Source organism: Dermochelys coriacea, chromosome 15 (assembly GCF_009764565.3).
Source record: "Dermochelys coriacea isolate rDerCor1 chromosome 15, rDerCor1.pri.v4, whole genome shotgun sequence".
NCBI lineage: Eukaryota > Metazoa > Chordata > Testudines > Dermochelyidae > Dermochelys > Dermochelys coriacea.
This window is the reverse complement of record NC_050082.1, coordinates 26,538,910-26,751,176: the sequence shown is the minus strand read 5'-3', so window position 1 is coordinate 26,751,176 and position 212,267 is coordinate 26,538,910. Positions and strand designations below refer to the sequence as shown.

The following is a 212,267-nucleotide window of genomic DNA, read 5'->3' as shown; positions in this document are numbered from 1 at the left end:
CGGCCTGGGGGCTGCATCCAGCCCTTCAGATGTTTTAATCTGGCCCTTGAGCTCCTGTCAGGAGTGGGGTCCAGGGCTTGCCCCGCTCCGCGTGTCTCCTGGAAGCAGTGGCATGTCACCCCTATGTGTAGGGGCAGCCAAGGGGCTCTGCATGCTGCCCCTGGCCTAAGCTCCCATTAGTCAGGAACCATGACCAATGGGAGCTGCAGGGGCAGTGCCTGCAGACAAGGGACAGTGCACAGAGCTGCCTGGCCATGCCTCTGCATAGGAGCCAGAGTGGGGACATGCCACTGCTTCCGGAAGCTGCTTGAGGTAAGCGCGGCCCTGACCCCCTCCTGCACCCCAATCCCCTGCCCCGACCCTGATATCCCTCCTGCCCTCTGAACCCAGCCTGGAGCACCCTCCTGCACCCCCAACCCCTCATCCCCAGTTCCACCCTAGAGCCCTCACCCCCAGCCGGAGCCTGCCCCCACACCTCAGCCACACCCCAAAGTCCTCACGCTCCCCAGACCCCAACCCCCAATTTCGTGAGCATTCATGGCGTTCCATACAATTTCCATACCCAGATGTGGCCCTTGGGCCAAAAAGTTTACCCACCTCTGTCATAGATAATCATGTAAACCAGGAGACCTGAGGAAAAAACTCTTTGCTTTATATTTTGTTGAGAAAAGTTTGACAGCCATGGTTAGATCTTCCTGCACTTCTGTTTCTGATCCACCGTTACCGTTCAACAAGCATGTTGTGGTGAGAGGCCTCAACCAGGTGAAGAGTCCATTGTGATAGGCACTGCACAAGCACAATTTTCAATTAAATTCAATGAGACTCTTTGGCATACCCATTACGTAGGCATTGCCAAAGCATGGGGAGATGACAAGACCCACCTCAGCCATCTGTCACAGGTGGGTACAACCCACCCAGGGTAGCGTTACACATTGTGTTGGGGTTTGATCCCTTGTGGCCATTACTCATTGTGGTCTGGCCTGATCAGGTGGCCGATTGCTACATCATATGATAAAAAAGAAAAGGAGTACTTTTGGCACCTTAGAGACTAACAAATTTATTTGAGTTAGTCGCTAAGGTGCCACAAGTACACCTTTTCTTTTTTGCGAATACAGACTAACACGGCTGCTACTCTGAAACCTACATCATATGATGCCATCTCTCCTTTCTGACAGCTCTTTCGAGTCACTTTTTGAAGAGATGTCTCATCGTTCCTGATCATTTGCGGAAATATTTTTCTGGCACTTTCCCATATTTGGGACACTGGAGTAGAAAGTGTTTCTCTGTCTCAGTCTCTCCCTCTGTCACTTTGAGGGCACAGTCACTTCACCCAGGGTCATAGTAAATGATGGTCCCTGCTCCAAAGAGATCTAATTGTTTCTATCCTTATGTGTTCTCTCTGGTTACGTACATTCTAATTTTTACCTTTCCAGTGTTACAATGTAGCCCAGCTTCTTAAAAACAAACGCTCCATATTGCTCAACTCTGAGAATATCGACATTTTTCACAAGTGGAATGATGTCCGTATCCATTCACTGCACGGTAGTATTAGAGAACCCTAATCAAGTTTAACTGCGAAGAGCCAATCTCCTAGTATGCATAAATTAATGATAACGTTTAAGTTGGATTTCCAATAAGTATTGTTTATCTAACTTCCATGTGTTACATTTTTTACTAATCTTCCATTGTTGGTCTTAATAACTTGGTGCTTAATGGAAATGCATCCTTTTGATGGATGAGCAGGTCAATCGGGCCTTTTATTTTTCACCACTAGGTTGTGGGGATAAGTGTTGGTGTTTCACCTCTGTAATTTTATTATTTGTTTTTAGACATTTTGAAGTATCTAGTTAGCCTCCCTGCTGTTTGGCAATGCACAAGGAACAATTCTCAGACAAGTAGTATAAACAGAGATTAGCTGGATCTGTGCTGGGCCAGGTACCTTGCCCTCTTCAGGGGAAAGGACTTCCTGGCTCTAAAAACTTCCCTAAATCCCACATTACCTATGATGTTATATCAAGGGTGATGAAGGGGCAGGGGGTGTATGGAACCCTAGCCGGGGTGGTGGAGGGGCAGGGGGGGTGTATGGAACCCTAGCTGTGGTGGTGGAGGGGCGGGGGGGGTGTATGGAACCCTAGCTGTGGTGGTGGAGGGGCGGGCGGGGGTGTACGGTATCAGTGAGGCATCTGGGTAGCTGCAGAATGTTAATTTAACCCCTTCCTCCCTATGGCCTAGATCCTGCAGTGGGTCTGATAACTCAGGCTCTCTTTCCTACGCAGATTCCTGATCCCCCTCATCCCTTCAAGAGAGCAGAGCACCATAGAGTAGCCCTTGGGCTGCCATGTCCTCTTGTAAGGGATTAGCTCAAGGGCTGACAGGTTACATTCCACTAAGGTGTGCGGTAAAGGTGGGTCACACCCACAACAAACAGACACGCAATAATGATTATTTTAACTGTAATCTCAGTTAAAGTGCTTCTCCATGTTGCCCCAACAGAGCCAGCCCTAGGGCAGTGGGTGCAGAGAAGGAAGGAGTGGATGGATGCCCCCTATTGCAACAGTGACCTTTGAAATAAAACATACTGGGGAAAGGAAAATGCACAAATTGGTCACCAGAACCTTTCTTCCTTGTTCTCCTGAAAAGACCCAGACAAGCAGGTTCCGGGTTAAACCCACCGCCTGGTAAAGCAGCCAGGTCCAGGTTAGTTAACAGAACCCCTAGGAGCTGAAAGAGAATATGTCCTGGGGCACTGTCAGTGCAGTGGGGGGCACCAAAGAACCACCCTTGCCTGTGAAGGGCATGGAGAAAGAAGGCGGCACTTGAAGCAGTAAAGCACAGAGACCCCAGACAGAGCAATCAGGAAAAATGTGCCCCAGAAGTGAGAGGCAGAAACTTAAGCTACTGAAATACACTGAGGCGTGAAGAATACGTCTTTTCCTGAAAACGTGCGTGAAGCCTTGGTTCCATGACATAAGCCTAAATAGGCGTGAGACCTGTCTCCGCGAAAACTTGTGCTGCTTGCAGACAGATGTATATAAAGCATTTAAAGGGACTCATTTTTCTTGCACTATTTGTCCTGCTTATCTGTCTGCGTGTGAAAATATTTGATTTCCCCCAACCCTATGACAACATGCAGGGTATGTTATGCAAAGCAAATGACAAAAAAGAAAAGGAGTACTTGTGGCACCTTAGAGACTAACAAATTTATTTGAGCATAAGCTTTTGTGAGCTACAGCTCACTTCATTGGATGCATTCGGTGGAAAATACAGTGGGGAGATTTATATACACACACAGAGAACATGAAACAATGGGTTTTATCATACACACTGTAAGGAGAGTGATCACTTAAGATGAGCTATTACCAGCAGGAAGGAGGTGGGGAAGGAGGAAAACCTTTTGTGGTGATAATCAAGGTGGGCCATTTCCAGCAGTTAACAAAAACGTCTGAGGAACAGTGGGGGGTGGGGTGGGGGGAGAAATACCATGGGGAAATAGTTTTATTTTATGTAATGACTCATCCACTCCCAGTCTCTATTCAAGCCTAAGTTAATTGTATCAGTTTGCAAATTAATTCCAATTCAGCAGCCTCTCGTTGGAGTCTTTTTTTGAAGCTTTTTTTTGTTGAAGGATAGCTACTCTCAGGTCTGTAATTGTGTGACTGGAGAGATTGAAGTGTTCGCCAACTGGTTTTTGAATGTTATAATTCTTGATGTCTGATTTGTGTCCATTTATTCTTTTACGTAGAGACTGTCCAGTTTGACCAACGTACATGGCAGAGGGGCATTGCTGGCACATGATGGCATATATCACATTGGTAGATTGCAGGTGAACGAGCCTCTGATAGTGTGGCTGATGTGATTAGACCCTATGATGGTGTCCCCTGAATAGATATGTGGACAGAGTTGGCAACAGGCTTTGTTGCAAGGATAGGTTCCTGGGTTAGTGGTTCTGTTGTGTGGTGTGTGGTTGCTGGTGAGTATTTGCTTCAGGTTGGGGGTCTGTCTGTAAGCAAGGACTGGCCTGTCTCCCAAGATCTGTGAGAGTGATGGGTCGTCCTTCAGGATAGGTTGTAGATCCTTGATGATGCGTTGGAGAGATTTTATTTGAGGGCTGAAGGTGATGGCTAGTGGCGTTCTGTTATTTTCTTTGTTAGGCCTGTCCTGTAGTAGGTGACTTCTGGGTACTATTCTGGCTCTGTCAATCTGTTTCTTCACTTCAGCAGGTGGGTATTGTAGTTGTAAGAATGCTTGATAGAGATCTTATAGGTGTTTTATCTCTGTCTGAGGGGTTGGAGCAAATGCGGTTATATCGCAGAGCTTGGCTGTAGACAATGGATCGTGTGGTGTGATCTGGATGAAAGCTAGAGGCATGTAGGTAGGAATAGTGGTCAGTAGGTTTCCGATATAGGGTGGTGTTTATGTGACCATCACTTATTAGCACCGTAGTAGTGCTTATTAGCACCGTAGTCCAGGAAGTGGATCTCTTATGTGGACTGGTCCAGGCTGAGGTTGATGGTGGGATGGAAATTGTTGAAATCCTGGTGGAATTCCTCATTGATGTCATCAATGTAGCGCAAGTAGAGTTGGTGCATTTGGGGACGAGAGCTGAGGAAGCGTTGTTCTAAGTCAGCCATAAAAATGTTGGCATACTGTGGGGCCATGCGGGTACCCATTGCAGGGTCGCTGATGACAGTGTCTCTAAGCAATTTTTGATCAACAAGGTTAATTTCACACCAGCCTACAAACTACCTGCTATCTTCTAAAAATAAGACAAAACTCTTGTGAACTACCCTTGTTGGAGAACTTATTTGGAGAGTATCTCTAATGGCTTGCGGAGCACTATGACAAATTTGGAAACCTACATACAATGTATGTGATACCTGTAGTAAAGCATCTGTTAGATGGCAAGGCAGACCTGGGTGTTAACCAGCTTATCTTCGTGGTGTGGTTAAGAATCTGTCAAGATTTGATATTGGAATAAATCAAGCAGGAAACAGATATAAGTTTCCATTGAGTTGAGTCTCACACCCGGAGATCTGAATTTCACTGTGGTTCTGAAACCTGAGTTGTAAGTAATACAATATGCAAGTGTTCAAAAGGCTTTTGTTGCTTTCCCATTTCAAAGCATTGATGAGCTGTGTTTTGGGAGGAATTCCGATTCCTGGGATGTTTCAGGGCAGTGGTTTACATTGTTTTACCGTTCTGACTGTGTATTCCCATAGTGTGTTTCTACAGAGTAATGGTCGCTTAGCCAAGAGCCATGTCCATGTATCTGAAACACTTCACTGTTGTGGGAGACGACCCCGTGCAGTGGGGCAATGACTACAAGAAATGGGAGGAAGAGCAGGTGGAGGAGGAAGGTGGGCAGAAGCCGGAAGATTCAACGATTAACATGAATTCCTCAGTCAGACCTAGTTCCTTCCAGGATGTGATGAAAAAGGTCTTCAGCTCCCGCAAATTTCAGGTAGGGTTACAAGCAGGCAAGAGAAACCCTGACTCACCCAAGTAAGCCTGTTGAAACAATTGTATTAAAAATTCATGGAATTAGAATAGATGTAAAAAAATAATAAATTCTAACCTTGAAGAGGGAAGATAAAAACTCTTTAAAAAGACCTGTAATCTCCTATGTGAAAATCTACAAATAATCTGCTGAACTATACATTCTTTCTAAAATCCACATGACTCAGTTTGAAGTGAGTCTCAGCATTTCCTGAGATGCTGAGCAATGTAAGGCCTTAATACATACTTTTGTAATGGTGAACTTTCTGTGAGGTGGAGGCTGAGTGGGAATTTACCCTGAGTTCCTATGTGAGCAGGGATTTCCTAATGAACTCCCATGGCTGAGTAAGGAGAAATCTTTAGTTGATCTGGAGGGATTTTGACTTATTTTCAGTAATACATGAGGTCACATGTAAATGAAGCAATTTCATACATTTAAACAAGACTTTGCAAATTTAGTTATAAACTACTTATTGTGGGCAGTCATCTAAACTGGAAAATCAAGGGCGGCCAGATCCTGCAACCCCGCAATTACTTAAGTGAATAATCCCCATGATGTTAATGAGACTGCTTCCATGAGTAAGGAATTACAGCATTGAGACCAGTAAGTGTTCCTTTCTCCGCAGCAACTGTCTGCGTTCGTGATGAGGGCACCTAGGGTCTTAGATAGGCACAAATGAAAACTAATCTAAATACAATAAATCCAATCAACAATCCAGGGCAGCCTTCATAGCTCTGCTAGTTTTCAGGCTGAATGTCCTGGTAAGATTGTACATATACAGGCTGGATAATTTTAGCACAAATTTGTTTGTCAATTGCCCTAAATAGTGCAAATATTAAACAAAAGAGTATTTATTATCCTGCTGCTGTTTTCCTCTCCTCACAGATATTGGTTGTTTGCTTGGTCATTTTGGATGCTTTGTTGGTGCTCACTGAATTGCTTCTGGACTTGAAAATCATCCACCCAGACAAACATGAAATAGCACCAAAGGTAAAATGCAGACATACCTCTGAGTGAACCAGTCTCTCTTCTCCATGGCAATTCAAAGCCAGGTAGCAAGATAGGGAATTCTTCCTTCCGGCAGCCACTGGGATTGGGGGACCTCAGATCCATCAAAGTGGTAGTAATTGGAGGCTACAAAAGATGGAGATCCCGTGCAGGGCCTAAGGATGGCACCTGGCTTCTGCAATTGAGAACTGACTAATCTACCTTTCCCCACTCTCTGGTCTGGGTCCTGCTCCGTAGCATTTGTCTCTACAGGTGCTCGAAGGTTTCCTGACTTGCGGAGTGAAATTAATGTGATCCCTGTCTGTTTTATGACTGCCCATATAGTTCTGAAAGGCAGCAGTAAAAATTGACAAGACTGCTCTTGGGAACGCTCCAAGCAGCACAGGCCTTGTAGCTGTTTGTCTGCAGACTAAGGAATACAACACTTAGGCCTGGTCTATGCTAGAAAATTAGGTTGGTTTAACTATGTTGATCAGGGATGTGAAAAATCCACACTCCAACCTCTGTTGTTAAGCCAATTTAAGTCCCCGTGTAGACATCAATGGAAGAATTCTTCTATTAACCTAGCTACTGCCTCTCAGGGAGATGGATTACCTAAACCAAGAGACGAACCCTTCCTATCTGTATAGATAGTCTCATGGAAGTGCTGCATCAGCACAGTTGCATTTTAATTGTAGACATGCTCTTAGTTATCCACTGTTATTCTCTTAGGACTTGCTTTTTCACTAGGAAAAAAGTGTATTTTTAAGTGGTGTTAAAATAAGCAGTGTTACAATCCTAGTGAAGACAAGGCAGTTGTAGTTTTAACCCATGTTAGCTGGTTGAGGTAAACTCTAGGAGGGACCTCATTTAGCATGTGTTAAAGGCCTTGTCTACACTAGACTTTTAAAACATGTTAGCTAATGTGCTAACATCACACCTTAAATTCTAGTTTAGGTAAGACCTTAGACCATCCAGAGATACTATACGAATGTTTGGTGGCTTCTCTTCTGTTCAGCAAGATCCTTTTGTTACACACATTTAATCACTTTGCCTATTTGCTGTTCAATCAAAGGTGCAGGAGTACTTCTAATATAATGAAGGACATGCATTAGACTAATTTGCTAATGTTAATAGTTATACGGCTTCTACCTACTACCTGGCATTGTCTTTTCCCAGGTATTTCACTACATGAGCCTTTCTATTGTAACCCTCTTTTTGGTGGAAGTTGGGTTTAAAATATTTGTCTATCGTGTGGAATTTTTTCACCACAAGTTTGAAGTCCTGGATGGAATTGTGGTGGTGGTTTCGTTTATCATCGATGTCGTCCTTCTGTTTCGGGAACATGAATTTCAAGCGGCTGGACTATTGATCTTACTCCGACTGTGGCGAGTGGCCAGAATTATAAATGGTAAGTTTGTCAGATAGTTAGTTTCAGGGAATTTGCTGGCTATTTTTACAGTACACTTGCTGAACCAAGTGGGGGGGGGGAGGCGTGGCAGCGAAGGGTTCCAAAGACATATGCAGGAGGCACACTTCCTAACCTGCATCCCGATCGTGCAGCAAGTGCCATGTGGACACAGGTGTTTTTCCCGTGCAGATTTTGTTGCAGGAGTTTAGCCTGAGTTAGTTTGTAAGCTCTTTGGGGCAGGGATCTGTTTGTTGTGGTAGCACAGCTCCTACACTGTGGAGACCTGATTTATGGCAGAACCCAGATGCCCTAACCAAATAATACCCATGTTTTAAGATAGTGTGCTGGAAACATTCTTAGATTACTCACTCTCAAAGAGGGATAACATATGCGTTGTATTATGTGAGTGTCTTAATAACATATCAGGGAGGAATAGTGTAGTCTCTGTCCTTCTGGGATTCCAGTTCACTAGTAAAATATGCATTTTGCCATTTCAGCACTTCCTCTTGTCAATGTGTTTTCCAGACCGTTGCTGGTGGCAATCTGGATAATGGTCGTTGTGCTACTTGAGAATCTTTTTCCAGTTGATTCTGGTTTAATTGTACAGTACTATGAAAATATGTACAAGCCTGCCTGTCCTAAATGTCACTCACAAAAAAGGATTGAGAATTATTTACATTTTTCCTTGAGATCAGCAAAGAAAAAATGAAAGGCTGGCAGTGATATTTCTCCATCCCCCTCCCCTTCCAGACCTTGCTGCTACTGTAACAAAACAGTACATATAAAAAACCACATACCCAGTAGCTCGGAACCATTTCCTTCCTGCATCACAAAGAAGCTATTTTGGCATTAAAATTTTGAAGTCCTGATCTTCTCCCATTCAAGGCTAAAACCTCAGACCTAGAGCTGTACTGAAGCCCCTGTACACAGAGCCTACAAATTCACTGTACACAACTGCCCATTAATTGACACAGTTTTGAATCACCATTTATTTAGGACAAAGCGAAGATATTTGTGTCCATAACATGTGGCTTGCACAGATTTAATGGCCAGCTCAAAGAAAAAGGGAGAATCAATGAATTTTGGGGGTAGAAAGCAGACACTGACCTTAATCTGGAGTGAAGGTTGGAGACTAACAGTGGCCTAAAGTGAGTCTCTAATGATGCATATGCAAGTCACTGCTATCTCAGTCTTAAAATGTAATCTTAGTTGAAGCTAAACATTTTAGTCCTGTCTCAAATATCTCCAAGCAAGGGGAGTTCTTATCTTTGTGGTTTTGCTTTCCCTTCCCTTTGATCCAGATCTCCCTAATGTTCATAACAGGAGTCTGTCATACAAATAAATAAAGGAAGCCAGATAGCTCACATTTCCTGAATTGCTGGAGACTGTGCCTGCAGCAATGCAGTTGCGGGAAGGAACGAGCTTAGACAGGGTGGGGACAGATTCTGGCTTTATCAGGATTCCATAGCTTTCAGGTTGTGTTCAGGCCAGGAGGGTTGCAGTCATCAGGTGCGCACACATGCCCTGGAATCTATGCAAAAAAGCAGTGTGGATGTTTCCATTCTCCTTTAGAGAGGCAAGAACTTGAAAATCAGGGCCGTGAAGTATGTAGAACCAGCTCCAGTAGCACTGCATGTAACAGCAGGTATAAAAAGCATAGGATGCCAGCTTTTCGATTACACTGCACTGTCACCCAACAGGAGGCTCTTGAGGCTAGGAAGAATTTGGTGATGCACTTCTTTGTAAAGAAAAAGGTAGTAGGATAATTCTAGCCTCAGTTATGGGGGAGGAATTATGTGCAATGGCTTTAGTAAAGGAAAGACACTTGTATCATTAAGGGAAATGGAATGTCCTTCTTTCAGAGGCATTTAAAGAGAAGTTAAAAGCTTTAAAGAACAAGTGAAATCCTGATCAAGGCAGCACCCCAGCCTGTGGATCTAGACTGGATGGTCAGTGTTTTTGAACCCACTAAAACAGGAAGATAAGAGTACTTGCTCTCCTCAGTTGTGCTTTATGCTAGGTTAGGTTAAGGCCAAGGCCATAACAATGGAAAACCTGTGTTTAAAATGGAGGTACAAATTGCTACTCTGCCACACATCCCCTTGAGTTCTGCTGAAGGGCTAAATTCAAAGTAGAGATTTGAATGACCAGGACCTGGTCAGTGGTGGCAGAGTGCCACTTCCCAGCAGAATGCTGGCGTTTGAAGCCCCTGTGGGGCTAATCTGGGAACCGTATTACGAAAAGCATGATTTAGGGGCAGAAGCAGAGTTTGAGAGGCTACATGGATATAAAACAAATTACTTGAGCACAAACCACAGATGCTATTAACTTCCTACTGTCTGCTGTTTTACATTATAAAGCTAATCCTCCATGCATTGTTTCCTAGGAATAATTTTATCAGTAAAGACACGCTCTGAACAACGGGTGTCAAAGCTGAAGCAAGCAAATCTGCAACTTGCTACAAAAGTTGAACAACTTGAATACAGCTGCACAGAGAAGGTAAGAAGGCTCATAAAAATGTAAACAACTGCGTGAGCTGGACTACAATCCTTTCCCAGCAACTAGCTATCTAGGAGACCAATGGCCAGGGTCATGCTCTGGGCTCTGTTTTATCCCAGCAGCTTGATTTGGGATGTTGTACCTTGGCCATGAAATCTTCCCAGCTCCTATTCAGTTGGTATGAGAACACCCTGGGGCATCCTATAAACGTAAGGGCCCATTCAAACAGGGGTAATGATGATATTTCCAATTCCCTCTACAACTTCTATTATGTAGGATAAGCACACATTTAATTTAGCAATGCCTTGTTGAAGAGCTGTGTTTTTTCCCTGCAGGGATGGCTACCTTTTCAGCAATGGGAGAAGAGCTCTCTTGTTGTAGCTTGGAAAGTGTTTTAAGATATGAGCTACATTAATAAGATTTTGTTTCCAACAGGAGCAAGAAATCGAAAGGCTCAACAAGCTGTTACAACAGCATGGACTTGTCCATCAGCCACAATAAAAGACTGGCTGTGTAGGGTGAGGGAAATCCTTCCCTGAGGAAGTTCCAGTGCAAAAAATGCTAGTTTGATGATCCCTTGTTGACCTCGAAGATACTTTATATACCTCTGTCCTCTTGTATAGCATTGTCTATATGTAGTTTCTACTTTACTAACACAGAGATTTAATCAAAAAAGTCTGGTAAAAGGTGTTGCAAAGCTCTTGTCGTGTACAGGTAGTCTTACAACAGATATTGAAAATCTCCCTTAAACAATTTTATTGCATAAATCTAACTGTATAGCTGTACAGTCAATGCTGCAATAAACGTAATAAAGTCATATTTACAAAGCTGTGAATATTGGGGGCACAACTTATTTCAAGGAATTGCTGTTTTTTGCTGTGTTCTTAATTTGCAGTATGCAGTAGGCGCTTGCAATGTAAGAAGACAACCACGATAAGAGTGCAGTCTGAGGAACGTCACTTAGTTTACAGCTCAGCATTACTCTGTCTCTAAACCACCTCCTGCTCTATTCCCATTTGTCTTCTGTCAGAGGAGCTTCCTCACTAATCTTTGTTCTGGTTGTATCATCCTGTTGCTGGGTAGCGTTCACTTCCGGAGGTGCTGTTGTACTTAATTGTGCAATTAGTCCCAGCACGTGCAATTTTGAACAAGAGAAGAACCACATCAGCCACATCCAGATAAAGGTGGGGGGAGTCAGCAGCAGGCTTGAATACTCTGCAGTGTATTATTTCTTCAGTTCTTGCTCTTCATTTTCATTTGCATGTGGGCTGCAGAAAAAGGGAACTGCATAATTGAAGCTCTTAAAATAAAACATTAAAGAGGTGGCGTGTGTAAAAGTTAGCGCACTACTGAAGAGGATTATGCTCCAAAATAACCTATCATAACAGATTATTCCAGATAGCAGGATTGTTCTTTAGACTTGGTGCAAACTTGACTAAGGTGCTGGAAAAGGCCCACCCAGTGAGTGTACTCTTACTACATGTGCAAGCACAGTGTTGAAGTGTGAAAACCGAGGGGTGGGATTTCAAGAGCACTTGGTGTTGGCAGAACTGCTCCCATTGATTCCCATACAAGCAGGTCAGCCAATAATGAGGACACTGGAAAATCCCCAGCCTGACTGTTTTTTAAAGAGAGTTACAATAAGCAGCATATTTCCTACTGTCTTTAAAAGCAGATGAAGCTGAGGGCTTTGTTCATCTAATGCATAGTGATTACTTAGTTTAAGAGGTAGAATTTGAATGGGTTTTGGATATATACTTACATTAAACAAATGGAAAGAAAAAATCAAAGGGTAACTTGGCATTAATGGTTGGTGGAGCTTTATAGCCTGGCTCTGCCGGTGTAGAAACATCAACGAAGGTAACAGAACTTGCTATTTGAATAGTTCTTTCACTTCCAAAATGAGTCTGCAATAAAGATACAGATAAGTGTTAGGCTCACTCTGGTTTTATACAGCTGATTTTTCACTAGGGGTTAAATATTTAGCTGTCTCTGGTAACACAGGTACTTTGACATCACTTAATTTCCTTTTTGAGTAGTGGGTACAATTTCACTGGAAACTTGTTTGTAGCAAGGAGTCCACACTTATGTTTGAATTGCAATGAAAACTGATAGATACAATACATTCTAACAAAGTTTTATCTTGATCTCTTTCTAACAGACTAAGGGCTCTCTCCCAGCACTCTGCAGCGACTACACAAGCCACATTAAAGCACTGCTGCAGCAACACTTTAACGTTGCCAGTGAAGACGTGCCCTAAGGAAAACATAAGAGCAACAATGTTTACATAACAAGGCCTCTGTCATGTACAACTTATAGGTAATGTATAATAATCTGCCACCTCTAGTATTCTAAATAAAACATTCTTCCACTCTTAAAGCAAACAAATTAACCACATACCTGGGCCAGTATGGTAGTAATGACCGTTGCTGAGACGTTCACGATTTTAGCTTGTGGGTTCATCAATGATCCATATTTAGTCCACTTCACTTCTATTTCAAATGATACTGGGATTTGGCACAGGCCCTGAAAACATTACAAATTAACTTATATTGATTATTGCTTCATTCATTTTATTAAATGTGTACAATACCCAACAGCTCAAAGTAGGAGTTTTGTAAATTACCAGAGTAACTCCATAGTCCTCCTCAATAGACAATGCTGCTATCCCTGTGCTCTGGTACACTATTCATGCAAGCATAAAAACACTTGATGTAAATCACTGTGGCTTCATTGACTTTACTGTGGATTTCAGTGCCCACTTACAGCAGCTGATGACTCAAGTGTGCGTGTTCTTAAAAGAAAAATTTAGTTATTTTCACCTGTTCAGAAGATTGGATGTGAGTGATTGGCACCCAGTCCAATACATCTTGAGCCTGAGAATTTCCAAATGAAGCTACATATTCTGGAAAATTTTGTCCTTTCAGTACATTCAAGATGATATTGACCAAGAGCTGACATTCTGTTCTTGCAGTGATTCTTTCAGAAAAGAAAAAGATCAATTTAAGTGAAATCTTTGTGGGTTAGCATAGCAATAATTTCCCTTTGCTCTCATACAGTGCTCTAGCTGGTAATACACACACACACACACACACACTCTCTCTCTCTCTCTCTCTCCCTCCCCACTACTGGTACATTGTACAAAAGTTCTAGCACCTGAACAGATTTTCTAATCAGGTAAATGGAACCATTACTAATGGATTATATCTTGAGAATAGACTGATAAATGCTCAATGGAAAGTTACCCTCTTACCTTAGTTTACAACCAGATATCATATTATAACCAAATAATACTGGGGTTCTGACTCCTTCTACAGCAAGACAGTCCTGGTTAGATGAGCTTTGCAAAACAGTAAGTTGACCATGTGTATTAGTGCTCTGAATAATGCCAGATATAATAGCAGAAAGTTAAGGCAAAATATTAAATATTCAGACTTTTATGAAATAGGAATCCTTAGTAAAATCCTCAAAATGCAAGTGAAAATGCTACAATAATACAAGATCCTCTGTAGGTAGTTTAGAAACATTACTAGAGGACATAATTAGAGCCTGATCCTGTTTCCTTGGAAGTCAATGGCAAAGCTCCCACTGATTATAGTGGTACTGGATTGAGCCAGTAGATATTTCTGAAATATGGGCTAGCAGGAAAGCATAACTTTGGGAAAAGATAATGCTATAAACCATCCTTGGCAAATCATCATGAAGATGTATCAACCCAGGCACAAAATCTACTTGCCCACCTTTTACCATGCAGATGGTCTATATGCTTATATTTCATTCATTGATCTAAAGTACTTGCCCTAGGCAAGAAGCTTTTTCAAAGCTGCTATAAGCTACATTTAGATGTGAAAAGGATATCCAGTAGGTCTAAATCCTGCCCTCAGAGGCAATCCAATACCATAACCAGGATTTCCACTAAGAGGGACTGGCTTTGTGTTTAGCTGTAACACAAATTACACAGCATCAGTTCTTATGTTTTACTTAAACATTTAGAAGACAGAGACAGTCAATTCATTTAGGCTAAACTATCTTGAGTAGTTTGAAATATCAGTTCATACAAGACTTCTGCCTAGGACTATAAGAGGGTTTACTGAAATCAGAGCAACACTTTGCCTTAATTACAGACAGGTGTACAGTCACCTGATGAGCCTTCAAAAGAAAAACCACCAAAGCATTTGGAGGATGTGAACACACAGCTCTGAAATTCTCCCTTGCTCATGCATCCAGTGTAAGTTGTGTTCTACTTTACTGGTTATTAGTGGAAGTTAATAAGGTTTGTTGTTAAATTATCTTTCAGTAAGTCATCTATAATATCGTTAGACGTTACCTGAGTAAAAGTGATTTCAAAGTTTTGCTGTATTGGAAGCATTTTAGTGTTAATTGTCCCCAGGACAAAAGAAACAGCTGCATCTGTTATTTCTCCTGCATCCGTGTACGTAATAGAATAACTCACCTGAAAACAGAGTTTTCCATATTAATTAGAACAAGTAAAAAATGAGCTAAAAACCAGACTGACTAGGGAATTTTTCCACACTTCTCCCCTTCTTTAGGGATAAATGTGCTGGAAGATCACCACCACCACCACCATCTAGAAACATGCACCTTCTCAGTTGCAATACCATGTAAAGTCACGTAGCTGTAGAGTGGCAGGATTTGAATCACTAAATCAATACATGTATGATCATTCTATAGTGGCCACATATTAGAAGTCAGACATACCTGCATACGGTTTTATAAAATGTTAATGGGTAAGGACTGATGGAGTCTGGGGAAAAAATAACCTCTATATTCTGGCTTTTCCCCTCATGAGGAAGGAACTTTGGGGAAAAGAAAGAGTGCCTACTTATCTTCCCATTCATCTACTGACTTCAGAAGTGACATTCGAGTAGTTGTGGTCTAGCCTAAGAGAAAAATGTGATACTTGCAAAGAGAGATCAGTATCCCTATCAATAGATGTAGGAGATAAAGGATACAAATGTAACAAAAATCAATACATTAGTTATTAGTGAATAGGAATGATTTAATGCATCCCAGTTTCTTCAAAACTGATTTCCTGACACTCTCTCTCCTATTTGCTGTCCTATACCAACCCTCAAGTTTCGTTATTTTCAAAAAAGGTAAAGAGATGAACTAACATGTTGTACCAACCCAACCAGCAATTTAATCTTATTTTGTGTATTCCTTCTTCCCCCAAGCATCCTGTCTCAGACTCATCTTAGATTCTAAGCTCCTGGAGACTGTATCTTGTGTATGTAAACTGCCACAACAAATAGTAAATATTAAGTAATAAGAGATGGATTTTATCCCACAGCTCCATTTTGCATTAGTGTGCATTTCCAATCCAGTTGCAGGATACCATGCTGTATGTTGTAAGGCTCTGTTGTCCCAAAGATAGTTTCTCTTTGCCACGTTAGCTGGAAAGTGTCATGATTTCCAATAGTTTGAGAAGTAGGAGTGATCTAATACATGCATGCCTTTAATTTAGTACAAAGAGGAAAAACAATTTGTGTACCTACCCCAAGAACTACATTTAGGCACACTTGATTATCCAAATTCTTGGGGAGCAAAAGGACATCACTACTGTTAAGCAGAGTACGTGTTCCACTCAGAGACTGGACAGTTATGGTCTGGACAGTAACATTGACCTGAAACATAAACAAGTGTCATTTCTGAATACTGGGTATAACTGAACTGTAAGGCATATACTATGATCCCGCCTGGATGACTGATACTTTTTCTTGTTTAAAAGAACTCCAACTGTTATCATTCGGAAGTCTTAGAACAGAGGCTTCCTGGAAAGTAGTAGTTTGCTTCCTAGAGACAGGAAGCTACAAGCGTTTGTCTGCACCCTCGAAGGGCATGCTCTAAAATCCTCAAGTGCTAGCCTGAGGTTTCTGTTCCAGAGGGACAGAACAATGGTCTTGTTACATGAATTGCTGAATACAACAGTCAGATGTTCCATGTTTAATAGCAAATATGAGCTAACCTAGAGTCTATAAATTATAGTTGGGTGGGGATTCAATCACCAGACTTAATAAATCATCTCAGAGAGTAGCTCCAAGCTCTTGAGCACCCTTTCACTTGTTAGCCTGTCTTCTGTCAGCAGTGGTACAGTTAACTGGTTTAAACTGCATATGCTGCTTGGATTAAACAGCAAGAGTGAAATCTTGGCCCTGCTGAAGGCAATGATAAAACTCCCATTGACATCAGTGGAGCCAGGATTTCATCCCAAGTGTGTCTCATCTAAGAAATAATGTTACTTACCAGCTGACTTGACTTGGGTACCTAAGGGAGGGAACAAAAACAAGCTATTTCAAACAGCTAAATCATTAGCTAAAAATAGCAAATAAATAAAAAGGTAAGTGGTTAAGACTTAATTGCTTTGTCTATTTCCTTCTCCTCTACCAACAATTATCTAATATGACAATGGCTTTCATATCAGGGAAATAACTAGAAATACCATATATTATCCTCAGTGTCAAAGTGTTAGCTACTCCTCATGATTTAAGAGCAAAATTGTGTAGTCCTTATAGTCTGATCCAATGCCTGTTGAAATCAGTGGAAAACTTCCCAGATTTCAATGGATTTTGCATCAGGCCCTAACTTTGGCTAAACTCCCACAAACAATTAATAATAATAATAATAATAATAATAATAAAATCAGCAAGGAATAGGTGGATCTAAGATTTCCTTAAAAGGTTACCAAAACTTGGTATCTGCTCTTACTATTTCCAGTCTTGCCTGCCTTTTTGCAGCACAGATTCTGAAGATAAAGTGAGCAGGATATACTATGAAAGTTTAGTTGTACCAAAAAAACAGCTTCAGAAATGGCACCTCTATTTTACATAACAGTTGTTTGTATGTCTTACTGCTTAGCTTATTGACAAGGGTTTATGCTGCAATAATTCTGTAGAGCTCCACAAGCTCCAAGATGGATTCTTGCATTCTGCATTAAATCACCAACTGAAACTTGTTTTTTGTTGGCAGAGGCACACAAAGCAGAATCAGGAATATTTAGGTCCTGGGTTCGTTTGCAGTGCTCTCAAGACAATCAAGTTGATGTTAGTAAATTGAGCAAAAACTGATGGAGATTTCACTGGCTGAGAATAATAATGAATGCCCATGTGTCATTTGTACAACCGTGGCTAAGTCCAAGGCCCAATGCTTGACAAAATATCTCCTTTTCCGGAGAATAACTAAGAAGAGAAGAATAGGAAAAAGATTCATTGCTGAAAAAGTAAGTTTTAAACTAGAACAATAGGGGGTTAGACAGCAGCAGGGCTCTGTCTTGCTCCAGTAAAAAGGGGAACTGAGGGATAGTTATGGCCATCCTGCCTTTTATGGGAGCATGAGGAGGCAGAGGGCACAGGTATGGCCCCAGACACTGCTATTCAAAAAACATCCTGTCTGGGCCCTCAAAGTGCATGCGTACCTACAGTGGGATTCACGCACACAAAGAACAACATTCATCTCACTCTACCAAAATCCTGGCCACTGCCAGCTTAGGCACTCTATCCCAGACCCCCAAAAGGTATGTAGGCTCCTAACTTCCAGTGACATCAAATTAGAAGCCTAAATACTTTTGAGGATCTAAACTCCTGGCAATAGGCTCTTTATGAAGGCCTAGGCATGCACATCGAAAGCGGAAACCCATGCCTCTACAATAAGTCCACTAGCTCAGCAACAGCAATCCTACAATCATACACAAACTCACATCTTCCAGGCCATCTTTTGGTTATCTAAGCCCCCAACAAACAAGTGCTTTTCCTTTATGAGCTTGAAAGTGGGGTGGGAGGGAATGGCTATTTCTACAAGTATGATGGTTTGAAGATTTTTTCCAAATCCCATTTAAACTCCTCTATAAAGTAAAGTAAATAGTCATCATCCCACTTCCCTTAGGAAGTGGAAATTACATAATTCTAAAGATGTGAAGAGGAGATAGGAAATAAAAACCAACTGTCAGTCAGCAGCTGTGTTTCAAAATCCTACTTACTGCTAAAATGCTGGAGTTGGTGTAAAACAGCATACTAAGTGCTTGAGTGGTGTTACAATTTCCCACCTTTATCATTCTAAAGCATTTCACAGCCTGGTTTACTAGAAAACCTGTAAAAAAGTACTACTGAGAGAACTAAAGAAAACACAATTATGAAAAGCAAAAGACATACAAATCTCAAGTAAATGCAACACAGAAAGTGAATGGGAAGTAATTCTTAGACAGCTGTCAATTAAAAGATTGTCTATTAACACCTCCACATTGCGTACAAACTTGCCAGTGTAGACAGGGCCTTAAAATCAGTACCTATTATGCAGCCTTTGGTACAACTGTAGCTAAAAAGGTTTATCATTTTTGTAGTGAAAATCCTCATGTTTCAGGTTAAATTCAAAACTAAGAGTTTACCTTTCCATTAAAACTAACTGTCATGGAGGGGAAAAAAAATAGGGAATTTATTTTCCATTTCTTTGGCATTTTTACTTTTGTTTAGAGACAGAAAAGAGAGCCACACTTTTTCACATAGTTTAAAGAGGATTTTCATGATTTTTATCATAGATCATTAGTTATGTGCATGTATGCTCATTTAGCACTTGGTCACATTCTTATTAAACATTATTTCCTAAAAATAGAAATTTACAAAAAAATCTACCATTAGACTTATGTTTGCATTTACAGCTCTCATAAGCTTATTATTCTTCCTTTAACTAGAGATTTCTCAGTTTCTCTTCCCCCATTATGCCAACACTTATTTCCCATCTAGTATCTTCTGTAACATATACCATCTGTATTTATCTCTGAAGCATTTTAGGATATTGTTGGTATGAAAGTTCAGGACCCAATCCTACAACTCTTACTCAGGCAAACAGAGCTTACTCATGTGAGGAAATTCCTTGGCTTCAGTGGGGACTCCTTCCAAGGGTTGCAGGATTGGGCCTTGTTTCATGTAACCCTTGCATTATCATCCTCACACTAATTCTATTGCATCCATAAGGCCAAAGGGGCTCGGTTTCAGAAACAGAAAAGCAACCCACTAATGGGACTCAGTGATTTATATTTGTGACTCTGAATGGCTCAGTCTACATGGAACACAATTTCTTGTTTATGACCAAAAGGAATTAAAATAGCTAAGTACCATTTTTATAAATGAAACTTTACCCAGGGTTGGACAGGTAAGTGTGCTAGTTCATTTGAATCATCTATAAATTGGAGTGGCAGGATAACAAAAGCACACACTAAAGAGAGGATAAATAGGAATTAGAATGCATTTGCCAACCTGCAGGATTAGCATCGGAGCACTGAGAGGAGACAAGGGGAGCAGGCAATCTCAGAAATGCATCAGTCGTCTGTATAGGAACACCATACTGCCAAATAAAGGGGCAAACCCAAGTTTGTAGATTTTCAGTATACAGAAAGATTCATAAAATATACAACAAATTTAACCAGAACTATAAACATTTTGTTTGCTTCTACCTTGCTCCCAATAAACCAAACTTCTCCACCCACCAATATCTCAAGCCAAGATCATGTTACCATTGTAAACTGACTGCTAAATTAAAGATCTGCTACAATCACTGGAAATTCTCCAGCTCATCTGCTGTTATAAATAAATATAAATATAAATATACTGTTATAAATAAAACAAATCTTCTCAAAGACTAGAAAGTCCATATTTTAGAAATTTGCACTGACAACTGACTAGATAAACCCTACTGGCCAGATTTTAATTGCATCTTGCCCTTTTCTTTTTTTCTTGCCAACAATAGCAAAAGTAGCATAAGGAAGCTGCATGTTTCCCAGATGTTAAAAATTCACTTTGATTTTGGAGAAGACTAAAGCCAAATGCTGCACTTCAATCTTTTGCTCTGAAATTTTTATATTTAATGGACTATAATGAAATCATTTTTTTTTTTCAGAAAAGTAACTAAGTTGATGCAAACAATGTTTATTCAATTATATATGGAAAGATTCATTAGCGAGAAAGTGTTTTATGATCAAAGAATTTAAAATACTGCAAATATAAAAAGAATCAGATTATTTTTACCTCATATCTAGCAGTTTCATTTGTATCAGAGGAATTCTGAGCATCTAATTCAGTATTCAAGAGAACATCAGATTCAGCACTGAAGGTAATACCTTCAAACTGTTTAAGCAAACTATCAAAATTTTGTGAAGTAGGCATTTCAGGAGGAATAAAGGACAGTGCTTGTTTATCTGTGAAAAAATATTTTATAAGTGAGAAAGTTTTAAGTTATAAAAATTGTGTTTAATAACAAACATTTCCATTGTGGAGACAGGAACATACCCTTAGAATTTAAAAATGGGAAGGAAAATACCACAATAAGATGAATATTTCTCAAAGTTTTCTAGGAGGTATTAGCTGCTATCCGTAATTTGGCCCGGATTCAAAAAAGCACTTAAGCATGTGCTTAAAATTAAGCATAGGATACAATGCTTTCCTAAATTTGGGACCTTTTAGACCAAAGTCTCTGATTTGATCATACATTCTGATACCAAGACATACCAATTAATGGATGGTGCTTAAATTACTATTTCACAGTCATGATGAGATGAAAAAATTACAGCATGAACTCTATTTCGTTTATGTGAAAATGCTCACAAAACTGACACCAGAAGATTTGGAAAAAAATTCACCAGTTGCAGTCACAACGGGAGCTAGTTAGAATTAGTTCCCTGTGCGGAAAATATTGACTTTTCATCTAAAAATTTAAATATTTTTAGTTTTCTGAAGAAAAATTTAAAAATTTGAGAAAAGCGAACATTTTCTGTAATAATCTTCATTTAGTCAAAAGCCCAATTTCCCACTGAAAAAAGTTTTGATGGAAATCTTCAACCAGCCCTAATTAGATCCCAATCCCATTCTCTCTATAGAGAGGCTCTATATGGGGGCAAAACTCCTTTGATAAAACTGTTAGTGTTTTGTCAGGGCAAGGAGTATGGCACCAGACCATCAGCATACAGGATAACCACTCTTCTTGCAAGTTTGGTTACTTGCAGTTTTAGTCTTTATTTTTGTCATCCAAAAAGTTTTGAAGATGACAACATTGCATTGCTCAGCATGAGTTACAGATCTACTTACAGTTTGTAGCATGAATGCAGAAAATACTTGGATTGTTCTGATCAACTAATTTAAATATCCTTTCAGGTGGATGTGCTGCAACATTGATTGAATATATAGCTGCTTCCTGAGTGCAAAGCTGGCTGTCACCTCTGCAAACAAATATACAGATCCAACAAAGTCAATCTTGACAATGTTATTTTAAAATCTTTATATGCATGTATTGTTGTAACAGAAGGAAGGCAACAGTGGGGATGGATAAGTACAGTAAAGATTTGAAGATCACTTACTTATGCACTCTTACAAGGCTTAACATTTTATATTGTTTATCCCAGGAAAAACCAACAACACTTAGCCATTCTCCAATATCTTTCATTCACAGATTTCAAAATAGAGGGATGTGATAATAGCCACCGTTCAAAGTAGGACAGCATTTGATGACAATGATATAAAAGATGACAACTCAGATGGGATCCAATTGGCTTCAGATATCACAATGGTGCATATGTTAAAGACTGGACATTCAGAAAGTGCTTTTATTCATACCAGAGAGAAGGTAGGGGATGGGTTGGAATGAGGCTGAACATAGAGAAGACTGCAAGAGGATCAGGGGAAAATGAGGTGCACAGACTTGAGATAGCAGCAGAATCATATCACTCATCTTCATAAAAAGAATATAATGAACTGCTCACAACACTTAGGAGACAAAGGATGGAATGAGAAACATCAAGGAGGGGAAATATTGAGTCAGTTTAGGATAGGTACAATGTGTTACAAGCATCCTCAATGAAGATCAACAAGAGAATTTGGTATTGCAGCGGGTATGGTCAATAGTGAGTGGGGTTTTCCAATAAGACCTCCGTGGATGGTAAATGTCACACTCTGAAGAGTACTAATCCCCCCTGCGTTGGCTAGTGGACTTGAATATGAGACGGTGATTCCTCATGTGCTAGAGGGAGTGGATACTGCAGAGCGGTCAAAAGCAGTAAAAGGACATTATCAAAATTAAAAGAAATGGCATGTATGGAATTTATAGAATCCTGAACACTACATTTCTCTTTTATTAAGTTATGCTAGTTAGACATGACCCATTAGGTAGAGTGTTGTAAACTATTTCATAAGGTGAACCACATCTTAACAGGCCCACATCATGGACCATATTCCTGCTCCCTCAGGATTCCACAAACCACCTCCCCTCCCATTCATAATTATAACAGCCCTGTAGCAACTACAGCAGTTGCTTACATGAAAGTTACCATCTTTTTTAAAGTGAGATGTAAAACTTGTGGCCATTGACAATCCCTTGACATGTCACAAAAGATTTGAGAAAAAAGCTTGAGAAAAAGAGTACAGCTTGATTTTATGCATTTCTAGTTGACAAGAATAAAATATTCATAGCGGAGGAGTCAACTGTCATTCAAAAAGGCTTTGATTACACCTTTCCGATATATATATAAAATACCTATAAATGGGTGGCAATATGCATTGTGGCAAGAACAAAGAAATAGCAGTCCCAGGTGGCTGAATGATTCAAAGTTCAAAGCACTGAGAATAAACTCAGTTATTCAGATTGGGCTAATTTATGCAGGAAGTGGTTTGAAGAGCTATGCTTATTGTTCTGAGAAGTCACATTGAGCTATTTTAAATTCAGACTCTATAATGAGCTTTCTTAACTCCTGTTTGAGAGGCTGATACCGGTGCAAAGCTACATACTGAAATAGGTTGTAAACAGCAACAAAAGTCAAACAATAAGCCTGCATTATATTACTATCATGTTATATTTTAATATTTTACTATGCTACTTTAGAAAGGCAAAAATTGCCAATGAGATGAAAAGATTCTATGCTTGCTCCTAAAAGAGAGATCAGAGGAAAGCTCACATTATTTAATGATGGCCATGATGCTATCACGTTCCTAGGGCTAGGACTTCTTACAGCAAAGGATTCCCAAACTAACACTGATGGATTATTGGTGGTCCATGGAGAGAACCACCTGCTCACCTGGTGCTAACACTCCTAATTTCTAGCTTCTAAATTGTATTGATAGGAAGCTGCATATGTTTTACACTTTCTCTTAAAGATGGCACCCACAAAAACAATGCCTTTAATGTCACAATAAGGTATTGAGTCAGTACTGACATCGAGGGAAAGGTGTAACCTACATCACTCCCTGCAAAACCTGCATTTTCCTTCAAGATCTCCTATCCAAGCAACAGACAGACATGACCTTATTTAGTTTGACAGGTCTGATGAGATTACAATCCAAGGCATAGCATAGTGAAATTAATGTAGAAGTTCAAACATCTGTTCCAAATAGCCACCCAGTGCTATAACGGATACTAAATTACCTTTGTATCTCCATGTCAAGATGTAGGCTGAAGTCATTCCTGAAGTAATAATGAGAATAGTGCCAGCACTAAATTCTTGACATCAGAACAATTAGAGGCTCAGCTCCATAGCCTTAAATATTCACATCCCACTCAAAAGTGATCTTTTACAAACCTACAGCTCCCTTTTTTACTTCAGAAACAGTTCAGTGCAAACAGACACATGTCCCAACAAGAGACCATTATCAGCCTCCCTTGGGACTTCTCTTCAGCTGTAAAGAGATATCACTAAAACTAACTCCAGACTGACGGAGGTATACAAACCCCACATTGGACAGGAAGGGGTTAAAAAGCAGGACTAAACTGAAGCCTCCCTGCTCCACCACATCTGTGAGGCATTTCAGGCCTTAAAAAGAGGGAAGCCCAGCCCAGCCCCGTTTGGGGCGAAGTGTAAATGAGGACAAAGACTCCTCCATGACCACAGCCAGTCTAAGCAGAACTGGGCATATCCTGAATGTCTATTTCACAGCTCCTGTCTGTGATTTACCCGAGGGCTTTGAACCCTTATACAGACTGCTGGAGGTCCCTTGTTTGAAGGCAGGCTTGCTGCTGTCTTTCATTAGTTTGTTTATGACAGTCCCAGAAAGGGAAGACTCCCATGAGATTCAGGTGAAGGCCCGAGTCTCCCAGGAACAGGAGACCTGTGCTGATGACTGCCTAGGTGCTGAGGACTGGATGGCGGGTGAATGCAGTGCCCTGTCACACAGCAAGGAGGTTCTGTGGGAAAACAAGTCCACGATGCAGACCCTAGCCTGTATCCATTGAATTCAATGAGAATATGATGGGACCCTGCATCTTTGAGCTGAAAAAAAAAAAAAAGTTATTTATGAACTTACGTGACAATGTGAACTGAACATGTAGTAAAGAGACTGAAATCTGCGGCACTGCAGTCTGGGTCACAGCAGCAATTTATATCACACTGTGCCACCGAGAGGTCACAAACACACAATGTAGCAACTGGAGAGAAGAAGATTTAAAATAAAATTAGGAATGAATTTTAATGCCTAACAAAACGTTCTTTATATTTTTTGTTTTCACAGTGTCCTTCTTTAACTGCAGTTAAATGTTTATATCTAAATCCTAAGGTATAATTTTTAAAACCATGAATTATTATTTAAGATACACATTTTCTCAAGAAGTGACCATATGATGAGTAATTAATTAAATATCAAGGGCATACTAGAGACCTGATTCTGCATTCCTTAGGAATCCAAAACTCGTAGTGAAATAAACAGGAATTTTGAAGATGTCAAAAAATATGATCACTACCCAATATTGATATAGAAAAAGTCATATTAATAAATGTTGATCTATTTGTTTAGATTCTAACAAAAATATAAAACATTTTGTTATAACTCTCACACAATTCCAAGGACAAGACATGCTCCATGTACACTAATATAATATTTTCCTGATGTTTCAATACGAGTTGATTTTTTTTAAAGATGTGCATTTTCTTTCTTTCCTCCTGTTTCCATATAATCTTTGCAGCTTTATCTTAAAAATTCTTCTAGTTTCAATTAACCCCCAATAGACTGCCCCTGGAGGAAAGCCAGGGCACACTAAGGCCTAATTTGCTGATGAAGTCCAGCTTGAAGAGGAACTGGGCTGGGCTTATAAAGCCAAGATGCTGGCAACAGAGAGTCTGGCTGTAGTCACTCCCTGAGAGTAAAGAGGTAAGTTTGAGACTATAGGGTGCTACAATCTGCAGTTACTCCCTGTGAGGGGAGAGTTTGAGCTGGTACACATAGGGGAGGACCAGAGGATGTAGGAAGAACAATAGGGTCTGAGTGAAAGAGGTCTACAGTTTGCAGGTATAGGGTCTCTGGACTGCAACCTGGAGTAGTGGGCAGACCTACGTTCCCCTACTGGCCATTAGGGAAATGGCATAATCAGGGCACTGCTAGATAAGACTGCCTGAGACCAGTCCTGCAGAATGACTTCGGTACCTGGGGGGATACTAGGTCAATAACCTGGCTGGAAGACTGAGTCATGAAGAGGAGGCAACAGCTCCTGAAGTAAAAGAGGAGCTACAGCTGGCAAAAGAGCATGGTGGAGTTCAACCACAGGAAGGGGTGTTAACTGTGCAGAGGCAATCCTCAGAAGGGGGTGCCATCTGTGGTGAGTAGTGTACCCTGTCACCTATCAATAAGATTATTTGCTTTTTTTCTTTGAATTCTCATAATTGTTTCAATTAGGACAAAACCAAAACATTCTTTAGAATATCACTTTTGGAAGTGAGGGAATTTGACTGACAATATGAAATTGTCAAGTTCTGTTAGTAGTAAAATGGTTATTCTTTGCACATCCATAGCAGCTTTAACAGGATTTCAAGGTGTTTAATCATTTAAGCTTTACAGCCTGCTGTGAAGTAAGCAAGCATTACTATTCTAATTGTAAAGGTAGAGAAAGCCAAGGCTTGAACAAGTCTCTAGAGAGTCAGCTGTAAAGCAAGGAATACAGCTCAGCAGGGCTAGCACCCAGGCCACTACTCACCATTATATTTTTATCATTTGCTATTAAGTAAATATAGATCTTGATTCCCAAGCCTCTAGAATTTGGATCAGTGATCCATTTACCCATGGATTGGAAGGGCCAAAGCCTAGAACAGGAGTCTTAAACATGCAGGCCGGTTATTTCCTGCAGCCTGCCACAGGCACCAAATCCACCGTAGCCAAGCTCTCTGTGCCCCCACCCCCCCGCATCCCTTCTCCTCCGCCTACCTTCCGGCCGCCAAACAACTGTTTGGCAGCCCTGATGACTTTCCAGGAGGGAGTGGGGACACCGCATGCTCAGGGGAGGAGGTGGGGTTGGGGTGGGGGCAGAGAAGAGGTAGGGCAGGGGTGGGGCCTCATGGACTAGATGAGCAGTCTGAGGTATGAAGTTCTGCATGTATGATTCTTTGCTGTGAGTAGTTAAAAGTGGCAACGTATTTTGTATGAATAGTTACTTTAAAAAGTTCCTGCCATTACAGCTATGTTGATAGACTGTTATTGTAGTTGTGGTATTGTGTTACTGACCACATAAGGAATAGTTACAAGTGTTTATATTTTATTAAAACCCCTCTTTGCATTAGTTTTAAAAAAGTTAATGCATTTACTTTAATAGCATACGATTATTTAATATTTATAGCGTATGATTTTTTGTTTCGTTTTCTTCATTTTTGACTATACTTTTGCTTCGTTGTATGAAAAGTTTTCAGTGATGTGGCCCTTGGGCCAATGTACTAGTCCTCATGTGGCCCTCGTGGTGACTTGAGTTTGAGATCGCTGGCCTAGAACAACACTAAGTGAGGGACAACAGCTGGCAGTCAGGAGACAGATGACTTTTTTTCATAATTTTTTTTTAAATTTCAATTTGTAACTTTTAAATTTCACTATGGCCCACTGGATGCTATCTGATCACCTAGACAGTGTCCAACATGTTCTCATTAATGCCTGAAGAGCTCTCTGTACACTTGAGTCTGTCTCTCTCACCAACAGAAGTTGTCCAATAAGATATTACCTCACCCACTGTCTCTCTGAAGTTCTATTAGCTGAATTTGGCACCAGAATCCTGAATTGGCTATGTAAAACAGGGATCAATTTTGAGGGATTTTAAGTCCCCTGACATTAGGAAAGGAGTACAAACTTCTTAGTTCCTCAAGTGATGTGGGGTCAGCAGCAGCTTTCAAGAGAGACAAATCACGAATGAAATGCAAAACACAGCTACCAGCTGAAAGACATTGTCAGGAGGAGCCTCTCTCAGCATAAAATTATTTGTATTGTAGTAGTGTCTAGGAGCCCTACTAAGGGCTCTCAATCCCCTCACGCTAAGCACTGTACAAACACAAAACCAAAACACAGCCACTTCTTCAAAGAGCTTTCAGTCTACAGAAATCCTGAACCCCACCAAAACAACCCTTGTGTGTATCGAGGGAAAAGCAAACTCTAAAATGCATGTTTCCAATTTCTTATAGGAAAGTGTTTTTACTCTGTGTGCAGCACCATCATAAATGTACACAGAGCTTTACAGAACACATAAAAATGGCAGGGTCCCTGACCTGGAGAATTTATAAGGTGATTCTGAAAAGGAGGATGGAAGGCACAAAAGCGAAGAGAAAGGTGATGTGGGGCTTTGCTAGCGAGAAGACTTTCAGTGAAGCCTTCCCCACAGAAGTGGAGCTTCACAGGAATGTTTTCCAGGATAAATAAGAGGGCAACTGGCCAGCAAGCGATTGTTCCAAGTCATAGGCAGGCATGGAAGAAGGCATGAAGCCAGAGGGGGAGAAGGAACCAAAGGGAGTAGTTAAGAAGCAAAACCCATTTAAAAATTGGTATTTTAAATACACTGAGCAGGCCAATGCTTTCATCGAGGATTCCTAGGAGTCACCCACAGGCCCTGATGGCCCCCTTGGAAGTGGGACTTTGGAGAATTGTAGCGATAGAAGCTGCAGGTGCTGGGCAGCTAGGGCGGGGAGCCCCCCCAGATCTCTCCCCGCCCCAGCCAGAGCCTCCAGCCCCCACCCCACCTCCCTAGCCAGACCCCCCAGATCCTCCGCCCCAGCCCCCATTGCTCCCCTGGCCCGATCCTCCCCCGTCCATCCCCTCATCAGCCGGATCCCGGCTTCCCCCAGCCGCTCGCCGGGCGGTACCCACCGTCCGTGACGGGGGCAGGTCCGGGCCCAGCCCGAGCCGCTGCAGTGGCCGCTGCCGCCGGGGAGGCGGCGGGCGGAGCGGGGGTCTCCGTCGGCGGCGACTCCGGGGCGGGGGAGGAGCCCTGGCCGGGCCCGGGAGCTGTGGGGCTGGCGGCGGGGCGGCGGGGAGTCTCTCGAACAGAGGGGGCGGTCGGGCCCGAGCCCGCCGAGGGCTGCGGGGTGGCGCTGGCGGAGCGGCTCTGTCCCGAGACCCCCTTAACGGCCGGGGGCGGCGGCGGCGGCAGCAGCAGGAGGATCCCGAGCCTCAGCGCCACGGCCGCCATCCCGAGCCCCGCTCGCTCGCGCCAGCGCCTCGGTAACCAAGGGGACGCCCCGGGGCATCATGGGAGAGGGCAAGCCGCAGCCCCGAGGCATCACGGGAAAAAGGCCAAGCTCCAGCCCCGGGGCATTGTGGGATGGGGTCGGGCTGGCGTGCTCCCTGCCGTGGCGGAGGTCGGGGGGCAGCAGGGCCCCCAGTGTGTGTCTCCGGACTGGAAGAAGGGAGGGTGAGAGGGAGTCGGTCTGTCCATAGCTTGTTGTCATTTTATTATTTGTGTCGCTGTAGGAGCTAGAAGCCCGCGCCCTGGCCCAGGAGCCCATTGTGCTAGGTGCTGTACACCTCAGAACAGCAACATGCTCCGGGCCCCACAGAGGTGCCCAGGCCCAGACATTCTTTAGTCTCTCTAGCATCTCCCTTAGTAGGTGCTGGGGCCGTTGAGTCCTGCAGTTCACGCCCAGGCTAAATCCCCGCTGACTTCAGTAAGGGTGGGTAGATTTGAGCATTATTGTATGCTGAGGTTTTGTCTACCAGGAATATTCGCATTTCCCACCATTGCAGCTCCACCAATGGTAATCGCTGTAATGGGCTCTCCAGCGTAGACTAGCCGTTGGCACTTTAATCACCTTTTCATGGATCCTACTCAGAGCAGGTCTACGGGACACATTAGTTAAAAAGCTGGTGGCCCATTGACACTAGCACTCGCATCATTGCTACCACTAACCGGCCTGTATCAGTGGTAGGGCAACTAGGGAAGGTCTTAGAACATAAGAACGACCATACAGGGTCAGACCAAAGGTCCATCTAGCCCAGTATCCTGTCTTCCCACAGTGCCAATGCCAGGTGCCCTAGAGGGAATGAACAGAACAGTTAATCATCAAGTGATCCATCCCCTGTCGCCTGTTCCCAGCTTCTGGCAAACAGAAGCGAGGGACACCTGCCCATCCTGGCTAACAGCCATTGATGGACCTATCCTCCATTAACTTATCTAGTTTTTTTGAACCCTGTTATTGTCTTGGCCTTCACAACATCCTCTGGCAAAGAATTCTGCAGACTGTGCATTGTGTGAAAAAATACTTCCTTTAGTTTGTTTTAAACCTGCTGCCTATTCATTTCATTTGGTCACCCCTAGTTATTGTGTTATGAGAAAGAGTAAATAACACTTTCTTATTTACTTTCTCCACACCAGTCATGATTTTATAGACCTCAATCGTATCCCCCCTTATTCATCTCTTTTCCACGCTGAAAAGTCCCAGTCTTATTAATCTCTCCTCATACGGAAGCCATTCCATACCCCTAATCATTTTTGTTACCCTTTTCTGAACCTTTTCCAAGTCCAATATATCTTTTTTGAGATGGGGTGATCACATCTGCACACGCAGTATTCAAAATGTGGGCATACCATGAATTTATATAGCGGCAATCTGATATTTTCTGTCTTACTGTCTATCCCTTTCTTAATGATTCCCAATAAGAAAATTGGTAGGGTAAACATAACTGTATGTTGTTCTCCACTGAAGTCACTGAAAAGTGAGGGTAGAATTTGGCCTTTAATTTGATCAAATCTCTTGATTCATAAATTGATGCAACTATTTAATGCTATCTTGAACTAAGTAATACTGAATAACTGCTAAATAAACACTTAATGCATTATTGCAATTGTATTTTTAAAACTATAATTAAATATCCTTTTTTCTTAGGAAGAACTCTATGGCTTTTGGGACACTTTAATTGAATGTTTGTAATTAATTTTAACTTCACCACATCTCTGAGATATACAATCATGCCCATTTTATAGCTGGGGAGACTGAGGCAAATTGTCTCACTCAACTCACAGAGTTAGTTGCATAGTTGTTCTAGACCTATTGTCTGACCAATAGACAATGTTGCTTTCCCAGTTAAAGGGCCATTAATGACTGTAGGCACATCAGCCACTCTCAAGTTTATTGGGGTAGCTATACAACAAAGCTCCTGCAAAAAAATTCTCACTCCTGTGCACGAGTCATTAGTGGCCACATTTCCTAATCCTCTATAATGTTCTGCACAACTGAGGTTAGGCTGCAGGATATTCTGAAAGGTCTGAAGCTTCCTCTTATTCTGTTTTGTCATAATCTGAAGATGAATGTTTTTGCAACAATTATTTTCTGCTTGGGACCTGACCCTGCATCATTATACAGGGCTTTCTTCTTTTTCTGATCAAGTTCATTCCTGTTACAGTAGAACCTCAGAGAAACAAACACCAGAGTTACGAACTGACCAGTCAACCACACACCTCATTTGAATTGGAAGTATGCAATCAGGCAGCAGAGTCAAAAAAAAACAAATACTGTACAGCACAGTACTTTGTTAAATATAAACTAAAAAAAGTTGTTTTTTAAAAAAATGGACAAGGTAAGGAAACTGATTCTGTGCTTGTTTCATTTAAATTAAGATGATTAAAAGCAACATTTTTTTCTGCATAGTAAAATTTTAAAGCCGTATTAAGTCAATGCTCAGTTGTAAACTTTTGAAAGAACAACCATAATGATTTGTTTGGAGTTTTGAACATTTCAGAGTGACAAACACCCGAGGTGTTTTGCAGTGTTTCTTGCATGCAGCCATCAGGGGCTTTTCTTGTGGTCACAGTCTCCTAGGCTGTGATTTGCGGGTGTGGGAGGGAGAGTCATGCCACTCCCTGCCCCCATTTCTCTGGAGGCACTGCCTTGGTATTTGGTTGCTGGGGCCACCAACAGGGGTTGGGCTCTGCCCCCATCTGGAGTCAGCTGGGGCACAACGCTATAGGTGTAGGGAGCTGGTGAGTTCCCTTCCTTCCCAGGGCCGGTAGGGCTCAGGCTTTGGGCTTCAGTGCTGTGGTGGTGGGGCAGCAAACTCTGGTCACAGGGTTTTGGGCTCCAGCTCCGGGCTCTGGCTGCATGACTGCAGACCCCAGGCTCCAGCCACACAGCTTCTGGCTCTGTCCCTAGGCTCTGGCCATGGGGCTTCAGACTCTGGTCACAGGGCTTCAGGCTCCAGCCTCCTACTGCCTCCCTCAGCCAACCACCGCCATCTCCCCTGGTCCCCACTGCCTCCCCTGACCTTCCATCCAGCTTAATTTGTCCCCAGGCTTGCCAGGGCAGAGTAAGTCTGTTGTGAAAAAGTGATACTTATGTTTGTTAACAGGTTTCAGAGTAGCAGCCGTGTTAGTCTGTATTCGCAAAAAAGAAAAGGAGTACTTGTGGCACCTTAGAGACTAACAAATTTATTTATTTATTTATTTATTTTATTTATTTATGTCTGTTAATATCACTTTTTCACAACAGACTTACTAGCTAGTAATAAATATATTGCAATGATTTGGACGTGTTTGTGTGTGTATTTATTTGATTTTCCTAAAGTTAATTAAATATTTTAGGGGAAAGTATGAGAGCAGCCACCAGCAAGAGTTGGTGGCCCCACACTGAGGTCACCAAAAAAATTTGTCCTGAGAACCCCTTGCTATCTTTATGACCACCAGAGGGCGCATTGAATTTTGTAAATAGCACATCAGAATGCTTACCGTGCCATTGTGAGCTGTAGCTCACGAAAGCTTATGCTCAAATAAATTTGTTAGTCTCTAAGGTGCCACAAGTACTCCTTTTCTTTTTGCAAATACAGACTAACACGGCTGCTACTCTGAAAAATGCCATTAACAATATCTGAATAACTTCCAGTTGTAACTTTCATGTGCGAATTCTTAAATTTTGGAGAGGTTTCAGCTATCCTACTGGAGACTGAAATATTTCCATAGACTAGGTTCAGTATGGGCAGCAGCAGTGCCAGCTACTTCACATTGTCCTTTGTCAACATGCTGCACACCTGATTTGGACAGACCACATGTAAAGTCCCTATGGTCTTGTCAGGCTTTGATTTCTCTGCTGAGACTGCCAGCAAGAGGACTAATTAGTGCCAATTGTGTTTGAGTTTTGTTAGGCAAACAACTGTCTGCCTGTAACTGTATCAAGACCACAGAATGGATGGTTCTCCATTTTAAAAATCAGCCCTCCATTGGTAACAACTGTCAGTCACTACTAATTTAGGGTGGATTTGAATTTACTTCTTATCATGTGACAGTTTTCTTGAGTCATCCTGCTCCCTAGAAATTCATTATTCTTTTAAGGACACAGTCTCTTCAATGCACCCCACTCTACCTGAAACCGCAGAGCAGCTTACTTGCTACAACTGTATCACTTGGTTAGCCCTCTAATACAGTGTTCTGTTAAAATGTGTATAATCCTACTTTATTTCCTTCTATAAGCAGAGGGAGGAAAGTTGGTACACATTGACATTTGGGGGGGTTTTGGTACCTTTTATCATTCTGGATTTTTTCCGAGTTTGATGTAATTGGTAATAAGTCTATGCATTTCCTTTAAATTAGGTATAAGGAAAGATCCTGGTTCTTTTTATGCTTAGTCTTCATATTTGGGAAAGAAGATCAACGATGACTTAAGATATGGTTCTACTTTGGAAAGTGACTGTAAAAATGAGATTGGGGGACACCATCCTTTTTACCTCTCAGTGATTCTATATTGCATATGCTTATTTCACAATCACTTTCTAATGGCAGCTTTCTAAGTCAGCTTTGGATCTGAATTAAATCTGTGGTTTTGTCTCCCTCCACCCCTTCTTGTGTGTGTATAATGGTTGTGTAGGCGGAAATCTGCCCTCCTCTCTGAAGACAATGTGGTTGCACAGGTCTGATCTTCACTGACACCAGTGCACTCCCACCAATTGGGTTTACATATGTGTAATGCATTGGCACTTAGTGAACAAATCTGATGATGCACAAGGAGAAATGGAATCCAGCTAACTCTCCCGTAACTGTTTTGACTCTGCAGAGTTAACCTGAGCAAAAAGCAATCACATCTTGGGTGAAATCCTGGCCCCAATGAAGTCAGGGGGAGTTGTGCCATTGAGTTCAATGGAGCAAGGATTTGTCACCTTACTTTTAGTCCCTAAAGCACATGGAACTCTGAAGACGTGCATGGAGCAGGTCTGTTGAGTAAAAAGTGCCATTTTTACATGGTCACCTTTCAGAAGAGAACCACACTTTAAACACCTCATCAGGATGACCCTATTGCTGAAGCAATATCTGCTATCTTTATTTTTTAGTTCAATTCCCTAGATTGATTGTATGGAATTAGCATCTATATCTGCTTCCCCTGTGAAGCACATCTTTATGTCCTATGTATGTGACTTGTTCTGTAGATGTTAATGTTCACATTGGTATTCTATATAATAGTGGATGTTGAGAAATGTGGTTATCTAGCTGAACAACGTAATCTTGGAGGTTTTGAACAGTTCTTCTTTTATACATAACTCTGAAACACTGTTCTGCACCTTTTCTGTTTGAAATACTGAAAACATCTATCATCACGTGCTGTAATGATAAAGACTTACATTTACATAGCACATTTCATCTAGAAGGATCCTAAAGTGCTTTATATTCTTTTTATTCATCTCTATCATTGAAATGCTGCCACTTCTAAAGAGAAACTAGAGAGCTGTCTAACACATCATGTTATACTGTATTATCAGCTCTCTCATGATTAATATTTTCTTAAGTGTTTTACCAGGGTTTCTCTGAACTTACAGGAACTGTGACACTGACAGGCTATCTTTTTTTTTTTTTTTTTTAATCAAGCTGCTTTTTAGACCTCGTTAGGTGTTGGCTAAAGCGAGCAGCACTGTTCTACTAAGTGTGGGACCAGATAATTTAGTAACTAAGATTTTTTCCCCCAAAGATGTACACATACATCCAATCCACAAGTAAATTGTATAGAACAACAGATAAATACAAAGAAAACAGAAAAATAAAACTTCTTCGTACACAAAATAAAAGCAAAGTCTACCCAGACTAAAAGAGGAACAAAAATAAAAAAACCCAGCACACATTTGACTTGAAAAGCAGGTTCCAAACAGCACACTTTGGAGTATATAGCACAGACAAACCAGGCACAATAATAATATTTACCTCCTTCACAGATGTGCTGGTAGATTACGTTATTTAATTATTATGAAGTGATCCTCACACGGAAGGTAAGGTAACATGAAAAATCAGCCAGTTAGGTCACAAAATATTGTAGATTTCAACAAATTTTATGAAACTTGATTTTGAAAATATTCATCAAATTTAAAAATATCATTACCTATGTGACCTTGGGCAAGTCACTTAGCCTGTCTGTGCCACCATTTCCCATCTGTAAAATGGAGGTGATGATAAAGCTTTCCTAGCTCACAGGAGTGTTGAGGATAAATACATTAAAGAATGTAAAGTGTTTTGAGATCTACTGATGAAAAGCTGTATAAGAGCTAAGTGATAGTATTAGTACCTGAAAGAAGTGCAAAAAGAAAGCAGCATTTCTTTTTAAAATAGTTCAGTTCTACCAATCTAATCTCTTATTTAATAGCACAACAAACTGTTTCATTTTCAACAATATGATTTGTAACTTAAGTGTCCTTGTAAACTATATTTCTATGCATCAGAGCAAAAGATACTAAGATTCCATCAAGCCATTTCATCAAGAGCAATTCAGTAGCACTGTTACTTAAGTGCAAATCTTGGCCTGCCTGTGTGTGTGTTTTGGCAAAGTCAATACATTTCTTTATGCTAGGGTGAAATTGAGGAAACTTGTTAGATGAGGTCTGACACTTTCCTGGCTACATCTTTTATTTTTTTTTAAGGTACTTGCACTAATTTAGAACTGGATACGGTTCATACTGATATCCATACTTTTGAGGAAGACAATAATGTGAGATAATCTTCCTATTGAATATGCCACATGAAGGACTCTTAACTAGCCTGCCAAATGTTGCAATGTCTACTATCCTTTTAGTAGGGAAAAACTTCCTGCCAGTAAGATCTATTACCAGGGAATAGCCTCCCAAGAGAAGTGGTGGAAGACCCATTATGGCAGACTTTTAAAATCAGAATGGACAAAATCCTAAACAAAAACAAAAAAGTAGAATTACGCAAATACAGAATTGCATCTCAAACATCTATAATTCTGTTTTCACATGAGTCATGATTTCAAGTGATTCTAATACTGACCAAAACATACTCCAACTGTGTTTAAACCATCAGTTGTTGTCCTCATTTTACAGGCAAGAAAACTGAAAGAGAAATTGTGACAAGTCTATGAAGAAGCTGCAAACTGAACCTAGGTCTCCTGACCACCTTGTCCTGTACCTTTACCAAGGCAGGTAAGTAACATTATCCCATATAACTGATGGAACAACTGACACACACTAAAATTAAGTAACTTTCCCAAGGCTTCACTGAGAGTCGGTAGCTGGGCTGGAATTAGAATTTAGAAGGTCCTGGCTCTCAGTCCAAACCATTAGACTGTGCTGCCTTCCTGAATACTTCTCTGGTAGGGGCCTAATCCTGTTGCCATCACTCACATGAATTTCCTTCCTGATTTAGCTACAGATAAAGATGAGAATATTGTCCTTGACAAACTTATTTTAAAGCAAACATTGTTTCCACTCTGTAATAGAAAAGTTTAACAAGTCAAGTAGACAGATGGTTTTGATGCTAAATAAAAACAAGTCAAATAAGCCTAAAATAAACTTCATTCTGGTCTAGCAGAACATTAGCCTTTAAATAAATATTAAGGAGCCTGGGAATGTCAGTCCCTTTCTCTGTACAGTGGATGGCATTACAGGTTATATTTATCAAACTCAAATCCCTAAAATAGCAGGGGAGCGGGATAGTGATGTCAGCTGTTCTTCAGACACAAATCAGGTTATTTTAAATGTCTTAGTCTGAGCTGAAAAACTGTGCGTGTCTGACAGTTTATTACATTGCATGGTACCTCCGCTCTTAATTCACTGCTCAGTTTATTAATCTGGTTGAGCAAACTTCACAGAAATACTTAATTTTGTTTTGCAGCTTTAAATGAATGGATATGAATGAGTCTTGGACTTTGAGGTGGGAGGATTCAATCCAGCCACAGTAACCGGGGGGGGATACACTTTGCCCCAGTTTTTGTGCATTTTAGAATTGTAAGCAAATGTTATTTAGTAAGGGTCTAACCTTCCCTTGAGAGTAAAATATAGGACAGCAGGGGGCGCATTTGCCAGTACAGTCAGGGGATTTACATGGAGAGCCACCAGCAGGAACACTGATCAGCAGGGATCCTAAGTTTTTTCCATGATTAAAAAAAACCAAAATTCTCTGATTTTAAAAAAACATAACAATTGGCGTAAAATGAAACGCTGAACTTTAGTTTCCTTAGCCACAATATATATAGGTATAAATTGAACACTATTTTATTGATATATTTACAATTTTTAAGCAAGTTCAAAGTCTACCAGTTCCATCAATCATTATATTAAAATTAATAGAATGATCCAGTCACGGTGCATTGTTTTTTTGCTGTTGTCAATGGCCCTGTTGTTTCAGCCTCTTGTTTTAGTTTATTTTCATGTTTTATGTTTAGCATTTTCCATGTATTCTACAATTGTCTGCCTTTGAATGTAATCTAACGCCTTGCTGCCTACAGTAAGAACAGCACATTACCATCAATGTGAAATTTGTTCTTGCCAAACTCAGTGACATGGTATTTAGGCGTGATTTTTAAAGTTTTCAGCATCTTTTCATAACTTTAATTACATCTGGAGGCTGAAGTGAAATTTGAGATGCATTAAAACACAAACCCCTATACGCTGTTGAGGAACCTCTATATGCTGGAAATAGTTTATCAGAATATGTTTAGCTGTGAACATTTAAAGCACATTCAAAAATCAACCACAAGAAGGGGAGGGTGTGCACATTGAATAAGTGACACTGGTACTTTCAGTAAACTTTAGTTAATGTTTTTCATTTTTTTGCAATATGTAAAAACTAAAGATTCTCTGTACAAACGCAGATTCCGCGATTTTCTGTGGCAAATGGATTTCTAGGATCCCTGCTGATCAGTGAAAACAATGAGGAGTCTGGTGGCCCCTTACAGGCTAACAGATTTATTTGGGCATAAGCTTTCGTGGGTAAAAACCCCACTTCTTCAGCTCCATGAAGTGAAAATTACAGATAGTGGCACATGAAGAGAAGGGAGTTACCTTACAAGTGGAGTACCAGTGTTGACAAGGTCAACTGATCAGGGTGCTGATCAGTGAGTGAAACTAGTTGTTTCTTCCATGCCATGAAAACCATCTGGTTCTTTCTTTTGTAGCAGCCCAATAATCCTCCAGAACAGAAAACAACAGTAATATTTTTAAAGGACTAAAGCACCTGTCATCCTGCAGGATTGTATGGATCGAAAGAGATCAGCAACATTTAGTTACTACGTAAGGCTGTGTGTGTTCTCCCCTTGGTCTCTGTGCAAGCCTCAGATCTGATGTGGACCGAGAGGAGTATGAACTGAAAATTTATTCTGGCCCAAGGACCATACTTAAACTTGGAAGTAGGCCCTCTCCTCCAAATGAGTTTGATGCCCCTTCTCTAACATCAAACTAGTAGAACAGCCCATTTTGGAATTAATGCCCTATCATCCAGAAGCTAACCAGAAAATAGCCAAAGTAGTTTTTGAGTAAGTTTTTAAACAAATTTGTTCTTAGATTGAAAATCTGCAAGCATAATTTCATCCTCTAGCAGTTTTAAAGTGAGTTTTAAAACCCACAAGTTTTAAAGTTTTATCAGTGCCTTCTGAAAATCTGGATCTATTAAGGTGTCTCAGGTTGAGTACCCAAAAACAGAAGCAACCAAAATCACAAGTCTTTTAAAAAAAAAAATCTTATCTAGGCCTTTTAATACAGTGATTGCTTTCAGACCTATGTGACTTCTATGATTCTATGATTCTAGGGTGAACCCTGGCAAAAATCTGGGAAGCGAGGGCAAGTGACCTTGGGTCATTCCCCCCCCCCCCCCGTTGTTGTCTTGGGAAGATATGGTGCAAGGTACCAGGAGAGGTGGGTCCAGCCTGGCTGGCATGGAGGGTGGAGAGCGCTGGGCAGGGAGGGTCGGGTAGGTCAGTCACCCCTACTGTGTGAGAGAGGTGAACAGGAGTGTTTGTGTGTCATAGAATCATAGAATCATAGAATATCAGGGTTGGAAGGGACCCCAGAAGGTCATCTAGTCCAACCCCCTGCTCAAAGCAGGACCAAGTCCCAGTTAAATCATCCTAGCCAGGGCTTTGTCAAGCCTGACCTTAAAAACCTCTAAGGAAGGAGAGTCTACCACCTCCCTAGGTAACGCATTCCAGTGTTTCACCACCCTCTTAGTGAAAAAGTTTTTCCTAATATCCAATCTAAACCTCCCCCATTGCAACTTGAGACCATTACTCCTCGTTCTGTCATCTGCTACCATTGAGAACAGTCTAGAGCCATCCTCTTTGAAACCCCCTTTCAGGTAGTTGAAAGCAGCTATCAAATCCCCCCTCATTCTTCTCTTCCGCAGACTAAACAATCCCAGCTCCCTCAGCCTCTCCTCATGAGTCATGTGCTCTAGACCCCTAATCATTTTTGTTGCCCTTCGCTGTACTCTTTCCAATTTATCCACATCCTTCTTGTAGTGTGGGGCCCAAAACTGGACACAGTACTCCAGATGAGGCCTCACCAGTGTCGAATAGAGGGGAACGATCACGTCCCTCGATCTGCTCGCTATGCCCCTACTTATACATCCCAAAATGCCATTGGCCTTCTTGGCAACAAGGGCACACTGCTGACTCATATCCAGCTTCTCGTCCACTGTCACCCCTAGGTCCTTTTCCGCAGAACTGCTGCCGAGCCATTCGGTCCCTAGTCTGTAGCGGTGCATTGGATTCTTCCATCCTAAGTGCAGGACCCTGCACTTATCCTTATTGAACCTCATTAGATTTCTTTTGGCCCAATCTTCCAATTTGTCTAGGTCCTTCTGTATCCTATCCCTCCCCTCCAGCGTATCTACCACTCCTCCCAGTTTAGTATCATCCGCAAATTTGCTGAGAGTGCAATCCACACCATCCTCCAGATCATTTATGAAGATATTGAACAAAACGGGCCCCAGGACCGACCCCTGGGGCACTCCACTTTACACCGGCTGCCAACTAGACATGGAGCCATTGATCACTACCCGTTGAGCCCGACAATCTAGCCAGCTTTCTACCCACCTTATAGTGCATTCATCCAGCCCATACTTCCTTAACTTGCTGACAAGAATGCTGTGGGAGACCGTGTCAAAAGCTTTGCTAAAGTCAAGAAACAATACATCCACTGCTTTCCCTTCATCCACAGAACCAGTAATCTCATCATAAAAGGCGATTAGATTAGTCAGGCATGACCTTCCCTTGGTGAATCCATGCTGACTGTTCCTGATCACTTTCCTCTCCTCTAAGTGCTTCAGGATTGATTCTTTGAGGACCTGCTCCATGATTTTTCCAGGGACTGAGGTGAGGCTGACCGGCCTGTAGTTCCCAGGATCCTCCTTCTTCCCTTTTTTAAAGATGGGCACTACATTAGCCTTTTTCCAGTCATCCGGGACTTCCCCCGTTCGCCACGAGTTTTCAAAGATAATGGCCAAGGGCTCTGCAATCACAGCCGCCAATTCCCTCAGCACTCTCGGATGCAATTCGTCCGGCCCCATGGACTTGTGCACGTCCAGCTTTTCTAAATAGTCCCTAACCACCTCTATCTCTACAGAGGGCTGGCCATCTCTTCCCCATTTTGTGATGCCCAGCACAGCAGTCTGGGAGCTGACCTTGTTAGTGAAAACAGAGGCAAAAAAAGCATTGAGTACATTAGCTTTTTCCACATCCTCTGTCACTAGCTTGCCTCCCTCATTCAGTAAGGGGCCCACACTTTCCTTGGCTTTCTTCTTGTTGCCAACATACCTGAAGAAACCCTTCTTGTTACTCTTGACATCTCTTGCTAGCTGCAGCTCCAGGTGCGATTTGGCCCTCCTGATATCTTTCCTACATGCCCGAGCAATATTTTTATACTCTTCCCTGGTCATATGTCCAACCTTCCACTTCTTGTAAGCTTCTTTTTATGTTTAAGATCCGCTAAGATTTCACCATTAAGCCAAGCTGGTCGCCTGCCATATTTACTATTCTTTCGACTCATCGGGATGGTTTGTCCCTGTAACCTCAACAGGGATTCCTTGAAATACAGCCAGCTCTCCTGGACTCCCTTCCCTTTCATGTTAGTCCCCCAGGGGATCCTGGCCATCTGTTCCCTGAGGGAGTCAAAGTCTGCTTTCCTGAAGTCCAGGGTCCGTATCCTGCTGCTTACCTTTCTTCCCTGCGTCAGGATCCTGAACTCAACCAACTCATGGTCACTGCCTCCCAGATTCCCATCCACTTTTGCTTCCCCCACTAATTCTACCCGGTTTGTGAGCAGCAGGTCAAGAAAAGCGCTCCCCCTAGTTGGCTCCCCTAGCACTTGCACCAGGAAATTGTCCCCTACGCTTTCCAAAAACTTCCTGGATTGTCTATGCACCGCTGTATTGCTCTCCCAGCAGATATCAGGAAAATTAAAGTCACCCATGAGAATCAGGGCATGCGATCTAGTAGCTTCCGTGAGTTGCCGGAAGAAAGCCTCATCCACCTCATCCCCCTGGTCCGGTGGTCTATAGCAGACTCCCACCATGACATCACTCTTGTTGCACACACTTCTAAACTTAATCCAGAGACACTCAGGTTTTTCCACAGTTTCGTACCGGAGCTCTGAGCAGTCATACTGCTCCCTTACATACAGTGCTACTCCCCCACCTTTTCTGCCCTGCCTGTCCTTCCTGAACAGTTTATAACCATCCATGACTGTGTCACCTCTGTGTGTGTATGTGAGGGTGGGAGGGGGCAGGGGGTGTCACCCCTCCCCATGTGAACCTTAAAGCCTTAAAGATAAGCAGGTAAATAAAAAGAATCCAACTATGCAGTGCTTCTTTTTATCAGGGGCTCAGTCAACTTGATGTTAATTTGAATGTTTGTCCTGCATAGTTCTGATTGATTACCGTTGAACTCACTTGAATTTGAGTAATTTTACCAGCTGTCCCATAGTCTGCATAGGGTAGGGTGACCAGATAGTAAGTGTGAAAAATCGGGATGGGATGGGGTGGGGGTGGTAATAGGAGCCCCTATAAAAAAAAGCCCCAACTATCAGGACTATCTCTATAAAATTGGGACATCTGGTCACCCTATTCATGGGCCACATGTAGGGCATTACAACCTGCAGCCGCCTCCAGCGGGCCTGGAGGGGCGATTCCAAGGTCTTGAGCGGGGGGACTACAAGTTCCAGCATGCCATGCTCCAGCCAGGCCAGAACAGCTACTGTTCATTGCCTCAGAGGCGCGCTTTGTTGCCGCATTGCACCCCGGGAATTGTAGTCCTAAGCCTGTTGCATACTGGGAGTAGAACTCTCGCTTAGACACAGAGCTGAGGGGAGCGGCCGACATGGTTTTCCTTTTCATGCAAACGCGTTGAGCTAATGAGGACCCTGCCGGGCGCCCGCCCGTTCCTGGGGGCCGTGGCGAGGTCCCGGATGCTGGGGGCGGGTCCCCAGCCGGCGAGGCGGGGCCTGAGCTGGGGGCGGGGCTGACCTCACTCTCGCCTCATAGTCGCGGTTGCCGGCCGGGCCTGACCCCTGAAGCGCGCGCGCTGAAGATGGCGACGCAGCGCAGCTGGGGGCGGAGGCGGCGCAGCGACCGCTGCCGGCTCTGACCGAGCTGCCGACCCGCGCGCCGGCGGCTAGAGGCCTCTGAGGCGGAGCCGGCTGTGAGGCAGGCGCTGAGGGGATCCCAGGGAAAGCCGGGGCTGAGGCTCCGGGGTGCCCCGCGGGGGGACCCGGCTCCGAGGAGCGCAGAGGGCGGGGGGTCAGGACGCCAGCGCCGAGGGGGAAGCCTGGCTTGGCCGAGGGCAGGGCCCGAGGGGGAGGCCGGGGCGGGCCGCTGCAGCTGAGGTGGCCTCGGCCCGCGGTTCCCCTCGTGCCGGCTGCCGGGCGGCCCGCGCCATGTTCTCGGTGCTGTCCTATGGCAGGCTGGTGGCCCGGGCGGTCCTGGGCGGGCTCTCGCAGACCGACTCCCGCGATTACAGCCTGGTGACCGCCAGCTGCGGCTTCGGCAAGGACTTCCGCAAGGGCATCCTCAAGAAAGGCATGTGCTACGGGGATGACGCCTGCTTCGTGGCCCGCCACCGGTCCGCCGATGTGCTCGGTAAGTGCCCAGGCTGCGCCCGGCCTCCCTCCCCACTGCCCGCAATGGGCCGCCTTTGGCACAGCCCATGTGGGGGCCGCCTGCGCCGTAGGCACCAAAACACGGCCCCCCAGGAGTGTCAAAAGGAAAGGCCTTTGCCAAGCCATGGAGGGGCTGGTAGTCACCGGATTGCCCTTCCTAGCCCAGACAAGGCCTTGGAGAAGTGGTGGGCTGACTGCTGGGTGGTTAGGCCCAGCCTTTGGTATCTTGCCTGTAATTGCAAGGCCTGATGTGTGTGAAAAGCAGAAAGGCAACTGTTCATGCAGCTCTCTTCGCTGAAGTGGTTAAAACCGAACAGGGTTAATAACTTTAACAGAAAAAGTCATTGAAACGGACGCTTCCTATTTTCAATGCACAGGATGCCCTTGTCAGTTGAAAGGCAAAGTGACATTGAGACTGGTTTCAAATGTCAGATTTCACTTTCAGCACCCGGTTTACCTTGGTTACACAGTACAGTTTTGATCTATGCACAGGACTATTCTGCTTCAATTGTCATCACGATCAGTGAATAAGTTTGGATAATTGTGGTCTGTGTAAATAGTAATATCGTGGAGGCGCGTGACCTTTCTCAGACATCGTTGAGGTTGAATTTTATTTAATTTTAATCAAAGTTCAGGGGTTGAGCTTCTCGGAAATTGAACCAGTTTTGCACCATAACTTTATAGTACTAAAAAAATCTCAGTGGAGTTTCAGCCTTTTTTGATTAGGCAATAATAGCGGGCCAGTGTTGGAATATGTCATGACTTTGTGATATTGGTAGTACTTCAGAATGTGGAGCTTCAGTGGTAACTTGATTACTTGAATATGACTGAGACATTATTTCAGAAAAATATACCTTGGTGATAGGAAACAATGTTGCTGTTCACCTTTAAGGGAACTGTGGATGATGCTGTGGCTCTCCGGGAGACGTGGGAACCTGATCCATGTGTTCAGTACTCTGCAACTTTTCCACTGGGTCTGAGTTTTCCCCCTCCCCTCACTAAAAGTAGCTGTTAGACTGCTGTGACTATGACCCATATTGGCTGTTTTTAAAAGTTCAGTACACGTCCAGTGCTGATGGATGACTGACTGAATGTTCAGTGATTAGTCTCCACAGAAATGAAGCACCTGGGGCACTTTTTTCCAGATAGATGGCCTCTGTGCATGGGAGGGAGAGGGAAGGAGGCACTTTCCACTTACAATGGATCTACTGACTCCATTGTTTTGTAGCATATTTGGTAGTCATATCATATTTGTGTGCTGCTCTTTTCCCAGCCCATCTTGCCTTCCTGCTGGACCCAGCAGAGAATTACAGTACTGAGTTTGTCATTGCATTAATTTTCATGGCTACATGATGACAAACACAGGATTGTAACTTTGCTGCGGGTCAGACAGAAGGAGAGTTATTATTCAAATCCAAATATATTAAATAGGAAAGTGAAACAGAAAATTACTGGCAGACTAATAGAATTTATAGAAGAAGCCATCTTGGCTTTTTATTGCTTTTCTAACATTAAAATGTACCAATAACTTCAAAATTACTTTATGCTCTGCGGACATTAGAACCCAATATAATTCTAGATGACATAAAAATTCATCCTTATGTCTCAATCCATATTGCTTAAAATCATGGAAATATAGGACTGGAAGGGACCTTGATAGATCATCTGCACTGAGGCATAACTAAATATTATCTAGACCATTCCTGGCAGGAGTTTGTCTAACCTGTTCTTAAAAAGCTCTAATGGCAGAGATTTCATGACTTCCCTAGACAATTTGTTCCAGAGCTTTACAGTTAAGGAGTTTTATTTTAAGCCCAATACTACTTCTCCTGTCCTCAGTGGTTAAGGAGAACAATTTATCGCCCTTCTTTTTATAACTATTTTATGTGCTTGAAGACCGTTATCATGTCCCCTCTTGATCTTCTCTTCTCCAGACTAAACAAACCCAATTTTTTTCAATCTTTTCTTGTAAGTCATGTTTTCTAGACCATTAATAATTTTTGTTGCTGTCCTCTGGACTTTCTCCAATTTGTCCACATCTTTCCTGAAGTCTAATACCCAGAACTAGACACAATACTCCAGCTGAGGCCTTATCAATGCTGAGTAGAATGGAAGAATTGCTTCTCGGGTCTTGTTTATAACACTCCTGCTAATACATCCCAGAATCTTTTTCACTTTTTTTTTTTTTTTGCAGCAGTATTACATTAACTCATATTTAGTTTGTAATCCACTATAATCTTCAGATCCTTTTCTGTGGTGGTACTTTCTAGGTAGTCATTTCCCATTTTGTATTTGTGTAATTGATTGTACTTTTGTACAAAGTGTAGTACTTTGCATTTGTCTGTATTGAATGCCATCCTATTCAGACCATTTCTGCAGTTTCAGGATCATTGTGAATTCCAATTCTGTCTTTCAAAGCACTTGCAGTCCCTTCCAGTTTGATATCATCTGCAAACTATGCGTGTACTCTCTATGCCAGTATCTAAATCATATATGAAGATATTGAATAGACCAGACCCAGGACAGATCTCTGAAGGACCCCACTTGATATGCCCTTCCAGCTTGACTAAGAACCATTGATAACTCCTCTCCAGCTAGTTGTGCATCACCTTATAGCAGGTTCATCTAAGCTGTATTTTTCTAGTTTATGAGATGGTCATGTGAGACAGTATCAAAAGCTTTAAAATTGAGATACATCACATCTGCTGCTTTGCCCCGATCCACAAGGATTGTTACCCTGTCAAAGAAGAATGGTAGGTTGGTTTGACCTGATTTGTTCTTAACAAATCCACGTTGACTGTCACTTACTACCTAATTTGCTTCAAAGTACTTACAGATTTGATTGTTGTTTGCTTCATTATCTTTCTGGGTACTGAAGTTAAGCTGACTGATATACAATTCGCTGGGTTGTCCTTATTTCCCTTTTTATAGATAGGCACATAGGGCATATTTGCCCTTTTTCAGTCCTCTGGTGTATCTACTGTCTTCAATGAGTTCTCTGAGGTAATTGCTAATGGCTTAGAAATCTCTTCAGCTAGTTCCATAATTATTCTAGGATGTATTATCAGGCCTGCTGACTTGAAGATGTATAACTTGTCCAAGGAATTCTAAACTTATTATTTTCCTATTTTAGCCTCAGATCCAATGCCATTTATGCTGGTGTTCACTATGTCAGTTGTCTGATCCTGTTCACTTTTTTAGTGAAAACTGAAATAAAAAGGGCCTTTACTGCTTCAGCCATTGCTTCATGGATAGATATGGATTTTCTTATTTTAGCTACTGTAATCACCATCTCTGGCCTCCCTTCTTCCCCACCCCTCTATCTGTTCCCAATATTGATGCTGAAATTCCCTTGTTCTTCTGACATCACTCCATTCTCAAATATCCCTTCCCTTTTTTTAGTGTAGTAAACTGAAGCTCTTCACCCCTGCTTTCTGTGCCCTGTGTAGCTTTGTATTGACCTACTCTCTTCCATCTAACAAAAGGAGTACTTGTGGCACCTTAGAGACTAACAAATTTATTTGAGCATAAGCTTTCGTGAGCTACAGCTCAGCTCACGAAAGCTTATGCTCAAATAAATTTGTTAGTCTCTAAGGTGCCACAAGTACTCCTTTTCTTTTTTGCAAATACAGACTAACACGGCTGCTACTCTGAAATCTCTTCCGTCTGTGCTCCTCCCAACCCTATCTCCTTTTTTTGTCTTGGCCTCCCACCTCTTGTCTACTTGGCATCTTTTCTTTACTTAAAATTCTCTTTTGTAAACACTTTGTGTCTCCAAACCCTCTTGCATTTGAAGTGTTGCTTTTTTTTTTATTATTTGGTCTCCTGTTTTGAAACTCTTTAGGGCTAGTTTCTCATTAATTTGTTTTATGAAGAGCCTTGTACATTTAGTATTATAGTAGAGTGGAATACTAGCAATTTTGATGGTAAAACTTTTGTCGGTCAGGGGTTTGGGATAAAAAAACACACCCCTGGTTGACATAAGTTCCACTGACATAAGCACCTGTGCTTGTAGGGGGTGGTTTAATTATGCCAGTGGGAGAGCTCTTGCCTGTTGGCATAGAGTGGCTACACAGGAGACCTTACAGCAGCGCAGCTGTGCAGCTCTAAGGTCTAGTGTAGACATGGCCTATATAAATATATTTGGACTGTTTGTAGTTGAAGGATAAATGTAAAGTCTTTTTTCCATTTAGATTTGATTTTTCTTATTAGTCACTCAGTGACAAAAGACTGCCAGATACTTTGGCAGAGTAGTTTTAAATAAACTTTGAGTTTATGAAGAGCAAGCCTGAGTGGGCTGAATGTGGGTGTGGAACCACTCCAATTCAATGGAAAATGTGCATCGGTACTTGGGATTTATTCTTTCTTGGGTTAAAAAAGAGTTGACTAACATCTAAGAGACTACGCATTTTTTATGTTTTTAATAGCTAAAAGTTCAGACAGTTTTGTGGTTTTTTTTAGCATAGAACTGTTCAAATACAAAAATGCTGGTGACTCTGTTTCATGTGTGCTGTGTAGTTCAAAGCTTAAAAAAATTACTAGTTACCTAGAAATCAGAGACTACTAAGTATATACCAATCTTTCATATCAAGATCCAGGACAAACCCCTGATGAAAAGTCATGTCATACTCATCTTGCAATAGTTGGTAAAGGGTGGGGACTCAGTTTACTCCCACTGTTCTTGAGGCTTTATCTTTCCTGTTAACCAAGAACTGATAAGTATCTGTTAACCTTGCAGCCATACTCCCTGACCCTGACTGGAAGGGAGAACAAACTCACCAATTCAGAGACTCCTCTTCGCTGTTTTCTTCTCTGGGATTTCCTTGAAGAAAAGAAGCCAATTTCTATTACTACCCCGACCTCTGTTTCTGGCACCTTCATGAGTATTTCCATTGCATGCTGCTGCTATCCATAGTTTTAATAAAAAGAAAAGGAGTACTTGTGGCACCTTAGAGACTAACAAATTTATTTGAGTATAAGCTTTTGTGAGCTATAGCTCACTTTATCGGATGTTTTCATGTGATCATTGCCAATTTCATGGCTGCCAATTTCATGCTGGCCCAGAGCAGAGCATTACTGTCCACTGTAAAATTAAAATTTGGCAACTATTCCCTCTGCTTAAAATCTAGGTCTTGGGAGAGTATAGTGTAATTGGTTAGAACTTTAGTGAATAGTACTGTATTTGAAACTGAATGTGGCAGCAGTCTGTCTAGTTACAAGGTAGTCCCCCTCTCCATTTTCTTTTTTACACTGTAACATACGTACTGTAGGTAGGTTTAAAAAAACCTCACTTAGTGTAAGTCACTTTTCTGGGCAGGAAAAAGAAAAAGCAAACTATGGATGATATGCAAAAATGATCAAGATAATGTCAAAGCTGTTTTGGTCCATGAGAACGGGAGTGTGTTCTGTATCTGATGCCTGAAGGGCATAGAAGGCAATGTTAAAAGGATTATTTTGTTTCGGAAGACATTGTTCAGAGAAACTTTTGCTGGATCACATCAATGGCGTGCCTAGTTCTGTACGCTGAGTGTAATTCAGGGAGGTTAGTGGTTGTGTGTTGTTTTTTAATAAATAAAAATTAATCCATGGGTCTACAACTTTTAGGTGCAAGATTTTTACTTAATATATGAATGAGCTAAACAAATATTATCTTGTCAATAAGATAGTTTCTTTGTAGGTATGTCAGGGAATATGGCTTCTAGCAGACATTTTTGTCTGATGCATAATGGATATGTCAGCAGAACTCTTAAATACTGCTTGAATGTAGCCCTTTGGAAACATGATTCATAGCTCTTCAGCAAAAAAAAAAAAGCTTTTATTTGGTCTTTTTCATAACCACAGTTTCTGTAATGGTGTTGAACATGATTTGTTGGCCTGTGCTTACAGTTAGATGCATGTTCAGCCACATCCACTGTTGACGCTTGTGAACAATATGTAACTTTCCTTGCATACCCAAGGCATGAGTGTGACTGCCTGAAGGAAGAATACTGTTCTGTCAATTCTGTGCAAGGAAACAAGAAGCAAAACTGAACACAGTAGCCAAAGATCAAGCCTTGTCTATGCTGGCAAAACTTCGCAAAAATATCCCACTGTTTACACTAGTTCATCTGCACTTGTCAGCAATATTGGGAGCCTTAGTGTAGACAGGTGACAGCATTTTAAATATTGGGTCAATTAGATCTGTTCTGTGCAGGGATAGATGACAATGCTTAAAATGCCAGCAGTAGCTGGCATTCCAGGTACACAAGAACTCCCAATATTGCACAACCACTGTGATGCTGTGTTAGCTATGCTGGGAAACTCTTGAAAAACTTCCCTAGTGTAGACAAGACTTCAGTGTGTTCTTGTAACTCTTAAATCTGTTGATAAGCAGTTCCACAAATGATAAGTTTGTGTTAAGTATTTAGAAAGTCCCACTCTTTCCTGTCCCACCCCCCAAAAATGGCCTCCTACTTGGCTATTACACTGATCCCCTTTCTGCTGTTGAAGTTACTAAAAATGTTGCCACGGAGTTTGAGAACTAGATCTGGCCTTGGGTGGAAAACTGACTTAATTGGGATATAAATTCACCTCAGCTCCCCTGATAGGCTTGTGGCACCTTAGAGACTAACAAATTTATTTGAGCATAAGCTTTCGTGAGCTACAGCTCACTTCATCGGATGCAACCGAAAGCTTATGCTCAAATAAATTTTAGTCTCTAAGGTGCCACAAGTACTCCTTTTTCTTTTTGCGAATACAGACTAACACGGCTGCTACTCTGAAACCTGATAGGCTTGTGACACTCCCCAGGGGTGCTCCAGTTTGTGAGGCACCTTGCCACTGCTTGCCCTTAGCATGAAACAGTGTTGTCTATGCCTGATGTGGTTAAGCTCCCTGAAACCAGTAGCCTTTGGCCCCGCATGCACTGACTTCCAGATCTCTCCACATGTCACCCTCTCTGTACAGTCAAGTGCTAGGTACACATGAACCCTTGAGTCTTGGGAGTGCTCCCTGCAGTATCCAGCTCTTGTCCCTGGACATTCACAATACTTACCAACTAAGCTTCCCCCAAAGAGATAGTGTACCCACAGTTTGACTAATACAGCTGTGGATCAGGTTCTTTACAACATCACAGTACAGAGAGAATGAGTAGAAACAACAATTGGTTACACATATAAAACAAAACATAAAATGCAATTGTAGATTATGCTTATTAATGGTTACATTTCCTATTATATAAAATAGATTTTCTCCCAAGGATTCAGACTTTGACAAAGCTGCTGGTTTTCAGTCAAAACCAGGATTCAAGTTTTCATGAATATCTCTATGCCCTACAAGCAGTTTTCTCAGTAAATGGGTACCTAAATGGTCTTTTTGCTTCTTATTTCCCCAAACTCATTGTTTTGACCTCAGACTCAGGATGACTTCCTGTTGTTTGTTCTCCAGTGTGCTGGCTCTAAGTTGTCTTTGTATCCTTGGGTTGACTTGAAATATAAATGTAGCTGCCATTGTGTTTGACTTACAAAGCTTAATCTCCATAGGAACCTAGGCAAATGTGAATATAGATTCCTTTGTCTGGCAAAACCAGTTCTTCACTTCTAGGGAGTAACACATTGATATAAACTATAAGGACACATTTTCAGTATATAGACATACTTTTTAAAATCTGTACATAGATTTCGTAATATTAATGACCAGCACAATCCTGGTTTTTATTTGAGATCTTACACAAGATACTTTATAGATAAATACTATGACAGCAATATGTTGGGTGTGGTGAGGTGAGTTTGTCGGGCCTGATAGCAGTTGCTGTTGTCATCAAGGGGGAGTTGGGCTCACAATGGTTTTTAAAGTATCTTACATATGTTGGCTGAGTGTGTGCAGGGGAGGAATGTGCACAACTAACTCATCCATTGTTAGCTTTGCATGTTTGTTGTTTTCCCCTCCAGTTCATTTATAACTACTTCCACTGAAGTTCAAGGTATGCAGTATGATGAAAATTTAATAACTTCCGCTGATATTAGCCACACTTTGATTCACTTGAGTGGCACGGTGCCACAAGTACTCCTGTTCGTTTTTGTGTTATATGGGTGTTCAGGGTTTGAGGACATTGCATGTCATGAAATATGATGGAAGTAGTAAGTAAACTGAAAGTTAACAATGCTGTTAACTCAAGACAACTGTTGGTTTAATTATCTTTTTATAATGATGTTCTGTGTCCAAGGTGAAAGGATGGATAGTATAAATCAGTACAGCACATTCTGATTCCTCAGCAGCAACATAACAAGTACCAGTTGTTTAGTTTTTTGAATTTTATTTCAATGAAATCTGAGGTGATGTGCTATTATACAGACAAGGCTTACTTGTAGGAGTATAGTGGTAGCATCTGAAGTTGTCTTAAATTCTCCCTTTTTACTGATCTTGGAGTGTCAATTTTCAGTCTTATTCAACGTATTGAAAAATATTCAAAATTTCATTGCTGAACTTCAGCCTCATTGGCCTTTAAAGAAAAGTGATAAAATAAAGTAACTCTTTAATCTGAAGCTGATATGTCACATTCCTTTTCTGTAAAATAACATACTTTACCCTGACAAGTTGCATGTAACTTTTTTAATTTAAAAAACCAGCTGGTCTGCGGGACTGGATGGTTTTGGACTGGGAATTAAGAACCTTTTAGTGCAGGTCAGAAACAGCTCAGGTTGGTATTGTGCATTGCAAATGTTGGCTCTTTGACTTGCATTACATGAGCAGATGATCTGTCCACTTTCCAGAGAACACAGATGTCCACTACCCAAAAAACCACTGACACATTTGGTCCCCTTGCTAGCTGTTCTAGAAGAGAAGCAAACAACTAAATGAGATTTTGGGGTGGGAGGAGAGTGAGTTATCCTCATTCCTAATAGTCCTTGTAGGGAAAAGTTGAGGCGCACACAGGTGGTCCAGTTTGGGAAGCTTGTATTATCAGGCTCTTGACAAGCACTAAAATTACTGCACTTTAAACAACAGAAAACCTAATCAATAGTCTTTGATTCTGGAATAATAAACTAAATATCTTGATAAATCCGTGGCTGGTCAAAATTTTAAGTTGGATGCCATCACTTTTAAGGAATCTGATCTATTGATATCCTCAACCCTCTCCCCCCCAGGGATATTTTAGAGTATTTCACTGGAGTCTTTAGGGTTGACTTGTTTAACTGGCATCAGAAACAAAAGGATTAATCTACTCTTAACCAGAATTTATGCCTCTTGTGGAGAGGCTTAGTTCTTGAAGGAGGGGTTTCCTGGAATTCTAGGGATTCTTTCTGGTGAGCTCTGCTCCAAGTTCTTAGACAGACAGATGATCTTCTGTGTTTTTTCTGTTCAGAGATTGTAAGAGTGGGGTTTGGCTACTGCATAGTGTACTTTATTTAAAAAAAAAAACACACACAAAACCACACACACAAAGCAGGTGTCAAAAAGGTTGTGCACTATTTTGGGGAGAAATCTGATTAATGTTGATGAACTATACAGACACTGGCTCTAACCTGCTGTTGGATTATGTAGTTCATGTCAAGGTCAACTCTAAATCTTCCACTTTGATTTCAAATGGCATCCTATGTGAAGAGCATTTGTAGATGAACAAATTGCATTTTACTGTTTAAATTTTCACTCAACTAGAGGTTAGTTCTATCCTTTTTCCAAAATAAATCCTTTACTTAAGCATGCTCTGAAAGTGACTCATCATGCTCTATCATGACTAGCTTCATTTTTTTCATAAAGTACCATACAATACAGAATATTCCTTTAAATTATGACTTGTATGTTGAAGATCACAGATCCTTAACCAAATTAAATAATGGAAACATTTTCAAATAGATTGCAGATACCCAATAAGAAAAATAATCCTATTTAATATGTCCTGTTGACAATATTTGAATGCAGTAGTGTTAGCATTAAGAACAGACCGTGAAAGACTGTAAAAATATTTTAGCCAAACACACAGCACTTCACCATTAGCAGTTAACAAACCACCACGCTGCTTTAATTTAAAAGCTTTAAAATTACTATGTGGTCAGGTGAGCCAGTCGTATCTTATATATTATTGCAGCTCAACTTTCTTTTCTAATAGTTATAGAATTTAAACTTCCTTTTTGATTGTAATTTATCTTAAACTTTTACTGCTCTGTCACTAATGAATCACACATTTAAAACAAGTCTTGAAATATTTTTCTCAGTACTTACAGGGTGGCTGGTAGCCTTGGATAGTAACTTGAAGGAGTAAATCAGTTATGTTGTATTGGTTGTAACATTGTCAATCCGCATTTTAGTTATTGCATTTAAAAATCTTCCTTGTTCTACCTGTCCCTTCTGTGCTTCACTTTTTTCCTTCTCTCCCTCACCCCTTATATCCCCTGGTTTCCTTACCATGAATACCTTATCTGCTCCCTTATATTTTTCTCTCTCGCTCCCCTTGCAAAATAAACAAACAACCCTTCCCTACCCTACTTTTGATCAGTATCTCCCCTACTGCCACCATCCATGCACCCCTTATGCTCTAGAAATTGTAAATTTACTGTGCACCTAATGGCCAAAGGACTAAATCTACCAGTCAAAGATGATACAGAAAAGGGAAGAAGTGTGCACTGTCAGGGAATGCACAGCCCTGCAGATTTTGGAAAAAGTTAGGATGGTGGGGTCTTTACTAGAGTAGTCATTGGACCCAGTTCAGAGGTTCATCTCTTGTAGCCTCTGGCTAATAGGTGCCTTGAATTTTCCTCCCCCTACTTCCTATTCCTACTATGAGAGAGAAAAGGAACATTCTCTCTCCTCACCTTCCCATCCCAGAGACTCCAGACTGCTGCTAGTAGTGAGGGACTCTGCTAATTCACCCATCTCCAGCCTCCTGCTCCACTGTGCTTAGCTTTAGCACTTGCCACTGCTGCAGCTCAAAGCTTGGGAAAGCTTTATCGGAGTGAAACTGACTTAATTCACGTTAGATTCAACACTGTTCTGAGTAGCTACAGTGAGCCCTAGTAAGTTTTAACTCTCTTGCTTGGTTGAAGGTGTAAGCAACAACAGAGGCTCTGGAGTCCTCTTTCTGCTGATGTAGAACAAAACATTGTATCGATTTTTAATAGTTCACATTTGGAAGCCTTTCTTCAAACACTTTTTTTTTTAAAAAATGGAAGTTTACTTTCTGCAAAAATTGCCACTCACAAGAAAGGGACCACCACACCGTGAATGAGCAGTAAAAGAACACCTATCTGGAGATGTTGGATGGGGAGGGAGTTTCTCTGCATTATCTTCATTTCTGTTCTATTTAAAATCTTCTTTATACTTTTTCTTCCCCAACACTTCCATCCCTCTCTTTGTGTGGGCTAATGGAAGTGTAATTTGTATCCCTGAAAAGCTACTTAACCAGCCAAGAAATCTATCTTATAGAAAAGTCAGTCTCTTCATAGAGCATCATTCTAAGTAGTTTTTTTTTTAGCTTTAGACTTTTAATCTGTTTTACTAGCTGTCAGATGTGTCTGGACCTTTAACCCACAGCTAACATTGGAATTTCACTTAAATATGTGCACTTTCCATAGTGTATAGTTTCTTTAAAACCAAAAATTCCCTTCCAGGTCTCTAACTATATTCTGTTAGAATATCTCTGTGCTGTTCTCATGGTCATAGTAAAATTGTAAATAACTATTTGGGGAAAAAAATATGTAATACAGAAATAGGATTAGCAAACTGTGGTGTCTGTTTTAGCTATTGGACCCTCTCTTTCTCTCTCTCCATGCTGAAATGAATATCAAACGGTTTGAAACTTTTGTTTTATTAACAGTAAGTTATTTTTTTCCTCTTTTCTTTTTAGGAGTAGCAGATGGTGTAGGTGGCTGGAGAGACTATGGGGTTGACCCTTCTCAGTTCTCAGGGACTCTAATGCGAACATGCGAACGTTTAGTAAAAGAAGGACGGTTTGTACCAAGCAATCCTGTTGGAATTCTTACCACAAGTTATTGTGAGCTGCTGCAGAACAAAGTACCTTTGCTTGGTAAGTGCAGCAAATATTCTACAAATATTGTTCATATGGTGCATGTCCTCTAGAAACAGATTTGTAGATTCAAAATTGTTTTAATGTTTAAACTTCGTACACCAGCACAACAAACCAGGGCCAGCTTTTTAATTTAAAAAGGGAAACCTGAAATGAAATTGCAGGTCTGTAACCCAGTATGTCTTATGAGCATCTTGCAGAGTGGATACAAAATAAGTTCCTACTACAGTCAGCTATTAGCTATATATTCAACAAAATCATTCTTAATTTGAAACCTTTTGGGAGTTTGTAGTTTTGTGACTAATCTCTGCCTGAACCCATATTTTTCTGAAGATAGTAACAGGATGCTCTGGTTACTGGGTCTCCTTGCCTTACTGCTACTTTTAAGCTTTCTGTGCACTGTGGGTTTTAGACTTCACTGAATGTCATTTAAAGGGACTGTACTCTAAATGGCTTGTGCTGCACAGTCACTGGTATTCTACTGTATGTCCTTTTCTTTGTGGGAAGAGATGTGAAGTACAGTTAAAAGAAATATGCTACAAATAATGGTTAAATGTTGTGCACCAAGTATGCCTTTGGATATGTGCATATAACTCCCTTGGAAAGCAGTGGGAATTATGAGTGGACATGAATTCAGAATTTGGCTCTGAATAGGCAACCTTGAAAACTGAACACTAAGGGGACACTTACAAGCTTTCAGACTAAGAGCAAGTTACCCTGCCTGACTCACATGCTTCTCACCTGACCTTAAACTTCTTTGCCAAAAGAGCTCTGTGTAAACTATATTTAGCTAAAGTTTGCTGAGCTCAGGAACAGATGTTCACTTTTTATTATATATGTAAAGAATGGGTACAAGAAATGACCTTGTGTCACTTTACAATAGCACTGTTTAGTAGTTCCTTCAGTGGATTTAAGTGTTTAACTATACTGGTGCTGTTTGTACAAAACAGTCAAAGTAAAGAACAAGGTGGACCCCCTGGTAATGATTTCTAGCAGCCCTTTTATAGAGGGAGGCAGCTTTGTGCTGCTTGACCTTTCAAATTCTCAAGAGCAGCATATGTTGTCACAAGATCTGCGTTCCACACATGGATTTCTAGTTACAGTACCTGTTAAGTTTCAGAGTAGCAGCTGTGTTAGTTAAGTTAGAATATGAAACTAATGAACCTTAGTCTTTTCCTGCTCTTTCTTCCCTTCAAAGCACTGTAAAGATTCACTTGTGGTGGGAGTTATTCTCCATGTTTTTATTCTGTAACTTCCTTCATGCCTCCCCCCCAATCTTTTTATGTCGTATCTTGCAGTAGTTCCTCTGCTTAAGAACACCGAAGTATGAACTATCTTTCCTTGCTTGTGCTTGTGGCCCGATGCTTGTTTCCTCAGTGCAGAGTCCTTCAAATACTTGGACATGAAATAATGAAGGGGAGGGAGGAAAACTGAAGTTACTCCAGGCACAATATTTGTGTTGCAGTGCTATTTTGTCCATTCTATTTTGGACTCCATTAGTTTCTTAATTCTGGAGTCTAACAATTTACTTTTTGTAAGTATAAAGTGACTTTTCGGACTTGAAGGCTGATTTTGTTGTCTTAAGAGTTTTAATACCAATACAAATTAAGACTTCATTGCTCTTCATTTGCAACAAAGACCTCTGTCAAAGGTAGAAGAGTTAATGGTCTATGTGCTAAATAAAAGGTCTGAGTCTAGCTCATTGTAAACACCATGGTCTATCAGAAATGCAGCTGTGCTTTGAAAGGTGTGCTAGTGGAAAATTCAGATTTTTCTCTAATGTATGGTATCAGAACATCTACTGAAGATGGGTTCTAATAGTGTGTGAAAGCTTATGCTCTAATAAATTTGTTAGTCTCTAAGGTGCCACAAGTACTCCTTTTCTTTTTGCGAAGTGTGTGTGAGAACTCTTTAGATTCCATTGTACTTCAATTCACACTCTTTAGGAAAGACTTGATTTTTTTTTTCTAGTTAGAATCGCCACCCTCTCTATGGAAGTCAGTGTATTTCCTTCTCTCTGAAGGACCTGGACAGTGTTGGTCCTTTTCCAATATATTTGCTGTGGTTTATCTACCGTTGCCATCAGCAGCCAGTCCCAGATCCTACATTGGAATGAAGGAAAACTCTACAATGCCCTTGGCATGAGTGCAGTATTTCTGAAATTATCAGGGATGTTTCACTTCCTCCCCTCCTTATTCTACGTTTTAATGCATTTAGAATGGTAATTACAAAAGGAAATTTAGTAGGAAGTTAGTATACCAAAAACAAGATACCTTTCTTTAAGACCCCCCCAGAGATAAATACCCAAGACAATTGCAAAACGATCAGTTATAAAACAAGTGATGATGTTTGAATGAACTTCTGATAGTCCTAGTTTAAAAACTTGGCATGTGCTGTTGTAAATGTTACAGAAACTTTCCCAGTTGTCAGGATGCTGATCAGCCAGCTATAAAGTGTCTAAGCAGCCCACAGGGCCTTCTGGCACTTATTTAAATAATGAAGCTAATTTCTTGAGTTTTAAAGCAATGCACTTATTTCTGAATGAATTATATTAATATACCATACATTCCTCTTAAAATCTAGACCTCCTTTGGAGCCAGTCTTACCAATTTTTTTGTCGTAAAAGAAAAAAGAAGCATGTTCATTGCTCTGCTACCAATAATGGAACAATATCTACTGACCACTTTCATTAACCTATTTACTCTATACACATTGTTTGTAGTTGTGAATGAAAGCATGTGGACAGCACCTAGCATAGTGTAAGTGCTACAGAGTCCTGCTACTAATAGCTTCACACTAATCATAGTTTCATTATTTAGTGTACTTTCTGTAAAACAAGCCTCCTATAGGAGACTGCTGACATAGCAACACCTAAATATTGTGTAATAGGAAATGTATTGGAATGTAGCAGCACAATGTAATGAGACAAATCCAAAGCAAAATTAAGTAAATGTTTTACAAATAAATCTGTAGCTGGGGTTGGAAACCATTGCAGAAATCTCAATGTGGTTTGTTGTTTGTTCCTACTCTTAATACATATTCACTTTGTTTTGTATTAACGGATATTTACTTCTGATTTTTTTTGTCAACAATAAGTATTTGAACAGCTGGCCTAAGAAGAAAATCTGTTGAACAGATAGATCCTATAATGTATATGCTGCTACTTCTAGTTTATCTCCAGTTGATCAAATTTTTTTTTCTAGGAAGCAGTACAGCTTGCATAGTAGTTTTGGACAGAACAAGTCACCGTTTACATACGGCAAATTTAGGAGATTCTGGATTTTTGGTAGTCAGAGGAGGAGAAGTAGTACATCGGTCTGATGAGCAGCAACATTACTTCAACACTCCATTCCAGCTGTCAATAGCTCCACCAGAAGCAGAGGGAGTCGTCTTAAGTGATAGGTGAGATGGGGAATTAATCAGAAACATGGATCAAGAATTTGAGATTTTCTCCCAAGGTTTCATGGTTCTGGTCTTTGTACTGAAACTTTGCACATAGGCCTTTTAATAATACTCCCATTTGAAAGGTGAATCTCCTTCCCCACTTGCTTGTCTTCAAGGTAGTTTAAGCATTTCTCAGGCTTAAATTTATCAAATTTTATAGGTTGTTGCCATGGTCTAATCTCTGCTCAGGGTAGCAATGATCTGCTTACATGCAAGTGATTACTTTCCCTAAAGTTAGGTGAACACTGAATATAAAGCGTTTCTGATATCCTCAAAGGGACTTGTGTATTATGGAACTGTTCTGATGAAGAAAATATAAATATACCTGTTTCTGTACATTGTACACCATAAATGTGTCCACTTTGTCTAGTTCCTAGAAATGACTTCACCTGTCATTTGCTGCAATAGCTGGACACAACAGGCAAATTCAGGTTGTAGTACCTTCATGATAAAAATCCATTGCTTCTGCAATTTAAGTTGAACTCATAACATTATTGCAATAGCAAATAGCTTTTGGCTGCTGCCTCTTTATTTGGCAGTATTTGTAAGAGCCTCAAATGCAAGTTAATAATGGCCTACTATGATTCAATATTTGATGTTTTTCTTTTCTTTTTTTTTCTTTTCTTTTTTAAATATTCTGAACCAAGTGAAACTGATTTTTTTTTTGTAGCTCATCTAAGGTAAGGGAAGATGGCATAAAATATTTTGTGCTATAGTAAGGTTTTTTTAACTAAAATATGAGCATTACATAAGTTTCATAAAGTAAAGTACATATTATGCCATTATCTGGAAGAATATTGAAGCATGGAAAAGTAACTGTCAGGCATATGACTGCGACATATCTGCAGTGCAAATGAAACTTGACATATTTGTAACACACAGTGCACAACTAGCTAGCAAAGCTGGCCTAATGTTTAATACTCCCCTTCCCCCCCCATTTGACTTAAGTCAAATATAGTGTGTTCAGGTTGTTGCAGGTTTTCTGTCCCAACCCCCATGCATCATTTGGGACTGACTGGGAATACGCTAATTTACATAGCCAGGCAGTGAGGTAGTGAATACTTGAGGAACAGAGCAGGGAAGCATGTGACTGCAGCTTGTATTTCAGTAAAGTTGTGTGTCCAGCAGCACACTGTGTTCAATCAAAATGAGCAAAACTCCGTTTTGGCAAATCACCGAGCTCAGAGATGGGAATGTAGAGAAGTGAACCCGGTCCAGCAGAAACTCTTCATTTCAAAGCAGAGGACTAGCAGAGGACATGATTTCAAAGCAATCTGTATTTCAGTGCTGCCTAATCATTTTTCTAAACTAATGAAACTTCACTAGTGAAATCTAAAACACAAAATGCAAGACGTACCTTCTTGTCGAATGTCTCTGTTCTTGGGCTATTTTTATAACAGTAAAGGAAATGCTTTTTCTTGACTGATTTGGAAAATTTTATTTAAACATTGTACAAGTTACATTTCTTAAATCAAAGATTATAGACTCATTAAAGTGCTCTTTTTTTAAAAAAAAAAAAAAAAAAAAAAATAAAAACAAATCCCTGAATATAGAAAGTGATAGAGCTGTGTCCAGGGAATGCAGTATGAGTCTGAAGTTCTTGTTCTGAGGTTGTAGACTCCAAATTGGGCAAGGTTTGGGCTTTATAATGTTTAATACCAAAAAAGTTCTTTTGAGGATGTTTGGAAATAGTTCCAACTAGTGATTGTTCTTTGTGTATGGCTTTAATTATAGGAAAGTATACAAAGAGTGAAGAAGGGAGGAGAGCTGTCATAGGAGTTTGGAATCCATGCACTTTAAAAGTCCTCTTTATTGCACAATAACTGTAAATCATTCTAATAGTTGAGTGAAATCTAGGTATCTTCAAAAGTACAGTCCATTATATGAAAAGACACAAGTAGCACAAAGGTAGTTATCAAGAATAACATTCTTGGAAATTAGAAAAACAAAGACTGAGTCATCATGGAATAAGGAAAGTGTGAGATGAATCAGCTTTTAAGATGACCACACTTCCACTCTGACTCATGGTTATATCGAGTCACCTAGTCTCTTGGACTCTTAATATTAATTGGAAAGGCAATTAAAAGTCAGAGTAAATATCAGTATTTTTCTTCTGTTGACTAAACTTAATGTTAAACTGGTTCTAATCAGGGGAGAGTCAAGTGACCTAAAACTCTCTAGTTTGAAATGCTAACCTTTCTGAAACTACAAGTTCAAATCACAACCCTGCATCCTTCTATGGTGTACTATGCATTTTTTTTTATCCAAAAATCTCCCAGAAAGATCTTGTCTATTACAAAATAAATACTTTCTCCTCCTGTGTTTATGCACCAGTGGACCATCTGGGTACTGCCCACTGTTGGTGGTGGTGTACCTAAATAGTCTGAAATACTTTGGGATCCTTCATGATAAAAGGTGTATCCAGTAAGCAAGCTAGCCATTTCAATCCTAAATTAGGCTTCTGGTTATAGCCTCGTTCCACATATTTAAGTTGGAGTGAGAAGGAAACCTTGAACTATAGTATTGCCAATGGTTACAATGGAGATATACCTGCAAAATATATTAGACTGAAGAATGGTCCCAATCAGGCATTTTAAGTGCAAGTCTCTGGTGTAGTGTTTCAGATGCCATCTATTTGTGATCCTACTACTTTTATACTGGCTTTCATGACAAACTACCCTGCTGTATTTTTCCCAAAAACAGATTTCATAACACCAGTGAATTGCAAAACATATTGATGCTGTAATTGAACAGGATTTGGTACCATTAGCATACGCTAATGTCCATTTCTTTGACATGATATTCTCTTCACAGCCCGGATGCTGCTGACAGTACTACTTTTGATGTTCAGCTAGGAGATATTATTCTGACAGCAACAGATGGACTTTTTGATAACATGCCTGACTATATGATTCTTCAGGAACTAAAGAAGCTGAAGGTAACTGAAAATGAAGTGTGTACAATTGAGTTATAGTATTGAAATTCATCTATAATGTGAATAATGGGCAAAAGTCGATGCTTCCTCTTAAATGTTCCAAGAGCAGCTTTTTTACGTAACTAATGAATCGGAACACCATTGTATTAAACAACTTTATCTGGGGTGACAGGATTGTTGGGCTTGAAAATAAAACACAATTCAGCTGTAAAAGCTGAAAATGAAGTATAAGAACTACTATAAACCTGTGTAACATTTTTGAGGAAACTATTTTGATATTGTAATCCTGCATATTAACTTTTCAGTGGCCTTTCATATTGTGGTTTCAAAAGAGGCTTGTCTGCTGATAGGATCTTATCCCTGACATAAATTACTGAAAGTTGTTGGTAGACAGAAAGTAAGTGACTGCCTTGTAGACAAAGTGAGTTGGAGATGCTCTAGGAATTGTCTAAATGCTTGCTTGAAATTTTGCTCTTTTGTGGGTAATGGGAGAAATTCTCATTGTTTTCCACAAGAAATCTCTCATCTTTCATCCCTCCCCCCCCCCCCCCCCCCAACAGCATTCAAATCTGAAAGGCCACATTTCAGTCTAAAGCTATGGCTAGGTTAGGTATTGCGGTTTTTTTTTTTTTTTTAAAGGTGTAGTAGACAGGGTTCAACACCTTGAAAAATGTGTTGGAGGGGAGCCTAGGGTTGACCATTATCTGCTAACATTTTTAAAACAACATATTCTTACCCCTGGTCTACACTGGGGAGGGGAATCGACCTAAGTTACACAACTTCAGCTACATGAATATCGTAGCTGAAGACGACGTACTTAGATCTGCTTACCGCGGTGTCTTCACTAGGATAAGTCAATGGCTGACGCTCTCTCATTGACTCCACCTGTGCGTCTTGCCCTGATGGAGTACCGGAGTCGATGGGAGAGGGCTTGGTGGTCGATCCAGCGGATAATGTAGACAAGCCCTTAGTCTAGAATGATTACAATGCATATACATGGCTCTAGTTTTGCAGGGGAAACGTGAGCTGCACCTATTGGCACGTTTGGGTAAGACCGCAAATAGAAATCTGGGTTATGATGAAAGTTGAGCCAAGAATTGTCAAAGCCTGTTCACTCGCCAAACTGTTAAGGAAATTCAGATATGCTCGTAAAAGCATATATAAATTACAGAGATGATCAAAATGGTTACATGTGAAAATAGCTGTTTGTCACTTGTCTTGCTCAACATGGAAAGGAGTCCTTTCCTGAGTAAAGCAGCAGGCACTGAAAATGTAAAGATGATTGGAACTCTTGGAGGAAATGCATTACACAGAAAGCTTGTATTCTCATTGGATTTTATCACTGAATTTGAAAAAAAAATAACCTAGCTAGTTATAGGGGAAAGCTTATTGGCTTCCTCCATTAAAAAGTGAAGTTTTTTTTGTGGGGGGTAGACTTGCATTATAAATTTTCATTCTGATTTGATCCATCACCCAGTGTAGGGCATTTAAAGCAGTTGGCAAAATGTATATTTTTAAGCATTTTTATGCTGCATGGTAATATAAAGTCTTTAATATAAACACTTACCCTTGTTACTAAAACTAACTTTATTTTTCCATTCCTTGGTCTAGGAGGGTGCTTTGGTGCTATGACTGAGCACTCTGCATTTTCTGGAGGCAATATTTTTTGAGTGAACACTTCTTTGGTTTAGCATTTCCCTTCACAAAGATTACCTGTCTGCTATATAGCAGAAAGGAGCTGGATGAATGAGGGGATGCTCTGAGTAGTCAGAATAAGCAAAGGAGAAAGCCTAGTTTCTCAGCAAAGATTCCCCTTTGACACTTAAAATACAAGGAAGTGCAGACTGCTACTTTCTCCCTTCCTAATATAAGTGGTTTCATAAAACTTGTGCACAAATTATTATAGTGGCAGATGGAGGCAGAGACTTAATTTCCTACACAAACATTCTTAAAGTACACTGATTTTAATTCAAGATATAATTGAGATTCCCTTGAAATAGGAAAAACCTACTATCTAACTTGTAACAGAAAGGTGTTTATATTCACATCATGTTAATTGAATCAATATTCCAGTAATGTATATGTGCCTGAATAAAATTACCTGTGGTGGGTTGCTTTTATAAGAATAACTTGTTCTTCCATCAATTTAGAATTCTAATTATGAGAGTATACAACAGACAGCAAGAAGCATTGCTGAGCAAGCTCACGAACTGGCATATGACCCCACTTACATGTCACCTTTTGCTCAGTTTGCATGTGACAATGGATTGAATGTGAGAGGTAAGATTTCCTATTATTGGGTAACACAAGTCTAATGGTGTCAGATGAAATTCCTTTGTTGAACGCATGCCAGAGTTCCCGAATAGTAAGTGATCTTAGATATGTTCTGGGAAAGAAGGATGCCCATCATAATTAGGAGGTAGTGTGATCCAGTGCATAGGGCACTGGACTGGAAATGGTCAGACCTGTGTTCTATATTTGGCTGTACCACTGACCTGCTGTGTGGCCTTTGGCATAGCATGTCTCCCGTCCTCTGTCTGGTCTGATTAGATTGTAAACTCTTCTATAGGCATTACCAGAGTACGTATAATAACTCTCTTGTTTTTATTTTAGTAGTTTGTTTGCAGAATGCTCCCCGTTCATCTGCCATTGTTCAGTCCCTTTGCCCTCTGTGATCCTTGTCTCCCATTCTCTGGAGAGGTCTCTAGTACACCTGGCAGAGTCCTGAGGGTTCCATTTAATACTTCACTTTAAAGAAAGGAAAGTCTTCCTAATGTAGAGGGCAAGGCTCCCTTCAAGGCCCACTGAAACCCCCTCCTATTGCTGGTGGGCTGTTAGCCTGTGTGCCTCTCTCATCATTTCCATCTGCCTTGTGAGTGTGAATCGCTAATCTTCTTAACTCCTGCCAGCCAGAGAATCTATTGCTAGCTGTGCAGAGCACACTCGTTAGCTGCTTCCCTTATGACTGACTGCTGGTCTTTTGTATCCACAGGCTTAATGGGAGTTTGTGTAACAAAATGCCACTTCACAGAGTAACTTCACCAGAACCTTACACAGCATTCTTACTGCACCACCACCCTTTTTAATGGGTTTTGCAGTTGAAGAGTTTGGTAGTATCTTGCATTAGCAAAATGGGACAGTAGCCCTCTGAGATCCTTGCAATATATCATGTGGGTGTGTCACTGTTCCCTTTAAGTTGAGTGTGTGCGCGCACACAGATCCTAAACCCCACGCACATGGCAAAACACCATGTGCACAAAAATTTGCACAGAAGCACAACAATTTGTACAGAAGAAATTTTGCGTACACGGCCTGTCAAAAATTAGAGGGAACATTGGGGTGTGTATACATCTGCACTTTGTATAATAAGTCATTGTTACTGCAAATACATGCATTACAAAATAATAAGTTTTTCAAAGGCTATTAAGCCCACTCAGCTGTTTTTCAAATGTGAATAACCATCTTCTTTAAATCAGGGAAGGTATCTAAATATATTCCTTATTTTTGAGTGACTTGCTAGGTCTGAGTTCAGTGATATGTTAAAATCTGATTTCAGTACATGTCCAGACTTGGAGGGGGTAAGAAATCTTTTGAAAGATCATTTGAAAATAGGCTTTCCACTTGCCTGTTAAAAACAATGTTGAAGGTTCTCACTAATGCTAAAATAGTATATAGGAAAGTGCTTTTCTTATAGGTATCTCCGATGCCATCAGTTACTTTGGAAAAGGAAGTAGAGGAATTAGAGGCTTTCAGCTGCATGTGTATAAACATATTACTAATTTTGTAACTAAAGCAGTTTATTTAAAAAAAAAAAAAACCCTCCATGTAGAATTGTTTCATGAAACCATATATGCCTTTTTTCATTATGTAATTTCCTGATCTGCTCTTCAGATTAAAACATCTGATTTTTCTTAAATTACAGGGGGAAAGCCAGATGACATCACTGTCCTTCTTTCTATAGTAGCTGAATATACAGACTGATTTGCCTAAAATGTCAATGTCTGTTTTTCATTATCCTGGAGTTTCTAGCTTCGTGTGTACTGTTTCCTGCTGGCAGGATCGCTTTCTTTCTTTGCAGCTGATCTCAATGGCCAGTTACTCAAGCCTGTTCCCTCTGATGACACAATTGAGATCCTTTAAAAACCACTATTGTAGTACACTGGTCTTCGTCTGCCAGCAAGAAATGAAGAAACTTAAGGCAAGAAGCTTGTCTCTCAAAACTTAGTAATCCTTCACAAGGTGGGGGAACCAGATCCATATGGTTACTACTTCTAAAATGTGACTAGTTCAAATGATTGATATTTATTGGTTACAATTCAAAACTAGATTTAATAAATCAAATTGATAAACCCTCCACAAGAGGGTGTATTACTATTCTGCTAGAATCAGCCATTATCCAACAAAGGAGAGGTTACAAAGCTTACATTCATAAACATAGTCTTGTTACAGTGATAGGTGAGGGTTTGCTTATATATAAACTCCAATTTTTAAGGGGTTTATAGCTGCTGTAAACATTTTGCTCTTGGCATACATGGTGTCAGCCTTAGCCTTTTCCTAGTACAAAATTGGGGGGGGGGGAGTTTGAGCTGTATGGATGCACAAGTGTTTTGTGATTTCAGGTGCTTAATTGTGATCTTATAAATGAAAGTTTTTTGCAAATAATTCGTCCATAATGGAGCCTGGTATCTCTGGATATTTTTTTTTTTTGCAGCGGGGAACTTTTTGTTTAAAAAAGGTTTATTACTATTTTAAGTTGTAACTCAAATTCACCAAAGCCAGAATATTCAAAATTGAGGTTTAGCATAATATCTTTAATCTGTCTGATCAGCATGTGGTGACATGCCATGTATGCTGCAATATCTAAGAATGATGGGTTGCATTAAAAACAGATAATCCTCAGCTCTGAACTTCCTTGCTTTGGTTTGCAGAAAACTTTACTGTTAACTAGGCATAATTTGTGTTAATATCACCATTCTTGCTTTGGTTAAAATAGAATCTGTACCAAATTAATTTGATTGTCATGCTGACTCAAATGTGCACCTCTGCTTATGCTGTACCAGCAGCAGCAGTAGGAAGTATACAAATGGAAAAGTTAACTAATAACTAGCAAAATTTACATTTCAGTAACTGATATTTAGGGTTTTCAGAATGAACCTTCATGATGTTTACAATTATTTAATAGCCACTTTGCAATATAGCATTTCCTTATGAATTTTAGTAGCTCGCAATTGTTTCCCCAATTTCTGCTAGCTCTCTTTCTGAGATGCATAAAAGCTGATAGCTATAAAGATCATATATATTTTTGGTCAGTTTTTCATTAACTTTCTTTGCTGGTAGAAAAGTACTTAGAAATAAATTAAAGCCATTTTTTATATAAAAGTCAGGTAACGATGTTTAGATGAGTGCAGTTAAACTTGGTCAGTAAGGAATCTCTCCTTATCTGAAAGGAGATTTTTACTACCTGGTTCATTGTATTAAAACTGTTAAGTTTGAGGAAATCTCAAATTGTTTAAAGAATTTTTTTTTTGGTGGAGTTGTACTGTATATTTGCATAATTGTATGTCAAGCTTTTTATTTAAAATCACTTGACATGTACCATGTACATGTCATTTTACTATATTTTAATGCATCATGCTTGTAACAGGCATTTCATTTATGAGAATGAGTGATTAATTTCAAAGCTGTTCAGTAATTTATCTGCTATTCATAAACTGGCCTAATGTTAGATATATTTTAAATCACCTTTAACTACTTGTCAAAATGCCTTAACTACCCTAACTTGGCCAAAATAGTAGTAGTTTGGTGGGGGTATGGGAAGGATTATACTAATGAAGAAAATCTTAGTGTTACTTTTTTTTATAATTTATTTATAAAATATAAAAAAAGTGACACTAACAGTGAGTGGCAGACAACTTTGCACAAACTCTTTGCAGTCCCTGCAAGCTGTATCTAGGTACATTTTGATGGAAGGAATGTATTCCTGCTGCAGTATAGGGCTTAATTTCTAGTGTTTGAGGAATGTCTCTCAAATCTGGATGTTCTCTACAATAAATTCTCCAGTATTTACTGTCTCAATTCCTTGTTAGAGCAGACTTGATCAATTACTATCTTTCTCTATTCTTGAACTTACTCTGATATTATGCCCCTGTGGAGCTGGACTGTTTCCTCACTTTATAATCCTGCTCAGCCCTCCCTGTTCGTTATTTTCTATAACTAAAAATTAGGGTATGTATGTGGATCAGATAAGTGAGTGGCAAAGGTGCTTTTTTCCCCCGCCCTGAACTCAGTTGTCACTGTGCTCTGCCTCTACTGATCCAGGGTCTGGAATCCTAGGTCAGAGAAATTCAGCTGTCCTGTTAGTGGCTGAATTGTCTCGCCTAATGGGTCTGATTCTAAATCTTGTTTTTGTGTTAATGCAGTTGTTAGTCAAACAGTATATATAAAGCCATTTGCATCATAGATCATTTTTTTTATAAAGAACAAATTTGGATTTTAATTTACAATTTGTAAATTATCCCTCACTGGACACACCAAAGACCAGCGAAGTTTATAGCTTTTTCCATCTGTTAAAGCAATACTGTATTATAAAGAGTTAATATTTTTATCACATGCTTGAAAATTTTGTGTTTTCTGTTTTTAAGATGTGCATTCTAAACATATCGGAACCTAATTTCTTCCTATGAATTTAAGCTGTCTGCGCACAATAAATATTTACAGAAGAGGAAATGACAGGACCCATGTACTTAAAGCAACCTTAAAATGATGCATGGAGCAGTAATCCTTCCTAGAAATTAGATTATTGTAATTTTATCATGACACACACACAGGAAAGGTGTTTCAGGTGTATTCATTTGAGTTGGAAACATGAAAGATGAACAAACTTTCACCATCTGGAGAGGGTTTGCCCTGTATCAACAGTTGCTTGGTGGGGAACAGTAATCTGAAAAGATGGAACAGTTTTGTATACCAGTAACCTATCACACCAAGTAATGAAACAGCAGTTGCAGGAGCTGGGTGTCTGCCGGTGAGAGAGGCCTAGGATAATACTCTTGGAGGGTTTGAAATGTTCCTGGTTCCTTGTCCCCTTAATAGCTATCTTTGGGAGAGCTGCAGCATCCAGTTTCTCTAAGAGTTGCTATCTTTGCATTTATAAAGAAGGAATGGGAAAACTATCTAGAATTTGGGACCAGACTGGATGATGATAAAACTATATGAAGGGGTATGTGAAGGTGTAGCAAAAATGATACAAGTATTTTGTAATTGGAATTCATATCTCTTGATAATAGGTAACTTCTCAGTGGAAAACCAGACTATGAATGTGTAGAAGTTGACTGTGTAGTACTTTCTGACAAAGATAGCTGAGATGATGAAACAAATCTGAGTTTGTATCTAATGAGGATGCTTTTGTGTTAGACTATCATTTTACCTATACTTACCTAAGAGGCAATTATGTGAATTGGATGTCTGAAGTATGCAGGAATAGTTCTGTAAATACATTTAAATGAACTGTAAAGATATTTAATAAATATAGTATTTATACTAATATGGTTTTAAAGTAACTGACTTCAAGCTTATTTTCCATTTATGCAATACGAGCCCTATTGTGTGTTGCAGAGGAGCCCAGCCACTGAGTCTCAGCTTTGGAGTGTGTCTATAGGATGTTTTAGTTTTCACATGTTCCGTTGTTCTAGACTTTATTTTCCTTTATTAAATCCTCTTCAATAGTGAGTCACCAAGACAAGCAATAGCAATCCTGTAGTCAAGAGAAGTAACAACCTTCTGAAGATATAATGCTGGTTTGTGTTACATACTGATAGGCAAGTTCAAAGAATGCATTTCTTACATTGCTGAGAGCCTAATCTTTGCAATATCTGCACCTTAAAGAACTACCACCTAATCTTTCCAACATAGTTGTGGACTGCCCTCTACCAAGCCATTTGGCTTACCTAAAAGACAACTTTTAAAAACTGTGTTCCATATGTGCTGTTTGTTCCAATGTCTCCTGAGTCCCATATTGCAACATAAACTACAATGCTCTGTTCTTTCACTCAAATGAATGACACCAGCCACTTCTCTTAAAGAGTGACTAAATTAACGAAATTTATGGTAATACACAAGAGGTCCACTCAGCTTTGCCAAACAGTCCCAGAGAACCAGTTTTATTCCAAAATGTGTACATAAGGACTGTGTAATGGCAAACATTCATTACTTTTGGAATTCAGTAAAGATGCATTCTAAGAAACTACACAAACCCCCACCCTCAATCAAAGTACAAGTCAAACTGAGTTCTTCTAATGTATTGAAAAGGCAGTCCTATGCCCATTCTCATTCAGTGAAGCAATCTTGAGCATAGAATGACAATGGTGAAGTCTGACTACTGTTTAGTAGGTTGCTGTGGGTAACAGACTGTTACCAGGATCAAACAACCAAACTCATTCTGATTTCTTTGGTTTTTTAGTGGGTGAAGAATTACTAAGTTCTAAAATGAAACTTTTCTAATTCACTGCATCTTGTTCCGTACTTCACAAAATGTGTCCTACAATATACAAGTCAATTAGATTAAAATACTTCTAATTTTAAAAAGATCTATTGCAAGGTGCTGTGGAAATGCAGATTGCAACTAGTTTTACACCTAAATGCCAGTCTTGCAAAAGTTAGTGGTCATTTATTATAGCAATAAATGTGTCTGGCTGTGCTAGAATTAAGGCTGTCAAGCTATTAAAAAAATAATTGCAATTAATCACAGTGTTAAATGATTTTCTATTGTTTAAATAGTTTTGGATATTTTCTGATTTTCAAATATATTGACTTCAATTATAACACAGAATACAAAGTGTACAGTTCTCACTTTATTTTTGATTCCAAATATTTGCACTGTAAAAAAAAATATTTTTCAATTCACCTAAGCGAGTACTGCAGTGCAATCTCTATCATGAAAGCTGATTTACAAATCAAGAATTATGTACAAAACATGCATTTAAAAATAAAACAATGTAAAACTTTAGAGCCTACAAGTCCACTCAGTCCTACTTCTTGTTCAACCAGTCACTCAGACCAAACAAGTTTATGTTTGCAAGAGAGAATGCTGCCTGCTTTTTGTTTATAATATCACCTAAAAGTGAGAACAGGCATTCACATGGCACTGTTGAAGCTGGCATCGCAAGATATTTAAGTACCAGATGCAGTAGATTCATATGTCCCTTCATGCTTCAACCACTGTTCCAGAGGACATGCATCTATACTGATGATGGGTTCTGCTTGATAACCATTCAAATCAGTGCAGACTGATGCATGTTCATGTTCATCAACAGTCAGATACCACCAGCAGAAGATTGATTTTCTTTTTTGGTGGTTCGTGTTCTGTAATTTCCACATTGGAGTGTTGCGCTTTTAAGATTTCTGAAAGCATGCTCTACACCTCGTCCCCTCAAATTTTGGAAAGCACTTCAGATTCTTAAACCTTGGGTCAAGTGATGAAGCTATCTGTAGAAATCTCACACTGGTATCTGCTTTGTGTTTTGTCAAATCTGCAGTGAATGTGTTCTTAAAATGAACAACATGTGCTGGGTCATCATCCGAGACTGCTATAACATGAAATATATGGCAAAATGTGGGTAAAAGTAGGAGACATACAATTCTCTCCCAAGGAGTTCAGTCACAAATTTAATTAATGCATTATTTTTTTTTAATGGGCATCATCAGCATGGAAGCATGTCCTGTAGAACAGTGGCCAAAGCATGAAGGGGCATATGAATGTTTAGCATAACTGGCACATAGATACCTTGCAATGCCAGCAACAAAAGTGCCATGTGAACACCTGTTCTCACTTTCAGGTGACATTGTAAATAAGAAGCAGGCAGCATTATTTCCTGTAAATTTAAACAAACTTGTTTGTCTTAGCGACTGGCTGAACAAGAAGTAGGACTGAGTGGACTAGTAGGCTCTAAAGTTTTACATAACCGCAGTCAAAAACAACTATGTAACAAATCTATATTTGTGAGTTGCACTTACATGTCAAAGATTGCACTATAGTACTTGTATGAGGTGAACCGAAAAATACTGTTCTTTTGTTTGCCATTTTTACAGTGTAAATATTTGTAATCAAAAATGTGAGTACTATCAACTTTGTATAATGTGTTGTAATTGAAATCAATATGTTTGAAAATGTAGAAAAACATCCAAAAATATTTAAAATTCAATTGGTATTTTACTGTATTTAACTGTAAGATTAAAACTAATTGTTTTGGGTTTTTTTGAGTTAATCGCCCGAGTTAACTGTAATTAATCGAGAGCCCTAGCTAGAATGCATGGATTTGCTACCCCACTACTTTCAATGTCACATGTATAGCCTTAATTCTCCTGAAGCAGTGTACTCCGTGGTTCAGGTGACTAAAACTATGGAGTCGGTAGAACAGTGGTTCTCAAACTGGGTTGAGACCCCAAAGTGGGCCATAACCCTGTTTTAATGGGGTTACCAGGACTGGTTTAGACTTGCTGGGATCTGGGGCCAAAGCCCAAGGGTTTCAGCCCTAGGCAGTGGAGCTCAAGTTACAGGCCCCCTACTGGGGCTGAAGCTCTTGGAGGTTTGGCTTTGCCCCTCCCAGCCCCGGGGTGGTTGGGCTCTGGCTTTGGGCCCCTGCCAATTGGGGCAATGGGGCTCAGGCAGGCTCAGACTTCAGTCCCCCCTTTGGGGGTCATGTAGTAATTTTTGTTGTCAGAAGGGCGTTATGGTGCAATGAAGTTTGAGAACCCCTGCTCTAAAACACCAGCACTAAAATGGGTTGGGGTGATCGTGTGCTTGACAATCTAAGATTCTTACTCAGTACTGGTGTAGTGCTGGATTAATGAAAATTTCAACTATAGTTTCAAGATGATACATCCATACAACTGGCTGACATAGAATGGTATTGACAGAGCATGAAAACACTCATGCTTAAAGCTTTATGGATACATATTACATATTTGCTAAACTTCCACATAACCGTTGGAATAAAAAATATTTACATGTTTTAACCTGTGACTATAACAGGAAATGATAAAACACTGAAAATCATTAAGAGTCTTAACCAGTCCCTTCTATTTATTTTTATTGTAGAAGAGGGAACCTGTACAATCAAATGAGCTCTGATTGTTCACTTGAGAGCTCGAAACTCTAGCCTTCTTAGGTGTTAGTGATTTTTGAGTTTAACACTAGTAACAGGCTAAAATATAAAATACAAATAACAGCAGTTTCTATTTATTACTCTAATTTCTATGTAATCTGAAAATAGTAGAAAACCCTAGGAAATTTTCAGAATGGAAGTGTTGCAACAAGTTTCTCTGTAAAATAGCCTGTAGCTATTCACTAGGTATTGAAGTGTACTTTACATGCATAAAGACAATTTTAAACATCTGTGAAAGGTTGTACAGGCACTACATATCCCTAGACAACTTGGGAGAGCTGCTCATGGTCAAAATCGTCTTCGACATCACTAGCTGTGGCCAAACTATGGAGTGTGTGGCTGATGACATCTTGCTCCTTAAATGAAACTGCTCCAAAGAAAAGTGAATGAAACTGGAAAATGCAATATTTAATAAAGTGAGTTTTTGTACATAAAATATTCCTGGGATTTTTTTTTACTGCCAATTTAAGTCCTTTGGGCAAGCACATTATTTAAAAACAACAACAAAAAACACCTTAGTAACCAGTGTAGATTAACAAACACATTTAGCATCTACAAATATTTCCAGCTGTCATTAGAGGTGTACCAGTGTATAGCAATTTGCCAACTGATTTAAATTGCAACCACTAATTCAGTATTTCAAAGTAAATTTGAAAGTCTAGATATGGGAAAACAGTTAAACTTGTACGTAAAGCTGCCTCAGAGGTTTGAATTTAACAGGGGAAAGATGTGAATATTGAAATCCTAAATATTTAAAATATTACATAAATGTAAAAGCAGAGATTATGCTTGTCTGCAGCTATGGTATGCATAGGGCATAGTTTTTGAATATACAGCGCGCTCGCTCTCTCGAGAGAGACAGATTTACATATAGTAGATGGAAATGAAGAAGCCATTGGCAGACGTGGTCTTCACAACGCTCTGGAAAACAGGTTTAGCTACTGCTAAACCTTTTCAGAAGAGCAGAAAGGAAAGGGTCAGAGGGCAGAAGAAATAATGGACAAGCCACTCCTCCCCAAGAGGAGGAGAGAAGCAGCTGATGCTGTAAGCAAGCACATCTGTCATTTTTGTGAAGACTGCTGCTGCTGTCCTTGATTTTACTGCTGTGTCTTCAGACACTACTTTAACAGGTAGCGATAACTGTAGAGCCTTCCACTGCTTTAAAGTAGACACTGAAAAGGCTCTGTGAGCAGGTGTTTGCTGGCATGTGTGTGTTCCTGTGAAGTCTTTGTGCAAAAAAAAAAAATTAAAACAAAAAAGGGGGGGGAGAACAAGTCAGCGCATGAGGTGGGGGTAATAGGAAGCATATAGGTGTCTTCCTCTAAGGGGTAAAGGAGGAAGAATTGGGTTCAAATCCTGGTCTGAGTAGGAAGGGAGAAAAATAATAAATCCAAGAGAAAACATGGACTTTTAATTTTAAGAAGTTTTCTCATTCATGTCTCAGAATACATACCTATTCAACTTGATTAAATAGTCGCTCAGAAACAACAGTAAGATTGCTCAAAAGCACTGAATTGTGACCATGCTGGTCCATGAAAACCAACAAGCACCCACAAGGGGTAGGAGAAAAGCTAAAGAGGGCAGGATTATGGCTCAGAATCAAGCATAGATCTGGAAATGCTGGTTTCTAGTAGCAACTCAATTATAGAGAGGCTCTGGACAAGTCACCTTCCCTCTGCTTCCTCTAGCTGTAAAATGGGGACAATATCAGGTGTCGGTGGCAGTTCAGCAATAAGTATTACAAGAGAAAAATTTGATTTGAAAAGACACTGATTATATGTTTAAGATAACGGAGATTAACAATTGCATTTTTAAACTAGCTTTATATTCCTTTACAGATCAAGCTCTTTTTAGAAGTTGTTTTGGTATGAAATGATTTTTTTTAGGGGATTTAGGCTCTAGCCAGTCAAATTTTATTTGTGCTAGTTTCCAGTGTAGCTTTCACTTTACTGTCACCTTAACTAAAGCGTATTCTCAAATCCATAAAGCAATAGGCATCGCATAAAGCTCACTATTTCTCAAGAAATCTACAGGTAAAGCCCAGTGGATTACATAGGAATTTACCTGTTACAGGAAGAAAAAATTCTAGTCCTGTATGATGAAAGAACCTCAAAGTGAATCAAGCATAAACTGATGCAGTGATATCAGCTGTACTCTAAGTAAAAGCTGAAATATCCCATTCATTATAAGCAGGGCTCTGTTGAACTCCATAGCTATGAAATCTACAGTTTCCATGATGATAAGGTCAGTGATTTCCTGCAAAATTTGCCATTTTGCTGAAACCTAAAGCCCGTCATTTTGTTCTATCTTCTTGCATTACCAGGACTGCCTTAAGCTGCCTCTTGCTCTCTAGCTTTCCTCATAAGAGGAGTTCATTGGCTTATAGTGCTTGCTGTCTATAGGATTGCATAGGTAATTGGGGGTGGGGTGGTTGTCTAGTAGCCAGAGCTGGAGTTCAGTTTGCAACTAGGGCATAGGGACAGCCAGAGAACTTAAGCAGCTAAGTAGGGCTATCTGGAGAACAGCACAACAGCGAAGGTGTGAGGAATCAGGCAGATATGCCACTGAAGCAGTTACAAGCTGTCCCCGTTTTCCCCCTCCCCACAACTCCCTGACACACAATGGAAAGGAAATAAGATGCTGAAATGGACTCCTAGACCACATAATGGAAACTTGGGAAGTACAGCATAGCAAAAAATCCTCACTCCAAAAAAATCCCTGTAAAAATAATTCTGTGGTGGATGAACTTTTTCCAAATATGAACTACAGGTAGGTGTGAAGGGAAGGAGAATAAAGGACATTGTGGGGCAGTAGACTGAATTAACATTGCCACAGAATTTGGGTCCATTGTACTGCAGAGTATGTGGGGACCTGTCTATAGGGGAACTGTTTAACTGTAGATTCTACAAATATTGAAAATCATACTGTTGCCCTGAACTTGACTGAAACAGCAATTTATATAGAACTGAACACTGTGGTGTGGTAAATGGGGTTGCATGTAGTAACTAAACCAGGGGTGGGCAAACTTTTTGGCCTGAGGGCCACATGGGGGTTCTGAAACTGGATGGAGGGCCGGGTAGGTAAGGCTGTGCCTCCCCAAAAGGCCTGGCTTCTGCCCCCCTCAGAATCCCCAACCTATCCAACCCCACCCCCGCTCCTTGTCCCCTGACCACCCACCCCCCCAGGACCCCACCCCCTATCCACACCCACACCCCGACAGGCCCCCTGGGACTCCCACACCTAGCCAACTGCCTTATACTCCCTGTCCCCTTATCCAACCCCCCAGCTCCCCGCCCCTTTACCATGCCTCTCAGAGCACCAGGACTGGCAGCTGCGCTGCCCCGCCGGAGCCAGCCACATTGCTGCACAGTTTAGAGCCCTGGGGCAGGTTGGTGGCTCTCGCAGCGATGTTGCCCTGCAGGAGCTTGCAGAACCTGCCACCCAGAGTACTGGTGGCATAGCAAGGGGAGGTGAGCCTCCCTGGCTGTGAACTCAAGAACCGGGAAGGACGGTCCCGCGGGCCGTATTTTGCCCACCTCTGATCTAAACAATACTAGTTTAAGTACTAGTTAGAAGTATTATTTTGCTCTCTGGTCAAAACTCATTTTTCTTTAGTTTACAATATAGATTTGATTTGGCATTCTTACCTTGTACTGATTAGAATATGAGGATTCTACTTCTTCCACAATTTTAATGTCACCTGCTGCACTCATGTCCAATACTTCTATGTTCATGTCTTTTTCTGAGATTATGGGAATAATATCTCCTTTTGATAGAGGTTTACTGCACTCTACAGGTGCCTCTGTGTTGCTATGTGCTCTTCCAGTCCAACAAGGCTTTTTTGAAGCTATTGTTTCTGTATTACTATCATTATCTGCAGAATTGTTTGAGACGTTTTCAGCATTATCTGCATGGGCCTTCATCGAGGTAGGCCTGAGGGATTAACAGACACATTTGTAACCTGACTTTGGATGTCTTACTAGATAAATAATAAAACCATATAAATAAATAGATATTACTAATGGCTAATGAAAAGCACAATGACTCTAGAACTAGGCTTTCATCTAGTGTGACCTTCCCCCCCCTCAGCTAAGCTTCATGGATTCCAGGCAAAATTGACAATAGTAAGAATGCTGCTGTTTGTTCTGCTGCAAATCTCTGATGCTGGCTCCTCTTGTACTCCTAAGGAGAGGGTATTGCACCAGTCCACTTCATGAAACTGAAGTGTGGGTTTGAGAAGGTAATATAAATCTACAGAAAGTCATTCCCCACAAACTAGAAATAGGGAGAGATCTGAAAAGGCAATGAGAAAGATGACACAGGCAACTAAAACAGTATTTTAAACACCTATTGGCTGTCACAAATTATGGTGACAAGTGCCACCATAGTATTGGAAAGATAGATATGTACTCTGGATAGGAGAGGCAGCAAGTAGGAAAAAGAGTGCCCTCCCCTCATTATTGGTGCACTGTCTTGGATCTCAAGTAGTCATACCAGCTCTTCATCTTCTGGTCAGGCTCTTTAATCTGAACCTGATCATCCTTTTAATCCAATAAAACATCTCACTTGTATGCAAATGCCCTAATATGAGTTACCATAGCGATGCATGCTGTAGCAGAACCAGTACATCTCTTCCCTCCCACCTCAAATCTAACGTAATTGGAAATTGCAAAAAAGGACAATGGATGTTCAACCTTTAGGAGCAGAATACCAAAACAATCCTAAATACTGCATTACCTTTTCTGTCTTTGTGAAAGGCATAGAGATTGCTGAGAGGATTCTCTATTTTCAATGTCAGCTAAAGTAGCGAAAACAAAGCTGGCTTCTACCATCATGTCCTCAATACTGAAAGCAATTGGTCTAAAAATGTAAAATCAGAGACTGAATTGTATGTGTAAATATATACATGTGGGTTTTTTTCAGTGGGGGGGGAGGAAGGAGGTTAGTTCATATACTTCTACAGATATATACATACAGATAGATATACACACACAAAGATGCTTGGTATAGAGTAGTGGTTCCCAAACTTGTTCCGCTGCTTGTGCAGGGAAAGCCCCTGGCGGGCCAGGCTGGTTTGTTTACCTGCTGCATCTGCAGGTTCGGCCAATCGCGGCTCCCAGTGGCCGTGGTTCGCTGCTCCAGGCCAATGGGAGCTGCTGGAAGTGGCAGCCAATACGTCCCTCGGCCTGCACCGCTTCCAGCAACTCCCATGGGCCTGGAGTAGTGAACAGCAGCCACTGGGAGCTGTGATCGGCCAAACCTGCGGATGCGGTAGGTAAACAAACCGGCCCAGCCCACCAGAGGCTTTCCCTGCACAAGCATTGGAACAAGTTTGGAACCACTGGTAGAAAGAGTATTTCTATTCACTACTCATTTAAGAAACATGAGAAACTTCTTTGTTTCCCATTACAGCTTTATATATTGCAGTGAGTAAGTACTATGGAATTTTGTGCTTAAAATAATTTATTACCAAAGGTGCTTCCACACTTGCGGACAACTTCTCAAAGTTCACATTTAAATAAAAAATTGTTTCCTTAACTGTTCTCAGAAAAGGAAACTGATGATCTGATATTCAGAGGTGTACTGAGCACCTGAAGTTTCCCTTGAATTCAGTGGGATGTGTGGGTGCTCAGCAATCCAGAAAAATCAGAAAAATTATGTTTTGCATAAGGTCTATCATAAAAGTAAGCTCCTTAAATCTGATAAACTATTCAACTTTTGTATTACTGTGGTTAATTACAAATACAGCTCTTAACAATAAGTGAAGGCTATTGGTTATTTTAGGGGGAACCACTTTATTGATATACAGTAGAACCTCAAAGTTATGAGCAGAGTTACGAACTGACCAGTCAACTACACACCTTGTTTGGAACTGGAAGTACGCAAACAGGCAGCAGCAGAGACAAAAAAAAGCAAATACAGTATAGTACTGGGATAAACATAAACTACTAAAAAAATAAAGGGAAAGTTGAAAAAAAGATTTGACAAGGTAAGGAAACTGTTTTAGGTGCTTGTTTCATTTAAATTAAGATGGTTAAAAGGAGCATTTTTCTTCTGCATAGTAAAGTTTCAAAGCTGTATTAAGTCAATGTTTAGTTGTAAACTTTTGAAAGAACAATATTTTGTTTAGAGTTATGAACCTTTCAGAGTTACGAACAACCTCCATTCCCGAGCTGTTCATAAATCTGGCCTGAGGTTCTACTGTAATGGTAAATATTACTCATAATTTAGACTGCAAATGAAAATGGAATGCAGTGCTGTTACTAAAATATTACTATACAGTTAGGTTCCCAAAAATGTACTTTCCAGACACATCAAAATGAATTGAGACAGTAGCGCTAGTAGCCTCTGCAAATGCTAGTAGACCCTACAAATGGAAAAGAAAGGATTATTGAAGTATCTTAAAACACAAATATTAAACACTGCATTTTCCTTTACATTTATCCCATGGATTAATCTTCATGGATTAGGGATACCAATCTACTGTTACATGTATTCATTTTTGCCTTCTATGCCCTGAGATTTTCCCAGAGATAATATTTTCCACATTTAGTATGAGATGCATTATTATAGCTATAGATTATAACATCTTCAATACATGTATGATAAATTAATCTTTACTCAAACCTCAAGCTTTTACAAAAAAAATTATCCTCACTTCCCTGTTCCCCACCATACCCTCTGAAGGTAAACCTCCAGTGCTAAAAGGAAGCCTGCTTTTATGGCTACCTCTCATCCAGGTAGTAAATACCACTGTGCATGTGAGGCACTGTATAACAGCTGCCTCAGTGAGAGTCCTGCAGTGCCATGGTTAAACATTATATATACTACACAAATATCTTACTATCAAGAACATTTATTTGTATCTTTACCCTCAGTTCTTTAAGGCAAAACGTTACTTCTGAGTCTACTCCAATTTGAAAGTAGTCAAATTCATCTGGATTAAGATGTATTTTAGTGTGCATTGTCTTTGAAAAATCTGTTCAAAAATTACAAGAAAGGCAAGGATTAAAAACAGAAGGTGAAATTCTAGCCCCAGTAAGTCAGTGGGGCCATGATTGCATTCACAGGCCCTGAACTAGATGTCTTTTGGACCAGCAATTGTAAAAGTCTAACAATAACTTACAAACATGTATACGAGTATTTAATGCAAATATATACTGACTCTGATATTGATAATTATGAAATATCAGCTGAAATATTTACACCTGTTATCTTCCAAGAGTAACCCCTTCTAGCACAATTACAGTGGAAAACAGTGTATTAGAAAAAAGATTCCAATAATTCCATCTAATCACAAAGAAGAGTAAATCACTTCTTAAAATAATTTTAAGCTTATCAAACAATTAACAAGAATTAACAATCAAACAGGAAGTTACTATCTTGACAATGTCATGAGGAAGACTGGAATTCAGAAAATTAAGTTCCATTTAAGAGAGCTGTAAATCAGACGTCAAAGTTGTTTTAGGTAAAATACTCTTGAAATGCTTTGGTTAATGTAATGGTTTGGTCTAAATTCTAAATTCATTTTTTAAATTTAAATTCTAGAATTTACCCTGTGACCTATAAGTTAAAGGCAAATTTATCTGATTATTTAAGTTAGCTTAAGATGACTATTAAATTAAATAAAGCATTTAAAATATTACTTAGAACAACTTCTAATGTTCATTTCCAATTATTGTTAATGCACCCTACATTTTTTTCATCCTAGGGTTTGACCCTGAAGTCCCTTGTGCAAAGTCCCACTGACTTCAGTGTTGATAAGGTGTTCATTATAAGCCCTGTATTCAGCAGTTTTTTATTTAAGAGTTTATTTTAAAATGTAAACATTCATATGGAGGCAATTGCTGTGCGATTTTTTTAAATAGCTGTCAACTATGATTAAATCTATCTGAAGTATAAAAGAAGGCAAAAAAAATTAATTTTTCTTTAGATTTGGTTTCCTGATTTTTTAACAAAATAGTCTTTCACTGACATTGTACAATTGATATAAACAAGGGAAAATGTTAAGCAGTTCATTTGTAAGTATTAAATTTTTCACTTATAATGAACATTGCAATTCTCTTAGTTACTGTAAGAAGAATGAAAGATGTTCTCCATTCATGGGTGCTCATCTTTGAAGAGGTGCAGAAATAAAATATAAGGACATTTTTATTATGTGTGTGTGAGTCTCAGAGAGGTGCAGTATATATTAAAGCAGTATGAATAGTGAACTCCTGTGGAAACCAGTCTCAAGTCTTTATTCTTCCTGTTGGAATTTTTGTCTCTCAGCCTCCATCCATGCACAGTTGTACATGCAACAATAACCCTGTAGAGTTCTATAAGGTAGAAGAACCACAATTTTGTAATATAATTGCCAACTCACAAAATGTAGGATCTGTAATAAGCAAATGAAGGCAGGTCTAGGGAAGCGGTGTCATCCCTTCCCTCTCCATCTCCAACACCAGGCTGTTTTTCAGGGTTAATATTTTTATAGACATCCAAACCACCACTAAATCATATATTCAAAGGTATAAATATTGCTTTGGTTGCACAAGTTTATATATAGAATGTGGCTTAATATGTTCTGTTAAGCAAATGTTTTATAATACCAAAAAAAAAATTCCTCTGTCTCCTTTGTCCCTCCCTTCTTTCTCTTCTTACTCTCCTCTTTTAGTTCTGTTTCTTAATGAATCTTTATGCAGATTTTTCTCAAATTATTCATCCTCTTTAAATATATACTTGTTTCTAATAATGTCTCCTTCTTGAAGATGTAATCTATTTTCTCTTCTCTCTTTCACAACCTGCTCCATTTCTACTATTTGAGCCTCTCTGCCCTCCCTTTCTATAGCCTTCCCTCACACCAATCCATACACTCCCCACTGCTTGCAAAAGCATCTTTTTCCTTAACTGCACCACCATCAAACTGGACCATTTCAGGAAGGATGCAAAAGTGTGGGGTCTTACTCTCCAAATGCAGTGGCAAATGTTTCACAGGAAGCATGGGTTACAAAGTACATTTATAGGTGTCTCCCTCAAAAAGTGTATGAATTGATTACACTATTGTAAAACTGTATTAGTAGCATTACTTTCTGGTGCCGTGCACGAGAACACTATCCTATAGAAACAAATTTATATTTTCAAAATACTTCCAAATCAGCTGTCAGGAAAACACTCTCTCCATCTTATATTCTCACACATTAGTGCACAACATAACACTACTAGACCAGCTAAAATGTAATATTGCTGTCATACATTAACTTTTAGAAATATGCTCATTGTCAATGATGGCCATTACAATGATATTATTTATGTTTAAATATTTATCTCCTCCTCTTCCAGTTTGTTGCTCTTTCTTTACAGCTGACGTAGAATAATGATCTCCGTTCAAGCCCACAGCAAATTGTGTAATTTATACCTTGATGTACTGCTCTGGGTGGCATCTACTATTGATACCAAAAAAAGTCTAACTGATGCACCAGTACAGGTTTCCTCAAAAACTTTTAAGGGTTACAGTCCTATTTTTAATTTTCTATCCTGGCATCTTCTCTGATCTGAAACCCTCTGCACACATTTAACTTAATTTAAGATATCTAAATTATCAGTTTAACTTCCAGCCATGTGATACCTTTTCCCACCATGCTGCAAAGTTATTTATTTCAATTGTTTTAAAGCACCCTTATCCTTCAAAAATATTGTGAATTAATTCTTACCAATTTCTTCCTCAGTATAACTCTTGAAACAAACTTTCATTGGTGTAACAGCTACAGTTACTTCCTCTTGACAGGTTGGAAAATGAATCATTATATCAGTCAGCAGCCTAAGAAATTTTGTATAGCATGTTAAGATTAGTTTGGACAACAAATTACTATCTATTCACGTTAGTAAGAAAAATTAGTGTCACTTTGCCATAAGAATTGGAAACGTTTCAAGAGAAAATATAGGTTGTTGTGTATTATCCCCCCTTTTAAATGTGATTTAATTGTATTTTCTTTTCTTTTAGTATATGATGATTTTATATATTATGCTTCAATAATGTACAATAATTATATTTTTATCTAACCAGTACTGTTAAACAGTTAATATCTAATTATCATGATAATTATGACAATCTTAATGTGATTTTGTTTTCCTTTTAGTATTAATATATCAAGAGCCAAATAAACATTTTAGATACATTTGCCATCATCATTTACATTTATGCATCACAAATTTCAGTGGAATCCAGCAGCAATATTTTTATTTTTACTTTGTTCATAAATTTGTAGGTGATGGAAAAGCAAAATTCTTGCATTAAATTTTGTTTACTACAGACAAATAGGTTCAATTGATGGCTGTTTCTCCATATACTGATTGAAGAAAGAAATACATTGATCATTCTTTTCCCAAGGAATGCTGACATATCTCCTCCAACCCCCAAAGGCTCTGGGTTGTAGTTGTAGCAACTCTCTCTCCAGAAAAGGAAGGCCAGGACACAGCTCTCTCCAAAACCCCTCAACACTGCTTCCTGAGTTGACGTGGTGGGAATAATCTCATTAAGTAGAACAATAGAATGTAAGTACTTTGGGGTCAGTGACCTTCTTTTTACTGAACATCTGTACAGTCTGTATAACAATGGAGCACAGAGCCTTGACTGGTGTCCCTACGACCTACTGCAATATAAAAACTAAGTGGACAAAAATCCAAGACCACTCCCATTTCCCTTTTTTTTACATTGAGAATGATTCCTCCCAAATCATAAGTAAAAAAAAGACCCATGATAGAAGATATTTTATGCAAGGCACAGAATTATTAAGACCCTTAAAAGTATTCCTTCTTGTGTAGTCTATCATGACAGTATCCACTTCTTGATATTTTAAAAAAAGATGGTCTCGTGCTTTACATCCTTTTTACTGTTCTTTTTTTTTTAAAGTCAAGTGTGACAGTTTTTTCAGCTTGGCAAAAACATCTATTTTACATTATGAACTGCTTCAATTTTTAAAAATAGGTTCATGAAAAATGTCATGGATGTTTACCAATTTGTCAACTCTATTGAATTAATGTTTATTTTTAAAAAAAATCGACTCTGCACATACTGGTATTCAGAGTCATGCTATAGGTAACATTATAAATATTTATAAACATTTGGCCTTCACATGATGTGTACCCAGTCACTTCCTACTGTGAGCTTTGCACCAAGTCTTCAAAAACACATTTCAATTATAAAAACAATATCATGTAAAGTCTGTTTTGTGGCTTTACAGACTTCTATTTCTATAGTATCTGAACAATGAAACTGAGAAAGGGATAATGGAAGATATGGACCTAAATCCCCTACACTGTTTTTGAAATGTTATTAACTTAAATATTTAAAAATATGGGAAGAACTGTAGCTGTTTATGTCAAGCATTCAAAATAGTAGTGATGTGCTTTTATCACAAATGATATTAAGGAGGATCTTCCAGCCGGCCCATGCAACTGTTGTCGTTATTAAATGATGATGATGATATTTTGTTTTCCTACAACATTTTCAAGTTGAAGATCTGAAAACTCTTTACAAATAGTAATTAATTAATACTTTTAAGAATGCTGTGTGTTGGTTACCCCCCATTTTACAGATGAGGAAACTGAGGAACAAAGAGATACAGGATCCTATTCAGTGCACACTGCAGTCAGTGGAAAGACTCTAATTGACTTTGATGGATATTGGATCAAGCCAGAGCTTGTTACAGAACTCAGTTTGTCAATCTTCAAGTCCTGTATTTAAACACAATAAGCAGCAGCTAATGCATTCCAGAATGTCACTGGCATGATCTCTGAAAAACAGCAAATTTGTCAATATAAGACCAACTGAGATATAACTTTGTCAGGCTAATACTCTTTTGTATAGGTAAATACTTTTTAAACCTATATACACTTTTAATGGCTACAGGAACAGATTGCTCTTGTTCACTGTTCTAGAATTTTCTTTTCAGAAGACGAGCTAAAAACTGTCTATATATGTTCAGCTGGCATGGCACATTTAAGAACTGTACTTTTAGTACCCTTACAATATTTGTTCCAAACTTGACTGCCCCATTGGTAAAAAATATTTAGCTTTTTTCTATTTACGTTAATATGATGATTGAATTTTTTTTCTGACTTGTGCTAAAACCAACTATACACAGAAAGCCAATGGAGAATTAAAAACTTTTCTATCTTCATACCACAACAAAGGCTTAATTCAAAGCCCAGTGAAGTCAATGGAAGGACTTCTATTGTCTTCAGTGCACTTTGGATCATGCTCTAAGTCTCTGAGGTATCTTCTCAAGACATATTCTCCCTGACCAAGTTCTGACCAAGCTCTCAGTTCTGACCAAGTCACTGGTATATCTTCCGTGTATCTTAGCTCCCTTTTGTACACTCAAAAATATGCCTGCCTGATGTACAAATTTGCATTTGGACAAAGACTATTAGATATTAAATAATCCTTTAATTATAGCATTAGCACGTGCAGCAACTGACCTGTTGTTGCTAAGCTCAGTTTGAAAACTGTATTTTTTGCGAATTAACAATGAGACTGCTGAAAGCAGGGAGCATGTTTAAAAAAAAAAATCCTAAAAAGAGAGCAATGTTTCAGCGAATAGTGTAGAAAGGTTTGGCGTATATATGACTGTGATACTACTGTTGTTTTTACGGAATGTCCAAACACTTCCTAACTAATGATGATTTCTCCCAAAAGCAGTATTTAATCAAAAGATTTAAAACTTCAAAAGAGTTGCTTTTAAAAAAACATACAGATAAGAACTATTTCTTTACTTCGAAGAATTGACTGAGATGAGTAAGACTGCACATCAAAATCCCTGGTATTTTCAAGTGCATAGTATAATTACTTCTGTGCAGTAACCAATGTACATTATAGTATGCAGTGTTGTTGATATTACCTCACCCACCTCATCTCTCTAATAGGCATTATAGAAAGGTTGATATTTCATTTTGAATTGGTAACCATTATATGAATACATTTTTGCTATAAAATTCCACTGCTTATATTCTTAATAGTAATTTTCAATAATAAGGTCTTTGCAAACAAGGCTTTGTGAGAGAAAATCAGTCTATTCTGCTGTTTTGGTAACTTTTTAGTTATTTTTCCTGTTTCAAAATATGAAATGCAAATGCTTTGCTATCATTTACTGTCACTGTAGCACCATGATTAAATATCTCATTATCTTTTCCTGAACTGGGGGAGTAGTGTAGCTGCCATAATCAGGATTTTAATTGCCAGGAGTAATACTCAGAATATCACAGTCATACTCCTGACATATACCTCAGTCCCCTTCACCAAAAGTATACAACAAAGAATACTACAGTATTTTTCTTTTTTCTAGAGGTAAAAGAACATCTGTTTCACAAAAGTTCCAGTAATCTCTCCCCATGCCAATATTTAATGTATTTATTGTGAATATATAAAATATAATATACAATTATCAATAATGCTAAAGGATGGTTAAGGTGAGAGAATTTGACTATGTAAAAATTAAACCTTCTTACTCAACAGCAATGTTGAATATACACAATCAAAGTGTATTTTTTGTATAAAAATAAATTTTTGCTATCTTTTACCTTTGTTAGTGCTGCCACTAGGGAAGAATAACGTGATTCATATCTAACACATTCATCATCACCAACAAAATTGTTAATTAAGTTCAGTTTTAGAATCTTTATCATAGCAATAATGCAGGAGCCAAAATAACCCAGCTCAATTTCAGACTCCAGGTGAAGTTTGCAGCAATGATAGTCAGACAATCATCATTTTCTTTGTTAAACTGAGCAAATTTAATCTAGAAGTCATGGAGAGACAATAAATGTTGAATCCCATAATGCTTGTTACAGAAAGCCACTTTTCAGAGTAGAACTGCGCTTTAGGTAGCTATTATAAAGTTTGTAATTTTACCTTTAGATTCCTTTGTCTAAACAACTCAAGCACAACTTCAGTATTTATGATATTCTGTAGGAGCTTCTGAAAGCTGCTAGTTATACATTATACACTTTACTCAAAGTTGGATTAATGGCAGGGCTGATGCAGCCATGACCTAAGGTCCCCAAGATGTAGTATTATTTAGTATAGTAGCGTGAAACTAATCAAACATTGGTTATTACTATGTGACATTTAGGTGCCCAAAATATGTTCATCCCTGATTCTCTTAATTGGACTCTGTGTGAACTACTTCCTCCTATATTATTTCTAAAACAAATAATATACTGAATTCATTACCTTGATTGAATCTTCAGTACATTAGGACACATATGCCTGGAAAAAACAGCTTGTAAGGGTTCACTTTCATGAAAAGCCAGGTTATGAGTTTTTACAATACCTAAAGATATAGCATAGGTATAGAAATTAACACGTTTGCATGTTATCTTAAACTTAACAAATGTTAAATTAACACTTTAATTAATCTCAGTAAAAAAAAACCCAACAAAGGTCCCATTCTGCCTTGTGTGGAAATAGCTTGCCTAAGTATAGGAAACTCCATGAATTTTAGCTCAGTTTCCTAGGATTTCTTTCATCATGAAAAAAGATGAAGGTTCCACTTCCAAAACTTGTGGGTCTCAAGAGTTCTCTCTGAATCTCAGGTGATCTACAAGAGCAAAGGGTCAGCCATGTTAGCCCCCAGAAAGTATATTTGATGTTTGGGGTGTAAAAGAAAGGCAGAATGGTTGGCTGGTATAATAATAATGAAAATAATAAACTTCTATAAACATTTACTGAATAGCTATCTTAATTACCATCTACTATTGCATACAAAAAGAAAAGGAGTACTTGTGGCACTTTTTTGCGAATACAGCCTAACACGGCTGCTACTCTGAAACCTATTGCATATAAGTATACAAATACTCTGAGGCTTAGGTTTTATGAAAGATGGTGTTTAGTGAGCTGCAGTGAATATTGAGAGATGTCACAGGCTTGTTTTCACTATCAATGTATGTGTCAGGTTCTCTTTACTCCACTGTTCAAATTAATAATTTTTATTAATAAAAACACAAAAGGTTATCAGATGAATAACCTTTTGCTATCAGGTTCTCTGTACATATATAGCAAGTTTATACAAATACAAATAACATTTAAAACAAATTTTAAAAAAGGAAGATTATATACTGTTACATTTTTCCAAATACACCTCTAAAAGACTAACTTTCAAAATTAAATATAACCCCAACAACAAATGGCAAGAAATCTGTTATTTCAGTGTAGCACATTAAGCTAGCACTAAATCAAACTCATTGCCTTGAGCCGTAATACATTATTTCCTCTTATTAATATGAAATAGTATGTTTCAAATATTAGAAAATGCATTATGTACCATAGTTCTGCTTAGTATACTGGCAGAAATAATTATAATGGTACTTTAAGGGTTCATTTTCCAGCAGAAAGTGATTGTGCATCATTGTCTTCTACTGGACGGAATATGTCAGACCTTTCATAAATTCACAGAACCATATAACTTAGAGATGGAAAAGACTGATTAGATCATCTAGTCCATCTAACTACCAAAACAAGCTTTTTCCCTTATAATGCATTTTCAGTATTTTGTCCCACCTAGTTTTTAAATGTGCACACAGTAGAGCATTCACTACTTCCCTGAGGAAACTTTCCACTATTATACCAGATTTCACTATCCAAGTTTTTCCCTGATATTTTCCCTACATTTTCCCTTTCTTAACTTCATCCAATTACTCCTAGGTACATCTCCTTGTACTATCCCAAGACCTCTTCAAATGTATCAGTTTCTTATTCTGGAAGTTAGTGGAGCAGCTCCTTTGTTTTGGGAATTGAAGTTTGTGAGTTCTGTTCCCCATGCCACATGCATTTATTTGGATGATGAACACAGTATAGCATAAGCCACCATGGATCGTTCAAAGAATTTGAGGCATAAAATAAATCTTGTTATAGTCACCATGTTTACTGTACAGGACCAGGTGCATGAAAACAAACATCATTAATGATTATGATGCGAAACTGCTCTTCCATCTACCAAATGCTTATTTTGTAGAACACAACTGTTATGACAAGTTCCCCTAAATAACTAACAAGCATCAACATTTTATAAAAGTAATAATATTACATTCTGTGAGAAAATTAACAAAAAATAATTATCTATCATATGAGTAATTGCAGCTCAAAAAGAGAAAATCAGTCTGTAACAGCAGATGAGAACTGAATACACTAGTGCCTTATAGGCAAAAAGAACGAAGAGTACCTGTGGCACCTTAGAGACCAACAAATTTATTTGGGCATAAGCTTTCGTGGGCTAAAACCCACTTCATCAGATGCATGCAGTGGAAAATACAGTAGGAAGATATACACACACACACACATACACACACACACAGAGAACATGGAAAAAATGGGTGTTGCCATACCATACTTTACTTTATAAATTAAATTATATTATATTATATTCTACAAAACCACTTTAGATTTTATTAGGTTGCAAAGCTTTTCAGTTTGCAAAGTCAAGCACCCAAAACATAGGAAATGGTTGCAAGAATATTTTATAATGGAAAATGTTAGACACAACATTCTGCCAATGACAGAAAATAAGTTTAATAATCAAAAATACAAAGCTGACAAAATATTTACAAGTTTAAAGTACTTAATGTTTCTATAAAGTCATATTACATTTAACCTACCATGTTTGCAGAAGAGCTTAAATGTTATATGGCAATCATTAACATTTGTATAAATGTTGCACTTCTCTACATTCCTTTCTAGTGTGTTTAGACATCTAAATACGGGGAGGACTGACTGTAAGAAAAAGTGCATTAATAGTGTGCACCTTAAGAGCAACACAAAGTATGCTAAATAGTACGTGAATCACAAATGGAGACAAAAAAAAAGCAATGACAGCAAGAGTCAGGCAAATCAACACAATCACATAATTAAAACAAAGTTAAATTAGCAAAAGCACAGGAGAAAGATGGATCCATGAGTTAATTCTGTACATACAAATATGTTTGTATTTTTATTTCCAAGAACAGAATTTAGTGTACATCAGCATCATCAATTTTTTCTAACCTGAGGGCCAAATATATTATTTCAAAAGGTCAAAACCCCACAATCAATATTTTGTGGCAGATTCTCTGCCCTGTTCTGCTTCCTTTGGAAAGCTCAGGCAGTGTAAAGAGAGAAGAAATACGGTTTCTGGAGGACTCCTCAATAGCTGTAAAGCCAACATAGCCAGCTCTTACCCCTTCCTTCCCACAGCCCATGGTGCAGGGGAGGCATGTCAGGGGAGGACAGGGATAATGGCTGGAGCATGTGTTTCACTCTGGATAACCCCAGCTGGTCCATGACTAAAGACTACTGTAACCTGGGCTGGCGTAGAGAATCAAGGAGTCCTATCTAGTTGTTGGTTTCCAAGCTTTGCTTTTTTCCCCTCTCCTGCGGTGACTGAAGTGGTTGTGTGGTAGAAGTGAGCCACCTTTTACTACCTGCTGCTCTCTTAATCTCCGGCAGACCCTCTGAAGCGCCTATTCTGATATCTTTAGAGCTTCCACAGACAGGCAAGTAAGCAGGGAATGAAGAAACCAGAGTGACCCTCTCCTCCCACCCCTGCAATGCAACAGGTGGCCAACAGGGCAGCTAATGAAAGCTGAAACAAGGATGGGACAGTAACTGCTCAGAGTGTACCTGGCTCTCACCAGACCTGCTCTTGGGACAGCAGGGTAAATGGTCAGAGGCAATTAGAAACATGGTGCCCCCTACTGCCTCTCTGTAGCGATGAAGCTGTTTTAAACACTTCAATTTAGATGAAACTGCAGGGCATAGCTCAGGGAACACATCTAATCATAAATAAATAAAATTTTGTTCCTACCTCAGTTGTCTTGAGGGCTACAAGTTAGAGTTTTAAAGGCCACAAATGGTGAATTCTACTCAAATAGAGTAGTATATCATCCTGTCCCCAACAACACTCACAATTCCATTGGAAAGTTGAATTGCCTTGCTGTTTAAAAAGTCATTTTTACCAGTCCATTAAGATTTACCTTCATTACTAATTTACATGTAAGGGGTAACTGTCTTTTTTTCCGACACAGTTCAGATTCGGCTGTCCAGCAGTAATGTTGAAAAAACATAGATGAAAAGAAGACACATGCACATGCTGATCTTGAAGAGTTCACTGATCTTAGAGCAAGCTAAAAATATAATTAAAAATAATATTTTATTACCTTGAAACAAAAATGGATGAAATGTATATTTTTATTTAATTCTATTCTCCAATATCATATATAAGAACAAAACACATTATATAATGTATGTATAAATCGAATAATAAATATAGCAGATGGTTTGTTGGATGCATATACATAAATCATCATCATGTTTAAACAAATCAGTTTTACTCCTCCTGCTAGTCAGAACTGGTTGATAAAATCTAGGGCCCCAATTCAGCAAAATGAGTGCATGTGAATAGTTCGACTTTATCCCAGTGGGACTATTTATATGCTTAAAATTAAGCTTGTGCTTAAGGGCATTGCTGGATCAGAGCCTCTGGTAGCAAAATCTAATAGTTCCTTTCCCTCATCTAAGTGGGGTATTATTATCAAGGGTCTATTAATGCCTATATGAGAAGGCTGGTTTACTTTACAAATTAAAAATATATCTCCATTTTTTATCTGATGGTCTGCAATCACCCAACTTAAGCTATGATCTTTGCACAAGTTAAGTAGGGTTAGACCTGGTCAGTACGTGTCTGGATGAGACCACCACAGAAATGTCAAATTCTGCAGGAAGTGGTATCAGAGATTCTGCAGGTGGCATTCTTCCCTTTGAGTCAGAAATGAAGAAATGTTGGAATATGGTCTTAAGAGGTAATTTTAAATTAGATGTAAATCTGAGACCCTGACCACTTGTCGTCATTAAAAATCTGTGGCATTAATCCTACTGTCATAGACAAATTCTAGTTTGGCAACTATGAAAAAGCAGGAAAACTATAAAAAGCAGAAACAGAGTTTCCATGGTATCATTCACATAGTTAAGATGATACCCAAAAAATTGAATGTGGCTATGCCAAAAATGTGAGGCGGTAAGAAAGAGAAATTGAATTATGCTGTAAGGCATGTATAGAAAATTTTTCAAAAAGCTATCTAAATTAATGTTGAGACCGTATTTCCCCATAAAAAGCCATTTAAATTATTTTAAAAAATCCAAAATGCACTTACACCTTTTTCATTTGGGTCAAACCAAAACTCATCACTAATTCGTGCTATGGCATGTATTGCTCTTCCAAACACTGTAAGAGAAGACAAAAGAAATGTGCTATTTGCATTCTGTATTTGGTTAAATAAAACAAAAGGTGATATAACATTGTCTCCAGATTAATTAAAGAAGAGAAAAATTCTAACTTTCTTACATATATTTTAAAAGAAAGTTATGATGTAATGAGGAGCATAAAGGCAAAAATTACTTTTTTACAGCAAATCTCTTCTGTATTGCTCACAATGGCAGCAGAAAGCACCATAGGTTGAACTTTTCAAAAGTTGCTACTAGTGCTGGCTACCTCAGTTTCAGGAGCTGAACTTGAGATAACTTGGGTCTGATTTTCAGAAGTGCTAAGCACCCACAAACCCAACTGCTCAGCACTTTTACAAATCAGCCCCAAGGTACATTAGATTGGGCTCTTAAAAACTGATGCACATAAAACCAGTGAAAAGAAAAGGAGTACTTGTGGCACCTTAGAGACTAACAAATTTATTTGAGCATAAGGTTTCGTGAGCTACAGCTCACTTCATCGGATGCATTCAGTGGAAAATACAGTGGGGAGATTTATATACATAGAGAACATGAAACAATGAGTGTTACCATATACACTGTAACCAGAGTGATCAAGAAAAGGAGTACTTGTGGCACCTTAGAGACTAACAAATTTATTTGAGCATAAGCTTTCGTGATTTACAGCTCACTTCATCGGACATTGTTTCATGTTCTCTGTGTATATAAATTTCCCCACTGTATTTTCCACTGAATGCATCCGATGAAGTGAGCTGTAGCTCACAAAACCTTATGCTCAAATAAATTTGTTAGTCTCTAAGGTGCCACAAGTACTCCTTTTCTTTTTGTGAATACAGACTAACATGGCTGCTATTCTGAAAAAAAACCAGTGGTCACAGCTGAAAAATCTGGCCATGGAGCCTTGAAGCCATTAAACAAAAATCAGAAAGCACACCACCAAATAAAGACAGCTATTAAAGGCAACATTTCCACTGAGTGGGACTCCAGTATCTGACCTATTGAGTCCTTACCTCCCATACTTAACAGGAACTTGAAATTACCAAGCTATATTTGTTTTTATTTTGTGCACCGGGTCAGCAGTGACGCATTACTCAATTAACAGAGTTAGTTCTTAAAATACAGTTACAAAGCCATCAGGAAGCACAAGAGCAATGGTTTTGGTCTAGGTCTTATACTGAAATTTGCTATTAGGACTACTAGCTTTTAGGCATTAAAACAGCCAACTTATTTAAAGATTATTGCTGTATATATTGAAAGAAACTTTAAGATTGCATGGCTGAAATAAAATAGTTTTTGAAACAATATAGGAGTACCTTGATAATTTACATTAATGACTGGGAAACCCACCATAATAATCTTAAAATAACATCATGTCAAAGATGATCACCAGAATAATGTTTCCCTAAGACTGGCTTTCTTTAAAATAAAATTTAAATATGTAAGGATAGTCTTGTATCCAAAGAATTACTACTAGTAGTAGTTTGAACTTGTATCACACTTTTCTTTCCATAGACTGATTTTACAAGAGTGTAAAAACCAGTATGCCCATTTTATAAATGGGTAACCGAGGCACAGCAAGTTACATGCCTTGCGCAAGATCACATAGCAAATCAATACCAGTCAAAATTAAAGGCCAGATTTTCTGACTCTCCCTCTCCTTTGATCTACACATCCCAGAATCCTTGGTACTGGCAGCTGCGGCACTGCCTTTGAACCACTGAAATTAATGCAAAGAAAGATTCTGTTGGGGATATGCAGAGCCCTAATTGCTCAAATGACCGACAGACTCCTTATTTAAAAGCAGACATTTTACATACCAAAAAGTCCTCCTCTTTCTAATAACAACATTTTAAGGTCCAGCAAGTCACACTTTGTCTTAAATTACATGGCAACATCTGTTTAAAGTATATTTTGTATGACAGAAATAGACAAGTCTTAAAATCCAAATTCCAGAGGCCTTTGGAAACAACTCAATAAGTAGCTGTACTTTTCATCATGTTGCACAAGGGTCTGCATGTTCTGCATGCACTTGAGGAGCCACTGAGCTCTGCTCACAGGTAGGGACAATAGGGTTTTAACAGAGCTCCCATTACCATTCCCACCAGGTACTCTCTGGGGAAACCTGTCGGGTTGATAAGAGACCTCGTGTCACCGATCTCAAGCAAAACGCACTCAGAAGGCTGTGTGTGTGTGTGGGGGGGGGGAGGCCTTGCAGCAATATGGCGCCATTGGCTTCCACATGCCCTCACATTGTTCCAAGGGATCTATGTAGCCTTGGCTCTCCACCCCTGAACATCCACTCTGGAGGTCCATCACCGTGTCCCCAGCAGCAGGTCTCAGCCTGCTCCCTAGTTCATGGTCCCAATGATGTGCTCCCCTGAGCAGCGCCACACATCTCCCCACCTCTGAGGTGGCTGCCCCCAATCACACACTTCATGGTTCAGGGGTTAGGCGACAGCACCTCACTCAGGCCTTCCCACCCCAACCTCTCCCCTCACACAACACGCCCCAAAAGGGCGGGAAACCAGCCAGTCGCCTGAGGGGCGGGGCCATCTGCTCCTCAGGAACCCGGATGATTCTGATCCTTCGCGGTCTGACAGCGACGGGGGAAGCGCGAGGCCTGACGGCTAAGGAACGCGCCCTCGTGTGTGCCGACTTGGAATGATCCCTTCTAGCTGCCGTAGGCTGTAACCGTCCTTGGCTTCCGGAATCCGCGGCGGCTCGTTGCTCCTTGGCCCGTTGCGGAGCGGAAGGGAAGGAGGTGGCGAGTGGGCCGGAGCAGGATGGTGAGCGCCCCGGGGACTGTGGGCGGCGAGAGGGAGTTCCCGACCCGCACCCTACGCTGGAGAGGGCCCTGCTGCCCTTCCCACCCGCAGCGCGTTGTTGCCCCAGGGCCCCCGCCCCGTCCCGTCCCCCCGATTCCCATCGCGCTCCTGGGCCTGAGGCCTTTCCGCTCCCCTGGGATCGGAGCTACATTAGCCACGGCGATACAACAGAACCGTGTTTCAGAGTCGCAGCCGTGTTAGTCTGCATCCGCAGACTTGAAAAGGAGGACTTGTGGCACCTTAGAGACTAACACATTTATTAGAGCAAAAAGAAAAGGAGGACTTGTGGCACCTGAGAGACTAACAAATTTATTAGAGCATAAGCTTTCGTGAGCTACAGCTCACTTCATCGGATGCATTTGGAGAAAATCTCCCCTCTGTATTTTCCACCAAATGCATCCGATGAAGTGAGCTGTAGCTCACGAAAGCTTATGCTCTAATAAATTTGTTAGTCTCTCAGGTGCCACAAGTCCTCCTTTTCTTTTTGCGAATACAGACTAACACGGCTGCTACTCTGAAACCATTTATTAGAGCATAAGCTTTCGTGAGCTACAGCTCACTTCATCGGAACCGTGCTCATCCTCCCGTCCCGCGGCGCTCACCGCAAACGGACTTCTTGTCCCAAAGCTTTAATTGTAGGGACAGTTCCGTTCTGCGGCCTTGCTGTTCCTGAGGCGTAACCTGACCCAACCTATAGACTAACCCGCTTACTGCAAAGTAACAGCATGACTAAAACTAAGCAACGGTTTATGAAACAATCCTTTGCTTTTTATCTCCTTTTTACGTGCATCTTAATACCAAGTTCAGACATTCATATTGGGTCCCCCAGGCAATTAGGCAAATTAGCAAGGTTCGTCTGTATTTCTTTGGAATGCTGTTTCGTATTAACCATGTAATCTTCAACATTGTTTGCTTTAATAGTATTTATTCACATGAATAACCTTTTTCGGAAGCATATGTGACCACTTCCTTGGAAGAATAGAAATCCATGAAAATTGGCATCAATGGAGATTCTCGTTTTGGGGGGAAAAATTCTGAACCGTCACTGTTTACTAAGTCAGTTTAATGTGAAATTCAAAAAGATGGGGGTAGAAGAAAAATATTCAAAAGAGTAACTGGTTCACTGGAAAGTTACTGCAGATTTGTGAAGTGGTAGCTTGAAAAAGTCTTCCAATATTGTTTCAGATAGTTTCAGTAAAGCTGATTCTTTTAACATTTTCTTTCATAACATTAAAAAAAAATCATTATTTGTCTATTCATATGTCTATTTTTTCCTTTTCTGTTGCTTTCTTTTAACATTGTTCATGTTTCACCCTGTTTTTTCATTCCCCCTGTCTGCAATCAACTTCTTCATTCCAATAAGGCTGGGCACAGAGTAAGTTTACTCCTCTTGGCTCTTGCTAACATGGGTGGTAGGTGATTTGTCAATGTTACTAGATGTTAAAATAAGTATGAATTATGGAATAGCTGCTAGCCAATCCGTAGTCAAGACTGCAACTAAATTTCTGTTGAAAATCAAATTCTTATGTGCTTTTTGTCATGATTTTTGTCTATCAGAGATAAATGTGATACCGTTAGTACAACAGAAAATGCTGCTTGTTGTAGTCTAGCAAGGTATTTTGATAGGTGGAAACTTGAATCTGAATTAGGGGCTAAAATGATATCTCTCAATTCATCAACACATATTGGATTTAGTGAGGTTGAGTGTCTCTCTAACTGAGAGCATAATTTGGGGTGGGCGTTATATATAAATCTTCTAAGACTTGATTAAAGACCCCACATATTGTTTTGTTGCCATCAAAATCAGTTATGCCACAAAATCGGCCATATTAGGAAATTGTTTTAAAACTGTTTCAGGTAACATGGTTATGCTATCAGTATGTACAGGGTATAACATTAAAATGTAACCTTAAAAATTTTCTAATGATCTGGTAGCTCAAGCATGTTAACTCACTTTTTTTAAGTTTATAGCACAGGAAGGCCAAAATTTAAGTTTCTCCCTCTTTGCCCTATCCAAATTTTTAAAATGAACAAAGTGCTGGTGAAAAGCCTAACACCTCTGAGGAATGAAGTTCTATCCACTGAACAGGTACAACACTGGCACTAGCCCAGCAAACTTCACTGTCTTGCCCATGTGCTTCCTTTTTGAGCTGGAGGGATCATCTTTAGGAGTAATAGGACGTCTTTCCACTGGGAACTGGTGGAAGGCCTTTTTATTTCTGAGACTACCAGAAGAAGTAATTGCTTTATATCACTACTGACCTGGACTTGAACTAGTGGCTCACAGGTTAAAGATTCTGTGTCACGTTACCAATTCTTTGAGTTATAATATTCCCCTCGCTTGCATAGTTTGCATACTTACACTGAACAGGCTTTCACAACACTGGTAAAAATGCCTGAGCCCTATCTGCACTTCTGTTTACATTGTTGAGTACTGCTGCATGGTTGCTGAAATAAAATGCAAAGTACACAATTTTATAATGTAGACAAGGTTACAGTTAATTTATAGTGTAGCTAAAAGTAGTGATATCTAACTTTTCTATTTGTCTGGAGAGCAGCTTATATGTTTGTTTACAATGGGCTTGTCTACACTGGCAATTTACAGTGCTGCAACTTTCTCGCTCAGGGGTGTGAAAAAACACCCACTCAGCAAGTTTCAGTACTGTAAAACACCAGTATAGACAGTGCACGAGCACTGGTAGCTAGGCCCCTTGTGGAGGTGGTGTTTTTAGAGCGCTGGGAGAGCTTTCTCCCAGTGTTCTGCCACGACTACGCAAGCCACTTTAAAGCGCTACAATGGCGCAGCGCTTTAGCGTTGCCAGTGTAGACTAGCCCAATGTTATCACATTTTGGGTATTACCATAAATCAACAACACTACACTTGGAAGAAAACAAGTATTATATTGACTTATTTATCAGAATAATAGGAATGCTTGCAATCTTCATGTGGCCAGTAACAATTTTTTCTTTACAACTCTTTTCACACAGTTGTTGGATAATCAAATTAAGCTTGGCTTATTGATGCTTTGTCTGCATTAATTTTGTTTCCTAGATAACAAGTTTAAAAAGTCTGTGACATTACATTGTAGGCACCTTTGTAATCAAAGATTCAGATTAAAGGTGTGATGATGGTACAGGTGATTTACTAAATAATGGTCACATCCTAGATTTGAGATATAGACTAACAGATATTACTTGTTGGTTGATTGCATCACTTGTATTCTGTCAGCACTTACCGTACTTCATAGAGCATTTCCTTTAAGTTTTATGTATTCGTAGTTCTGTTCTGATCTGGTTCATCTTCATCTTGCAATGCTCTATTAAAATCTGCTTTTGGACAAAGCTGTACTTGATACTGTCCAGTGGAAGCTCAGATGTTTTATTATCTTGGCTTTTGACAAACTTTGCATGCAGTTTAACACTGATGCACACTGCAAACTCATTTTAGGAAAACAAAATGAAGATTAAATATTGAAGTAAAGGGAAACTTGAAATAATGAAGGGAAAGTAGCCATAACTTAGGTCTGGTCTAATCTTAAATTTTACCAATAGAGCTATGTCTGACAGGAATGTGTCTTTTTTTTTTTTTTACTAACATAGCCAATATAAGGTGTACTATAGATGCAGTTACACCAGTATAACTGTGCTTGTACTGGTATAGGTTATGCCATTTCCCCAACCCAGCATAAATTATACAAGTACAAGGACTTTTATATTAAGTGCATCTATTGCTAGAGGGTTTTGCTGCCATACCTATATTGGAAAAACCCTTTTAGTGTAGACAAGGCATCAGTCTGTACCACTCTGCCTTAGGGAGACATCACTCACTTTGAGACCCATGTCCCAATCATAAGCTCGGTTTCAGTTCTTTTTTCAATAATTTTACATCAGAAATGCAGAATTGTGAAACTGAATATAACCAACCTTGCAAATTTCTTCTTGATTTTTATTGGCCCCAGTTAGGTTCTGTAATATTTATCTTTTTCCTGTCCTTGACACCTTGTAAGCTGGTGTTAGTATTAGGAGACCTTCACATCCCACATAGATGCAACAACCTCCCAGCTAAATTCAAAAAACTGCTGGTCCCAGGAAAGATCCAGCACATCCTCTGCACCGGAAACCTCTGCACCAAGGAGAGCTATGACTACCTCAAGACTCTTGCTGGGGATGTTCACATTGTAAGAGGAGACTTTGATGAGGTAATGACCTCTCTACAAAGACTTTTAAAAAACAATTTGACACTTGAGTTGTTTATAACTCCCTTTACACCATTTAAGGAAATAGACAAAATTGAGACAGTTACTTAATAAATAACAGGGTAAAAAGCAAATAATTAGTACTGTGTAGTCATAACCAGTGAAATGACTTAAGCCTAGTTCTTACCCTATGCCCAACAAGGACAAAGCTGACTCTTGAATTCATGTACAGATGCCCCATGACTTACGCAATCGCTCCATTCTGTAAAGCGTTAAGTAACTCGAATTTTGCGTAAGTTGGAAATGTATACCCGTATGTTATGCAAAAATTTCTGCAACTCAAAAATCCTATTTCTGGCTTATGGAACTTTTTCCGTAAGTGCGAATTTGCGTAAGTTGGGTCTTGTGTAACCCGGGGAGAGTCTGTAGTTTGGTTTATTTATTTAATAATATATGATTAAGCATTATAATAAAATAGCTGAACCTATTTGCAATCAAATAGCCACTGTTGCCAAAATGTTGAAGTTACTTGGTCAAATGCAGTTTTGTAATTCTAAATTTATTTTGAAACTGTAAATAATAAATTTATTATTTCAATATTTCTGTAAGCTTTTCAGTCTTGGTGCCACTTTTGAGTCAACATATTTGGCCTTGATGCAGTTGATTTCTGGCTGGGTGTGGTATTCCTGCTAGAAGTTTCTGCATTCTTCAGTGAAGAAAAACTTAACTTGAAGAAGGTCTCTAGATCATTCTCAGGAGCAGCAGATTTTTGTGTGATATGAATACATAGCAAATAACTTAATTCCTTTTGAAGATGGAGTCTGTTTCAGTATATGTAATCTGTATGTTGTATATTTTGTTTTTAATTTTTAGAACCTGAATTATCCAGAACAGAAAGTTGTAACCGTTGGGCAATTCAAAATTGGGCTGATCCATGGCCATCAAATTATACCGTGGGGAGATATGGCCAGCCTGGCACTGCTACAAAGGCAGTTTGATGTGGACATTTTAATTTCAGGGCATACACACAAATTTGAGGCATTTGAGCATGAAAACAAGTTCTACATCAACCCCGGGTCAGCCACAGGAGCTTATAATGCCTTGGAGAAGTGAGTTAAAATAAGTTGGACAGTTGTCAATTTATCTAGGTTTTTATATCACACCCATCATTGTTCATCAGCACTAATTTTACAGTAATAACAGTGCTCTAATACACCAGTTACCATGATACATGTTTATCTTCAAGCCTTATACATACTAACATTAATTTATTTTTTTGAAATGTCAATATTTCATTTCTGTATCACTTCTCAAAGGTTTGAGAAAAGAAAAGGCTGAAAACAGCTGCTCAGCATTTGTGTGTATTCATTGTTACTACGTATTTCCTGTGCACACCAACTAGAAAGTAATAACTAAAGCCTTCCTAATCTTTGTCAGGTTGAACAGATAATCCTCAGCAGTGATGTTAACTATCAGAGGAAACAGCTGCTGTGCATGAGTTAATTTTTAGGGTTATTTCGTTATCTAGCAAATACATTGTGCTGTTGGTGTCAAGGATTTTCCTACGATATCTTCTAAAGCCATTTGCTTAAGATGAGTTTGTTGAAATATCTAGTCTTGTTTTCTAACTTGTTAGATCATGCTTATAAAATTCAAATCCAAATTCCTTGGAGCAACTCATATTAAGGAATCTAGCTTTGAGAAATACCTAATGTTGGAGTTTTATAATTACCTGATATTAACAATCAGTTTTTCTTTCCAGCAACATCATTCCTTCATTTGTGCTGATGGATATCCAGGCTTCCACAGTAGTTACCTATGTGTATCAACTAATTGGAGATGATGTGAAAGTAGAAAGAATTGAGTACAAAAAACCCTAAAATGAATCTTCTGGTGCTCTTTACCATCTCATTCCCTCTTGTTCTAGTCAAGTAAATAAGCATCCAAGAATCACAAATTGTCTGCAATATTTGATTGTTTGCAGTATTAAACACTTTCTAACTGCTTGTAGCCTATAGCAGTGTAACTAGTTTATAATACATAGCTTCCAAACAATGGCACACTCTTGCTTGTTTTCTATGTATGGTTCAGCTTGTAAAATATCCTGTTATGGTGCAAAATGGCATAGGTATACAATGAGTCTTGTTAAATAACTACCTTTAATGTTGTAATAAACTTGTTTTTCAATCAGTCAGGTTTTATTTATATAAAACTTAATTTTGAATGATAAACCATTAAGGCGAAGTTATGTGCAACTGTTGAAATTGTTTTAAAATATACTGAATTACTGATACACTTGTGACAGTACTATACTTTTGGTAGTAGCATTTACAGAACCTGCACATTTAATGCAATTTAATAATTTATCCATTTTTGGAAAAAAAAATTAGCTGAAGCCTCTTAACAGCAAAAGACTTGTCTAACCTGTGAAATTTAAATTGGATTAAAGTAGGGTGTGAATTTAGAGTGCAATTGCTATTCTGAAATATGCTCTATGTGGTGGAATAAGAGTTTGTTTGGAATTAGTTTAATCCACTTTGAAACTGGCATTTTTAGTTCAGAATAAGTGGCCGCACAAAATTATTTTGGAATAGTTAAAATGAAGCGTGTGTGGACAAACCTTAGGAAGTGAGCCATAACATGTTTGTTTCAAACCATATTTAATATTTCTCACTCAGATTAGTGTCTAAGCCAAGAGCAAGAGTAAAATGGATTTAATAGTGTTCCTGAAACTATCAGGATAAAACTAAATAATAAGGTTCTGTTACTTAGAGTACAACTTCTCTGTGAAATCATAAACTAGTTCTAAAGCACTGCACAACCTATCTTCAATTACTGGTACCAGTTTAACCAATGACCATCTGATTACCTTTGCCTTTCTTACTCCAGATTTAAAGGAAAAAATAAATCAAGATAAAATGTTAAACTGAAGTTTATATAGAAGTGGTCCCATCTGTGTACAATAATTTAGACAGTTTAGTTTCACTTGACTTACTCATCTTTAGAAAGTTGAAGACCATAGTTCATTTATTTAGACCCCAAACTCTGGTTTTGGAGGACTAGGACTTGTGGATTTCCTATTCTCAGCTGAAAATGCTCAACCCAAGCTCCACATAGTAGGGTAGCTTCTGTTTATGCCTGCCATTTTGTACTAATTATCCCAATAAGAAAGGGAACCACAGCAGCATTTCTTGCAGAGTATTATTGCTGCTTGTTTCATATAGAACAGCAAGCATCTTTTTCTCTCCATTCTGAAAGTGGCTTGCTGCACTGGAATAGCTCACTCTTTTTACAAGAAACTGCTTTTCCACCAAAGAGAGTGATTCTCCTTTCACGTGCTGTGAGTATTTAGTGTAGGATTGGAGGTGTATCTCCTTATAACTCAATTTATTGTTAGACAACTTAGTATGATGCAAGCCCAAAGCTTTTTCTAGTTTCCTTCTCACTCAGCTGAAGTAACACTTATTCAACTTAGTCCCGTATGTGTTTTACTGTGTTGCTCAGTCTGCATTAGCTGACAGCTGAAAAACAGAACTATTGCTAGACTAATTAAATGGCCATCTAGTTATAATTTTTCTTAGTATGATTACTAGAATATATACATGGGTCTTAAAGATACAACCAACCTGGGCCCTTATATCTATTTTGCATCTATTTTAAGCGTACTCAGTTTAGTGGCATGTTTCCACTCAGTTTTAGTAAGGTATTCAGTTTTCTTTGGAGGAATTCATCCATATACTTTGTCTCAAAGAAAGAATAGTGTCACAATAAAACTTAATGGCAGTTAAATTGTTTATTTAAATACACAGTTGGTTTTAGAGAAGTTATCTAAAATATTAATTTCACTGAAATGAGTATCAACTTACTCTATTCAAGTAGCATGTATAGAAAGTCAGGGAAGAATGTCTCAGTTTACATTACAAACATTAGTATTTTGTAAGTTAAGTTCAAAATTTGAGCTTTGTCTATTTTATTTGTGCTCATCCTTGAATGAAAACTAAGTCTACAAAATATTTTACATAAGATACACTAACATTTACAATCTTGTTTAGAAACCCTTATCATATAGCTATACAAAATGAATTTTATTTTAACAGGATTTGGAAATAGGAAAGGTTGTTTAAAAAACAAAGCAAAAAACCCTGACATTGAGGAGAATTAGAAAGCCACAGCAATGACTTCATGTAACTCTTGAAAGCAAGTGAAGTTTAAAATTCCTACTTAATTATTTCCAGTATTGAAGTGCTGAGATTAAACCAAGTTGTATGGGAGGGGGAAGCAGAAGAGGTCATACAAATATAAGTGAAGCCTTTAACTCTTTCACATGGGACAGCACACTTAAACTAATGTGAATGTCTGTTAGCTAGGAGCAATAAAAAAAAAAATCTGAATGGTAACTTTTGTTGAAAGGGTACTTAAGAGGTTTCAGCTTAGTTCCCCTTTAAACACCATGCATGTGACCAATACAGTTTGAAACAATCTTGCCCCTGGAAGAGAAGGGATATAGATCAAGTTACTTGCTCCTCTGGGTAAGCTGTTTCCAGTAAGGGAATACAGAAGTCTACTCTGGTCCACTCAGAAATGTCTGGAGGGGAAGAAAAGAGCAACACACAAGAGTTTAGCAACTTTTTATAGGAATAGAAGTATTACAAAAGGATAAATTTTTATAGGAAAATGGGAAAGGAGCATTGAAATAGGGATAAGATTCACTTTTTATGTAAAAAATGTTGCATAGGATTTAATTTGCATATTTGAAACTTAGAAAAATAACTAATAGTCTTTAACTGATCCAAGAGCATCTTGTTCTTTAGTCTGAATGAATGTCTTGTTTTAAAGAGAAAATACTGAAACCTATAAGTCTGATAACTAGAGCCTTTTACCTTCAAAATATCACAAGATGACCTATCTGCCAGAATGGGATTTCCACATTGTTTTTGATATTCTACAATTAGGGCTGCTGCATCATCCATGCTGTAAAGGACAAAACAAAGTTTCTTTCACAGCTGACAAAACTAATTTCTCTCAACTCGTATAATACTCTACAAAGCAGAGAATTTAGACAATGTGCATTAACTATAAAACAATGCATAAAAATAAAGTTTTGTGATTTCTCTTCTTAGATATGTTTACTTATTTTCCAGTTCCCTAAATGCCTAACAAGAGTTTTGACTATTTCCCTCTACCCCTTTTCAGTAGATAATCCTGGAAGGGAAAAAAGGCTTCCTAAAACCTAGTTATTTACATAAAGCCAAAACCAGCTGTACCCTATGGCAGGAGTTTAGACTTACAGTGGATTTCTAAAAAAGAAAAGGAGTACTTGTGGCACCTTAGAGACTAACAAATTTATTAGAGCATAAGCTTTCGTGAGCTACAGCTCATTTCATCGGATGCATTTGTAAGACTACGTTTTAGTCAGGGGTATTTTTAGTAAAAATCATGGACAGGTCACAGGCAGTAAACAAAAATTCATGGCCTGTGACCAGTCCATGACTTGTACTATATAGCCTTAACTAAAACTTGAGCCCAGGACCCCTGCTGGTGCTGGGAGGGGATGGTTGGTGGGGCTAGCAAGCTCCCTACCTGGTTCTGCGCAGCTCCCTGAGGTAAGTACTGCCCTGCACCACAACCCTCTGTCCCAGCCCTGAGCTCCCTCCCACACCTAAACTGCTGCTGAGGTGGAGGGTCCACGATGGTCTGAGACTGGCCCAGCAGCAGCCAGTGTGGCTGGCCCCGGGGCTGCCTGAGCTGCTCGGGTAGCCCCAGAGCCAGCCGCACTGGCCGCTGCGGAGGTCATGGAAAGTCACGGAATCCATGACACATAGCCTTACCCATTTGTGATCACAAAACGTCACTGTGGCAAGTACAGTTGCTCATATGCAAGAGTAAATATTTGTTTACCGCTGCTAAATTCCATAAAAAACCCCTAGAGAGCCAGTCTCATGTGACCAGCCAGCTCAACAGGCTGTTTCACAGTTCACAGTTTGAAAATTGCTGCTCTATGAACTTTCAGTAAGCTTACTCTTTCCATCCCAATAGAACACATGTCCAAGTCTTATTGAGTCAAGGAACAAAATGCCAACTCCTGAAGTTTGGCACAAATAACTTTACCAAATAAGTGATCCATTACTTTCAGACAATGCTCTCAGCACTGTAAGTAGAGTGCCAGGGAGCATGGAGGATTTCTTAGTCACCTTAAAGAAAAAACATTTAATTGTCAATGCTTGTAAAACTCTTGGATACTGTGTGCTGGTAACTCACTAGAGTCCTAGTAAACAAAAAAGCTACATTAAATACTGTAAGATTCCAACTTCCATAGGAGTTTTTTCTAATTTTTATCTACAGTGCACCACTATACTACACCTTGTTAACCTACCAGCTCTTGGTGGCAAGGTAATCCACTAATTCTTTTACTCTGTGAGTGTTCATCACTTGTAGCTTCAATAATGAGAAGTATTTTGTTTTCAAAAATCTTTCATACTTTTTCTCGTTTATGATGTTGTCCAGAATTAAACATCTAATCTGAAAGTAGCAGAAAAGTTATTTAAATATTTTAAATACAATTAATTAATTTTCCTATACTGAGCTCTTATTTATTTGTCAAGGGTCTATCCTACTAGCTTTTTCCCACTTAAGTTTCACATAAGGTGATGAGGGTTAATGTTTTTACAGCAGTTTGAAAATATAAGCTCTCTCATAAGAAAGGTAGGATGATCTGAGGAGTAAATATTCTTGTCTCTCAGATAGGGAAAAATTAAATTAAACTTACCCACAGTGAATCAAACACAGCCAGAAAAACAGTATTGGGCTGTTCTTTGCTACTAACTAAACACAGCAAAACTGCTTTCTACTGATTTGACAGTTAGCTATTCTTCAAACAGTGCTGCCCTCTGTACGTGGAGTGGGCTACAGAACAGGATTGTGTAACCACAGTCAGCAAGTCAATTACAGAATAATTAACAGACTGCAAAAATTTATTTCCTTACAACTACTACTGACTTATTTTGATAATGGACAAAGTGTACTAACAGTGTCCCTCTGTGCATCAAACTTGTGTTTTTCTTTGTCACCATCTTATTAATCAAGGATAACTTGCTGAATGGTGGCAAAAAGGGCTGGTACAATCCTTGGATGTGTAAATGAGGGAGAAATGAGTAGGGAGGTGATCTTTCTGTATGACATTGGTGTGACCACTTCTGGAATAATGCATAAGGTTCTGGTGTCTACAACTTAAAAACAAAACAATTGGACAGGGTGCAGTAGAACCGCAAAAATGATTCCAGGGCTGGAGAAAATGCCTTACAGTGAGAGTTAAAGAGCTTAGTCTGGGTTAGTTTATCGTAAAGAAAAACTGAGGTGACTTGATTAGTGTATAAATCCCTTCACGAGGTAAGAATACTGGGTACTGAAGGGTTCCTTTAATCTAGCAGAGAAGGCATAACAGAAACCAATGGCTAAAAGCAGAAGCCAGACAAATTCAATCTAGAAATAGGGCACAAGTTTAACAGAGTGACTAACCACTGGAACAAACTCCCAGTGGAAGTGATGGGATTCTCCATCTCTTGCTGTCTTCAGAATCAAGACTGGATACCTTTCTAGAAAATAGGCTTTAGCCAGACACATTATTGGGCTCAACATAGGAATAACTTGGTGAAAGTTAATAGCCTGAGATACACAGGTCAGATTAGAGGGTCTAATGGCCCCTTCTCATCTTAAAGTCTATGAATAGGGAGATTACATTAGTTTATTTACCTGTGATGCAAAGCTTGCTACCTCACCAGTGTTCATGTGTTCATCTACTTGCTGTAGGACAGTCTCTGGGTTACATGAAGATAGGAAACCCTTGGAAAAATTAGTTTGACATTAAAGATATGCAGAATTTTATAGTCTAAAAATTTTCTTTTGATTAACTCCTGCAACATGTTCTACAGTAGAATTTATTATACACTTGCGGTTAACAGTCTGGATTTACTCCATTGTGGAAAACTGAGCCAAGGAATTTCTCTCTCCACAAAAGAAAAAATTTAAAAATATTGCATAAAGAAATACAAATACAATTTAAAAATTTGTGAAACTAAAAATAGACAAACATTTGTAAAATGTAGACAAACTAAGCCTTGGATGGCTTGTAGATGTATTCACAAATAAATATTGTGCCATATGCATAGATAAATTAAAAATGCATCTATTAGTACTGCCAGTGCTATCTTCGTAGTTGTAGGAGCAGCATGCAGGACCCCATGAAGCTTTCGCTCCATCCTCCTCCTTTACTCCGTAGGAGCAAATGCTGAGAGAAGGGAATAGTGAAGATACAAATTGGCAGCTGGGACATAGCTTTAATACAAAGAAAAGGTGCGGGTCACAATATGTGAGATGCTCACATCAAATGTTCATTCTAAAGAGAGGCAAAGATGTCAAGTGTCTCATATTAAGGAAACTAAACTATTAGACAGATTACAAGTTTTAAAAATTAAGGCAAACAAGTTTGCCTGAACTAAGGCTTCACAGCACTATTTTATAGCTTACATGGGACTAGTTCCATGATAATGACACTGAACATTATCACAGTGGCATCAATTTTATTTGCTTCTGCACATAGGTTACTTTTCTTCACATTCTGTTCATCTTAAGCAGGTGTTGAAATCTAACAAATTTAGTTTTGGTTAGTGTCAATTCTCAGTACTGATGGAAGAAACAGATTTATATACATTTCCCATAAGCAACAAGCTCTATGCCTTCCTTTTGAGAGATTTTTTGCCAGCTCAGATGCATAGAAACGTAAACCACCTGCTTACCTGAATCTGTTGCTCTCTCTTCTCAGTCTGGGGAATCAGCAGCAAGCAACCCAGAGCAAAAGCTGCAAGGTCCAACTGTGCATATTGCCTTGCAATTCCAAGTATATCTAGATCAGCTAGAACAGGACACCTTCAGATGGGGAGGTGTCTTAATTAATATACATGTCCTTTTCTTCAGATTTTTGAGAGAAAGCTTTTATTAATTCCAGGGTTGCATGGCTTTGTACCTACACTATTCACTAGTTGCTTAAAAAGGATATTTTTATATTCGCAGTTAACAAATATTAAGTGCAGTTGTTGTCTCACTCAGCTTACAGCCAGAGGAAGGGAGCACACAGTCCATGCTAATGTGCCCTGCTACCCCACATTTCTCCAGTGAATTAACAGAAATAGGTTGTTAAATAGCATTTGCTGCTTCAGTCAGGTATTATTAGATCAATAACATGCTGCAAATTCAGAAATTAATGGGGGCAAATTAGGAGATTACCAAAACTGCATCATGTCTCTGTCAGGTAAGAATGCTTTTTTAACAATGTCTGCAAGGGGGAAAAAGCCAAACACGCATTCCCCTCCCCTTCCTTATGTCACTTTTTGCTTGTATCCCTCATATACTAATCCACATAATTAAATATGTAGTCACATCAATATTTATTGTATATTTTGACCCCTATACGTTATAATATATTGCATTTTAAAAAACTGCAGAACATTGAGGTTGAAAAGTCAAACATTAAAAAGAAAATTAAGGTTGCAAAGTCAAACATAACTTGTGTGTAATGGAGTAACAAATGTCATACATTTGTCCCCCCCCACAAAACCCAAAAACTCTATGCTATCATGTGAAGCTATTCTGACCCCCAACATGGGTCATCAATAGAAGTCAGAACATTAGTTCCATGGCACAGATCAGTACCACAGGAGCTAGTAGGAGTAACTAGTAAAAGCTGATATTCTCTATGTGGACCATTCACTAAGTGGGGATGAAACATTTTGCCAGTGGATTTCACAGCTATTTGCTGACAGCAGGGGAACATGGAGACTGAGGACTTCTGCATTCAATTCCAGATTCTACAGAGCAGTGGATTCTAGTGGTTATAGGCCCTTCCCTGTGCCATTTCTTACCCCTCTGCATTCTTGTGTGGTGGCTTCTTTTTCCTCCTCCTCCACAATGCCTTAGCACTGGAAAAGTGGCAGAGCACAGGAGAGTCTTCCTGCTTTCAGGTCAGGTGCTCAGCAGCTGGGAGGAGTAATTGGGGAAAAAGGTCCTGCTGAGCCCTAGCACCTCTGATCTGAAGCATGCTCAATGCAGATAGAATCTTTAGAGAATTTAACTGCCAAACAAATCTGAGTATGTGCGAACTAGGATTTTTTCCAAGGGATTATAACTTGAGCAAATCTGGACATATGTTCACAGAGAGAGCAAAAGGCACATACCTGATGCTAGGATGACTGCTTTCCTGCTAAATTTGAAAGCCCTTGAAAGCCAAAGCATGGAAGCACTAGAGTGTCTTAAAAATGTTTTGAACATGGGCAAAACAATGCATTTTCCCCTAATCGTACTCTCAGACATAGCTGAACCATTTTGGCTGAGACTTTCAGGCACATACTCAGCATGGGAAATTTCAGCCTGAATGGTTAAAGTTTGGCAGAGTTAAAGCAAATGAAAACAGGATCTGACAATGGGACGTGTCAGGCAACCTTAAGTGTAAATTAAGCAGCAATATCAGCTCTGCCTAGAATATTGTACTAATATATAGTATAACTACATAAACCAGTGCTCTATGTTTAAAACCATGGCTTGAATCTCCTCTCTTTTGTGCTGCCCATGTATTTAGACAAGTACTGCTATTGCAGTGATTCACAGACCCTTTGGGGCCCACCAGTACAATCAAGGAAGTCCGTGAACTGATTGGTCCCTACCCAAGGCAACTGTGTGGGGGTATGTGGGGTCATGCTTCCAGCACCACCCCCAAATACCTCTCTATATTGCCTAGCAATGCTGTAATTTATCATTAGTATCAGGTAAGCGGTCAGTATTTTAATTTGCTGTGTTTTTTTGTTGATCTGTTCAAATAATTTCTCTAAAGTAATATTTGTGATAACTATTAAAGTAATGTGAAAGAAACAAATTAATGAGGGAGGAGTTGGGGGTCTGCGGATTTATCTATTTAAGTTTAGGGGTCCTGGGGTAAAATAAAGTTGAGAACCACTGTGCTATTGTATCTTCTGCCAAGTTAGTAGTTACAAATGCAAGACAGAATTACTACTGAGCATAAGCAAGCACACTTCCATAAGTAAACATACTGTTTTTAAACAGAGCTAGGTACTATTTTGTTGAAGTTGCCACAAGAATTTCTACAATTAGCTGTGGCAAAGTTGTAGGACTTCATTAGAATGTAGACTGATGCAAATGAGGGAGAATGAACCATTTATGCATACACAATTCGATTCTGGATAGATTAACTTTGTGTATATATCTCTGTGTTTGATTTTGAGTGCTAATACTTTAAAATGTCATGTTTATTGTCTATAAGAATATAAATCAACATGATTTTTTTAGTGCTATAAACTAATGGGCTGGGAAGTTTCTCGCGCACTTCATGCTCTGTAAACATTTTTTATGATTAATTGCACTTTTAGAGTGAGATTCTGTGATGTGCCTCTAAAGGCAGCACAGAACTCACAGACCAGTGGAAAGGACAGGGTGGCTAAGTGGCTTTAAGTGACTGTTGGATTGTCCAGATACTGGACTTCTCCAGGGGCTGGAGCAGGCCCTGGTGTAATTTAGATGCCGTGAGTGGCTGTCTAACTTTTAGCACCTGTCCCTGGCTCCCTATGGACAGCAGTGCTGCCAAAAACCTACAGCACTATGTACTGGACCCTGCCCCGCAAAAACCTGCAGAGAAGGGGGCTGTCTGTCTTAGTTCCTGCACCACAGGGGTTTCCCCCAGTCAGATCCAGGGCTTTTAGAGTTCCTTATACTGATTTAGCTTTTTACCAGTGCAAAGGGTTGGAGAAGGGGTAAGAATCTCTCACACAGTATTTCCCACCTCCAATCTTCTAACCAAGGGCAGGATGTAACATTTACTTACTTCAGTAAAACCACAAAACATTCACAGCATGCCTCTAACTGCTTAGGACTTGGTGGACAAGAAGCTGAGGAAAAAAAAGAAAGGAGATATTGACAAACTAAAATACAGTACTGCCAAATTATTACACAAGTATGAAAGAGAGCTAAGGATAAACCTACCTGCAAGAAATGGTGCCAGAATTACACTTCTCCAAGCTCGGCTAAAGTTAGGAATCTATTGAAAGTAAATATATTTTTAAAACAACACCCATAACATTCACAAGCCAGCACAATATGGAATTTTGGAAATTGTCAAATTCATTTTTTTAAACAACTCAACTTTGGACTAAGGTAATATCCAGTACTATATTCTAAATTATAGAATTTAAGGTGTAAGATTTTGAACATTGGGTTCTTGGATGTCTGCCTTCTGAGGCTAGTGTCTAATCCCTATATTTTTCTTTTTAAACTCCCTGGCTCCCAGAGGCAATGGCATCAGACACTTAATCTCTAAGTATCAGACCTCCTAGTTAGTCTTTACCATACTCCTGACTTCGCAGGATTGACCTAGACAAAATAACGTTACCACCAATTTACAAATCCCTCAAAATAAGGGTCTAATAAAGGAAGAAATGACACAACCTTACAGTACAGTAGAAAATAACAATTACATTTAACAGCAATAAAATTTGGTACCATTTATTATGGAGTACTTATGTCTAGCACTTACCATCAACGGATGACAAAACTGTTTGCAAAAAGGAAAGTAAGTATCATTATACTATTTTAGATGAGGAACTGGGCGCAGAGCACATTCATAAGAGATTTACATACCTGCCATAATGAAGGAACCCCAGTAATTGCTATTAAAACTTTCCTGAGATAATGAATCTGAAAAACAATTATTCCAGTACAAAATGTCTTAGTATTTTGTAGATTTACACAACATCCTACAGGATTAAATTATACTTATGCTCTTGTCATTAAATTATGAATTTGCAGTTCCTAAATTGGACAACCCAAGCAAACGTTAATATTTTGTATTACAAAATTAAGAATGTTATCATCAATGTATCCTGCATTTCAGTAAGGTGAATGTAACATTTTATCAATTATATGTCTTTGTCTGGTGGTTTAACAAAATACACTGTATTGAAATTCTTTTCCTCATTATCATCATCATATATGATTTTGACTCCTACAACTAACTTTGAAAGGAGTCATTTTCCAAAATTCATAATGTAGATCTTGAACTGTTCTTCTCAAGTTTTCATACTATAAGTTAAAAAACAAATACTAAAACCCTTGAAGCTTTAAAAATTCTCACTGCCAACAGCACAAAAAAATAATCAGTCACAGATAAGACACCAATAACCCACAATGGGCTTATATCTAGAGCAGTGGTGGGCAACCTTTTGGCCTGAGGGCCACATCTGGGTGGGGAAATTGCTTGCAGGGCCACGAATGTAGGACAGGGGGTTGGGGTGTGGGAGGGAGTGCGGAGAATGGGAGGGGATGCGATGTGCAGGAAGGGCCTCAGGGCAAGGGGTTGGGGCAGAGGAGGGGTGGGAGGGTGTACAAGGGGGCTCAGGGAAGGGAGTTGGGGTACAGGAGGGGTTGCACAGTGTGGGAGGGGGCTCCAGGCAGGGGGTTGGGGTGCAGAGGGCTGGGGTGCAGGCAGGGGGCTCAGGGCAGGGAGTTGGGGTGCGGGAGGGGTTCGGGCTCCGTATCTGGCGGGATTGCCACCCTCGTGGCACTGTGGTTCCCTGTTTCCGGCCAATGGGAGCTTCAGGGGAGGTACCCACAGGCAAGGGCAGCATGCAGAGCTCTCTGTCCCTCCTCCCGCAGGGACGTGGTGCTGGCTGCTTCGTGGAGCGGCGCAAGGCCCGCAGTGCCATGGGGGTAGCCATTGTGCAGGCTGGATCCAAAGCTCTGAGCAGCTGAATCTGGCCCGCAGGCCGTAGTTTGCCCATCTCTGATCTAGACAGACAGTATGGCATGCCGAGATATAAATCTACAGCATGCTACATGCTAGCTAGCTGTGTTGCCCCTGCCTCTGTGCACTAAAAAATTCCTTAGTGCACTTTGATGTATTCCACTTTGAAATAAGCACACATCAAAGAGCACTAGGGAACTGTAAGTGCACAGTAGCAGGGTCCACATGGAAAATTAGTGTGCAGCATATTAGTGTCATGTGAATTTATACCCCAGCTTGCAGCACACCAACTGTTGCCTAAACAAGCCCAGTAAGTTTGTATAACATGCATTTTAATTTCACTGTTTAGCAATCAGAAGCTGATATGTCTAGGGTGTGTTTGTTTTGCATTTGCTTGCATACACAGTTGCCCCAATGTAGCATCTCTTTAATGTCCCTACGGAACAGTATGTTTCAAATATTATCTAAAAGTTCCTTACCATATTGAAACCAAGTAGTTTCTGCAGTAAGCCACTCCAGAGTTGAGGATCATACACTTTATATTCTAAACTAAGTTCAGTCACCAGTCTGGCAGCCTAAAGCAAAACAAGACAAATTGAATTATTTCATTAAACTACATTATCTTACAATCCTCTGTAGTTTTCTAGATAGAGTTATTTTAGAGCAGTGGTTCTCAAACTGGGGTTCGCAGAACATTACAGGGAGTTTGCCAGAAAAATTTCACTAATAGCAGCCAGAGGACCCCCCGGCACTGGAGGCAGCAGGTGGGACCCGGTTGCAGGGCAGACAGCCCAAGCCCCAGGAAGAGCGGGGCCAGGCAGTTGGGTCTGACAGTCTGAGCCCTGCCCCGTCAGCGGGGGGGCTGGCAGCCCGAACCCCAGCGCTCCGCCTGAGGTTGGCAGCCTGAGACCTAGGAAGAGCAGGGCAGGACAGTTGGGGCCGGCAGCCCGAGCTCTGGCAGTCAGCGGAACCTGCAGCCCGAGCTCAGTTGAGCTCAGCTGCCCGGGATGGTCAATGGGGTCCAATAGCAGGAGCACCATGGAGTGCGGAGCTGGCAGCCCAGACGCGGGGCCAGTAGCCTGAGCCCTGTGGTGGGCAGGGCGGCAGCTGAGACCCCAGCTGCACACGTGGCAGCTCGGACCCATCCTTGTCAGACAGGGGAAGTTGGCATCGAGGGCAGAGTGAACAGGGACCACGCTGTACGTGGGGGTGGTCCAAGCTAATTTGTCCCTCGCAGGGCACCCTCGTAGGGACAGATCTCGTGGCGGAAGAAAAGCTGTTTGCGAGCCAAACCAGCTGGAAGAACACTGTAGCCAGTGTAGCAGTGTTAAGGTGCCTCAGTAATTGTCATTGTCTCTGGAGTGCTGTTTTGCTTCAGTGAGACTTGAGTGAATCTTCTCATTTTCTAGTTTGTTGGTTGTTAGCAGTCTCTCTGTGTTATTTTATTAGAACTTTTGTATACAAGTTCAATGGATAAGTGGCTGAAAAAGGAAACTGTAAAGATGCAAGAATCAGCTAGTGTTTCCTCAAGTCCACACTGTGGAAAAATCTAAATCTAATGATCATGATGGTCCTGGAAAGTCACTTACAAAGAAAAGAAAATATGATGATGATTATATAAATATGGCTTTACATGCACTGGTAATCAAGAACATCCAAAACCACTGTGTGTGATTTGTGGTGATGTTCTAGCAACCAGCAGCCTCAAACCTTCTCTACTTCGGCACCATTTAGAAACTAGGCATCCTGCACAACTTGACAAGCCTGTTGATTTTTTCAAGTGAAAATTAGCTGAGAGGAAAAGTGAAATTACCAGTTTTATATCCAAAGAAAGTACTGATAATGAAAATGCACTTGAAGCGTCACACTGTGTGAGCTACCGAATAGCAAAAGCATCAGAAGCCCATACCATAGCAGAGAGCTTGATTGGTCCATGTATAAAAGACGTAGTTCATTGCATGCTCAGAGAAAAGGCTGCAAAAAGGATTGACATGGTACCTTTGTCCAATAATATGTTATCATGAAGAATTAATGATATGTCAAATAATGTAGAGACCACAATAGTACATAGAGTGAAAAATAGTCCATATTATGCTATACAGTTGGGTGAATCAACTGATGTAGATAATCTAGCTATTTTGCTACTATTTGTACATTATGTGAATGATGATATCATTGAAGAAGACTTGTTCTGCCGATCATTGGAAGAACGTACAACTGGAGAAGATATCTTCAATCTCACTAATGCATATTTTCAAGAAAAGGAAATAGATTGGTCTCGTTGCCTAGGCATTTGCACTGATGGGGCCTCATCAATGACGGGGAAGTATACTGGATTTGTAGCTCGAACAAAAAAGGTTGCATCAAAAGTCTCTTGGACTCATTGTAGCATCCATACACAAGCCCTCGCAACAAAACAAATGCCTGAGGGACTGAAGGAAGTGCTGGACAATGCAGTGAAAATGGTGAATTTCATAAAATCGCGGCCAACAAATCCAGAATATTTCACGTACTTTGTTGAGAAATGGGTAGTATACACAATTGTCTGTTGACCTATACTGAAGTTAGATGGCTCTCATGGTGCAAAATCCTTGTGCGCTTGTTTGAGCTTAGAATGGAAATCCTAGTTTTCTTCAACAGCCACCCTTTCCAGCTTGCCAGCTGTATGGAAAATAATGTCTGGCTCCAGAGCTTAGCTTATTTAGCAGATATTTTCTCAAGAATTAATGACCGAATTTGTCTCTTCAAGGCCTCAATATAACTGTTTTCAATGTGCAAGGGGAGTTGAATCCACAATAAAGAAGTTGCAGTTCTGGGAAAGTTGTTTGGAAAACAATCAAACTGAGCGTTTTTAGTAATCTTCATGACTTCCTGGCAGAACATAAACTTCTGTTGGATCAGTGCACTAAAACCAATATAATTGTACACCTAAAAGGACTTTCAGAGAATACTTTCCAGCTATGTCAGGTAATAATGACTGGATTTGCACCCCTTTCGATGATATCACTTTCTCAACACAGATATTGAACACTGAGGAAAAAGAGAAATTGATTGATATCTCCTGTGATTACGAACTAAAAAGGAGTTTCAGAAATCTGTCATTGATCAACTTTTGGCTGAGTTCAAGAAATGAGTACCCCCTTTTGGCAGAAAAAGCTGCTGCAGTTTTGTTACCGTTTTCAACAACATACTTATGCGAGAAAGTGTTTTCCTCGTATGCACATCTAAAAACCAAATACAGAAACAGACTTGATGCTGAACGAGACCTGAGACTTTATCTTTCTCCAGTGGTTCTGGACTTCCTAGAGTTTTGCAAAGCAAAGCAAGCGCATCCAGCTCACTGAGGAAATTTAAACTTAAATCCCTGGAAATATTCATTTTTAGGAGTGGATTCACAAGATTTCACAATTTAGTGAAAGGGGTTTGTGGGCTGTTAAAGTTTGGGAACCACTGTTTTAGAAAGGTTAGTGGTCTTATACAGACTTTTCTCCTGAAAGACCATGATTGAGATATATCCCCAAAGTTGGTTTAGACACACAAGCAGGATGTTAGCATGTTTAAAAATTCCCACATTTTATTTGATGTGTTGGTGTTTCTTCCATTACCCCATTCTTTTATTTCCATATTTTGAACTATGCCCCTCTGCTGAAGATCTGACCATTTCCATTTTATGGGTATAAAAACAGAAGTATTGTCATTGAAACTTTCCTCAGTAGAATAGTGTCCTTTCTGCATAAGTAATAAATTTCTCTATAGAAACTTGCCTCTCTGTTTTGTCTTCAGTTATTCATTAACTCAACTTTTTAAAGTTATAAATGCGGTACTGGATATTTTAATGCAACAAATCACTGGATGTAAAACAAAAAATTCAAAATGAAGTGTGTAAGAAGGTATAGCTATGGCTCCACTGCCAATTTAGCATAGTCAGATAACTAACAGTTGCTCAAAAGGTATGCACCTGTCATCCTTTGATATCTGTACCATTAAAATAGAATAGGTTTTTACACTGTGGAATTATGTACATTTTTCAAGGCCTTTTAAAAAAATATCAACAGGCAACTAAAACCTAAAAATATACAAAAGATACAGCATGTAGGCATGCGCGCACACACACAATGTATAATATAATTATTCACACATATACACCATCAAATTTACTGTCTCTTCTTAATCATACCGTGGGTTCATGGCTATGGTTTTTCCACAGTCCCTTAATCATTCCTTCTTTAGGACTCCTGTGAAAGGATTCATAGGTGTATGGAATGTTCAATGTTTCAAACTCTGCCAGATAAATGAAGCATTGTAGAAAATATCTGCAAAAACAGAAGTTGTGATACTTATAGTGACAGCTGTTTTATAATCCATGTAGTTCTTACCAGTTAGATTCAAGAATAAAACTAATTTAATTCACTATTGGTTAAAAAAGGAAGAGACAGTACCAATATCAACTGTAGTCTTATGAAAGCAAGTTTATTGGACACAACATTTTTCTCGGAATTAACCAAATACTGCACAATGAGAAGGTGTGACGCTCTGTACCTAGGGGGAACACCCTACACCCCCAGGTTCATCTTTATAAAATGATTGTGTGGTATCCAATGCAAAGTTTGTCATGTTAGGTGTCTTCGGAAGCCTCATGATGACATGAGCATGGTTGTTATAGTGATGTTATAGTAATTGTTACAAGTAATGTTATAGGTTATAATTTCATGTATATAGTTATGAGGCTGAAAATGTATCCTCATGGTTTAAATCAAGCCCAGGGAAAAACTCTCCAAGAGCAGAGAGGCAGTTCACACCTTATCAGGGTAGGTATGGGACAAGCCCAGCCCAGCCTCACAGGAACAAAGGACTCTGGCCTAGGCAGCAACAAAGGAATCTGTTAGACTCTCGAGGGAGACCCCCCGCTTCCTTTGGTCAGTTTGGAACTGTGATGAGGTAATGCTCACCTGACTCTGAAGGTGGGGTGGGGGGGGAGGCATGGGGGAAGCCAAGAGGGAAGAAAGGACGTGATAAAAGGGAGAGACTTTGCCATGCTCTCTCTCTCTCTTCCATCTACATCTCCAGACACCATACCAAGCAACTGAAGTACTGATCAAAGGGGAGAGCCTGTCTGAAGAGCAACCAGCCAGCCTGGGGTGAGAAGCATCTAAGTGCGTAAGGACACTGTAAGTGTTAAGATCAGCTTAGAATGTGTTTTGCTTTTATTTCATTTGACCAAATCTGACTTGTTATATTTTGACTTATAATCACTTAAAATCTGTTTTTATAGTGTGATACAGCATGGCCAGAGGGCAGCAGGGTGATAGAAGGGAGACATGTAAGCCCCAGGATGATGAGAACCTTATTCCCTGTAGAGCGAAGAGAGGTTGCTATAGATTAATTAGAGCACCTGAAGCCAATTAGAGCACCTGAAGCCAATCACCTGATAAAACCCCCCTGCTTCAATCAGACAGTTGGGAGGAGTTGAAGCAGAGTGGTTTGGTGTTGGAGCAGAGAGCAGTCTGAAGGAGAGCAGTTTGGAGGGAAACAGAGGAGAGTTTGGAGAAGTGCTGTGGTGGGCCAGAAGACTAAGACCCTAGGTAAAGGGAAACCCGGCTTGTGCAGAAAAGAGGGACTCCTCAGACACAAGGGGTTGGGAGAAACCTGGCCCAAGCAGAGAGAGGGCAGGAAGCCCCATAAGCTGAAGGGCCAGAGAAGGAAAGGGGAAGAAATCGCTAGTTCAAGTGGTTTGCCACTATCCCTAGGGCCCCTGGGCTGGGACCTGGAGTAGAGGGTGGGCCCGGGTCCCTCCCTCTCCACTCCCCTTCTCTGGGATACTAGTGGGACAGTTAATACCCCAGATCAGGAGTGAGAAACGGCGCCCTGAACCTCCCCCACAAAAAGAGAAAGCGCGGGACCCATCATAGTAGTGCCAGCAATTTGCCACAATAGTTAATAAATTTGTTTGTTTCTTCTACCTGAAGCAGTGCGTTTGGTTTGAAGAGTGTCAGAGACTACCTTGGGATAACAAGCCTGGTGCACATCAATTTCTTTGTTAAATTGATGAACTCATATAAGTTTGCAGCGTCCAATGGACATAACTGAGCACTGCAAGATGGAGGTTCCTAGGGTTTTGACAGAGATACTGGCTAGTGTCATTCAGTTGCACAATCGAAGGAGCAGTTTGCATGCCAGAGGCTGTGCATGAACAGCCTAGGAGTGGGGGTTCTCACAGCAGAGCAGGGTATGGCTGGCTCCCAGAGTCAAGAATTGGAGTGACCTAGCAGGTCACCGGTCCAGATAATATCGGAGGAGAATGTCACAGAAGGATGGGTAGTTCAAAATATCACTAGTGACTAAAAACTTACTGTAACTCTTACATTAGAATCTGACTCTCACACAGAGATGAATAGAATTACACAGACACATGTAGTACACAGCATTATGCATTCTAGACATCATTTTCTATCGATAAAATGGGCCCTTGCCCAAAATTAATTATAAAAGAAATCCACAATCCAAATTCTCAAGAGGAGTTGGAGAGCATGGCTCTATAGGAGATAATACATTAAAAGAATTACAATTATTCATAATTTTTCTGCAGAGGCAAATATCCTACCAAGATGCCCAAATGTAGTGTCTATTGACTAAGGAGAAGGTGTGTACCCAAGACAAGACTCCTAAAGGGACTCTGAACATAAGGCCCATAGATGGTGAGAGGAAATGCTTCAAATATTATGGAAATAACCCTAATCTATACAAAGAAAGTAGTTAAAATTGGCTTCATGCCCAAGCATAGACATAGAAATTTCTCAGTCACTTTCAGAGTAAAAAATGGGCACTATTATGCAGTATTGTATGATACATGCAAAAAGACAAAGTGTGTACTTCTGAAATAAGTTAAAAAATGGAGGAGAAAAAGGAAGGCAAATTAATAATAATAATAATTAATAATAATAATAAAAAATCAGCAAAAGTGTTTCCCCTCAAATAAAAAACAAATACACTTCTGTCCTAAGAGATTTATGGAAGCATAGTTGGATTTAATTGGAATATTTTCTAATACAGAAGAAAATTCAGCTTACTTTACTTTCTCAATGGGTTTCTTAAACAGTGATTCAACCGTATCTGCATCTGCTAAGTAGATCAGACACTTAAGAGCTCTGCTTCTCTGGGCAAATGTCAACTGGTTCACACCAATAGGCTGAAAGAGAAAATATGGTTCTTGGTAAAGTACACCTATTTGCTGAATAGTAACAAAACAGGATTTTTTAAATAATTTACATATTCAGTCTAACATTCATGGGCTCTGTTTAGCACAAATGTTGTGCAGATTAACCTGGACAGGTTTCCTTTCAACCTATAAGAATTTGTTGTCCAGTTAAACTATTTGTCGAACTTCAAGGCACACTGCTGGGCCCATCTGATTTTCCAGGCTTTTAGAATGTAACAGTAAAGATGAAATAGTTATGGCCTGTTGTATTCGTTGTTTTTTTTTAAAATTTGCTTGGTTCTTGTAAAGTGGAGAAGGAACCACAGTTGTTTTAACTGTTGGGTTGGAGTTCCCCTCCCCCACTAAGCAAATGTGAGCCAATAGCTTAGTGCACTATAAAGCTACCTATATTAAGTGCTCTTAAAGTTAGTCCTAATACCACCCAAAAGCAAGTTCAATCCGCAATAATTCAAAGTCCTGGAGTTCAAGGGTGAAATCCTGGCCACGAATGAAGTTAGTGGCAAAACTCCCATTGACTTCAATGAAGTCAGGATTTCACACCAAAAGAGAAAAATTATTAAGTATAAAACTGAATAATTTATGTGCATATGCTAAAGCAAGTTACAAAGCCTCATAATTAACACCAATTCCTTTAAACAGATTTATTGAAGTATAATAAAGATGGGAAGTCACTGTTAAGTGTTTTTTTTTTTTTAAAGTTGTCTCAACTTACAGATGTGGCAGATGTTGTAATTGCAAAAAGCATTCTTGAGCTGTAATCCATTGGACGTGGTTGAAGTAGATATATAACTCTGAAAAAATCATTTATTTTTCATAAAAGTACAGCATTGCATAGCCTTTGCATTATAATACAGCATATTCATTTTATTCCAGACATAAATATATTTTACTCCCAATATGAGATATGGATTAACACTGCGCTACAATGTACATGACGACAAAACTGTGGGCCCAGTCATGGAAACCCTTACTTCCATGCATAGTGCTTAATTTCACATGTAGTTTCATTACGAATGGGACTACCTGAGGGAATAAGTATCTGAAGATTCAAGCCTTATGTTCAGAGAAAATACAGATGGGATAATACAAGATGTGCAACATAGTTCTTTTCCCTGGTGTTTAGAGAACAATGACTGCCCACTCTGATTTTGCACTATGTGGTAATCTTTAAAACCTGCTCAAAACTAGTTTGTAAGAGGCAACAATCTAGCTCCTGTAACTTGTAATGAAGTAGCTATATGAAAATGCCATCTGTTCAGCCAAATCTAACATACAGCTCATTTCCGCACATTATCATCAATTAATCTACAGCATCCAACTGGATGTTTAGCAGGGCAGCAGGATCACATTTAAAAACAGAACAGCACTTTGGGCCCAATACTACATTCCTTGTCTATGCCAGTGTCCCATTACAGCCAATGTGAGTTTTGCCTGAGTATTGTGTTTTATCTGCTGGGAAGCCAAAAATCATTAAAACTTAAGTTAACAAAAAATGACTATATATCAGAACACAAACATACCTCCTGAGTTCTTCATCTTCCTGTACATCCCCAAAACTTTGAGTTTTCTATAAAGCAGAAGTGGATAAAAGTAGTTATGGAATTATTTGAACTTGCAGGTTTTGAAGGGGAAAAATCAAGGGCTAGATTGAGCTTTTATTCAAGTCTTGTGTAAGGGACTTAGCTGTGCCACCCCAGAAGGAGCACTGGAAATAAATTTTTGACTTTGTCACAATTCCTCTTCTGCTCTATCCCTTGTTGCTCCATAATATATGCTATTCCTTCATCAAGTGTTAATTACTCCTCACTTTGCTGACTGCTGTTTTGGAGACACGTTGAAGCTAAGGGTCTGTCATTCCTTTTCCCTGTCCATCCATTTGCTTGGGATGGACATGCAGTACAGAGTACTGGACAATGAACCCGAACACTGCTCCAACTGGCACTGGGAGCTGAATTACCCCCAAGCTGGCTCCAGGATCAAGGATGTGTAAAGCCATCTTTACTATTCCCTACGTTTCCTGGGATCTGCACTAAAGACAACTAACCGCCAGACCAGAGAATGATGGTCCTGATCTCTATACAAAGTACAAGGAAAGCTATTTCAAATTGTTCTCATCAGGAAAGACCTAAAAAGACATTGAAATGAAGTCGGTCTGAAGTCTGTTTTAGATACATCTGCACAGCTCTATGTTCTCAATGCTCACAACCCTGGTTTGTGAGGAGCTGAGAATAATAGTTTTCTATGAAATATAAAGCTCATTCCCTCATGAATTCCCTACTTACTTCATCTGTTGGTATATTTGGACATAGCCATTTTTCAAGCAATTTATCCCAGATTTTGTTCATATCCAAGTTGTTAATTTCAGCTATTTCCTTAGCTGCTGCATGAATATCTATATAGATATAGAATATATATAGAAAATGCAAATTTATTTTAAAAATCCTCATCAAGATTCATTTGTAAATTATATCCATATAGCCCCTCAGAAATTTACTAGAGAAAGTTTACTAACCTGGATAATCTCGGCTGGTTGGATTTTGAATCCTTTGGTTTATGCTGCTGTGCTCATAGAGTAAAGCAATAAGATTTGCTGGCTTTCCAGTAAGTTTCAGATGCTCTGCAGTGCTTAATTTGTGGGTTATTAGCACAGTTTCTGTGGCTGATCTCTTGTACTGCATACGTAACTTCTTCAGCAGTACTTCAGCTTTTTCATGCGATTCATCCTTTATCAAAAAATAGTGACATTTTGTAACAATCTAAATAAACTTCCTTCCATTTAGAGGCTTGAAAAAAAAAAAAAGTTGACTATTTACTATAACATTCAGTCTGATGTAACAGTTGAACATTTAACTAGTATATAAAGCCTATTGCTTTTGTAGTATTTCCATCTGAATTTCTAGACCTTTATGTGCCAAGCAGAGAGACAGGTCTCTGGAGCAGCTGCTAGGAATCTAACAGTGACAGTATTTTAATGATTTTAATGATATTATTCATTGCCAATGTCCTTGGACAATAATGAGCACCGTGGAAAAGCCAGCAAAAGTGATATGTCTATATGTAATAGTAGATAAGAAACATTATGGGAAAGAGTTTGGATAAAGCTGAAGAAAACTTGGGTTCAGCTATAAGCCTAACAAGCATAATAAACCTTCAATTTAAGCGTGGTTCTAATCAGAGATGTGAATTTCCAAAAAATGTCATTGTGATGTTTTATGTTCATTGTCTCAGTGACTCCACAGCAAGTTTCCCCCTCCTTCCTCTGTCCCCAACTGCCAGCCCAGAAACTCAGCCTGGAATCCAAGAGTCGAGTTAGGAATGTGCATGCTAGAAAGAATCTATCAGCAGTAAAAGTTCTGTAATTGGAACAAAATTAATCTGTTTATTAATAGAATCCAGCTCATTCTCTTATAGCAAAGGAAGTGCAGCTAAATAGGAAAGTATGAGAATCCCCCCTGGCTTCCCCAAACAGACAAAAAACCAACCCACATTTGTTAGAAAATAACAGATAAATGACAACTGGACAGAGAGATTTCAGAGTAGCAACCGTGTTAGTCTGTATTCGCAAAAAGAAAAGGAGTACTTGTGGCACCTTAGAGACTAACAAATTTATCTGAGCATAAGCTTTCGTGAGCTACAGCTCACTTCATTGGAGAGAGTAATTCTGTTGTAGATGCAATTTTTTTCCAGTCACTTTCCATCGGTGCACTTTATATAGAAAGAGTTTTATTCTTTATACTGTGGGGTTTTTTTTAAATTTGAATGAAAAAAATCTTTGGTGGTTTGATATGATGCACACTTTATAATCCAAATTACAACAAAACAAAAAACATAAAAATTATCATCTCTATATATTCAGATATGTCCTGTGGATCGGTGTCATTACCTGGGTTGTAGTATTCGTTAGCCATTTCTCAGCTAAATAGAGACAGAATTTCAATGCCTGAATCTGGTCAGGCCCTTAAAAAGAAAACAGTAAAGAATGATAAATATGTTTTCATAAATCCCTTCTAAGGTACATAGAGCCACCTGTTTAAAATGTTTTGCTCTCTTCTCTTGGGGTTCAAAAGCATTTAGTTTAGAATATTAAGAAAATGTTTACAAGCTAACTGTTAAGGTTTTCTTGATCGAGTTTTCAATCAATCAGTTTTCCTTAGCAAGAAAAGATGGAAAATTATCTTACATGTATAGCTAAAACATAAATGAGAAGCAAGTTCATTGGTTTAACACTTTAGGGCTGCTGGAATATTTACTTTCAAGACTCTAAAAACTATGACTTGAAATTACTCTGGTAAGTAACCAGTACCAGATTTTAGCTTTTTAGCCTTATACTTGTTTAAATCCTGTGAACAACCGTAACCTGACAGAAATTTAATAGCAAGATAAGTCTCTAACTCTTCCCAAAATGTAACTTTTCACTTTGCTTCCCACCACTGACTTTCACTTCTGCATCTGCCACTCCACCTCAGTCTTGACTTCAAAATATCAGAACACAAAGAAGACTCTCACTGATTTGTGTAACCCTTGTCCCTTTTTTCTCTACCCCTTTACTTTGTCTAGTCTCATTTATGTTGACGACTCTTAGGGTCAGAGGTCATTCTGACATCCTACCTCTATTTCCCTCCTTCAGGGCCCCTTACACAGACTCTATGTTTTCTGTGGTCAAAATACCCCTCTTGGGAGCCTAGGGTTTTTTTACTGAAAACAGCTCCACAAACAAACGTTCCTCTTCCTATCCCTAGAGTTTTCTGCCTGGAGAGCTGTCGTTCCTCTGCTTGTTCAGGGGCTCTCCTCCTTAGCAGACTACTCCCAGTCCTTCCTAGCTGGAGTCTCAGTGCCAGATCCTAGGACTCTGCTCATTTCTAGCAGTCTCTGCTCTCCCTAATCATCCCCCAGCATAGTCTGAACAGTACATGAAACATACAACCCTGGTGTCTCTCACCACACCCTAGCTCTCCACCACAGCCCTGAACTCTAAGTTTTCTCCCGTCCTTATACCAAGACGGGCACCCCAGCCATTCCAGCTGGAATATACTTCCGCTCTTCCCAGTCGGAACTCTCATAACATCCCTTTTGGGAAGCATCTTTGCTGAACCCTGCTGTCTTCTGCCACATCTAGGTGGCTTTGTCATTCACTTCCTTCCCACTTTCAGGACAGCCATCCTAGCCCTTCCAGATGAAGTACAACCCTGCTCCTCCCGGTAGGAACCCCCACAGGCTCTCTGCTGGGAGATCATCTTTACCAGTAGAGCATCCCTCACTCCTTTGGCCCTCTCATGGGTCCTCTGAGTCCAGCTCTCCAGCCCTGGAGAGGTCAGCAGGTAGGCTCCTCCACTGCTCCCCTGGCTCTCCCACAGGGGGATGCCAGCCAACAAATCCCTCTTGCTGCTCTCCTACCTTCAGTCTTTCCCCCAGGAAACACTTTCTACTTCCTTCCATACCTTTCAGTCTCCTGGTAGCAATCATCTGCCCTTTCTGTCTGAACCAGTCAGCACTGACTCACTAGGACTCCCTCTCCTGACTTACTTCAGGGACTTTCCCTCATTGGATCTCTCCCTGATCCTTTACAACCACCAGGTATTGCCTGCCTTCTCAATTGAACAAATAGGGGCACCTGCTCTGGCGGAGGGGAGCTGGACTTACTTCATTCAGTGTGGCCAATCACATTCTGACAGGTTTGAAACATGGTTAAAAAACGAACAAAACAAAAAAACCTTTGAAGTGCTATTCAAAGTTATGGCATGACAACATAAATGTTTATTAACAAATAAATAACATGTAAAACATCACCTCCACCTATATTCAGCAACTGGCATCTTTCCATTTTTCCCAAATTAGGTTTAGGAACAAAAATGGTAAATTATTTGGGGAGGCTAGATGTAGGTTAGTCTCTAAAAATGCTACACAGATGATGTTAGAAACAAAACTAGAAAGTTGCCCATCTCATTCCCACCTAACCTCCCCAAACCAAAAAAAAACCCCCCCCATCAAACCTAAAACAAAAAAAACCCAAACACATGCACACCATACCTGTTGGAAGTTCTTGCGCAATCTTGTGAGCAATAGCTACAGCCCATTCTGGATTAACTATGGATAGCAGGTAGGATTGAATGGTTTGCACTGTTTTAGTAGTTTCCTTGTTAATCACTGATGAACATCCAGCTTTTGTCATTTTAAATACTTTTGGCTTCAATTTTTTTTCAAAGACATGCCTGGCTGCCGACATATATAGAGTATCCAGTGAAACCTAGAAGAGTATCAGGTGCAGGTTAAAAACTGATTAAGTCTGATATGTATACAGTGAGGCCAACAACACTGAAAGAAAAAAAATGCATTTTTCCCTTAGGAAAAGAGTGAATGATTCTGAAATAAAAATTCCCTTAGACAGAGGCACAGACTTACCTTCATTAGTTTGGAAATCAAGAGAAGAGTTGGAAAGGACTCCTCAGTAAGCTCTGCAGCTGTAAGAAAATCAGACAATGATCTAGAAAAAGTCACACTGTCCCAATATAATTTCCCCCTAAGAAATGAAATAATTTTAGTTTTTTGCAAGAAGTAGGAATCTATTGATGAGAGGAAGGATGATTCTTTGATTAGGGTGTAAATTCCCTCCTCCTTTATACACGCCCTGTGTAACCTTGGATAGGTCACTTGTGGGCAGGTCCTTGGTTGGTATAAATTGTCATAGCTCCACTGCAGTCAAATGACCCTTAGTTTCTCTGTGCCACAGCTTTCCACTCTGTAAAAGGGGGGCAACAGTGCTTCCTAGGAGTGTGGGAAGGATAAATACGTTAAAGATTGTACATCTGTGAGGCTTTAAGATAGTACAATGAGGAGGACTGTATATAAACACAGATAACTAGAATACTGATCGTACATATAATACTCCAGAAACACTGCGTGGTTCTAAAGAATATCAAATGAAAAGGAAGCCTGGTTTGAGCAGCTGGAGACAGGGAAATCACATGCTCTAAAATATATTGGTGTTCCAGATCCACAGGAGGGGAAGTTCTTTTATAGGATTCCAGGTGTTTCAATAAGCTCAAAGCCTAGAAGAAAAAAACAGGAAGAAAAGTTACATAACTACTATATTTTTCTGACGTAAAAAAACGGCCTCAGCATCTGCCCACAAGTTTTGGGAATATATTTTGCCAGGATTACTCTATACCTATAAAGAAAAGGAGTACTTGTGGCACCTTAGAGACTAACAAATTTATTAGAGCATAAGCTTTCGTGAGCTACAGCTCACTTCATCGGATGCATTATGCTCTAATAAATTTGTTAGTCTCTAAGGTGCCACAAGTACTCCTTTTCTTTTTGCGAATACAGACTAACACGGCTGCTACTCTGAAATCTATACCTATAGTGTTTTTTCCCCTCTTGTGAGCCTTTGCTGAGAAACAGCTACACTTCACTATTTAGTTGAATCTATTTTGCCCTCTGTACAAACATGCAACTCCAAATGATGCCAGTGGAGTTAGGTAAATGGAGTAATGTAAGAATCTATGTTTGAATTAGTTTAAAACTATACAAATAAACAAAGATTGAGCAAGAAGCTGTAAACAAAGTACCAGTGGCTTATTTTTAATTGTACCTGATTAAGCTGGATATGTGTGTTATTTTCATCAGCTCTTTGTATCACTCTCAGGACATTTTCTATAGTTTCATAATCATATGGATCAAGCTGTTCCAAGAAACAAAACAAGAAAAGAACTGATAAAATTCAGTCTTCATGGTTTTTCAAATTTTATTTTCAGCTAGATAGACATAATGATGAAGAACCTGAGTGCTTCAAAGCACCTTCCTATTTACTTCTGGCATCTATTACTTCCATTCTAGAAAATTGGATCACTACTCATACCATAATCTCAAAACCTTACTAAGTGGTCATGGCATTCCAGAGAGGCCAAATTATGTCAGTAATGAAAAAACAGAAAGAAGAAAAGAGAGTAAGCTCCCAGGACACACTCAAGTAAATATATATTTTTAATTGAAACTTTTGAAGAATTTCTAGTTTTTTTTTGTTTTGTTTTATTTTCAATCAATAAGGAGAAGGGGGGAGAGAGAGAGGAAAAAAAAGAGGAAACTAACACATTGTCTCTTGCAGTATTTTCTTAATTAAACTAACAAAACATTAACAACAGTAACAAAGATCTAAATACAGTTCTTAAGATAGCCACATTCATCAGAGTGAGAAGATAGCTATGAAAGTAGTGTTTGAAGTGACATGCGTGCTTTTAACTATTTTACCTTGTGCAGTATTCCACTGAGGCTAATGACCAGGTCTTTTGTGCTTTTCAGTAAAGGAATTATTTTTACTGATTTGGCCAGTAGTGTGGAATGAGGCTGCTTCACAGTATTCCCTGCAGAGTCTCCTTCAACTTGATTTGCATTAGCACTCTGGAGAAGGAGTGTTTCAATGCAAAGCTGCAGTGCTGCATCACTGTCCAACATGAAAGTTCTGAAAAGGGAGAAAATGTTTTCATTTTAAATCGATATGATTAGGATGTGGATTTCATAATGAATAAATTCACAACAGCCATAATTACTCATACTGCATTTTAAAAAGGTGGACAATTGTTTTTCGAGTTTGTTTATTCATAAACAGCTGATATTTAAATCGAAACAATCATATAAACACATTACTTATTATGGCAAAATAACACAATTTTGACTTGCTTCAGATATTACCTGCAGTATTTCAATATAAGGTCTGTGTTTACATTTGGATTCTGTACCAGGGTTCTTATGAGTTCTTTCTTTCTTATTGATGGCTGCCTAAATACAGTCTGGAAAGAAATCTGCAGATACAAAAAAAGGGGTAGTCTAGTAATGGTGCTTTAAATATTCTTTCACAATCAAGGAATTATTTTCAATATGCTTGTATTACTCATTTGCACTCTTCTATTCCAACCGTTAATTTCTGTTCTCCCTCTATAAAATAGGGATGTTTGAGCTCCAGAAGAAGTGGTGCTAGAACAGAGGTGGGCAAACTATGGCCTGCGGGCCACCTCAGACCTGCGGGACCCTCCTGCTTGGCCCCTGAGCTCCTGGTCCAAGAGGCTAGCCCCCAGCCTCTCCCCTGCTGTTCCCCCTCCTCTGCAGCCTCAGCGTGCCGCGCCGCTGACACAACGCTCTGGGTGGCCTGGCAGCGCAGTTGCAGAGTCATGGCCTGACCCGGTATTCTGGGCGGCGTGGCTGTAGTGCTGCCAGCAACTGGTGCTCCAGGCAGCGCGGTAAGGGGGCAGGGAGCGGGGGGGTTGGATAGAGGGTAGGGCAGTTGGGGTGGTGGTCAGAGATCAGGGGTGTGGATGGGGTCGGGGTGGTCAGAGGGCGGGGAACAGGGAGGTTGGATGGGGCAGGGGTTCCGTGGGGCTGTCTGGAAGGAGAGGGGAGGTTGGATGGGTTGTCGGGGGGCAGTCAGAGGCAGGGGTTCCGGAAGCGGTCAGGGGACAAGGAGAAGGGGTGGTTGGATGGGGCAGGGGTTCCGGGGTGAAAGTCAGGAATGAGAGGGGGGGTTGGATGGGGCAGCAGGGGGCAGTCAGGGGTGGGGGAGTCTGGAGGTGGTCAGGGGACAGGGAGTGATGGATGGGATAGGAGTCCCAGGGGGACTGTCAGGGGATGGGGGGGTTGGATGGGGCTGGAGTCCTGGGGGAGCCGTAAGGGGGAGAGAAGCGGGCGGGGAGGGGGGTCAGATAGGAGGCGGGGGCCGGGCCACGCCTGGCTGTTTGGGGAGACACAGCTTCGCCTAATGGGCCCTCCATACAATTTTGGAAACCCAATGTGGCCCTCAGGCCAAAAAGTTTGCCTGCCCCGGTGCTAGAACCTCATTATCATGGGCCCCATTCAGCAAAATATTTAAGCAAGATTCTTGCATGAGTCCTTCAAAGTGGTAAATTTGCCACAAATTTAAGTTCAGTACACATCCTGATGATATGTGTGTCCATGAAAAGCAGTAAATTGGCATTTTAAATTAAGAATGTAACTGATTAAAACATTTAAAAGTATACTCACACCAAGTTTACTAAACTGGATACCCCACTCTGCATCAGTAATTAATTCCTCAAATTTTTGTCTCTCTCCTGCTTCACCATAGTGACTAGCAAGCTGCGCTCCAACCAGAGCTACTGCCTTAAAAAAAAAAGCGTGAATTAAAAAGCATGATCTAGTGGCTAGAAAACTGGAAATCTAGGTCACTGCACGATCTTGTGCAAGCCATAAATTTTGTGTTTCTATTTCCCAATCTGGAAAATGAGAATAATAATTCCTACTCCTCTTCTTTACATTAAGAACAGAGTTCAGACAGAATGAGATGTCACTAGATGCTCCTAAAACATAACTCTGTTTTTTTTTAAAATACACATATTCTCTGTCACTCTTTCCTTCTCTTTCCCCATTGCCATGTTATCTTTTAATCCTTCCCTTCTTCCTTACCTCAAGGCCCATTCCATTCTTTAAATTACTGCCTGAAAGATTTTTTCCCTTTAAATTATTGCAGGTACAAGATTACTTCAAATTTCTCCAGAACACTTTCAAACCTTAGTGAGGGCAACTCTAATGCACTGCTACACTATGTAGTTAACGTGTCCAAGCAGCACTTTAATAGTATGTATATGCCAAGATAAGTATACCGCCTTTTCAGGCTTACCAGAATTTTGTTGTAATTGTGTCTTGTGTTGTTTATGACATTCCAGAGATTTTCAAACATATCTTCCTTGGGCAAAATTGTGCAGTAACCCAATGCCAGGTTATGATCTATCAAACGACAGTTGAAAACCTATAGACATTAAATCCACAATAAGCATACTTTAGAAGCTGCCAGTTAAATAAATGTCCAGTTGTTATACATATCAAGTGTCCAGTTATACAAAGGTCTATTGGCCTTTTAATTAAGATTTTTATAATTTAGAAGGGAAGATAGTGCTTTTCAAGTTTATTCCTAAAACACAAAAGGATTATTACTGAAGTAAATTTAATAAAATGCTGGTTACTAGTCTTAAAGGCCCAAGAGACCTTTTGTATAACTGGACACTGTTGTATAACTGTACATTACTGGATTCACAGGTAGCCTTTTAAAACCTTGATTAAATTTAAGAAGGTTGTTAGAAATAAGAGAAAAAGATCACTTAAAATGAAAAGTACAGTAAACAGGGACAGAGAATGCATATAGATCATACATGCCATTATTATTTTATTTCAGTAGCATCTGAGGGTTCCAAATGAGATCAGATCCCATTGTACTAATCACTGTACATACAAATAGTAAGAGACAGGCCTCCCTCTTACAATCTAAATAGAAAAGACTGCCAAAGAATGGGAATACTAATTCTCCCTCTTTACAGATGAGGAACTGAGGCGGAAATATTAAGTGACTTGCTCAAGGTAACATTAGATGCCTGTGGCAGAATTGGGAACTGAAATCAAGTCTCCAGGACTCCTGATTCCAAGTGCCTTAACCACAAGACCAACCTTAATATTTAAAGCTGATACTACGCTCAGCTGGGGCCCGTACAGCCTAGATGTGAGATTGGAGAAGTAATAAAAGAATGCAATAATGAGGCTCTGGAGTGAACCCTCTAGTATTCTTCAGAAGAGAGGGACATGGAGTGAGGAAAATGGGCTAGAAGGGGTTTCTCAGAACTCAAATCAGAGACGGGAAGGCCCCATGCAATGGTTCTTTCTGTATACATAAGAATGGCCATACTGTGTCGGACCAAAGATCCATCCAGCCCAGTATCCTGCCTTCTGACGGTGGCCAATGCCAGGTGCCCCAGAGGGAATGAACAGAACAGGTAATCATCAAGTGATCCATCCTCTTTCGCCCATTCCCAGCTTCTGGCAAACAGAGGCTAGGGACACCATCCCTGCCCATCCTGGCTAACAGCCATTGATGGACCTATCCTCCATGAATTTATCTAGTTCTTTTTTTAACCCTGTTATAGTCTTGGCCTCCACAACATCCTCTAGCAAGGAGTTCCACAAGTTGTGCATGGTGTGAAAAAATACTTCCTTTTGTTTGTTTTAAAACTGTTGCCTATTAATTTCATTTGGCGGCCCCTAGTTCCTGTGTTATGAGAAGGAGTAAATAACACTTCCTTATTTACTTTCTCCACACTAGTCATGATTTTATAGACCTCTATCATATCCCCCCTTAGTCGTCTCTTTTCCAAGATGAAAAGTCCCCGTCTTATTAATCTTTCCTTATACGGCAGCCGTTCCATACCCCTAATAATTTTTGTTGCCCTTTTCTGAACCTTTTCCAATGCCAATATATCTTTTTTGAGATGGGGTGACCACATCTGCACACAGTATTCAAGACGTGAGCGTACCATGGATTTATATAGAGGCAATATGATATTTCTGTCTTGTTATCTATTCCTTTCTTAATGATTCCCAACATTCTGTTTGGTTTTTTGACTGCCGCTGCACATTGAGTGAATGTTTTCAGAGAACTATCCACAATGACTCCAAGATCTCTTTCGAGTGGTAACAGCTAATTCAGATCCCATCATTTTATATGTATAGCTGGGATTATATTTTCCAATGTGCATTATTTTGCATTTATCAACATAGAATTTCATCTGCCATTTTGTTGCCCAGTCATGCAGTTTTGAGAGATCCTTTTGTAGCTCTTCGCAATCTGCCTGGGACTTCACTATCTTGAATAGTTTTGTATCATCTGCAAATTTTGCCAGTTCACTGTTTACCCCTTTTTCCAGATCATTTATGAATATGTTAAATAGGACTGGACTCAGTACAGACCTCTGAGGGATACCACTATTTACCTCTCTCCAGTCTGAAAACTGAACATTTATTCCTTCCTTTTGTTTCCTATCTTTTAACCAGTTACCAATCCATGAGAGAACCTTCTCTCTTATCTCATGACTGCTTACTTTGCTTAAGAGCCTTTGGTGAGGGACCCTGTCAAAGGCTTTCTGAAAATATAAGTACACTATATCCACTGGATCCCCCTTGTCCACATCCTTGTCCCCCCAAAGAATTCTAGTAGATTGGTGAAGCATGATTTCCCTTTACAAAGACCATGTTGACTATTCCCTAACAAATTATGTTCATCTATGTGTCTGACAATTTTGTTCTTTACTATAGTTTCAACCAGTTTGCCCGGTATGCTTACCTTAAAGTATGCTTACCTTGTGTAATAAGGCCAGGACAGCAGCGACAATCACTGAAGTGGACTTTTGTTTCATAGCAATAAGAAAGCTTTTGGCATCAGCTAGCATTTTGCCCTCATGTAACTATTGAAAAGAGAAAAGAAAAAAAAAAAAAAAAGACAGAAAGTAATTGTTAAGGGTTAAAAAAAATCACTTTTACAAATTATGACTTTTTTTTTTTGGTCACTTAAGAGACATTTGTAAGTAAGTTGTAAGTTGTTATATTTTCAGAGTGAATTAAATGCTTGAGAAACATTTCAGACTGAGAGCACTGGACACACAAGTCCTCTGTTTACCCAGAAGGAGGATGTAATTTGCATAGTGAAACCTGCAATGTTCCCCTCACCATCCTATGATAATATCCATGGAAAAGAGAAGCCACCTCAGAAGAGGGAAGATAGTGGAAGGCTATGTTTGTTATCAACACCCATACAACCCCTGGTCTCCCTAAAAAGTCTCTCAAGAGTCCCAGTTCGGATAGTGGTTTTGCAATGTGAAACTGTTGTCCACGAGAAGGGGAGACCCTCAGCTTGTTTCATACAGGCAACTAAACAGCTCATCAGATGGTGATGAGATGAACTTCTAGTGAGAGGTTGTGTATCATAATACCTGTTCCTCAGCCATATTTGATAGATTTACTTTCAGTGAAATTCAGCATAGGTTTTGTCCATACCTTCTCACCCAGGCACATATCCATGTTGTTTGATACACAGTGTTGAAGACAGGATCCAAACAGACAGACTATTAGTCGCAAGGCTAACTCACACTGACCGCATTCCATTAGGTTCTGAAGCAGCGCACAGATGGGCGTTTTGACTGGCAACAGGAGGTTCTGTCCTATGGAATGTTTCACAAGAAAAAAAAATGATTAGCTTATATATTAAGGAAGCTTGTATGTCAAGTCTAAGTTTTTGACATTTACATTGAAAGCTGATTTCTCTCTCTCTACATTAAGTATTCTTTGTTAAAAATAATGATAATGGTGCAGATGATATTGATAGGTCAATTTTAGCCTCCTTTACAAACTTCATGTTCAGAAGTTAATGCCTAAATAAAAAAATCCTCTTCAGTTTAATAATCAGATGTTGTTTGTCAGCTGTGGACTCTTGCAGAGACAATCAGTCATTTCTGAGCGGTTCTCTTCTCTTTGCTATGAAAGGACCTACAGAGTATTATTACTACTAATAGCTGGTCATCTGTATCTCAAAGTGCTTTAGAAAGGAAGGTCAGTAACATTTTCTTCATTTTACAGATGAGGAAACTCAGGTGCATAAAAGTAAAAATGATCTGCCCAAGGCATGCAGGAGAGTACCAGTTACAGGTCTCTTGACTCCCAATCAAGTGCCCTATCCACTGGACCATGTTGCCTCCCTAATATAGTATTAGACCAGGGGTCTCAAACATGCAGCCCGCGGGGAGCATGCGGCCTACCTCCTGGCCAGGGGTGGGCAAACTACAGCCCGCGGGCCAGATCCTGCCAGCGGGCTTGCCCCCCGTGGCCCTGTGACATTCCCTGAAGCAGCCAGCACAACGTCCCTGTGGCCTGGGAGGGGGCCCAGAGGGCTCAGTGCGTTGCCATGGCTTCCAGGCACCACCCCCACATTTCCCATTGGCCGGGAATGGGGAATTGCAGCCAATGGGAGCTTCAGAGGAGGTACCTGGAGGAGCAGCAAGGCAGCACACAGAGCCCTGTGCTCTCGCCCCGCTCCCCTGGGCCGCAGGGACATGATTCCGGCTGCTTCCCAGAGCGGAGCAGAGTGGTGCAGGGGCCGAGGCAGGCAGGGAGCCTGCCCTGGCATGTGCCACTGCCACCCCGGAGCCTGCACCCCAAACCCCAATTCCCTGCCCTGAGCCCCCTGCCGCACTGACCCCTTGCTGCACCCCAAACCCTCCTACACCTTGCACCCCAACCCCCTGCCCTGAGCCCATGCTGTACCCCTCCTGCACCCCCTGGGGGCAGGGAGGGGGCGGAGTTGGGGTAGGGACTTTGGGGAAGAGGTTGGAATGGAGGAAGGGAAGAGGCGGGGCAGTGGCGGGCCTCATGGAAGGGGTGGAGTGGGGGCGGGGCCAGGGGGTGTGTCTCAGTGATGCGGCCCTCGGGCCAATGCACTAGTCCTCATGTGGCCCTCGTGGTCATTTGAGTTTGAGACCCCTGTATTAGACAATTGCTTTTCTGTTTCAAGAACACTCTTGTATGGGTTACCATAGAGTTGTATTATGTCAATCTTCTTGTTCAATCTGTATGTGAGGTCCATTTTTGGACAGTTATATTCATTTTAGGTATATACAAATGGGCCTGTCCAAAAGTGCTAGACACATACAGGAGAGCCTCAGAGTATTAGCACCTCGGGAATGGAGGTTCTTCTGAAATGTTCTTAAATTTGAACAAAATGTTATGGTTGTTCTTTCAAAAGTTTACAACTGAACATTGAGTTAATACAGCTTTGAAACTTTACTATGCAGAAGAAAAATGCTGCTTTTCCATTTTTTTTTAGTAGTTTACGTTTAACACAGTACTGTACTGTATTTGCTTTCTTGTGTATGTGTGTCTCTCTGCTGCTGCCTGATTGTGTACTTCTGATTCCAAATGAGGTGTGTGGTTGACTGGTCAGTTGGTAACTTTGGTGTTTGTAACTCTGAGGTTCAACTATAGAAATAAAACCCTTCCATCTTCAACCCACTCATCCATATTCAACCCATCCCTGAGGAAGTGTATAGCTTTGTAACGTGTCCTGTAAGATAACTGACAGAGGCAGGGGTACAATTCATATTCAAGAATGAGAGACGAAGGATCGTCTTGTGGTTAAAGTACTGGATTGGAACTCAGATAGGTTGCGTTCAATTCCCAGTTCTGTTACAAATTTCCTACATGGTAAACAAGTTGCTTAGGCTGTCTGTACTGCAGTTTCCCATCTTCCACTTGTATGTTATACCTCTTTCTCACCTTTTGCCTGTCTTGTCCATTTAGAATGTAAGCTCTTCAGAGCAGGTGGGTGTGTTTGTACAGTGCCTACAAGGCCCTGAGACATTATTGTAATGCATAATAATAATACTAATTAATAATGGACCTTCCACTAAGAGCACCCTGTCCCCAGATAAAAACATATCTAAAGATAGACAGCTCAGGCACCCAAGTTGATCAGCTGCTGGAATAAGACATGAAGACATGGGTTCTCCAAGATGCAGAGGATTGTCTCCTCTGAAGAGCTCTATAGGTCAAAACTAACACCCAGCAATAAAACAGAAAGAAGGGCAATCTCTAGAGCACAGGAACAATATAGTTACAATACAATCAGTACTGGTAACTAAATTAAAAGCTGTGCTGTGCACTGTTTTCAAGTGGCCCTAGCTGTAGTTTATAACAGAGGGTTGTGGCCATGTATGGGTATAAACATTCCATATTAGTGGGAAGTCTTAACCAATTATTTAGCATTAAATAGGTATGTTCTTGCTTTTGTGGGATTAAATTAAACACTAGTAACATTTTAGAGTATTTTACTCTTGTGCTTTTACTATGTCTTAGAATCATAGAATATCAGGGTTGGAAGGGACCCCAGAAGGTCATCTAGTCCAACCCCCTGCTCAAAGCAGGACCAAGTCCCAGTTAAATCATCCCAGCTAGGGCTTTGTCAAGCCTGACCTTAAAAACCTCTAAGGAAGGAGATTCTACCACCTCCCTAGGTAACGCATTCCAGTCTTCATAGTACCTTTAATAAATGGACAGTTTGCCAAGCTTACAGAGTCCAAAGGATACATCTTGTTATCTGTAAATGAAACAAATATTTGTGAGCAGTGCACTAAGATCTTAGCAAAGTTATAAACATTGGAAATTACTATTAAAATATTATACTTTGAAACCAATACAAAAATAAAGCCAGAAAATTAATTAGTGCCCCGTTCCGACTGTAAGAGCTAGGATCTTTTCTGTAATTTTCTTGTGTATAACTGGATGTTACTTCGTAAAAGGGGAACCATTTTCTCATCTATGCCTGAAGAAATATAAACAGATTGTTTCCATTAACCCTGCTAGAGCTATGTGTAAATTCCTTTGCCTGTATGGGACTATAGATCTCAGACATTTTCCCATGTGAGGGAAAAAACAAAAACAAAACCACCACAGCCAAACACAATTTCCTTCATACTCAGAAAGTTTGATTTTAGCTTACTAGTCAATTAGTATATTATTTATAAATAGATCTGACCTTATCCAAGAATGCTTACAGATAAAAAATGAAATATTTAGAATACAATGAAATATTAAGAAAATGAAAGTGTATATTTACTGTTCTACACAAGAAATAAATAGTTTTAGAATATTCAGTGTTTCTGATGCATAACTGAAAATGTAAGTCTCTTGACAACACCTAATACAATGCAAAAGTCTATTCGTAATTGCTGAAATTATCAAAAACCTTTGTGAGGGGGAAGACTGTTTCAATTGATATCTGTTTCAAAAAAGTTGTGTACTGAATTATGTATATATACCTACCTAAAAACAGTTTAATATGAAATGGGATAAAGACTGTACACTAACATAACATTAAGGAATAAAGATTACCAGCAACAGGCACAAGGGAAGAAATAGTTTCATATGCAACTGGGAGCGCCATCTGTGGATCAAGAACTATTCCATCTTCACTAAAGAAATCATCATAAGTCCATTCTTCATAAGGATCTTTATCAGCTCCAAAAGATGCTGCCTAAATTAACACATTGCAAAAAATATGAACAGGTAATAAAATGCTTGTGAAGTTCCATAAAGGTATCAGCTAAAAAGTACGCATGATTATAAAATGAATGAATTGCATGACATTACAGATCAAGTTTCCAAATTTAGGAAGAAAAGATGCTCATGTCTGAAAATATGACCTCAAGATACTTGTTTTTGCTGGGAACTGGGAATGAAAGACAGTCCCTACTTCTTTTGTGGGCATAACGTCCACTAATGTTGAAAGGGAGATGTTTTTTAATTTGGCTTTTAAAAACAAAAAACAAAAATCTTGTGTTTTTGTTTTGAATTTTCAATCCCATATATTTAATCCCAACTAATTTTCCTTTGAATTAATGGAGGTTGGCCAGGTGCCCCTGTATGTGTGTTTCAGGCACAATTTCCATGTGCATTATTTTTTTAAAAATACTAACCAGTGCATTAAAGTATATTCATTTATTGTTAGCATTCCAGAGAACATTTGCATTTTCTAATATTAGTTTTCACAAGAACTAAATGGAACTGAAAATTAACCTTTTAAGATTGGACTCTCGAATCCCAAATCAGGGGCTGATCAAAAGCTCATTAAAGTCAGTAGAAAGATTCCCATTGACTTCAGTGAGTTTTGCACCAGGCCATAAGTGCCTTTATTTGTTCCACCCGTTTGGTCAATGATAGTTAGACTGTAAGATCCTTACATTCTGCACAGCCCAAACTGCTGTTGGCCATCAACAAACAACAAAAACAGTAACGAATGGATAGATCAAACTCTTGAATGGTATCTTAAAAGTTGTTAACATGTTAACTGATGGGAGCATCTCCAAGTTCGACATGTATTTATCAAAAAACCCACCACCCACATACATATCATTGTATAACCTCACCACTTTTTGTAAAAGCTTTTTCAGAATCAGTGTTCTATGATTTCAAGCCGTCTTGGCAACAGAAATTAATAGACATTACATTAAGAGTATTAATAATGGTACACAAACAGATGCTTTGGCAAGACAAGATGCATAAATAAGATACAATAGTTTTTGTTCTGAGATATAGGAGACATGAGGCAGAGGAGTTGATAATATCATTTAGATATGGATGGCAGTAGCTAATTAGCATCTATGATTAGGTATTCCTCGGCAAGTTGACAAAGATGCACAAACAGTGAATATTTCATAAACCATTGTAAAAGAAAAATTTAAGCCTCAAATTGTTTAAATTGAAAGATGTTACCTTTGCTATAAATCCATAGTTTTCTATTTGGCATTGCCCGTAAATTTCCTTAGCAGCCAATGTATATTTACATAGCTCCAGAGAATCTAATAACAGATCTGTGAGAAATTGAAGTTATTGTCATTCTTTTATTTAAGTTATATATACTCTATTATAAAGAAAATCACGATTTGGTCTCACCCATTTTTACGAGGTATGCATGCATAGAAATTCACTTTTTGTTTTCATATTTCATAGAAAAGTGATTTGTCTGAAAATCTACATTTCAACATGAACACAAATAAGAAACTATGATACTGGATTACCTGGACTGCATATTGTAGCTGCTTGGCACGCCATCTCATTTATCATGGCTGGAAAGTTCAGTCCTTTAGGTGTGATCATTGGAACATCAGCTCCCAACATATGACAAAGCTTTTGGCAAGCTAAAAACAGCAACTTCCCTGTTTGTTCATTACAGTGATGTTCATATAAATCTCTTTAATGAAAAAAAGGTAAAATTAATGCTAGATTTTTATTTAAGATCAAACTCATAACTTGTCTTCCTTTTGAGGTATTAATATTAATCCAACAAAATCTTAGAAGTGAATTAGCTCTTCAATAGGTGGTGCTGCTGGGCCTGAAATCTGAATAAACTGATATGCAAGAAAAAGGACAAGTGCTTACCTTGTCTATAACTACGGACTGTTGTGAAATTAGTTATTGGTTATAAATTATTTTAGTTTAACTTCCATTTTGTGCCATTTTCAGGAAGATAATTGAAAAGTAACTGAGGGCCCTAACTAAACAGGTGTGTTGATTAAAGAGTTTCAGCAACCAAAGACAGGATAGCTTAGGGTTTGGATGGTTTCCCTGTATTCATGGGACTCAAGAAGCTCAGCTATATATAGTGGCTGGCTAATATTGTCTACTTGAAGGATTCTTCATCCAATACAACAGTATTAAATTGCTATAATACACACCCTCGCTCAGCTGTGTTACTGAGATCCTTTACTTCGGCTATCTTCACTAGAAAAGCTGCAGCGGCACAGCTGCAGTGCTCCAGCTGCGCTGCTGTAGTGCGTCAGTGTAGATATTCTCTACAGCAAGGAAAGGAGTTCTGCTGTTGCTGTAGTTAATTCACCTCCCCGAGAGGTGGTAGGGAGGTCGACGGAAGAATAATTTTGTTGACCTAGCATTGTCTATGCTGGGGGGTTAGGCCAACTTAACTATGTCATTCATGGGTGTGAATTTTTCACACTCCTAGGTCGACTCACCTACATCGCTTAACTTTTTAGTGTAGACCTAGCCTTAGTAAAGAGGATGGCATTAATAACCATGTCATGGAAAAACACATGGGGAGGCTCCAAACAATCCAAGGTGAACCTACTCTTGCAGTCTTGTACACAACTCAGTATATTGCATAAGTGGATCTGCTGTGTGGCTCCTCTTCCCTCTAGTCAATCTTGCCTTTGCATTACAGCTACCAGCTATTGCAGAGTACCAGAAATAGTTTACTGCATACTTCTTCTTACTTTAATGCTAACCAGTCCTAAACTCTTCTGAAATTTTACCTGCATATCTTTAGTGCCTCTTCAATTTTTCCAGCATCTAATGACCTCAGTGCCAGCTTTGCCCCCAACTCTTGCTCTGTCCTTTGCAGAAGCAAAGCTAATCTGTAAAGTCTCGATTCAGTGGAACGGTTCTTTGTTTTACTATCATCTTTGGAATTTGTTGCTTGCATTTTTTTAGATTTTGCCATGGATTGGATATTTTCATAGGCTTTTATGTGCTCTTCAAGGAGCTGAGACATCAACAAATGATTCCCATAATCCTTGACTGAAATAAAGATATCAAAGTCCTCCTGCAACAAAAAGTAAAATAATAGAACAGAACCTTCTTACTCATGTGACTTACTTTAGAAATTTGTTTTGTTTAAGTTTTTACGAAGTTCCAGCCTTGCCTCAGGTTTCTCACTTTTTGAGTGGGGGATACAGAGCTTAGAAGCTAGAGAGCTAAAAGCTATTGAAGCTAACTTAGAATTTTACATAACTGACTTAAAACTTAAAATTAAAACAAACAGACTAATAAACTAAGAACGAAGAAGCTTGGTGCTTAGAAAACTTAGTAAAAAAGCTCCGAAGCTCAGAAACACAAAACTTAGAAGAAGCAGCTTAGACGCTTAGATGCCTCCTTGGCATAGTGGGTCATCCCTCTTATAGGGCATGGGTGCTTGAGCCCTTCTTCCATGACCAAACTTAGTTTTCTTAGCCATCAAAATGTTGGGGTACACTTTATAGGTGGGTATGTTTGTATGTATTAATAACATATACCTACATATTAATAATATTAAATTATTTTTACATTGGTTATTTTTGTTTTTCCGGTTATTTTGGTTCTTTCCTTGTGGCGTATCTGTTTACCGAGGGCATGAACTTCAGAAAGCTCCCTAAGCCAGCCTACTTTAACACATCCTTTATCTATTTAAGTTAAAGGTTATAGCCATATATGAACCTTATGCTTAACTTACTGCTATTTATCTAGTCCCAAACGTATGTATGCTAACTTTGCCTTAGCTCAACATACAGGATATGGCTTGTCGGTCCCTTGCATTACAGCCAAACTACTTTAATATAAACCTATAAACCTATTATAATAAAATGAACAATTAAAACCACAAAAAATATATATATACGCAAGCAAGCAGGCTAGCCCTATAACCTACACTAGAAGGGGACTGGAACAGAGCACATTAACAGAAAACAGGAAAAGATTTCTGAGTTTTAATCCCAACTCTGCAAATGACTCACAGCATGGCTTTGGGCAAATCACTGCTAACAAGGCAGTGACTAGCTTTGAGCATGCCATAAAAGTAATGATGAACATCAACATCACTAAGGGCATGTCAACACAACAAGGCAATGCACATTATGGAGGTGTGATTTCTAAAGCACATTAAAGTGTTGTGCATTAATTGGTCTGTGTAAACCCTGCGACCCTGAAAGTGCCCAATAAAAGTTCCCTGGTGTTCTTTAATGTAAGACCATTTAAAATTGTACCGTTAAGGTGCTCTGCCCATTGGACCACAGTTCCTGTCTAGTAAGAATCCTAAGAATCATACCCCTAGCATTTCAGAGTAGCAGCCATGTTAGTCTGTATTCGCAAAAAGAAAAGGAGTACTTGTGGCACCTTAGAGACTAACAAATTTATTAGAGCATAAGCTTTCGTGAGCTACAGCTCACTTCATCGGATGCATTTGGTGGAAAAAACAGAGGAGAGATTTATATACACACACACAGAGAACATGAAACAATGGGTTTATCATACACACTGTAAGGAGAGTGATCACTTAAGATAAGCCATCACCAACAGCAGGGGGGGGAAGGAGGAAAACCTTTCATGGTGACAAGCAGGTAGGCTAATTCCAGCAGTTAACAAGAATATCAGAGGAACAGTGGGGGGTGGGGTGGGAGGGAGAAATACCATGGGGAAATAGTTTTACTTTGTGTAATGACTCATCCATTCCCAGTCTCTATTCAAGCCTAAGTTAATTGTATCCAGTTTGCAAATTAATTCCAATTCAGCAGTCTCTTGTTGGAGTCTGTTTTTGAAGCTTTTTTGTTGAAGTATAGCCACTCTTAGGTCTGTGATCGAGTGACCAGAGAGATTGAAGTGTTCTCCAACTGGTTTTTGAATGTTATAATTCTTGACGTCCGGCTGCTACTCTGAAACCTAGTTTAAAGTAGTGTCACTGATACATCTCCGTTTCTGTAGCACTCATAGGATATTTCATTTAATTTAATTTTAATGGAAAAAATCCATTAAAAAATCCATTACAATCTACATACCACACAGACTATGCTGACAGCTTGTGCCACACACTCTCAAGGAAACTGCGGAACCACCTGATCAACATCCTCTACAGCAAACAGGGAAAGATTAAGAATGAGCTCTCAAAACTGGATACTCTCATAAAGAACCAACCTTCCACACAAACTTCCTCGTGGCTGGACTTTACAAAAACTAGACAAGCCATTTACAAAACACACTTTGATTCTCTACAAAAGAAAAAGGACACTAAGCTATCTAAACTACTATATGCCACAAGGGGCCACAACAATGGTTCCCGTAACCCACCCAGCAATATTGTTAATCTATCCAACTATACTCTTAGCCCAGCGGAAGAATCTGTCCTATCTCGGGGCCTCTCCTTTTGCCCCTCCACCCCCACGAACATGATACAGTTCTGTGGTGACCTAGAATCCTATTTTCGACGTCTCAGACTCAAGGAATATTTCCAACACACCTCTGACCAACATATTAACCCACAGAGACCTTCCTGCCAACACTACAAAAAGAAGGATTCTAGGTGGACTCCTCCTGAAGGTCGAAACAGCAGCCTGGATTTCTACATAGACTGCTTCCGCCGACGTGCACGAGCTGAAATTGTGGAAAAGCAGCATCGCTTACCCCATAACCTCAGCCATGCAGAACACAGTGCCATCCACAGCCTCAGAAACAACTCTGACATCATAATCAAAAAGGCTGACAAAGGAGGTGCTGTCATCATCATGAATAGGTCAGAGTATGAACAAGAGGCTACTAGGCAGCTCTCCAACACCACTTTCTACAAGCCATTACCCTCTGATCCCACTGAGAGTTACCAAAAGAAACTACAGCATTTGCTCAAGAAACTCCCTGAAAAAGCACAAGAACAAATCCGCACAGACACACCCCTGGAGCCAGGACCTGGGGTATTCTATCTGCTACCCAAGATCCATAAACCTGGAAATCCTGGACGCCCCATCATCTCAGGCATTGGCACCCTGACAGCAGGATTGTCTGGCTATGTAGACTCCCTCCTCAGGCCCTTCGTTACCAGCACTCCCAGCTATCTTCGAGACACCACCGATTTCCTGAGGAAACTACAGTCCATTGGTGATCTTCCTAAAAACACCATCCTAGCCACTATGGATGTAGAAGCCCTCTACACCAACATTCCACACAAAGATGGACTACAAGCCGTCAGGAACAGTATCCCCGATACTGTCACGGCTAACCTGGTGGCAGAACTTTGTGACTTTGTCCTGACCCATAACTATTTCACATTTGGTGACAATGTATACCTTCAAATCAGCGGCACTGCGATGGGTACCCGCATGGCCCCACAGTATGCCAACATTTTTATGGCTGACTTAGAACAACGCTTCCTCAGCTCTCGTCCCCTAATGCCCCTACTCTACTTGCGCTACATTGATGACATCTTCATCATCTGGACCCATGGAAAAGAAGCTCTTGAGGAATTCCACCATGATTTCAACAATTTCCATCCCACCATCAACCTCAGCCTGGACCAGTCCACACAAGAGATCCACTTCCTGGACACTACGGTGCTAATAAGCGATGGTCACATAAACACCACCCTATATCGGAAACCTACTGACCGCTATTCCTACCTACATGCCTCTAGCTTTCATCCAGATCATACCACTTGATCCATTGTCTACAGCCAAGCGCTACGATATAACCGCATTTGCTCCAACCCCTCAGACAGAGACAAACACCTACAAGATCTCTATCATGCATTCCTACAACTACAGTACCCACCTGCTGAAGTGAAGAAACAGATTGACAGAGCCAGAAGAGTACCCAGAAGTCACCTACTACAGGACAGGCCCAACAAAGAAAACAACAGAACGCCACTAGCCATCACCTTCAGCCCCCAACTAAAACCCCTCCAACGCATCATCAAGGATCTACAACCTATCCCGAAGGACGAGCCATCGCTCTCTCAGATCTTGGGAGACAGACCAGTCCTTGCTTACAGACAGCCCCCCAATCTGAAGCAAATACTCACCAGCAACCACACACCACACAACAGAACCACTAACCCAGGAACCTATCCTTGCAACAAAGCCCGTTGCCAACTCTGTCCACATATCTATTCAGGGGATACCATCATAGGGCCTAATCACATCAGCCACACTATCAGAGGCTCGTTCGCCTGCGCATCTACCAATGTGATATATGCCATCATGTGCCAGCAATGCCCCTCTGCCATGTACATTGGCCAAACTGGACAGTCTCTACGTAAAAGAATGAATGGACACAAATCAGACGTCAAGAATTATAACATTCAAAAACCAGTTGGAGAACACTTCAATCTCTCTGGTCACTCGATCACAGACTTAAGAGTGGCTATACTTCAACAAAAAAGCTTCAAAAACAGACTCCAACGAGAGACTGCTGAATTGGAATTAATTTGCAAACTGGATACAATTAACTTAGGCTTGAATAGAGACTGGGAATGGATGAGTCATTACACAAAGTAAAACTATTTCCCCATGGTATTTCTCCCTCCCACCCCACCCCCCACTGTTCCTCTGATATTCTTGTTAACTGCTGGAATTAGCCTACCTGCTTGTCACCATGAAAGGTTTTCCTCCTTCCCCCCCCTGCTGTTGGTGATGGCTTATCTTAAGTGATCACTCTCCTTACAGTGTGTATGATAAACCCATTGTTTCATGTTCTCTGTCTGTGTGTATATAAATCTCTCCTCTGTTTTTTCCACCAAATGCATCCGATGAAGTGAGCTGTAGCTCACGAAAGCTTATGCTCTAATAAATTTGTTAGTCTCTAAGGTGCCACAAGTACTCCTTTTCTTTTTGCGAATACCCCTAGCATGTGTCTTGCCGCACCGTGTAGATATGCCCTAACTCAAGATTAAGTGGTATGAATGTTTTTCAGCCACCAAAAACATATGCCCAGGGAACTTTAGACCAGGATGGACTGATTTAAATCAGCAAGCAAGAAACCTTGATTTAAATCCATTTTAATTTTGTTTTCTTGGGCTATTTTCCCAAAGAAAGGTTCATTCTCATTGATTTGCAACTAAATATAGTTTTTACACTAAGTTTCACACTTCACTTTTTGGTAACCAGGAGGATATACTATATCTATACATATTTATTTAAGCAGTTATAAAGCTCAAGATACATTTATTCAAAATTCTTAATTTTTAAATTTTTTATTATGTCAGAAATGGGAGTCACATTTCTTATTTACTATATGATTTTTTATTCACAACTTCTGTCAAGCTGCATTTAGATGGAAATTGGAATTGTAAAGACTGAAAATAATATAGATACTGAATATCGTACATGACATTTGAGACATTTAATACAATTTGAGCTGATATTTTCCCTCTGATTCTGTATATAATTAAATAATCAGAACCCTTTAACTCATAAAAATTTGAGGAGGGCTTACTGATGCAGCACATTAGTTTTATTAAATTTAAGATATACTAAGTTTAGGTCTTAACATAGGTTGTCATAATTTCAAATTAAAAATAAACCTGTTTAAAAGTAAAAAAGAGAAACATATTTAATGTAAATAAAATCAGGGTTAATGTGTGTTTTTAAAAAATATATATTTATTTATTTTATCCACTATGCTTTATATTCCCTAAAATACTAGCATGGAAATAATATTTTAAATGACAAAATCTGTTGATCAATCTTCATCATCCATAGCCATTTGAACATTTTAAATTTATTTGTAAGCCACTATTACACACAGAGAACATAGTAAAGTAGTAGCTAAAATTACATTTTAATAGGATGCATTTTAAAAAATGCATCATTTAATAACATTACTCAGGGTAATTTCAAACTTATTTTAATTTTTTGTAACTATAAAATACTTACCTGCAAGCTAGCAAGTGTTTCAAACATTTTTAAGTTTGCTTTACATTCATCTTCCTTCAGAGGATTTTCTGTAAGATAGGAAAAATAGTTACTTATTGAGCTACTTACTGGGATAATACATAAAGGGGTAAGTTACAACTTACCTTTCTGAATGCTAAGCAGGAATTTAAGAACCTCCACAAGTGTCTTTGTTATACACATTTGTGTTTTGCGCTGGAAAAAAAAAGTGATAAGTTAATATTTCATTCAGCCTTTTGTGGGTAAATAGTCTTAGGTACACAGCTCAGATTAACTAATTCTGCTGCCATCACAATTACATCTAATATAGGCAATATTCAGACATTTCTACCAATGTCAGGTAGAGACCTCTCAAGCTTTCATTATCAAGACTACTTATTTTTCTAGGATTTATATTACTGAATCCAAAAGTAAAGGAAACAAAAATTCAATAATGCAAATACGTATACTTTGTACATGTAACATTGTAGTATCAAAATTATTTACCATAGTCACAGCAATTTACTGGATTATAAATGAGATTTGAAAAAACAAAACAAAACGAAAAAAAACACACACCCGGTAATTTAGTTAGACAATAACAAAATCAAGAGCCTAGAATAGCCATTTTTAAAATTACATTTTATTCTTACAAGTGAAAGTGCATATCCATAACTTGCAAGTATTGAAAGAGAAGGTTACTCACTTTGTAACTCCCCTCGGTGGGCAGCGTTCAATCCAGCAGGGGTCGCAATAGTATAGACACGATAAATCGACGGCTGAGTGCTCTACTGTCGACTCCGGTACTCCACCAGAATGAGACGCGCAAGCGGAGTCGACGGGAGAGCATCAGCTGTCAACTTACCGCAGTGAAGACACCGCGGTAAGTAGATCTAAGTACGTAGACTTCAGCTACGGTATTCACGTAGCTGAAGTTGCATATCTTAGATCGACCCCGCACGGTAGCATAGACAAGCTTTGAGGTTCTTTGAGATGGTTGTCCCTGTGGGTGCTCCACTTTAGGTGTCTTGGTGCCCTGTACTTCTAGTCAGAGACTTGTGGTAGCAGTGCTTGGTTGGCCACGCACGCACGGCAGCCATCTTGTGCCACTCTGAGCAGTTACCCTGCACGTGCAACCAACCATTACCCAGTTCCTTCTTCCTACCCCCAGAGGATCAAGCTGAAACTCCAAAGTAGAGCGGAGGAGGGTGGGTAGTGCAGCACCCTCAGGGACAACCATCTCGAACAAGTTCAGTTACTGCACAAGGTGAGTTACCTTCTCTTCTTCTTCTTCTAGGATTGTCCCTGTGGGCACTCCACTTTAGGTGACTGAAGAGCAGTGCCCCTTGGTGGGGAGGAAGGGCTTCGGAGTTGATGTATACATGGTGGAGAGCACCAATAGTCCAAAGTGAGCATCTGCAGCTGACTGCTGTTCCAGGGCATAATGTTTGATGAAAGTATGGGGCGATGCCCAGGTCGCTGCTTTACAAATATCAATGATGGGTACGTCTTTGAGAAAGGCTATCGATGTGGACATAGCTGTAGTGGAGTGTGTGCGAAGTCCAGAAGAACTTGCAGATTGTAATTTTGGTAACATAACTTGATACAATTAGAGATCCATTTAGAAAGTCTCTGTTTGGAAATGGTTTGGCCTCTTGATCGTTCTGTTGTGGATATGAATAGCCCAGACGATTTCCTGAATGTTTTTGTTCTCTCTACATAGAACGCCAGCGCTCTGTGAATGTCTAGTGTGCGGAGGGACGCCTCCCTGTTATCTGCGTGCAGCTTGGGAAAGAATACAGGTAAGTAAATGGGTTTGTTGAGATGGAAGAGGGAGGTGACCTTAGATATGAATTTAGGGTGTGGGCCGTAGCGCTGCTCTGTGCCTGAGGTTTGTTTGGTTCCCTCGGAATTGAGCTAGGAGGCTTAGTTTTGCTCCTATGAGAGCTAGACTTCACCAGGTCTTTTGATCCTTGGGACGTCTCGGTACTGTACGGCCCCGGTGCCTCGCAGTCCAGAGCTCTTGGTACCATCAGTACTGGGGCAGTTTTTGTGGTTGGAGATCACTTTCTAGGAGGGAATCATGGTGTGGTGAAGAGTGAGACCATTTTTTTGTGGCTTTTTTAGGACCAAGGACCTTAGCTGCAGGTGAGGACTGGCGAGGTCCTGGACTTGGGGTCGGAGGCAGGTCAGAGGGATCTCTCCATCATTAATAGCTTTAGTTGAAGGTCCGTAGCCTTCCTTGTCCTCGATGTGAATTTCTTTCTTTTGGGAAAGGTGTGTCTCCCCCAGGCAACAGACACACTGCGCGTGGTTGTCGGCCACTGGTATTGAAAGTCTGCAGGTCAGACAGCGTTTGAAACCTGGAGAGCCAGGCATGTCTGAGAAGCTAAACTGAATAGAGAATGGGAATAATCCCAGTCTAATGCCTCTTGGGCAACTGCCCGCCTGAGGCGGGGAGAAAAAAAGGGAGATTTTTTTTTTTAATTAAAATGGTAAACAGAACAAAAATGAAAGCAGAAATCAATGAGGTAAATAACTAAGAAAGAGGAAGAAATCAGAGGAATATGAGAGATGTTAAGGGCGCTGCTATTGTTCCAACCGAAACCAAAGGCAGTAGAGAAGGAACTGGGTAATAACTGGTCGCGCGCGCAGAGTAACCACACGGAGCAGAGCGAGACAGCTACCGCGCGTGCAAGGCCAACCGTGGCACTGCTATCACAAGTCTCTGACTAGAAGCTTAGGGCACCAAGACACCTAAAGTGGAGCACCCACAGGGACACTCCCCGAAGGAGAATTTTATGTAATTTTGGCACATGTCAATACTATACCATTTACAAACTTTTTTTAGATCTTAGACAAAATTTATTTTAAAATTATTTGAGCCATATTTGTTTGTTGAATCCTGAATTTACAGATGGGTAAAATTAGCTGTAATGCATTAGCATTTACATTTGTAATTTAATTAATACTCATGGGAGGCAACTATGCAAGTCTCTGTATCAAGATGAAATGTGCCTCAAAAATATGGGGAACATTTCTGACAAAGTGGTTTTACCTTACATCATTTGCTTTTTTACAAATGGATGAATGGATACAGAAAACAAAAGATATGCACCTTTATATCTCTGAAAGGTATATTAGCTTTTACCAATTCTCCATTAATCACCCTCTTTTTCTACATGTGTTAAAAGCAGCATTTAGAATGATCAACGTACATGTATTTTGTGAAGTTAAATTAGTTAGTACCTCTTCAGAATTATCTGCTTCTTTCTGTAATACCAGTCGTGCCCATATAGACAATCTCTCTGCAACTTTCTCAGCTTCAGCAAGAGGCAGAGATTTTAATAAGTTTAGAGATTCCTCTTCCTGAAAACAAAAAGTTTTAAGGCATAAGTCAAAAATAGTTTGACAAGACTTAGTATTTGCTGTTGAAAGAACTTGAATTTTCTTGTCAGTTATCTTATGCATATTATCTCATCTCTTTACTGTCTGACATAATAATGGTGCCCCATCAGATGAGAGACTTTTTAAGTTCAATTTACTACTTGGGGAGTCTATTAAATCTCCCCTTTTATAGAACAGACAGTTTGCCATAACATACAAACTCTCTAACATCCCAGAATAGTTTTTACCGGGTGTAGATCCTTTGATTCAGAGATCTGAGGGTAGCTAAACTGCAAGTTTATTTGTTGATAATTACAATAGGTAAAGAAAAAAGCAATTTCTTTTAGAGTTCTTGCAAAACCGTTGATTAGATAGCATTTGTACAATGCTTCTACATTTACAGCACTACACAAGTCTGACTACTTTTATTACCACATGCTGGTAAGAGAGTGGAATAGCAGAAGTTGGTTAGTGTTGAAAAAGTGACTTTCAGATTTTTAAGGTCGGAAACTGTACTTTGGAGGGGCCTGTCTGGTTCCTTTCCTCAGTTAGAGGAGCCTACCACACTGCAGGTCCATTACAGGGACGAATATCCTAGACCCAGATCCTGATATGCAAGAATAATCATAGATAAGGCTACCTTTATGTCACGGAGGTCATGGAAGTCACGGAATCCATGACTTCCAGAGATCTCCCTGACATTCTCCGCATCAGACGCAGGGGCTGTGGGACTCTAGGGCTGGCAGCCAGCAGGGCCCTGGCAGGGTTCCAGTGACAGCAGTAACAGGGGGCCCTCCTCAAGGTTCCAGTGATAGGTGACAGCCTTGTGTGGGGGGAGAGGGGAAACCTCCAGCTAGTGGCTCGGGGCATCCCATTTTCTTTTTGAGAAATATGTTCACCCTGAAGCTTCCAGCTGCCGCAGGCAGAAAGGGAACCTCACAACTCCCGGTCACTATGGTGGTGGGGGAAACCATGGAGCTGCTGCATCAAAAGTCACAGACAGGTCACGGCTTCCATGAATTTTTGTTTATTGCCAGTGACCTGTCCGTGACTTTTACTAAAAATAACCATGACAAAATCTTAGCCTTAAATCATAGATAAAGGTGACCAGCAATTCAATGACTAAACAGTCTCCTATCATAATGCAGCATTACTAAAGCCTTGAATTCCCTACTAATGCATGCTGAAGGTTCAGCACATTCCTGAGTTCCACTGACATCAATAGGACTTAAGGATGTGCTTAAGTGCTTTGGTGAACTGTGACCTAAATTGTCCAGTCAGAAAGCTCTGCAGAAGAGGAAACCACTTGCTAGTCATAGGGATGCAGAAGGAGGATGTTTGTGCTAGTACAGAGTTGCTCAATACCCCTTCCCACAAAAAATGGTTTGTGACATACTCCAACTCTTAGGCCTTCTTTAAAACATGGAAACCGACTGGTTTTGACATCCTGTGTCAAATATGGCAATTCTGCCAAGCCAGAAATTACTTTTTTTTTTTCTTGCTGGCTTGGAGAAAGTCAACCACACTCAACAGCAACTGCAGAAAAGCTTCTTAGAAGATTTCTAGCATACCTTATTTTAGCATACACTGTTTTCATCCTTTCTGGCAGTGAATGAAGGAGGATTTACCATGTTTTACACTTTATATCAAAACATGGTAGTTTCTGTAGTGTACACATGCTTTTAGTGACTATGCATTAGTTCATGGAAAACCATGATAAATTTAACTTACTCATATCTTAGTCTATATATATATAGGCTTGATTTTCAATACTATCATACTGGCTACAACCAGTGTTAGTAGTATGACTGAATGAATTGCATACACAGATGTTTGTCAAACTGCAGTAACTGTGCACAGTTCTGAAAAATAGGCCCCAAGTATTTTTAAATGTAGAGATCAAATGACTACTAAAACTTTCATACCCTATCTCGATCAATCAGGTTCACCATCCTCAAAATATAGACTTCCACACTTGGCAACATGTATGCTGCTACAATGTTCAAAGCATCTTCCAAAGAAGTAGGGGTATCTTGTTTAAGAATGTATTTCACGAGTCTCTGAAACAAGAAAACAGACATGGATACTAAATCTTGCTGGAAATGTTTAGAAGTAGAACTGCCAGGGCCTTGACTCCCTGCCTGAGCTTTTCCCCAGTGCTGGAGCCTTTCATTACAGCAGGGAAAAGCTCTGGCATCAAGGAAGCAGCAGTACACTACGCTACTAAAAATAGCAGTGTAGATGTGGGAGGCAGTCCCTGGGCATGTAGAGAGCCATGCAGGGTACATACCGTAAAGTTCTGGTGCATCTGGATTTTACTTGCCTAAGCAGTGCCTCATCAACTACACTGCTATTTATACCCGTCTTAGCTGGGCTGTGATGCTGAGCCAGCAAGGGTTAAAACAACCAGCAGGCTGCGTGACCCAAACATAACCTTTAAGGACATATTAGAAGAGTACTGAAATGGTAAACGGGGCCATTCTTTCTTCATAGTTAGAAAAGCCATGTTAAATAGACTACAGTCCTTGAAATGTAGGCCTGTATTGTTAGAGAATTAAGAATAGATTCTAATTGTAAAAAGAAAAGGAGTACTTGTGGCACCTTAGAGACTAACACATTTATTTGAGCATGAGCTTTCATGAGCTACAGCTCACTTCATCAGATGCATCCGATGAAGTGAGCTGTAGCTCATGAAAGCTCATGCTCAAATAAATGTGTTAGTCTCTAAGGTGCCACAGGTACTCCTTTTCTTTTTGCGAATACAGACTAACACGGCTGCTACTCTGAAATCTGTCATTCTAATTGTATTTATCTATGTTTACCTATTTCTTCTTAGAAGTTTAACAATGTGATCTAATTTAGCTTGCAGATGCTAAACTTATGTTCCTGTCAATGATGTTTCATGACTATATTCTATTGATTCAGAAATGAAAAGGGGATATTAATATTTAGATGGAACGTGTGGCATAATATAATTGTCTTCATTTGTCTTTGAAATTTGTAGTAGACTACCCGTGAACCTGTCTGATGGTTAATTGCCTTATGCTAATGCAGCATTTCCCAAACTTTTTTGGCCACGGAACACTTTTTAGCCTATTACGGAACACTTATCATATTATTTTGTAGTCGTTTGGTTTTCAAATAAAAAATTGCATTATTTATGCTTAAATATATTTTATTTTATAAAACAAAGCAAAAATACAAATTTAAAATAACTTGAACTAACAATTTCTAACTGGAAAGCACGTATAAAGTAGTACAAAAATCAAGTGCAAGAGTCAAAATTAAATTCTAGATTCTTTCACGGAACACCTATTCACATCATGTGGAACACCAGTGTTCCGTGGAACACAGTTTGGGAAACGCTGTGCTAATGAATGCAACTAGTTTCTGGTGTAAGCCTAGGAAATAGGAATTAGCTTCAAAGCAACAATATACATTACCTATTCTTCAGCCAAGGAAGCCCTGCTGTGACCACAGCTTGCTTCCATTAGAAAGGAAGTCATACCTGATCCAGTTTTATCTCAGATCTGCTTAAATTTTGTCACGGAAAGTCTAAGTCACAAGACTGAGGTCTCCAGGTCTATTCTGAATTATCCCTGCAATTTCTCATGGAAGAATTTGAAAAAACTCTGCACATGGACAGCCTATTGGACTATAACCTTTTAAATTGATTCTAGAAGGATTTTTACAAATCAGCAACCTCAACATCTCTGCTATGAAACTGACCTAAGTACTGTATTCATATCTGTATGTTTAATGATCTTTAACCATCGCAATACTTTTTATTAATAAATCTTAGATTTAGTTAATAAGGATTGGCTGTAAGCATGTACGTGGATAAGATCTGAAATATTCACTGACCTGGTGTGTAATGTATCTGATTTCTTGGGATTGGTAGAACTTCATATATGGCAAATAAGGTTTTCAGTAACCCTCACTATATTAGACTTGACTGTCTGGAGGGGAGCCAAAGGTTGGAATGCTTAAAGGGAACTGTATTTTGGCGTCTTGATAACCAGTAAGGCATTACAGAAGCTATTTAGTTACTGGCTTGGTGAAATCTAATTACAGATAGGACCCTATCAAATTCATGGTCCATTTTGGTCAATTTCATGGTCATATGATTTAAAAAAAAATCATGATTTCAGCTATTTAAATCTGAATTTTCATGGTGTTATAATTGTAGGGGTCCTGACCCAAAAAGGAGATGTGGGGGAGAGGCGGTCGTAAGGTTTTCATGTGGGGGGTGGGTAGCGGTACTGCTACCCTTACTTCTGCACTGCTGCTTGCAGAAGCACTGCCTTCAGAGCTGGGCAGCTGGAGAGCGGTGACTGATGGTGGGGATCCCAGCTCTGAAAGCAGAGCCACAGTCAGCAGCAGCGCAGAAGTAAGAACATAAGAATGGCCATACTGGGTCAGACCAAAGGTCCATCCAGCCCAGTATCCTGTCTGCTGACAGTGGCCAATGCCAGGTACCCCAGAGGGAGTGAACCTAACAGGTAATGAACTAGTGATCTCTCTCCTGCCATCCATCTCCACCCTGACAAACAGAGGCTAGGGACACCATTCCTTACCCATGAATTTATCCAGTTCTCTTTTAAACCCTGTTATAGTCCTAGCCTTCACACCTCCTCAGGCAAGGAATTCCATGGGTTGACTATGCGTTGAGTGAAGAAGAACTTCCTTTTATTTGTTTTAAACTGCTACCCATTAATTTCATTTGGTGGCCCCTAGTTCTTATATTATGGGAACAAGTAAATAACTTTTCCTTATTCACTTTCTCCACACCACTCATGATTTTATATACCTCTATCATATCCCCCTTTAGTCTCCTCTTTTCCAAGCTGAAAAATCCTAGCCTCTAATCTCTCCTCATAGTTGACCGGTTCCAAACCCTTAATTATTTTAGTTGCCCTTTTCTGAACCTTTTCTAATACCAGTATATCTTTTTTGAGATGAGGGGACCACATCTGTATGCAGTATTCAAGATGTGGGCATACCATGGATTTGTATAAGGGCAATAAGATATTCTCCATCTTATTCTCTATCCCTTTTTTAATGATTCCTAACATCCCGTTTGCTTTTTTGACTGCCGCTGCACACTGCGTGGACGTCTTCAGAGAACTATCCACTATGACTCCAAGATCTTTTTCCTCATTAGTTGTAGCTAAATTAGCCCCCATCATATTGCATTTGTAGCTAGGGTTATTTTTTCCAATGTGCATTACTTTACATTTATCCACATTAAAGGATAGCATGGTATGGTATTGCCACCCTTAGTTCTGCGCTGCTGCCTGTAGAACTGGGCCCTCAGTCAGCTGCCACCACTCTCTGGCTGCCCAGCTCTGAAGGCAGCAGCTCGGAAGTAAGGGTGGCATGATACGGTATTTCCACCCTTATTTCTGCACTGCTGCTGATGGGGCACTGCCTTCAGAGCTGGGTGCCTAGCCAACAGCCGCTGCTCTGCAGCTGCCCAGTTCTGAAGGCAGTGCAGAAGTAAGGGTGGCAGTACTGCAACCTCCCTAAGATAACCTTGCAACACCCTGCAACTCCCTTTTGGGTCAGGACTTCCAGTTTGAGAAACACTGGTCTCCCCCATGAAAACTGTAAGTATAGGGGAAAAGTATACAAAAGACCAGATTTCACTGGAATAGGCCAGATTTCATGGTCCGTGACGCATTTTTCATGGCCGTGAATTTGGTGAGGCCCTAATTATAGAATAAACCATCAGTCTTGAGATCGTCTGCCCTATTCTTTGCAATTTGCCTGATTAAGCATTCTCAGTATAGGCCTCCAGTGACCATGGCCACATGGGTGTTCAGTGTCTGTATTCTACACCTAGCCATAAGTATAGACAGAGCCAAAGGGACATGAGAAATGCTAGAGATCTAATCTCTAAAGTTGTCTGAGAATTGCCACTGATGCATTGGGGCGGGTGGGGGTGGGAAGCAGACTAAGACTGCTTTTCAAATACTTTGCAGAGATCTGTATTGAATAGAGTTTTTCTTTACCAAGCATCTCATTAAGAAAAAGGACAGTGCACCAAACCACAGGTAGTTACAAAATCCCATTTGGATTAGAAAATGCAGGACTACATTTTCTTTCTTTTGTAATCATCTCATTCATATTATTTGTGTTTGGTTCCTTTGTACAGGATAATAGCCTGTGGTAGCATTAACAATGGAAAGAACTAATAAGCACCTTTCTGAACATGTCTCAACAGTAGACTACAAACGCTCACTTCTAATCCAGCCAACAAGCCATTTTAGTAGTTCTTAAATTTTCCTGTCTCCCAAAAGCAGGAGAATGAGGACTAAAAGTTACATTTGTTTTGCTGATTTTATTTTTACTTGTTCTGGATTGTCTTTGTGTGGTCTGATTTTTTTCAGTAGAGCTCGGCTCTCATTTAGACTATCTAACGGAAGGGGCCAGACTTTTCAAAAGAAATAACAGAACAATGGGAGCTGCTGGGTGCAAAGTCTGGCCCCTAAAGTCTTGTCAAAATACTCAAAGCCTTGTGTAGTAATCTTTATTTGAATATATATCATAGAAGCAAAGTAAAAATATAAATAAAAATAGTATCTCTCCACTTACCATTATCATCTGTTTGTCCTTTAAAAGATTAGTATCTCTTATTCCATAGCCCCGTAACAGCTTCTTCATCTCCATCAATCTGGAACTTTCCTGCAATAACTTCACTCTACAAATAGATGTGTCACTATTATTAATAGCTTTGCTTCTTCTTACTGCATAATTTTTTAAAAATAAAGGTAAAGAGTTCAATGCTGAATTCTAATTGAAAGAAAAAACAAAACAAAAAAAAAGAGTAAAATATCTTACAAGATTTTGAAGAGATAGGTGTAAGGAGTTAAGTAATGTTCCCTTACTTGACATGTTTCATTTCCAAATGCTGCTTCACCAACTGCTCCACAGCGGCACTCCAAGGCACCACAGCACCATGCATTACCTGCAGTACTGCATCAAATATCAGCTGCAAAGAAACCCAAATTTCTATGAAAACAAAGCTCTATATTAAATAATTCCTTCAAGTACAGTTTACCCATGACTCCCTTCCCAAACTCCATTTATACAAGGAGGTATCCCCAAGTTTTACACAACACAGACACACCCTGAAAGCCTTCAAACTATCAGAATAATTTATAGCCCAATTCTGTTAGAGTTCCAAATGCAGAACTCCCATTGATGTTATTGCTGTGTTTTATGTTTTTAAAGTTCTCTAAGATGCATGCTTTATTTTTTTCTATGTTTCTGTCTTTTGGCAACCTTATTAAAAGGGATTAGAGAGCTTCTTCCAAAAATTTTAAATAAAATATTAAATCATGCAAGGTGTGCTACAAGTTTGTATAAAGTTCTTGAAGGTAGGTCTAATTGTTGTTAAATGACTAAAAGACTCAGGAAGTTGCTCCTGCAATGCTTCCAAAAATGTATATGTAACTTAACATAGTATTATACGAGAAAAAGAATTGCTGATAATGAAACAACTCTTCTAAAAGTTAAACCTAAAACTACAAAGCCATGGTGACTGAGGTAATCCTGGTGGCTCAATGATAATGCAATGCACAACCACACTGGACGCTCTCCAAAATCAGACCACTCTGATCCCCCCCTGAAAACATGAAAATCGAGGAGGCTCTGCACCTTGCAGAAGGCCACTTGCATAACTACCAGGACAGCTGGAAAGCAGAAAAAAACCCAGCCTTAACTAAAGGAAAAGGCACCAGATGAAGCAAAGAATCCTCCTAAGATTGACTGAAATGCAGGACAGTATTTGGCCCATCCCTTACTCCTACCACGCAATGTATTCTATTCTTGAATATAAATATAATTTTTTGATTCATAACACAACAAACAAGCTTAAGATCCATTTGTAAATTTATTTAACGTACTTACATCTGTATCAGATATGCAGCCAATGACAGCTATTGCCTTTGCCTCCCACGCAGTTTCAAACACTGATGTAGATCGTGTACAACAACGTTCTAGCAAGTCCTGAGTATTTTGATAAATAAAGTTTAATATTAAACATTCAGAATTATGGCAGGAGCATTCCATAATTTAAACAACATTAAGGACCAGATTTTTTCATTCATAACAATGGGATTGTACACAGGCGTAAGGATATCAGAAGCTGGCCCTAAATTGTAAGAGTAAATAGCAAACAATCATACTTGATTTCTTGCCTAAAATAACATCCCTTTAAAAAGGGAGGGAAAATGGATACCTTTATATACTGCAAGAGAAGTTCATCCTGTTGTAGATTATGTTCCCGTATGTATGGCTTTATAAATTTCTCCAAAATGGATGGAATGACCTCTGGTGCCAAAACTTTATCAAACATGCGGAATACTATTGTACTTGCATTCTCCTAGGGGGCAGAAAAACAATTACAGAAACAAGAGCTCCACAGCATGTTAGAACAGCACAACAAACAGCATTCTTCCTTCATTTCTCTAAGGGCCTTATCCAATGCCCACTGAAGTCAAAGGAAAAACTTCGGTCCTAACGTTCATTGCCCAGCCCAAAGAAAACCAAACCTCCTACAGACTTCTTCCACAAAGCCTTCTTGTGTTGAGCTAAACTTTTGATTTCTCCTCCACTACAAGCTTGTACTGTCACCCAATAGACACTATCAGAAACTGTAAACGAATAGGGGAAGGGACGATGCTTAATCACACATATATAGCAGTTTATATCTTGAAAGCATTTCCATGCGATAAACATACTTCATGACACCCTTTTGTGGAGGTTTAAAATTTTTATTCCTGTGGAACTTTCTTCCAGAGGATGTTGTGAAGGCCAAGACTATAATAGGGTTCAAAAAAGAATTAGATAAATTCATGGAGGATAGGTCCATCAATGGCTATTCACTGGGATGGGATCCCTAGCCTCTGTTTCCAAGAAGCTGGGAATGGGCGACAGGGAATGGATGACTTGATGATTACCTGTTCTATTAATTCCCTCTGAAGTACCTAGCAGGGGCCATTATCTGAAGACAGGATACTGGGCTAGATGGACCTTTGGTCTGATCCAGTATGGCCATTCTTATGTATAGGGAAAGCAAAGCACAGCAAGATTAAATGATCTACCCAAAGTCAAAGGCCTTGTCTACACTTGCAGCAGCACGTAAGGTACATGTAGCTACTTGATATGGACACAGTGGCAAAATGAGGACAGACACATGCATGGAATTAAGCAGCAGGTCACAACTTTAACACAATGGAGTGGCGCTACCTGCCCATCACCCATGTTCTCTTATACCAGGCTTTTAATTGGTTCCAGTGCAGGGGTTACAGGGCTCCTTACTACATGACCCATAACACAGGGTAGGCTCTACTCAGCCAATCTCTCAGGCCTGAGCTCCAAGTCTCATCACCCTCCCCACCACAAGGGAGACAGAGGGTGTAGTAGGGTGAGGACCTTGGCCCTCAAAGGCCTCTAGGTCTCACCCTATCACTTGAGCCCGAGGCCCAGTACCAAAATCCCAGGTCTTTTACCTCTGAGAACCGTTCACGATATTCTCTTAATTGCACTAGAAACCCAACGCAAGTTGCGATGAATAAACAACTCCACCCCAATACCTGTTAGGTACTGTATGGGGGCGAGCACCCCGCTCTGGGGAGAAAGGGGTTAAAACCAGTTCTGGGAAAGAGCTACCCCAAGGAGCCAATCAGGCGAAGGCAGGTAGCAGCCAATCCAGGCCTGCTAGGGTTGGTATAAAAAGGGCTGTGAGCTAGGTGGCTGGCAGTCTCACTCCAGCCTTAGGAGGGAAAGGACTGGACTGGACTGGACTGGACTGGACTGGACGCAAAGCACAGGGTCCCTTAAACAGAGCAGTGCTGAGGAAGGGGCAAGCTGAGCTGGGGAGCTCAGGCCTGGTGACCTCCCAGGCTGAGGCCTGACAGGAAGGCCTAAGGAGGTACTGGGGCTGCAGGGAAAGGCAGCAGGTCCAACCCCCTAGCCAATGGTGAGTGGCCATTGCAGACTGCAGTTTGCCCCTGAATAAAGGGGCTAGATGAGAACTAGCAGTGAGTCACTGAGGTGAGGTGGTCTCAGGGGAGTGGGGTTCCCTGGGTGAGGGGCAGCACTCCAAGGTAAGGGGCACCATGGTCCAGGAGGGATGTGGGGCCTATATGTGGTGGAGATAAAGGGACTGCAGAGGGGCAGGTAAGGGCAGGGAGAAACTGGCCAGAGGAGGGTGCTCCTGAGCTAGATAAGCTAATTCCTGGACTGACCAGCAGGAGGTGCCATGCCGGTGAGTCAGCAGCGATCAGCTACAGGTACTAAGTGTGTTCCTACTCAACCCCCTGTGGCTTGAAAGTGCTGCAAGGAAAACTTGTTGGTCCTTTGCCAATGGGCATATGGGAAAAACCTCATTCCTGATCCCCCAAACAGCTGACTGGCTAGACCCACAGCATCTGTCAGGCTAGGTTCTTATTCCTAGTTTGAGTGGTAGAGTGGGCTGCTGGCACAGAGCCAAAAAAGGCTCCACATGGCCCGTGAACTGGGCTAAATTCTGGGATCTGGGAAATGCTGGCCAATCAGCACTCCTCTCCCACAGCCAGCCAATGGGTGTCTCAGATTCCCAGGGGGAGGCACTACCTATTGTCGTTTGGGGAGTGTCTCCCTCCCTTCCTACTAGGACTGTCTCCTTTTCACTGCTAGCCCCATCAAGTTCACTCACCTGTTGATGCAGGAGGGTGGCCAATGCTGCAGTTAAAAGTGGGCTGTGTCCACACTGTGGTGCATAGTTACATGCAGCAGTGAAAAGTTCTGAATGGGGGGGAGGCTGCGGGACACTATACTGCTAAAAATAGCACTGTAGACATGGGAAGCAGTGTTTGGGCTCGTAGAAAGGTTTGGCATGTTTGTACTCTACACACCTAAGCAGTGCCTCACCATCTACACTGGTATTTATACCCATGTTAGCTGAGTATACTCTACATGCCATTAAGTGTACACAAACCAAAAAGTCTGTGTCAGAGCAGGGATTATTACCATGTAGTTCTTGGCTTGAAATCCTATGCTCAATAATCTGCAGAACTATTATGGCTCAGTGATTTTTATGACGTGCTAACCATACAGACAGTACTCAGATATTATTTTTAATAAGCCCGCAATGCTACCTTTTCAAAATCACAAAGCGCTAGTTTGCAGCTGTACTTTCTGTAGAGATCTACCAATTCTTGTAAATCATTCACCAGCTTCTTTAACCGATGCACCTCTTCACAATCACCACACTTCTGAAACATCACAGAGAAAAATTTCCTGAGGAACTTATCGATAATTGTCTGAAGGTCTTTGTAGAACTGCTATTTTCAAAAAAAACATACAATTTAAAAAAAGTCAGCCCATAGTCTGAAAATGGGTCATATCAGGAGTGGCAATAGACAATTCATCTGCTTTTCATTGAGCATTTAACACGTAGGGCTCAGAGGGTTTAAAGAGAGCAACTCTGACAATTACTTTGTTCTACTGATAGTTTCCACATTTTCAACTTTTGCAATGAGCAGTTGGTTTGCTTTGCTTTCCGCTTTATTTCTTGTCACCTGTCCCACCATATCTACAGGTGCTACTGTATCTATAGAATACATATTACTATAACCTACATAAATTTACTTTTATTTGCATGGACTAACCCACGATTTGAAAAAGCTACTTGCGCCTACACCCCCACAGCATGGGGGGGAGGGGGAAGTTCTATTTCTGTGGAATTTAAGCTTTCATTAAAACAGACAAAATCTACTAAGTTTCTGCCTTTCCTTTGTCGATATACTCTTTCAAATGTGAACTGAATGTAAGCCAATTCAGTGTCATTTTCCTGTCTCTACAAATAGGCATGTTCATTGCCTTTGCCATGGTCCAGAACTTTGGCAAACAGCAACAAGTTAAACAAGACTAATTAGTTTCACCATTTCTATTCAGTAGTGACTGTTGTCGGTAGCTACCGGTGTGGTGCTCCGCTCTTGTTCGATGATAACAGTTGGCTGCGTGCGTGTTCCGTCTGTGCTGCTCCAGCTCTGGGCAGATAGCTAACATAGCAGACCCTGAGAGAATCCCCAAAGACCACAGACTCTAGTAAGGTACAAAGGAGCCCAAGCCAGCTTTATTGTCAAATGAAGCACAGTAATAGTTTCCTATAGCCTCTACAGGGCATACTACAAATTTGTGCTCCCTGGCAATGGACACAGCTCAGTCAGTGGCAAGACACTCCACTGCCCCCTAGGCTGGCCAAAGATATGTTCTCTGGGACCTACTTTTATACCTTTGCAGGACCGATTACTCATCATAGTTCAAACGAATCCATCATGTTGTCCTTTTGACCCTGTCTTTAAGATATACCTGTCTGTTCCTTGTTATGTTTATGGAATGTCTTGCTGCCGTCTTGGCACAAGTTCCTCTCATTAGCACTTGTGTGAGCACATGCCTCTAACAACCTTTTCTTGCCAACTTCTGTGAGTGGGACCTGCCTCTGGCTCACAGCCCAGCTTTGCTTATCACTGCCTGGAAGTACTTTGGTTCAGGCTTCAGGCCTTAGACTGGGCCTCTGATACAAGAATTTATGTTTCAGGGCCTTCTCTTACTACAGTGACACTGTCGAGAATCATGTCAATTTCATGCTGCTGCTAAGAAAAGCTGACAGACACCAGAATTATTAATGTAGGAGTAGGATTCAAAAAAAAAAAAAAAAAAAAGAAGCTGGTGAGAGAGTAGCAAACACCATTTCATCCCTCTTCACTGAAAACAGAAGGCTCTAGAAGAGGGGAAGAACTCCCTTTTTGTTTCTACCTCACAATTTTGTATTGCTGTCCATTATTAATATCTGTGTGCCTGAGTTGGTCCCTGAACCTGACTGGTGAGCACTCACCACACGGTAGCCTTTCATGTCTTGCTAACAGGTTTATGTCCTCCTGATAATGTATGTGGGTTTTTTTAAGTCATAAATTGTTCTGTAGTAATGTTATATTGCAGGTGCTATACAAAATTGTACTATAGTATATTTACTACCTTCATATATAGGGATTTATGGCAAAAGTGAGATTCTCAACTTTATTGAACACAGGAATTTGCTAAGTGTTATGATTTGTCACAACACAATAAAAAGAAAAGGAGTACTTGTGGCACCTCAGACTAACACAATAAAAGTGACAAACTGCAAAAACATATGTTGTATTGCTGAAGAGACAGCAGCAAACAAACTGTCAAAGCTACCATAATTGATTTTGTTTTGTATAATCACTGAAACAAGTTCAGAATGTGTCAAAAGATTTGTTGTAAACATTGTTGAGAAGATCAGTCAGGAACTTTGACATGCTATAAGTAATTCCCCCCTCCTGCCCCCTTTTGCGCTAGGGAGAGACATGTTACATTCCAATTTCAGAACTGCAAATGTTTTAAGGATAGCAAAAAGGACATTTGTTAACATGGCTAAAAGATAAGACAAAGGAAGATAGGAACTTAATTCCTCATTTCCCTAAAATTAGTCTTCCTTCACCAAAAGAATATGTATTTGATTGCTATTACTGGGTCTTAGCAATCATGTTATAAAAAGACTACATGTTAAGATCTGTCCAAGTAATGTAAATATTTAGCTCAGCAACGTAGTGTTATCAATTAACTATACTCCTTACCAAGGGAATCCAACGCCAGGAAGATGCCAGTCCCAGTTCACCTGGATTTTTACTTGTAAAAAACACCTCTGCCATTTGAAGTCCATTTTCTGGCCAATTTACCTACCCAAAATATTATAAATTAGTGAGACTATCAGTACAAGAGTAGAAATACAAGGTTTTTTTCAGCATAAATATACTTTATCTTATCAGAAACAACAAGGAGTGCAGTGGCATCTTAAAGACTAACAAATGTATTTGGGTATAAGCTTTTGTGGGTAAAAAAAAACCACTTCAGATTCATGGAGTGAAAATTAGTAAAGTTAGAAAAGGTAGTTTTCACTCCATGCATCGGAAGAAGTGGTTTTTTAACCCACCAAAGCTTATGCCCAAATAAATCTGTTAGTCTTTAAGCTGCCACTGCACTCCTTGTTTTTTTGCGGATACGGACTAACATGGCTACCCCCCTGATACTTTACCTTATCAGTTAATTCAAGGTTTCGGGCTCCTTGTTCCAGCCATTTTGCTAATATTTTCTGAAATACATAATGATTAAAATGTTGAGTTTAAAGCAAAACATTTACAATAATAAGTAAAATTATTAATTTTTGAAACAAATTGTAGAAAAAAGTCACAATATTAAAGAAATGGCTTTTGAGTATCAAAAATATCATTTCTGCAAGAGACTTGCGTATAACAGTGTACCTTAATCTGAAAAAAACATTTTATATAAAAGTCATCTGCATGGATGTTTCTTTTAATAGTTTTACCTGTCCTTTCGGCACAACTCTCCTTACAAAAGGAATCACAACATTTTTAAACCACAAACACAGTTCTTTTACAGGAATGGTGGCACAGATTGTGTTAAGCAGGTCCTCCAGCATTTTCACATCAAAGCTACTTTCAAAATCTGCCTAAGATATAAAAGCAAAACAATTATGTTTTTATTATAGCGTAAATGATATTATATAAAATAGATAAAGATACTTCTCTTTTTAACTTGGCTTTTTATATTACTGAAGAGTTTGGCCATTCAGCGATAAGAAAACATGTCATGTTAAAGAGAGTGTAGTCAAGTTAAACAAAACCTAAGTGAAGTGAATTTATCACAACATATAGAACACAATCTTGCTGCCACAAACTTCAGTGGAAGCAGAAATGGGCTTACAATGCTATCGCTTTAGAAAAACAAAAAGTTATGGATCTCTAGCTCTCTCCAGCAAGACAATGGGAAATTCAATAGCTTGTGGCCACCATTTTGGATTTGTTACATCTCAATCCACATAGCTGCTTTCAAAGCATTTCCAAGGCAGCAGTCAAGTCTTAAGCAAGCTTTAAAAATTCTGTTAGTGACCAAGATCCATGGCTCCTGAGAAGGTAAACACAAGACAGCAAGCTTGGCAGAGTCCCAAAAATGTCATTTTACTTTGGCATCCCCCAAAATGGACTTATGTGTAATGTTACAACAGAAATTAATTTGTCTAACCAGTAACAAGTTCAGAACGCAAAGGAAATAGGATAACGCAAGTCAGCCTCATCAAAGATGGGATTCTCTCAGACTTTCTACTCGTCAAGGAGGTGTTTAATACTGGGCTTTCTAGAATGACAGGTTTTAAAAAAAGAAAAGGAGTACTTGTGGCACCTTAGAGACTAACAAATTTATTTGAGCATAAGCTTTTGAGAGCTACAGCTCCGATGAAGTGAGCTGTAGCTCACGAAAGCTTATGCTCAAATAAATTTTTAATCACTAAGGTGCCACAAGTACTCCTTTTCTTTCTGCGAATACAGACTAACACGGCTGCTACTCTGAAACTAAAGATTTTAAAAAATACTTGAGACTTCATACCTGATGCCTTAGCCAGAGGTATTGCGCACAAGGAAGATTGCCTTCTTCTAGCAGAAAAAGGATGTTCTTGAAAATATCTTCATTATTCAAGAATTCAGTCCAAGCAATTCCACTAGGAGTGTGATGAGGAAAAGTGTTTAGGCTTTCACGTAAAGTATTTAAAATACATATTACATACGCACATTCCAACAAGTTTTTATAGAACAGAGAAAGTGGTAAAGTGAATATAGGTTTTTGAAAAATCCTCTCTCTCCTATGACACACATCCACAAATTCCAATTTTCTGCTAACTAATGCTTAAAATACAGCATCTGCAACATAAAAATCTAGGTTACATATTTACACCATGTAGGCTTGACTTAACTTCTCTTCTGGTTCAAATGGCCAGGGTTTACTTTATACGCTCCCTTCTGGCCTCCTCATTTTTTGTTTTCAAGGAGGCACAATGCAGCTACTTGGTGGTATATCATGAGCCCAGTGAAGGAATGAATACTAATGTCCAAAAAAAGGCTGTGGTGTGCATTTCCCCCTTTGTGTGTGGCAGAACTACCACCAACCTAATGGTTGCATACAGGCATAGAGGGAAAATTAGACCCCACATACAAGGAAGATACACATTTCTCTCTGCTTAATTTGCAGGCTGACCTCTTATGCAGATAGGAAATTAAAAAACAAGACCATAGAAGAAAAGGAAAAAGTTTGATGTACTAGATTGAGCCTTTGGCTAACACCATGAGCAGCTCTGTGGAAAAATTGAGATTCAGAGTAAAGAAACTATGACTGATGGTCACAATTCCTTTTTTTTCCTCCCACATGCTCCTGGGGGCAGAAGTAGCTTACTGCAGCCAGGTTACTTCCCTCTCCTTTCTGCTACTTCAGCCGTCATGGTAGGGACAGGAGTGGAGTTCTGCTCCTCTCCCTCTACCTGCTCTGGGGGCGGGGGGAGAGAGTAAAAGTATGAATGAAGGAAGAGACACCAAGGGGAAAGTCTGACATAAAAAGAAAAAAAAAATGTTTTTAATGGAAACCTGAATTTCTCTGGTCCAAAGGCTCCATAGAAAGTAGTTAGCCTTGCTTGAGCTCTCAGTACCTGTACAGAAATAAAGGAGTTATTTTAGTTGAAGGGAAAAATCTAGATATTCAGAGAGTGATGTTAAAATGGTTAAGAAAAACCAATATAAAAATGATAGGTACAGGTGGTTTCCAAAATCTCTAACCAATTAGTCAAGCAGGACAATTTACGTAGTACATATTATTCTAAAAATTCAAGACAATAAATGGCTGACACTCCACCTCCTGTACACTGTCAGAATACCATTTTAGCTACAACAGGGCTGAATAAACACAAACATTTTATAGTTGTTTAAAAGCTCCTTCGGAATTAAAAATTCAAGAGACAAACATCAGATTGATCTTTCTGGCTTCTAGAGTACTCAAGAACCATTCATTTCTATAGGAAGAGGAAGCATTTCATTCTGAAAGCAATATCAGTATCTCATCTCATATTTTAAGAGTGTTTTTAGATTAAATTTTTAAGACATTTAGACGTTAATCCAATTTTAAAAATTGCCTAACTGTTTAAAGGAAGTTAATACATTTTTAAAATCAAGGCAATTTTTATTTGTTCTCTTACTTCTGTTATGGACACTTGAACCCCATCAGATAAGGAAGCAATTGTTTTGTCATCTCTCTTCAAGATCTGAAATGAATGTATTAACACACAATAGTTGACAATACTATTGATGCATAATGTATCAGATATTGCACAGCACTGTAGAATTTTAATGTAAACACTAACAAAATATTAGTATCTTCATAAATCAAGGACTTGATCCTGCAAGTTCTCAATCTTTCCACGGGATCTTTGCATGTATGTAGAGCCTTTGCAAGTGCACAGGTATCCACTTTATATCCATGGACCATTTCTGCGGACAGCAGGATGGATGTGGATACAAATTTGTATCCATGAAGGGAGGGGAGCGGCTCGGAGCCGCAGCCTGACCTGGTCAGAGCCAGGCAGGCAGCTGTGGGGAACCGTGGCGGACCTTCCACCTGCCCTGGGCTGGGGGCCTTAGTAGCCCCCAGGCAGCTCCACAGGTCTCCCTGCTCCCAAGCCAATGATGAGCCCAGGTGGGGAGCCGTGGCGGACCGTCCACCTGCCCATGGAGTGTGTGTGGGTGAATGAGGGAGGGTGCGGGCAGGAGAGCAGTCCCTAGCCATGTCCCCGCCCTCCAGGTTTTCTGCCCAGCCGAGGACAGGTGGAAGGTCAGTGACTCCGCGCAGGCTCCCCACAGCTGCCCATATGGCTCTCCCCAACCAGGCTCCAGAAGGAGGATGCTTGGAGCCTCAGCCTAGCCCCCAGTGTAGAGCCCTGCAAATCCGCAGATATCAGTGGATATCTACAGATACTTTTTGCGGATCAGATACACGTTTGTGTATCTAAACAGGGCTCTACATGTATGCAGTGTTTGCAGGATCAGGGCCATAATACATCTACCTGCTTCTTTTAAATAAGGCAGGAAAGTCTGGAATGTGAAAAGAATGAAAAATTCAAATAAGTGTTTAGTTTTCAGTCCATGCAAAGGGCTTGGTAAACCTGCTGCCCAAGAATAAATCCTGGTTTCCAATGTGCAAATGAAACCCTGTCCTGCTCTTTGCACAGAGGAAGGGGGAAAAGGATCCCTTCACAACACTCAAGAGCACAAGGAAAGTCAGCTAGAAAACTAGCCTGCACACCACATCTACAAGCAGAAATGATTTTCATGTTAGGCAATGTGTCTGGCATGCTTGCTGTTGACAGTTAGCATTAACTAGAAATATGCTTTACCCTAGCATAGAGAAGCAACAACAAAGTGTACTCAACAGCATCTCCCCTTTTGCTTAGCCCTTAGTTTGCATAATTTTTTGGCCAGTCTTCCAAAACAGTATCATTCTTTGTTGAGCTGCAACATCCCTTGTAGAATGACAGTCATTCAAGTCAAGTGGGAAAACGGAGTAGAAATGTACTGGTACGAGCAATTTCATATAAAACTTACTCTGATTTTAGCATAGTTTAACATTTCCTGAGTTGTTTCATACGTCAGCCATGGAGTATTTATGCAGTAATTCACGACAAAATGGTTATCCTGTTTGATTAAAGAAACAGTTTAAAATTCTTAACTCTAGACTCCCTTTCAGCTTGGTTGAATGTGTGCAATAAGAGCCGTGCAACATATTAAATCCTTTACCTGTATTTTATGCAGATTTTCTTTAGCTTCATCCACAAGATCTAACCAAACTGTTTGACCATAACTCCCAATGGAAGATGAAGCCAATTTCTCTAAAATGGCACTTGCTTTTACTTTGTAAACAAGCTGTTTGAAAAACAAAGGCAGACACTTTTAAAACTAGTGTCCTACTGCTTTAAAGAGATAATCTCTCTCTCTCTAGTTGAAAGGTCATCACATGGTCAGATCACAAAATATTATTCTGAAGGAAACTAGGTCCAAATAAGGTGAATGTCCTCATTTAAGAAGTGCCTAACTATCATGGAACTTTTTGGCTTACTAAACTATACATGTTTGCGCAGGAGTGCAGGGTGATAGAGTTCTCTAGGCTTTTTCCATATGATGTTTTATAAAGTTGAGTTAAGTTGTATAAACTCCTATTTATCTTGAGGACCCTGGAAAGATTAATTTTTTTTTTTTTTTTTAAAAAGAGAGGCTATGGCTATTTTAACTCATTATTATTAATACAACTATAAAGTTAACTAATCAAAACATGCTGCTAATCCCATCTATCTTGATCACCCATTAACTCACTCTCTTTCTAAGTAAAAAATTATTTGTTGATAAATTCTAATTTCTTTTGATCAATTTCAGAAAATATGATTAATCAAATTTTCTAGTGGACATAAACAATTAGCATTTCATATCTAAGGCGAGTGCTACAGTCCTGCTTCTGCTACCATTCAAGTCAAATGGCAAACTCCAATGAATTGCCATAGAAAAAGCTAGTGCCACGTTGGCCCTAACGTGATTTGTTGTCAACTAAGAAGGGTCTGTCTATAAAAGAAATAGTTCAAGTTCAGAATAAGGCCAAGAGAGCTTCCCCCGGGAGATGCTGAGGTCTCTAATAGCTAATAGGAATTGAGGGAGCTCAGCACCCTGCAGGATTGGATCCAATATCCCAAGGAAGTTCTAATAATAATGCAATGACTCAAACCAACCAGTCTTATTATTGTTAATCAACATACATTAAGTGGTGCTCTTCAAGCAGTGCTACACCCCTGATGCTTATATGGGTAACCTCCATCAGAAGGTATACTTTATGCAGAATGGTTCAGAGGTATATTAGTTATGTCAGATGAAAATTTACTTCTTTCACACACAACTGCTCATCTTAAATCAGTTTATTTTAAAGATAATTCACAATATGAATGTTTTTTATATCATATTAAGAAATTAACAGAGACAGAAACTCAGTTCATAAATTCAATCTCACAAATTAATCTCTTAATTTATCGCCAAGTATGAGTCATTTACCTCAACATCCAGTCCAAACTGAATAGCAAAATTCTCAGCTTCAGTAAACTTGTGCTTGTGAAGTAAGCGACTTAATCTAGGGAGTGAAATAAATAAAGCACGATAAAGTATCAAAGTTACATAAAAGGGAAAGCAAAATTTCAAAACAGAAAATATACCTGTTTTCTGGCAAGGCTTCTGTTAAACTTCTCAATACTAAAACAGACACCTGGTCTTCAGGGGATCTGAAAGCAATTATGGAATTATGACAGTGTATGAATATAAAATAATTGTACACATGTCCATATAACAGTAATCTAATTAAATGCAAATATATGACTTACTTTTGGTGATTTTCATTAATTCCTTCCAAAAAGTATATTGTATCCTGCAGTAGACAATTATTAGAAAGTAAAGTTACAAAAAAATAAATCTTAAGCAGTATAAAGCAACTAACAATAACGAAGAGGTTATTAATTTGGAATGTAAATATTTCTTTTCTCTTATCCAATATCTCACCTATTGCTGTCTGACTAATATTTTGTCCAGGATGGTTGCCACAATCTAAAACTTAAGATGGCCCAAACTGAACTGTCTTTCTACCCAAAATCCCCCCATTACCTCAGCTCAATTACTGGTGACACTTTCATTCTGACACTCAAGCCCTCAACAGTAGTGTAATTTCTGACCTCTCCTTCACCTTCTTCCCCACTTCCAGGCCATATCACCCTGATAGATATGGCAATTTCCTGCAGAATCCTTGGGAGGCATTATTGAATTAAGTTTAAATATTTTTGAGGTCCAATGTATTGAATTAATGATTTGTGTGTTACTTTAGGCCAGGATTCTATGTAACCTCTTTGAGGGAAATGGAATGCAAGGCCTGGATGATCAAAAGAAATATACTGAACAATATACCCATCAAGAATGGACATTTGGGACAATATGTGTAAAGTGGATTTCCTGGTAAATATCTAGGGGGAAGTGAATGCAAATTGCCCACCAATGGTTATACAAAAACCCAGCTTTTTCAAAATATGCCCCCAGGAGTGGAGCTTTGTCTGTGGTTCACCTGTTACATGAGGCCAAGATCAAAGGCCCAAGCAATATAAAGAAAAGATCAAACTATTCATGGTTGTTCTGGTTCTGAATCTGAGACAGTTATGAACTTACTACAATGGGAAAAAAAAAAACCGTTGTGGGTTTTAAAGGACTAACATCTACCAGAGCCTGAGGTTGGAGTTGGGGATGGGGTGATCTCTGATAAGCTTTTTAGCAAGCGTGTAGTTTCCCTTATTATTTTTTTAATGTTTTTTCTCTAAAGTTTTCACCTTAAAAATAAACGTACTTGCTTACAAAAGAGCCGCGTGGTCACTTGTGACTGCTGATAATTATAGCTGTTCATAGCCTCTGGAAAGAATGTGAAGCACAGATACTGGCCTGTTTAGGCCATCTGGCTCGCTGAGAATATCTCAGTGTAGGCAGGAACTGTGCAGCCTGGAAAAAACCCGTTCAGGAGGCAGGGACGCATGGCTGTCTACCCAAGAGCCAGGAGTCTAAAGAGGAGGCCCTAAGGGACCATGCAGGGGCATACAGGTGGAGTGGCCCTGAACTGTGACAGTCACTTTTTCCTTCACGTCTTTAAAAGTCAACCTTTCCTCTTCATCAAAAAAGCCAAAATTTCTGTCCTGACCTCCTGCCTTGACTGTCATCATCTCCTCTTCTTTGGTTTTTTATATTAGCCTCTATTGTCTCCAAATGCCATTGCCCAAATAATTTTGCTTGCCAAGTGCTTCAAACATATTACACTCCTGAGTCATTTCACCAGCTCCGCACTGTGCTGCACAGGCAATCTAGAACTTATTTAGCACCTTGAAAATGAGAACAGTAATGCACAGCTACCTACACCTCTATCTTGGTATCTATTCACATTTCCCAATACCCACTCCACTCTACCAGTGACACAAACGTTGATAACCCTTTGGCTATCTCTCAGCTCCTTCTTCCAAACTGCCCTTTGTGTTTGAAATGTCCCTCCAAAAATCCATTTGTCAAGCTGTCACCTCATCAATTAAATCTACCATAAAAACCTACCTCAGCAGCGTCACCTAAAAAAAAAAATTGTTTACGCTAAGAAAACAAAACCACACAAAGCATAAATCTAACAGCAAGATTTATTGGCAGCTGCCAATAATATAAAAATATTAAACTAACAAGACATGGGCTCAGCACCACCCTGATCACCGTTTGTATAATTTATCTCTTTCGTCTGTCCTTTGGATTATTTTTTAGGGTATGGGGTTTTTTTTTTGTTTAATTTAGATTGTAAGATCATCAGGGGAAGGAATTGTTCTTATATGAATGTATAGTTTTTACCACTTTTGGGGCTCTAATCTAAAAGAAATAACAAACATAGCAACCGCTTTAGAAGTTATACATATTAAAACACTTAATTAACTTTTTAAAGAAATATAAACATACTGTGCTAATTCCACTTTGAACCAGTGAAGAAACATCAGATACTTCCAAAGAATAGAGCAGGTGCATTGCAGGCAGTGAAAAAACCATGAGGTTTCTCATCTATAAAACAAGGGAAAAAGCAAAAAGGTAAATGTAGAACTCATAAAATTTGGTGCAGCCTGATAAAATAAATTAATCCCCACAGTTATTTGCAAGATTCTTTCTACAGAATGAGGTAAAAAATTTATTGAGCATTTTTTGGAGCCCCCGAGAGGACAAACATCAAAAATTTGAGAAAGTTGAACACTGTTTTAGAAGATGTCATCTATGTTTGTTATATTTTTAAAAACAAGCATATCTACTAATCTCACTCCAGCTTTCTGTTTCAGTTATCTTAACTCCAATGCCTGTTCACATTGGGCAACTAATAGAAAGAAAAATAACGGTTGCTTTTTATACCAGTTTGGGGTTTCTTTAGTGCAAACACTGAGGAAAAAGGCAACTATTGACTACATGCACAATCAGCCATCTTGTATCTTCATGCTTTTCAATTGCTGTGTGACCAAAATAAAACAGAATATAGATGAATAAAGAGATTCGTACCTGTTTGTTAACAGGTACTGTCAAGATTATTAGTTTAAGGCTGGCAATCCCTTGTCTATAAAGAAGAAGAAAAACCTGAATCAATCTTATGTTAAATTATGAAGTTTATAAAAAGATACTGAAACAATTTGTAAAATTTAGGTATTCTATGAAAACTGAGATATTGTAGTACTACAATATATGGCCCTAGAGTAGCACAGTATGTTACCATACATAGGATAGGAGTTCAATTTCCAAGCATGAAACCATGGATGTGGTGGCAAAATTGGAAGAAAAGTATGGTCTAATGGTAAGAGCTAGAATTCTTGAGTTCTAATCTCTGCTTTGTTACCAATTTCTTTTGTAGGTGTAGCCAATTCACCTAAACTCTGTGCCTCAATTTCACAACCTGCAAAATGAGATACAACTTATTTTCCTACTTTGAAGATAACTAGAATTTATATAGCATTTATTATGGATAATGTTATTATCTCATAGTCTTGAGAGCAATACTCCAGTGTTCAATCCAGCAGATGAGAGTGTTGCCAAAATGATGCTTGCAGCTCTAGGGGGAGGGTTCTAAACTGCTTTAATACTAATAAGGAGAGTCACTCTGCAGGAGGCCTCATTTTTACCCTTTCTGGAAGGAAGTCAAGGATACTTGGGTTGCAGATCCAGTATTGTGCTTTACTGAGCTAGAAAAATGTCAGTGGAACACTGTGAGAAGCAAAAATGAGATCTGTCATATGTCACAAACTGGGGATTACCCCAAGACACACAGGAAGTCAAATGAGGGTTGGACAGTTTCTGCAGTAATAGACCCTTCATATTCCAAAGATGGTACTATAATTCTTCATTTACCTTATGACTGAAGAAGAATCTGATTCTGTAGTTAGAAGAAATTCTTCAATATGAACTAAAGGCCAATCCCAAATCAAAGTAAGAGAATAAACATCCCACATGCTCAAAATGTTCTAGAAGAAAACAAAAAGTCAGGTATCCACTTCATACTTTCTTGACATAATCAAGACATGTTTTATTAGGTCGACAGGTCCAAAAAGGAGAACACCAATATATTTACAATATAGTAAATAAGTGTACAAGATCTTGAAGTATTTCTATCAAAAGAATAAAGCACAGTGCAAGATCAAACTCCTCTATAACGAAAGGCATATTACTACCTTATAAAAAAGGTTTTTTAAAATCATTAGTTAAAAAAATCATTGTAAAAGCAATTTCAGACAGATCAGTGAAATTATACTTACTTCCTTATCCAGGACAAATAACAAGTTGTCTATGACCTGAAATTGCACTGCATCTAGGAAAGAAAACAGCAAAATTTATATGAAGTTATATATTTGTCTGGGAATAACGTATTTGAATTGCAAATATTTTGTAGAAATACCCATTTACAAAGCAGTTTCTTTAGAGTTTTTTAAATGGATCTTACAGAGTCAGTCATCCTAGTGGCACACTAGGCCCCAATCCTGAAAATGCTTAAGTTTTTATGTGCTGAACTGCTTTGTTGGATTCAAACCAGAGTGCTAGCACCTTTTAGGAGTAAGCCCAAGAGGAAGAACAATAACATTACTAAACAATGCTCCCATTCACTCCTCAGCTAGAGACAAATATTTGAAAGCAGATAAACAGGAAAAGTTTATTCAACCCTGTAAAAAATGGAAATCCAGTTGTAGGTCATACATCTTGTAATACTTCACTGCAGAAAAATCTGTTTCAAAAAGTTAACAACTTTGAAGTAAAGATTTAGGCTTGCAGTATATACTCAATCAAATAAAGTCTCCTTTTGCAATACTATATGTATTATTAAAACAGTAAACTAACAATTTATTAACAAAAAGTAGCTCAAGATATTTTCAGTTATATTCCTGTCTATTTATATAAATAGACTTCTTATTTTACAGGCCAATTTTTTAAGTTTTACCTTTAATCATACTTGAATCAGCAAAACTTTGAACAGACACCAGGTTTTTACTAGGATCCACCTCCCATTTGGAGAGCACACAGTCACCTTTACCCTGTTTAAAAAAAACAAAACAAAATGTGGTTGTATATTAGAAATTCTGGTAGTTGTCAAGTTTGTCTCATTCATTGAAGTTTAATAGAAAAAGGCTTCTAGGAAGTTGCAAGTCATACTGAGTATCCTACACAGCCTCTTAATAGTTAAGATAAACACATTTCAAAACTGAAAGTAGCTTTTTTCATTTCCTATTTTCAGGAACTGACTATATCACAATATTTAAATCAATCATTCTTACCCACTAAAATAGATTTTTGTGTCTCTTCCAAAAGCACGGAACATTTACAAACAGACAATTTGCATCCAAATAGGACATGGTGCCTGATCCAAAGCCCAACAATGGAAAGTCCTGCAATGAAGTTAATGGGTTTTGGACCAAGTAGTATGTATCTGTCAGACCACATTGAGCCCTAGTCCAGAAAAGTGCTTCAGTATGTCCATAATTTGCATCCCCTTAAAATCAATGGGACTATGTACATGCTTAAGCATTTTGGCAGACTGGGGCTTTATACCGTACTTTGGCAAGTCTCTGTTGAATGTGGGCCTGATAAAAAGACTCTCATTGACTTCAGTTGACATTAGATCATAGAATATCAGAGTTGGAAGGGACCTCAGGAGGTCATCTAGTCCAACCCCCTGCTCAAAGCAGGACCCATCCCCAACTAAATCATCCCAGCCAGGGCTTTGTCAAGCCTGACTGTGAAAACCCCTAAGGAAGGAGATTCCACCACCTCCCTAGGTAACGCATTCCAGTGCTGCACCACCCTCCTAGTGAAAAAGTTTTTCCTAACATCCAACCTAAACCTCCCCCACGGCAACTTGAGACCATTACTCCTTGTTCTGTCATCTGCTACCACTGAGAACAGTCTAGATCCATCCTCTTAGGAACCTCCCTTCAGATAGTTGAAAGCAGCTATCAAATCCCCCCCCCCCTCATTCTTCTCTTCTGCAGACTAAACAATCCCAGTTCCCTCAGCCTCGCCTCATAAATCATGTGCTCCATGATTGGGCCCTTGGAGAACAAGGATTAGATGAGAAATACAAGAGTGCATGCAGATGAACTAAAATCCTGCAATTTAGTATTGTCACTAATAAAGCTCCACACATTTACCATCAATCGTCATAACACTATGCCCAGTTTTGAAATGACAAACTGTCCCTTTAAAACTAAAATCTTGATATTGTCTTTTAATCAATCAAAAGATTACTGATATTGTCTGTTAATGTAATGATAGTCTGCATCTGAATGCATCAGATAATTTTAATCATTTTGTCTCCATAACATTTTTTCAATAAAATATCAGTATGTAAATTTACCCCAATTATCAGCAGGATGTTGTTCATCGAGTAACCAATCACAAAATTCAGACAACCAAGGGTGTGATAATCCTTTGTAGAAATATAAGCAGTCTTGATCATTCCTTGTAACTGGAAAAATGAAAACACAGAGTTATTTATGGAATAATAAATAAAGTTTGTTAAAACTTAAATGCTAACTTTAGGATATAAAGAAAACTTCAGTTTACCCATTTATCAGTTAGCTTTACAGCAATTAAAAAATTTTCAAACAAAGTGTTTGATAAACTTTACAAATCAAAGTTTTGTTAAATTGGAAATTTGTAACAGATACACCAATTGGTACACTAGCAGATACTGCTATTTACCTTCTTTGCTGTAATCATGTCCACCTTGTCAATTGCTACATAAAAATAAAAAAAAAAAAGTAAAAAACAAAAATATGGTTTCATAATTTTATAGTTTCATATTGGATAGCTGTAATGCCAACCTGACAGCTCTGTACAGCACTAACAATGCTATAATCAAAGTTCACGTGCATTTCTATTGGTCATACTATGGCGTTATAGAAAATTAACTTTTTGAAAGCCCAAGGTGGTCCTGTGCTGTTGGTGACCTCATTAAAGTAATTTCTAATATTCTTCAATATAACTAACACAGTAATACTATGACTTGGAATTCTATTCCTGTAACAAGTAATACTCTCAATAAGAAACAGAATTAGTGAAGGGAATGTAAACTATAAGTAATTTGCAGTGGGGGTTGGGTGGAAGAAATAAAAATAGTATACAAAACTAGTGGGGGGAGAGGGGGTTTAAGACTAAACTAAAATCTTGCATCATTCACAATTAGTTCACACTGTCTTAAAAACAAAAGCCCTACAAATGATTAAGACCCTTTCTTGGAAGTTGCTGAACATTCTCAGCTCCCTCTGAAGCCAATGGAGCCAATCAGCACTTCACAGGACTGGACTCTGAGCCACTACAGAAAGCAGCACGCAAAAGTATTTTAGTTGTTATAGGTTAATACACAGTAATCTGGAATTTAATTTTAAACATGAGTTGTATCATCATACCTTCCTGAATTTTTGCAAGTGGGAGGCACATAATGCAAAAGAATCCATTGCTTGTGAGAATGAATATGTGATAGATTCCTATAAAAATAAATACAAATACAACAAAAACTTAAGTTTCTAAAGTGTAAAAATTATTTAGACCAAACTTTTCACCAGATTAGAATAATTTTAAATTAGGTCAAACTAGTTACTTTAACAAATAAAATGTAAGAATATTACCAAGCACAGAATTATATATATATATATATATATATATATATATATATATATATATATATATATATTTTTTAAATCTATGTGGGACCAAAATTAAGAACATACATAACACAGCCTGAGATTATCCCATGCAACTCTAACAGAAGCTGAATGACATAATTCATAGAACTTTGCTGATAATAGTGATGCTGTTAAGTATTATTGTAACTGCACAAAAATCCCCTTCTGACTAATGTCACTAAGTACATATACACCATTAAAGGCCAAATTCTGAGATTCTGAAGTCAATAGGCATTCATATATATAAAAATAAAGTAAAGTTCTCAAAACTGGTTCTAAATCAACCAAAAAGATGCTACCAGCTAAAAATAAACTAACATAAATTTAAAATCTCACACTAGTGTCCTAAGATAATAGATCCTAAATTCATCCCTTAAATTCCCACCAGTCAATGCCGTCAGACCAGCAAAGGAAAGGATATCTGAAGTTACAGGCTCTCCAATGAAAATGTATCACCCCAGACATTCATATCTAAGTACTATTTGAAAACATTCCTCAGTAAAGACAGGTAGTGCATAAAGAAAGAAACAAGAAACAATCAGAACCAGGTTAGTTTCAGAGGGAACATATGCCAAATAGAGAAAAAATAAATATTGATGTCAAACTTCTAAATAACAAAAAAGAACTCCAAGTACTTCACTTAGAAGCCAGTACTTGTAAAAAGGCATGTATCAGAAAAAAATTGTTTAAAGCATCCACCAGCCATTAGAAAATTTCAGTCACTAACTACCTTAAATAGATCTGTCAAAAAACATTTGTTTTTCCAAAAAATCAATAAGCAGTTCAATATATAAATTAGTACCACAAAATGTAGTTACAAACAATGTAATTTGGCTTCTTCAGTTAGATTAACAGAAGTGAAACAAATTACTATTAAAGACTCAATGTACTTACAATGTATAAGGGTGAAATCCTGCACCACTAAAGTTAATGGGAGTTTTGATATTGACTTCGTAGAAGTCAAGATTTCACCACAAGAATAACCAGATGCTCAGGATGTGCCTGATGCAATGTCAATTAAGTCAATAGGAGTCTTTCCACTGATTTCAGTGGGCTTTGGATCAGGTCCTATTGCCTGTGCCACCTGTCAAGTGGGGCATAATAATTAATTAAAACAATATATAGGAAATCTGAGCAGCTTCCCTGGGACAGTAGTGGTAGAAAATGAAAAGTTTTGGAGTACTGTCATCCCAAACAACATGCTTATCTCCCATTATTTTATAAATAAAAAACAAAATGAAAAATCTGAAATTAAATGTAACCAAAACACTTAGTAAGTGATTGTGGTCTGGATTCTGCAAAAACTTATCCATGTACTTAACCGTACACATTCAAGAAGTTCCATTGAAGTGAATGGAAATGCTCACATGTGTACAGTTAAGTACATGTATGTTTACAGGATCTGGGCTTAAAGGAGCAATGAGACAGCCTCTTAAACAATATCCTGAATGCATGTGAATATCCACTTTTAAATATTTACACACACCAAGAAGAGATGTACAGAAAAATATAACATACATAAATGGTTACTGAGGAGCACATTTCTCCTTGTTTTCCTGAAGTTGTCAGTCATGAGCTCAGTCAAGAGTTCAACCCTGGAAGTACAGAGCACTCTGACCCTGATCCACCAAAGTACATAAGCATATGCTTAAATTTAAGAATGCAGTTCAATGGGACTCCTCCTATACTTAAAGTTAGGCGTGTGCTGTTGTGCTCTGTCAGATCAGGGTCAGAGTGCTCCACACTTGCAGGGTTGAGCCCTAAGGGGTCCAGTCCAGCTAACACAACACATACATTTTTATTACAGATAAATTACTCATGGTTAAGATCACATCCAGCTTATTTTTTCTTCTGAGAGTTAAAACCAGGCTATTTTTAGGAAGAATAAGAAAAAACTTACCTCCATCTGCATTATCTTTTTCTATAATAAGGTTTAGATAAGTCTTTTCATTTTCAGATTTCTGAACCAAAACCTAAAATTCAAGTCAACAAAAAGACAAATTTTTATTCCATGTTGGATTAAAATTATGTGCTTATTAGGAAATAATACATATTAATTTAAACCTATACTTTTTTCTCTACAGAAATTCTGCATTAACGTGCAATCTTGAATAGTAAGGAATTCGTAACATAAAAAATTACTTTAGGGATCAATCCTGGAGAAATAGTCCTTATCCTCATACAAAATGGGGCTGTGTTTTGTTTTTTGTATTTAAATAAAGTTCACTAGATCTGTTACTCACAGGACATTTGCAGGGAAGAGGGGGGGCAGTTCCTTATAACCTAACATGCATAGTCAGCCAAAGCAAGAGTCACCTTCAAGATACTCAGTTTATTCATATTTTGATATTTGACACAAATAAAAAAGCATGCAAGCAATAGAGAATGGAGCAAAAAAGTAAGTTCCGTACATTAGTTAGCAAAGTTTGCTTTGATGGTACATGAATAAGATGCAGGTTACCACTTCTCTCACCGACCACAAGAAACTGTCCTTTTTGACACAAACCAACCACATCCACTTCAGTATCTGAAAATTCCAAACCAAAATTTCAAATATTAGGTTGTCATAGACAATGCAGTTCAAGCATGAATAAGTTAGTAGCGCAGCGTCTCAAATTCTTTCAAATATTTACTTTGATATATAGAAGTGCTAAGAAAGGAGCATTCTTCCACATGCTCTAAGCCAGGGGTTCTCACAACAAATTTTTTGGTGGCCTCAGAATATGGCCACCAACTCTTACTTGGTGGCTGCACTGACACTTTTCTACTAAAATACTTAATTAACTTCAGGAAAAACAAATAAATATGCATGTATACACATGCAGATCATTGCAATTTATTTATGTAGGGTTTTTTTTGCAGACTCAATAATAAAAATAATGCTGTGAAGAGTGATATTTGTACGTTTAATATCACTTTTCACAGCAAGTCTTGGCAAGTTAAGACCTGGATGAAGGGGCGAGAGGGAAAGGCAGCAGAGGCCAGGGGTGAAGGCTGGGGGGGGGGGCGCCACCACGTGGTCAGAGGTGTGAGTCAGTGTCTAGGGCTAGAGGTCGGCACCCTGGGCCAGCACCCGCTGGAGCCCAGGATCGGTGCCCGCAGTTGCATGACCAGGGCCGGGGATTGGCACCCACTGCCATGCAACTAGGGGTCGGAACCCAGAGCTGGCACCTGCTGCTGTGCAACTGGGGCTGGGAGTTGGCACCAGGGTCGGTGATTGGGGTCCGTGCCTGCAGCTGCACAGCTGGGGCTAGGAGTCAGTGTCCTGGGCCAGCACCCGCCAGAGCCTACTGCTGGATGACTGGAGGTCGGCGTCCAGGACTAGCACCTGCCAGAGCCTGGGGTTGGTACCTGCTGCCATTTGACCAGGGCTGGGGATCTGCATCCAGGGCTGGCGCCCGGGGATTGGCGCCCATGGCCAGCTCCTGCCAGAACCGAGGGTCGACATCCAGAAGCAGTGCTCGGGGTCAGCAGCCAGGGCTGGGGATTGGCTGCCACCAGGGTTTGGGCCTGCTGCCACACGGCCAGGGCTAGTGGGTGGCATCCAGAGCCAGCACCCACGGGAGCCCAAGGAGAGCACTGGGGATCTGCATCCAGGACCAGCAGCCGCTGGAGCTCAGGGTTGACGCCTGGGGCCAGCACCCGGAGTCAGTGACTAAGGCTGGGGGTCGATGCACATGGACGGGGATCAGCGCCACCCAACCACCCCAGGGCTGAAGTCAGATCCCCACTAAGCCCCTCCACCCCTTGCAGGTAGAGAACTCACCTTGCTCCTTCAGCGTTGTGCCCCACCTGTCTCCGGAGACATGCTTTGCTGCCCCTGCCCCCCATTACCCCTCAGGAAACTGCTGTGGCCGTATTTGAGAAACGGTGCTCTAGGCACCCTTGATACAAGTTAAAAATACAAGTACAGCAATTTATAATAGCTGAGCACAAACCTCCCAAAATCAGGCTTGAGACTAAGATAATGATTCTAAATGTTGTCCATAATTCATTTTGTGTGAAGAGCTGGTAAATCACTGTTCTAATATCAACAGGGTTTTGTATTCTATGATATAAATGGTTTTGTTTAACTTTTGTGGTAATATAAATCTTTTTAATCTAAAAGCAATATTAGTTGGTCATGTTTTTTTTCCTCTCCTATTATATACTTTCAAGGTAATAAAAATAGCAGATATCGTTTGTCTCCACGGTTATATAGATTTGATCTCTCCCAATTCTTACTCAAGATGCAAATTGGGGAGTCTTTGGATCATATCTGTAGTTTCACTTTTTGATCCCAATTCTGCAAATACACACACACACATCTTCACTCATGTGAGTAGTCCCACAGAAGCCATTAGGATTCCCCACATAGTTAATATTAAGCTCACCCATAAATGTTTCCAGAATTGAGACTTCAGACCTCAGTCCTGCAAAGAGCTTCACATAAGTGGACCTCCATACTCAGACAGATCCCCAATAAAGTTAATAGGAGCCTTGTTAATGACCTCTAGGGGCAACAGAGGTGCCATATGTTTATATAAATGATCTATTATAATATATATTTTTTTAAATCTAGGATATATTGGTGATCCTGTATTTTCAGTTAGAAAATAATTAAAATAATAAAGCTGTTTTTAATTAACTGAATCCATTGTTAATTTTCACTTGCAGTTAGTTTAATTCCAAAACAATAAACTCACCAAATTGAATGTGCATCTGAAAAGACTGGCAAATGCTATCAAGAAGTGACACTGATCTGTCAGCCACAATAATACAGCCATCACTTGAGCTGCATGCATATAGTTTTGGATTAAACAAGACCTTAGAAATAAAAAGAAGAGCTATGAAATATAAGCAACTAAAAGTATCTTTAAAAATACAAATAAGAGTAATGCTTTTCAACAATTAAAATAAGACAATATATAATAGTCTACTAGTCTAAAATAATTTTTTTACATAGTTCCAATAAATTCCAGCATAATAAGCTCTGATCCTGATAAATTCTACCTTTTCAGAGGAAGTTATTTTAACTAGCGTATCCTCTTGGTACAAGGCAGTTCCACATTCTTGTCTCGAACCTATGTTCAGTCGTCCACTTCCTGTGTCATCATTTGTCAGAAGTTCAATATCATTCCACATGTTGAAGAAATTCTTTACCCCTGATAAATAGATAGAAATCATAGTAGCAAAAGCTAAATGGCATTAAAGCAAAGTGACATTTAAACAACTGGTATTATCACATAGAACCCACTTTGTCATGATACTATGATTCTATAATTTAAAGAGGATGGTACAATAAGCTGTGTGTATCCAAGGTTAAGGGACACTGTGATGGGGTAATCACACCACACAAGGCCTGAGTAAGAAAAAAAGGGTCAATCAACCATGTGACAGGCTGCACCTGGAGGAGAGTCAGGACTGATAATGTCTAACTGATGATGAAGCCCAGCTGGGCAGGCTGGCCTGGTATATAACCAGGAAATGGCCCCCAAGAAGAGTTTATAGGAAGGGGAGGTGAATTAGCAAGAATCCAGGAAAAGTCTAGGGGGAGAAAGCCCTGGAATCCTGTCATTGACTGTAGATTTTGGCAAGAACAAGAGATGTGGTAAAGTAGTCATAGGGAGCTGAGGAAGCTCTAATGGCAACCCAGGGGTAGGTCAGAAGACAAGGGAAAATGGGAAAGAGCCCAGGGAAACAGAAACATGGTCTGGGTTTGCTTGGACCATAGTTAGTGGACATAGAGTCCCTCAGCTGGAACCTAGAGTAGTAGGTGACTCTAGGTTCCCTTATTAGACACTGGGGAAATAGCATAGCCTGGGCAGAAGAATGGAAGACTGCCTGAGACACATCATCCAGTGGGACTTGACACTCTGAGATGGGGAAAACTACAGTGACCTGGCCAGAGGGTCAAACCACAAAGAGGGAGCCCCCTGAGTTTCAAAGAAGGAGCAATTGAGTCCAGGGTACAGAGATGTCATGAGCAACAAAAGGAAGGGATGTTAGACTGGTTGAGAGCTAATCCCCAGATCTTCCCACAAGGAGGTGCCCCAGTGGTGAGTAGTAAACCCTGTGACAGATACTGTTTTAAATTATTTAAAATTCAGGTTAACAATCTGTTTAGTTCAAAGTATAACACTTTCCCCAAAAATTTTCTCACCAATTTTGCCAAGAGGTTCAATATTTCTAGGTGATCCTAGGAGCCACAGTTACACAGGTCTGCATCAGTTTGTCCTGGGATAGTGGCATGAGATTGCATGAAAATTCCACCATGGCCTGTTACAGCTTGGTCCAGTCCCCCTCTCTAAAAGGATACTTGTCTGCTGTGATGGGATCCAACAGCTGAATCTTGCATGCTCCTAAAGGCCCTGGGTATAGATAGTGATTCCTGCTCCAGATTTTGGGTCACTGAGGTGCACACCCCTCTCCCCCACAGATCCTGTGTTTCATACCCCTTCTGATAATGGGACTCCAGTCTGGCTACCTAGAACCAGTGCTTTGGCCTTCCTGAGCCTCTAGTAGTTTAGTCATTTTCCCTACAGAGTCCTTCTGGTTGCATGAGCTCTGATTTACCTAAGTTGCATTCTTTGGGAGCAACATGGCAGTAATGCAAGAACATGTAGGCTTAGCCAAGGAATTTCTTAAACACACACACTCTACTCTTAAAAAGCTCAAGAGTTACAGATCTATGGAAGATAAACTTCTGAACATAATCCTTTTCAGTCTGATCTTGCCCCTTTTGTGAGTTCCTGGTATTAGCCCAACTCAAAGGAGAAAGTCCCTGCTATCTCTATTTTCTCTTGCTGAGTCTTCTGTTCCTCATGGTGAATGGCTTCCTTTGCTGGAGAAGGACACTTTATAAGACTGCAGTTTTTCCAGGCAGGTGTGTAGCTGAGAGGGAATGCCAGTCCCCCAACCCTACCCTTGCCACCGCGCCGCTCTCTCCCCCCTGGTTTCTGTAAAGGAAGTCCATGTGACAATATCCTAGACAAACCTTATTGACTTAAGTTAACCTTACTGAATTAAGTATTTTAGGAATTTTTTATTAAAAATGCAAGTGTTTATGTACTGTTTAGGTGTTGGAATTATTAATATTTGAAATATGGGAAATTATCAAACACCAATTTAATCAAATTCTTTAAATCAAAAGGCCAAATGCTACATTATACAGTTGCTCTGAACATGCCCCCAAAGCCCAAATTAATTTACTACCTCTGAACACTAACAAAACATAAGTATTTAATCAAGATACTTGCAAACAGGCTAAATCCAGGGGTGCTTAGACCCACCTTGGTTCCAACATAGTCAGATGGGTATTGGCAATGAACCCTTTAAGAGCTGACTTTTTTAAATACCCTTTAACAAACAAGTAATGCCATTACCAATTCACCCTTATTTCCAGTCTTAATTCAGATAAGACATTCTTTCTTCCCAAGGCCTTTCCTCATCTCTTCCCCTCCTTCCTGCTGTCCAACAGCTTTTTTTTTTTGTTCAACCTGTCACATAGGACAACACTGGTATGTGGGGTGGGAAGGTCCATGTTAGCTCATTTTAAGACAGTTTTTTTTTTTTTAATTTAAAACCATCTGCAGTCACCCCGTGGGTCAGAGGCCTTCTTTTTAGAAACTATCCCTTATCTCATTAGTTTAGTCTTTGAACCAGACATCCTCCCTACTTTATTCCTTCTGGCCTTATCACTTATTATTTTCAAGGCCTTCCTTCTGCTTGCTAGTCAGGGCCTTTCCTCAAAACATATTTTCTTAACTAGTCTTAAGCTAACTTTTTAATTCTTTAATTTTACACTTGTATACCATCCCTCATGTAGGATATTTCTATGGGGAAGAGAGACCACAGTTCTCCAGGAACTAAGAGCAATGGATCATGATTAGGCAAACTCATTCAGGTTGTAACACCACCACCACTACATGGAGAGATGCTTGTCAAACTAGATGCTCTAGGGACCAACAGACAAAAAGGATTTTTGGTTATATAGCCTGAATTAAAACTGATTCAGGATCTTTTTGATCCGGCAAACAAACAGGACCTCTGGTCCAAGTGGAGCCCAATCCTTAGGTAAGGTTTGGAAGGTCTTTGCCCCACAGAGGCTCTACTAGACTTGTTCTGAGCTGAAGTTGTGATTAAACTTGTGATCACAAGAAAAAGCCTATATGGGGTTTTAAGGACTAATTACCAACCAGAGCCCCAGTTGGAGTGGGGGATGATCTCTGGTAAACTTGTGGTGTGTCAGTTTGTATTGGCTTTTAATGTTTTCTGTAATCTTATGTTAAGAATAAGAGTGCTTTCTAAGAAAGAACTAAATAGAAAATTATAACTTGACAACTACGTTGTCTGCCGTCTCTGAGGAGAGAAGCAAAGAAGGCCTGCTTAGGTAATCTGTCTTTTGGGGAATAATACAGTGCAGACAGGGAACTGTTTAGCCTGGAAATACCTTGCTCAGAAGGGGGAGAGAGGCAGATATCTACCCAAGACAGATGATGGCTGAGAAGGCTGGAGTGATGAGTAGACTTCTGGACTATAGAAGAGGAATACAGGTGAAGTTGCCCTGAAACCTACTTTGATTGGCTGCTCTTCCTCAGGTGGCAAGGTGGGGGGGGGGGGGGGGAAGCAGCCAAACAACTTCTCCAGGAGGCAGACTTTGTGTTCAGTTTAGCTGCCAAAACCTAAAGAGTACAACCCTGGTGCTTCAGAGCATAAACCCCATCCATAGGCGGTATGCTCAGAGCTTGTGTCAGCATCATAGATCACATTGTCCAACACCTTCAGCACTCTAAGGGTCTCTTCATAGATCAAACCTGAAATACACTTCACCCCCTATGCCCCCATTGAGCCAACTGATCAATAGTTGGCTTGGTAATACCTTGGATTTTAACCTGAAGCACTTTTTGATGGTGCTTAGTGCTATCACCCTTTCTCTAACCCTTTACCATGCCCAGACAGGGTGACTGAAATCACATACAAGCAGCGCTCCAGGAGCCAGGCAGAGCCCTTTCCATACAGGGGGAGCTGAGCCCACGTCATTCTGAGGAAAAGCAAAGAAGAAACAGCCCAGCCCACACTACCCTACATGCAACATCCAGCATTTGAGGGGGGGAGAGGAGCTGAAGAGCCCTGGAGTTGCCCCTTAGTCGTGGAAGAAGACTAGCTACAGCTGCCCTGCCAAGCCTGGGGGAAGCGGATGAAGAGCCCCAGAGGAGGCTTTGTGCAGAACTGATGGGGGGGGGGGGGGGGTTGGTGGAAATAAGCGTTAGGCAGGGGCGGGGCAGATGTGGACGGGAGAGCTCCTGCAACGGGGGCCAGAATAACCTTAATAAGGGAGGAGAGCACTGACAATATGCACGACCATACAAACACGGGAGCGTTGTTAAAAAATTAAGACAAATCAAAACCTCAAGAAATCCTCATGAGGGTGGGACCAATCTCATAATTTCAGGGGGTCTGACTCATGATTCGTGAACCTTGGGGGTTGACAACGCTGCACTTTGCATCATGAGCCTTAGCTCAGCCTAAGGATCTTCCCCCCCCCCTCAGAGTACTTTGTCCGCATGACCCCCCGAGTATCAACCTCCTCCCCCGCTCAGGGGTGCTTTATCAGTACGACACCTCCCCCCAACATTACCTCAGCTTGGCATCCAGTAGCAACGCCTAAGCCCAGAGGCACTGTGTAAAGGTCTCTCTCACCTCAGTCACAGGAGGGAGGTGGCGAGCCGGGCATAGGACGTAACTGCCTCAGAGTCTGAGATTCAAATTGGCGGGAATTTCCCTGTTCCTTCTGGGGCAGCTACAGGCTGCAGTAAGGGTCAAACGCAAAGTCGCGCCCGAGGAACTAACTAGAGTGCCTATCGTTCCTCCCGCCCACTAGTCTTGGCCCTTTACTGCCGTTGCTAAGGTAACAAGTGCCTCCTTCATCCCCAGCATGCACTGCGGTTATCCTCCCTCGGCCATTGTTACATCCGGGTACCCGATAGGAGGCGCTGGAGCGAGCGGGCGGGGTCTGTCTCCTTCAGTCAGTGAGCTCTAGAGCCGCCCGCAGCCGCCGAGGGAGGCTGGGTTCCTCTGAGGAGCCTGTGAGAGGAGCGAAATCCCAAGCGCTCGAGCATGGCGGTAGGTGCTGCTCATCATGGGATGTTTTGAGGAGCGGGGAAGCGAGAGGAACGGGGGCATCTGACTCGGGGGAACTGGGTGCGCGCGTAGACAAAATGGCGCCCGCCTCCTCCCCTTGCCGGCGCCATAATAGGCTTCGGTGTGGGGGAGGGGAGGCCACTTGCCACCTTCGCCTCTTCTTCCAGAAGTTTCTGGCCCCCCCCCCACTCCCACCCCCTCGGTTTTGCGAGAAAAGCAGAGCATCTTGGGGACGTCTCTTTTGGGCTTAGCTACCCGCTGGCCCTCAGGGGCGGGTGCTCCTGCGAAGGGGGAGGGGTGCCTTGAAGTCCACACTCTCCATATCTCGCGTCCCAGCGGATCCCTCTGCTCCTCCCCGCCCCTTTATACCTTTCTCCATGTTTGGGAATAGACCTAATATCTGAAAATATTTTCTAACCCGCGGTATTTAAACGCCCTCAAAACCTGTCCCCATTGGTAGCTTTAGTGAGAGATTCCCTTAGACTTCTTTATCGCCTTTTCTCCTTTATATATGCGGCTCCTGAGAGAGGGGATTTGCTTTTTTGGTTACAGTATTGGTTAAGTCTCAGAGTAGCAGCCGTGTTAGTCTGTATTCGCAAAAAGAAAAGGAGTACTTGTGGCACCTTAGAGACTAACAAATTTATTTGAGCATAAGCTTTCGTGAGCTACAGCTCACTTCATCGGATGCATTTGGACTCCTGTTTTTTCCCCCAAATGCATCCGATGAAGTGAGCTGTAGCTCACGAAAGCTTATGCTCTAATAAATTTGTTAGTCTCTAAAGTGCCACAAGTACTCCTTTTCAGTATTGGTTAAGCTTACGGTTTTAATCTTGTGCTTTATTCCCGATTAAAAATTCGTGTTTGTAACTTTTAAGATGCAAGTCAAACATAACTCTGACAAAGAAGTAGTAGGCAAGTTAACATAGGTAGGATTTTCAAAAATAGGGATTTTTGGTGTGCCAAACAATTGATGCCAAACGTGAGATGCCTTAAAGGGACTTGATTTCTTGAAGGTGGGTGTGCGTCGTACTTTCCGAAAGCCACGTTTCTTCAAGTTTTCTCTAATTGGGTGAAATCACTAATGTCCTGCAAATTTTGTCTGTAATAGTAAAGAAAAACTTACCTTTCTCTATTTTTGATAGAATCATTTTGCTTTTATAAAATTGGTATTTTGTATTTGACACATCATATATGTGAATAATTTAGTCTTATCACATACAGGAAGAAGAAAAGGAGTACTTGTGGCACCTTAGAGACTAACAAATTTATTAGAGCATAAGCTTTCATGAGCTACAGCTCACTAAGCTTATGTTCTAATAAATTTGTTAGTCTCTAAGGTGCCACAAGCACTCCTTTTCTTTTTGCGAATACAGACTAACACGGCTGCTACTCTGAAACCTGACATATAGGAAGGAAATTAATGTCAAATAAGTGAGCTGTAGCTCACAAAAGCTTATGCTCAAATAAATTTAAGGTGCCACAAGTACTCCTTTTATTTTTATGGGAGTAGAGAGAATCTTAGATCTGCTGTGCACCCCAGAGCTGCATTGTGATGGTTCTCAGAGTACCCAGAATTAGGAGTCACCTTGTTACCTGCTTGCTCCAGCGTGAGGAAGTCTTGCTTGTACTTAACTTGGTGTCATCTTTCTAACATGCACCAGCCTGTTAGTCACTTGTCTGGACCATGCTAGCCCTTACTTTGCCTTGCAGTTTAACAATCCCTGTACTCCAGTGCCTTTTGAAGTGTTCCCCTGTGATAGCCAGCCCCTGACATAGGTTACACACAGAATTACCAGATCTGCAATTCCTAAGGGAACAGAATACCCCAGCTTGTAAGATTCAACTCAGGATCATGACTTTGCTTAACATTAAGCCCTTAGATATTTTTACATTGAAAACAAAAATATATTTATCAAAGATTCAAGGTGAGTAAGAATATTGGGAGCAAATACTTTATATATAAAGCAATATAACACACTTTCTAGAGACTAAATTTAACTACCAGGTTAAAGTTCTTTAGATAGGAGATTATCTCATCTAAAGTTCACTGTAGTAAATACACTGTCCATTTTGTTTTCTAGGTGCAGGATGAGGGAATGTCGTCATTGCCTCATTGTCTTTGCTCATAGACAGAAAAACCACCCTTGACTTGTTTTTACTGTGTGCTACTTCCCTGTTGATTTCACATCTCTTCATTAACGTTAACTTTGTATGTAAATGGGTATCTTTGTGTTAGTTTATACTGCTTAATCTACATCCAGAGAGAGAGACACACACACACACACACACTTCTTACCTGTCTGGAAGAAAACCTTTTTTTCACCTTTGCTGGTGATTAATACCTCAATACTGACTTCAAAAACATAGCTCCTTGCATAGTGTCTGTGTATACGTTTCACAGACCGATGTGACAGTAGCTTTCATTTGAGACCTCGCATTATATTCTTTAATGAATGTAATGTACAAACCAGACTCATGACCTTTCTGTAACTCTTTGCCTGTTGGAATTAAGAGGTCCTTGAGTCACATAGGTGAATTAGCTTTATGATGCAGCTCGTTGAGTCTGTTGAGCAATAGTCGGCTTGCTTTCACAGTTAGGCCCTGATCCTTAGACATGTGTCTAAGTTTGCCCATTGTGAATAGTACAACTCAAATCAATAAGACTACTCGCAGTGTGTGAAGTTAAGCCCGTACCTAAGTTTTTGCAGAATTCAGGCCTTTCTGTGTAGTGTAGAGGTGTCCTTACTTTGCTGAGTGGTGGATGAGTAATTTTGGACATGAATAATAAGGCTTTTTTTGGACTGGAGAACAGTGTTGTAATAGGTTTACAGTAGAACCTCAGAGTTAGGAACATCTCTGGAATGGATGTTCTTTATAACTCTGAAATGTTCATAACTCTGAACAAAATGTTATGGTTATTCTTTCAAAAGTTTACAACTGGACATTGATTTAATACAGCTTTGAAACTTTACAAAAAATGCTGCTTTCCCTTTTTTTTAGTAATTTAACACAGTACTATACTGTATTTGCCCCTTTCTTTCCGGGGGGAGAGGAGGGTGTCTGCTCCTGCCTGATTGTGTCCTTCTGGCTCCAAATGAGATATGTGGTTGACGGGTCAGTTCGTAACTCTGGTGTTTGAAACTCTGAGGTTCTACTATATTTTCTGCTGGGCGTGGTATGTGGACAGCAAAAAAGACAGTAAATTAAAAAAAAAAATGGTTTGACTGGTACTTCAGCCTCTCATCTCTCTTTTGCCCAAAGAAAATGGGTTTAAAATTTAATGTCAGCTTTTTAAAATACATCTTAAAAATATACTCCAACTGAAGAAATAACAGACACTGGTTGAGTTGTTGAAAATAAAACGCATCATAAATTTTTTTGACACTGTAATATAAATCATCCTGTGAAACTCATTAGTTGTGGGCATCTGCAAATATCCCACATGATCATTGTACCAACAGTACTCTGAAGCACTCACTCTCTCTAAAAAGTATGAGAAACTAGTTAGAGAGCTTTGGAATGCCAAGGACTGATGGAATGACAAATGTGGGGTTGTTTATGCTCCATTATCTAAAGGTCTGCCATGGTTTCCTGTGGGCTGGGAACTTCAGAGTTAAATATGACCAGACAAGCAAAAGTCAAGATATTCAATCTGGGGACTAATACTTTGTTAATTTAAGTATATTAGCAATCTAAAACCAGAATCTCCAAATATCAAATTTTGAAAAGACTAGTACACAAACAATTGTTTTGGATACATAAGTGGAGGATGCTATATCTTGAAAATCATGTGCATAATTTCTTTTGATTTTTCAAGATATACAAGTAGAGGACACCTTATATCCAAAATACATTTTTGTGTGCTACACGTTTACAATAAATGCTATATATGAGAAGTGTGTTATTATCCTGATAATAGAAAAATAATTGCTTGCTTGCTTTCTCACCCCAGGCGAGTGTTTGAGTAGAATTTTGCAAAGATGCCGGTGTGGAAGGAAGGAAGCAGTGAAAAAAGAGTAGCTGCCTGGACAGCGTGGAGTGGGTGGGCTAAAGCATGTGAATTGTGAATATTGAGGAGATGTGAAAGGACTGTGTAATGTCACAGATGAAAAAAGCTCACCATTAGTACTCTATATACAGTAAAAGCTTTTTTAACCGGCATGCTGAGGGAATGTGGGGTGCCAGTAAATTAAAAATGCTGGTTAACTCAGAGGGAGAGGTTTGGAGTGCTGGGGGAGAGGGGCTGCAGGGCACAGGCTCTGGGAGGAGGTGTGGGGGGGTAAACTTGAGGTGCCGGATGGGGTGGGGCACTCAGCTCCATCGACTCCCCGCCCCCTGCTGCTCCTGGCAGAGGTGTGGCCAGGTGACTCTGCAAGCAGGCACACTGCCTCTGTCTGCAGGCACTGCCCGGCCCAATGGCCTGGGAGCCACGGAGGCAGCAGAGCCATCTGGCCACACCTCTGCCAGCAACGGCAGGGGCGGGAGCTGCTGGAGGTGAGTGCCCCCCAAGCCCCTCCTGCACCCCAACCCCCTGCCCCAAACCCCTTCCTGGACCCAAACTTCCTCCCAGAGCATGCCCTGCAGCCCCTCCCACACCTCTGCCGGCTCTGCACCAACTGGACTTTCAGTGCAGATCAGAAATGCTGGTTTATAGAGCTTGCCAGTTGGTGAACTGCTAGATAAAAGAGCTCTTACTGTAGCATTGTTTTTATGTGAATAATCAGAAGAATAACTAAAGTAGCAGGTTGCATTGATTTAAATTAAGGCAATTTAAATAATGATTTAAATCACCAGGTGGAAAACCTAGATTTTAATAATCTTTTCCATTTGTACTTCCTTTATTTTCTAAAGAAAGGTGCATTCTCATTGGTTGATACAACCATTAAAACATGTTGATTTACAACAAAATAGAGCTTTTATACTAGATTTGGTACATCTTTTTGCAACCTAGGCGGGTACCCTATAACTGTATATTTTCAGATTCTTATTAATTGTACATTTTTAGTGTGTTTAGAAAATGGTGAATGATGCATTGATTATTTACTAAATTAGCTTTTTATGATTTATGTCAAGCTGCAGTAGGATGGTGACTGGAATTTAATTTAATTACCCACAACAGCATATAAAAAGAAATTGTAATCAACAAAACCTTTAAGTTTTGGATACATAAACTTCTATCAGAGCATGTTTCACATTTACAACTACATATTATTAAAACAGAGGGATTAACTAATTAATTAATTAAACAGACGATTCAGGTCCTCCGAGGAAAATTTTCAGATATGGTAGGTGATGGCTTATTTTCCTAGTGTTTGAGTCTTGAAAATGAGACAGTCTCCTAAATTATTTAGGTGACCTATTGTGCCATATTAAAAAGCTTGACTCAAAAGCAAGATTTTTTTTTTCCCTGATCCTTTCTTTATGTAGATATGGAGCCTTTAATTCAAAGTTGTTGATAGTCTCATGTATTCAGCAGATTAACTTTTTTTATTTAAATGTTGTAAGAGAAAATAATGAGTTTAGGCCCTAACATATTTTGTTCTGAATTCAGATTTCATTTCAAATAGGTTTATTTTAAAAAAGAAAATCTTACAATAATTTACAGTGGGGAAAAAAACAGATGTAACCTGCTTTTCTTGATTTCCTCCCTCCCGCTGTTAAATCATTAGGGTTTTAAATCCTCCCTGTTAAAATCTGGTTCTATCCCTGAAATTGATGCTGTTTACCTTGATTTTTTTTTAAATGTACCATATTTGCTGTCTAACTGATTTCTACATCTGTTTTGCTCAGTTTGCCAGTAAAAGCATGGCTTTTCTGTCAGGCATACAAACTCACCCTGGGCTTAGTCAAACTGGATTCTGTCCCTCTTGTCACCAGTAACACATTCTTCAGGCCAATTTATGCCCTCAGTGAAATCTCTGCCACTTAGTTGCCTTCACAGGTTTGATTATGCCTTCATTTCACCTGTCAGAATCACAGAAATCAGTGAGAGTGCATAGGTGCAAATGAAGGCATAATCTGGCTTTTCAAAATGTCTTGCTGGTAATGCATGAAATGGAAAGAATTCATCTTAAAAGTCAGATACCAAGGTGAGTTCGTGGAACTGACAGCAAAACTGGGGAAGAGTGGAAAAAGCATGTTCTTGCAAACTGAGCAGATCTGATACAGAAATCATTGAGACACAATGTGTATGGATCCCTCCTGTTCTTACAAACATTTCACACAGAATGATATTTTAATAGTAGCACTGCTATATGGCTGACCATTGTTTAACACTTAATAGCTTGGAGCTCTATAAAGATACTGTTTTTGGTTTTGTTTTTGGTTTTATTTCATGTCTCTTCAAGGCCAATTCTGCATTGCAGATTTTGGTGCTTAGAGCACCATGTTTTAGCTCTGTTGTGCCCTGATTCATAACATGATTTAATCTGTCCTGGTTCTACAGCATCATACACCAGAAGTAACCGTAATGTTATGAATTTATAAAAGCAGCATTAGGATGCACAGCTAAATAACATAATTTGGAGAAATTCAAAAAAACTTTAAATGGTACACAAATTAAATGTGTACCAAACAATTCAGACGGTGACAATTTTTCACTGAAAGGTTCAAAAGAAAACAAACCCAGCTCATTTATGAAAGTCCAATCTTCTTCTTTAAGAGTGTTGTTCTTTTATGGCTAAGCTGGTTTTGGATGATGTTCTTAGTAATTCTTTTCTCCACACTAGACAGCATGTCTTGATAATGGTGCAGGGATCAACTGTCATTTTAGTACACAAACATTGAGACAAAATGATTATGTATCCATAACATTCACTAGATAGAAAATCAAGTCATCCTGGAATGTTTTAATTTTAAAAGATGTCTGATTTAGTTGAACACTTTAAGATCCAAGGTGAAAAGAGCAGCTAGTGTATCTCATTATCTTCTCTTTGAATTTAAAAAGAAAAAATCTTTGATCTTAAGTTTAAAATATTTTAATCTGCCCATGTAGGGTAGCGATACAGAACAAGATGGAATAGCCCCAGAAAAATCATCCCCAGAGAGAGAGAAGAAAAAGGAACAGTCAGATGCATCTAATTCTCCTAGAACCTCAAAACATCATTACTCAAGATCGCGTTCACGATCAAGGGAAAGAAAACGGAAGTCAGGTATGGTCAATCTCAAAGTGATGTTGCTTTACTTGTATAGGTATTTTTTATAACAGATTGTAAAATGCTGTCATAGTGTATAAAGTTGATCCTGGCTCAGGAAGTTCTGGGGATAACATATTTTGTGTCTGGGTAATGTGCAAATAAGTTAAGGAAACAAGTTATAAATTATCTCTGATGGAGAACAAAATTCTTGATTCCTGTGGATTCACTACTAGCAAAACATGTACATTTCATCCTGGCTGTGTTACTGTCCACATCCTTTTGAAGAAAACTGACATATTTAGTCATATCTGCCTGAACTTAATTTCTTATAGTAGAATACAGTGTTTAAAAATACTATAAAATAGAAACGTGCACACTTGCAGAACTTGAATCTCTATTTTTAAAATAAAGCTTTGGAAAAAGTTGCTCTCAGAAGTCTGGTGCCGGTGGCTTAAGATTGAGAAGCTGAAAGTCTGGAATTCTACTAATTCTGAGCCTGAAACTGTTTTTGAAATATTTTGTACTGAGACTTGCTAACTTTTTAAAATGATACATGTGCTGAAAATAAAAATTGAATATTTTTTCAAAGCCCAATGGATATTTTTCTTGGCGACACATAAGTATTAGAAATAGTTAGAAAACCTGATGTGTAAATGTCTTCTGTTAGATGTGTTTGGATTAAGACACTTTACTCCATGGTTTATATCCTAAATACAACAATTATGTTCTAGCTGATCAGGAGATAAGTATGAAACAAACTAATCAGGCAAAAGTAAATAGCATAAATGGTGAAAAGAAACTAATTTTAAAAATTCTCTGTTCTAATAATATGGTTTCTAACATAGATAAGGAGTCTAAGTATAGTTTTTAACTTTTGTTAAACCTTTATTATTGACTTTGTGGGGTAGAAAAGCTAAATGTAACTTAAATGAGTATAAACTAATAAAACTAGACAAAGTTCACGTTTACTTGATAAATAACAAATATTTTCTTCTTCAGATAACGAAGGAAGAAAACACAGAAGCCGGAGCAGAAGCAAAGAGGTAATTAACACTTTGTAGTGCTTAGGTAATTGTACAATACATCTTTAAAAGTATCTTGTAGTCATGTGCGTGTGTGTAAAACAATATATAAATGACTTTATGGTAAGTACAAAAAAACCATTGGAAACTCATAAACTTAAATGGGTATGGAGTACCTATCATAGTGAAGCATGATTGAAGCCATCATTTTGACAAGAAGGTAATAGTTTATAGCAAAATTGCATTCAGAAACTAGTAACTTAAACTTTTTGTGGAAACAGCCAAATTAAAATTTCATATGGAGAAGTAGAATTGGTGTTCTTGGTGACTATCTCACAGAGCTTCCATTAACCAGAAGCCTTATGTCTTCTGATGCCTGATCCCTGCTCAGGGGTCTCAATGTTGAATACCCATCTACCTCAGGATATTTCTTCAAAAGAAATCCCCACTGACTAAACTCTGATGATTGCAACTTCGAGTTTTAAGGAATGCTGCAGCATTACATATGTAGCAATTTCAGCGGGAGTCAGCTGGAAGTGTGGCTGTGACAGCAAAGAGCTCACAGAGGGCTTCTTTAAAAATCGAAGGCAAGGGGAATGAGAAGAGGCAGTAGCAATAGTACATTGGAGATAACTGACTTACCTACCAGAGAAGAGGTGAAAAGAACAAACAAGGAGCAACAGAAGTAGCCAGGAGGGAGGCTGTCACGTGGGGCAGTAATAGGCTGGGTAGATGGGGAACTCCTAAAATTTTAATGTGGGACAGGAACTTTCCCTTCCCCCATCCCAATGGAAGCTCTGTAACAATTAATTTAGGAGTTTTTGTGAAATTGACTATATTGTTTAGATCACATGATAACATTTCTATAATAAATCATACTCAGCGTGCTAATGCGCGAAGAGACTGAACTGAAGACGCTCCAGACTCAGATAGCAAAATTATAAGCCTACTTCATGATAAGGTAACTATTAGTCATTCAAACTCATATTTCCCTTAAAAATATCTTAAATCAGTTATGGGATGTAATGGTGTTTTATTACTGAGTGTATGTCTAGAAGACTGAAATTAAAAAAAAAAAATTCTCATTTCACTTAATGTTCAGAAAGTTTTTTTTTTTTCCTTCACTTATAAATAATTCCAGCGTTTTACTATACTATTAGGTATCAGTGAAACTTTTACATCTTGCAGGTTGATTTAATTGATTAGCAGGTTTTTCATTAATAGGTTACCTGGATAGTGTCTCATTGTTTTTGCTGGGAATTGCAGGTTCTTAAAGTTGTTTAATGACCCCAAACTAAAGACTAAAACATCCAGTAACTGTTTTTGAATATATAGGTCAAAATGTCTTGCATTGTATTCATGGATGTTAATAGTATTAAGTAGCTGACATCTAAAAATAGACTTCTGTTTAACTCAACTATATTTCCATATATTATAGTTATTTTATGAGATAAAACTATAATAATAGATGTAAAAATAGCAAAGATATTTCCAGTTTGTTAGAAATGTGTGAAATGAAGGATCTAGTACCTTTCTAAAATTTGAAATTTACCAGCAAAAGTTTAGTTTAAAGGATCTGGGTGAAAGCATCTTAAAAGCTTGTTGTTATCTAATTATGACAAGTCTGTTCCAGGCTTGACTATTTTAAGTGATAAATTGGTAGTTGGGGGAAAGGATATTTTAAATGTTCAGTATTAGGTTAGAGCAGACTTAGCTGAACCTGTAAATGACTGTATTTCAAAAACGTAGGATTTGCGCTGATACTGCTATATGATGATAGTTCGATTTTTAGAATCATTTTTTAAAATGACCTAAATGGTCTAAAGTACGAGGAGTACTTGTGGCACCTTAGATGAACAAATTTATTTGAGCATAAGCTTTTGTGGGCTAAAGCCCATTTCATCAGATACATGCAGTGGAAAATACAGTAGGAAGATGTATAGATATATACAGAGAACATGAAAAAATGGGGATTGCAATACTAACAAAGAAAGTAATAGAACGTCACTAGCCGTCACTTTCCGCCCCCAACTAAAATCTCTCCAGTGTATCATCAAAGATCTACAACCTATCCTGAAGGATGGTCCCTCACTCTCACAGATCTTGGGAGACAAGCCAGTCCTCGCTTACAGACAGCCCCCCAACCGGAAGCAAATACCAGCAACCACACAACAAAAACACTAACCCAGGAACCTATCCTTACAACAAAGCCCGTTGCCAACTCTGTCCACATATCTATTCAAGGGACACCATCATAGGACCTAATCACATCAGCCACACTATTAGAGGCTCGTTCACCTGCACATCTACCAGTGTGATATATGCCATCATGTGCCAGCAATGCCCCTCTGCCATGTACATTGGCCAAACCGAACAATCTCGACGCAAAAGAATAAATAGACACAAATCAGATGTCAAGAATTATAACATTCAAAAACCGGTCGGTGAACACTTCAGCCTCCCTGGACACTCAATTACAGACCTAAAAGTCGCAATTATTCAACAAAAAAACTTAAATAGATTCCAACGAGAAACAGCAGAACTAGAATTAATCTGCAAACTAGACACCTTTAAATTAGGCTTGAATAAAGACTGGGAGTGGATGAGTCATTACACAAAGTAAAAACTATTTCCTCATGCTAATTTTCCCCCTACTGTTACTCACACCTTCTTGTCAGCTGTTTGAAATGGGCTATCCTGATTATCACTAAAAAAGATTTTTTTTTTCTCCTGCTGATAATAGCTCACCTTAATCGATTGGTCTCATTAAGAGTTGGTATGGCAACCCCCATTATTTCATGTTCTCTGTGTGGGTGGGTGGGTAGATAGATATCTTCCTACTGTATTTTCCACTGTATGCATCTGATGAAGTGGGCTTTAGCCCACAAAAGCTTATGCTCAAATAAATGTTAGTCTCTAAGGTGCCACAAGTACTCCTCGTTCTTTCTGCTTATATAGACTAACATGGCTACCACTCTTAAATGGTCTACAGTATTTTGTATTAGAAACAGCTAGTAAATAAGCTGGATATATTAAGAAGAAAAATTGTTTGTCATGGTTTAGTCTCCAGTGAAAAAACTGATAAAAATCAGAACTGACCTTGCCAAAGTACTTTTGGCACTGCAGCTATAGAAGGAAGAGGAGTCTGCTTTTAAAAGAGGCAATGCAGAAAAAAATTGCAGTGCAGCATTGCAGGATATCTCCATTTTAAACTAAAATGTGAGGCTTCAAAATTAACTTTAATTTTTTAAACACCTTAATTTAAGTCATCAGTACTTACTTAATCATGGGTAGAAGAATTGTTAAACTTCAAATAAAAAGTTGTTATACGTATGTCTGAAGCTATGTCTGGGTTTACAAATGTGCTTGTGTACATGGTATGTCTCTAGACAAATATTAAATGTACTTTATTTACAAATATGTATGTGTGTGTATATACATGCTCAGACACTGGTAGAGACAGAAATGTGCTAGGTTTTTAGCATTCCTCCATTATAGATGGTGTAACCAGTAACTGAGGATGAACACTGTTTTCCTTGTAATGCTTTGAACTGTCATGTCAGGAGACAGTGTAATAATATGGTAGAACCCCTTTTATCCAACCCTCCATTATCTGGCTCTCCATATTAACCGAACAACCAGTGTGCACAGGTCCGGAAGTGGGCGGTCTCTCTTGTGGCCGCAAGATGGTGCTGCCTTGCACTTTCCCATTCTTTGGATTATCTGATTTGGCCCTGGTTCCAGTTAGATTGGATAAGTGGGGTTCTGCTGTACTCTGATGGGTGCTTTAGAAATACCTAAGATAGGTGGTGGGGGAAATGATAGTGTGTACTTGCAACATTGGGTAGATGATGGTATTAAGTAAAATAGCCATCACCTTTGACTGAGCCACACTCCTAAGGTTACTAATGTTGCATCACAACATATCATTTTTATCTTCTGATACCATACTAACTCTTTTTGTTGCACTATCTTCCTGAAAGAACCAACTTCTTCTTAAAACAGGCAAGAAGACACGAGTCCAAAGAAAAGTCTTCTAAGAAACACAAATCTGAGGACCACAGTGAAAAAGAACACTCTTCTGACAAGGGAAGAGAGAGCCTAAATTCATCTGAAAATGGTGAGGACAGACACAAACGCAAAGAAAGGAAATCCTCAAGGGGCAAAAGTCATTCAAGATCCAGGTCTCGTGAAAGGTAAGTTGTCTATATATGTGATTATTGAATAATCATCTCTTTTATCCTTCAAGTGCTTGACAAAAATTGAGTGCTTTGGAGTTTTATTAGAGTTCCTATGTACAACTGAATTGTTTCTAACTCTCTCTCGTTTTTTTTTAAAAAAAAAATTCGTTGTAGAATGTTAACTCTAAAGTAGCAAAGATTCCCGTTTTATTATGCAAACCATTTAATGCTAGTCCAGATTTTTTTTTTCCTGAGTTGATAGTAAAGTTATTGAGCCTCTTTAAGGCTTGTTACAGATAGTGTCTAAAATTAATCCAACATATGCATATTAATTTATGCAATTAATGTATATTGTATAAATATTTAATCCCTAAGCACCGATGACGGTACATTTTCTCCTCCTAGTGTCAGAACATTGCTTTTCCTTTTTTTGTGTTTAAGGTATTAGAGTTCTGCTGTCTTAGATAAGAAACTCAAGTTAGCTCTGAAAATTGGGACTCCTGCATTGGAATGCTCTTCATGTTTGGTTACTGCACTAACATATTGTGTATCAGTATTGAGTAACATTGTTTAATGAACTAGTACTTTCTTATAGTGGTGGTCTTTTTGTTTTTTTTGTTTTTTTTTGTTTCATACCCCTCACTTAAATTGTTCAAGATAGTAACTTTATTACTGGAATGTATGTTTTCAGGCGTCACCGTAGTAGAAGCCGTGATAGAAAAAAGTCACGGTCTCGAAGCAGAGAGAGAAAACGCCGTATAAGATCTCGTTCCAGATCAAAATCTAGACACAGACATAGAAGTAGAAGCAGAAGTAGGACTAGGAGCAGAAGCCGGTAAGTATTATGTTCTTAATTTGTCATTTGTGTAAATGCTGTTAGTGGACCACAGAGACTTTGTCACCACTCAAATGTAGCATGTTTTAAAATCTATTCAGATTAATTGAAATGGCATAATTTAATGGAAATAGCTTTCTATTGCATTAATAGCTAGAGACTCCAGTGTGCTAGTCACTGTACAAATTCATAAGATAATGCATTTGCCCCAAAGAGCTTACCATCTAAGAGTTGGGTTCTCACCTTTTTTTAGGAGAATGATTCCATGGTATAACTTAAAAAAAATGTCTTGGGACCCCACAAGTTAAAGATTGTTGGGGGGACCCTATGATCTGAGACTGTATAGATTATAAGATTTTGAAAAATGATATAAACCCACAGAATGAGGACAGATGGCTTTGTTAAAAGTGTAGAACTAAATCCAAAGTTATGGCTTCTATTCCCATCTCTGCCACAGCTTTGCTATATGTCCTTGGAAAAATGACATGATGTTTTTAGACTTCAACTCCCATGGCTATAAATTGGAATTAAGTGCAGAGCTATAGAGAATAACTTGTAAACCACTTTTGAAATCCTCTGTTGGATGATGGTATAGAATACAAAGTATAATTTGTTACTGATAGATGTGTAATTCCATTTGAACTACTTTTGACTGAATTATTTCTGGTCAAGCTCACTTTATATTTCAGTCTAACGTGTTCATGCCACACTTTCAGTTTAGTCAGCTTGGAGTATAAAGTTCTCAAAAAAAAAAAAAAAAAAACAGTGCAGAATGAAAGAGGCAACAAAATTTGTTGTTTGATGTTACTAGAGTGGTGAGATTGCCAAAGTGCTTGTAAAAAATAACTTTACTGTATCTGCATCTTGTTGTTTCCAGATGGTGCTTCTCTGTAAAACACACTTCAGGAAAGGGGAGCTACCCACCTTGAAAATACTAGCTATCAAAGATATTGACCCTCAGTATATCTGGTGCACTTGACTCCACAGCTTTGTTTGACAGATCTGGAGCCTTTTGCGGTTCTTGTGTTTTTTTGGTTTTTTTGTTTTGTTTTTTTATTTAGCTTGTATTGAGATAGTGCTCTTGTATTCTTAATATGATAATTTGCCTATGGAATTTCAAGATAAACTCACTGAGACTTGTTTTACTGCAATTCAAAATTACGTACATGAAAAATTTGGTAATACCATCTTTACTACTGTCTGTTGCCCAGTGAGACTCTTGCCTCATTGGAGCCAGCTACCAGCAGAATAAGGCCTGAATGTTCAGAATATCAGAGTCTAGTTGCATTTGCCATCTTTTGCATCTTTATATGCTGCAGTTTTTGTTCTGAACAAACGAATGATTTGCTGCAAGCTCTGATCCAAAATAGGCGGTAGATGCTTATTCTGATCAACAAACTTGGGTAAAAAACATGTGAATCCTAGATGTGAAAGTGATGCACCCTCTGAGATTCTCTGAAATATTCAAATTCCCATCCTTATAGCGTAACCCAAATATTTCAGGTAATGGCTTTTGTTTGGAAATCTGTGACTGTTTAGCATTAGATCAGTTTAGTGTCCCAGTATGTTCCACTATGAAAATCAAGGTTCTGGTGTAATAATACAATGACACTTGTGAAATATTCATTAAACTTCATCTGATCAGCCACAGAATTCAATAGTATGGTTTTTCTCACAAAGATATATTATTTCAACATGCACTTCTCAGAAGACGGTTGAGGGGACATATGTGACATAATGAACATGCTCCTGTCGATATTTAATGTAGGATTTTAAACTAGTTTTTTTGGGGGAATATGGAGAATGGAATGTGTCATTTCCCTTCGAGTTCTAAACTATAGACTGCATGTATTTAACATAACAATTCAGTATCATTTAAAAGCTGTCTTTCGTATATTTTAATGACCCTATGTGCACTCCCATACATGTATTCTTGCTTCCTCTTCAAGAACTGAGTTCAAAAATAACTGAAAACGAGCAGCAAGTGTGCAGGAAAAATAAGTCTTTCAGTTTAGTTATGACCTTGCCAACCAAAAATATGCAGTGTATTGGGTTGCAATAGATCATGACAGTAATCCACCTTTTTGGTGATTGCTGTATTCAGACGTAATCAAAATCCTGGAAAAATTAGTCATTAATATTTGAAATAAAGTGTGTGTGGGTCACACAACTCTTGTGCTTTTTCTCGCAGCAGCTGGGCCTTCGTATCACATCTGAGCTCAGTTAAAGTCTTTTGAGGTAAAACCACTGGACTGAGCGCCAACAAAAATTTAATTAGCAAGACATGGTTATACTTCTACCACAAAATGAAGCCTCCTATTCATGAAATACTGCATTCGCCGTGATACAGCGCAGCATTTATAGTTGTCAAAGCCTGAGTTATTGGTGACCATTTCCAAGAAATTCCCCAGTCTCAGTTTTCCAAGTGAGCTTTCTTTTTGGCACTTAGATGAGTCTGAACTCTTTGTCTTTTGGTATTTATAACTTGGTAGCAGTTCTGCCATTGTCTCGCTCAGATTCAGAGCTGAATGGGGTGCATAAAGCACACAGCAACCATTTTCCAACTCTAAAATGCTCAGATACAGAAGTTAAAATTCTTTAATTTTCTTGATGCCTTGGTTGGGCATCATTGATCAATCTCTGATAACTGGTGTTATGACAGGTATGCAGGTGTCTCTGAAACGCATGCTGTGGATTGACTCAATTTTGATGAATGATGCAATTCTGTGCCGAGTTTCACAGTGCCTGAGTCAGTATTTTGACTGTGATCTCTTCTAAAGAGATACTAAACTGACCTCTTTTGGTCTCCATTAGTTTTTAGTGAAAACTGATCTGTTTTGTAACTTTACTCTGGTAGAGTTAGTTCACTGAAAATTGTTTGCAGTCCCTGCAGCTTTTGAAAAAAAAAGAGCAGAATATTTAAAATATCTGCTCTGTCCCCAAGCAGCCATATTCCTTATCACAGCTTGTATTTATGCTTCATTAAATGTCAAATTGCAAAAGCTTTGGTCACTGTACATCTTAAAACACTTTCACTCTGTCTGTGGCATTATCTAAGAGCCATGTGGGATGCTGTCTGCAATTTGCTGCTTGTCAAGCACTTTCAGAAATTTAGGATATGGTGGTTGTAATGTTCTTGTCAAAAGCCTTGCAATGGAATAAATCTTTGATGTCTTGTAATCGAGTGATCAGTGATATTGGATGAGAGGATTCTTGGTAGTTATGCTTCACATTGTGTCTGAGCAGCTGTTGATTAGCAGCAATATTTTTTTACAGTCAACCAAAAGTGATCATGCTTTATATCAGAAATTATATTGCTGGGGAGAAAGGGGCTCACCAGATGAACTGGTGTCCAGTTTCTAACATTTTTCTTTAGTGCCCAAATATTCTATAATTGAAATTAGCTTCTTATCCGTTTACTAGCCTTCAGAAAATCCATGCTTCAGAGTTCTCTGCACTGGATAAAAATTCCACATGAGCAGTGTTCCCTGTCAGGTGTATAAATACGAGCTTCTGAATCCCTGGGTTCAAGGTGCTCTTCTAACTTAATCTTAATTTTACAGCTCTTAGTTTTAGCAGGACTACTTGCCAAAAAATATCTATGGAGTTATTTTCCTCATTTATGTCTAGAGATTCAGAAGGAAAGTCTATTAGGGTTTAAAATCGTCCAGTCAGAATACAGCATCTGCAAAGCAACAGGTGATAGGTGACTATCCAAGATTGGGCCTCTGTTAGCAATTTTGAAATCTTGCAGATTTATCATTATCCTGCTTTCTTGTACTGAGACCAGTGTTTTTCCTATGTATGTAAAACCATTCCTCCTATAGAGGGCCATGCATTTTTTTTTTCCCAGAGTTAAGCTCACTTTTTGACCTTTTATCAAGGTTTTTTTTTCCTACTTCACTTTAAGATGTAGTAATATCTAATATTTGACATGATGGTGAACTATTCATAAAATTATTAGATTACTGTAAATTACTCCTTCAAACTTTTCCCCATCAAAAATATTTTTAGGACAGACATCCACCTGTTAGTGTTGGGTGGGGTATGGAACTCTTCCCCAATCATTTTATTGAATTTCACACCATTACTTCATGTGTTTCTGGCAATCTTAAGGTATTGGTTCAAAAAGGGAGGCTCCCATGGCCATCTGTTATGTCCTATTTAAAATTTTGAATTTCATAGCGCATAAGAACTCTAGATTGTAGATTTCAATCAGAGATGAATAAGGAGGAACATTAATTCTTAGAATTGAGTGTTCTAACATACCCTATTACAGAATTATGACCTAGTATTTTCATTTATTCACTCCTCCCCACCCTCCTCTGATGTATTGTTTTATATTTGTAATTGTGCTTCCCACATTTTAACTCTCCACTGTATCCTTGGAAAGCAATTGAAGGATTTTAATGGTAAATTATTTGTGGAATATTAAAATACACATGGATTTATTTCAGTGACTAATGGATCTTTTTATTAATATGGTCACTTTCAGAGAAAGAAAGAAGAGAATTGAAAAACCCCGAAAGTTCAGCAGGAGTCACAGCCGAAGTCCAAGTCCGCCACCTTTTAGGGGGCGAAACACAGCAATGGATGCACAGGAAGCATTAGCCAGAAGGTACTCAATTTCATTTTTAAAAAAACCCTAACAAATACTACAGACTGAAGTATTTTCCCTGCCTAATAAGGACAGTGCAAATAGTGACAGTACAAGATTCTTTACAGTACTGGAATCAGCCAGTTAATGCCAGTTGTGGCTTTTGGGATTTGAACAGCAAATCCACTTAGAACTGGATTAAGACCACCAATTCACTATTGGTGCCTGTGTGTGGTGGTAAATTTTCCTTAGAATTTTCCTTACTGCTAAGTATCTATTTGCTACTATCTGTAATCTTTTTTTTATCTTTAAATGTTTACAATTTAGTTTCCCCTTAGAGCTTCAAAATTTCTATGTAAATAATGGTAAAATTCATGTTCATTCTGACTTTGCTTACATAAATAATAGACATTTGTATGGAAGCTGACCAGTATTGCTAATCTTTTGTATGTTAATGTGTTTAAATTACTTTTTTATTATGTAAATCACTTGTAGGTTGGAAAGAGCAAAGAAATTGCAAGAACAGAGAGAGAAAGAAATGGTTGAAAAACAGAAACAACAGGAAATCGTTGCTGGTAAAAATAAATAAATAACCTAAAGTATACGTACGGAACAGTAAGGGGAGGAAAAATAGGATGTAGCTTTGTTAGATCTTGGACTTGTTCTGCAGAACCACCTGAAATACCTCTAACCCTTTTTTCCTTATTCAGTAGTTAATTATGCTAACTTGGATCATATGGTGTTCAATTGCATGAGAAAATGTTTGAAAACTTCCTGTTGGGGTTTTTATTGTTCCCATCAGTGCCCAGCACCACAATCACCATTCTGAGGATGACTTGATAATAAGAACTCTGCATGTTAATTATTTGGAGGGGGACACTTCCCACACCCCATGCCTGAACAAGCACCCCAGAGCATTCCTGAGCCCCTATTGGCTGAGGAAGTGAGAGAATTGTATTTAAGAATAGTGCTCTAGTTCCCCATATGGTATTCCAGTCAAGTGCTATATTACATATTATACTTATTCCAAAAAGTATGCATCACTATTTGCTGGCTTTTAATTGTTCATTGCTTAAAAGTGATGAGGGATGTGCAGTTCTCCTTTTTTAGCTATTGGTTCGGAAACAAATTTTGTGAACTTGGTGTACCTAGTTTTTTTTAATTGTCTAAAAGAATACAAGGGGAGTTTTAATGTAATGTTAAATTTAACTCCATTTCACTAAAATTCATTGCATTCATTCCTTCCATTTTTTAACAAAAACGTTGCTATTTTCTAAAGTGCATCCCATGTCTCATCCTTACATTTTCCCTCTATTTTCTAATAATGTAAGGTAGAAAATAATTGCTAAAATTATACTGGAGTGTTGCTCTAACAGATTATTCCTCGTGTTGAAAGTTTATTCAAAACTTTAACATTTACTTTCATTTCTCTCCATCTACCCCCCCTCCCTTTTTTTTTTTTTTTTTTCTCTTCAGCAGCTGCTGCCACTGGGGGGTCTGTCATCAATGTTGCTGCTCTTCTGGCATCAGGAACACAAGTAACTCCTCAAATAGCTATGGCAGCTCAAATGGCAGCACTACAAGCAAAGGCGCTGGCAGAGACTGGAATAGCAGTACCCAGCTATTATAACCCAGCAGCAGTGAACCCGATGAAGTTTGCTGAGCAGGAGAAAAAGCGGAAAATGCTCTGGCAAGGGAAAAAAGAAGGGGTAATTCTCTTTTCTACTTTTAGTGTGGAAGCATCTTAATATAAATCTGTTTTAAAATGTTTGCTTTCTGTGGGACAAGATTAAACTAAGAAGAATGAAATTGCTTGTTAACACTGACCATTTCTGTTAGCAACAGCGCATTATTAAATTTGGAGTGTAGGAAATAATAATGACCTACTCCTTGAATGTCAGATGTTACAGTGATGGGGGCCATATAAGAACCCAGATACCCAGACTGCTCCTACAGCATAATTAAATTTTAAAATAAATTTCTTGGATTGCATAAAAGTTGCAAGTAAATATCAATTGCAAGATGCCCTTTGCTATGGGATATGCAGCCTGTTTTAAGCCTAAAGAAACGAAGTAAAAGTTCTTGGTTTCCATGAAGTAACGTTCTGACAAAATTAAAATATAATGCTTATGCAGCCTGTTATCCTGCTTTGACATCCCTCCCCGCCCCCCCGAACATTATTTCTGTCATACCATCACTGTGAAAGTTGGATTATTTACTTTGGGTAAGCTATTTTTCTGGCACACTGCCGGCTTACAGTAAATGAATTCTGCAGCCTAGAAAACAATGTCTTGGGTGTAAAGCAGCACATTAATATGATAACAATTTTGTGCTTATAAAATTGTAAAATCTGTAGTCTTTAAATCCTTATTAGTTTAGGCTGTCAGATTTATAATAGTATTTACAAAAATACAGATCTTTGAATTAAAAAAAGGTTTTGAGGGTAGTTGAATTTATAGAAAGCAAGTCAGAATATGAGTAGAGTTTCAATTTTCCACCTCCCAGTGCCAAGGATTTGGTATTCGTATTTAGTGGCTGTAAACACCATATGCTGCTATAAAGAGTTTGTGGTACATCAGATTCATTGCCACCAAATTACCTTAATAAAAAGTTCAGGTTACTTTTTATATTTGGATTTTTCAAATTTCACTTTCTACTTAAAAAGAAAAGGAGTACTTGTGGCACCTTAGAGACTAACAAATTTATCTGAGCATAAGCTTTCGTGAGCTACAGCTCACTTCATTGGATGCATTTCATGAAAGCTTATGCACAAATAAATTTGTTAGTCTCTAAGTGCCACAAGTACTCCTTTTCTTTTTGCGAATACAGACTAACACGGCTGCTACTCTGAAAACTTTCTACTTAATGTCTATTATAGAGTGAAAGATTGAAAAGCAGCGAAAGCAGCTGTTGGACAAAATAAGAGACACTGCCAGCCAAAAAAACTCCAGTGTCCCATAAAGTATAATAAATTTGTTAGTCTCTAAGGTGCCACCGGTACTCCTTTTCTTTTTGCGAATACAGACTAACACGGCTGCTACTCTGAAACCAGTAAAGATAAACTACACGTTAGCATGTCCCATCAGCTCTACTGCAATAAAGAAGTTCAGGGGGACTCAGTCTGTCACCACCAATATGTTCAAAGCAGTAAGTGTTATCTGGGAAGGATAATCATGAACCAGCTTCCCTTCTGGAGCTCATCAGAACTCCTGCTTAGTTGTAAGAAATGTTGCTTCTGAGCAGTTATAATGAGGGTTTAGCGTTTCAACAGCACTTCCACCCTTTCTTGACCTACAACACCAGACCTGGACTGAAAATTTGAACTGGGAACTTCTATATGGCAATAGAGAATAATACCACCAAAGTAGACCATTGTCTAGACCCCTTAGTGTCAACCTTTTTAAGGCATCTTTGTCTGTCTGTCTGTTACTACTTGAGTTGTAACTTTATTGGAAATGTTCTGAAAAACTTTTAAATTTGTGTAATTGTTTCCTACTCTTGTAGGATAAATCACAATCTGCAGAAATATGGGAGAAATTGAATTTTGGAAACAAGGACCAAAATGTCAAATTCAGAAAACTAATGGGCATTAAGGTATGGAGTTCTGAATTTCTTTGTATTTGGGTCTATAATCTTAATATTCCTTAAGAGTGTGTTTTATGACTGACTGATATCCATTTAAATTGCTTAAAAATAGCTGAAACCACATTTTGGGGTTTTAACAAAATTAAAAACTTGAATTCATGTTAAGATGCTCTTTGTGAATTTTAAATCAGAAATACTTCAATTCAAGTGGAAGTTCTTGAACTGGCTTTGAGGAGATTCTAACTAAATTGTCTGTCATGGCTTGGAACAGAAACCATTGTAGTTTAATTTAACTCAACTCGATATTCATAGTCTAGAAGTTAGCTACACAGGGTTATTAAACATATTATTTAGTAATTGCAGATATGTATATAAATTTAATTCAGATTATTCTTTTGTACTAGGGGTGTCACGTGATTTTAAAAAAATTAATCACAATTAATAGAATACCATTTAAATATTTTTGAATGTTTTCCACATTTTCAAATATTGATTTCAATTACAACACAGACTAAAGTGTGCAGTGCTCACTTTGTATTTTTGATAAGTATTTGCACTGTAAAAAAACAAAAAAATATTTTTCAATTTGCCTAATACAAGTACTGTAGTGCAATCTCTTTATCATGAAAGTAGAACTTACATATGTAGAATTATCTACAAAAACACTGCATTCAAAAATAAAGCAATGTAAAATTTTAGAGCCGGCAACTCCACTGAGTCCTACTTCTTGTTTAGCCAATCACTCAGACAAACAAGTTTGTTTACATTTTCAGGAGATAATGCTGCCCGCTTCTCGCTTTCAGGTGATATTGTAAACAAGAACAGGCGTCCTCATGGCTCTGTTGTAGCCGGCATCGCAAGATATTTATGTGCCAGATGCGCTAAAGATTCATATGTCCCTTCATGCTTTAACCACCATACCAGGGGACGTGCTTCAATGCTGCTTGTTAACAATCCAAAGCAGTGTGGACCAATGCATGTTCGTTTTCATTATCTGAGTCAGATGCCACCAGCAGAAGGTTGCTCTTTTAAGACTTCTGAAAGCGTTCTTCATACCTCGTCCCTCTTAGATTTTGGAAGGCACTTCAGATTCTTAAACCTTGGGGTCAAGTGCTATAGCTATCTTTAGAAATCTCACATTGGTACTTTCTTTGCGTTTTGTCAAATCTGCAGTAGAAGTGTTCTTACAATGAAAAAAGTTCTGGGTCGTCATTTGCAGCTGCTATAACATGAAATGTATGGCAGAATGCAGGTAAAACAGAGCAGGGGACATACAATTCTACCCCAAGGAGTTCAGTCACAAATTTAATTAACACTTTTTAATGAGCATCATCTGCATGGAAGCATGTCCTTTGTTTGTTTTTTTTGTTTTTACAGTGCAAATATTTGTAATAAAAAATATACACTTCAAAATCAATTACAACATGATACTAATATATATATGAAAATGTCATCGAAAATATTTAATTTCAGTTGGTATTCTATTGTTTAACTGCAATTTTTTTTGAGTTAATCGCGTGAGTTAACTGCTTTTGATCGACAGCCCTACTTTGTACTAATTAAAAAAAAATCCATTTAGAATAAGGAAGAAACGCCTTTTATTATTTGGGAGTGAAGTGATGATCAGACTAATAAATTAGAAAAAACAATTCCAGTTGTTGTTGGATTTCACCTCCACTTTAAATTGTTCTACCTTACTGTTAAATATCCAAATGTTGATTTCAGTCTAGCTTTTTTTAAAGCTGAGCAAATGTTTAGTATAATTCAATATTAATGTTTTTCATAGGTGAGGGGAACTTAAAATTAATCTATTTTGCTAAGTGTCATTACATTTGAATGCCCCTTCTGGCATATAGTTCATATTATTGCTAATCATTATTGCCAGCTGCTACAAACAGTTAAGCGAAAGGTCTTGTATGAAGCTTAAAAAACAGCTATAATACATTAATGTTTTGACTGTTCAATAATGTTTTAATCTTTTTCTATAAATCACTTGTCTAACTTCTAGAGTGAAGATGAAGCTGGTTGTAGTTCAGTTGATGAAGAAAGTTATAAAACTCTGAAGCAACAGGAAGAAGTATTCAGAAACCTGGATGCACAATATGAGATGGCACGATCACAGACTCACACACAAAGAGGAATGGGATTGGGGTTTACATCTTCAATGCGAGGAATGGATGCAATTTGAAAAGAACATGATTTTAAAGTCTGGGACTTTGTGAATGATTCCTGTTCTGAGGTTGGGTCCTTGTTCACCAAAAAGCTAGCATTCTAGCTTGCATGGGTGTTGCATTGACTTTAATTTATTGAAAAAGTACAATTTTTCTGTAAATATGAGATCAGTGATACTGGTGTTAGTGTTGTAATCAGGTTATACCCACTTCCATTAAACTTGACAGAACTATAGAAGGACAGTATTTTTTAGTTAAAGTTCTACTTTTTCAAACAAAGCAGCAGCTGGGATAAACTCATACATGGATATTTCGTGTCCATTGTCTTGTGTACTTTTGTACTTTAACCTTGTACAGTTATTTTCAACTCTTGAAACATGAAAGAAACATTGTGTAGATGTTATCTAGCAGATTGGCCAATTGGCACATTAATCCAGTGCAAAAACCTGGTTAATAAACATGTTTTTCTCTAAACTGCTATTTTTAAGTTTACTTAAAAGCTTGTTTTAATCGGTTTCTTTTAAGTTATTCCCACCCATAAGTAATTTTTAAAAGTTTATGTTGAATTTCCAGCTATTACTTTAGCACAGAGAGCTCTGTAGTAGAATAAGAAAAAAGGTGAATGTCAGAGAGGTGGTATTCAAATAACAGCAATGGGTACAGAACTTTTTGTTTAACTTGTCAGTTTCTGCTTGACTGTTACTATGGTGTACATAATGTGTCCCAATATATTAGCAGGCTTTGGAAACCCAGCACCTACTAAGCAAGGATTACCCTTCTCATGAGGGTGAAATACACCACTTCCCTGAGCTACTCCTTCATGCCTAGCTAAACCCCCTTCCTCCCTAGTCTCCTGTTGGCTAGATGCTCTCCATTGCTTGGATTCAAAGACACTACCACTTGCTAAATTTTGTACTCTAATTAATTCCACCCTTATACCAGAAAAAATCAGTATTTTTCC

The 212,267-nt window shown here is 39.4% G+C and overlaps 7 protein-coding genes across 32 annotated transcripts; 4 read left to right on the top strand and 3 right to left on the bottom strand.

Moving 5' to 3' along the window:
- The first annotated feature begins 5,257 nt into the window (after positions 1-5,257).
- HVCN1 (hydrogen voltage gated channel 1) lies at positions 5,258-24,692 on the top strand. 4 transcript variants are annotated; one of them, XR_005288973.2, is made up of 7 exons: positions 5,258-5,461; positions 6,383-6,487; positions 7,664-7,895; positions 10,282-10,394; positions 12,556-12,713; positions 14,519-14,622; positions 21,551-24,692. XR_005288973.2 is itself a non-coding variant. In XM_038372876.2 (5 exons), the coding sequence occupies exons 1-5, from the start codon at positions 5,258-5,260 to the stop codon at positions 10,893-10,895; spliced, it is 720 nt and encodes a 239-aa protein (XP_038228804.1). In that variant the 3' UTR covers positions 10,896-11,122. The 4 variants fall into 4 exon arrangements, 2 of the variants coding, with proteins under 2 accessions (XP_038228804.1, XP_043353610.1); XR_006275782.1 differs by lacking the exon at positions 21,551-24,692 and adding an exon at positions 15,205-16,771; XM_038372876.2 differs by lacking the exons at positions 12,556-12,713; positions 14,519-14,622; positions 21,551-24,692 and adding an exon at positions 10,830-11,122.
- On the bottom strand, positions 5,376-28,859 carry TCTN1 (tectonic family member 1). Of its 4 annotated transcripts, none has more exons than XM_043497674.1 (15): positions 28,487-28,859; positions 24,686-24,806; positions 21,485-21,615; positions 20,429-20,598; positions 19,661-19,748; positions 18,388-18,497; positions 16,659-16,679; positions 15,911-16,039; positions 14,722-14,847; positions 14,253-14,335; positions 13,648-13,788; positions 13,217-13,373; positions 12,795-12,920; positions 12,157-12,301; positions 5,376-5,508 (listed from the first exon to the last, which is right to left on the bottom strand). In XM_043497674.1, exons 1-14 carry the CDS (start codon positions 28,806-28,808, stop codon positions 12,158-12,160), a joined length of 1,869 nt encoding a protein of 622 aa, XP_043353609.1. In that variant the 5' UTR covers positions 28,809-28,859; the 3' UTR covers positions 5,376-5,508; position 12,157. The 4 variants fall into 4 exon arrangements, with proteins under 4 accessions (XP_043353609.1, XP_043353608.1, XP_038228800.1 ...); XM_043497673.1 differs by lacking the exon at positions 5,376-5,508 and adding an exon at positions 11,134-11,694; XM_038372872.2 differs by lacking the exon at positions 5,376-5,508 and adding an exon at positions 11,134-11,662.
- Positions 28,860-42,342: 13,483 nt separating this feature from the next.
- On the top strand, positions 42,343-68,887 carry PPTC7 (protein phosphatase targeting COQ7). Of its 2 annotated transcripts, XM_038372875.2 has the most exons (6): positions 42,346-42,944; positions 54,786-54,965; positions 58,169-58,367; positions 61,224-61,347; positions 63,495-63,624; positions 65,267-68,887. In XM_038372875.2, the coding sequence occupies exons 1-6, from the start codon at positions 42,743-42,745 to the stop codon at positions 65,323-65,325; spliced, it is 894 nt and encodes a 297-aa protein (XP_038228803.1). In that variant the 5' UTR covers positions 42,346-42,742; the 3' UTR covers positions 65,326-68,887. The 2 variants fall into 2 exon arrangements, with proteins under 2 accessions (XP_043354272.1, XP_038228803.1); XM_043498337.1 differs by lacking the exons at positions 63,495-63,624; positions 65,267-68,887 and adding an exon at positions 62,956-63,474 and having other exon boundaries at positions 42,343-42,944.
- A 3,747-nt stretch (positions 68,888-72,634) lies between these two features.
- On the bottom strand, positions 72,635-94,258 carry RAD9B (RAD9 checkpoint clamp component B). Its single transcript, XM_043498336.1, has 11 exons — positions 94,141-94,258; positions 91,668-91,738; positions 90,492-90,641; positions 89,139-89,253; positions 86,719-86,818; positions 82,199-82,305; positions 79,379-79,485; positions 78,809-78,873; positions 77,244-77,366; positions 76,154-76,439; positions 72,635-72,898 (listed from the first exon to the last, which is right to left on the bottom strand). Exons 1-11 carry the CDS (start codon positions 94,172-94,174, stop codon positions 72,767-72,769), a joined length of 1,290 nt encoding a protein of 429 aa, XP_043354271.1. The 5' UTR covers positions 94,175-94,258; the 3' UTR covers positions 72,635-72,766.
- Positions 94,259-94,312: 54 nt separating this feature from the next.
- VPS29 (VPS29 retromer complex component) lies at positions 94,313-100,948 on the top strand. Of its 4 annotated transcripts, XM_038373349.2 has the most exons (5): positions 94,390-94,523; positions 95,926-95,937; positions 98,570-98,761; positions 99,632-99,867; positions 100,521-100,948. In XM_038373349.2, exons 1-5 carry the CDS (start codon positions 94,521-94,523, stop codon positions 100,636-100,638), a joined length of 561 nt encoding a protein of 186 aa, XP_038229277.1. In that variant the 5' UTR covers positions 94,390-94,520; the 3' UTR covers positions 100,639-100,948. The 4 variants fall into 4 exon arrangements, with proteins under 4 accessions (XP_038229278.1, XP_038229277.1, XP_043354269.1 ...); XM_038373350.2 differs by lacking the exon at positions 95,926-95,937 and having other exon boundaries at positions 94,313-94,523; XM_038373345.2 differs by lacking the exons at positions 94,390-94,523; positions 95,926-95,937 and adding an exon at positions 95,984-96,651.
- A 1,751-nt stretch (positions 100,949-102,699) lies between these two features.
- KNTC1 (kinetochore associated 1) lies at positions 102,700-188,081 on the bottom strand. Of its 8 annotated transcripts, none has more exons than XM_043498322.1 (64): positions 187,339-187,515; positions 184,896-184,995; positions 182,650-182,801; positions 182,343-182,463; positions 180,069-180,184; positions 179,558-179,630; positions 177,382-177,459; positions 176,675-176,709; positions 176,328-176,438; positions 174,915-175,008; positions 174,238-174,290; positions 173,834-173,946; positions 172,994-173,048; positions 172,412-172,510; positions 170,275-170,318; positions 170,110-170,175; positions 169,952-170,027; positions 168,656-168,781; positions 168,464-168,553; positions 167,062-167,127; positions 166,457-166,518; positions 165,429-165,540; positions 164,353-164,496; positions 164,062-164,118; positions 163,604-163,705; positions 161,099-161,215; positions 158,197-158,340; positions 157,866-157,964; positions 156,842-156,945; positions 156,549-156,654; positions 151,877-152,011; positions 149,814-149,933; positions 146,711-146,780; positions 146,568-146,635; positions 140,433-140,722; positions 139,185-139,357; positions 138,880-138,977; positions 137,500-137,641; positions 136,649-136,705; positions 133,615-133,778; positions 132,921-133,025; positions 130,418-130,546; positions 129,784-129,900; positions 128,461-128,570; positions 128,020-128,230; positions 127,364-127,453; positions 126,647-126,818; positions 126,172-126,230; positions 125,800-126,016; positions 123,656-123,729; positions 122,285-122,495; positions 122,055-122,164; positions 121,293-121,339; positions 120,485-120,563; positions 119,624-119,742; positions 116,734-116,869; positions 113,036-113,131; positions 111,455-111,511; positions 110,801-110,855; positions 110,643-110,706; positions 107,551-107,680; positions 106,508-106,597; positions 105,132-105,277; positions 102,700-103,729 (listed from the first exon to the last, which is right to left on the bottom strand). In XM_043498322.1, the coding sequence occupies exons 3-64, from the start codon at positions 182,779-182,781 to the stop codon at positions 103,465-103,467; spliced, it is 6,801 nt and encodes a 2,266-aa protein (XP_043354257.1). In that variant the 5' UTR covers positions 182,782-182,801; positions 184,896-184,995; positions 187,339-187,515; the 3' UTR covers positions 102,700-103,464. The 8 variants fall into 8 exon arrangements, with proteins under 8 accessions (XP_043354257.1, XP_043354258.1, XP_043354259.1 ...); XM_043498323.1 differs by lacking the exon at positions 187,339-187,515 and adding an exon at positions 186,585-186,677; XM_043498324.1 differs by lacking the exons at positions 184,896-184,995; positions 187,339-187,515 and adding an exon at positions 188,035-188,081.
- RSRC2 (arginine and serine rich coiled-coil 2) lies at positions 187,565-211,780 on the top strand. 9 transcript variants are annotated; one of them, XM_043498330.1, is made up of 11 exons: positions 187,616-187,761; positions 189,861-189,988; positions 194,774-194,930; positions 195,915-195,958; positions 199,921-200,133; positions 200,810-200,953; positions 205,449-205,571; positions 206,046-206,125; positions 207,027-207,259; positions 209,055-209,144; positions 211,144-211,780. In XM_043498330.1, the coding sequence occupies exons 3-11, from the start codon at positions 194,850-194,852 to the stop codon at positions 211,321-211,323; spliced, it is 1,188 nt and encodes a 395-aa protein (XP_043354265.1). In that variant the 5' UTR covers positions 187,616-187,761; positions 189,861-189,988; positions 194,774-194,849; the 3' UTR covers positions 211,324-211,780. The 9 variants fall into 9 exon arrangements, with proteins under 9 accessions (XP_038229269.1, XP_038229268.1, XP_043354268.1 ...); XM_038373341.2 differs by lacking the exon at positions 189,861-189,988 and having other exon boundaries at positions 187,565-187,761; positions 199,943-200,133; positions 207,030-207,259; XM_038373340.1 differs by lacking the exon at positions 189,861-189,988 and having other exon boundaries at positions 187,599-187,761; positions 199,943-200,133.
- Positions 211,781-212,267: the final 487 nt, after the last annotated feature.

Bases quoted from the DNA above. Each gene is read 5' to 3' on its own strand.
- HVCN1 (XM_038372876.2), top strand. From the start codon at position 5,258: ATGTCCATGTATCTGAAACACTTCACTGTTGTGGGAGACGACCCCGTG. The intron at 5,462-6,382 runs GTAGGGTTACAA...CTCTCCTCACAG, and splicing joins TCAGCTCCCGCAAATTTCAG to ATATTGGTTGTTTGCTTGGT. The intron at 10,395-10,829 runs GTAAGAAGGCTC...TGTTTCCAACAG, and splicing joins AATACAGCTGCACAGAGAAG to GAGCAAGAAATCGAAAGGCT.
- VPS29 (XM_038373345.2), top strand. From the start codon at position 96,589: ATGAACAAAGTGCTGGTGAAAAGCCTAACACCTCTGAGGAATGAAGTT. The intron at 96,652-98,569 runs GTACAACACTGG...ACACCTTGTAAG, and splicing joins AAGTTCTATCCACTGAACAG to CTGGTGTTAGTATTAGGAGA. The intron at 98,762-99,631 runs GTAATGACCTCT...TTTAATTTTTAG, and splicing joins TAAGAGGAGACTTTGATGAG to AACCTGAATTATCCAGAACA.
- RAD9B (XM_043498336.1), bottom strand. From the start codon at position 94,174: ATGAAGTGTGTGATTGGGGGCAGCCACCTCAGAG. The intron at 82,306-86,718 runs GTAATGAATTCA...AAAATTTCTTAG, and splicing joins GTACTGAAGATTCAATCAAG to GCTGCTGACTGATATAATGA. The intron at 78,874-79,378 runs GTAAAGATACAA...TTCCATTTGTAG, and splicing joins TTTGCCTTAAAGAACTGAGG to GGTCTACTAGCATTTGCAGA.
- TCTN1 (XM_043497674.1), bottom strand. From the start codon at position 28,808: ATGGCGGCCGTGGCGCTGAGGCTCGGGATCCTCCTGCTGCTGCCGCCG. The intron at 18,498-19,660 runs GTTGGCAAATGC...ACTTTTTTACAG, and splicing joins CTCCGATGCTAATCCTGCAG to GTTTTCTAGTAAACCAGGCT. The intron at 14,848-15,910 runs GTAGGTACACAA...CTCTGTTTTCAG, and splicing joins GCCTAAATGTAGTTCTTGGG to GTGAGTTATTCTATTACGTA.
- PPTC7 (XM_038372875.2), top strand. From the start codon at position 42,743: ATGTTCTCGGTGCTGTCCTATGGCAGGCTGGTGGCCCGGGCGGTCCTG. The intron at 42,945-54,785 runs GTAAGTGCCCAG...TTTTCTTTTTAG, and splicing joins CCGGTCCGCCGATGTGCTCG to GAGTAGCAGATGGTGTAGGT. The intron at 58,368-61,223 runs GTGAGATGGGGA...TTCTCTTCACAG, and splicing joins GGAGTCGTCTTAAGTGATAG to CCCGGATGCTGCTGACAGTA.
- RSRC2 (XM_043498326.1), top strand. From the start codon at position 191,760: ATGCCGGTGTGGAAGGAAGGAAGCAGTGAAAAAAGAGTAGCTGCCTGG. The intron at 200,134-200,809 runs GTAAGTTGTCTA...GTATGTTTTCAG, and splicing joins AGATCCAGGTCTCGTGAAAG to GCGTCACCGTAGTAGAAGCC. The intron at 209,145-211,143 runs GTATGGAGTTCT...TCTAACTTCTAG, and splicing joins GAAAACTAATGGGCATTAAG to AGTGAAGATGAAGCTGGTTG.
- KNTC1 (XM_043498324.1), bottom strand. From the start codon at position 182,781: ATGTGGAATGATATTGAACTTCTGACAAATGATGACACAGGAAGTGGA. The intron at 166,519-167,061 runs GTAAGAGAACAA...ATTTCTGTACAG, and splicing joins TTCAAGTGTCCATAACAGAA to GTACTGAGAGCTCAAGCAAG. The intron at 165,541-166,456 runs GTTTCCATTAAA...TCACACTCCTAG, and splicing joins TTTGGACCAGAGAAATTCAG to TGGAATTGCTTGGACTGAAT.